Consider the following 288,358-nt stretch of genomic DNA (forward strand, 5'->3'; position numbering starts at 1 on the left):
TTTATGTGCACATTTCTGTAATAATAAAAACAAATTGGACATTTAGTTACTAGATATGCATTTTTGTAGTCTATTCTCTTTTATAATAACAAAAGAAAGAAAAGATTTTGCATGCATAATTTGGCATTCATATATGGTATAAACCCTGTTTTTCTCACTTACTTTGGAAACAGTAAGAAGGGCCACAGCTCATAGAATAAATAATATTTTGCGATTAAGAATGACTATGTTCATGCAATTTGCAGACTAGTTTACATGGTTGTATTCTGATTTTAATTTAACAGAGCCAAATCCAAATGAGTAAAAGTGGTGACTCATGTGGAAACTGGCTTTTGAGACATTTAAAATACAATTTAGAGCTTGAGTTTGATGCTGTAAAGTAAATTCATGCTATCTTGAATAGAACGTTTTGCAGTCAGGCATTGCATAAGGACATTATGGTCAATGATAGACCACATATGGGACAAAGATCCATAAGATTATAGCTCCATGTTCCTTGTCTATATTTAAATATTATTAGATGGAAAAATACTTACCGTGATTTACAATGGCCTACGATATTCAATATAGTAACTTGCTCTACAGGTTTGTAGCCTAGGAGCAATAGGCTATACCTTATAGCCTAGGCATGTAATAGGCTATATTATCTATGTTTGTGTAAGTACACCCTATGGTGTTTGCACAATGACAAAGTCACCTAAGGACACATTTCTCTGAACATGTCCCTTTCACTAATAAATACACAACTATTTTGTTTAGCTTAAGCAAATAGTATGTCAAGTGCTGTTAAATGTAAAACTGAAAAGACAGTAGCATTTGGTTGGCCACTAGATGTTATACACAATGCATTTTGCTAAATAACAACACCACAGTTCCTATATAATAGAGATAATACAATCTTTTGAGCAGATGTTATAGGACAGTTAAGTAAAATAGCCACATCATGCCTGTGGAAAGATTTTGTTTTTACCATCTTACAAATAAGAAAATTGAAGATCAGAGAGGCTAAGGTATTTGCCTAAAGTGACGTAGCTGATAAATTTGGTATTGGGATTCAAGCCTGGGCAGTGGAGGCAATTGCTTTTCCATCCAGCAAAATGTTAAAGGACTTCCAAATATTACAGAAATTATATATTGATTTAGAAGTATTTTTCTAACTCATTTTGTGGACTTTTTAATTCATGAGTAAAATCAGGAAATGAATTAACAAAATAATCTCATGATTTCTAGTTCTTTCTATTCTTAGTAAGTGGAGTGGGTGAGGACTGTAAGATGTGCATCCAGACTTCCTCCAATTGAGTAGCAGGCCCACCTGCTGTTAAAGATGCTAGAGAAATATGTTGTAGAGGAATTAAAATTAATTTTGGAGGTCTGGTAGGTTAATGTCATGACTTACGTATTAACGTGTGTAACCTACCATCAATCTCAAATACATTTGAAGAAGAAATGAATTTGAAGAAATGAAAAAAAAAGCCTTTTAATAGGCATAATACCAGTGTTATAGCAAAAATGTTTCCAATGGTCCAATTTTGAAATTAGTCATGATTTCTGAAGCAATGACTCTAATCACACCCACCTCAATTTTATTTCAAAAGAAAGAAAGAACAATAATATCTTAGTGCTAACATAACATCAATACTGTGCATTTCTTTTTCTCTAGAAATAATCCTAACATTACTTTGATGACATCTAGAACTTTGAAGAAATTCAGAAAATGCCTTTGCTTAGATGTTTGCCAGTACTAATCATAGTTTTTTTTAATGCCCCTAACATGGTCCCATTGCTTTATTCTTGTTTGGCCTTATGTGACAAGCCACAGGCAGATTATGATGTAATACAGTGTAGTAAATGTTATTAAAAGTGGTGAAATAAAATGCTGAGTGTGGGCCGGGCGCGGTGGCTCACGCCTGTAATCCCAGCACTTTGGGAGGCCGAGGCGGGTGGATCATGAGGTCAAGAGATCGAGACCATCCTGGCTAACAAGGTGAAACCCCGTCTCTACTAAAAATACAAAAAATTAGCCGGGCGCGGTGGCAGGCGCCTGTAGTCCCAGCTACTCGGGAGGCTGAGGCAGGAGAATGGCGTGAACCCGGGAAGCGGAGCTTGCAGTGAGCCGAGATTGCGCCACTGCAGTCCGCAGTCCGGCCTGGGCGACAGAGCGAGACTCCATCTCAAAAAAAAAAAAAAAAAAAAAAAAAAAAACTGAGTGTGAATCACAGTCATCGGTGCTTTACGTGTTTTTACAGGTGTAGGTCTTTTTCAGGAATTTCCTTAAGTTTAGTCAATTTTTAAATTAATTCTTAATAATTATTTTAATATTCATTAAAATAGAAATAAGGACTATTTTAAAGGTCAACTTTGTCACTTTCCTCGCAAGGAGAGTAAGCACTGGGAATATCAGGTAACTGGGTCTCATAGCTTAGATAATGGGGTAAACCTTATAAACAGATCTTACAGTAGCAGAATATTTCTTAAAATATCTGGTATTTGTCCATCTTTTCATTTCTAAGTAGCTTATAAACTTTATGGAAGTGACCTCATTAACCAATTTACCATTTCTCAGAAGTAGGTTACAAGGTAAAGTATTTTAACTACTGCTTAAGACCAACTTCTGGGAAGTTTTTCCTTCTGAACTCTGACTCTGGGCCCTGGTTTATTTAAATAGCACAATGGTGAGTTCCAGGTTGTGATGAATAAATGGTAGGCCTTGAATGGGACATGAAACAAATTACTTGACTTTTGAAAGTGGTTCATTAGAACTTGTGCAGACTTGTTAATGGAAGGCCTTGAAGAGACCATTAAGTATATTTCTTTATTACTTTGCAACACAACACCTGAGCTAGCTCAGAAATATAATAACCTGTCTTAAAGAAATCTGTTAAGTTAATGTTTACAATACATTCTAGATTGCAAAATTTATGAGGGAAGATGATGTTGGTCTAACTTGCTTTCAGTAAGCATCCTGTTCATGTTTACTTAATATATGAATTAATAGATAAACAATGATAGTTTAAATGTATTGACAATACACTGTTTCAGGCATTATTCTATGAATATTGTGCATACACGTTCACTTAATTATCAGGAGCTAATAATAATTATTATTAATTAAAAGGAAGAAAACAAATTTTCTTGTGAAATTGATAATTTAAATGGTCAAACTTTTTTCAGAAAAGTTTTCCTTCTGCATGAGCAAAACCCTTTATGTTTTCTGTTTCTTGCTCTTTTAAGAATAAACATATAGAAATACTAAGGTAAATACATTAAATATTTCATGACTATAAGAAAATAAGGAAAAACACTTGGGAATTTAATGTAAACATTTCTACAAAAACACAAATAAACTGTAAAGATAAAAAGCACAAGAATTGTTACTTTTACATAAAAATACCTTGTACATTTTATCATAGGTAATATAAATTTAGATGCATCCCCTTTAAATAATTCCATTTGTAAAAGATTTACAGTTTTAGAGCATGTGGTAGATATTTTAACATTATTGGGAAAATAAGATTTATATGCATAATAAAAGATGCAAATTCTTAATGTTGATCTGAGTTACAAGCAGAGACATACTTTTTACATATTTCTTCTCATTATGGATTTAAAAAAATAATTGTGGCAATTATTCAGAGACTTTCACAGCCTCTTCCATTTTAGTAACTGCATTTACCTTTGAATGTAGAATTCATCCGACCAGGGTCATAGTTTTCTTAAAAGAAGAACAGTCATAGTGCTGGAAAAAACACTAATGATAGTGGTAACACATTTAGGAATCCTAAAACTTACATAGTGTTTACTTACAGAAGATGAAGGCCAGTATTTTTATCAAAAGATACTGTGTACTTGTCCCTGAATTGATTGTCAGTCTAGCAAAATAGAAACTTTGCATGTATTCTTGTCATAATCTTATTTTTTTCAAAGTCCTTCATCATCAGTTGGGTTTTTCTTTTGGCTTCATGCAGCACTGGAACCTCATTCTGTAAACCACTAGCTATGTGATCTTTAAAAAGACATCAGCATCTGACATAAATGGTTCCAAACAATTTGAGCAACAAAGCACATGCCACAAATAACTTATGTGCCTTTCCTTTCTAATAAAACCAAAAGCACTCACACGCCATCTTTGTCCCAAGAATGTCTTATTTGAGAGTAAAAGAATAGAAAGAACAATTGCCTTAACTTTTTTTCTCATTTGTAGTAAGAAGATAAGAAATAATAATAATAATAGGACAGAGGTATTATTACCACCCGGTGCAAAATGGGGGCTATCACTCTAAAGAGTGAAATGGAAATGAAAACACTGTTTTAAAATTAAGTTTTATGTTGATAGCTATATTCTGCCAATCCATTAGTGTTGATAAAATAATTCTTAAATGTTTTTAGAGGCCTTGATAAAAAATTGAAATTTGCCAAAATGTTTCTCTCTTTTTCTCTTTGTTTCTCTCTCTCTCTCTGTCTCTCCGTCTGACCCCTATCCTTTTCTTATGAATCTGAAAATTTGCTGTTACTCTGTTGGAATGGGGGTCCTGCTCCTTTGAAACTATATGGCATCCACTCTGAAAGCCAGTAAGTATTTGCAATAGAGTCCAATTCCATTTGAAGGAGTTGTTTTGTTTAGGCTCAAAGTACTGACGTCATTCTGAGCAATTTACAAAATGTGTACCCTGCTGTAAATGTTCAGTGTCAGTTCAAAAATTACATTTATATGAAATGTTCAAATCAGCGTTGTAGTAGACACATTTTATATGAAGTTTTAAAATAACTTAAAAATATTCTCTTTCTATTACACAAAGAAAAAAATCATCATCTATAATTCAATTTACAAAATAATTATTGAAACATTCATGAATATGCATTTATAGGCTGAATTTCTAACTTAAAGATTAGGTCTTTAACTGAGATCATGTTTTTCACATACAATCTGTGCTACTGGTGTAGTGATTGCTTTCTGGGTGTTATTACTAACTCCTTCCAAGAGAGAGCAGTAGTGAATTGCTTTATTTGTGCTGGCTATGTAGTTTTACTCAAAAGTACTGATTTTCATTTTCAACTTTATAACCTTTCAACCTATTGACCATGAAAAATGCTCTGACACAACATGACACATATAAATGTTTAAAGTCGAAAGGGTAATTATCTATATTCATAGTTAAAACTGTGCCTTCATTTCACAATAGAAACCATATGTTCACTCAAAACACTTTCAATAGGTTAAATAACACCCAGATTAACCCTGAGTTAGTTTACTGGTTAAAATAATAACAGCATCTTCTTCCAATTCAGTAGTTCATTTATCATCTCTGATCAAGGCACTGGACATGAACTTTCAAGATTTAAAAGCTTAAGTTTAAAAAGAAAAAAGAAGCGAGAAAAAAAGCCTACAGATGTTTAAATATCCTCTTTCTTGACCTTATCATGGTCTTATCTGTTCAGGTACTTAATATCAGCTTTGAGAGTTATTATTGAAAACTATATATTCAATTTTGTCTGATATTTAATAAAATAAAACAATTTCTCTCTCAAGTCATGAAGGCAATAACTTGTAAATTTTTCCTTAGCACTGTACCATATGGAGAGCAATTTAGAACAATTATTGAATTTTTTTTAATGCAAATTGCATTAGGCCTTGATCAGACCAGTGAGGTAGACCAGAATGAGGAAGGTGGACCTCTGTCAAGGCCAGGCTAGAACATCTTGCTTCACTGGTCAAGTGAGGGATTTTGTGAGACAAATATGTGAAATGAAACTTAACGTCACTTTCAAATAAACCAGCTTATATTTATATAGTCATCCTTACAATAATTGATTATTCTGAAACTTTTAATCATTGCAGCAGAGAGTTACAAACAGAAAACAAAATTGTGTATTATAATAGTAATGAGAAGCCAAAGGAAAAAGACACTTTAGGGAAAAAAAAAAAAAAAGACCAAGAGGCAAATGACTTTTCAGCATGTGCCAGCTCTGGTCATGTTATGCTGGTTGCAAACCCCTCCGCACCATGCTTTGTAATGTCACAGTTCTTTGTCAAGCTGCAGAGGAGATCACCTCCAATGAACAGATGATCTACTGGGGGCTTCATCAAAAAGGACCTTTCTGCCTCTGTAGAAGTGACATATTTTTCCTTAATATTTTATTCAAGCCCCACTGGAAGCAGAGTAAAAGCAGAGTACGGAATAAACCACGAGACCTGTGGATGCTTGGTTGATATACTTGTTCTGATCACAATATTATTATTTTTTATGATGATACAATTGCTTGGAATTGTCATTCCTCTATATAAAGATAATACAAAGGTATGGGAACTGAGGAGGACAGTATTCCCTTTGGATTTAAATAAGTTTCCATCTTTATAGGTAAGGGCATGAACTCTAGGAGGGAGCTTTGACTGAGTGCTTTTTCCCTTGAAATAAAAAAGAAATACCTTTCTGCATATAAAAACCAGAAGTTCTACTTGTTAAAGAACAGCCTCTTTCTATCAATGGAAAAAAATAGTTTTCTAAAATTTTGCAGTTTTGCATCCATCACTGGCTGATATGCTCTAAACAAGTGAGAAAACCATTCACCCTTAGAAAAGCTGGCTGTCACCTAGTTTACGCTCTATATGTGAGTTTTCATATGTTCTCCTTATAAACCTGTACCATCATTTATGCATCATTTACCATAAAGATAGGACTTACTAATAAATCTCTTCTATAGAATGCTATAAAGTAATTTGAAGGTCTTTCATATTCAGTATCTCAAATGACTCTGCAGCCTTCATTTTGTCATAGTATAGATTATTTTGGATATGGTTTACTTGAGCCTTACTGTTATTTATCAACAAGACTCTGAGTCTATGAATATAAAGAAAAATTCTTAGCATCTGCATGGGAGGAATACGCAAGGCTCTTGCCTCAGTTCCAGTTATTGAAAGTTAACACCAAGGCAGCAAGGCTTTTAAAGCTATCTACACTCACAGTAAGTTCTCAGCAGTGGCTGCTAAAGCCCATGAATCCAGAGGTGGTAAAAAACATTTATGTTGCATTATCAGCTCAAAGTGACAAAAGGCAAGTTGCAGTGCCAGGGCGAGTGTTTCATTAAATTTTCCAGTGAGTTAGCACGTGGAAAAAAGAATTGATACATGGTTAACGCTAGCATGTGAAAGGCTGTGCTCTGCAGATCTAATAGATCCCAAATATAAGTAGTATCTACACTGATAGAAAGAAGGGTTGGAAAGAAGCAGTCAGAGAAGTTGTATCAGAGATGATTTACTCTTTTATTGGGTTTACTGTTATAATTTTGTTTTATGGACTAGAAAGAAATTAAAAGTTTTACAAGGAAAATGAGAGGTTATCACTCAACTTCTTTTGTTTTGTAACAAAACAAAACAAAAATTGGAAAAAGTAAGATAAGTTTAAACATTTATTATCCTTTAGCAAGTTTGGTGTTCATTAAGGACACCTACCATGGTCAAAAAAATCAGCTAAGCAAGGGTAAAGTGTAGCATTTTTAGACCTAATTCAGCAGTCTTCAGACAACATTCTCTAAAGGTGCTGCTCACTTAGTTTTGCTCTTTCTGGACAATCAGAAACTTAACTATGATACTTCCATAATTTCATCTCTTATATCCCTGGGTCCTATAACTCTGAATTTAATACAAACTCTATAGAGGTTTCTAATGAGAATTATGTATTGTAATGCATACCTTATTGAAACATAAATATATTTAATAGCTTAAATATAGCCTGTGAATTTCTGGTGTTGACGTCTATTTTCTTCTCACTGAATATCCAGGGACAAATCCCAATCAATGCAGCAGAAACTGACCTGACTTCTCTTGAATTGTTCTGCTGATTGTTTTGTTTGCTTTTCCTGACCTCATTCCTGTGTGCCATTTGGTTCTGGGTTCTTAGTCTTTGCAATGCAAATGCCCAGTGTTAACTTTAAATGCAGTCAGTAAGGAAGCCTTGTTTCTTTCCAAAATGCTCCGAAAAAAAATGCTGGCTGTCTGCTTGACTTGTTAAATGGGAAACTGGTTTTTGTCTCTAAGTTGGCCCTGAAGCACTCTCTCCAGCCTGCTCTGTGATGTCTGTGTTCTTTTTCCAACTCTGAGGTGAGGAGAAGAAGTGATCTGATCCCCAGGGTGAAAGAAACACTTCCTTGTTGGAGACAAATGAAAACATATCTCCTGCTGAGGGGTGCCTTGTCATTTCTTATGTAACAACATTAAGCATGTTTCCGAGGAAAGGGGCTGGGATGTTAATGCTTAGCTACTTCATAGGCTAAGTCATCTGGGACAGAGTACATGTTTCGGGCACAAAGATGGGGGAAAGGTGTTGAAGTAAAAAGAAGTTGCGCAGGAATGTCAGAAACTACTTGCTTTTTAAATTACTCAGCATTTACTAAGCAACAACTTTCCATATGTAATATGATGAGTATGGCAGAGAATTAAAGATGAATTAGACCTAAAATCTTTATTCAGGGAGCTATGGGAGGAAAAAAAAAACTCAGATACATTAATAACTTTGGTACTAAGTAGAAAGACAGTCAGGGTCATTAGTGAGAAACTGGTTGGTGTCAACCAGGGTGGGGAGTAATAAGCAAAGACTTTCTGGAAGAAATGGCCTTTGATTTGGTCTCTAAAAGGTAAGAACCTGTGTGTGCAGAGGTAGGAGTTTGAGGGTCAAAGTGGTTTAGTGCTAAATGGCCTTGCACATATAATAGTATGTAATTATATTTGTTTAATGTATATTGGATGGAAAGAGGATAGTAGAAAATACGTTTTATAAAGTAAGTTTGAGAGAGATGGCATAAGGCTTTGAATACCTGGGAAAGGAATTTAAATTTTATTTTCTAGAGCAGGCTTTCTTAACTTTTAATCTCTTCCATCAGAATCTCCTGAAATGCTTCTTAAACAATCATTTTCATATTCATAGGCCTTACACTAGCATCTCGATTACTAAACCGGTAACAATGGAGTTGGTATTCTGAATTCTGAATAAGTTTTTAACATATAAAAGTTATTATTATACTCACTAAAGATTAAGAACTACTGATCTAAGGTGCATGGAGTCACTGAAAGTTTTCTTTTATTCAACAGTTAGAATAAAAACCTGAAGAGTGCTACAAATGAGAAAACTATAGAAGTGATCGCTTTTCACTAGAACTAGTTATATGATCAATTAAGCTTTCTGTGCTTAATTTACTGTGCTTACACTAGGGGCTATTGTGGGAAAACTCATAAACTTAGTTAAGCATATTATTACAAGTTGCAGATAATAAATGGTATAAAAATTCAAAGAAGGAAAATATTCGCAAGATAAGAATAAGTTGATGAGGTGTCTGTGCTGTCAGGATTTAAGCTGAGCCTTGAAATATGATAGATTCTAGCAAGAATCATAATATCCCTATATTCTGTCAATGAAAGCACAGATGATCATTTGTTGAGACTTTTTCTTTCTAACATTAAACTCATGGCAGGAATTATCATGTGGACTCTCATAAAAGTGACATTGAGCAATATAGTAAACGACATCCTCAGCAATGGCTTGGCTAAAAGTGAGTAATGGTTGTGTGTGGCTATTCTTTATTTAGACTTTCAATGAAAATCAAGGCAAAACATTAAAACACAACAAAGGCATCATTTGAGGAAGTCAAACTAATAAATCTCAGGGATTTCAACCTCTAGTAACTTTATTTAGAGGATGTGAGACTGAAGTCTGTGTTATATAACCAAATAACAGATATTTTGTGTTACTGTTTACAGAAAGATCCATTCCCCCAAAAATTAAAATATCAGACAGTAACATTGACATTCCCTGTGCACATCAGAAGTTTGTATGTGCACACTTAATGAAAGGAGGGTCCCACTTCAGCATTAGAATCCCAGTGTTTTTCCTTAAAAAAAATTTTAATACATTACCTTGGACAACAATTCATTGAGCACAGGGTTCCATGTATAAGATAATTTATGTGGGCCTAAAATATTTTGGGAGCGTCAGATGTCTTATCCATAAGAGAAACCCAGTGTTAGGTCAGAATTGTTCCTGATTTTGAGCGGTGCTACAAGCTGATTGGCTCACCAGGATGAGTTGGGTATGAAACATACTCCTAAGTAATAGGATGGATTGACTTGCTGGATGGAATTATTTAGTACTGTCCATTTTACTACCTGAGGACTCCTGCCAAAGACTACAATTTTAAATTTAGTGGAATTGATGTTAAGCTGTTCTGTCTGACAGTAATTAGCTAAAAGGTTTTATTGCTTCTTTAGGTTGCTCCTAGCTCATGATATAAAACCACGTATTCACTAGAGGAGAGGCCTTTTTGCTATGGCATACGGGCTGGTATCCAACTCATCTAGAAACAGAATCAAGCTATTTAAATGTAACTTAAAAGAGAAAAGGGGCTGTGCAACATAATCCTTTTAAATAACTGTTTAGAATTAGAATGAGATCAGTCCAGAGACTCTTCTCACTCTGCTGCTAGTGTGGCAATAATACTGTAATACAGGAAAAGAAGAAGCATAAATATTCAAGGGTCTATGCTGAGATCAACATTTTAGCTTAAAAGGCAGTTCCTGCTTTCTCCCTGTCTGTTGCAGAAGAAACTGACACTCAGGAAGATGACAACATTGCAGACACTGATGTTATTATTTCAAGCCCTACAATCATGAGCCAACAATAATTGTCCATGACTTTAACAAGCATGAAGTCAAATGCCGAGAGATCACTGAAGGCTCTGAAGAGTCTTGCATTATTGTTAACTTGGCAAGATATAATAGTATAGAATGATCAGTAGTGTGAAAGTTTTTCTATAATGAACTGGTTCTAAGCTATAAGGCTGAGAAATGGCCCAGTTGAGGTAGCATTTTGAAGAGATAGCTGAAAAACTAGTGATATTTGAAGACAAAGCAAGATTCCAATGTTGAGGGTGGGGTAAGCTACTGCTATGATCTGAACGTTTGTGTGTCTTCAAAATTCATGTCAAAACTTAATCTCCATTGTGTGATTTTAAAAGATGGGGCCCTTAGAAGATTATTAGATCATGGGGGCTTGGCCCTCATGAATAGAATTAGTACCCTTATAAAAAAGGTTTAATGGAGACTTCCACTTCTTCCACCAAGTGAGGACACGGCAGGAAAGCACAATCTCTTTTTTTTTTTTTTTTTTTTTTGAGACGGAGTCTCACTGTCGACCAGGCTGGAGTGCAGTGGCCCGATCTCGGCTCATTGCAAGCTCCGCCTCCCGGGTTCACGCCATTCTCCTGCTTCAGCCTCTCGAGTAGCTGGGATTACAGGTTCCGGCCGCCACGCCCGGCTAATTTTTTGTATTTTTAGTAGAGACGGGGTTTCACCATGTTAGCCAGGATGGTCTCGATCTCCTGACCTCGTGATCCACCCACCTCGGCCTCCCAAAGTGCTGGGATTACAGGCGTGAGCCACCACGCCCGGCCAATCTTTAAAGCAGAGAGCAAGCCCTGATCAGACATTCATTCTGCTGATGCCTTGGGTTCTTAGACTTCCTAGACTTCAGAACTGTGAACAATAAATTTCTGTTTATAAATTACTCAGTCCATACTATTTTGTTATAGCAGCCTGAACATAGGAAATAGACATGAGGACTTAATTACACCAAATAATCTGGAAAAGATTGGAACCTTCTGCTTCAGACAAAGTCTAGAGCACTGGCAGCTAACATTCTTTTCATGATGGTTTTTCAGCCTAAACTGACTAGCCAAATGTTTTCAGAACAGATATAGTTTCTGTATCCAAAAAGAAAATAAATCTGAGTTCTACAAAATAAGAATAAATATTAGACAGAAAAAAGAATGGATTTTCTTAGTGGGTTATTAAAAATAATTATAATTTTCTCATTTTTCCCATAGGATCATGTCATGAATGACATGCCAAAATATATATTGTTTTACTTGATAGTCTTCCTATATATATATTACACATATCATATATTATAAATATAATTATAAAATTTAAATTTATACATATATTTTTATATATTATATAACTTTCCACTAATAATATAAAGTTTCCACTAAAATCTAATAATTTTCAAAAGTGACTTTATTAGGCAATTTGAATTTTTAAAAAAATTTGTGTGATTTCCTCTGAATTGTAATTGAAATTTTATTATGCTCAAAATGTTGTTTAACTTGTGGACAAACTTTTTTGACTCTAAAGATAGATTGGTCAATTCCCTTCCATCAGGTATGAGACTATCGCCTTTGTCTACTTTGGTGCTATGTGGAGAATAAAGAAAAACTTCCTAGACAGAGTGTAGTAATACCTTCTTAATATTATATTTTTGTTTATAGAACCCTGGAGAACCAGCCAAGTGTGGTGGCTCACTCCTGTAATCCCAACACTTTGGGAGGCCGAGGTGGGCGGATCACGAGGTTAGGAGTTTGAGACCAGCTTGGCCAACCCCATCTCTACTAAAAATACAAAAATTAGCCGGTTGTGGTGGCACGTGCCTGTAGTCCCAGCTACTGCGGAGTCTTAGTCGGGAGAATGGCTTGAACCTGGGAGGTGGAGGTTGCAGTCAGCCAAGATCACACCATTGCACTCCAGCCTGGGTGACAGAGTGAGAGTCCGTCTCAAAACAAAACAAAACAAAAACCCTGGAGACCCTTAATTCATTTTTGTGCCCATATGGAGACATCAATATTGAGGAGCTTAAAGGATTTAACATGGAAGTGATCACTTTTTATCCTGCCTAAGATGGAAATAGGAAAACAGGTGGTGATTCCTAGTCATCAAATAAAGCTGCGTCCTTAATAAGAGAACTATGGAAATGCCCACTCTTTATTCCCTAAAGTTCCACTTGGTAATTGACTGCCATTTAATAAAATGAGTTTGTAATTATATATGGATTTGGCTAGTTGTTTTTTTTTCTTTTTCTTTGATGAACCCTCTAGGCCTACAGAATAATCTATTCCGAAGTAATCTTTCAACCGCAAGTTTTCTATCAGTAAGAATTTGGCAGAATTGTTGCAAACTCTAGTATTTAGGTTACACATAATTGTCATTAAAGGGTAATGAAATTTATCATTATAACTATCAAGTTATAACTGAACATTATAGGATTCTAAATGGATATTACCTGGAAGGAAATAAGACATGATCTTGGTCATATCAACAGTTAGATCATCCAAATAACAATGAGTCTAATAGGAGATATTCAACCAGTGCAAATCTCACAAGGTCACCCCACATATATCCAAGAATGAACAATTAAAATATCTGCTAACACTTAATATGCAGGTAGTGGAGAAATGTAAACTTAAGAGAAGTTTATTGAGTCAAGTAATTTGTGTTGATTTACCCACCATTTTTCAGATGTTTGCAGACAATTTAATTCTGGTCTTTGGGAGTTATACCCTCAAATTTCCTAAGGGGTAGGAGTAGGAGTTGGGAATATCTTTCGTTCTTTGGAGCTTGGCATTGCTTATTTCCTTGATGGTTTGTTTGTTGTTCTGACCTAGTGCTCTAATTAGCTGTTGAAGGAAAAGGCTCTTTAGGGAAGTCACTGAGTGAGGTGTAACTAAGCCCTGACAAAAGGGGTTAGCCTGTGGCTGGTCAAAGTGGGATTAAAGTAGTGAGGAATCAACCTGAAAGTTTACAACATCAGTAAAAAGCATGTATGAGGGAATATCAGGGTATGGAAACTTCTCAAAGAAATGTTGATCAAAAGCTATGTAGTCTTTCATATTTCCTGTATCGTGCCAGTTATGAGGCTCTTGTCTCTCAGCTTCAAATGTACCCTTCCATATTCTGCTTTGTGATTTTGAAATTCTGCAAAACATATTTCTGCTTTGCCAGCAGGCTTTCTGTTAGACCCTGTCAATAAGAGGTGCTGGAAAAAGACAGTAAGGCTTGAGGAAGAACACATTCCTTTCTGCTCGTTACCTTAGCCTGTTTGTACTTCCTGTTCTTGTTACCGTTGTGTCAGCCATAATTTTTTTTCACCTCAGTAACAGCAGTTGATTTCAGCTTGCAATTTTTTCCAACACTCAGAGACAGAATCTGTTCTGCCACCCTTCGGAGGCACCAGCAACAGCTGACAGTGTCCATGAGAGGCCTGGATCCTAGTTCCCTGGACCCCCAACTCCAAGCAGAGACATCAGTGGTGGCTGAGCACTGTCCAATTAGAGGTCCATGTTCCAGTACTGTGGGGCCCTTTCTCCTAGATTTTATTCTTTAATTCCAACTCTTTTGTTTGTCTTCCCAGCTCTAGAAATAATACCTACTTCTGGAAATTGCCACTTCGAGGACACATTAGTTTTCCTTTTTGCATTTTTATTTTTCAATACTTAACAATTATTTACACTGAATTATCTTTATTAAAATAAGTGGTGTTTTTAATTCTGTGACTGGATGCTATAACTGATACATTCCTTGTCTATTACTCAAAATGGCTTTTTTTTTAAGAGGCTTTCCTCATTTGGGAGTAAACAATGAAGAAAATTAACAAAATAAAATATAGAATGCAGAAAGAAAAATAAAATTATAAAATCGTTTTGTTTCTTAGAAGATCATATATAGTTCTTGCGGGCGCACGGCACCAGGACTGGCAGGCAGCTCCACCTGCAGCCCCGGTGCAGGATCCACTGGGTGAAGCCAGCTGGGCTCCTGAATCTGGTGGGGATGTGGAGAACCTTTATGCCTAGCTCAGGGATTGTAAATACAGCAGTCGGCACTCTGTATCTAGCTCAAGGTTTGTAAACACACCAATCAGCACCCTGTGTCTAGCTCAGGGTTTGTGAAAGCACCAATCCACACTGTATCTAGCTACTCTGGTGGGGCCTTGGAGTACCTTTGTGTGGGACACTCTGTATCTAGCTAATCTGGTGGGGACTGGAGAACCTTTGTGCCTAGCTCGGGGATTGTAAACACACCAATCAGCGCCCTGTCAAAACAGAACACTCGGCCCTACCAATCAGCAGGATGTGGGTGGGTCCAGAAAAGAGAATAAAAGCAGGCTGCCCCAGCCAGCAGTGGCAACCCGTTTGGATCCCCTTCCGCACTGTGGAAGCTTTGTTCTTTCGCTCTTTGCAATAAATCTTGCTACTGCTCACCCTTTGGGTCCACACTGCCTTTATGAGCTGTAACACTCACTGCGAAGGTCTGCAGCTTCACTCCTGAAGCCAGCCAGACCACGAGCCCACCGGGAGGAACGAACAATTCCAGACTTGCCGCCTTAAGAGCTGTAACGCTCACCGCGAAGGTCTGCAGCTTCACTCCTGAAGCCAGCCAGACCACGAGCCCACCGGGAGGAACGAACAACTCCAGACGCGCCGCCTTAAGAGCTGTAACACTCACCGGGAAGGTCTGCAGCTTCACTCCTGAGCCAGCGAGACCACGAACCCACCAGAAGGAAGAAACTCTGAACACATCTGAACGTCAGAAGGAGCAAACTCCAGACGTGCCACCTTAAGAGCTGTAACACTCACTGCGAGGGTCCGCAGCTTCATTCTTGAAGTCAGTGAGACCAAGTTCCGGACACATTCTCAGGGCCAAAATGGCTGACTAGAAGCAGCTACAGTGTGTAGCTCTCAGGGAGAGGAAGGAAAGGGAAGAGTAAATACAGCACCTTCAACTGAAATATCCAGGTATTCACATTGGGACTGACCAGGGAAACAGCTGGACCCACAGAGAACGAAGAAAAGCAGGGCAGGGTGATGGCCTGCACGAGAGTGACACGGAGCCAAGGGAACCTCCCCCTCCCAGGGAAGTGGTGAGTGAATGTGCCAACCCGGAAAACCGTGCTTCTCTCATAGATCTTTGCAAGCCTCAAGTCAGGAGATACACTCCCAAACCCACTGCACCAGGGCCTTTGGTCTGACAGACAGAGCTATGTGGAGTCTCTGCAGAGCAGCTGCTGAGGCACACACAGAGATGCAGGAGCTTTACATACTCTGACCCTGGGACCCTTGGCAAAGGTGCCTGCCTCTCAGGCAAGGAGGGAAGTTGGATTCAGGAAGGGAACTGAATTCAGGAGGCCAAGCAGTGTAGGTCTGTGGGCTCCATTTCCACAGTGCCTCATAGGATAAGATCCACTGGCTTGGAATTCCAGCCAGGAACCTACCCTCCAAACACCCCCGCCCCACCCACAACAGTTTTGCACCTACCTGGGATGTGACAGAGTTCCCGGGTTGGGAGTGTAGGGGCGGGAGGCCACCATCTTTGCAGTTTGGATAACTCAGCCTTTCCAGCTTGCAGGTTTAGGAAAGTCCAAACCAAACTGACTGAGGATGGAAGGGACCCTCCCCCAGCACAGCAGAGGTGCTCTACCTAAATGTGACCAGACTGCTTCTTTAAGCAGGATCCCCATCCATTCCTCATCTCAGGGCAGAGCCTCCCAACAAGGGCCTCCAGCCAGCCCCACCCATATTCTCCAGCAGACAAAGTTTTTATTTCTCCCTGGGATGGAGTGCCCAAGGGGAGAGGAGGGCCAACTTCTTTGTGTTTGGACAACTCAGCTGTTCCAGCCTGCAGACTTAGGAAAGTTCAAACCATCTGGGGGCAAAAGGGACTCCCCCAACCCCCAGCACAGCACATCTGCTCTACCAAAATGCAGCCAGACTGCTTCTTTAAGCAGGTCCCTGATCCACTGCTTATCTCTGAGTAGGACCTCACAACTGTGGCTTCCAGCCACCCCTGCCCATATTTTCAGGCAGACAGTTTTGATTTATCCGTGGGATGGAGTGCCCAGGGGTAGGGACGGGCCACCATCTTTGCTGTTTGGGCAACTCAGCCATTCCAGCCTTTGGGCTTAGGAGAGTCCAAACTGCCCGCAGGTGGAAGTGGTACCACAGCATGGCACAGCTACTCTATGAAAGTGTGACCAGACTGCTTCCTTAGTGGGTCCCTGATCTGTTCATCCTCACTGAGCAGGACTTCCCAACTGGGCCCTCCAGCCACTCCCACCCACATTCTCTGGCTGACAGAGGTTTCAAAACTTCCTAGTATAGCATTCCTAAAGGGAGGGGTGGGCTACCATCTTTGCTGTGTCAGCAACTTAGCCATTCCAGCCTGTGGGCTTTGGTGAGCCTAACTGAAGGGGGAGAAGGGTATGATGGGAGGGAGGGGCAGAAATGGTGCCCCAGCAAAACATGGCTGCTCTACTAAAGTGGGGCTAGGCTGCTTCTTTAAGCGGTTCCCTGATCCTGTTCCTCCTGGCTGCTGGGTGAGACCTTCCAACCAGGGTCTCCAGCCATCTCCTACAGGTACATCCCTGCTGGCAACAGGTGTGTACACTCCTGGGACAGAGTTCCCAGAGGGAGGGGCTGGCTACCATCTCTGCTGTTTTGCAGCCTTCACTGGTGATACGCCAGGTACTGGAAAATCTGTGGTGACTAGGGACTGGAGCAGACGCCCAGCAAACTTCAGCAACCTTATGGAAAAGTGGCCCAACTGTTAAAGAAAAACCAAAACCACAACAACAAAAAAAACTCATCCAAAGGCCAGCAACCTCAAAATGAAGGTAGATAAGCCCATAAAGATGAGGAAGAATCCATGCAAGAACTCTGACAAGTCAAAAAGCCAGAGTACCCTCTCTCTTCCAAATGACCACATCACCTCTCCTGCAAGGGTTCAGAATGGGGCTGAGGCTGACATGGCTTAAACAACAGAAGTGACTTCAGAATGTGGATGATATGGTTTGTCTGTTTCCCCACTCAAATCTCATCTTGAATTCCCATGTGTTGTGGCAGGGACCTAGTGGGAGGTAATTGAATCATGAGGCCAGGTCTTTCCCACGCTGTTCTCATAAGAATAAATCTCATGAGATCTGATGGTTTTATAAAGGGGAGTTTCCCCTGCACAAGCTCGCTTCCCTTGTCTGCCACCACGTGAGACATGCCTTTCACCTTCCGCCATGATTGTGAGGCCTCCCCAGCCATGTGGAGCTGTAAGTCCAATTGAACCTCTTTCTTTTGTAAATTGCTCAATCTTGAGTATGTCTCTATCAGCAGTGTGAAATGGACTAATACAGTGGATAAAAACAAACTTCACTGAGCTAAAGGAGCACATTCTAACTCAATGCAAGAAAGCTAAAAATCACGATAAAACATTGCAGGTGCTAACAAACAAAATATCCAGGATAGAGCTGAAAAACACAATACAATAATTTCATAATGCAATCAAAAGTATTAATAGCAGAATAGATCAAGCAGGGGAAAGGATCTCAGAGCTTGAAGACTATCTTTCTGAAATAAGACAGGCAGACAAGAATAAAGAAAAAAGAATAAAAAAGAATGAACAAAACCTCCAAGAAATATGGGGTTATGTAAAGAGACCAAATCTATGACTGATTGGTGTACCTGAAAGAGCTGGGGAGAATGGAAACAATTTGGAAAACATTTCAGGGTATTACCCATGAGAACTTCCCCAACCTTGCTAGACAGGCCAACATTCAAATTTGGGAAATGCAGAGAACCCCAGTAATATATCTCATGAGAAGATCATCTCCAAGATGTGTAATCATCAGCTTATCCGAGGTTGAAATGAAAGAAAAAGTGTTAAGGGCAGCCACAGAGAAAGGCCTGGTCACCTACAATGGGAAGCCCATCAGACTAACAGACCTGGCAAACCACTGGTTTAAGTCCAAGGGTCCAAAAGCTGAAGAACTTATAGTCCAATGTTCAAGGGCAGGAAGCATCCAGGAAGGAAGAAAGATGAAGGTTGGAAGACTTAACAGGTCTTCTCTTTTCATCTTCTCCCTGCTTTATTCTAGCTGCACTGGCAGTTGATTAGGTGGTGCCCACACACATTAAGGGTGGGTCTGCTTCTTCCAGTCCACTGACTCAAATGTTAATCTCCTTTGGCAACACCATCACGGACACACCTATGAACAATACTTTGCATCCTTCAATCCAATCAAGTTGACAATATTAACCATCACAGGCAGTAATAAATAGCCTACCAATGAAAAAATGTCCAGGACCAGATGGATTCACAGCTGAATTCTACTAGATGTACAAAGAAGAGCTGGGACCATTCCTACTAGAACTATTTCAAAAAATTGAAAAGGAAAGGCTTCTCCCTAACTCATTCTATGCCAAATGATGCCAAAACCTGGCAAAGACACAATGAAAAAAGAAAACTTTAGGCCAGCATCTTTGATGAGCATCAGTACAAAAATCCTCAATAAAGTACTGGCAAACCGAATCCAGCAGCACATCAAGAAGCTTATCCACCACAATCAAGTAGGCTTCATCCCCAGGGTGAAAGGTTGGTTCAACATACATAAATCAATAAATGTGATTCATCACATAAATAGAGCTAAAGACAAAAATTATATGATAATCTCAATAGATGCAGAAAATGCTTACAATACAATTCAACATCCCTTCATGTTAAAAATTCTCAATAAACTAGGTATTGAAGGAACATAACTCTCAATAATAAGCACCATCTATGACAAACCTACAGACAACATCATACTAAATGTTCAAGAACTGGAAGCATTCCCCTTGAAAACCAGCACAAGACAAGGATGCCCTCTCTCACCACTTTTATTCAATATAGTATTGGAAGTTCTAGCCAGAGTAATCAGGCAAGAGAAAGGAAAAAAGGCATTCAAATAGAAAGAGAGGAAGTCAAACTATCTCTGTTTGCAGATGACATGATTCTGTGTAAAGAAAACTCCAAAGTCTTGGCCCCAAAACTTCTTCAGCTGACAGACTACTTCAACAAACTTTCAGGATACAAAATCAGTGTACAAAAATCACTAGCATACCTATACACCAATAATAACCAAATTGAGAGCCAAATCAGAAAGGTGACCTCATTCAAAATTGTCACAAAAACAAAAAAATATGTAGGAATACAGCTAATCAAGGAGGTGAAACATCTCTACAATGAGAATTACAAAACACTGCTCAAAGAAATCAGAGAAGATACAATTGAATGGAAAAATACCCCATGCTCATTGATAGGAAAAATCAATATCATTATAATGGCTACATTGCTAAAGGCCATTTGTAGATTCAATGTTATTTTTATGAAACTGCCAATGACATGCTTTACAGAACTAGAAAAAATTATTTTAAATTTTATATGGAAACAAAAAAGAGTAGAATAGCCCAGGCAATATTAAGCAAAAGGAACAAAGCTGGAAGAATCACATTACCCAATGTCAAACTATACTACAAAGCTACAGTGACCAAAATGGCATGATACTGGTACAAAAACAGGCACATAGGCCAATGGAACAGAATAGAGAGCTGAGAAATAAGGCCACACACCTACAACTACCAGATCTTTGACATAGCTGACAAAAACAAGCAATGGGGAAAGGACTTCCTATTCAATAAATGGTGCTTGGATAACTAGCTTGCCATATGCAGAAGACTGAAGTTGGACCCTTTCCTTAGACCATATACCAAAATTAACTCAAAATGGATTAAAGACTTTAATGTAAAACTCAAAACTATAAAAACACTGGAAGGCAGCCTAGGCAATACCATCCTGGACATAGGAACAGGCAAAGATTTCATGACAATGACACCAAAAGCAATTGCACCAACAGCAAAATTGACAAATGGGATCTAATTAAACTTAAGAGCTTCTGCACAGTAAAAGAAAATATCAACAGAGTAAACAGACAACCTAAAGAATGGGAGAAAAATTTTGCAAACTACCAAACTATACATCTGACAAAGGTCTAATATCCAGTATCTATAGAGAGTTAAACAAATTTAACAAGAAAAAAGAAATTTAAAAATGGGCAAAGGACATGAACAGACACTTCTCAAAAGGAGACATATATGCAGGCAACAATCATATGAAAAAAAGCTCAATATCACTGATCAAGAAATGCAAATTAAAGCCACAATGAGATAGCATTTCACACTAGTCAGAATGGCTATCATAAAAAATTTTAAAAAAAATTAAAAAAAGGAACCCCGATACACTGTTGATGGGTGTGTAAATTAGTTCAATCATTGTGGAAAGCAGTTTGGCAATTCCTTAAAGACCTAAAAGCAGAACTACCATTCTACATAGCAATCCACTACTGGGTATATACCCAGAGGAATATAAAGCATTCCACGTAAAGCTACTGTTCACAATAGCAAAGACACGAATCAACCTAAGTGGCCATCCATGACAGACTGGATACAGAAAATGTGGTATATATACATCATGGAATATTATGCAGCCATAAGAAAGAATAAGATCATGTCTTTTGTGGGAGCATGAATGGTGTTGGAGGCTATCATCCTTAGCACACTAACACAGGAACAAAAAATCATATACCACATGGTCTCACTTATAAGTGGGAGCGAAATGATGATGGACACAAAGAAGAAAACAACAGACACTAGGTTCTACTTGATGGGGGAGGGTGGAGTAGGGAGAGGAGCAGAAAAGTAACTATCGGGTACTGAGCTTAATGCCTGTGTGATATAATAATATGTACAACAAACGAAGTGTTTATGTAACAAGGCTTCACATGTGCCCCCAAACTTAAACTAAACATTGAAAAAAACAACAATAACACATAAAAAATAGTTCCCTTAAAAAAAGAAAATCATATATACACTTTAGACAGAGAGATGTGAACTAGATAGATACATAGAAAGATATAGATGTAGATGCAAACTTATATAGCGATATGAATATATGGATAGTGTTATGGGTTGAATTGTGTTTTCCAAAAGCGTACATGTTGAAGCCCTAACCTTTAGTGCCTCAAAATGGGACTTTATTGGAAATAAGGACTTGGTAGATATAATTTGTTAAAATGAGGTCATACTGGAGTAGGATAATCCCCTAGTCCAATATGACAGGTGTCCTTATAAAAGGAGAAATTTGGACACAGACATGAATGAGCATTGGGAGAATGTCAGGTGAACACGAAAGCAGAGATTACAGTGATATATCTGGAAGCCAAAGAACACCAAAGACTGCCTGAAAACTACCAGAAAATAGAGGGACATGGGACATATTCTCCCTTACAGTCAATTGAAGGAACCACATTTAGCTACCAGAACTGAGTGTAAACTGAAAATAAAATTCTAAGCCCCCCAACCAATTGAATGGACCCCTCCTCTTGGCCAAGGGCATTCCTAAGATAACACGAAAAACTAGTTCGGGCTAACTAGATGAGGTTAATGAGGGTCAGACATACCACATTATACTCTACTTCTTTTGGATTTCAGGCACAGAAGGCCAGCATTTAACATTAAAACAGACCTTAAGACTGACAAAGCAGACTCTCTGTAGCAATAAGATACCGATATGATAGATAAAAGGCCTTAAAAGAAATCAAAGTATTTTACCCCAAAATATATTTATTTGACATATTTTGAAATGATCCTGCAGAGGTGTCTCTTCCCTTTTCCCTTCCCTTTCCAGGTTTTTTCCCTGATCCAGGAGAGAATTAACTAAGAGTCTGGCACCTTTATAAGTCTGATAAGAAATATTTACAATATATTCTGTCTGAAGCCTGCTACTTGGAGACTTGCTTCATCTGCATAATAAAAATCCTGATCTCCACAATCTTTTGTCTTAACCCAGACACTCCCTTCTATTGATTCCAGATCTGTTTTGTTTTGTTTCTGTTTTTTGAGACAGAGTCTCACTTATCACCCAGGCTGGAGTGCAGTGGCATGATCTCGGCTTACTGCAACCTCTGCCTCCCAGGTTCAATCCGATTCTCCTGCCTCAGCCTCCCAAGTAGTCAGGATTACAGGTGCATGCCACCACACCCAGCTGATTTTTGTATTTTTGGTAGAGACAGGGTTTCACCATGTTGGCCAGGCTGGTCTTGAACTCCTGACCTCAAGTAACCCACCTGCCTCGGCCTCCCAAAGTGTTGGGATTACAAGTGTGAGCCACTGCACCTGGCCAATTCCAGATCTTTAGATAAACTCTTTCAACCAATTGCCAATCAGAAAATCTTTGCAACCACCTATGACCTGGAACTCCCCAGCTTTCCCCTGCCCCTTCAAATTGACCTGTCTTTCCAGACCAAACCAGTGTACATCTGTACATCTTACATGTATTGATTGATGCCTTATGTCTCCCTGAAAACCAAGCTGTGGCATGACCACCTTGGGCATGTGTTCTCAGGACCCTCTGGAGCTGTGTCACAGGCATGTCCTTAACCCTGGCAAAACAAACTTCTAAGCTAATTGAAACCTGTCTCAGATATGTTTTGGTTTACAAGAGAAAATACATTTCTCTTTCTTAAGCTACCCAATTTGTTGTACTTTTTTTAGGGCAGCCTTAGCAAACTAAAGTAGATAGTTATACGAGCACACATATACACTCCAATGTAAAAATAATAGCATACTTCAAAATAGGATGAAAACAGTAAGACAGTACAACTGTAATGATTTGACTTGGGTTTCTTTCAGTGTATATTGATATAACAGAAATGAAAACTGATTCTCATTGAGAGGGTATTCTCCAATTGAGCATCCATGTTGTCATGACATATATGAGGTTGAATCAGCTAAGCTCCAAGCTGAATAAATCCCTGAAACATAAACAATTTCTATTAGGATGTCTGTGTGCCTGAACCCAGATCCTAAGTCTCTTACCACATTTACCCTTTGTTACTCACACCACAGGGATTCTCAACTCTGAAAACTCTAAAAACTTTCCTGTTCCTGTTTAGGTTTCTAAACTTTGTATTCCAAAAGAGCTCTGATGAGGTCCAGCCCAAATTCAGCTTCTCTGACCTTAGTTCCTTCCCACTTTTGCACTATACTTGTCTGTATTGTAGATTATTTTCCACAAAACTCTTTGAGATCTTCTGTAACTTCTCATCCTGTTTTTCAAATTCCATCAAAAACACTTTGCCTCCTATTTTATGAAGAAAACAAAGGCTGAAATCTAAGCTCATTCTACTTCCTCCACTTTGCCTTTCCTGAGGTTGATTGATTGGTTACTTTAATAATCCTAGATTTCCTGCTTAGAAAGACCATTTTCTTTCTGAGTTCTCATCTTGCAATTCTAGGTTCTCTTTAACCGCAGGACGCTAACACATTTATAGCTCTATTTCTCTTATATTCAGTATCTCCATTTCTCCTACCAACAACATGCATTCTGCTTATCCTAGAGTGTCTTTCCTGTACCATCTTATTGGTTAAGACAAAGTAATGAGTCTGGAGCAGGTGAGGAACAAGTCATATAATAATAGAAAAAGATAATTTGACTCCATGAAGCGAATTAAAAATAATTTACCCTCAAGTCTTTATTTCATAAATAAAGAAATCAGGCAGATAAAATATCCAGCCGAAGAAGTTTTGTTTTGTTTTTGTTGTTGTTGTTTTAAAAGTATTCTTTGAAAAATCTCAAAATCATCTCTTAGGCAAACCTGCAAGTTAATCTATCAATTGACGAAATAGGCAAACCTAAAAGTTAATCTATCAATTGACAAAAATAAAAAATAATTCAAGAAAAGCCACTAAGGAAATGGGAGTTTGAATGCTGAACTAGATATTAGTTATTTTTCAAAACATGTTATTAAACAAATATTTATTGGCTAGAATATGTAAGGCATTCTGCTATGTACATTATACGCACTACCTTGTTTGACTCTCACTGCAACTCTGTGAATTAAGTAGTATTATTATTCCCATTCTAAACATAAAGAAACTCATGCTTAATTTAAGTAACTTGCTGTGGTCACAAAGCTTGTAGATTTATGAATAAGGACTTAAATTCCATTCTATCCAGCATCAAAGTTCTTCTCTGACCAACAGTTACAACCAACACTACCTACCTGGCACTAAACTCAATTATTTTTCCCTGACCATGTGGTTAGATAACTAGGGAGTGTGTGTGTCCTGTGAGTCTACTGTGATGGGGTGGAGGAGGAGGGAAGGTAAGAAAGCTGTGGTGAGGCATGAGAAAGAGTGCATATTTGTTTTCAAAGGGGAGAATGAATTTACTCCAAGCCACCATCCTTAAATGTATTTCAGAGATACTTTTCTTTCCTTTCTTTCTTTCTTTCTTTCTTTCTCTTTCTTTTTCTCTTTCTTTCTTTCTTTCTTTCTTTCTTTCTTTCTTTCTTTCTTTCTTTCTTTCTTTCTTTATTTCTTTCCCTCTCTCTCTCTCTCTTTCTTTTTGTTTGATGGAATCTCACTCTGGAGTGCAGTGATGAGATCTTGGCTCACTGCAACCTCCTCCTCCAAGGTTCAAGTGATTCTCCTGCCTCAGCCTCCTGAGTAGCTGGGACTGCAGGTGGGCACCACCACTCCTGGCTAATTTTAGTATTTTTAATAGAGACGGGGTTTCACCATTTTGGCCAAGCTAGTCTTGAACTCCTGACCTCATGATCCGCCCACCTTGGCCTCCCAAAGTGCTGCGGTTACAGGCATGAGCCACCGTGCCCGGCTGAGATACTTATTTTTTATGTGACTTGACGAAGTTTAAAATTCAGTTTTTAGTTGTGAAAGATTGTCCCATCCCAGATGGGAATGATATTTCTAACCACGGCCTCATTAACACCTTCCCAATTAAGTTTAAAATCTAAAAAGAGTGAGAAATATTCCTAAACAGCAAAAATATTTTGATTCATGTCATAAAAAAGGAACATATTCAGAGAGTAAAAAAGCACTTATTGATGCTCTTAAATCTTCAGCCATCAAGGGGGAGAGTCTCTGAAGCATGGGAACCAAACAAGAGGTCACATTGATTTCCTGCCAGCGTTCACAGGTTAACCACCAGAAACATGGCAATGATTATCAATGGGACTGTATGCTCTGTAAAATAAGTAGCATCAAGGTTATTTAAAATTTTCCAGGCTTCTCCTCTCCATCTTGAAAGCTGTTGGTATGCAATACAATTTTCAAGGCCAATGTTACCTACTTCAGGACAGGAAAATAAATGTGAAGCTCTATAGCATTATTTGTCGGTCATATTCTATAAAGAAATTTGAAAAGTTTAGTTCTTCCAGAATTGCTTTAAACCTCTAGGGAAGAAAAAAACCTCATTGGACATCTGTTTGCACAAGAACTTAATTCTCCTTAGAAACTTGCCACTAAATACTTAGGTGGCTTTGGCAAATTTGACAGTAATCTTTTTAAACCATAGTTTCCCCATTTGTAACATGAAGAGTTAAGGGATCAAATTAGTTTTATTACTTTGTCCAGGTCTAAAATGTCATAATAAATACCATGCCATGACAAATAACTGATGATATTTTAACTCATATGATTCATACCATGTCACTAGATTTTTTTCAAATTCCATTTATGCCGAACATAGAAGAAGAAGGCAACTTTGAGACACAGATCACTTGTCTTCAGGATGAAAGACAAATTAGATTTCCAAAAATTTCTGTCTTCCCATTCCTGGTTTTCCAGGGGAAAATGGCTGAGGGTGAGCACAGGGAACATCACTAAGGGAGGCAAATGATGGTGGTAGCTGTAGTGAAATCCCTCTTCTGATCATGATTGTGTCCCAAGTGTTTCCCAGTGTAAGAGGGAGGCTCAAATATGATATTACTGAACACTTCTGGGATGATTAACAATATAAACGCTTGTAGTTTAAATTCTCATCCAAACCTCTATGTGCCCTCTTCGTTACAGAGTTGGTGGAATAGTGCTCATTCTACCCCACCTGAACTACATCTTTACTCAAAATTTTTGTGCGCCTCTTCTGTATAGCTTTTTACCAACACGGACTGAATCTTATTTTTAAAGTCTAAAATAAAGAAGTTATTACTATGTCAGCAAAAACAATTATTCACAGATTGTGAGGCTAACATATAAATCAGTCAGGAGTCAATTGGAGAAGTAAGAGTACTAAGATATATATACACACAAACACGTTATGTATTGTAATTGTCCTACTTATAAGTAAATGTATGCATATGTTACTGTATGTATGTACGTATGCATATGTATACATATGCACATGCATACATACATATATATAAGTATACACACACATGCATACATACACATGCACACATACACACACAGAAAGGATTCTGTTACAAGGATTTTACCTTACACAATTGTAGGAGCTGGCTAAGCAGTTTCTGTAAAGCTGTCATCTGTGCATCTGATGCTGTTGGTACTTGAAGACTACAGGGCAGGCAACAGAAAAGGAAAGATGAATGTAAAACGGAGAAGTGCAAGAGCAAGCTAGAGCCCACAAGCACAAGTTGTCTTGGCATGGATTAAACCTCATATCAGTCTTGTTGCCTCTGATCTTGAGGGTATGGCTGTCCTGCAGATTCTGGGCTCCTTCTTATGAAGCTAAAAATACACCTGGCCCAGAATTGAGAAGAGCTATAGGAAGATCTAGAGGAAGATGAAACAGCTGGAGGTCTGGTCTCTGGCTTACACTATGGTGAGCAGTGTGTGTGTGCTACAAAATGATCGCAACTTCACTTTCACCTTCCCACAAGATCTCCCACAAGAATCTCTCTTGTGACCCATGTTTACCAAAAGCAAACTATGAAAGGGATTTTTAGGAAATGAAATTCAGCCTAGTTAAATTGAAATGTTACAAAGCCACTATTAAGATGCTTTATTGACAACAGCAATATACTGCTAACATAGGAATTATGCCTTGCTGAAAACTGAGCATGTATCAGGCATTCTGCTGGGTAGTTTATATAGATGATTTCAAATAGTCCTCATCTTACCAATTGAGCTAAGTATTCTTATCTCCATTTTAAAGATGAGAAGACTGAGAACCAGAGACAATACAAACTCTCTGAGATAATAGGGGTAGTATGATTTTAGAATCTTTTTCTGTCTCACTCTACCATGAGTTTATATGTTTTAATTATTCCATGTAGGATGGAGATGATGGTAATAACCAGCATCTAATCATGAGTACTATTTTGGCAGGTGCTGTGCTGAGTACTTTACATTCACTACCTTACTTAAACTTTACATATCTATGAAATAGATACTTTTATTCTATTTCACAGATAAAAGAAGAGAGGATTTGATAGGTTAAATAAACTTTCCCCAAATCACAGAAGTGGTAAGTGATTGACCCAGAACTGTGTCCAAATTTGTCTAGCTTCAAAGCCAATGTGCTTAACAGATGTCAGGTTAATGGACTTAAGTCTAATATGTACTTTTGTTTGTTTAAAATGTTCTATACCCAAAAGATATAGGTACAGATTTAAAAAATAGTAGCAGAATGAAATTCTCCAATCTCTTTCTCTCTATCTCTCCATCTAATCATCATCTCTCCCAGTTTAAAAAAGTAGTTTCTCAGCATCTTGGAAGCCCTCTGAGTGCCTCTCCCCAATATTATCATCCACCTTTCTCCCTAGAAGTAACTAAAAACATTCACATTTTATTAATCATCTCCTTTTGTCTAAAGTTTTACATGTCTATTTAGTTTCATTTTATGTATTTTTTTGAAATTTAAATGAAATAAACCATGTCATATGCATTTTTCTGTGACTTCTTTAACTCAGAATTAAGTATGTGAAATTCCTCTAACTTGCTAGTTACTGTAATTGATTCATTTTCCCAGCTGCGTAGTTTCCCAGTATATTAATGTATTACAAATATGTGTCCATTCTGCTGTTGATTGGCATTTGGGTTGGAATATTTACTGTTACAAATAATGATCCTATTCACTTTTTAAAAACCTGTTTATTACTGCATGTACTCAAGTGTTTCTCAATGGTGTTTTTGCAAGAGTGGACTGCTTGAAGTATAAGGCAAGCACATTTTCAAATACTAAGTAGAGGCCGGGCGCGGTGATTCATGCCTGTAATCCCAGCATTGTGGGAGGCCGAGGGGTGTGGATCCCCTGAGGTCAGGAGTTTGAAACCAGCCTGGCCAACGTAGTAAAACCCAGTCCCTACTAAAAAAAAAATACAAAAAAAATCAGCCGGGCGTGGTGGCGCGTGCCTGTAATCCCAGCTACTCCAGAGGCTGAGGCAGGAGAATCGCTTGAACCTGGGAGGCAGAGGTTGCAGTGGTCCAAGATCGTGCCACTGCACTCCAGCCTGGGCAACAGAGCAAGACTCTGTCTCAAAAACTAAACAAAATAAAACAAATTTACTAAGTAGTGTCAAAATCTTTTTGAAAATGATTTAACGCTTTGAAATTTCTACCAACTGTGCTTGAGCATTCCCATGACTCTATGTACTCTCTAACATGATATATTCAACCTTTTAATTGTTGACTGTCATTCAATATATATGATTTAAAATTTTTAATTTGAATTTTTCTGATAATAATATTGAGAGTATTTTCATGTAATATGAGTCATGTGTTTATCTTCTAAGAAAAACTTTTTTGTCTTTTGCTAATTTTTCTAAAGGGCTCTTTATAATTTTCTTATTGATACATAGTTTACTGTTATATGCATGTGTTAGAAATGTCTTCTCCTGGGAAGTGCTTATGCTTTCATGGGAACTTTAGATTATAACAATTCCTTAATTTTATAATATCCTAGTTTTTCAAATTTTCTTCATGATGTGAGTGTTATATCTTCCTAAAAAAATTTGTTTTATTATACATATTAAAATATTCTACTTTATAGAGTTTTAATAAAAGTTTATTGCTTTGCCTTTTACATTTCGTTCTTCAATTCACCTGAAATTATGTATTTTCTGAAGTGGGAATCCAATTTAAAGTTTTTCAGATAAAAAGCTAGCTTTCAGCCGGGCGCGGTGGCTCATGCCTGTAATTCCAGCACTTTGGGAGGCTGAGGCGGGCGGATCACCTGAGGTTGGGAGTTCCAGAGCAGCCTGACCAACATGGAGAAACCCCGTCTCTACTAAAAATACAAAATTAGCTGGGCGTGGTGGCACATGCCTGTAATCCCAGCTACTTGGGAGGCTGAGGCAGGAGAATCACTTGAACCTGGGAGTCAGACGTTGCAGTGAACTGAGATCGTGCCATTGCACTCCAGCCTGGGCAACAAGTGCGAAACTCCATCTCAAATAAAAATAAAAAAATAAAAAAAATTAAAAAGCCAGCTTTCTCAGTGCCAAGTTTTCATAATCTATCCTTTCCCTACTGACCCCTGATGATGGCTTTGACACAAATTATATTTACACCTTTAAGGAAGTATTTTCCTACTGATTTGCTGATAGTTTTCTCAGGAGTGAATGTTAATTTTATTGGACACTATTTCTACAACTATCGAGATGGTTTGCCTATCATAATTTATCAGAATGGTAAATTATATTTATCATTTTAAATGCAAAATTGTCTTTGGTTTTGAAATAAACCCATATTGTTTACAATGTGTGTATATGTGTGCTTGTGTGTGTGTTTTAATACTATGTTAGATTTCATCGGGAACCATTTAGAGGTTTTCCAGATCACAACATTTTCATGAATTTCAAATACAAACCCAGATGCGGTCTGAATTTTGGTTACAAATTTTTAGAGTAGACTATTTTTTCCTACCAGTAAAGACCATTGTTACTGAATTTCCACTCTGAATGGTGTGTCTACTTCTTGTTTATATCGACAAGATATCCCTTTTGGTTCTCAGATTTATGAGGTGGTTTTCTATAGGACTTTTCACCTTCAATGGGCTCAAGGCTTTATCTTCTGTCCCAGTTACCTTAAAGCTGTCAAAGGGGAAACCGAAGTCATCTAGGGTTTATTTGAAGTCCTCTGACTTCCTGTGTTCATATTAATTCTGGATTCTGTGCATTTTTTTTTCATGCTCTTTCCAGTCTCCATGAGGAGAATCATCTAGGACATTTAATCTAGCAGAGGGCTAGCAACAGCATGGTCTATATATTCAATTCAAATTAATATTGATATCTCTCAGTGATTGCAACTCCTAAAGATTCAAGATAATGAAATTCTGAAGAGCTGAATATATATTTCCTATGATTTTAATTAAATTAGTAAAGACACTAAGAGTTTTTTGTTATAATAGCAACTCCCTAATCATATAAAGCTGCATTATTTACAAATGATAGCACAATTTTCACGAGGTCAGCACTAATTAATATAATTCCTAGTGTTAACATTGTTTCTATCATCTGATCTACTTTGTTTGAACCTCATCGTTTCCACATCTTGCCACTGAAGCTATTCTAATTCACTGAATTTAATTGCATCTCTTTTTCTATGTTTGAAATATATTTTTCTGTTGATATCTTAATGGTGACATGGTGGCTTTTAGAAAGAATTCTTAATCAAAATGTAAAAAGGCTGCAGTTTGCTTTTATGTGTTGCATGTGTACAATATGGCAAAAATGACTTCACCACTACATAGGCTTACGTTATCTTTATTATCAAAAAATAGGACTAATTCAACATACTTGTTCCCAAGAACTAGAGCTACGTCTTTGCATAAAAAGCTAGATATTAGTCAAAATTGCTGTATTGCCAACTCTATGGAACAGAATAACTGGCATCAGGTAGTATGAAAAGAAAGACGTAATAGATAAATAGATTGCAAATATTGTTAACTCAGTACCTTTCTGCAGAATGACATCACCTGAGAAATTTTGTTAGCTTAGCATATCAATTGGCCTATAGTCATATTTGTGACTTCTGAAGCTTCTGTATTGTCCTTACCTGCATCCTCTTCCTCCCATCCTAACTTTATTGACTAATTAGTGTTTTCTCTTTCACTGAGTTGGGAGGACAATAGATTCTGCCACTAACAAATATGTTCAGAGTTTATTTTGTACTTACAAATTAAAGATGGAATGGAGAAATCTCCAATTTTAATTAGTTATCTTTCTGGCTGATTTTTTTCATTAAGTTTTCTCTCTTTTCAGAAAGTGCTTTCTGAATATAATTCAGTAGGTGGGCTATTGACTATTATCATGTCTGGCAGTAGAGTATTACATTAATGCCATGCTCAGTTTTCTTGATCCTAGATAAGAAGGGGAAAGAGAGATCACTCATTGGTCTAAGGTTAAGGCAGAAACATCAGGGGCAGGTTGCTGAATTTTATGCTGGGTATTTTTACTTTTGAGAAATCACTTAACCTCTGCTTTGATTTTTCTAGTTGTAAAGTGGGGTGTTGAAGAGGTTATACAATTTATATTCCTAAAGTACTCTTAAAATGGAAAATGCTGTGCAGGGTGTTAATTATCTTGTCGTGTTGTTATTAATAATAATTTAAGTCATACATTTTAGAAAACGACCATCATGCCATTTTTTTGCAACCCAGCTGATTGTTTTCCCCAAAACAGCATGCATGTTAGTATAACATAAATTCAAAGTATATAAAACATCTCTTCTGTAATTGCTAGAGGTGGTAGTATCTAAACAACTTGTAAGCTTACATTATGTTAAGAGAAAAAATAAAGTAAAACAGATAAGAAGACATGCAGACCAGTAATACCATAACACATGTATGGCTGTGTGTGCACGTGCACATATGTTTGCTCTGCCAACTAAGAGAAATGCTGAAGGGATGTTATCTTAATGAAGGAACTAGGTCAGCAATCCTCAGTTTATTTTGACAAACTCTGCTTTCTTCTGTCAATTCTCTTCCTCGTAGGCCAAACAGGAGGAGAATTTCAAGTGACTTTACTGTTTTGTTCAGGCAATAAAGAGAACACATAGGTATGTAATACCTCAGGGTACTGACAGCTCACGGGCCAAGTAATGGAACAGCTCCTATGCGTAACTCCGTTTCGGTTATAAAATGACGTTAAGAGCAGCAGCATTGGCAGGATTCATGTGTTTTCTATGCCATCTGAGAAGAAATGCCCTTTCACGTGAGAAGAAATTACCCTTCTTAGAGTTCTTTAGGACATGTAGCAGGTAGGCTATGTGAGTAATCTTGAAAAGTTTACTGGACATCTGTTATCAGAAGGAGCTTCATTTGTGTAGACTAAGATAGATGTAAAATACTTCTGGAGTATCGCCAGAGTCAGATATAGAGCCTAATCTGCTCATTTCAGCTTGAGCCTATACTAATTTCTGTCCCCTGTCTCCTCAGACAACATTTATCTGAACCACAGATTTTGAATCCTGAAATTCTACTCTCTGTTGCAAATCACTGTGCTTGTTTTAATGGAAAAATTATATGGTAAGATATGAAACTTGCTGAAAGCCCTTAATGTCTGAAAGTGGAGATGAGGTATGTGCATAAATGATTGCATGGGTTGAATGTTTATTTTCAAAAAACTCCATATCAAATGGCTTTTGTTGTGTAATAAGTCACCCCAAAACTTAGTGCTTCACAACAATTGTGTGCTTGGCTCACATTTCCAGGAATTGACAATTTTGCACTAGATTCGGTTGATTTAGATCTGGGATTATTCACATGTCTGCTGTTTGCTTTAGCCTGGGGCCTCAGTTCTTTTCCACATGATGTTGTGTCCTCCAACTGGCTAGCTCAGGCTTTCTCATATTCTGTAGTGTTCCAAGAAAATAAGAGAGAGAACAGAGGAATGCTTAAGCACCTTTCTATCCTCTGTTTGTGTTACATTTGCTAATGTCCGACTGGCTAACACATGTTAAATATCAACCAGATTTGTCTCTTGAAGAAACTGCAATGTAACATTATAAGGTCATAAATGTAATTAGGGAAAGAATTTGGGGCCATTTTTACACTCTACCAACACTGAGGGGCAAAAAATGGAGACTCTTGGGAAAGCCAGATGCCATTTCATGTACTTTGTCAATCAAGCATATATCTGCATATATTAAAAATGTAAAGTCCAATTCCTTTTCTTTGGATCTCTTTCCCTTGAGATTTAAGAAGTTTGCAGGTGTCTTATCATGTCCCAGGGGCCATTTCTTGCTATCTCTAACTCTGCTGAATATAAAACTAGGGTGTACCTTCTTGAGGTTAGAAAGTCTCTACAATCTCTGTTTTTTTTAAAAAAAAAAAAAAGGAAAAAAAAAAGAAAAAAACCTGTCCTTCACCAACACCGAACACTCATAGTTTTAACACAGCTTCCATGCACAAAGAGGGTCTTTGCTTTCCATTGCTTGACTATTGCACGATGCCATTGCAAAGTAGATGGAATTGAGCTATGACAGGTCTCAGGACACCCTATTCCAAAATGCGGCACCTTGGCATACTAAATATTTTAAGCTGAAGGAGTTTGAGAATAGGCAGGGGCAGGAAAGACCCTGACCTTACCCTGAAGCAGGTCATATGTCCCTCATATGAGAGGTGCTCCCCAAATACCTGGCAGAAAGGAAAATTTTTATTCTCAAAGACAGAGGGACACCGACAGGAATCCTAACAAACAAGCCTCGCTAACCGCCCTTTAGTTTAATACACTTAGCTTGTACCCTTTTCTCTTATACTTTTCCATATCTTTCCATTCGCCATCAAATGTAGTATAAAATGCTCAGTTTAACCATTTCTTTGGATCTTCATTTGCTAATGAAGGCATCAAGTCACATAAAACTTATATTAAATGCTTTCCTTTTGTTAATCTGTCTTTTGACAAGGAGACCCAGCCAAGAATCTGGAAGAGTGGAAGGAAAAGGATATGTTTCCTCCTCTCCAGCTATCTGTTCTGATTGCTGCCTCTGTCCTTGCTGCAGAACTTCTTCAAGTTGCAAAGTAAAAAGAAATCAGTGCCTATGCTATCTCAGGGTGTTTAAACCTAAATTTTCAAATTTGTGCCTGTACTTCCAACATTATATCTTTTTATATTCACTTACATATTCACCTTACCAGAAAGTAAGCCTGGCCTCTTACAAATTCAGAACTACCATACATATCTTTTTCACCAGTGTAGCTTCTAGGTAAAGCTCAGGAACTGCATGATGGTTTTATTTTAAGGGCTCTGTTGCTGTTACCTGTGTTCAGGCCTAGTGCAGGGTCATCCTGGGACATCCCAAAGGGTATGGTAACATTAAATTCAAAGATAAATATGTGGTCTTGATCATTTCTTACCAGACTTTCCCTAGAATTCCAATGCCTACTTTCTAGGTGCCCTCTCAGCATCTTTTATTTTTCAATGTCTCTCTCTCCCTATACATCTTACAGCCACAAAACCAATTAATTACTAAATACCTACATTCTTGGCCACACCATACCACAAAAGTAGAATGGTTTAAGTTATAGAAGAGTTCATGGCAGAGATAAGTGTCCATGCTAAAGATAAATTATTTAAAACTAGGGGAATTAAGAGAAAGATTTTATGAAAATTATTATTTCATTTTTTCCTTTACTTGAAAAATGTATAATCTTTGGTTATTAAGAAAAAAATGGGAGAAGCTCTCTGAGTGGATAAAAGTGGAGCAAATGCATAATTACTAGAAGTTCAAGCTGTTTGGGCAGAAGAGAATGCTGGAGTAGATTGAAACTTAGAGTTTTTAAAGGGAAGAAAGAGGTGATAATTATTGATGGTATAAAAAAAGATCTTGTAGTACCTTGAAAGGTAGCCTAAGAGGTTTAAATTTTTCCATAGGGAGTAATAAAAGTGACAAAATCAGAGATATGGTTTAGAAATATGAATTAGAAAATAGCTTGAAGAGTGTACTCGAGAAAGGTATGGTTCATATGGAAATGAGCTTTGGGAAAGCTATCAAGGTAGTCCAGGGTAAAAAAACTTTTCAGTTCACTTATTTGCTTAATGGATGTAATAATATCTTGTTTACTTACCTTGAAGATTAGAAAAGATAATTCACTATAGTATCCAACACAGTACTTGGCACTTAAAAAGAAGGCTGTAATAATGGTAAATTGCTACTGCAAGTTTCAAATATCCCTATCAGAATATATATCTGGTTTCCAATGGAGTGATTCTAAACTTGTTAAGAGGACAAACTTTTTCTATGCCTTTAATGACCCTTTTCCCCCTTTATATTTAACACAATCTAAGTTCTCAGAAAATACTTATTGAATAAAAGGCACACCCACATAGTACACTATTGCTTTTATGTAGAAAAATCTATAATTTGACATAGATTTAGTTATTCAAATTTTAATATTATACACCTTAAACGTTTTAATTTTATTGCCTTTCTATGCTACTATGCAGGGTTTTTTACTTCCCTTTATTGTTGGAATTCTCTCACAAATCCAGAGGTTTTTGCAATCTGGAAAATAAAGTCAGAGGGAGGTTTTTATAACTGTCTCATTTTAGTGCCAAACCACATTTCAGGTTCTAGTTCAATTCATTCTATCGCGGGCCTTCTGCACAGACTCACTTTGCCTCCAGTTACCTGCAGCAGATAAAAATCGAGCCCCTTGTCTTCCAGCACACGTCTAGAACTGGTCTAGCCTGTTGCTTTCTGTTCTCTCTTCTCTCCTGACTTTCAAGGGCTTCTTGGCTTTCCCAGATTTATCTCATTTCTATAATATCCCTGTGTGCACATACTTTTATGACTTTGTCCTTCGTTGTTTTACTTGGATTCCATTTGTTATTTGTTCTCTTTGTCTGTACATCACATCCATTACTCTCTGTTTTATCTAGCGCCCCAGATCCACAGGAGCCTTACTAACTGGAAAGCCCTATTGACCTTCCAGTTGATGTAGGGGGATCAGACACTGTTAAATACTTTGTTCTGTCTTAAGGCAACAAATGTGAGAAGCGCCAGAATTAAGTCAAGGCTATAGGCAAATGTAAATGCCAATGTAACTTCCAGAAGAGTGGGATAAGCATGCCCACAGGTGGCACCCAGTAAAGGATGTCGCTTATTAGTTTGTACGCTCTGGGCTTTGGATTGTTGATGGTGATAGTATTTCAGAGCCTACCAAATCCAAATACGCCTATCTTAGGCTTGTGTATACAATTCAAATATGTTTAGAGACTCACTTGCCTACAGAGGCCATGCAGTTATCCTTAATAAATAAGATCGCTATTGTGTCAGAAAGAAAATAGAAAGTGGAGAAGACAGTAATAAATCAAGAGGATAATTCCGTAGAGAGCTGCCAGCTACTACTCAACTCCAGCTAATTGTTCCATGAGGAAATGCAAGCCTGAATATATGTAATATTCTCAACTTTTTAAAAAGAAGATCAAAATCTGCAGTTTTATATGGCTGAAGTGTACTTAAGACACTGTAGGACCAGTATTTTGTGACTGTAACCTCTCTTTTACAATAATAAGAAAATGGAGTAAAATTTTACAAAGACGTTACTCTATTCAATTAGGGATATTAAAATTAAATTATGATATAGCATTTACTCAGTAGTATAAGCATGCGTTTATTTACAAAAAATAAATATTATTCAGTGGAATTTGTTTTTCATTGTCAATTGATATATCTATTACAGCATATTTGGAAAATATTTACCAGATTTATTTTGTATTTCTCCTGAATAATTTTCCCCTATAGCCTGTTCTTAAGGGCAAGCCAAGAGGCTTACATCTTGGAAAGATGGATATACCAATTAAAGCGATGAAATCATTACTAGATTTTGACTGTCAAATTAGTCATTAAGGCCACTATGAATTTCTGAGTCCTTTGTTAGACAATTATTCTGGAAAGCTATGCATTACTGAGAGAAAAGAGGATTTTCTAAATTCTTTAAGCTCCATTAACATATCAAGAGCCAATTCTGATAGAGTCAAGCTTGAATAGCCAGTTTTATTCTATGCCAGGTAGAGAAACGAGGTTATGATGTACTAGAAATTCCACCTGCCAAAATAGAATGCAGAAACTTGACTGAGTTGGATGCAAGAGAATTTCAAGAGAAAATTTTAATGAAAGAAAACAGGTGCTAATATATAATTTTTCCCTCAAAGAGAATCCTCAAGGTGGTCTGTGAGAGAAATATCTAGATTAAGATGGAGGAACCTGGAAAAAACCAAAACTCTTCTCCAATAACATCACATTGTTTTGGTACCATATCTAGCATGACAAGCATTTGCTAATACATATGTATTTGAAGCAAATGATCAAAGAGTAGTTGTCTTGTTTCTTCATAGCCTGCACACATCGGGTTTCTATGTAGAAGATGTGTAGAATGATCAGAAGATTAACATCTTTTGGTCCAGATGAAGAACTCATGGTATACAAGGCCCATGAACCAAGGCTAATGGTCATGATCTTGAACTTCCACAGCCGATGTCTACAGGATGTCTCTTATGCTGACTGGCACCTTGGATAGGTTAGTGTGGAGTAGGAAAAAACTCTGAAAGACTGAACTTTTACCCATTAGAAAGTGGAATCTACTGGCTTAAACCTGAAAAGTCAAGGCTATCCTCACTTGTCAGTTATAAGTCCTTATTCCTTCCATCACCATTCAACAGGTTAGGAGCTTAAGAGCAAGATTATATCAATCGAAAATAAAATAGCTATTTTCTTGCACGCCTTAAGAATGATTTGTTAGTTATTGACCTTACCACATCTCTAAGTAATTAAAGAGCTTCTTAGATAGGGCTAACTCAATTGTTTCTGCTGGGAAATTGAGTTAATTTCCTTTTTATTTTAATTCTTAATGGTCTTATGCTTTGCTGCTATGTCCAACACTGGTCTTACCTCATGCTTGTTTGCTATAAGATGTTCCTTTCTAAAATTAAGGCATTTACCACTATTTGGGGGAAAAATCAACCTACAACAGTCCATATTTCAGATTTCAATTGTCGAATCCTCATCAACATATTTTATAGTTCCAATTGTTCAGTTCTTTGTCACAATAAACTAAGAATATTTTATTTCTTCATGTAGTTCTTGGCTGATCATTATATAAATCCTCAGTTTTCTGTCCTTTTTTTCTGTAGTTTGCCTGCAAATACCATAAAATGGGAGGATGAGGGGAACATAAACTTTTTATTGGTAGTGTGGAGAATAATTTCACATATCAGACTGATTTACAAGTCCCTGTTTAGCATTTCCCTTCACTGTGAACTCAAACCAAAAAATGTTTGGTCCAGAAATATGGACTTTATGGTACTTGTATAGTGCCAGGATAAAAAGGCTTGTTTAATAGTAATAACAGATTAGGAAGCTCTTATGTTGCCATTTCCTGACAATGTTCTATAGCTATGCCAACATAACATATGACTAAGTTGTGTGTCAGATTGGATGGGAACAGTAAGATATTGAGGATGTTTGGGAAAAGCAGCTCTTCAACACTAGGAAACTGTCATGGTAGAGAAAATCTGAGCGGGCAAAAAAAGCAACAAGCTAATGGGCTAAATTTATGATCAGGCAACTTACAGGAAAGGAAATTGGAATGAACAAAAGCAGATAAAGAAGAGAAACACTGTTGTGACTATATTTGGTACAGCCATTGTGGGGTGATTTTGTGGACAATAATAGTTTGAATGTGTATATACTCTATGACACAAGCTTCCACTACTGAGTATAGTAATACTCTGGAGAAATTCACACACATTGGCAAGGAAACATGTTCAACACTTCCAACTAGTTATTTCTAGTAACAGGGGATTAAATTTAAAAATAGTAAAATTACATAATGGAAAAGTTAAAACTTTAAAGAATTAATTCTCTTTCTTGTTTTTGTTTTTTGGAGATAGTATCTCTCTCTATCACCCAGACCGGAGTGCAGTGGCACGACTGTGGCTCACAGCAGCCTCTACCTCCAGGGATCAAGCAATCCTCCCACCTCAGCCTCCTGAGTAGCTGGGACTACAGCCACACGCCACCACACTCAGCTATTTTTTTTATTTTTTGTAGAGATAAGGTTTCACCATGTTGCCAGGCTGGTCTCAAATTCCTGAGCTCCAGTGATCTACTCACCTCAGCCTCTCAAAGTGCTGGGATTATAGTGCGTGCCACCATGCCTGGCCAGAATAAACTCTCTAGATAGCTAAATAGATGACTCTCTATAAAGGTATGTGTGTATGCATTTGTGTGTATATGTTACATATATACAACATAAATACATGGAAACCAATGTGAATAGCAACTTTTAGAATAATACATAAGGTATATTATGTGATACTATTTGTACAAGTGGTAAGTATAATAGACATTATTCATTCATACATATATAGATATATGGAAATTTGAAATAGAGATAAAAATCATGATAAAGACTGCCTCTGTAAAAACAGACAAGAAGATATGACACAGTGTAAGTCAAATAACACTTCTAATACTTCAAAATTATCTGTATCCTTTTCTTAAAATAATACTTGAAGCAAATTTGGCAAAATGGTTGACAATTTCTAAAAATTATTGGAGCATAAATGTTAGTTACATTATTTTCTTTAACATCTACATTTTAAAAATTTCTAAAAATAATTGATGGAATCAGAAATCCCTCATGATTTTCAGTTTTGAAAAAAATAGATACGGATTATACTATCTTCCAGCTCTTTCTAAGGAAAATGAATCTTAACTTTGTTATAAGATGAGCCATAGTAATAAGAATTCTGCTCCTTTGCTTCATGCCCCAAAGAAACCCGTTCCTAATTCCTTAAAAAGCACAATGAAGGAATTAATGTAGGATTTTTATCTCCATGCCTCTTTGAAAACTTGGGTAGCTGCTGGCATTCTTACTGCTAAGTAATTAGCTAAGGCAGCTCCTGCAAAGACAAGGCAGGTGCATCCATGTGATGGTGGCTCTGAGTTGACTTGTCCAACAAGTTGACACTGAATAGCTTGCATAAAACACTTTGCTCTGATGTTATTGCTTTAGAAAAAAAAATTGCTCCAACTTTCATAATCTCTGAAAACTCATGTAGAATTCAGAACACAAAAAAAGAATATGTGTAAATGGCTTTTAATTAACATAAATTTTGATAATTGTGTTCATGTGGATATGCACTTCACCCATCTCTTTAAAATACTTTAAAATGAATGGAAGCAGTATAACTCACTTTCTGAGACCCAAGGGGTTGAGAACAGTATGTGGCATGTTGCAGCTACTTAGTAAATATTTGTGGAAAGAAAGAGGAACAGAGTAAGAAATTTGTTATGAATAAACATGGAGACCAAAGTTAGATGCAATGCAATCAGCTTCATATTCAGAAAATGACTTGCATTGTAGTCATAAGCAGTAACACCTAGCCCAGAAAAACATCTTGTAAATTTGTGTGAAGTTCCTCCCAAGCTATGGATCTCTGAAATCTTAGGTGAAAGAGTGTTTGAAGGATACGTCGTTGGAAGAGAGGCAGAAGAGGAAGCAAAAGCCCTTATATTTAAGTGACGTTCCCCTATGGGGATTGAGTATTTTTATTCTTATGCTATGATTGATTGTCTTTGGATGAGAACCCGGGAACACCAAATGTGAAGCAGGGCATCTGAGGTCCAGGGAGCGCACTATTTTTATACTTTACAGAATTGTGAAAATCTAAGCAAAATGACTTCTTGTGACTCACATAATACTGGGCCCAGATTACAGGGACCAGCACTTCCACAGAGATATTTGAGGCCAAAAATGTAGATAAACCTCATTTTTTGACCCTCTGTAAATATCCCTGGGATAATACAACTCAAACATGCACTTCTTTAACAGTGGGATTTTGTATTTTCCCATTGCATTGCGACATAACCATGGTATGAGATCAACTGCCTCCAGAGAGCTGAGCATTCACAAAGTCAAATTTCACAGCCCTGTTAATTTCTTCATTTCCACATTTTAATCAACATTACACTTAGGAGGAAAAAATACAGTTACCATTATCATCTGAATATCGCTTTATTTTCTCTTTTAGGGTAATTTCGTGCATAGTCCCTAACCTGTCATTAAAGTGAATTGAAGTAACACACGAATATAAAATACCAGGAAACCTGGGTATGAAATAGTGGCTTTAAACTTTATTTTTGGGAAATAAGAGTATTTTCATATTGATATTTTCTAACTTTTTTTTTCTTTCTGCTTGTCTGTTAAGTTAGTGAGCAGGCTGTTGAACAATGGAAATTTTCCATCTGTAATGCAGAAATACTCTGAGATTTCCAGTCACTGAGTTTTTTCTGCTACACTGTGTGAGTTTTAAAGAGTAACTTACCTTGCCGGTGCCTGTTCCATATTAAATTTTATGTATAACAATTAAATTCCCCTCTGAGCCATCTGGTTTATTGGTTGTTTGAATTTACATTCTTCAAGTTGTCCTCCCAATTTACTCATAGTGGGACCAAATTTTCTCAGCTCGTTTTTCATAAATTCCCTGCATGTAGCCAGTCCAGTAAACTCCCCGCTGAGGTGGCTATAATGTGGCTCATACTTTTAAAGTTATATTTTCATGCATTATACCCCACAAGGAAATGCATGTAGTTCTACTTCTGTGCATGCAAGTAAATTGGGGCACAATCTACTTTCAGAAAAATCACCTTGCTGGAAACTGAGTTTACTCTGAAATTAGTCCCTTTTTCTCTTTTTGTTATAATTGTAATCTGGGAAGAATTCTGTTATATATGTCATAGAGGTCCTTTATTTATACTTTAAATTGGAACCTGTTCTGTATATATTCATCCAAATAATTCATTTTAAGTAAATGAAAAGAAAAAATAATTACTTTTCCTCCAAGCTTTTATTTTAGAAGGTTGGTTAGGTCATCAAATTGAGGGAAAATATCCAAGTTCAAAAATCAAACTTCTTTCTTGTTGAAATGTATATAATTTCTTATTCTTCATACATTTAAGCTGCATAATAGAATATGCAGCCTAAGTAATACATGAATTCAGTAGAAAGGAAAACTAACCAGACTTTCATGTTAGTAAAACCTGGTTGAGAGTTTAATATTTCATTAAATATAATTTCAGGTATTTATTTTTGTAATATGTACTTTAAGTGCCAACAACAGCAAATCAATCTCATCTTACATAATTTATAGTCTTTCCATGTGTTATATTTTCATTGATTGTTTTATCAACTTTTTAAAACATTTTTTAAAAAGAAAAAGAATCTTTCAAATATGCAGACTATACAGAATAATTTTGAATTCTATATATTTTTTTCTAAGCATTTAATAAAGCATATTACGTATATATAGATAATACCTATATTTCATATATGTATATTTCATGCAGATATGAAATATGTATATACTAAAGCCCTTCAAGAAATAATTACTAAACACCACAAATGCTGGGTACTGTGTTAGGTGCTAAGTCTACATTGGTGAATGACAGAAACAAAATTTTTTTCCCTCTTGGAACTTCACGCTAGTGAAGGGAGACAAAAAATAAGCAATAAGTATAATAAAACAATTTATACAGTATTTTAGAAACATATAAATTCTGTTATATAGGTACAGATGAAAGAGATTGAGGGTTCCAGGGTGGGAGTGGGTTTTCTGTTTTAGCTGGGGTTGGGGAGTCATGGTAGACACATGAAGTAGGAGACTGAGTCTTGTAAATAATGGGGGAAGAATGTTCCAGGCAGAGCAAAAAAACAGTAACAGGGTCTTATGGTGGGACTATTTTGAGACCAGGGAGGAGGACAGTGTGTCTAGAGTAGAGGTGGTCCAGCAATGGAGGGAGACATAGTGAATAAGAATAGAGAAATAAAGAAATGATACAAGTCATGAATGACTTTTTAGGCCTTTGTAAAGAGTTTGGGTTTTACTATTAACAAAAATAAGTACAATAATTTTGACTTAGATTTTAATAATATGCCTCATGCTTTTTGTTCTAATCCCTATCTCTTTCCTGAAGCAATCATATCAATAATTCATTGAAGATATTTCTTTTCCTTTTTTATTATTTCACTATTTAAAAAATTTATGACTTTATTGATGTACAATTGACAAACAATAGAACACATGTATTTAAAATGCACAGTTTGTTAACTTTTGACATATGTGTATGCAGTGAGACCATGAATGCAATCAATATAATGACATTTCTACCGCCTCCAAAAGTTTCCGCTTGACTCTTTGTAATCCATTACTCCCTTCACTGTGTCCGCAGGGAAACCCTGAGCTTCTTTTTTATCATTATAGATTATTTTGCATGTTCTAGAGCTTAACATAAATGGAATTATATAGTAGATACTCTATTTTTGGTCTGTCTTCCTTCCTTAAGGAAGGAAGAAATAAATTTTGAGACTTATTCGGGTTGTTGCATGTATCATTAGTTCATTGCTTTTTACTGATGAGTAGTATCCCATTGTATGGGTATAGCATATTTTGGTTATCTATTCAACTGTTGATAGACATTTGGGCTATTTCCACTGTTGGCTATTGTAAATAAAGCTTCTCTAAACATTGGTATATAAGTCTTTACTTATATGTATGAACATATGTTTTCATTTCTCTTTTAGAAATGGAATGGCTGCAGCATATGTTAGTTATATGTTTAGTATTTTAAGACTCTGCTAAACTATTTTCCAAAGTAGAGTGCCATCTATCTTACATTCCCACAGGCAACATGTGAAAGTTCCAGTTGCTCCACATTTTTGCCAACATTTTGTATGTTGATGATTTATTTGTATTATTTTTATTTTTTCCAGCTTTATTGAGATATAGTAGACAAAAATTTTATGTTTAAAGTATACATGTTTTGCTATAAGTGTACATTGTGAAATGATTACCACAATCCAGCCAATGAACATATTCATTACTTCAAATAGTTACCATTTTGTGTGTGTGATGAGAAAATTTGAGATCTACTCTCCTAGCAAATTTCAAGTTCACAAAATAGTATTACTAACTATAGTCAGCATGCTGTATAGATCTCCAAAACTGCATAACAAAACTTTTAACCCTTTGACCAACATCTCTCCATTTCTTCCACTCCACTTCTGCCTGCCCCCTGGCAACCATCATTCTACTCTCTGTTTCTATGAGTCCAGCTTTTTTAGATTCATCATGTAGATGAGATCATGTAGTATCTGTCGTTCTGTACTTGGCCTATTTCGCTTTGCATAATGTCCTCCACATCCATCTGTGTTGTCTCAAATGGCAGAATTTTCTTCTTTTTTAAGGATTAGTAATATTTCATGTTATATAGACACCACATTTTCTTTATCCATTCATCCACTGATGAACACTTAATTTCATATCTTGACAATTATGAATAATACTGTAATGAACATGGGAGTGCAGATATTACTCTGACATACTAATTTTATTTCTTTCTGGCATATACTCAGAAATGAGATTTCTAGATCATGTGGGAGTTCTATTCTTAATATTTTGAGGAACCTCCATACTATTTTTCATAATGACTATACCAATTTACATTCCCATTGACAGTGTACAAGGGTTCCCTTACCTCCGCACCTTTGCCAACACTTGCTATAATGTTTTTTGATGATAACCATTTTAACATACATTAAGTGATATATCTTATTGTGGTTTTGATTTTCATTTTCCTAATAATTAGTGACACTTAGTGTTTTTTCATATACCTGTTGGTAATTTGTATGTCTTCCATTAATAAGTGTCTATTCAGGTCTTTGCTCAGTTTCAATGTGGTTGTTTCCTAGCTATTGAGTTTAGTTCCTTATATACTTTGGATTTTAAACTTTTACTTGATGTATGGTTTATAAATATTTTTTTCCACTCCTAGGTAAGTTGTGTCTTCTCTCTGTTAATTATTTCCTTGGAGCACAGAATAATTTTTAGTTTCATGCAATCCCATTTGGCTATTTTTGCTTTCACTACCCATCCTTTTGGGGTCATATCTAAAAATTCAGTTTACCCAAAGCATTGCCAAGAAGCTGTTCCCCTGTGCTTTATTCTAATAGTTTTACAGCTTCAGGTTGTAAATTTAAGTTTTTAATCCATTTTGAGTAGTTTTTTAAATATGTTATAAGATAGAGTCCAGTATCATTCTTTTGCATGTGGATATTCAGTTTTCTCAACATCATTTATTGAAGAGACTGTCATTTCTCCGATTGTGTGTTAATGACAACCTTGTGGAAAATCAGTTGGCTGGAAATGCATGAATTTATTTCTGTGCTCTCTGTTCCATTCGTCTATATGTCCATTTTTATGCCAGTGCCATACTCTTTTGTTTACTATGGCTTTGTAGCATATTGAAGTCAGGTAGTGCAATACCTTCAGCTTTGTTCTTCTTGCTCAAGATTGCTCTGTCTATTCCAGATATTTTGTGGTTTCATATGAATTTTAGGGTTGTTTTTACTATTTCTGTGCAAAATGCCATTGAGGTTTTAATAGGAATTGCTTTGAATATGTAGATAATTTTAGGTACCAGAAAAATATTAATTTTGTAATTCCTGAACATTTTCCATTTATTTGAGACTTCTTCAATTTCTCTCATCAAGGTTTTATTGTGCTTAGTGTATGGACCTTTCACCTCCTTGGTTAAATTTATTCTTAGTATTGTATTCTCTTTGATGCTAATAAAAATTGATTTGGTTTCTTAATTTGTTTTTTGGATAGCATATTGTTATTATATAGAAACACTTTTTCTTTGTATTTTGGTTTTGTATTTTGCAAATTTACCTAATTCATTTATTAGCTCTAATAGTTTTTATGATTAAGTCTTTACTTTTTTTGTACAGAAACAAATAAACTAGACTCAAAGCACCGATTTTTATCATTCTTCTTCTTATTTTATTGTCATTATTATTATATTAAAGAGTGAGTTTTCTAGTTCTAAGTGTAACATGCAATTATTGACTATACAGTCTTCTTATATCTTTTCCTATTTGAATGTTTGTTTTTTTCTTATTTGTATGACCTCTGCTGCATATCTTCTAAATATGAATCATTTTTAGTCAAAAGTGTGTCATAATCTTCTTCTAGTCTCTTGTATTTTAAATTAGTTTATGGTATTTATTTCTATCTTTTTGTTAGATTGACTTTCATTATCCCCATGTAAAGTTTAACAATTTTTAAAATATATTTCTATATCTTGTTTTAAATATTCTTTCTATTCTGAGGTAAAAAACATAAAACAAACTGTCGATGTGTTCATAAAAGTGTTGAATGTTTTTTCTCCTCTCTCCCAGACACTGAAAGTTTTGAATTTTCTTCCTCATTTAGGCTATTAATATGTAAGGAGTTTATCTAACTTTTTATTTCTTTTCCATGTAAAAAGCTGGTTTTCCTAACCACTTTGAAGGGTCCTTTCCCCAGTGATTTCCAATGTCACCTCTCATTTACCCAGGTAGTTGTTTTGTATATGACTGACCGTTTTGTTTATGAAGTTTCTGTGGGAAGAAAATCTTCTTTATCTTTGTAGCCATACTAATTAGCACGGACCAGTTAACAATAAAATCTTTCAAAATGGAATGTCATTTGAACTGGAGCTTGACAGAAATGGTACAATTCTCCAAAAGCACATGACTGGGTCATGAGTTTTTATCAAACTTGGTTTAGAAATATTTCTTGAAAGCAAATATAAATATAAGAACTATTTTCCTATCTACTATACCACTCTAAATTTCTTAGGGGCTTACATTTTCAATTTATGTTTGAACAACTATTAAACATAAGATCTTCATGTTAAAATTATTTTTGTTTATTCATTTAACAAAAGATATTGATTATTCAATATCTAATCTGTGATGCAGTATAGCTCAAGGCATAGGGTATAAAATCAGCCAGGTCATATTGTCTATCCTCATGAAGCTCATCATCTTTTCAGGGATAGGTGGATGAAGAAGTAACTTTGATATAATAAGTGCTCTAGGAGGGACATGTATAAAGGACAACAGAATATAATGAAGGAAGAGTTAACTTTGCAGTAAAGAGCCAGAGAAGTCTTCACCGAACTGATCATGACTTAGTTAAATCTCTATACGAAAATTTAAAGTTCACCAGGCAGGAAAAAAAAAAAATGTGTTTTCTTACCAGTGGAATTACAAGCACAAAGTCACAGAGGCCTGATGGCATGTGGCATGTTCAGGAAATAGCAAACAACCTTTTATAACTAAAGCAAATACTTCAGGTATGGGGAAGGGCGTTGAAGATTAATCTGAAAAAAATAGATTGGGATTGGATTTTGAAGAGATTTGTATGAAGAAGTAGGTCATAAATCTATGGGCAACAGGCAACCACTGAAATTTTGAAATAAGCACATCACGTGATCCGATTTTTATTTCAGGAATTAACTGATGTCAGGATGATGAATGGACTGAAAGACATAAAAACTAAGACTTAGTAAAGTTTATTTTCGTAGACAGAACAAGAAGCAGATTTCTGGGTTTCTGTAATAAAATCTTCACTTGTTTTCTTGCCTCTATCTTTGCCTCTTATAGAATAATCATGACACAGCAGCCAGAGCTATTCTTTTAAAGACAAAATCAGGAAAGCAAATCAGGTCATGTCACTTCTCTGCTCAACTCTTGCAATGATTCTTCAAATAGCTCAGAGTAAAAGACAAAGTCTTTATAATCAATAACGTACAAGCTCCCATCACCTGTCTGCTTTGGTCTCTTACTACTCTTTCCCTGGTTCCCTCATTCTAGCCTCACTGGCCTCCTTGCTGATTCTCATAAATGCCAGATATGCCCCATCTTAGGATCTTTGTCTCATAAATGCAGAGTTAATTATTGCTTTTAAATCTTAGCTCAAGTGTCACCCTTTCACTGAGGGCTTTCCTGGTTACCCTATTTGAATTGCAAACATCCATTTCTTCCTAGCGCTCACAATCCTCTATGTCCTGCTCTACATTTCCTCCCAAAGCATTTGTTATTCTCTAACATACTATTTAATTTATTCTTTAAATTATCCGATTGTCTTTCTCCCTTGCTAGAGTTTAAGGCATCAATCTTCTCCTTGGTTCAGTAATGTGTCTGAAAGTGCCTAGAACTTTGTCTGGCACATAGCAGGCTCTTAATTAATATTTTCAGTGAAAAAAATAAGGGTCTTAAGAAAGTAAGATAGTGAAAAAGGAACGGTTGGATTGAAGAGTTTTGAAAAGAATTTAGTGTAATTGTGGGTGGGACTTAGTAATTGATTTAATACAATCATTAAGTGAGATGAGAGAATAAAAGCTTTACCAATTTATCTGGCTTTGTTGAATCAGAGGATTATGGTATTAGTAGCCTATATTCTCTTATTTCTAGAAAAGGCAGAAAAGTTAGTTCCTTATAAATTCTAAAACCATGTAAAGACTATATAAAATATATTAAAGATTTTAAAACTCTCTTAAAATCTCCAGCTATACAGATACACATTGTCTTTGCTTTACTGTTTGATAAATATTTTTATTTTTCCTTGGAAAAGACAGAGAGACAGAGAAATAGAGAGAGCGAGATGCAAGAAGATAGGCTCTTAAATTATCATCTACCTTCCTCAAATACACAAATTAAATAAAGAGAAAAACAGATCCAAATTACCCTCTATTGCTCTTGTTTCTCTCTCTCTCTCTCTCTTTTTTTTTTTTTAAACTATGGGACCCTTGTCCTCATGATTCTGGTTATTGTGAACTTTAGCTCTTACATGGATGTAATTACTTGCTCTTGCAATAGTCTGGTGTCCTATAAGAGCATAGGGACAATGACTGCTATACTCTGAACAGTGTGGCCCCGAGGAGAAAAAAAGAGCTTCAATCTAGCTTGGATTCAACAGTTACTTTCAAGTTCCAGCTTTGTTAATTTATTAGCAACAAACCCTAAAGCAAATTATTTAACCTCATAAAGAATCAGTTCCTTTGTTTGTAAAATGATGCTATTGCAAAATATTGTGTGGTGAAGAAATGTAGTTTTTGAAAATCGTGAAATGCAATAAACGTGTAAGATACAGTCATCATTCTAAACAGCAAAGTGTGCTCATAGACAAGGAATCTGGCAGAGAAGTTAATGTTACTTGGTCTTTAGAAAACTATTCTATTTGTTGGGGGAGGGGAAGAAAAAACTAGTTTTACAATTTTTTCAACCAAGTCTGGTACTAGGTTCCAGTGTTATTTTTCTACTAGACAGTCACAGACAGAGTTGTCACATTTATATTTTTGCCCCAAAAGTTGCCTTGGGGTATAGTCACTCAGGGACCCCTCTAAACTTTATATTAGCTCATATCAGGATATTTCCTGACTAGAAACACTACTGAATGGCATCTCTAAGGGAGTTAAGTGTGTTTAAAAATTAATCAGTACTCTAATTTCATCTTCAGAATATTTGCTAAAATCTGCTAATGTGTAGTCATGAATATAGCATCATACTATTTCTTATTAAATCTAAGATTTGAGTTTTCCATCTTGATTATATGCTTGGAAATTTCAATAATCAGTAATCTTTTTTTTCTATAATTTTTCACTGCTAAAGTTTTTCTGATATTACATAAGGCAAAGTCAATAGTAATTTTTTCCTTTGTCTTTGTACTTATAAAAGTCAATAACTGGAGCAATAAGACATCATAGGTAAAACAGGACTACTTTGAACCTCAGGGAACTAAGGCATTTTAATGCAGTAGAAAGTCCACTGAACCAGAATACCAAAGGCTTACATTTAGTTCTAATCTGCCATTAGCTAGATCCCAGGCCAATCATTTTACCTTTCCGTGAATCAACTCTTTACCCAAAAAGTAAGCAAATAGACTACATAATTTGTCAGTATGTTTTACCTACAAAATTTTATGAAAATTATCTCTTCCTGGAAGAGGATGGCAACTAGTGGAAAAGGAATTGTTTTGAAAGCCTGCTAACTGAAAGTTAGCCAAAGATGTTTGAAGCAGATACTGTCCTGATAACTTGTAGCCATTGGAGAAGACACCATTTACTAATTGTATTAAAATTAGAATTAAAAATAGCAGCATAGAGAGGCAATTTTATTATATTTATAAAATTCCCTCTCTAGGTAGTATAAAAGTCAGTAGCCAGTGATATCTAAAAGCATGCACTTGTTTTGGCTTCCCTGTGAAACTATTTTTGATATAAGAGTTTGTCAGAAGAGATTAGTGGTGATTTATATTCTCTATTTCTAATTACTTTGCCCATTTCAGATCTCCTGAACAATTCTTGATAAAACTACAGTGAAAGTTTCACAAAACCTTCAATATCTATTTCTTAAGGATCTTCAGTTAATTCAAAACCAAAGAACAATCTGATATCCTGTTTAAAAATAACAATGCATGTCATACTAATTATTTATCTGAACAACAGAGGGTTTCAAATAAACAAGCAATAAAAGCAACATGTTAGGGGATAATGCGAAGAGTAACAGCAATTTCATTTTTAACCAATTCTGCTGATGCTATAATTATTATTAGTTTTTGGAAATACTCCTTCATCAAAGAACGCCTACTGTGGCATTCTGGCAGAGCCCATGTAGAGTTGACGATAAGCATTGTAAAAAGTCCCTATGCTTGTTTTTCTCTGGGAAATCAAAAACACCAACAGCTACCAATATGGATTATGAATAAAAACAAACAATAGCTCAGAGTAATTGTGTATGACCACTGTATTTTCTTTCATAGGCTCATTAATTCATCAGGAAACATGTATTGACAACTCTTTACATACCAGGTACAGTGCTCTAACTTAAAACTTTTCATGTTAGACCTTGGGTTATGACTTTACAGGCAACTAGGTACTTTTTTCTGAAAAGAATAACTATTTTTCTGGCATCTTCAACATGTGCCATTTATTGCTGTTTTTCCTGATGGTAACTTCACATAATGTTGCCTTATGTTGTACTTATCAATATTCTTAAAACATTTATTGACTCCATCTTGCTTATTACCAACTCATAAGCTTTCTGCATATTTTGCCATCATATTTTATTTCTGTATTGTCCAGAGCTTTACACTTGAGATGCAGTCATCACAGTTTGGAAGCTTGTGAACATGTTGCACTCCACAATTTACAACTTCATGGAGAAACTCATTTTTCCACAGTGTTCTTATTTTGAAAATCTTCAAACCAATTGCAAAGTTGAAAAAATAGTATGATATAAGTACGCAGCTAGTCTCCAGCTAGGCCTACTAATTGTTAACATTGTGCCATTTTAAGTCTATTTATACATAGATACATTTTAGCTAAACCATTTTTTAATAAGTTGCATAAACCATGACTTTACTTTTGCATGAAGCTTTGAAAAATTACAACAAAAAAAGAGTAGGACATTTTCTACATAATCACAATAACTCCATAATTATAAGTCTTGAAAATTAAAAATTGATCAAACAGATTTATCTAATTTACAGTCCATTATAAAATGACCTCAGTTGTCCCGGTAATGTCCTTCACAGCTGTTTCATTGTTTTGGTGTTGAGCCAAAATTCAATTAAGGATCACATGCTATAAGTTAACTGTCATAACTCTTTACTCTCTTTTAATCTAAAATAGTGCCCTGCTTTAAAAAAGATTGTCTTAATGTATTAAAACTTAAAGAATCCAAGGCAGCTGCTTTTGTGATATAATTCATACTTCTCTAATAATGCTACATAGCTGGTGTTGGACCCTGGTCAATGTGTTTCACTAGAAGTCATGTATCATAAGTCTGATCTATGATTGGTAATGTTTGTTTGCTTGTTTTTTTTCTGTTGGAAAGGCATTTTATGCCCTTTGTAATTATTTTTAAACCCTATTTTAAGTAAATTTGATATAAATCTCTTTTTCTTTTTGACAATTTACTAATGGTTTGCAGAAGACATTGATGACTCTTCACTGTCTTGAAAATATAAACATCTTCATACATCTATTACTCTTTTTGCGCTGGGTAGATCAGTTACAATAATCTTCTTATTCCCCCATGATTCTGTGTAGAATAACTTGAATTCTTGGGCATGCAATTGTGAAATCATTTTTAACTTTTGACCAAATGTAATATCTATTAAATTTTCTACAATGATTCCATCAATCTGTTAAAATAAAGCTGGAATTAATTATTGAAAATCAGAAATATTGAACAGAAATGAAGTCTAACTCTACCTGTCGCATGATACAAAATGTTAGCATAGTTTCTAATATATTCTTTCCTGGGAACCAAATCTTAGTAACTAGCAAATCCAGGATGACTGTTTCTCCAATATCTTTAATAGATGTAGTAAAACGGTAACACAATTATATACTGTTTTCCTAAGTAATGCTCTTGAACTATAATGTTGTATTTCCTAAGTTGTTGAACTCAAATATCTTTTCAAGAAGAGGACATAATTATTTAGCAGTTTCTTTCTTTCTTTCTTTCTTTCTTTCTTTCTTTCTTTCTTTCTTTCTTTCTTTCTTTCTTTCTCTCTTTCTTTCTTTCTTTCTTTCTTTCTTTCTTTCCTTCCTTCCTTCCTTCCTTCCTTCTTTTCTTTCTTTCTTCTCTCTCTCTGTCTCTCTCTTTCTCTCTAGAAATACAAGGAACTTCAGCTTTTTTTCCCTAGATTTTTTGTTTGTCTTACTTTTTTTCAAGGCAAGAAACTCATGGAGTGGTTATACACTCTTTTCCTAGGTCTATGCTCAAAACTAGATGAAGGACAGGCACCGTGGCTCACACCTGTAATCTCAGAAGTTTGGGAGGCTGTGGTGGGTGGATCACCTGAGGTCAGGAGTTCTAGACCAGCCTAGCCAACATGGCGAAACCCCATCTCTACTAAAAATACAAAAATTAGCTGCACGTAGTGGTGCACGCCTGTGATCCCAGCTACTCAGGAGGCTGAGGCAGGAGAATCACTTGAACCCAGGAGGCAGAGGTTGCAATGAGCTGAGATCACGCCACTGCACTCCAGCTTGGGCAACAGAGCGAGACTCTGTCTCAAAAACAAAAAAGCTAGATGAGTGTACCAACATGGTCAGAAGCTCTTTCATGGTTTATTACTTTGGCCAAAGCAATTACATTTTAGAAATAAAATACAATATTACAAATAAAATAACACAAATACAATGCAATATTTTTTGTGAGCATTCTGTACTTTGCCTATACCCTCACCAGTACTAGGATAAATGTATTGAGAAGATTGCCAAAAATCCTTGTCCCTGAGGGGAGATTCTCTTTCTGTCAATGAAGATGATGAACTATTTTCATTTTCTAATTTGAGAAGACAGCCAAATGCCCTGCTGGGTTTAATCTTCTCTATTCCAGAGTATTATTTGGATTCTACAGGCTACATCAACAATTTATGTGCCTTCATTTGATTAGCAGATTATGAGGGTGGAATGTATAAATGCACTTCTTCAGCATTAAGATTGGGAGCACATTTTCTTTAAATAAGAATTGTACAAAATGATGACTGTAATAAATAATAATCATTGTATATTTCAAAATTGCCAAAAGAGTAGATTTTAAATGTTTTTATCATTTAAAAATGATAATTATATGAGGTGAATTTGTTAATTAGTTTGATTCAATCATTCCACAATGTAAACATGTATTGAAACATCACATTGTGCCACACAAACCTATGCAATTACTATTTTTATTAAAAATAGTGTGTTTTTCTTTAAAAAAGAAGAGCGACACCACCTAGATTTAACAGTGCTCTACAGTGTAACAATTTTTTAAGAGATAGGGAATATCAATGAGAAATAGCACAATTCATCTAAATCAATGTGAGAGCCATCCTTTAATTTGATACCTCATCATTTTACATTTGTTGTTTTTAAATTAATAATTTCCCAAAGCGTTCATTTTGATCAAGCCTGTCATACTCTTCGAGTAATCAAGGTACAGTTAGCGTTCAATTTCTATGCCAATTCACTATCTTGAAACAGAGTGACGAGTAAGACATAGTTCAAACATACTCGGGTGATATCCAGAGTTGACAGAAGCAGAAACCTTATTTCCATTTTGTGTCTCTTGCATATCAATAATTTATAAATTATTGACCAAATGGCCTGCATGTCTTGGTTAAGACCTTTAATGAATGAAACAAAAAAGGAACTAGGGTTTAATTAAAGAAAGGCAAATTTGCTTGGGATTCATCCTCTATCTCCAATATTAGTGTAAATAACAATAATAATAAAAAAAAAACAGCTTCACGTGCCTTGTCTTGCAGGGCATGAAAGGTTCAAATAGAAAAGCAGCATGGTGATGGGGCTGACTGTTCCAGAATTGATGTGCCCGTGCTCCGTGAGGAACGCAGCTCATCTGTACCAGCAAATGTGTTGGCTCCTGCCTGCAATTGTATCATTCAGGTGTGCATTGTAAAAACAATTCACGGATAAGCACAGGTAAGCGTTATTACTCATGTCCTATCCTGGTAAAACCATGTAGTGTAGACATGCTGTGAAAGTGCTCACTTTTGTCCAAGTGTTTTTCTTTGGAAATTTTTTAACTGGTCCCTGTTCTGTGTTAGATTCTCGACTTCTTTCAGCAGCACTTTGAAATGACATGTAAGAAGGGGTATTATAGTGTTCAGTGTAAATAAGAAATTCCTTTTTAGTTAAAGTTTTAGGATTCTCTATCTTATTACCTCTCTCAACTAAAAAGTAATACCTCGAGTTCCTGATTGTGCTGTTGGTTGACTTTCTAATGTATTCTTTCCTTCTTTTTATATTTTCTTTCTTTCTAAACATAGTACAATGTCTCTAGCTAAAAAAGAAATGGGTAAGTCACAAATCTGAAATATATTCCTCAGTCATGAACTTCACAGGTAACCAGTGTTCATTACAGAGGCTGAAGTTTTTAAATTTTAAGAACACTTTAAATCAATGCTTTTTGAGTAGCACTGAGTAATTTGTGCTAGTTTTCCTCAGTCGTTTAATGACCCGTAAGTGAACTATTGCACAAAATAATGCAGTGTTCACTTATAATTTTCAAATAATTTTTTGCATGAATGTACTTTTAATTTAAACAGTATTATATAAATTAACATTCTGGAGTCTGAAACATTGTTCATTCCCTCTGTAATATCCCGGTTACAGACATTGAAATAATTTCACCTTTCTTAGATCAGCCTACTATAGCAATAACAGTGTCATTTGGTTTCTCTTTAAGGAAGCATACTGATAAATTTACAATATAGTTTGCAACTATGGCCCAACTACTAAGGATATTCTACTCCATGAAGCTTGTTAAGTTATTCAACGTAAGGCCAAGGGCATATTTTTAAAGAAAATAAAATGAATGCTCTTAATTTATCAATTGTTCTGTCATTAGGGGTCTAAACTGTTGTATACTTTTTCTTGGATCATTAGGCAACCTTGTAATAAGGAGAAAAAAATGTAAATGTCTGGAACAATTTGTTCATAGCTATAAGCCTACAACCACGGTGTTAAAAGCTCCCTAGTGGCAACGTAGTTTCAGAATTCCCATGTGATACATAGCATTGCAAACGAGGTACTATGAAAATTTCTACAGATGGCTGCTTAATGTGTAAATTAATCTGACTCAGTAAGGATCTTGCCAGTCACTGGCAGCTATAATTATAGATCAAAATAAGATCTTGCTCTACAAATTTGTTCAACCAGAGAACTGTAGCATATACACAAGTTTATTTAAATACTTTAATTATTTACTGCCAGGATTTGTGACACACGTGTGCTTCAACTTGCAAACACTAATAGGAATGATATAGCACCATGTTAGTAGCATAAAACAAACAAGGTAATTAAAAATATAGAGGAAAAACAACACAAAATAACAAAACCAAATATCCTTCTCTAGGCACAATAGATTTTCAAAGCAAATTGATCAAATAATAGACATCAGTCAGAATGGGCATTTGGAAGGATCCAATTAAGTATGAAGCTGATACCTCTTTACAATCTTATAATCTTAAAATTAAAATTAAAATCTAAATTACCCCAATTAAGCCCTCATTAACTAGCTTAATTCAGAGGTCTACTTAAATTTCAAGGTAACAGCTGAAAGTTTATTTAAGACAAGCGTGTTTACACTTAATGAGATTCCTATGAATTTTTGGCTTTTTTGGAGAGTTTAGGAAAGCGCCAACCTTGAAAGTCACATCTGTTCTGTTCCTAGAACTAGAAAACAATCCCCTTCCTTCTATTAACTATGAGAAACAGAATTCTCTAGGAAAAATACACTGCAATTGACAAAGGATCCCCTTTTTCCCCCAAGGTAATCTTTAATATTGTCCTTACTCAATTGAAGTAAATCCTAATTTAAATAAACTAATCTGAAACTCCATTCAAAGAAAGGAAGAAGTGGTACCATAAGAGGAGATCTGCTATTACAATTTCAAAGCACTCCTTATTTTCTTTGAGGGTAATACTTAAAGATAACATTAACCAAGCTCTCTGCCTAATATTGAGGAATGTGGCCTTCTCCTTTTCCATAGTGCCAGTCTGTCAATGGAGAGATGATTAAACTATATACATCTTTCTTCACCTTCATTAAGAAACTGTGTAGCATAATGTAGGGAACATAAGGCTGGAAGTCAAGACCTTGGTTTCTGCAAGAATAACTGATTGTCAGCAAAGCACTTAACCTCTATGAACCTCAGTTACTTCATCTATAAAATGAGAAGCTTGGGCCAGGAGACATCTAAGGTGTCTCTTTCAGTTCAGTATTTAATCATCCTATAAAACAGTGTGTATAGAAATGAAGAGAACTGACTGGTTCTCTAGCTAATCTTGACTCTTTAAACAAAGCTTCTCAGTGATATGGATGTTTCAAGGAAAAGAAGTTTGCCTTAATTTTTCACTTCACACAAAAAGCCCTACTTCTAGAAAGAAGAGGTATGTACCTCCATGATATATTCTAAGTTACTGGAAAATCCCTGTAACTCACTAAAGGCTCTGAAGTTGTCAGCTTTAGACACTTCTTCATGTTAGATGGCAGCATTTTTCAGTAGGCTTTGAACTTGATTTGCTGTTACTGGGTTTGTCAAACTGGGAGCATGAATGTTAACGATCTGATCAAGTTAAGGTTATTCACACTTAGTGCAAATGTGTTTTTTAAATCGTGTCTCAGGTCCCCATTCTGCAGTCAGTACAGAAGCATTTGGATGGAAAAGGGACTGAGCATTACCATTTTAGAAAAGATTCTTGAAAGACACTGCATTAAGGATAACTAAGTATTAGCAAACACCAGAAAAGCAAGGGCAGGAACTCTGTGTGTCAAGATATTCAGGGTACTCACAAAATATGATATCCCATTGGGAGGAAATGGGATTTCCTCTTTTCACTAAGAGAAAAACTTAATATTTTGCTGCTAATCTTATCATGAGCTCCTAGTAGGGTTTGACTGTTCTACATTCCTTAGTCCTTTAATTAAAGCAAGACTGGAAAAGTGAAGTGCAACAAACATGAATGGTTTAGTAGCCAGAGCTTTTTCTTTTTTCTTTTTTTCTTAGAAAAACAATAAAGCAAAAGAAAAAAAATTATTTGATGATTGCTACCTAACATTTGTGTTTGGTGTTAGGAGGAAAATAGAGATTAGTGGAGAAAATAGCAAATCCCAGGTCTAAAAGGGGGCTGTGCATGTCCTCAGTTTCAACCAATGTTCCCGTATGATGGGGACTCATTATTGCCATTGATTGCCATGTCTTCTGAGTTCTCACAAGAAGTCTTCAATCTAGACTTTCATAAGCCATCCTCCATTTAAAAAAGAAAAATTGACAGCTATTTTTTTAAAAGTTTAAAATATTATGCAGGTTAAACAAAACACATTGGCAGGCTAGATTGACCCAAATCTACCAGTTTTCAACTTTTGAACTAGAGCTCCATTAAACATATATGTAAGTATCAAACCCTAAAAAGCCAACACTCCTAATTGAATAAAAACAGCAATAACAACAACCAAACTCAATGCCCAAGTCAAAAACCTACCTGGGGACATACAGTAGGCTATCATCACCTGATTTCCTTGATGTTAGCCTGGTACTTAATCCACAGTGCCATGCTTTTACTGGTTAAGAATTTTTTTCCAATAATATGGACATGGAAGTATACCACCTACAGAATCAAAGATTACAGTCATTATTGTGACTAAAATAGCAGTCATATTATTAGAGACACTGACATACACTCAAAAAAATTAGATGTGGGTGTTTGAATATTTTGAAAAAGGATTATGCAGTGTATCTTCTCTATACTCTTTGCAGCTGATAAGTTATTAAATATGTTTGGAGGACAATACGTGGTTTCTTTCTAAAACAAGTAACAGTTTTTAATTTTTTCTTATTTTTTTCTTGTCAGCCATTTGCTGGGAAGTATCCAGTGTGTTCTTTCTTTTACAGATTGCCACAAAAGGCACAACATTGAATTTGAATATTTCATTGTTTTTTAGCTGCTCTAAAGGTAAACCAAGAGAGGAAAGAAAATTCAAGTTAATTAAGGCATAATCCATTAATGGCATAAATACTGCCAACAAAAAAATAATACTCAGTACTCTTAAAACACCTCTAGCCCAATTTTGTTGATTAAGTAGGGGATTCTACTCTTAGTTTTCATATTTTTGCATTTGTTTCATAGGATCTAAACTAATACCATAGGGCAGTGGTACCCAAATGTTTTTTGTCTAATTCCCTATTACTTAAAAATAACACATAGTTAAAATTATATATGTAGTCGTATATACTATATAGACCATGTGTGTGTGTATATGTGTGTGTGTATACATATATATTTGTTTATTTATTAAACAATTATTTATATGGCACCTAGCAAATGTCAGAGACCAGAGACCCAGTGGTAAGCAAGACAGCTACTTCCTATTCTATTCTAAATTTTATAACCTGGTGATTGATATAAACATTAAACAAAAAGCATTAAAAGAATTATTAAAAGTTTAATTGTGAAGAATGTTAATTAAAAAAAGAGTCTCTAATGGGGAGATTAACCATGGCCTGGTGTGGGTAGGGACTGAGAGTTTGGGTCTTGGAGGACAACTAAGAAAGTAGCATTTATGTTACACTTGGAAGAAGGCATGAATGCTGGCCAGACCAAGAATTAGTGGAAGAGCATCCCTAGCAGCTAAAAATCAGAGTTGGCTTTTAAATACTTCTTCCCTAATGGGGCCTCATTCAGCTTTCTTTAAGGCCTGTCAACAATTTCACATTTTATTATGACTTTGGTAAATGATAGTACTATTGGCAAAGGCCTTAGGTCACACAGACTGGGTTCAATTTACTCACTGTGGAAACAAGCAGAGTAAATTATTTACTTCTAATTTTCTTATTTGCAAATAGAAGATATAAAACCTTGTTTCTTCTCTAAACTTTTTTGGAAATTAAGTAAAACATATTAAGCAAATGGCTCAAATTTGATATACGGTAGTTGTTAGTGTGTTATATTTTCTTTCCCCTTCATGATGAAAAACCCTGAAAAAAGATACATCTTAAGAATATTGCAGGTGGATGGAATTATGAAGTTGATTGAAGGGGTTTTATCCCCGTATAAAAGTGTTTGCTTGCAACCCTTTTCTTTGCCTTTTACTTACTCTTCAGGAAACAAATAATCCTGCTTCCAAAAAAACAAAAGCTGCCATTTGTTTAATGTAAGACATTGCACTGATAAACTTTAGTAAGATGTTTAGTTTGGTCTTTACAACCTTGGGTATGAGATATTCTCACTTCCGTTTTACAAAAGGAGAAACTGAGGTTACTAATGTTAAGCAATTTGCCCAAGGTCAAATTCTTACCAAGTAGCCACTTGGGATTTAAACTTAGGTTGCATAACTCTAAAGGCCATGTTCTTAAAACTCTGGGGCATATTTTATGGAATAAATATTTTAATTATGTGTGCACATCATTCGAAATAACTTGGAAAAAAAACCTGTTAAGTATTACATTAGAATTTTATATTAGAAATATAAAAACGTTTATTTTTATGATACAAACATCAGAAAGTACAATTCAAAAAATATTTTCTTATCTCAGTATTAGTGTTTCCTCAAGGGAAGGGTGGGGTGAGCTGAGTTTCAACATTTTTGTTTGATTGTTCTTTTGGATTTAAAACAGAAAGATTTGAGAGCCATTGGCATGGAAAGACATAACAAAATTTAAAGTATTTGATTAAAGTATTTTTCTTCTGATTGTCTCTCAATAGGAAATGATAGAAAATGAGAGAAGAGTTATATACATGAGAATGCTTATTTAAAAAGTGAGCAATTAGAATCGACATCTTTATCCAACAATAGAAAAATAATTGATTAGTACAGAATTAATTCATAAAAATGAATATCAATTAGCCATTTAAAATGATAGTCCCAAAGACACTGGCAAAGTAGACAATATTTTGGTATATGAAGACGTTTGGAGGAAAGCAGGATATAAAACTACCTATTAAGATTTTAACTTGGAATTGAGTCTAGACTCTTTTCCAACCTACAATATCCTGTTGCAGTGATCCCTAAACTTATCACCATGGCTCCCCTTAAATAAAGTCTGCCTTATCATATTTAAAAAAAGAAGAGAAATTATAACTACATAAAAATAGAAATATAATAAACAGACAACAAAATGATAACGGTTGTTCTCTTGGACTTATATATGGGCATTAACACTATTTTTTATTTTCTATTCTTTTTAAAGTGGCCAAAGTGCTTTCAATTTTAAAACATTATTTAAATAAACAGCACACACCAAGTCATAGACATACAGAGCAATTATTTCTAAAATTGTTCAACAGTGGATTATTTCTCCATCAGTTCACCCTTTCTCCTTTTACATACAACTAGACAGTGATTATCATATTTTAATATATTTGTTTTTGTGTCTAGTTCATTTGCCAGCCTCCTGACTAATTAAAAACTGGGATTGTGTCTTATCCATCTTTATATGTTCAGCGCTTAGCACAGCGGCCTACATTTACTAAGATTTCAGTGTACTTTGGTTTAATAAATGGATGAATCACTATATCTTAATACCATTTATTTCTCTAGTGTGGATACAAGGGCTTGGCGATAAAAATTAAGTTTTATTTGTAGCGGGGAATTAAGTTTACTGATTATTTGTAGAGGAAAATTAAGTTTACAAAATAACAGGTTTAAGCAATGACCATCAGTAGTGAAAAACACAAGAAAAGGCAAGGAAAGCAGACCTTATTTGCCTCTTGATGGAAATATACAACATCCTTAATGAAGCATTATTGCCTAAAGTTGAACCTGAAATAGAACACATCTCAAGATTCAACTAGTAGAAATATAAAAGATAGAAGAACATTAAACAACATCATAGAGATTCAATCATCAAAGTCCAGAACATGAGAACTCTAGGGGAGAAATGACCCAGTTTTGTCAACAAATAAATTGCAAAATAAAAAAAAAGAGAGAATGGAAACATATAGATTAAAAGAGGCCTACGAGGCAAATCAATCAAATGCAGACTGCAGCTGGTTTGAATCCTTATTCAAACAAACAAACAAACAAACAAACAAACAAACAAACAATATGAAAAAGGGACTTTTGAACTCTGACTGGTGTTTTGATTGTATTATAAAGTTAATGTTAATTTTAACTGTGATAATTATATTATGGTCATTTTATTGGTGTGTTTGTGTCTTTTCGAGATGCATACAGGCATATTTATGGATTATAATGAAATCTGGGTCTGTGAGAGAAGAAGGAGGGGTATAAATGAAAATGAAACCAGATTACTCATAAGTCCATAATTGCTAAACTCAGATGATGGATATGCGGTGATTTATTATACTACACTATACATTTATATATGTTTGAATTTTTTGTAATTCAAAAAATTCCTTAAAAAATAGGTTCAAAATAATTCAAAGCAAAACAAAACAAAGAAACTGGCTTAGCAAGGAGTCCCTGTTTTATTTATTCAATCAATTGCTTTCTAATAACCTGGCCAGTAAAGCACTTCTTTTGTTTTGTCTGTGATAGATCAATACATTTCCATCTTATGACTATAATTTTTTTAATGTTTATTTTCCTTTCAATAGTTTTCGGGGTATAGGTGGTTTTGGTTATACGGATAAGTTCTTTAGGGGTGATTTTTGAGATTTAATGCACCTGTCACTGGAGCAGTAGTGTACACTGTATTCAATTTTTTTATATATATATATATACACGATATATATTAGTATATATACAATATATATTACTATATATACAATATACATATTACTATATATACCATGTATTACTATATATATCTACTATATATATTACTATATATACAAAATATATATTACTATATATACAATATACATATTACTATATATACCATATATTACTATATATATCTACTATATATATTACTATATATACAAAATATATATTACTATATATACTATATATTACTGTATATACAATATATATTACTATATATATACTATATATTACTATATATACACTATATATTACTATATATACACAATATATATATTACTATATATACACAATGTATATAACTATATATACAATATATATTACTATATATACTATATATATTACTATACATACTATATATTACTCTATATATACAATATATATATTACAATATATACTACATATTACTACATATACTTTATATATTACTATATATACTATATATTACTGTATATACAATATATATTACTAAATATACACAATATATATTACTATATATACACAATATATATATTACTATATATACACATTATATATGACTATATATACACACTATATATATTACTATATATACACAATATATAACTATATATACACAGTATACATATTACTATATATACACAATATATATATTACTATATATACACTATATATTACTATATATACACAATATATATTACTCTATGTATACACTATATATATTACTATATATACAGAATATATATAACTATATATACACTATATTACTATATATACTATATATTACTATATGTACTATATATATTACTATATATACTATATATTACTATATATACACAATATATATTACTATATATACTATATATATTATATATATATATACACACACACACATTTTTATCCCACACCTCCCTTCCAACCTTTCCCCCATGTCCACAAAGTCCATTGTATCATTCTTATGACTTTGCATCCTCATAGCTTAGCTCCCACTTATAAGTAAGAACATATGATATTTAGTATTCCATTCCTGAGTTACCTTACTTAGAATTATGGCCTCCAACTCTATCCAAGTTGTTGCAAAAGGCATTACTGTGTTTCTTTTTATGGATGAGTAGTATTCCATGGTGTGTATATGCCACATTTTCTTTATCTACTCGTTGGCTGATGGGCACTTAGATTGGTTCCATATCTTTGCAATTGCAAATTGTGCTGCTGTAAACATGCATATGCATATGCATATGTCTTTTTCATATAATGACTTACTTTCCTTTGGATAGATACCCAGTAGTGGGATTGCTGGATATGATTTTTTTTCAATGATTTAGTACTCCTAGGATGAATACAGCATATAAAGGCAAATGTAGGCAAATGAATGGATAACTGTTAAAGAACCACTAGTCTTAATTTCACAAATCTCTTTTCTTGGGAGAGAACTAACATTTTGATTTCTTTGGTATTCAATTATTTGTTATTCATCTGACTCTCTTAGGAATTCAAAAGACTGCCCAAAGTCTTCCTGCAGCAAAGCTATGTCTGGGGCCCTATGTAGAGTTAATTAGGTAAGCCAAATAGAACACAGAGATTAGCATAAAGTATAGTTAACCATGTCTACCACAGGGTAATTGTGTTTTCTTACCACTTATGAAGAAATGATTATGTAGTAAATTAATGTTCCAATTTTACTATTATTTATAAAGAGCCACTATGTAAAAGACATTAAAAACTTCTGTAATGGTTGATCGTTACATGTCAACTTGGCTCCACCATGGTCCCCAAATACTGCAGTCAAACATTATTCTGGATGTATTTGTAAGGGTGTTTTTTGATGAGATTGACATTGCAATCTGTGAATTTTGAATAAGGCAGATTTTACCTCCATAGTATGAGTGGACCTCATTCAATCAGTTGAAGACCTAAATAGAACAAAAAATTGAGCTCCACCAAGCATGAGTAAATTCTGTTACAGGAAGCCTTTGATCTTGAATGGTAACATGGGCTTTTTTCCTGGAATTTCAGTCTGCCAGCCTACTCTGCAGATTTTTGGACTTGCCAGGCTCCATAGTCTTGTGAGGCAATTCCATAAAATAACTCTTTTCATACACACACACACACACACACACACTCTCTCTCTCTCTCTCTCTCTCTCTCTCTCTCTCTCTCTAAAGGTTAGGTTTCTCTGGAGAACCCTAATACAGCCTCAGACAAAAGTTTAGATATAATAAAAGTTTCAGTTTAGCACTAAACAGAATACCTATTCACAATAGAATTTAGTAAGAATATTAGTGGTAGTCTGTAGCAGCTACATATAACGGAGGTCCTACCTTCCCTTTAAATAGCCTTACTTCTCAAACTCATCTGAAATGTTGTAGTGTCTTTTGGCTATGTAGTGTATAGATTTTCTCGTTCAATTATTTTTCTGAATTATCCTCTTTTAGAAGCAAATACCAACTTTTTCTCATTATAAATTGTTACATATTTAAATTTTTATTTACTCTTAAAATACGCAATATTAAAGATTGCAGCAGGTAAGACACAAAGATAGCTCACAATTGTATACTTTTTAATCGGTTACAGTTTTGGAGTTGTTCTATGCAATTTATTTAGGGAATATAAAGGCTATTTTAGTCAGTTTGGGCTGCTATCACAAAATGCCATTCACTGAGTGTCTTAAATAACTAATATTTATTTCTCACAGTTCTGGAGCTTGGGGATTCCAAGATCAAGGTGCTGACAGATTGGGTGTCAGTGAGGGTTCTCTTTCTGGTTTGTAAATGGCCTTCTTGTTAAGTCCTCACATGGCTCCTTGGTGTTTTAACAGAGGAAAAGAGAGAGAGAGAGGCAGACAGACATACAGAGAGAGGTAACGAGAGGGAGAGAGAAGGAGAGTTCTCCTGTTTCTTCCTCTTTTTATAAGGGCATTGATACTATCACGAGGACTCCACACTCATACCTAATCTAGTTACCTCCCAAAAGCTTATGTGCTCTTGTTGCCGGGGCTGGAGTGCAATGACGCTATGTTGGCTCACCGCGACCTCCGCCTCCCGGGTTCAAGCGATTCTCCTGCCTCACCCTTCCCAGTAGCTGGGATTAAAGGCATACGCCATCACGCTTGGCTAATATTATTATTTTTTTATTTTTTATTTTATTTTATTATTATTATACTTTAAGTTTTAGGGTACATGTGCACAGTGTGCAGGTTAGTTACATATGTATACATGTGCCATGCTGGTGTGCTGCACCCATTAACTAGTCATTTAGCATTAGGTATACTAATATTGTATTTTAATAGAGACGGGGTTCTCCATGTTGGTGAGGCTGGTCTCAAACTCCCGACCTCAGGTGATCCGCCCACCTCGGCCTCCCAAAGTGCTGGGATTACAGGCATGAGCCAGCGCCTGGCAGAATACTTAATTTTTAAACATTTTATGAGTGCTTCAATGTATAAAATTTGGAGAGACAACAAACATCCAGTCCATAGCAAAGGCAAACAAAAATTATAGACAACCAAGATAGATCAATGACTCAACTTCATCTTTTATGTATACATTCATCATCCTAATTCCTTTTCTCATAAAACAAAAGTATTATATCATTTATTTTCTGATGTTCACACTCACTCTGGATTTTTGTTGCTGTTAATGTGGTCTGACTTCACTGGTATATCCCCATATGGAAGACAGTTCCTCCTATTATTTAAACAAAAGAAAAGAAAACAGAACAAAACAAAGTACAAAGAATGTGAAAAAGTTTTCCTGAGTATAATTGTTTATTAAGATTTGACAAACGAGGATGAAGAGGAGAAAAAAAAATGTTTTTCCATAGGCCAGGGCAAAATTCTATTTATATTTCAAGCAGGACATTACCCTACGATGAATCTACTACCCCTTCAATATCTCACCTCTATCTCATTTTGCCAAATCATCTATGTTGTTTTCTGTCCATCTTTTTTATCTCTTCCCTTTTCTTATAAGAAAAGCACTGTCCTCATGTTGTGCTGCCTGGGCTCTTCTCAGCACCCCGATCTTAGGGTCTTTGAGCTTATTCAATTATTTCTCGCTAAAAATGAGTTGCTGTTACAAGCAGAAATGTGGTGCAAACTGTTAAATGTAAAATCAAATAGAATTAACTAAATTAGAAATAATGTAGTCAATTAAAAATAAATAATTATAATTTAATTAATTAGAACTAATTATGTAGAAATAGATATAATATATTAATAATCATAATAAAGTATAGACAACTTATTTTTTAAGTTAATATAAATGAATTTTTAAAATCCTATTATACGCTCTTTATAAGAGATACAAGTAAAGTATAAATACAAAGAAAAATTTTAGAAAGTTGTATAAAAGTTATATCAGTGCAATATTAAACAAAAAAGATGTTGGTTTATCAGTATCAGATATTTAGAATATAAGGCAAAAAAAAATCCTAAGGAAAAGTAAGGTCACTGAACAATGACTTCAAATATATTGTAGAAAAAAAGAAACAGAGAATTTGATGAATATACCATTGAAGTGCACACAATTAAAAGCATTTTTGTAATTAATAGATCAAGTAGTCAAATTTAATAGAGATAAAGATTTAAACAAAGCAACCAATAAACAAAATCTAGCAGATATACATAGAGAACTCTGCACTGAAGATTTTAATAGTATATGTTTTCTCAGATGTACACATAAAACATTGATTAAAATTTACTAAATTCCCAGTCTCAAATTATTGGTATTAGACCATGAGTTATCATGTCCTATGGGTCTGGGAAGACCCTATAGTGTCAGAAATGAGAAAGATGTTTTAAATAATGCACTTGGAAATAGAATAAATGGGTAAATGAAGCTTACTACCTTCAATCAGTATTTTACTTACTGATATATTTTCACTTCATCCCTTTATGCTGCCCTTTGCGCGTGGTGGTATGAATATTCGACTTTAGTCCTCTAAGGTTTAGATCACTATACTAGTATCAGGTAATTATACATAGTTTCATTAGAAAGTACTCAGGGTAAAATGTTTCATTTTGATGCAAAAATTCATTTTGTTTAGTCGCTCCGTTAGTACTTGGGATTGATCAGAAGGAAAACATATAGCATGGGTTGGTTGAGGCTAATAAGTTTACCTCTGTTTTATGTTTCGATCTTTCACTCTACTACAGGTTACTACCTCTATTTCCTAAATTTAAACTGCGCAAAAGATATTTATCTTCCCCCCACAAACTTGTTCATCCTCTTCTTTTTGGTCCCCCTCTGTCAGTGAGTGGAATTGCATATACCCAGAAAAATGCATTCTGAGTCAGAAACTGCAGACAGACTCTATCCTCCCTTTCAATCTTCACCACCAATCTTTACTGTTTGGACTTAATCTCTCATCATTTCTCATCTTGGTTTTGCATCAGCAGGCTAACAATTGTTCTTGCTTCTAGTATTGTTCTCTTCTAATCCTTTATGGTACAACCAAAAGAGTCTTTCAGAAACACAAATCAAATTATAGCACGTTCTTATTTTATTGATTCCCATTGCCTATGAGATATATTCTAAACTTATTTGTGCAGCATATAAGGTCTTTCAAGAGCTTGCCCTTTCTCAGTTTTCTATCCTCAAATCTTCCCTTTTCTCTCATACTCATCAAGTCACCCTATCAAACTATGCCTTTCTTTGTAACTTCCACGATGCAAAATGCCTTCTCTTGACTCCTTCTTGCTCAGAGAGCTCCCTATGCTTAGAAAATTTTTATTCTTTTTTTTTCCCATTCAACTTCACTAATTTCTACATCATGACTCAGCTCAACATCATCTCCATGAAGGAATGTGTTTGCAATTACTACTAGTTCATGTGCTTTGCCATGTGACTATAATTCCATTGTAATTATCATCCCTGCATAGACTATTTTCCCAGGCATATGACAACATTTAGATTGCAAGCTGTTTGAGAATAAAGAAAGAATTAGTCATTTGTGTATCCTTGGTGCCTATTATTGCTCAACATATATGACTCACACGTCTCATAGGAAATGTGTAGCTGAAGTAGAACCAAAAGGCATGAAGGGAGTATGGGAGTATGGGAAGGAATGCAGCAAGGAGGGAGGTAGTCCCTCTTTCTGTATTAGCTAAATGAAGTAATTTGGATATATTATACACCTAATAAAATTAGCCTGTTTATTTCTTTCATCTGAAAGTCTTATCTGTGCACCCCCAAATTTCCCAAAATGCTGCAATAAATGCTTTGGAAATGAACTTACTCCTCCAGTATACACAGCATCCCTCTTTAGTAGTTATACATGCTTAAAATATTTATTTTGGCTGGACACAATGGCTCATTCCTCTAATCCTAACACTTTGGGAGGCCAAGGTGGTGAAAGGATTGCTTGGGTTCAGGAGTTTGAGGTCAGCCAGGGCAACACAGTGAGACCCCATCTTTACAAAAAATAAAAAATTAGCTGGGTGTGGTGGTTCAGGTCTGTAGTTCCAGCTACTTGGTAGACTGAGGTGGCAGGATTGCTTGAGCCCTGGGAGGTGGAGGCTGCACTCAGCTGTGACTGCACTACTGCACTCCAGCCTGGAAAATAGAGCGAGACTCTGTCTCAATGACAGCAACAACAACAACAACAACAACAACAAAAGAAACATTTTTTAAAACTAATCTAAGAATAATAATTAATGGCATTAATGGTATTCCTATTTCAAAGGCAAAGATCTAAGTTACACAGAAACTTTCCTTCGGTAGTAAAAATTAATTATATTTTTCATACATTTTTCTCCTTTCCTACCATTGCTAATTCTGTTTCCTCCTGAAACAGAATTCTGTTTTAGAATTTATGCACTTCATTTTTAAAAACATTTATTTATTGTCTTCTCTTCATATTTTGACAGGTATATTTAACGTCATACATCTAAATTTAAAATATCTCTATTCTAAGTGGTCTTAGGATTCTGACCACCCTCTTTGCCTTAGGTATTATTATTGTCAAGTATTTCAGTTTTAATGTTCTTTTCCTCTTACGTCTCAAACCACGAGTTCTTATTTTTGTACAGAGTAAATTTTATTTTACATTTACCAAACTTCATATCAACTCTTACTGACATTTCTTCTTGCATTTTAAATTTTCCAGCTGGGACCATAGTCTCTCTTCTGAGGTATATTATTTAGATATTTCCTAATTGAGGATCTGTTATGGTAAACATTTAGTTTGTTCAGCTCTGAAAATGATTGATTTTTTTCCTATATTTCAGTATAGTAAAGTAACTGCCTAAGGGGTTCTTCCTGACTTGTAATAAGGAGAGTTTAGTAGATACGAGGCCTGCAACACCACATGGGAGATGGAGTTTACTCAAATCATCTCCTCTGAAGCTCATAGGTTAGGGGTTTTTCAAAGGCAGCTTTGGGGGAAGAGGCGGGGGTGACTAGGTAACAGGCGCTTGCCGCTGATTGGTTGGGGTGGAGATGACATCATAAACAGTCAAAGCTGCCCTTTTGCAGGCTGAATCGCTTCTGGGTGGGGCCACAGGAGCAGGGTTGATGATGCAGGTGAGCCATGGGTGTCAGACATGCAAGAACCCTAGAAAGATATCTCAAAAGGCCAATCTACAATAGTGGTATTTGCAGGATTAATTGGGGACCTTGCCTTAGTAGGACTCAGGCTCTTCTCCTTCTCCTCAGCATGATGGCCTGCCATTAATTTTACAAAAGCAGATGAGTTTTGGGTAGGGCCTATTATCATTTAAATGATAGCCTCCATGTCTTCCAAAATGAGCTTGGAATAATCATTAATTATTAACATAATAATAATTATCAGTACAGAATATATTAATTATATTAACCAATATTACATTTTACTATATTAATATATTATAATAATGTATAACTTTTAGTATAATTATTCCTTTGAATAAGTATTAAGTATTCATATAATTAATTATTAATATAATTAACAATTATAACTATATGGTCTCAATTATTTCTGGCCCCAACGCCCAGAAATAATTAAGGGAAAGGCACGATGGGCTGTAAGTTAGCTTAGCTTACTGTGAGAATTTTTCTTACTGATAATTTTTGCAAAGGTGGTTTCAATTATTTAACTGAATATTAAGTTCTAAGTTAAGTTTTTTTTTTTCTCAGCCTTTACAAAAAAGGTCATTCTGCTACATTCTGGTTTCCATTGTTAGTATTGAGAAATTATTCCTCCATTCTAATTAACTTTTGTTTTTAGATGTCTCATTTTATTTCTTTTTTCTTTAAAGATCATCTCTTTGGTGTTCTTCAGAATCATGAAGAACAATTTCTTTTTTAGCTATCTGGCTTTGAATTTGTCAGGCTTCTTAAATCTGAGGAGTCATGTTTTTTGTCATGTCTGGAATATTCTCATTTTTATTTTGACTGTAGCTTTTCTTCCATTTTTTTCCCCCTTTTATCCTGAAACAGAAGTTAGACTTATGTTGGACCTCCTCAGTCTGTGCTTCATGTACCTTATTTTGTATTTTTTATCTCATTGTTTCTCTGTGTCAGCCTGGGTAGTTTGATTTGTTATTAACCTCACTAGTTCTTTCCCAAGGTATCTGAATTAAACCTGCAATACAATATGTCATGGAGATTTTAATTTCACTGATTATATATGACTATTTTTACAAATTATATCTGATTAACTTATATATATTATTCTTTTTGGTGTTCCTACCTTTTTGGTAAGCAAATAAAGCTTATTGTATATCATTTAACTGTCATTCAATACTGCATTATCTTTGTGGGTATAACTTTACTCTTTTTTTCTGCTTACTCTTTTTTTTTGTACATTGTTTCTGTAATTTTGGATGATGAGCTCTAACTATGGGATTGCCTCATCCAGACAATACTTGCTTTTACTACTATTAAATTCTGGTAATACTTTTGAGTTCATATCTTTTGGCTGAGTGTTTTAGATCTCATAGTTTCAGTCTTTCATTTGGATATGGCTCTTTTTTTCAAACTGTATATGTGTAATCATCTTCCACATCTTCCAAAGTAAGCTTACTACTCCGATTTCAATTTCTTTAATTTGGGTGGAATTTTTCTTAACGTATTACAATTAGTTATATATTTGAAAAGTTATTTTTTTATATTGTATCCAAAATTTAAAAGTGTTTTGTTAAAAATTTGTTTTGTTAATATCTGTTCTGTTGTTTTATTTTTTCATTCTTTCAATGAAACTATATTAAGTACTAACTATGTACCAGGCATTCTGATAGGTATAGGGAGTTGGGATAAATAAAGAAATAAATTATTACTGAATGACATAATATATGCTGTACTGAAATCTGAATAAGAATTTATGGACACACATGAGATGCTGAATCAAAAAACAATTATTGGCTGGGTATGGTGGCTCATGCCTATAATCCCGGCACTTTGGGAGGCTGAGGCAGGCAGATCACTCAAGGTCAGAAGTTTGAGACCAGCCTGGCCAACATGGTGAAACCCTTGTCTCTAATAAAAATTCAAAAATTAGACAGACATGGTGGCGCATGCCTGTAACCCCTGCTACTTGGGAGGCTGAGGCAGCAGAATCATTTGAATCTGGGGAGCAGAGGTGGTTGCAGTGAGCCAAGATGACGTCACTGCAGTCCAGCCTGGGTGACAGAGACTCTATCTCAAAAACAAAAACAAACAAAAACAAACAAACAAAATTATTAGCCACTTCTAGGAAAATAAATTTTTTTTTAAAATGTGTATGTATATATGTGTATACATACATGTGTATGTATATATGTATATGTATATATGTATACATACACTTGTATGTAGATATAGCGAGAGCATATTTACTTTGGAAAATGTACTTTTATCATTTTCCAAATGATAAAATGGATAGAATCATAAGACAGGCATTCTTTCAAATATGTGATCAAGATATCAGGATGAATTTTGTAAGTGAAGATAAAAGGGAGTATATTTCAGCTGAATAAATGGTAGAAACAATGTCACTGAAATTTAAAAATATAAATATTGCCATGAATTACAAATATTTAATTGTTCTAATTGGCTAGTGAATTGGGTATGTAAAAGAGAGAAGTAAAAAAATAATATTGAAAAAGAATCATGAGAAGAAAAGCTAACACTAGAACTAAGAAATTTGAATTTTATTTTATTAGTGAGAGACAGTAAGTGAAGTGAGTGGGTAGTGGTATTTGACATTATTTGAGAAAGAAATTACATGAGGAATGCTCTTCTAAATTTGGAAATAATTTTTACAAAATGAAAGGTGGGTAGAGATATGATGTGGGCAAAATAGTTCCTCAATCGTATCATTCTAAAAGTATCTTATAACTACAGGATTATTACTGTATGAAGATAATTGATTCAGTCAGGATATTTTAGGAAAACAGAAGCCTTTCTAGGTGTTACATGCTGGAAGAATTAAATACAGGGGAATAGATACTAATAAACCTGCTGGAATAGTTGGAAAAGTGAAGACCATGGAAAAACATGATTAAAGTTCTGAAAATCAGATAATACAATAATCACAAAGAGCCTCTACCAATTATTGCAGCAACCTGTAGAATTGAAGGGGATTATTCATGAAAAGAAATCAGAAAATCTCTTGTGAAACTGCAGGAAGTCATCTGCCACAGGCTCTCTGCCTGTGTGTTATTTTCAGGACAAAATGGCTTTTCATTCTGTCTGCCTTCCAAATATCATTCAAGTGCCATTCACTGGTGAATCTCAAATGGAACCCTGATGGCAAGGGAGCCTGAGAAATGTAAACTCTTGGTTTCCTGCCTCTGAGATACATGAGGGACATGGGAAGGAACAAAAAAGATGTTGAGAGGCCAACAGAAAATTCAGCATACACTTACAAATTTACTACATAGCTCTCAATACTTTGCTCAGTACGCAAAGCAGTAAAAATATATACTGGAAAATGCCTGGAGTGTTTACTGACAATTTTACTTTAGTGCAGAAACAACTAATCAAAAGGTTTAGAAAAATCATTCCTATCTGAAAGCACTTGCTTTAAAAAATCTAAAAAGTACCAATGAAGAAGATTAATAATGGGAAACAAGTTTTTTGATTTGTCTGTTTTTTCTTCAATGTGTGAGCGTTTGTCACAGTTTAAACACCATATTACAGGATATGAAAAGAAAGCATTCTGGAAATGAGGTTCTGTTAGATCACTCTAAGTAATAATTCAATTTTATCAAGGTGGGAACTATTCCACCATGTTAAGTAAAATATGTAGGAAATATAGGATTCCACAAATCTACCAGGGAATATATATTCACTAACACACCAAAATACACACAGCTCTCTCCTTAACTGACATTCAAAAAGATAAGGCATCTAGATATCAATCTAAGTACTTTTCAAAAAGCAAAATTGTTACATATTTGCTTTTCATAGCCAAGCTCATACCGGTCTTTTAAATCCACTTTCTATCCATTTTCTTTTAGTTTGACCTGTAATCAGCAGTCTCCTTTAAGGTTAAAAAACCTAAGAATCATAAATACATGAGGCCTTGAGAGAAAATGTAGTTTATCTGGTTAATTCATGATTTTGACTAACCATGCTTTGTAACAGACACTAAAAGAAATATATATTTCAATTATATTTTTTAAATTGTATACACAACTCTATTTTCATGCTAAATAATGTATGACTTTCATTTTATAATATTATATCCAACTTTAACATTGTAAATAAGACTCATTAAGTAATACTTTCAGTTGATTATTAACTGTACATCTGGAAATGTTAAAATCAGAATTTTGTTTCCTTTTTATCATATTTTAAAAATATCTGCTTAACTTTGTTATATGGCTGGATTATAAAAGCAAATTGATATCTCATATCTAAATCATAAACTTTTTGGTTCATCTCTCTATGTTAGTTGATTTTTATGTAGGGAAAATCAGATGCAAAATAGTTGAAAGGAATAAGAAAAATAAATAATAAATCAGTAATAGTAAGCCTGAGTACCTGAGACCATATTTCTATATCATTGCTTGATCTCTCTCTCTCTCATTTCAATAATTTACATAATTTCAAGTAAGTGCAAAATGATAATATTCATTTCATTATTTGTGTGAGTACATGACCCCAATTTATAACAGCATCCAAATTTACAATCCATAGCACTTTTTTTTAAGAGACGCAAAGCAAACATTTCTCTTCATAGGTCAGTGTAAGTAATCCTTTCATGCAAAGGGAGCTTTGCAGGGCCTCAAAGAAACCCCTTAAAGAGGTTCAGGGATATTACAGTGCAGCTTTCTTCAGAAACTAAATTTGCATTGGAACTGTTTACCTGAAAATAGTTTTTAAAATGTCTTATGCAGCCCCAGAGACTTTTGAACATACTTAGTAATGAGGTAAATACTGGTTAGAATGTTTTAACTAAATAAATACCTGAGAGTTACTCTTTACCTGTTGGCAAGATTCCACAACTCCAGTATCTGAGTGAAAAATAAAGCCGAATTTTCCATCAACCCCAACAATACCTTGGTTTTCTCAGAGACTTCATTAAAATGAATGTTCTTAGAATTTAAACATTGCAGCTCTCACCTCTAAGGTTTGCAGAAATGATTCTTTATTTATGAGAGATCAAAAAAGGTTATACAACACCAGTCATTCTGTCACAAGGGCTTTTGAAGTTTAGTTATATTTTTATGCTCCTGTTTCTGTTCTTAAAAATACAAAGTTTCAGCAGCATGTAAAGAATATTGCAACATATATTTCATAGAATTATTTTTCTTCTAAAAAGGATATTGCCCTCATTATATCTGCTTTCTTTCATGAAGAGAAACAAATTACATATTTTAAGAGCACATTTAAATTTGAGAAATGAGAAAAAAATAGATTCACCTAGATATTTAAAAGTTCCAATGTTCCAGTGTTTTACCTTTCACAGGTGGTTTAGTGATAGGAAGAGGCATTCCTTTTATTGACATATGTGTGTGTGTAAAAGAAAAACTAAAAACTATATTAAATATAATTCTCAGAAGGTGTGGATCTCATATTCATCTTTATCAACACAACTTAGGGAGCATAAGGGAAAGAAATAAATAATTTCATTAAATGCAGGCAGAAATTAACCTGCCTGATAACTCTAGCTGGCTAAAACTCTTCTTTAAGCTGTTGAAATTGTCAAAGGCAGGCCACAGTCCATATTGACTGTAACTACAAGTTAGCCATCTTAGCTGAAGTCCTGGGGAATTCTAGTTTACTTTATAGAAGTATGACACTGTGGTATTTTTTTGGACTTGCTCTTACATAAATGACAGATGTCTTGCCAAGTCATTATCAGTACCTGCAAGAACCTCTAGAGGAATAGGCAAAAGTTAATATATATTGAAAATCAATCCCATTCACTCTTCCGAGTGAATAGAAAAAACAGGCTCATTGCTTGCCTAGGTACAAAGCCTACAAACAGCATTTGAAAGCCAGAGGCAAAAGGTCCAAGACTTCTCCTCTGTACTTTTTCAAAAACTTTACATTTCATCTTCTTGAAAGTCGAAAACAACTCCAAAAAATCAGTTTTTTTTAAAAATTACTGACTTTAATTGTCTCCTTTCATCCAATGAGTCCAAGAAAAGAGAAAGCAATATCATAATCACTTACGTCTTACTTTCATTTGAGCCTAGTGCCAGGAAGTGTTTAATAAGATTTTTCAATAGATGATACAGTAGCAAATTGAAATAAAGACAAAACAAAATGAAATAAAGATTAAGGTATCAAAAACCACTTTTAAAACAAACATAAAATACAGGTCTTAAAAATTTTTAGAAAACGATTCAAATGTTACATCAAAAAAGGGTAGTTATGTCCTTGTAGCTGAATAGAACTATGGCCATATCTTAAAGACACATTTCATTTTTGTATAATTTCTTCTCACATTGGGTATATCAACATGCAACTGTAAAGTAATACATTTTAGGTACATGAGGATTCATGTTTTCCATACTATTTTTGTCTTATCTTATTAGATTCACTTCTACATATCAGCAGTATTGGTAATTATATGTGTTGGCGATTGAGTCTCTAAGAATTCCAAATCTCTAAAAATCTTTCTTTCTATCAGGAAGCCATGTGGGTTACTGATGACTTGGGTCATTAGCCATAAACTCAAGAGCCTACAGTAGTCAGTGAGAGAATTATAATTGATTAGAGTGTATTTTCTGTGCCAGTTATCAATCTATTGCCTCTCAGCTTTAAATCCATATGATGCTTTGCCCTGCTTTGGATTCTGAGGCTGGTCCCTCTTAACATTTTTCCTTTGCCAACTGGCACCTGGGTAAACTTTATCATGGGAAGCAATGGTGGGACACTGCAGGAAGAAGAGTCATCTCTTGCAGGTTCCAGTGTCTGTTTCTTTCCTTCTTGCTTCTGCAATGTGTGGCAGCCAGCAGTAGGCAGGACACATGGTGGCACTCATCCTCCACAAAGTTTTTTATGGTATCCCAGTGGGTGACTTCCCAGTGAGTCTTGCTGGCCGTCCAGCAGGCAGTTTTCTGTGTCCAGTCTTGCAGTCTGCCCTTCTTCCCTATCCGGTATGTCATAGCCAGACCCTCTCCACTGAGGAATCTAGCCCTGGGTTTGAGGGTGATTGTGCTCTCTTCCAAATGTGTTTCTTCCCTAGGTACTCTGCCTTAGCCCTTAGCTGCTTCCTATGGATAGGATCTATGAATCCTTCAAGGATCTCTTTACCCTGTGGCAGTTAATCTCTTGTTACTAGCTAATAATTTTTACGTTAAATTTTCCCTGTACAAATTACTGGTGTGGTTTCTCTCTTCTGACTCGACCCTGAATGATTTATTCCTATCAGTTCTGGCTATTATATGGTGGAATACGTGTTTTTAAATCTTCATATTTTTCAAATAATCTGGAGGTTTTTTTTTGGTAAAAACTTTAAATTTCGTATATGCCATTTGACTTAAAATTTAGAAATCATAATGCAAACAAATATTCTATAAATTTTATGGTTTTCTAATCCTGCTACAGATAAATGGGGAGGCAGACAGGTGAATGTAGAGTCACCGAGCAGGCAAGTTTGTAGCAGAAGTGAAATTCGAACACATCAGCGCAATGAGCCATTGAGGCAGAGAGATTGGAAAGGTGAGGCTAGGGTCAGGCTTTTAAAAGATTGTTTTGGGAGAAAGTTAAGAGAGAAAGAAGATATTTCTCAAGCAAACAAAAAAAATTACAGCCACTTCAAATGTGGTCAGGAAGAAGTTCCACATAATGTATGTACACACACACACACACACACACACACTCAATTAAAACATATAGAAAATTAAAGTTAAGCCATTTGAGGCTAGAATCCCTCATGGAAATGGAAATGATTTCCTATTTCCATTTAACATGAAAAGAATCTTGAGCTTGCCTAGTTTTTAAAAGGGTAAATTGGCACTTTTTTTGCAGCTAAGAATTTTAAAAGATTAGAAGGGTCTAGAAGAGAAAAAAAGTTCAAGCAATTTTAAAAATACATATATTATTTTTGAACTATCTCAAATAAATGTGATGTGATTTTGTCACTTTATTGTGATCTAATTGTATATTCAGGAATGCAAGCCAGTTGCAAGGGTTGGTTCTATTTTTAGGACTCTCTTCTTTCACATTAAAAATGGAGAACAAAAGGGACAGTCAGGTGAATAGTGTCTGCTAATGTAGGTACTGTCCACTCAACCTTAGCATAATGGTTAAAGAAGGCTAAATATTTGAACAGTTTAGCATACAGAAGCATAGGGTCAGTACATCTTTATTTTTCATCTAGGCAGCTGGGCAGAAAATTAGTCAATTGAACTCCATCTGTCTCTATCTTTTCTCATTAGTTTTTGGAGGAAACATAATATTTTTCCAATATATATGCCCTTTCTTTTTTTTCAAAGTATATGAATTATCCTAATGCAAAAGTATGATGAAAAATATTGAATGTCATGTCAGGAGGTTGGTGTATTTTCTCCTAATTCTAGCTAGGTATTGACATCTCCCATATATAATATAAGAATGCTGTTAAGAACAATGCTATTTTTCATCATATAATATGAACAGCACCAACAGTAATTTGTAAAACAATTAAAATGTTGAATAATAAACATGTAACTGTGACTTACTAACTTATATGTATGAGGCATATAACCATGAAAAAGACAAAGTTCCTGCATTCAAAGAGCTCTGTTTTTACCAGTGTGGACGAACACATATCTGACCAGTTTTCTTCCTAGATTATGGTAGGTATTATAAGATAGTAATAAGCAAACTGCTAGGCACCTGGGTAGCAAGGTTGATTAATTCTTCCCAATGTTGATTAACAAGAGATTAACTGTGCTATGATAAATGACTAGGTTATCCCAATGCATACAAGGTAGCAATGGTTACCCACTCAAAGAAAATTGCCTGAGAAAAAATGTAGAATGTTTGTAGGTAGCCAATGATGTAGCAGGGCTAGAACATAAGGTACTTGGGGAAAATAACCAATAGGGCAAAAAGTGAAAGGATTGATGCCCTGCTAAGGAGTTTAGATTTCATTGTCTGTGAAATGGTATTGCCAGAAATGTTTTCCAGCTTCAGAGTGGTTATATATTCATGTTTGTGTTTTAAAAGAATAAGCCTAGCAATGTAAAGAGCGTATTTGGAGACAGAATGCATGAGCTCCCGGGAGCTTAGGGAATGGGCTCATGGAATAACTGAGAGCATTTGATGATGAGGACCGGAATCACGGAAGAAGTGTGGAGGATGAAGCATAAGACAAATTCCAAAGACATTTCAAAGATAAACTTGAGAAGACTTGGTTGACTGGATTTAAAGGGTTAGGAGAGGTCGAAGTCAAAGATGATTGAAGTTTTCTAGCCTGTGTGACTGGGAGGAGACTGGCCCCATTACTGGAGCAAGGGAACACAGAGGAGCAGCAACTTTAGGGCGGGGGTGGAAAGATAATGAGTCTAATTTGAAACATCTTAGGTTTTGAGTGTCTGTGGGCCAGGCATGCTTCGTATTTTCTAAAAATAAAAGGGCTTTTGGGGCAATCATCTAAAATAATTGTAATATTAAAATATAATTTATAAATGTCACCCTGATGTAAAAATATTTAGCAATGCACATCATTAGCTCACACCATGCTATTTCGAGAGGCCTATGCATGCACATTAGGTCTAAGGTGTAAAAGTCTTTCCATTAGAGAATGTGGCCCAGACAATTACATTTGATTTGACCTACCTCCTTGTGCATTTTGGAGACATGGATTAAAGAAATAAAATATTTTTTCTCTTATTTTACTAACAAATATTTTGGATAACTCATATATACAGATAATTGGATTCTTTTAAAGTAAAAATTAGACAATAAAGTATTGAGTAGAGAATCGGGTGGCTTTAACTAATGAAAATAGAATGAACTATATGTTCCTTTTTGTAAAGACTACTTACTCTTTTAAAATGTCTAAAATCAAACAAAAGTGCTCGGTAATTTCTTCCATTAAATTACTATATTAAACCTTCTAATTATGACTGCTAAATATTTGAACTGAATTGTAGAACAGAACAAATAATAGGATTAATACTAAATTCTAAATCTATTTTATATAGTACTATTGAATTTGATTAAATCAATGGTAATTTAGCAATTAGTAGAAGGGCATATAAGATGTTACTATGCAAACAGTCTGTAAGGCATACTAGCAAGCTATTGAAACTTTGGGAAACAGCAGATACTGGTTGTTAGTCTCTTAAAGTCTGTTTCCTCACATTTTCTTGCCTCTAGCCAAGCCCAAAACTCTTTAGAATACTCACCCGATTTTATAAAAATATTAACAACTCATCCATCTAATTGATCAGTACTTTCAACTCTATTGGAACTTTTTGATTCAAATAGAATGCTGGAGGAGCAGCATGCACGAGCAATGGAGTTACATGCACTGTGTTTTTAATATTTATAATTTCTCAGTTTTACTTAGTATTAATGCACTTACACTTCTGCTTTTAGAATTGTCTTATCCCAGGTGATTGTTTTGCTCATAGCTCATCTCAGAGTATACAGCTTACTCTATCACAATTTTCACACATATTTTTGATGACAAACATCAATACATATTTCTTGTGTATAATCACAGTTCATGAAGATTTCACTTATTTTTCTCATTTGATACCTTCAATGGCTCCAAAAGATGATCTGAGAAGTATTATTTGAACACATTTACAGGAGAGGAAATAGTATCAATGATTTGCTTAAGTTCACATCACTAACAAACGATGGAAATCACACTAGAATCCTGAATTTCTTTATTCAAAATACATGTCACAGACTTAGAATGGCCAAAATGCCAGTACTAGAAAAAACATTCCCATTGGAGATTTCTTTGTCTTTGATATTGTAATGTTAAAGAACATTCTCTCTCTCTCTCTCTGTCTGTCTCATTAGCCTTAAGATGAGAATGATTCCTAGTGTGATAGTTAAAAGATGCACACTAAAGTAATATATTTATAATATTCTTTTTCTACAAATAAGCACAACTTACTGTTTAGATTGTCTTGTTTACATTCAATCTTTAATCACCAAAGAGTCTTAAAATTTTTAAAAAGCGTTTTCTATCAGTATAGAAAATGTGGCCAGATATCAGCAATCCCACATAGGAGCAGGCGGAAATAACTACTCCAGATCCATGCTCTAGAACGTATACAAAGGTACCACATTACAAGCAGCACGGCCTTGGAAAATGCAAGGAAACAGAGGCTCCTCAGGACAATCCAATCCATCTCCATTTTGAGTGCAATACGGTCCTAGGAATTTAAGTGGGTAGAATTATCTCTTTACTTCTTTCTGTTCTGTTTTCCTATGTGCTCTCACTTTCATTGAGAAATTAATGAGGGGAAAAAATAACCCAGAGGAAACATTCTGCCTTATCAACGGAGTTCAGTGCAAATAGTCAAAGCATACTGGATATAATAATATTGCAGCTTAATTAAAAGGCTTTTAAAGCAAACCTTAAAATTATCCACATCAAGTAGTGACATTGGCTCTGGTCAGAGCCAGTGCTCTTAGAAAGCTTTTATCCAGAAAGAGATTTGTTTCTGTAAAATGAACAGAGTGGTTGTTATTGCTCTTTCTTTGTTGGCAGACTGAGAATCTCCCCTAGGTAAAAATGTGTAAGACCCTTAGTGTACCACCTCTAGGGCAGTTACTATAGAATCTCAGAGGTCTTTCTTTATCTGTCTTTATATTTTTTGTTTGTTAATAGAACAGTGAAAACATACATGAGGCCATATAGCATTTATTTCTAATCTGTACTCAAATCCTAACTTCTCTCCTTTCTAGTTGTAAATTTTGAGCTACTTGTTTAACTTCCCTCAGTTTCAGTTTATTCATCTCTGAAATGGCAAAAGTATATCTAGGTCACAGGCATGTGGTGAGTATTCCATGAGACTATTAATGTAAAGTACTTATCAGTTTAGAGTACTTTAGGTGTTGTTATTATTATCATTTGTCTTACTAATACCAATTTCATTGTTATTCTGTGATCCTGTGACGTTTTGGAGATCCAGCATACAGCCTTAAAGGCGAGTCTTCACTTAGATTGCAGCTAAGGACCATTGCCATTGGCTGGTCACGACTATATGCTGGCACATGTCCCCAGAATTCTACCTCAAGTCCCAGAGGATGCTAACTATGAAACAAATTCCCAACAGATCAACAAAGAGTTCTTTACTTTTTAAATTCACTGGTACAATGGGCTCCATGAAAAGACAGTGACTTGCACTTTGATTCTTTATTTCTTAAGTCAGCTAAAAAATTCTAGGTTGTGCAAAGACTGAAAAGATACCTATTTATATTTATTTCATTATTATCTCCACCACCCCCAAGCCATCAAGTGAAGGCAGAGGGGAAAGTTGTCTGCAAATCAATATGATATATAAAGGAGTGGTCCTTCAGTCCTTACTGTGTCCTGGACAGCACACTTCCTGCTCTTTGAGGCCAGTCCAGCCAAGGGAGAGGTAGAAAAAATGCTGTGATTGACATGAGACTATACAGTGGGCTGTCTCTGAATCCTGACAAGTTGAATCACTGCTGGAAAAAGGGCACTTATTGAATTTACAGAGCTCTGTAATTAGTTGCAAAGCTAAATTTGCAGCACCAGCAAGCATATCTCAATCCTTACCTGATCCTTATATCGCCAGCTGTAGTTAAGGTTGAGTAAGCTGGCCTTCATGTTGGCACATTACAGAAGGGGAAATATTCTAAGAAACAATATTAGCAGGAAAAAAATGTAGATTTTAAAATAATAAGTAGCTCAACATTTTTCTGATCAAATTTATAAAAATAACTATACACATACATATGCCCCCTTTCCCACCTTTTCTTCCTTCATTGGTTCTTCTTTCTTTCATTTAAAGATAGAGAGAAGACAGTAAAAGTCATTCCATTGGATCCAGTGGGATTTGGTGGGGAACTGAATTCCCATTGGGATTCGGTGGGGAACTGAATTCCCATTGGGATTCAGTGGGGAACTGAATTCTCAGTAGGATTTGGTGGGGAACTGAATTCCCATTCCATGGGATTCGGTGAAGAACTGAATTCAGGCTCTGGGTTGAGGATTGGCTGAGCACAGCACAGGCTGCCTTTCAGCCCCACCGCCCTCATTGGCAAGCAATTGCTGATCAAGGCTTAACTTACACAATTGTACATGACAATAGGAAAGAATTATTGGGGATGAGAACTGCAGTTATTAGAGAAGAGCAGAATTAACGTGACTAATACAATTGGGAAATTATTAAAGGCTGACTAGATGCTTCTCCATGTGGTTCTACTGGATAATCTTTCTGTCAGTTTAGCGAAGAACAAGAGCACAATGGGCAATTATCAAGTTTCATAGCAGATCTCAGGTGGGATTGGGTGGGATTAAGTTTAAAAAGATGTTATGCAATATGAGGAAGCTATGCAACAGGGACCAGTAAACAGTGTATGGTTGTCAAGAGCCACCATAGTAATGGGAGTGCAGATCTCCTCCAAATTCTTTATATTATACACATTGGTATAAACATGTCAGTCTTTTCTAAAATGCATGTTGTTGGCAGCTAAGAGAAATGAGAAAACAGGTGATTCATCAAAAGACTTGCCTAACTATAACATAATTCAATTAAAGAAGTAGAGGCTATCATAGTTAAAAAATGTAAATTGTAATTCCTGATCTCCTTGGCAATATACTTTAAATAATCCAGAATATATGTTCCCTTGTGATATTTCAGTTCTGTATACCAGAAGTTTATGATGCAATATAATAGTCTCATAATTAAAAGGCCCATTTTGCTTTTAAAACTTATAAAGCAAATTAGAACTGATCATGTGTTAATAAATGAACTCATTTATGCATATTGTGCTTTGTTCACTGTTGTTTGCCCAGAGCCTGGGACAGTTCCTGACATATATAATGGGCATGTTATAAATATTTTTCAATGAATCAATGAAATTTAATAAATCAATTTTATGTACTTAGCCCATTTGATCCTGCAGAACATGTATTAGAAACCCTGCTTGATATATATGGAAACATAGGCTAGAAAGTTTAGAAAGAAAAGTTCATTTATTGTTGCACAAAATTTCATTGAGTGAAAATTGGATCTCAAACATGAAGACTACTGGATTCCAGTCTATGGCTTTCTAACATATACTTACTCTCTCATTTGTAACAGTAGGCTATTACCTTCTAACTTCCTAATTCTCTCTAACTAAAAGTTGCTTCCTGTGTCATAGATTTTCAGATGTTATTAGTAATGGCCCAAGGTATCTTTATCACAGATTAAATAACAGAAAACAAGTATTTGAGTAGCAGGTTAAACATGAAAATATTTAAGTATAGGTTGTTAGCACCCAGAGTTTGGATCTTTTGGACCATATTATATTACCTTCTGAATAATAGGAGGCCTGTGTTTTGGTGATAATAAGTAAAAAGGAAATTTAGTTTTTTAGAACATATCCAGACATGGCTTTGTTAACTGTGGTGGAATGGGTTGATTATTTCAACGCTTCACATCTTCAAGGACTCACACTGTTTTTATTGCTCTCCACCCTGCCGTCCTAGGAGGACTCTTCTCACCCTGCTACAGGCAGAGCATTGTTGCAGCATAACCGTGTACTACATTAATGTCACAAAAGTGACCACCGATAGACTGTTCTTTACTCTGTGTCTCTTTCCAAGAACAAAGAAACTTTTCCCTAAAGACCCTAAGCAAACTTCTTTTAATAGCTTTTTGCCATAATTATGTCATATAAATCAATCAATGGCAAGGAGAATGGAATTATCATGATTGACCATCATAATCAGTATTTACTCCCAAGGAACACTAAATGAGACAATATAGGCAGCTTCCTTAGCACCGTCCCTTAGCACAAGATGTCGGCATTCAGTAAATGTGAAGGATTTTCTCCATTAGTCAAGAAATAGGCATATTCTGTGGAATTATGAAGGCAACCACCAAAAGAAATAACACTGGGCCAGATAAAATACAGTTTCTCCTGTAAACTGTGTCTGTATTAAAAGAGAAAGGGAAGATCATATTTTCTTTTTAATATGTTTTTAATTATATGGTTGAAATTGCTTTGCTATGTGTACTTATTAATTTTTATCATGCTTACCCCTTTATATTAGTGCATTACAGTATTCAGGTAAATATCAGAACCCATTTATTAAACTTGGATTATTGTATTGCTGAGCCCTCTATGTTTGCCATAGTCAAAGATCCTGCCATCATTTATGTAATCACATTTATCAAGCACCTATGATGGACCAAGCATAAGGAGAGACTCATAACTTCTCAAGGGGCCTCTCATTATACTGTAGTGCCCAGAAAGCGTAGTTCTCTAATAAACATCTACTAATATTAATGGAGAAAAATGGGAATTTTTAGTTTTATTACAGCGTTACAACCCTACTTTTTAAAAGATTGATGTTTATGAAACAATCTGCTAGAATAAATAATACGGAGGACTCAACTTTTCCTATACATTTGTCAGTTTGGTCTTCTTTTTTATGGCAAGATAAATTATGTGATTTGCTAAGACAATGAAAGAATTAATTTCCACAATTATCTTCTCAATAATAGAAATACTCTTAAAAATTTATTAAACATATCTTTTATCTTTATATATGTATAAACGGTCTCAACTTCTTCTATTTTAGCGTAGCACAGTGTTAAACAGCACCAGCTTTGAAATCAGATAGACCTATTTTCACATTCTTATCCTCTTGGTTTTTCCGTTTAGTCTGTGCGTGACTTTGAATATGGGCAAAATTCTCTAAGCCTCACTCTCCTCATCTATAAGAGGATTCTAATAATCCCTTTCTAAATTGGGTTGCTGTAAGGATGAAATGGGATAATGCAGTAAATAATTTAGTACTGAACTTGACCCATAGTGAGCATCCACTAAATATTTAATGTTATTATATTTGTAGTGAGTAAATGATATCTACTCCTAGTGTCCTAGTGAGTAAATGATATCCAAGGCCGGCGTGGTGACTCACGCCTATAATCCTAGCACTTTGGGAGGCTGAGGCAGGTGGACTGCCTTCGCTCAGGAGCTCGAGACCAGCCTGGCCAACATGGTGAAACCCCATCTCTACTAAAATACAAAAAATTAGCAGGGCATGGTGGTGCACACCTGTAGTCCCAGATACTCGAGAAGCTGAGACATGAGAATTGCTTGAACTCGGGAAGTGGAGGTTGCAGTGAGCAGAGATCGCGCCACTGCACTCCAGCCTGGGCAACAGAGAGAGACTCTGTCTCTAAAAAAGAAAACAATAACAGCAACAACAACCCCCCCCCCACCCACACACACACACACACAAACCAAATGATATTTAAATTGGCTGTTTTCAGCTGTGTTTTAGGATGTATACACTCACAGGAACAAAGTTTCAATGGAAGCTAATTTTTTGAGGTAGTCCTTAAACACCAAGTGCATTAAAAATCTACTAAAAGGCCATATTGGTACCATATGCCCTAGTTCTTGATTTGCTGCCTCATTTGGGGGAAAGGCTGCCCCATTTGGGGGAAAGAAGGAGAAAGATGAAGAATAGGAATAGGAGAAATATGGTGAAAGGATAAATGTTTTCTGTTATTAATACTTCCTGGACACGTTGTTAATTTTGGAGACTAGTTTGAAATAGGTGAAACTTTCTTTTTGATTTGATATATTCCCTTTCCATGAAGCCTCACAGGGTAAGTCTTCAGGTTGGCAGCATTGAGATTCTCTAAAAGAATAAAGATTTTCAGAGTGATTCCATAACAATAGTGGAAACATTAGGGAGTAATAAAATAGTGAAACAAAAATAGTGTTTGTTTGTTATTTGCTTGTACTTATTTCTAACTTGAGAATTGCTTTTATTTGGTATATTTTAAAACTGGAGACTAAATTTACAAAGTGTGCATAATGTGTATTTGTATGTGTTCTTTTGAAAGTATGTCAAGGCTCTTGTAAGAATGGAAGACTCAAGTCATTTCTACCAATATAGGTTATAATAAAGCTATTTAGAATTTGCTTAAATGGAGAATGTGTACTCACTCAGTTAGGTATTCCGCTATCCTTATAAAAATTTCATGTAGGAGTTTTTCCTCAATTAATCTGCCAGCACACAAGGCAAAAAAGCATATAACTTACAAATTGAATGAAGAGAAGAATCTCATGCAAAATGAGAATAGAAATAGCAAAGCTGCATCGTACCCTTTACATATGGGCTAAATGCTTTCCTGAAATGTCTGGAAAGCGAATTTCTGCATTATTGAACCTATTACCTCTCATTGTATTTACTGGACTGAATATCCATTTTGCCAGGGGTGGAAAAAGAGCCATAAAGAAAACTAAATTCCTTGGGTCCACCCCGATCTACTTTTGAATTCCCCTTCCTCTTCTTTCCCAAATGGAGACCCTGGGGGTAATGCTCTTCGAGGAGACTGCAGACTGTTCCCAGGAAAACTTCTGTAAATCTCCAGACTAATTAGGATGGAGATTATTTCTTGTCCTGATCCTATCTTTTTCTTCCTCACCCTCAACCAGGTCCCTGTCTGTTGTCTTTCCAGAGATGAAGACAGGGTCCCTAAAGGGTACCCTCCTTTACTTCAAATATTGCCAGTGGTGAGGAGCTAATAATACTCATTTAGCTGGAATTTATCTAGAATTTTCTTATTTAGGGATAAGAATGGGAGCAAGGCATATTCCCCTAGTGGGTATCTAAGCATATTTCCTCTGTTCCCTCTGAAGTCCATTCGTTTGGCCCTAGGAAACATTCCACAAATACAGGGTTGGGAGAATGCATGCTTGAAACCATATTCTTGATTTATAAATCCCATAACACAAAATGCTGCACACAGGTCATGAAGCAAAAATCCTACATGGTCACATAAAATACTCTGGCTTTATTTATTTAAAGAATTAACCTTTCTCTCATAGGCAGCTGGAATTTCTATCAGTTCTCCCTAACTAAGGTATTTTATATGTAATTGCCACATTGCCCCACTCAAATAAGAGACACTATCAATTCACTCTGTTGCCTCCAGTTGTTTCTGTCACAAAAATAGGGCCCTTGGCTGCTTTTGCTTCCTTTTAACAAGTATTTGTTAATTTTGATAATTTGCAGAGTTTAAAGAACAGCAGTTCTGTTTGTGTAAATCACAAGATTTAATTAGAGAAGAGGAATCCAAATGGTGCAAATAAAAGTCTGTGCATAATAAAATATTAATTGCCTTTAAAAATACAATAGTGTTCCAGTATTCTATTACACTCTAGCGGAAAGTGCTGCAAGCAACGGAGTGCAGTACCACAGCTCGGCTGTAATCATGGCAGCCATGGAAAACTGTTTGCAACCCTGTAAGGTTGGAGGAGCAACTGCCTTTGTTGCATCGCTGATTAGGATATCTTAGGTGTTTTTTCCCTTGGGGTGTGGGACATCCATCATATTCTCATCGTACTTCTCATCCTTGCACTCTTCTGTACCTTTTCCTAGAAATTTCTAAAATGTGGAATACTTTAAAGAATTTAAGGTCTTAGGGTTTCTGGTAGAGGGAAAAAGCAAGTTAAAAGAAAGGAATTTGTTTTGGCTCTACCATTGAGATATTGCATCAGTAATAAGTCCTGTGACCTTCGGTCCACAGCTTCACATAATGAGATCTCTGCCTCTTCACCTGTGGAATATATAAGGGCAAAGTGCTCAAATCAAAAGGGGTCCCTTTGATTTCTAATCAGTCTAGTATTCTAGTTAGTATTCATTTTCACATTAATCTTTTTTTAGGAGAAGTTACATCTAGAATAAAAATTGTGATATATTATTAGGTAATACATTGTGCTTTCCAAATATAGAGTTTATGATAAATACATGTAAGATCAGAAGTAATACCTTGTCATTTTGCATTGTGTTCAAAGATATGCTTCACAACTTTGGGAGGTGGGTGGACGCTTGAAGTCAGGAGTTCGAGACAAGACTGGCCAACATGGCGAAAACCATCTCTGCCAAAAATACAAAAATTAGCCAGGTGTGGTGGCAAGTGTCTATAATCCCAGCTACTTGGGAGGCTGAGGCAGGAGAATTGCTTGAATGCAGGAGGCAGAAGTTGCAGTGAGCTGAGATTGCCCCACTATACTCCAGCCTGGGTGACAGAGTGAGAGTCTGTCTCAAAAAACAAAACAAAACAAAAAACCAAAAAGATATGCTTGACGTACATTATGTATTTGATTGTATTCAATAGAAATTATCAAGTAATTCTGTATTAGAGGAATTTATAAAGTTTAATGCCAAACAATTACTGTTACTATTGTTATTAGAATTATTGGATTAAATTTTCATAAAAAATAAGCATAAATAAACTTAAGTTAAAAATTAAAATACATATTAGATCCCTATGTTATAAGTTTATTTTAACTTATAATAATTTAATTTTAGAATAACTCATTCACTCATGTATTCATTCATTTATTCAAAAGACAGATATTAAGTGGCACACTCTTTAAAATTACTATGCTATTAATGAATCCGGGCAAGGAGCAAAAGAGGCGTTGGCACCAAAATCACAGATCTTTCCATCCAGGGCAGACAGGTATTTCAAGATGTAATTTTACTAACATTCAATTAGTATGATAATAAGGAGGCTACAGTGTGCTTTAAGAGTACACATTAAAGGTTTAATATCCTTTAACATCCTAGTTTAAAAATAACTAGTAGCCATTGATTAGTAGCAAACACTAAGTATCCCTTTCTAATAAAAAATTTTAGCTTTTACTACATATTTTCTATATTTTTATTGAAAATATCTAGGAATTTCTACCAAATTTGATTTCTAGAATATACATTGTAGAAATTTTATATAAGTAAGTATCAGTGACAGGATAGTCATTCATGGTGAAGAAAAAATATTTTAACTCTGCTTCCTACTATTGTTAGCAGAAATCCTATGGCAAATATATATTTATACTAACAATTTGTTTTCTCAACTATATTTGTTCTTTTATAGCTGTCAAAGAAAATAATACTTGGTGTGAACTAAGCAAATATATCTACCTCCTGTCTCTCTGGAGAATCACTGGAATTAAAGTCTAGAATTAGAAAACAAAATAGTCAAAACAATAAATAGAATATGAGAGGTGTCACTGTTACAAAAATATTTTAATACATTTCTAGAAGACCATAATTGGATGGGGAAAAGCCTTAGCCTAAAGTACAATATTGATTGCTGTAGGAAAAGTTGGGGTTATTCCATCTGAAAGAGCTCTGGAAAATTCCTGTGACTCAGAGGCAGCAGATATGAAAGAGGACAAACCTGTGCGGTAGAGCTATGGTCCACTGGACTGGTCTCTCACTCCTGCCTACACAGTGAAGATGACATTTACCCAACTAGACCATCTGGGGAAGGGTTATGCTTACAGGCTGACCCATAATGACTAGCAATGAATGTTTTCTCACATTGGCATGGTGGTGAGGTCCAGGTTGACCCTGCTCTACCTGTTCTCCTTAAAATGAAGCCAACTAACACACCCACAGACCCCACCGCACCCTTCCACTCAGAGTGTCCAGGCAGAATTCCACGCTCAGGGAAGAAACCGACCAGAAGTAAAAGCAGAGAAATCATACCAGCTATGTGTCCTGTGGAAACCACAGATTACTAACATACGAGGACAGCAAGCTGTGTGGAAGAGAGACACCATATAAACAAAGAAAAAAAATGCCCCAAAGGAAACGTAATTCACAGCACCAGGCAGCTTTTAGAATTTTTTTTACTTATCTTCTGAGATGTTTAAGAAGTTATCAGGTTCATAAAACATGAAAAGTACACAATCAAAGGATCAATCAAAAAACATGAAAAGCTCTTAAGACATCAAAATATGGAATCTGAAATTAAAATAAACCAACAAAACTAGAAGATAATAATAGCAAAAATTTGTATATACTTACAATATGCCAGATCATGTTTTATGCCCTTTATGTGTGTTATCTTATTTAATTTTCACAACAATGCTGATATAGACACACTATTATCCTTTTTTATAAATAAGCCTAAAGCACACAATTGTTAAATTGTTAAAGGGGCACTTATTACCCAGTAAATAAGTGGCAGTAATGAGATACAAGCCTTAGTATTCTGCCTCCAAAAACCTAGCAGTTAGGAATTAAACTATATTTCCTCCCAAAATACATGAATGATAAAGAAAAAATAAGTTTAATAAGGTTCCAAAGGGAGAAAGACAAAAAATTATCTACAAAGTAATAAAAATCAGAGAGGCATCAGACATTTTGTCAACCATACTTTATGCCAGATAGCAATAAGGCTCTTAAATTCTGACATCAAATGATTTTCAATTCAGATTTAATATCAAACCAAGCAGGCCTTTTATAGGATTCAAGGACTGAAACACTTGACCTCTTTAATATCTCTTAGGAAGTATCTGGAGTATGTGTGCCATCAAAATGAAGAAGTACAACAAAAAAGAAGGATGCACAAGATAAAAAATAAATCTGGCCAACCACAGGAAAAAGAGAAAGACAGAGAAAGAGGAAGAAAGAGAGGAAGGGAGGAAAGAAGGAAAGGTGGACATTACTGTATGCTGTTGTAGACTTTATAAACACTGTACACTTAGGATGTACTAAATTTATATTTTTTCTTTCTTCAGTAATAAATTAAACTTAGCTTACTGTAACATTTTTTACTTTATAAACTTTATTAACTTTTTTGACTCTTTCATAATATCACAGCTTAAAGCACACACATTGTACAGCTATACAAAATATTTTCTTTCTTTATATCCTTATTTTATAAGCTTTTTTTCTGCTTTAAACTTTTTTGTTAAAAACTGAAACACAAACGTAATCATTAGCCTAGGCCTACACAGGGTCAAGATCATTGATATCACTGTCTTCCATCTCCACATCTTGTCCCACTGGATGGTGTTCAGGAGCAATAAAGCACATCGAGCTGTCATTTCCTATGATAAGAAGGCCTTCTTCTGGAATACTTCCTGAAGGACCTGCCTGAGGCTGTTTTACAGTTGTTTTTCTTGTGAAGTAGAAGAAGTACACTCAGATACAATGACAAAAATGTATTGCATAGTAAGTATATAAATCAGTCACATAATAATTTATTATCATTATTAAGTATTACGTACTGTACATAATTGTATATGCTATACCTTTAACAGCTGTCAATGCAATGGGTTTGTTTACACCAGCATCACCACAAATGTGCGTGTAAGGCGTTGCGCTGCAACATTACAGTGACTAGGATGTCACTAGTTAATCGAACTTTTCAGCTCCATCATAATCTATAGGACCACCATTGTGTATGTAGTTTGTCATTGACTCAAATGTTACATGGTGAATGACTGTACCTGCGGTGCAGTTCTGATGGGAGTGGGAAGCACAAGGCTTTGGATAGTGATCTCCAGAAAAAAATGACAAATGGAGACAGCAGAAAGCGGAAGCTGCTCTGGCAAAAGTGAAAACATGCTGAAGGTATAAAAATTACGAAGTAGAGGCCGGGCGCGGTGGCTCATGCCTGTAATCCCGGCACTTTGGGAGGCCGAGGCAGGTGGATCACGAGGTCAGGAGATCGAGACCATGCTGGCTAACACGGTGAAACCCCGTCTCTACTAAAAATACAAAAAATTAGCTGGGCGTGGTGGCGGGCGCCTGTAGTCCCAGCTACTCAGGAGGCTGAGGCAGGAGAATGGCATGAATCCGTGGGACGGAGCTTGCAGTGAGCCGAGATCGCGCCACTGCACTCCAGCCTGGGTGACAGAGCGAGACTCTGTCTCAAAAAAAAAAAAAAAAAAAAAAATTACGAAGTAGAAAACTCTTTAGCAGCTCTCGGAATAACAATGAGTTTGAAATATAAACTAAACTGAATTATGGCATAATTCTGAGTAATTGAATGAGTATAAGAAAAGAGAATCCACCTGACATTGCTGGTAGAAACATTCTCTTTGGAATAGCCCAAAAGTCATTGAATTGGGCCCACTAAACCTAGTGTCACTGCTTGGACCAGCACTGAACAATATATGCATGGTCATAGTCAGGTTAATACTGATTCTCAAATTTTAGAGTCAATCGGTATTCATAGAAGATTTATTTGTGGTTGCAGTTTAGATTGTAAATATGACCTGCATAGATGGCATACCTTTTAGAATGTAGCTGAGAGGTAAAATAAAAAAGAGGATTAGGAAAAGTTGAGGAAAATATAGAAGTTCAATTATATTCATCTGACAAAATGAAGAATCAAGAGATAGTTTTGAATGTTATAAACACTAAAAATTGGGGTTTAAAAGGTAACCAATAGGAGATGAAACTGGAGGTCATTGTGTTAAGTGAAATAAACCAGATACAGAAAGACAAATATATTGCATATTCTCATTCATATATGGGAGCTAAAAAGTAGATCTCATAGAGGTAGAGAATTGCTTGGTAGTTATCCTACAATATGGCTTGTATAGCCATGTCATATTATGGGTCATGACACCATAAATTCGGTCAAATAAGTCATAATTGGGTCAATATGGTAGCTACATACACACAAACACACACACACACACACTCACTCTAAAGGCTAGGTTTCTCTGGAGAACCCTGACTAACATAGCCTCAGACAAAAGTTTTGATATAATAAAAGTTTCAGTTTAGCACTAAACAGAATACCTATTCACAATAGAATTTAGTAAGAATATTAGTGGTAGTCTGTGGCAGCTACATATAAGGGAGATCCTACCTTCCCTTTAAATAGCCTTACTTCTCAAACTCATCTGAAATGTTGTAGTGTCTTTTGGCAATTTAGTGTATAGATTTTCTCGTTCAATTATTTTTCTGAATTATCCTCTTTCAGAAGCAAATCCCAATTTTGTCTCATTATGAATTGTTACATATTTAACTTTTTATTTATTCTTAAAATATGCAATATTAAAGATTGCAGCAGGTAAGACACAAAGATAGCTCACAAATGTATACTTTTTAATCGGTTACAGTTTCGGAGTCATTCTATGCAATTTATTTAGGGAATATAAAGGCTATTTTCGTCAGTTTGGGCTGCTATCACAAAATGCCATTCACTGAGTGTCTTAAATAACTAATATTTATTTCTCACAGTTCTGGAGCTTGGGGATTCCAAGATCAAGGTGCTGACAGATTGGGTGTCAGTGAGGGCTCTCTTTCTGGTTTGTAAATGGCCTTCTTGTTAAGTCCTCACATGGCTCCTTGGTGTTTTAACAGAGGAAAAGAGAGAGAGAGAGGCAGACAGACACACAGAGAGAGGTAAGGAGAGGGAGAGAGAAGGAGAGTTCTCCTGTTTCTTCCTCTTTTTATAAGGGCATTAATACTATCACGAGGACTCCACACTCATACCTAATCTAGTTACTTCCCAAAACCTTATGTGCTCTTGTTGCCGGGGCTGGAGTGCAATGGTGCTATGTTGGCTCACCGCGACCTCCGCCTCCCGGGTTCAAGCGATTCTCCTGCCTCACCCTTCCCAGTAGCTGGGATTACAGGCATACGCCATCACTCCTGGCTAATATTATATTTTAATAGAGACGGGGTTTCTCCATGTTGGTGAGGCTGGTCTCGAACTCCCAACCTCAGGTGATCCGCCCACCTCGGCCTCCCAAAGTGCTGGGATTACAGGCATGAGCCAGCGCCCGGCGGAATACTTAATTTTTAAACATTTTATGAGTGCTTCAGTGTATAAAATTTGGAGAGACAACAAACATCCAGTCCATAGCAAAGGCAAACAAAAATTATAGACAACCAGGATAGATCAATGACTCAGCTTCATCTTTTATGTATACATTCATCATCCTAATTCCTTTTCTCATAAAACAAAAGTATTATATCATTTATTTTCTGATGTTCACACTCACTCTGGATTTTTGTTGCTGTTAATGTGGTCTGACTTCACTGGTATATCCCCATATGGAAGACAGTTCCTCCTATTATTTAAACAAAAGAAAAGAAAACAGAACAAAACAAAGTACAAAGAATGTGAAAAAGTTTTCCTGAGTATAATTGTTTATTAAGATTTGACGAACGAGGATGAAGAGGAGACCAAAAAAAATGTTTTTCCATAGGCCAGGGCAAAATTCTATTTACATTTCAAGCAGGACATTACCCTACGATGAATCTACTACCCCTTCAATATGTCACCTCTATCTCATTTTGCCAAATCATCTATGTTGTTTTCTGTCCATCTTTTTTATCTCTTCCCTTTTCTTATAAGAAAAGCTCTGTCCTCATGTTATGCTGCCTGGGCTCTTCTCAGCACCCCCGACCTTAGGGTCTTTGAGCTTATTCAATTATTTCCCGCTAAAAATGAGTCGCTGTTACAAGCAGAATTGTGGTGCAAACTGTTAAATATAAAATCAAATAGAATTACAAATAATTTAGTTAATTAAAAATAAATAATTATAATTTAATTGGAACTAATTATGTAGAAATAGATACAATAGATTAATAATCATAATATAGTATAGACAACTTATTTTTTAAGTTAATATAAATGAATTTTTAAAATCCTATTGTATGCTCTTTATAAGAGATACATGTAAATTATAAATACAAAGAAAAGTTTTAAAAAGTTGTATAAAAGTTATATCAGTGCAATATTAAACAAAAAATATGTTGGTTTATCAGTATCAAATATTTAGAATATAAAGCAAAAAAAAAATCCTAAGGAAAAGTAAGGTCACTGAACAATGACTTCAAATATATTGTAGAAAAAAAGAAATAGAATTTGATGAATATACCATTGAAGTGCACACAATTAAAAGCATTTTTGTAATTAATAGATCAAGTAGTCAAATTTAATAGAGATAAAGATTTAAACAAAGCAACCAATAAACAAAATCTAGCAGATATACATAGAGAACTCTACTGAAGATTTTAATAGTATATGTTTTCTCGGATGTACACATAAAACATTGATTAAAATTTACTAAATTCCCAGTCTCAAATTATTGGTATTAGACCATGAGTTATCATGTCCTATGGGTCTGAGAAGACCCTATAGTGTCAGAAATGAGAAAGATATTTTAAATAATGCACTTGGAAATAGAATAAATGGGTAAATGAAGCTTACTACCTTCAATCAGTATTTTGCTTACTGATATATTTTCACTTCATCCCTTTATGCTGCCCTTGCGCGTGGTGGTATGAATATGCGACTTTAGTCCTCTAATGTTTAGATCACTATACTGGTATCAGGTAATTATATATAGTTTCATTGGAAAGTACTCAGGGTAAAATGTCTCATTTTGATGCAAAAATTCATTTTGTTTAGTCGCTCCATTAGTAGCTGGGATTGATCAGAAGGAAAACATATAGCATGGGTTGGTTGAGGCTAATAACTTTACCTCTGTTTTATGTTTCGATCTTTCACTCTACTACAGGTTACTACCTTTATTTCTTAAATTTAAACTGCCCAAAAGATATTTATCTTCCCCCCACAAACTTGTTCATCCTCTTCTTTTTGGTCCCCCTCTGTCAGTGAGTGGAATTGCATATACCCAGAAAAATGCAAACATAAAGAAGCAGGGAATAGAATAGTGGTTAGGGGCTGGAGGGAAAATGAGAAGATCTAGATCAAAGGGTACAGCAAACATTCTGTTATAAGATGAATAAGCTCTGGGATCTAATTTATAGCATGGTGACTATAGTTATCAGTACTGTATCATACACTTGAAATTTGCTAAAACAGTAGATCTTAAAAGCTGTTACAATACACATGCACACACACATACACACACAAAACAATGGCAGCTATGTAAGGTGAGAAATGTGTTAACCAACTTGATTGACATAATCATTTTACAATGTATACTTATATCAAATAATCATATTGTAGACCTTGAATACATACAATTTTTATTTATTAATTATTCTGCCACAAAGCTAGAAAAAAAACAGGAAGTATGTTTTCAGCAATATAACCAGAAGGTTCTGTCCTTTGTGGAGTGAGCTCCTGGATTCCACAGATAAATTCCTAAGATTGCAGATGTGTGTGGGACAAATGATTTGGGTCAGTATGTTTTCTATATTCTAATATCTGAGTAATCATGATATATTAGATTCATATGTAGCAGAACAAAAGGCAAGATTTATTTTCCAAAAAATTTCTAGATATAAGGAAAAGACTGAAAGTTTATACTTGAAGGCATTTACCCCTTTGAGTTTTGAGTGTATAATTACATGGGATGAATACAGGGTGTAACAAAAATATATTTAGCAGATAAGTGGAAGATATGAATCTTGACTAATTGCAATGTGACAGTGGCCAAGCACTCTATCATTTTTGTGATTCAATTTTCTCATCCACATGAAAAAGTAAGAGAGGAAGAGAAGAAAGAAGGTTGAAAAAGAAGAGGGAGAGAAACAGGGAAGAAGGAAGGATGAATGGAGAAAATAAAGGAAGAAAGGAAAAAAGGCAGGCAGATAGGCGGTCAGTCAAGAGGGAAGGGGGGATTTGACTTTAGATTGGCTCTAAATTTATATATTACTCTGAGTGAGGAAGATGGTTTACTTGGAACTGAAATGATAGATGTGTAGTTTTGGAGATTGGTAGGGATTTTAGAAAGCTTTGAGGCAGAGGTGTATATTTTAGTTGTGGAGTTTCAGGAAATGGGGTCCCTGAAGTCTCAAGAAGTAGGTGGTGGGGTCAAATCAGTTACTAATTACAGAAAACGAAACAAAGCAGAGGATGCTTGGAGACACTGGCAATTTATTAATGTATCAAAACTACATTACTCTATATTCAAAGTACTTTTTTAGGAGCTTTAGAGGTTCAACAGACACAGGCTCTGATTTAAAGAAGGTTACACCCAGACAGGAAGACAACACACAGTGTCTTCTTAAACTTATAAAAAATCAAATGCAATTGCCAAATATGTTGTAGAAAATAAATGGTCTGGGATTGCAGAAGAAAAACCACTAATGCCTTTGCTAGAATGAGAGAAGACTTTTGAGGGCACAACGGGTTAGAGACTGAGATTTCATAGCAGTTCAGACTGGGCCTCCCTCCCGGCAACTCTCCCTTTCTCTTTCCCTTTCCCTCTCAATTTCTCTAAAAGAGGCTACCTGAAACAATAGACCTGGTAAGGGAATAGCGTTAATGCGATCTTTCAGGGAAGGTGGAGTGACTTTGTTTACCTGAGAAATGAAACTAGAAACTGTTGGTCACTGGAGACTTTTTTCAGTCTTTGTATGGAGCGCAGAAGTAGTTGGATTTCGAAATCTATATGGCCCTTGATCCCTGGAACTTTGTTTCCATTCTTGCCTTATTCTTAAGTAGCTTGCTTAGACTAGTCAATGGTGGACAATACTGTGGCTCTTCCCAGCCACTTCCCCTAGAGCTCTCGCTCAACATGTAAGGCATGCTTCCAAGTTATCTCAGACAGTTTTCCAGATATTTGTACTGCACAAGGATTGTAGTTGTCCAGCCTCAGATACCAGTTTTAGCGCCACCTGCTGCTTAACTGTTTTTTTTGTTATAGCAGTACTGCCTTCAGTGACATTTTCTATAATACATCTGGCCAATTTGTGAATCATCTCCGATCCAACTAGCGGGAAAAATCATATGTAAGCAGTATCTTTGGGGTCATGTCTGAATAAAGTAGACATCCTTTCTGCTACATACTGATGGTTAGGACTGTCACATGGTCATTCATAACTAGAGAGAGGTTGGGAAGTGAAGTCTAGCTGTGTGCCCAGGAAGAAGGGAAAGTTCATTTTAATGATCCAGCTAGCAATATCTGGGAAATGGAAAGAGTGTTGTGATAGATTGACAATGCCTGCCACGGGAAAAGGGTTGGTGTGGAAATATTTGTGTCACGTATTTGCCATCCTGGCCATAAACAATGCAATTAGAAACAATTGTTAGCCAAATCTCTTAAAAGTTTATAAATGATCCGATTTTATTTCAAATACGTTTCCCCAATAATCTCCATCTTTTCTTAACGATCCTCTTCAATAGTGCTTTTAAAACAAATTTTGGCTAAAACTAGAGCTTAAATTTAAAACAGCCACCAGAGTATCTTTTATAAAAAGCCTAGTTTTAGAACATCCTTCGCTTTAAAATTCTACTGTCTGTTCTCTAATTCCACAGGGCCCAAATATTTCAGAAGCAATATAATCTTCAGTTTATTTCAAATTTCTAAGCTTTCCCTAGGGCACTTGTCTCTCTATAGGACATGAGTAACTAGGAACTTTGGTCTGATGCTATCCACTTGGTTAAAGTTCACAAAGGGGAGAAATTGCCCATGTGGAAACTGCAGTTCCAATACTTGTCGCTGAACATAAAATAACTCGGGCCTCCAGGGTTAATGGTAACATTAGAATCACTTGAGGCTCAGGTAAGAAAATTGTAATTAAAAAGGAAATAGAGTTTGAGATATAGCTGAACTTTATTGTATAAAAGTACAGTGTAGCATTTCCTTCTTAACCTTGGAGCCAAGTCTCTGAACGTGCTGAAGTTTTTGATACCTAGAAAATGCCTTGATGAGGGAAGGGGAGAAGGAATCGGGGGGAGTTAAATAGACCACTGTTGGAGTTCTGCCCTGAATTTTTTAGAATAATTAAGCCCTGCTTGCCATCTATTTCAAGTTTCTCTACTTTTGTTTCATCTCAGCTCAATTTTCTTCTCATCAGTTCTTGTGCAAGGTGCCTTTGGCTTTAGTTCCTTCACAACTGATTGGCATCCATCCCCTTCCCTTTATGGAATATCCCCCCAATTTCTCCATTTAGGAATTTAGCCAATTAAGCAGAGTATCTTTTTTTAATTATTATTAACTAAAATTGCATGGCCTAGTAGCAGTGTTTTCTTATTCCTTCTCTGTGACAGGCTGAAATAAACATACCACCATCTGATAAAGGTCAGCTTTGAAACACAGCTGCCTGCTGGGCGTGGAGCGCAGACACAGTGCACCCCAAACCTTTCCTGACTACTAATACAATTCCAAATCCAATTAAAACCCTTAGCCTCCTCATTGAATCCTGAAGTGCTTAGGGATCCAGCCTCTTCAGACATAGCCTAGTGAAGTCTTCTTCCCCTTCCTACTTTCAATCACCACTAACTCTCAGCAGTTGTTTATTTCTAGGACTAAATTGAAAAGACCTCAACAAAGACATTTTGGAAATGGAAACCCAAGAGCACAGACCTCTCACTTTTCACATATCCACCCGAGTCTTGGTATAATAATTCACAACGTGGCACATACAACTTCCTCCCTCAACAGACTCACTAGCTAGGAATCCTAAGTCTGCCAAAGCCTGTTTTGTTTTCCCACTTGCATTCACATTGTTTAAATGGAGTGAAGCCCAGGAGAAATTGATTTCTCTTGGTTGCATTATACTTACATGTTTGTCTGATCTCATAGCTATGCTGAGTGCCTAGCAATATGACAGTTTTAATAAACACCACACAGTTCTGAGTAGGAGGCATGCAATCAGGAAAGGTGGGGACCATTAGCGTACCTGCTTATTAGTCCCTTTGACAAGACGGACTTAGGGCACTTGGTATCTTGCACCTGCTACAGATGCTCTGATCCTCAGTAGTGATGTGCTCTTCACCTGAGGACTCAGTTGCAGCAGTGGTATGCATTTCTCTTTGTTGAGTTTCTATCCCTCCTGATACTTCAGCTCTGCAAAGTACTCAGTGGGCCAGAACCACTCTTTCTTTGTGTTTGTGCACATGGTGTTAAGGGATTAAAAAACGGGGAGGAAGATTTACCCTTTAGGAAGTAAAGTGTTGGAAGCTTACACTGCTGCTGAACAGCTTATGACTGCTAAAGGGGGTTTCCTTTCACTCAGATGGTCTAGGGGCCTGAGAATCACAAATGTGGTTCAAACCCTTGACGCTGTACCTATTCTGGCATCTGTCCTCTCCATGCTATTGTTGGTGGCTAATATACAGAGCAACGTCTTTACAAAACATTTACATGTAGGGAAATTTTGCAAAGCACTGAAAGGAGTTTCAAGTCCTCTCAGAAAGTCCACAGGGTTCAGTGAAAATAGAATCTAATCAACCTGTAAAAATTGAAATCCCACATCTATTGCATGACTTGATTTGATTTGAGGTATCTTCTTTTTGATCCCCAAGCAATAAAATGAGTTGACTATCTCTCCTGGAACATTATCTGCGCCTGTCTTTGCTTTTCTCGGCCTCCTCTTTATTCTTTGTCTTCTTTCAGGCTTCTATTTCTGAAATATTACTAATTACTCCTTGGCCTAGGTATAATCCATCTTTACTGTGGTGAGTGGCTTTGCCACTAACTAGAGAGGAAAGGAAAACAGTCCTTACTGCCTGCCTCCTATTTATGAGGTACTTCTTTGCCCATCCCTTTTTTGTGTCCTTCTTTCCCTAAGTTTCATGATTTCCCCCTTGGCTCCCAGGGTTTTATAAAGATTTTGTGAAGAATCATTGCTTAATCAATTAAATTTGTATCAGAGCAGTTTCAGAATTCTGTGTGGTGTTTAGACAGGCATCTCCTGTGCTCACAACACAACAGTACCATAGGGAAGTTGATGTTTAAGTAAATCTTTCATTAAATGTTTCAAGACTGAGACATCTGTCTCATTCAGCATCTCCAATAATAAAAATATTGTATATTCATGCAATATTTAAAAATTCATATGAAAGTGTAACTATTATTTAATTTTATCTTAAAAGGTAACCATGGAAAGTAGTATAGCACTTTTTCAATTAATTTTTTAACACATGAGAAATTAAAACTTGAAGGATTTTAGTGGCAGAAATGGAATTAGAAGCCAGATCTGATAATATTTGGTCCACCTTTCCATTATAACACAGTTGACATAATATCTAAAAATTACAGAGAATCAACAGTGATTATTAGTTTTGATACTATATATAATACTTGCACACATTACATTAACCTAAATTTGCAATAATTTGTAAAATGTCGATTTTTTCATGTTACATCTGCTTTTGAATTATTAGTTACTTTCTCCATTATACCTTGTCCTATACCACCATCAAAAGCATATGTTTAGTATAATATTTTACAATAGGTTTCTTTATGTATTAATACAAACAGACCTTCATTCTGAGAAACTCTGTGCCTGTGTATAATGCCAAGCTCACTGGAGGGGTAAAAAAAATTTTTTTTCAGTGAAAAATGTGTGAATACAATATAGAACTCAAAGGAATTTTACTATAGGGAGTCCAAACTTTCTTACCTACTCAAAAAAAAAATTTCATGGGGATGCTAGGGAACATTGTTTAATGCCACATTCCAGAGGCAATACCCAAAGCAAGGGTTCCTTCTAGCATCACGTTAGCACACAGGTTCAATTATGAATATGTGGAGAACATCAGTGAACTGCCCCCAGCTTCTCCTTTGCCTCTCTTCTACAGTCATCTCCCATCTGTACATTGTTAATGATCTCTGAGCTCTGTGCTGCTCAACTCTAAGCACGAATGTGATCACAGCCTAAGGAGGGAAAGCCTCATTTGAGTTTGATCTGTTCATTCAGCAATAGTGGAAGGAAAGGTGTGGAGTGATTTGCCCAACTCTGGAAGCATTTCTGGAGAAGCGTGTTGAAGCCAGCAGACTTAATTTGTTTGACCTTCAGATTCCATCTTCCTTGAAATTAACCTTTGTTTTTATTCTTTTTCCTTTTTTGTTGTTGTTTTCATGGCCAGTGGTGGTATCTCTTAGAACAGTCAAAACTGGTATGCGTATACATGTGGCAATTATGTGTATTTGGGTGTTGTGGTGTATGGTCTGGCATTACATTAATAAAGAGATCCCATGTTGCATAATTCTAAGATTTAAGATTACTACTTTGAATGCTTTTAAATTTTTGTCCTGATTTGTGCTCATATATATTCTAGCATACTTCATCTTTCCTATGAGGAGAGATAATGGGAGGCAATTTCTACATTACTTATCTCTGCTTTAATTACAACATATTGCATGGGAGACATTATTTTCAAATGCTTTCCCTTTTTTCTCAGTCCTGATTGTTTCTCATCCTAGAGCAAATATTCGCTTAAATGTTGTAAGCCATCTGTAGTTTATAAAACACCTTTAAGCTATTGTTTTAAAGTTTCATACCTTTTAATGTTTTCCTATTTATTTCCTGCTGATATCAACATATACCCTGCCAAAACCAATCTTTGGTGGATACTAACATATTCCTATTGAACATTTGATCCAGAAAGTTTGCATATAATAAGCAGAATGAACATCTGTGAGGGCTAGATAATTTTTAATATTTATGGAGAGTTCATTTCAGTGTTACAATTCTTATGATGAGTTTGGTATTTCAAGACACAGTGTAGGGTGAGTCCTTGAAGCAGATTGCATCATGGGACAAGTTTGAGAACTGAGTACTAAAATGTTGATTAATTGGGATTTCAACTGTGTAGGAAAATATTACTTGTAAGAATTTGAGCACTGTGAAAAGTACTCATGAATAGGAGTTGATGTCATACATTTTAAAATTGGCATATGCCAAATGCATTACAGAAAAATGTTTCCACCTTAGAGAGAAAAGTCCACAAATGAAACTTAATGTTTTTACTCAACAAGATGTCTAATGCTTTGGCTAACACTTTGGAAAACAGAAAAAGTGATAATTGTGGAATTAGAACAACATCTTATTAGTATATTCTCCTGTTCATAAAGTGTTAGTGCCTGGAAACAAGTCACAGGTTCAAGTATAATATCAATGCATTATACGGCAAGGAAACTTGTCTGAGGTGGTTTTTTTTGGAGTCTCGCTCTGTCACCCAGGCTGGAGTGCAGTGACACAATCTCGGCTCAGTGCAACCTCAGCCTACCGGATTCAAGCGATTCTCCTGCCTCGGCCTCCTGAGTAGCTGGGAATACAGCCGTGTGCCACCACGCCCGGCTAATTTTTGTAATTTTAGTAGAGATGGGTTTTCATCATGTTGTCCAGGCTGGTCTCAAACTACTGACCTCAAGTGATCCACGCACCTCAGCCTCCTAAAGTGCTTGGACTACAGGAGTGAGCCACCATGCCCTGCCCTACTCTGAAGTTTTTGGGTTTTATTGATTTTTTTTTTTCCTGTGGGTATTTTAATGTTTTCTAACTCCTCTCCCAGGTAGTTTCCTCAGGGTCAGATAAAGTGAACTGGTTGGCACAGGAGTTTGCTAAGATAATAAATGTTGTTATCATATACTGATGAATAAATTGCCAATCAGATTTAGATTCAGGGATCAGAACAGTATTTAGAGATCGTGTGCTTTCCACCTTCATTAAATTGCACTCTAAATACATTTTAAAAATTCATCTGATGATGTAATGTAGTTTGAGGCAGATGCAGGACTGAAATGTAACTCTGTCTCTTAAAGTACCTGAAGCATAGTGAATCTGGGAAATAAGCTTGAAAAATGGCCAAGATGGGTACAAGTTAATCTGCAATGACTATCCTTGTTTATGGACTACTATTAAGGAGCCTCCACTTTTCTTCACAATCCTCTTATACACATTATGACTTTAGAGAAAGCCATCCTCCCCGAGTTGTTTACATCGGTAGGCAAAATCCCTTTGTGTCCAAAAACAGTATTCATAGGAAAAAGGGCTTCAGGCTTTTTATTCTGTAATTCTCTTCTACCTATCTTTTTCTGCCTCACAATTTCCATTTAGATCCTGAAATCGATACTGAAGATAATTAACCTTAGATCAGAAAAGGCAGCCTCCTCTTCTCAGCTAGCCGTTGGAAATGGCTTGTTACTTAGCCATTGGAAAATAATGAAAGAAGATATTGGAAGATGGTTGTAGCACCATAATTTTGTGCTGTGTTGTTTTAAGCTTCCTAAATATATAATTTGATTAATTATTTATTGATCAAAATGATGCTATGAATTTCCTGTGCATATTTCACTTTGGGTCATACAGAAAAATATAGTTTATTTCTTATTGGTTTTGGAGGTAATGATCCTGCTGAAGGTATTAATGATACATGGATAGAATTCTTCAGCACAGAAGTGCTGCTGTGTTATCCAGAAAATTCTCTAGAACAATAAATATTATAAGCAAATAAGTATCTCACCTCATGGGACCGTGTGGTTTTCTCAACGCCAAACTGAAAAGAATCACTTAAGAGTTCATCTTTGGCTGGGCACGGTGGCTCACGCATGTAATCCCAGCACTTTGGGAGGCCGAGGCGGGCAGATCACGAAGTCAGGAGATTGAGACCATCCTGGCCAACATAGTGAAACCCCGTCTCTACTAAAATACAAAAAATTAACCGTGCGTGGTGGCAGGAGCTGTAGTCACAGCTACTGGGGAGGCTGAGGCAGGAGAATCGCTTGAACCCGGGAGATGGATGTTGCAGTGAGCCGAGATCGCGCCACCGCACTCCAGCCTGGCAACAGAGCGAGACTCCATCTCAAAAGAAAAAAGAAGGGGGTTCATCTTTGACAGGCATGATATAAACAAGAGGGTGCGAAGAAAATATGTATAGAATAAGTAAATCATCTGGAAGAATTAAAAACCAGCACGCTATAAACAATAAGTTGATCAATGTACCCCAATGCTGTTTGTGGATCTCTAGGAAGCAGAGACCATTGTCTCTGCAGTGTCAACGTGAACACAAAGACTGCCCTATACTTGCTATTTAATAAATTGTTGTTGAATTGATTAATTGATTAGCTAGTTACCCAATAAAAACGAAGCCGTTGGCCGGGCGCGGTGGCTCACACCTGTAATCCCAGCACTTTGGGAGGCCGAGGCGGGTGGATCACGAGGTCAGGATATCGAGACCATCCTGGCTAACACGGTGAAATCCCGTCTCTACTAAAAATACAAAAAAAAATTAGCCGGGCATGGTGGTGGGTGCCTGTAGTCCCAGCTACTTGGGAGGCTGAGGCAGGAGAATGGCGTGAACCCGGGAGGCAGAGCTTGCAGTGAGCCAAGATCGCGCCACTGCACTCCAGCCTGGGCGACAGAGCGAGACTCCGTCTCAAAAAAAAAAAAAGAAAAAAGAAAAGAAAAAAAAAAAAAACGAAGCCGTTATTTTCTTTTCTTAATAATCCATATGTATCAAATAAAATGTTTGCAATATGGGTCGTTAAGCAATTTGGTGTTGATATCCCCGGTAATTCAAATAGATCAACAAATCCAGAGAAGAATTTAAAGGTTGGTTCACCATTAGCTAAGAAAAATTGAATAAGGAAGTCAATCTTTCAAGTAAATAATGCATCCCAAGTCTATGTAACGTAAACAAATAGAAGCCTTTTAAATGACATGTTTGTTTTCCTACTTCACTTGACCCTGTAAAGACGGTTTAATAATTATGTTGTACAATGCTTTCTGTCTTTTCAAGGCAACTTAGGATAAGCTATTAGTTTCACATATAATGGAAATTTTCAAAGGTAAAATGTTACATTTAATTGGGCTAGGGACTTGAGCATAATGTTGCTCTCAAACAAAATGCCAGCGTCCCTCAAGGCATGCTAAGAGATATTATCTATGGGGCACCTTACTGCAAACTTCTGTTAACCTGGGTCATAAAGACATGAATGAGTTTATATAAAATGTGTTAGGAGTAGTGGGATTATTTTCCTTATTCTTTAAACCTTTATTCTAACTCTAGAACTTTGAAAAATGCATCATTTATTCTGCTCATTTAACCTTAATCCAGTGAACATAATTTAGCCTTTCTTGGTGACACATTTGGAAATACATAATGTGTGAAAACACTGATACGGGCATAGAGGCAGATGGCATGAGCATGTTGTCATCCATCATTCAGCCTTCTTTTTAGACCATGCCCCTTACCACTCTGCTGAACTGTTGTTGTGGCCACATGGCCTCTGGGTGTGAGACTTTTTGATGTGTAGATTACCCACATACACAATAAACACGCAAATAACCAAACACATATGCTTGATGGATGGAGATGTTTTTCAAGTGTTACAATATGGAGAGGTACATCACTACATTTTTCTTCCCTACCTCTCTTACTCTTTGTTGAGCTATTCCAGTTTCATTCTGCCACTTGGTCTTCCTTCATATTTATAAAAACTAATTTAATTCAATAAATTTTGATAAACACCTTCCATATGTCAAGTACTAGAGTAAGTGTTGAGTATGGATAATGCCTGTTTCTGCCCTTAATGAATTCACAATCTACCATAGTTTACAAGTACATGGCTGCTAGTTCAGAGAGCTGTGACCTTCACAATTTTAAAGATACTGAATTACCAGGTATGCATTTTTGTTTCCCTAACACTGAAACCTACTGGCAATTGCTATTTATAAGCATACTTGCACCATTATTACACAGCTTTGAAGAAAGTGAAATACTCCTTGTTCCCATATCTCTGTCAAAAATGGAAAAATAAAAGATAGGCCACAAGAAAAATGAGAAAGCATGTTTATTTGTAGGAGAAAATAATATTCTTATGAATTTAAATGACAAACAAGTGTTTCAAGACCATGACTTAAATCATCTCACCTTCCACCCTCACAGGTTATTTATCTGCCCCATAGGCATTTGGGTTTGTGATTATATATCTGCGGCTTACTTGCTACTTCTAACTTCCGCCAACAATTCTGCCACAAATTATTTATAAGCTTGGATATCTGCTTTCTTCACTTTTTAAAACTACTACTCTTTTTTGTATCTTCTTTCTTTTAACTTTCTAGTATTTCCTTTGAAAGAGCTGAATTTTCAAAAATGTCATTAGCCAGTGAGAATACTTCTTTCCCTGGTGGACAAACTAATGATAGCATCTTTGCTGTAACCCCTTTTATTTCCATAATTATCATTTTTACAATGTTTTGCTTAGATCGGTTACCAGGTTACATATAGTGAAAAAAACAAAATTCTTTTTAGTTTTTTTCATTTGTTTGAGTTCTTCAATTCAAAAAAGATCATATCATTAGGTAATGTGGTCACATTTTATGTTCTACCCAATGAAATGGTTATAGGAATAACCATTTTATGTATGAAAATTCATGTTTTAATGAAATAGTTTACATTTTGCCTATAGTTCTTTCTCCCTATATGTTTTTGTCCCAGTGTGTTTCAATGCTTTCACTCCTTAACAGCTCCTTTCTAAATTTCCATATTATAAAGATGTAAAAACAGCTGTTGTATTGAGTCTTCATAAATGCAATCTGACCCTAACGAACAGGAGAAATTAGAAAGGGCTGCTTATAGACACATTCAGAACATCTATTTAATCAGTGACAATGAAACATATAATTAACTTTAAAAGGAAACAGCAACATAACAGTGCACTTTGAAGGACAAAGCCTTCATGACATCTCTCCTCTAGCTGAACACAAAGTTAAACACCCACACGTACACAAAAATAGCTGTCTATAAAGTGCCATCTGTGATGCTTAATATTTTGGAGGTGGGTGCGGGGGCAGTGGGGAAAACTTATGTGAGGTAAACCAACATGTGTTAGACATCAGCAAAAGATGAGGCAGTCAGAAACATAAGCCTTAACCGCAAGTCCTATAGTATAAACAGCAATAACATTAACAGTTACCCAAACAAAGAAAACATAAAGAAATCTTTCCATAAACACAAAACAAAAATGTGTTCAGACAAATGTATTTCTGTAGTGTCTGGAAAGCAAGGTTGTTTAGTATTGCTGTAATTATCACAATTACCATTTTCCTGGGAGTGAGAAGGTTGTTTTTGTTTTCTTAAGTTATTGTAATTGCACATTAGTGAGTAAAGACAGTCCCCTTAGGTAAACACCAATCTCATCTTGTGTGTGTAAACATAGATTAAGGCATTTTAATAAGTTCATTCATTATCCAGTTGAATAGGGAACTTGCTGTACCTGTTTGAACAGAATGAAGAGAATAATGCATTTGATATTGCAAAGGTGCTGGATAACTAGAACGGGCAGTATGGAAATGTTCCATTTGTAGGCTCTATTTAGAATGAGCTTCTGAAAAAGAGCCGTAGTCTGAATCAAACTACAAGTGTCATGGTTCTCTCTAGTCTTATAAACAAACTAAATTTGATCTCTTGCTTCAAGATTTTCATTTCTCATATTTGAAGGAAAGAAAAGCATTGATATGTCATTAAGAGTGGGGGTCACCCTTGATGAAATGTGATGTTTGGGAGCAACTCATCTAACTTATTTATGTTTAAAAATAATGAGCTACAGAAATTCGTTGCAATCATCTTGAACCAAAAGGCTACCATGACCTAGATGATTAGGCATATTTCCTATGGATATAGGATCCGAAGAAGGCATAGACAGGGAAAGGCTGCTTATGCCAAAAAAAATGATACATATGCCTAAAAGCAAAAGTGAAGAAAGAGGGAAAAATTGTGGATGGTTGTTCTTGTTTAAAAACGTTCTAAAAGATTTTAGTAATGAGACTGGGGACATAAAAGAATTGAAGTATAGTGCTAAGTCATGAAAGACAAACTTTGAGATGAAAAGAATCTAGAGTTGAAAATAAAAACAAGATTCTTACTTTTTCTTTCCTTTACATGCCTTTGAAATTCAGAGCAGTGCTCTGGTGGACAGGAATATTAACAATTGGAATGCAAACTGAGTTGGTATAATAAGAAATATCAAAACTTTCATTTTAGTAATCAGACTCGAGTCACAGAGGACAGCCCTGCTTGAAGCCCATTAACACATCATAATAACAACCACCTGATGTAATGAAAACAAATGAATTCCAAAGAAATAGAAAATGTAAGAGTGGGTCATTATTGCACACACTAATGAGGAACAGACTTTACCTGTTGTCTTGGGTTCCAAAGACATTTTTCAGTCCACCGAGGGCATTTACAGCAGGAAAAATTTCATTCTTGTTTGGAAATTCTCTTTGGAACATCTTACGGGACAATTTTCTTGTCTTCAGCCTTTTTGTTTCAATTTTGCTACCTAAAATTTCTCTCTGTTGCTCATTACTTTATTTATAATTTTATAGAAAACAAGGATGTGAGAGATCAGGGAGAGAAAAAGCAAAGAGCTTAAAACATTATTGTTCTAAGTCAAATAGCTCAAATAATCAAGACATAAAATATCAGAAAGGACTTTACTCTTATTTATCACATTCCATTTCCTAGATTTTTTTTTTTGTCATTACTAATGACAACCATTCCTGGCACAGTGTTTCAGAAAGGGATGAGTGCAAACCTTGGAATTTGTGTGGCTTTTGGTAACTTGGGATTCTAATCTGTTATATGGGGTAAATAATGACAGTTCATGCTTTAATTCCATGTTGGTTATGAGGATCAAATTGTATGTCTTCCTACACATCTCTGCCCAGCTCCTGACACCATAGGTAGTTTAAAGCAATTTACACATCAACAGCTTCAAAGTCCCCCTACCGTCTCTCCTTCTTTTCTCAAACCAGCTCCAACACCACCCCTCACCATCCACCCTGGAGACAACTTCATAATATTACAATTTAGAGTTTGTCTTTCTCCCAATCTCTGAGCCATTACCCAGCCACTTCTCAGCTGAGAAAAATTGGCACATATGTGACATATTCCCATTGTATTTTGGGCTAAGATATAGGCAAAGTAGGCTAGAGTAATGCACATTTCTTCTCAACTAGTTGCAATTTGACTCTTTTCTTTTGTAGGAATAATCTTGTTTTAGGATTCTTTGTGCCTAGATCAGTGCCTGGAACCTAGTAGATGCTCAAAAGTTTGTGTAATAAATAAAACTGAATGATTTCACTTAGAAACTCTAAAGTACTGTACAAATGTTAGGTGTCTTATTCAAATATCAGATCCTCTTTTGGTTGATTAGAGTTTCTATCCAATGCTGATACCCTGGAATGTCACAAACAAATTCTTCTAACAAAGACAGACATAGACAGATTCCAATTCTCACCCTCTCACTTATTAACAAATCCCAGCACTTTGGGAGGCCGAGGCGGGTGGATCACTAGGTCAAGAGATTGAGACTATCCTGGCTAACACGGTGAAACCCCGTCTCTACTAAAAATACAAAAAAAAAAAATTAGCTGGGCGTGGTGGTGGGTGCCTGTAGTCCCAGCTACTCGGGAGGCTGAGGCAGGAGAATGGCGTGAACCCAGGAGGCGGAGCTTGCAGAGCCGAGATCATGCCACTGCACTCCAGCCTGGGCGACAGAGCAAGTCTCCGTCTCAAAAAAACAAACAAACAAACAAACAAAAAAACACAAGGACAGACATAGATAGATTCCAATTCTCATTCTCTCACTTATTAACTTTATGTTATCAACTTTATGTTAATAAGTGAGAGAATAAGTTATGAAACCTCTCTCAAACTCAGTGTTTTTGTCTGTAAAAAGGAGAAAGTAATACCTACCTCCCAAAGTGATAATGTCCACCTGACAGGAGTGCTGTGAGAACTGAGTAGTAGATGACAACTGGCACAGCACCTGGCTCTGAGGAGGCACTCAATCTATCTCCCTTGACTGACTAGATTAGCCTTGTTGGACAAATCTGGGAGACCATGAAGTCTTTTTACATGGCTTTTAAATATATGCCATGCATTTTTTATGCCCTGCGTTTTGGTGTATGATTGTATCCTGGACGAATCCTACCTGTAACCAAATCAGTCATGAAGGTAACTGCATTAGATGGAAAGCTACAAAGCAGAAATGCCAACCAGATCAAAACATTCCTCACTGGCTCACCACAATGCCAAACAAAAACAAAAACAAAAAAAAGGCCCACAGTTGACTGTTCAGAAATCCTTTATCTTGCAAATATACCTCATGGATACAAATTATTAAACTGTTACTAATATTTTAATATAAAATTGTAACACAAAATAATCTCAGATTTGAAAGAGTCCCTAAATGCAGCAAGGGCATGCATTTTACTTTTCTTGGGATAGTTCAAATTTACGCCTGTTTTTTGATACAATTGTTATCAGCAGCCCCGGATACTCTTGTCCTGGTTTGGATAATAAATGGCATGGTCATCCTACCTAAAAATATCTGTCTAGTCTTCATCTCATACTTAAATGCTTTCTACAATACCCCTATCACATGGCTAGCATTTGGCTTGAACCGTTTTTCTGACAGAGAACTTACTACCCCCTGAGAAAGTCTAATATATCATGGTTTTGTTTTGTTAGGTCTTTCTTAAAATAAGATAATTGGGTCTGGTTTTTGCTTCTACCCTTTGGTTCTCACCATAACCTATGGTTATACAGAACAAGTCTGCCTCTTTTCCTGCATGACAGACCTTTGAATATTTGAAGAGAGCAGTTATGTCCTGCCTGAGTTTGCTCATTTTCTGACTTTGAATCCCCATCTCTTAGTTCAATTGTTCTTTGTATAACTGGCCATAGAATTTCTTCACCTTTCTGACTGCGCTTTTCTGAATGCATTACAGTTTATCTTTGTCCATGCCTAAGTGAATTGCCCAGAAAACAACAACATAATACAACTATGGTTTGCCTAATATCAAGAAAAGCATGACCAAGAACACTGCCTTGGGGTATTATGTTTCTAATAACTAAACTAAAAATCCAGTAGTTGTTCTGATCATCACATCAAACTATTATATTTTTTAGAAATTATTTTCCAAAAACAAAGCCATGCTTTCTCCATTCCAGTAATTGTGAAAGTGAGATTTTGGTATTCACAGTAGAGAGTGAATTTGCTTTGAGGAATCAAGGCATTGAGAGGACACAGTTGTTAAGAAGGAAAGAACTTGTCCGGGAAGGGAAAGTTTGAATGTTTTCTTCGTGGGTGGGAGTATAGCAGAAGGACCCAAATCAATAAAGAACAGGAAACTTGCTGTGGACAACATTATTAGTGTGAGCCAATGCTTCAGATTTTCATCCCTTTCCTGGACCAAGGGAAGATTAACTTTTGTGCAGGGCCATGTGCCTAGTGATGGCCAGTGGGTTTTGATAAGGGGTGATGAACATTAATTTGAGGTATGCGATTTTTCATGTTTCCTTCCACTACTAAGTAGATTCCTGAAGCATCATGTTGAGGTGGAGTTGTCACTATATTAACACAGTCTGAAACACTAAGCCACCATATGGGAACACCTGTCTTGGACAGTCATCCACTTTTACACTTGTTAAGGCCTACACTGACTGTGTACTTGTTATTAGAGGAGGTCTGAGTCTATATACATTGAGGAGATAGTCAACACATGATTCATGGCTTCCATTTACTAATCACTTACCAAGTGATAAGCGCTGTACTGAGCACTATCCATAGATTTTCTCACTCTGTCTTTCTAATTATCCCCAAGACATGCATTAGTTCTAATATACAAACACCAGAGGTGAGGTTAGTTCTTAAGAGGTTAGCTAGCTAGTTTTTGAATGTGGGTCTGTATGGTGTCAAGCTCTGTTCTCGCTGCTGCATTATGCTGCTCTTACACACTTAGCTATACTATTTTGGTGTCCCTGTTGACAAGATGAAGGCGATTATGTTAAGTGTGAAAAGAGAATACATTAGTGATTCATTCAACAGTTCAATCTGCCTTTCAGTAAGCTTTTATTGAGCAATAATTATAAACTTAGTGCAATCCTAGAGATTAGATATAAAGATAATTAAGCTAAGGCTCCTACCCCTCTCACCTATCTTTTCTTCCTTTCTCTTTCCTTCATTTTATTGGGTCACAATTCTTCCATAGGTTTTTTCCCCCTTTTTTAGAGATGCTCCCTATGTTGCCTGGGCTGGACTCAAACTCTCAGGCTCAAGGATCCTCCCACCTTAGCCTCCTGAGTAACTGGGACAAGAGATGCATGCCACCGTGCCAAACTCCTTCCCATTCTTAATATTCCTTCCAGTGAAATGAGTTCAATTATTGTAACTCTGGATATCTCTATAATTTTACTCACTCTGTCTCTGGGTAAGAAGAATGATGTAACGGATTGGTCGTTTTGGGTAAAATAACTAAATATTCTCAGTCCACCTTCCTTTGTTCTTCTTCTTGGGAGGGGACTTGACTTCTGGAAGCTCAGTTCTCCTCTCTTCTTTACTGTTTGTCTTTTCTGTGCTAATTCCTTCCACCTGGGAAGGCCTGTTCTAACTCCATTTTCCCTATGAGGGAGTGAGCTAATCAGTCTAATTTTGGAAATTAGTGGCCAAGCTCATTTGACTCTGACATTAGTCAACCTTCTCTAACATAACTTCTATTAATAATAAAAAGTGCCATTTTGGCCTCTGTATTAGTTTTCTATGGTTGTACAAGAAATTACCACAAACTGCAAGGTAGAAACCAACACAAATGTATTTTCTCATGGTTTTTGTAGGTGAGCAGTCTCGATATGCTATCTAGCTCATTTCTCTGCTCAGGATCTCACTAGGCTGAAATCCAGAAGTTGACTAACGTTGCAGTTCTCATCTGTGCTTAGAGTTCTTCTCCTTGCCAACTGGCTGTTGGAAGACTTCATTTCCTTGCTGGCTTTCAGTTTGGGGCTCCAGACAGCATCTAAAGGCTGCCCATATTTCTTACCCCACAATCTCCTTCATCTTTATGGCAGCCATAGCAACTCAAATCCTTCTTTTGCTTTGTATGTCTGGCTTTGATGACTGACCAGAGAATACTCTTCGCTTTTAAAGGGCTCATGTGATCGTATCAGCCCACTTGGATAATCTCCCTATCTTAAGGCCAACTATGCCATATAACAAAATCTAAACGCAAGAGTAAAATTCATCATAGTCACAGTCCCAGAGATTATGCAGTACATGTATTCTGGGTGTATGTGTTGCAGTGAGGAGGAACTTGAGGGTCACCTTAGAATTCTGACTATTGCAGCTTCCATCTTTTTTTTATTATATTTCTCAGACTGTCTAGAAGTGATGGAAGAGGAGTAGATTTTGTTTATTGGGATTCCCTTAATGCTTTTGATAATTTCTTTTTTTTTCCTGTCTCTATTGTTTATGTATCTTCCTCTTTTTGATGATAGAAAACAAAAGAAAAATTGACCACACATAAATAACATATTCACACACACACAAACTTATATTTTGCATTCTAATTGGAAGAATGAAAAATTGCAAAGGTTAATGAATATATTGAAGCAGCAATTCCTGGAGCTGGGTAAGAATGGAGAGGAGTTGGAGAGGACTTATGGAGTAACTGTTCTATCCATAGTGTCAGCTTCATTCTTTCTTTCTTCTTGGAATTAGAATCAAATGGTTGTCAAAGGAGCACTAACCCTAACCCTAACCCTAGCCAGAATCCCCTTTAGGTGTGCCTAAATACAGGCATACCTCCTTTTATTGGCTTCTTCCTTAAATCCAAAGCTTCATTTTACAGTTTCTCAATAGGTTTCTTATGACAAAGTTTTACTATGACTCTTTCTTTACATGCAGTCTGCCTACAAGAAATTATTCAAAACTTTCTCAGAATGAAATTCCTGGGATTTAAGGGTCCCTTCATATTATCTCCATATTTGTTATATTGCAAGACCTTAAATTTAAAAATATATATATCTACTAGGCTATGTACAAATTTACAATTTTAGGCCTGGCAGGTTAGTTAAGGAAAGGCCGTGATTTATTACACCGACACCACTGACATAGGTAGCTAGAGCTCCTTATGTACAATACTCTTAAAACCTCTGAGATATTCATAGCACAGTCTCATTTTACATAGAAAAAAAGTTGTCAAGACCTTGTGGCTAGTCAGAAGTGAGAAAAGACAATGACGAATGGAAATACATATTGTTTTATAATAACTTTTCTGTTCACTGGAAGAAAACACCATGTTAATTACTGAATTGAATGTGAACACTAAGTTGTTTTGTAAGACGCTTACTATGAAGAGCTTAAATAAAAGCAGAATCATCTTTGTTTATAAAATGCAAACTATGAATTCACCTAAACTCATACAATCTATGAGAAACTATCTAAAAATATTCACTTCTATAAAAGATGGGTATTGCTGGTGAGAGAGATTTGATAACTAAATTAATTATACTCCATCATTTGAGCCCATGACATAATAGATGACAACATTAAATGATCAAAATGTATGATTTTTCTGTAAAAACACTCAAATAAAAAAATAAAATGATTCTGGCAAATTAACTGGAAATACGACATACCTTCTTTTATTGCCTTTCACTTAGCAGTTACTGCCTTTTTACAAAGGGAAGATTTGTGGCCATCCTGCATCCAGCAAGTCTATCAGTACCATTTTTTCAACAGCACATGCTAACTTCCTGTCTCTTTGTAATATTTTGGTAATACTCATAATATTTCAAACTTTTTCATTATAGTGATCTTTGATGTTACTATTGTAAATTTTTGGAGCACCATGATTTGTGCCTGATAAAATCAGAAAATTTAATAAATGTGTGTGTCTGCCTGCTCCACTGACAAGCCATTCTTTCTTCTTTCTCCCTCTCCTCAGGCCTCCCTATTTCCCAAGACACAACGATATTGTATTATAATTATGCCAGTTAGTAAGTAAATAATGGCCTCTAAGTGTTCAGGTGAAAGGAGAAGCTGTGCGTGTCTCACTTTAAATCAAAAGCTCAAAATGATTAAGCCTAGTGAGGAAGGCATGTAGGAAGACGAGATAGGCTGAAGCTAAGCCTGTTGCCACAGACAGTTAGCTAAATTATCAATACAAGAGCAAAGTTCTTGAAATGAAAAGTGTTACTCAGTTGAACACATGAATGATAAGAAAGTAAAATGCCCTTATTGCTAATATGAAGAAACTTCTAGTGATCTGGATAGAAGGCCAAATCAGCCATAGCATTTCTTTAAGCCAAAGCCTAATCCAGAGCAAGATCATAAATCTCCTTAGTTTTATGAAAGCTGAGAGAGGTTAGGAAACTGCAGAAGGAAAGTTGGAAGCTAGCAGAGGTTGGTTCATGAGGTTTAAGAAAAAAAGCCATCTCTGTATGATGAAAGTACAAGATAAAGCAACAAATGCTGACGTAAAAGCTGCAGCAAGTTATTCAGAAGATCTAAGATTCTTGATGAACATGGCTACACTAAGGGACAGATTTTCAATGTAGACAAAACAGTTTTCTAATGTAAGAAGATGCTTTCTAGGACTTTCATAGCTAGAGAGAAGTTAGTGCTTGGCTCCAAAGCTTCAAACAACTGCCCTTCCCTTCCCTTCCCTTCACTTCCCTTCCCTTCCCTTCCCTTCCCTTCCCTTCCCTTCCCTTCCCTTCCTTTCCCTCCCCTCCCCTCCCCTCTCTTCCCTTCTCTTCCCTTCTCCCTCTTGTCTTTTCTTTCTTTCTCCTTCCTTCCTTCCTTCCCTCCTTCCTTCCTCCCTCCCTCCATCCTTCATTTCCCTTTCCCTTCCCTTCTCTTCCCTTCTCTGCCTCTCTAGTTGTGTGAAGGCTGACTCTGTTGTTAGGGGCTGTTGCATCTGGGGATTTGAAGTTGAAGCCAATTTTCATTTACCATTCTGAAAATCCTAGGGCCCTTAATAATTATGCTAAATCTACTCTGGCTGTCTTCTATAAATGGGACAACAAATCCTGGGTGACAGCACATCTATTTACTGAATATTTTAAGACCATTTTTGAAGCCTACTTCTCAGCAAAAAATATTCCTTTTAAAATATTATTGCCCATTAACAATGCTCCCAGTCACCCAAGAGCTCTGGTAATAATGTACAAGGAGATAAATGTTTTCATGCCTGGTAACACAACATCCATTCTTTGGCCTATTAATCAAGGAGTAATTTTGACTTTCAAGTTTTATTATTTAAGAAATATATTTCATAAGGCTATTGCTGTCATAAATAATGATTCCCCGATGGATCCAGGAAAAGTAAATTGAAAACAGTCTGGAAAATATTTGCCATTCTAGGTGCCATTAAGAACATTCATGATTCATGGGAGGAGGGCAAAATATCAACAGTAACAGGAGTATGGAAGAAGTTGATTCCAACTCTCATAAATGACTGTGAGAGGTTCAAGACTTCAGTGGAGGAAGTAACTGCAGTTGTGGTGGAAATAGCTAGAGAACTACAATTAGAAGTGGAACCTGAAGAAGTGACTGAGTAGCTGCAACCTATGATAAAACTTGAATTGATGAGGAGTTACTTCTTACAGATGAGCAAAGTAAGTGCTTTCTTGAGATAGAATCTCCTCCTGGTAAAGACGCTTTGAACACTGTTAAAATAACAACAAGGAATTTAGAATAGTACATAAACTTAGTTGATAAAGCAGCAGCAGGGGTTGAGAGGATTGACTCCAATTTTGGAGGAAGTTCTTCTACTTGAAGTAAAATACTATCAACCAGTATCACATGCTGCAGAGAAATATTTTATGAAAGGGAGAGTCAATCAATCAGACAAACTTCACTGTCTTATTTTAAGAAATTGCCACAGATACCTCAACCTTCAGCAACCACCACCAAGATCAGTAAGCAGCCATCAAAATCAAGGTGAGACACTCCACCAGCAAAAAGAGCCTGACTTGCTGAAGAATCAAATGATAGCATTTGCGGCAGTAACATATTTTAATTAAGTTATACACATTGTTTTGTTAGGTGTAATCATATTGCACACTTAATAGACTTAAAAATACACAGTATAGTGTACACATGAATCTGATATGTGCTGAGAAACCAAAAAATATGTGTGACTCTTTTTTGCAATATCCACTTTATTGGGGTGGTCTGGAACTGAACTTGCAATATCTCTGTGGTATGCCTGTATACCAAAGAAGTTCATAATAATTTCAGAAACGTCCTGCTTCAGGGCTAGTAAGGCAGATCCCAAGATTACTGAATTCCATACACATGCCCAGTGTTGAGTTGGCAAATCACCTTCTAGGTTGAGTGGCATATTTGACAACTGGAGATTATACAACTATAAAATCAAGGCAAACATTGAAGTCCTTTTCTTCCAGGCTTGTTGAAAAGAAATGAAGACTTGCTCTTTTTTTCGTGTATTCTGGGTAGATGTTTAGGGATTGCAAGGATTTCAGCCAACAGAATCTTGTCAAAATTCCTGAATTGATTCTTCATGGCTGTGAGTCCTCATGCTGTGCAGTGTTGGTCACACTGCAGTGCAGAGCATGGCATGCTTCCCACTGGCAACAGGGTGTTAGACCATTGGCTTCTCTCCAGTACTAACAATCATTGCTACTTCTGGGGAAATTGTGCCACCTTTTTATGCTGCATGAAGTGTCTTAAATAGGCATTTAATTTATTCACTGTAACAGTTGCCTTTGTTGAATAAATATCAACTGCTTATTAGAAACCTATTTATTGAAGATGAGCAGCTATATCATAGACACATATCAAATTTATGGTTACTAAATCTCACTTAACATGCTTTGAATATTCTATTGGTCTTTAACACACTGTACCAAGATGACTGTATTTATTCTAACCTTTCAAACAAAAATAGCTGCTATTGAATACAATGTATAATTTTTATTCTCTCAGGCTTATTTATGCAATGTTAAAAACAATGTGATAGGTACCTACTCTATATTACTTGTAGTGGTTAAGAATTTCAATAAATGTGTTTTTAATATTCATTTGATTTTCAATCAACAGAAATTATCTTATTAAATGTGTGAGATATTTATAATATTTATTGTAATATGTTACCCCAAATTCCTCCTAATCTCCTACTAGCTCTCTTGGGAAGAAGTGGAAACTCTGTTATTAGGAAAAGGATTACTTAATTTGTTCCACAACAAAGCCCTGTAACAGGGCTAATCTGGTTGGAGATTCAATTGACAAATTGGCAGCTAGGATTCTCACCCAAGCAACAATGAACGAGAAAGTTTGCTTTTTTCAAATGTGACATGTTCTCTCATTCAAGAAGCTGTCAGCAGTTGTACATGCTTCTGGTATACTGAATAATTGAATTGGGCCATTTTCAGAATACAACACTAGTGTTTTATTATTATTATTTTGTACTATTGGTTATGAAATGAGTGTAGTCTCTCTTCACTGAGGCTGATGAGGCTTTCAGCTGGCAGCTGACATTTCTAAACCTATCATCATAAGAAAGGGCTACCTAAGATCTGGCATTTCCCATTAAAAAGACTGTGAGTTGAGACATCTGTAATTTGAATTGTTTTCTACTGATTATTTTTTGTTTTCTGATTTTTAAAAATGCTAAAAGATTTTTTTTTCTTCAATCTGTCTTACTGGATTCCTTTTAAACAAATGAGTTGTAAGAACAAGCAGCAAAATTTATAAACGTAGAATATATAGATTCTAGCTGTCAGAAACCATGTTGTCTATTTGGGGAGTGTTTTAATATCTCAAAAAACAAACTTCTATACAAGATTGGTATTTTAAAATGAAAATTGGAATTGAATAACTCACAGGAAACAAGATATTTTAGGTAAGAATAATCAAGTTAATTTAGAGTCCTATCTGACCCCTGTAATAACCCCAGTGAGGGTAACTACTTCCCAAAGGGCATTAGGATATTTTCATGAGGTCATCAACAATAAATAAACTATTATACATGTTGTTTTAAATGCTTCCAATGCAATTTATTTTATTATCAAACGATTTGATGGGAATCATCCTTTATAAACATCATGAAACATTTGTTAAAGTTTTTTTTTTTTTTTAATCCTCTGACTCTGTTGATTATCTTCTTCTCTAGACAAGAGTCAGGCATGTTGTAAGCATTATCTGGGGACTGAGCATTTCCTTGCAAGCCATTCTGCAAAGGTCAACAGAGCAAGAGATTATCCCCTATTGGTTATAGAAGTTAACCCATCCACTTCAAAAGAGCCAACAGTTTCTTGCTCTTTGTGAAATCAGTCATAATCAATGGGATGTAAAGATTACATTTCTGCCTCTAGTCACACACCCTGTTTCTTTTGCATTAGTATTGATTTAGTCATGAGTCTATTTAACCATTAAAGGCATTACTGTATTCCCAAATCCTGCATTTAAAGAAATCCAGAGTGTCTTATTGAGAATTAAGAAAACAGACGGGTCTATCTCCCTTAAGTTACATTGGATTGGATTATGTTGAAAAAAAATCACCATTAGGTAGTTATTTATGCACATGGAGGAATTGCCTATGATTTTTGAATAAGTAGAATAGTTGTTTCAATTTTGAGATAATAATAATGATAAAATAAATAATAATATAGTTATTGATTAAATGAGCCAGGCCTTATAGTGAGCATTTTGTACATTATGCATTTAGTCCTCAGAACAAAGCAGTTTATATACCACTTTGCTGATTAAAAAATGGACACAACTAAGTAATTTATGCAGTCACACCACTATTAAGTGTTGACCCTAATATTAAAACTGGAATCTGTCCGAAGACAAACTCAGTACTTTAACCACTATGCTATACTATTTCCAATACTTTAAAATACATTTGGTGTTTTGAAAATTTAGTTGATTTTACATGACAATAAAAGTTGTTGATAGCCACTTCCTGGTGTGTTACTCAGTGTCTTACAGGAATCTGGCCTTTATCCAGCTTTCTTGAAACATTGAACAGCTAGAATAGACTACTTAATTGTATTTTCCAATGATAATTTCCAGCTCAATAGAAAAATATCCATGTGAAATAGTATTTATCACAATGAGTGAAACCACAGTTACTTGCTTCTCCTGTTACTATTTTTGTTTGTTTCTTCAATAGTTAAACTTGCACTGAAATAATACCAAATGTGTGATGTGTTTACAGAAAAAAGGAAGGAAGGAAGGAAAAGAGGAAGGAAGGAAGGCAGGAAGGAAAAATGGAAGGAAGGAAGGAAGGAAAGAAGGAAGGAGATTGAAAGAGAAAGAGAATGAGGAAAGAAAGTAGATGAATTTTGGAGATATTGCTGCATCCTAGCATATGTTTTAATTCTTGAGGTCTTTCTTTGAATATATGACTTGACTGTTTATGGCTATTTGCCTCTATTATTGCGTGTTTGCAAAATGAGTGAAAACAGATTTTAAAATAAAAATAAATTATTGACTCATGCCAAATATGTATTTGGTATTGACAAAGAAACACATTAAGAGCTAATTTCTTTTAATTGAATGTTTATTCCCTAGTTGGCACGAATCCATCTACTAATAGGTTCAATAATTATGTGAATGCATGTGTTAAATTTACATGAATAGCTCTATTGTTGGGAAAAAAATTAACCAAATGTCCACAACACTGCCTTATCTGATACTTTACAGTAATTCTGAAGGAGAATCAGTAGAGACACTGAAACAATGAAATATCTGAATATTAACAATATGATTTTGGATCAAATGCATTTCAGAATCTGAATGAATGAAGAATATGAACAAGGTAAGAAGTCCTTTTTAGGTTTTGGGCAAAATGGAAGTTCCGAAAAAAGACAAAAATATACAAGAAAATTTATTTGGGAAGTGCATATGTAACTCAAGAGTTGACAAGTCATCTAATAGTTTATCTTTTTTTTTTCTTCTTTTTTTGTTGCCTGAACCAGATGGCCCCTCCTTAATTAAAATGAGTGCATGGTTCCAAAGCGTTCATTGCAGTCTCCCCACGGCCCAGTCGTACCACAAATGATTCTCACTTCTGGGAAAATATATTGTCTTCCTACATAACAAGAACCTTTGAAGCAACCTTCCTTGCAACTCAGTCTCCTTCTTTTTCTTAGTCTAATTATCTTTCAAAAATAATCAGAATTGTAATTTAAATATTACTGTACATAATTAACCACACTGGTTGACAGAGAATGAGAAATTGTGGCTCCAGGCAAGCATCAAAATTAATATATACAACTGGGAATACATCTTGTCATGAAGGAATGTCATCTGTCTAGTATGCAGAGAGAAGCTGAGCTGAGCAGTCCGGGCCCTCCTCTGACCGGACCACTATCTTGGGTAAGGTTCATGAAATCCCATGCACAGTCTGCCCAGTCCTACTCTTTCTGATGCTTTGTTTTCTGTTTTTCTTGGTGAAATTTGTCTGAAACTCCCCAATGACCACCTCTTTCATCTTCTTAGAAGTCTCTGGCTTCTTTTAGATGTCAGCATTTGTAGGTAATTTTTTGCTCTTACTGTTTCTATTTTAGCTTTATGGCCAGTTGTGAAGGGTTCTCAGGTCTGGCTCTTTCCCAGGCATATTGTAGAAAGGTGACTTTGCTGTGAACCCTATATTTTAATGCACTGGGGAGGATGTAAAGGCAAATAAGCTGTAATTAAATCTTTGTGTGCCACAGGGCCAAGTATCATCTGAAGGCTGCTGAGTAGTGAGACTGAGCTAAAACGCTGGTTCTTACAAAAGAAACAGGCACCCCATGCATGGCAAGTAGGTTCTTTCTGGTTTTCACCAAAAATTGGGCTTATCAAGATTTCTGAGATATTGTTGTCTTTCAATACCTTTCAGCTAAAGGACCGTGTTGGGCCGTGTAGAAATGATGGATGTCAAAATGATGCCTCTCAATTAGGAATTACCAGGATTTGCCCTCTGAAATTAATTTTAAAGGAAAATATATCACTTTCTTTATTTTTTAAGAATGCAAAAAGCAACCCTAGGCTGTAGCCCAGATTTCCATAAGAAGCAAAAGGAATCAACCGAAGTATTAGTTGAAGAAAGGAGGATAATAAGACAAGGAAAGAAATGAGAATTAGTGATGATTTCACAATCAAGTAGAGTCTTTTGGTTGCCCTCATTGTTAACTTCGTGAACTTTATAATAACATTTTGCCCATGTTTGCATCTTCCCTGCTGGTACAGCATGCTTACTCTTGTGGTCTCTATTCTTTTTGGTGGTGGTTGTTATTTTGTAATTCCCTTGTGTTGGTTTTTTTCCTTCAGAAGAGGCGTAATGTAATGGATCCATTCACCAAATTTTTTAATTTGGTCCATTGCTTCTACCATGAAGGGAAAGCTGAATGCTGACATTTTTCATCGAAATCCTGTGCACCTTTACTGAAAGCGAAAGGAACATAATGGCTCTGGCAGCTATTTCCTAATAAGGTCTTTCCCTTAATGGCCTTAGAAAGTAAATTAGAAAACATGGCTGCAGATTGTGTTTCTTGATCGGATGCATTTTTCTTGCCCAAAGGATGTAGATGCTAGGCAGCATTGCCTCAGTTAGATGCCATCTTCTTCCTCAGAAATGGAAACTTTTATGTAGCTTTCACTTTAAACTGCACAGGAATGTGGATGACTGCATCTAACTGTAAGCAAGTCTGATAATAAGCTGAGCTGATGATGGAAACAACCATTTGTTACGTTTGCCTTTGATTGTAAATAGCATTAAATGTCTCTTTTCTTCCAATGTTTTCTCAAAATTAAGATGTATTTGTTTAGAACTCAAAAAACATTTATCTTTCTTTTTTTAAAACAGAAGCAGCTATAATAGATGACTGTTTTTCCAGTATTTAGAAACCAATTTTACAGATAATTAAATTACTCTAACAAGATTAATCAACTTTTAATATGAAACTGCAATGTTGATTTCATTGTATATGTATTTTATGCTACTCTCATATATGCCAATTAGAAGTTTATGTATATTAAAATACCTATACCCACTTGCACCCATGGCTATTAAACAATTAACCCACTTTTCATGGGTAATCAACCCACAATAATTTGGTTTGGGTGTTCATTACCCAGATTAATTCAAATAAAAAAGACACAGTGAGGCAGAAATTGGATAAGTGGATACTATCTAATCCCAACTGTCTTAATTTTCCATAGGGAAGTCTGAATTGGATTTTGACAAAATACCTCTCTTCATCACAACTCCTCCAATCAAATACAGTGTGATTTTTTTCTATTTCTTAAATTATTCTTCCATGAGTTGTATGTAGTTAATAGTCTTCAAAATTCTGAAGAACTAAGTTATAAAAATCTCCAACTCCTCCACACCCAAACCCTACTCAATTAAAATTTATTTTATTTACATATATTCATATACATAATATACAAAACAGTAAACACAAGAGAGATAGTGAAGCCTTCTTAAAGGTATAATGAATTGACTTTAAATTTTTAGCAAAAAAAAATTATAAAATCTAGCAATGATGCTCAGTTCTTCTGATTTTTTTTTTTCCTTTTATATCCCCCAGCTGCTGTCAGTTAATCAAGGGCCAAAAAAACTCAAAGAACAATATGTGTCACCTCAGGGTATTTGATTTCTTTCATAATTTAACTCCTGCTTAAAAGGCTAAGACATATGTATCTTTATATGATAATCAGTACCTGGGAAGATTAGGATTTTTTATATAAATGGATCTATTCACATATAAAAATATAATTGAAAATAACGCAAATATTCAAACTAAGGGAATTTAAAATAAATTTTGCTGTGCCCATGCAGTATGCATACTTATTTAAAGTGATGTTTTTGAAAACTGTTTAATGACATGGACAATGCTTATGTGTTCCTTCAGTGATTCTTAACCCTCGCTACACTTTACAGTCAGCTAGGGTGCACATAGAAGAATAAATATGAGTAGCGCCACCTCCAGGCATTCTGATTTAATTGGTCTTGACTGGGATCTGAGGTTAAGTGTATTTTAAAATCACAGAGGATTATTATTTTCCATTAAAATCATGATGCCAACTTGTAAATACAGTATACACTATTTTTAAAATACTACAAATGTTCTTGTAGGCAAGAAGGAGATCTAGAAATAAATGTTTTCAAATAATGTGTTGTTGAACTTAGGTAATGCAATTTTGAATAATAATTATTTTTGATTTGGATATATTTTCACACTGGGTATGTGTTTGTTGAGCTTAAATTTATTTAAAATGAAATTAAAGGCAAATAGTATTCCAATGTATATTTGAAAAAGGAATATCTTAGAGATATATACTTGGACAAATTCATCAGAAATATACTGGCATAAAGATTTATTAGTTGATATAATCTTCTTTCTGCACATCCACATACACAAGCACCCAGTCTCTTGTGTTTAGACCATTCATTCACACATCAAAGTATGATGTTACTCTTTGAAGGACTGAGTCATACCCTTTCACATATATCTTTGTCAGAACATAGGAAGCCACATAAGTGAGCATTATATGTAGAAAAACACTGGTGGTTAAGCACATAGATGGTTTTCAATCCTAGCTGTTCTACCTGGAGTGAGCGTTACATTCTAAGACACAGAAAACAACCCAAGAAGAAAGCTTCAGAGAAATATTAGGAGAGTTTAAGGATAGCACTCAAGTCAAATCTTTTTTCTCCCATTTTAAGTTAAAGACACTTATAAAGAATTTTCTTTAAGAGTAATGTAATGCAGATGCATAAATATTTTGTGCATAGCATGAATATTATGTTCTGTAACCACAATTAAGTCTTCTGGGTTTTATTCAGTAATTTAAAAAATAAAGCCATTTTTGTTGTGGCGGTGATTAGTTTTATGTGTCAACTTGACTGGGCCATGGGGTGCCCAGACATTTGGTCAAACATCATTCTGAATGTATCTGTGAAGGTGCAGATTAAAAGTTGACTCTATGGACTGAGTAATGCAGATTGTCCTCACTGATGTGGATGAGCCCCATTCAATCAAGTGAAAACCTGAATCGAACAAAAAGCCTGAGTAGGAGGGAACTCCTCCTGCCTGATTACTTTGAGTTGGAACATAGGTCTTCTGATTTAAACTGAAACAATTCTTCTTGGGTCTCAAGTCTTTCAGCTTCCAAACCAATTTATACTATCAGCTCTTCTGGTTCTGAAACCTTTGGTCTCAGACTAGAACTACATATTAGCTCTTCCGTGTCTCCAGTTTGCTGAATGAAAATCTTGGGGGTTCTCAGCCTCTGTAATTGTGTGAGCTAATTCCCTATTACACACACACATACACACACACATACCCTATTGCCCTATTGGACTGTTTCTGCAGAGGACTATAAACTAATGTCTAATGATTAATACAATTAGTATAGTCATGAAAAAATATTTACTATGCAAATAAATAGTAAAATAGTGTGACTGGATTTTAGTTAATCTATGAGTTGAATATTACTCATCTTAGGCAACTTGAAAGAGACTGTTTCAAATATTAAAGCCTTACACAATTTTTACTTCTACTGAATTGCTTCATATGATGCAAAATTTTAGTTTCATATGTAGACCATGATTGTTTAGTAAATCCTTTAAAAAAAAAGAACACTGGAATTTCTAATGGCTTTCATTTTTTTTCTGTGTTTATATAAGGACCACAAGTCTTCCCCAAAGCCTCAAGAATATTCACCTCTAATTGAAAATCTACTTATTTCCTGAAGACATTCTTCCCAGAGTCCCTTGGCTGTATGTTTTCTATACAAAAGAATTGATTTCCAGTTTTAGTGCATAGCTACTATTCTCATGCCTCAATTTCATAGCATTCCTGAACTAGATCCACTGATCCTGGACTCAGTATCTCCAGATTTTGGATATTCTTACAATATTGATTCTACATATTCTCCAAGAACTCTTTCCCAAAGTATTTTTAGGGAGATAGTTTGGCAATAACACTCTTAAAAAAACCAGACAGTGTGTTTTCTTTATCTTTTTGGTGAAATATAATGTTTCTGAGTACACAGTGTTAGGATGACTTTTTAATTCTTTCTTGCCACTTTAAAGCCGTTGCTCTGATGCCTATTGGTTACTTACATTATAGCTGTTGAAATTCTATTTTTTATTCATCATTCTCAAAGAGATTTTATTTATTTATTAATCTATTTATTTTTGAGAGATGGTCTTGCTCTGTTGCCCAGGCTGGGGTGCAGTGGCATGAACATGGCTCACTGCAGCCTCAACCTCCTGGGCTCAACCAATCCTCCCAGCTCAGCCTCCCCAGTAGCTGTGATAACAGGTTCATGCCACCATACCTGGCTATTTTTTTTTTTAATTTATTTTTTTAGAAACAGGGTCTCTCCATGTTGCCCAGGCTGGTCCTGAACTCCTGGGCTCAAGTGATTCTCCTGCCTCAGTTTCCCAAAGTTTTGACATGGCAAGTTTGAGCCACCATGCCTCACTCTTGGAAGGATTTTAAATGTTTGAGAATGGGAGCAGGGAGCTATTCTGATGTTTAGTATAAATGAGTATTGATTTGAGTCTGTTTTTACTTATTCCACTTAGAATTCATTGGAATTTTTGAAATTGAAAGTGTATTTCTTAATTGGTTCTGAAAAATTCTCATCTATTAACTTCCTGGACATTGCCTTTTCTCCATTCTCTTTCTCTTTTCTATTCTTCTGTGACTTTGATTACAAATAAATTATGTCTCTGGACTCTCGTCTCTTTGCTTCCTGTTACTTCTGTAATCTCTTTTTTATATTTTTCATCCATTTGATTTCTTCTACTGCATTGTTGGTTTATTCTGCTACATATGATAGTCACAAATTCTCTAGACAGCTGTGTCTACTCTGATTCTTAAATCTTATACAATGTTTCTAACCTCAATGATTGTGTAATTTATTTCCAGTAGTTTTATTTGATCTTTTTTTCAAATCTGCTTAAGCATTTCCGATAGTCTCTGATTCCTTGCTCATGTTTTGGACTCCATCATTTATTTCTTTGAATATTTTTGTAAATACTTTATGTTTTGTGTTTGATGATTCTAATATCTGAAGCCCTTGGGGATCTAAATCTAGTATTTATTGTTTCTGCTTTTAATATTTTTCTCACTCATGGTGATTTATTTCCTTGTGTGCTTGATATTTTTCTTTCTATTGTGAGTTCATACTTACCTGGACTTAATCCATAAAAATCCCATGGAGCCTAAATTGACAGGCTTCCCTCTTGAGTGTAAATGTGTTTGTTTCCATTGAAATAATATGTTTTTAATTCGATCTATTATCTTGGAATTTCTTAGACTATAGTCTTTTCCTGGTCACTATAATAAACAGACTCACATGAGATTAGGCCTATAATCACAATTCTCAGAGCAGGCTCTTACTGCTATTTCTGTGATTAATTTCCCAGCTGTACCTTGGCAACCGACATGCTTTCTCTTTAGTTCTCCTTGCTACAAACGGAATATATATAGCATCATCACCTTCAATGAGAGGGAGACACTATTGAGGTATCTAACTTTGTGTGGTGAAAAGGAATCCTCTCCTTCATCTCCTTCCCCTACCTTTTAGGGATCAGAGTCTCATCTAATTTTTCCCAAGTGTTATACTTAACACACAACTGTAGCTCTTAGTGTCCATTTTCACCCAGGGGTACCACAACTTCCATGTTCATTTAAAACTCTGGCTTCAGAATTCTGCTTTTTTTTTTTAGTCCCCAAGAAATTAATTTTCTTATTTTGACATCAGCACATTTAAAGAAAGCTTGTTATAATTTACTAAGGGTTTTGGAAATGGAAGGTTTTTCAAATGATCTGTCTCCTATAATGGTACCTTATGGAATCATTAATACTCTTTCTACACATGAGTGGCCTTAGAATAACTGTTCATTCTTCTCTAGAAAGCACAGCACTTTATGTACTTGAACGTAGCAACTGAGATTGAACCCTTTATATCTTTGTGTGTGTGTGTTAGGCATCCTCCTGACCTGTTCAAAATTTCCCATTTGACATCATTTCAAGTCCACTTAACATACTGAACTATTACCTCTGAACGCATTTCAGTTGGCTCTGTCTATATTTCAATAACTGAGAAACACACTATAGGTAGGTCCTGACAAGAACAAAGCAGAGTATCATGGTCACCTCCCTCAATCTCTTTCATTAATATAGCTTAGGAGTAAGTTTACTTTTTCATGCGCAGTAACATAACATTTCTCTTGTGTTTGTGGTCTCTTAAACCCTTATGTCTTAGATCGTTGCTAATCCACACTTTCCCTTTTCATACTTGTAGAATTGTTTTTACTAAACAGAATGCCATCACTTGATATTTGTCCTTATTAATCTTCATTTTATTGGTTAAAGTCACTGTATTAGGAGTCTAGTTTGAACTTATTTGTTATCTTTCCTAGCTTTAAAGTATTAGCAGTTATTCGATATTTTATATTCTTCCATGTATTTTCTTCAAATTTCATGAATATATTTCAACATTTAATTTTTTATTCCAAATTTCAATTTCCCACCACCAAAGATGTTTCCTAAACCTGTGAGTATGTGTGTGTGTGTGTGTGTAAGTGCGTGTATGTGTGTATGTGTGAGCTGTCCTAGCAATAGATTATTAAAGATGAAATATTACATCAAGGTGAAGATTACGGACTCAGGATAGAAACGTAAAAGAAATAAGATACACATGTAAATGTAAGAAACACAGGCTGGATTAAAATGTAAATTTGCTTTAAATTGTATGACTCCCTACAAGCATGTGCTGGGTTGTCTGGTTAAAAATTAATTTAATTATTTCTAACATACATTTAAGTGTCTTTTAAAAATATGACACACACTGAGGATAGAAGTTGCAGAAAATTGGCTTCATCTCTACCAATCTTTGTCAAACATTCTTTTCTCTCATTACTGCAATTAATTCGGTCAATAATTTTAACTTATGAATTACAAAAGAAAATTTAAACCAAAACATAATTTTCTTTAACTGAATACATTAAAATAACAAGAAGAAGGAATCTTATTTATTCCCCAATTGCATTGGTATTTACTGAGAACCTTCTCCATTGCTGTTACTATTCTAAGTAGTGGAGATGCAGCATTTAAAATCCGTGTCCTTGTAGAGCTTATGAGAAGCCAGGTAATAAACAGTCACATACTGAATAATTAATGAAAATATATAGTATGTCAGCTTGGAGGAAATACCATGATAAAAGAAGGATGGGATGGTGAAATGGTGATATTTTGGGAATAGAGGGCTTGTAATTTTAAATTGATTGTTTAGGAAAAGCTTCACTGGAAACAAAATGGCATTTGAGCAAAGACAATGTAGCTGAGAGAGTGGGTATGCTTAAATGTGGAGAAACACAAGTTCAAAAGCTTTAAGGCATGAGAATATATGGAGTATTCCAAGGTATCTGGAATGGAGTAGGCAAAGAGGAGATTGTTATAATATTATATGAGGTTGAAATGGCAGGGATGAAATATGGCTAGATTCTCATTGCATTTTGAAGGGAAAACAAACAGGATTTATCATCAGATTGGATTACCCATGTGAATGAAAGAGGAATCAATGATGAAAATGAAATTTTTGACCTAAGTACCTGTAATTATAAAGTGGCCATTCAACTGGATGGGAAAAGTTGTAAGATATTTATGTTTGTTGGTGGAAGATCAGGAGTTTATATTAGAAATGCTGATTTTGGCATGTCTATTAGACATCAAGTAGAGATACTAGATGAATAGTTGGATATCTGAGTGGGGAGTTCAGGTGACCTATGTTGTCTATTGCTGCATAACAAACTACCCCAATTTAGTGGCTTCCAATAATAATTTGTTACTACTTCTCACAATTCTGTACATTGTCTGTGCTCAGCTTAGTGTTTCTTGTTTTGAGTATCTCGTAGCTGCAGTTAAATGAAGACAGAGACTGGAGTCATTTGAAGGCTTGACTAGACAGGTGAAGGACCCATTCACATGGTGTGCAGTCCATGCTAGCTGTAAGCTAGGATTCAGCCAGGGCTATTTATAGAGCATCTACACGTGATCTTTCCTTGTGGCTTTGGCTTGCATGGAGGCTGGGTTCCAAGAAAGAGATCCCAGGAGCAAGGGATTGGTCCAAATGCAAGCTATAAGGCTTCTTATAGCCTAACTTCGGAAGTTACACAGCCTCACATCTGCTGTATTCTACTTGTTGAGAGTAATTTCCAGGGTGGGCCGAGATTCATGGGGAGAGAGTTATGCAAGAATGAGAATATCAGTAGAAGTGGCTCAGGAAAGGCCAGTTTTAAAAGTTAGCTACTACAACATGATATACAGATTGAGTGTCATAAGGCATATGGATGGCATTCATTCATAAGACACGATGAAATCAATAAGGCTGTAATACAGAGAAAAGAATAGGACTCTCAGTGGAGGGAGCCCTGAAACACTTTAAGATTTATGGGTTGAGGAAGAAGAAGAAACAAGTAAAGAAGATGAGAAAGAAAGGCCAAAGAGATAGGAGAGGAAAAAAAAACAAACAAACAGGAGAGTGTAGTGCCTGGATGCCAAAGCCACAAGGAGGATGTTACCAATTATGGCAAATGTTGCTGACAGTGCAAGAAGTTGTCAGATAAGACTTGGCCACCCCAGCATGAAAGCCATCAGTATAGCTTCAGTGGAGTCATGAGGAAGAAAGCTTATTGGGATGTTTTCATGAGCCACTTTGATGAGAAGAGCTAGAGGTAGTCAGTCTAGATCGCTTTTTAAAAAATGTTTATATTACAAGGCAGAAGCAAAGGGAAGTATTTGGTTGAGGGGATCAGGAAGTTGAAAGATGAGTTTTTCCTTATAAGGGTATGTTTATACGCTAACAGAAATTATACAATGCAGAGAGAAAAATTGAGAATCTAAACAGGTTAAGCAGAATTGTTGGTTCTTTGTCCTTAAGTAGATGAGAGGACACTCATGGAAGGATGACCTTAGATTTGCAGTGTGAAAAGTTCACACAAAATAACAGGAAGGAAGACAGGAAATATGGACCTTGATGGAGATTGGAGGATAACTGAAGTGGTAGGAGATTTCGGAATTATCTTCTGTTTGCTGGTGTTTTCTCAGTGAAATTGTAAACCAGATCATCACCAGAGAAACAGAATGTGGAATGAAGTGCAGGAGTTTGAGGGCAAGAAGAAATGTGAAATAGTTATTAGAGAGTGAGGGAGACAGTGTGATGACAGTGGACTTGGGACATGTAAGATTATAAGGCAATAGTAAGAATAGGCCTGTAATATAATTTATAGAGACAGATATTTTATAGTTTTATAGAGCAATAGATAGAGATAGTAATGTTGGTGGGGGAAAGAGAGAAAACCTGTCACCACATTCAGTGGGGGTAACATTTTCTTTTTAAGCCGTAAAAAAATATATACGGGCAAAATTTTAGTCTCATATCAGAGCAGAGAAAATTATGTGCACTACAAGAATTGGTTGGAATATCCTTTCTAAAGAATCAAAAATACAGTTGTAGAGTTTTATTACTTTTACAACCTATATTCTTAAAAGCCCTCAAAAGAGGATTTGGAAAAGGAATAGTTGAAAATATATTGAAAAAAAAGTTATTATGGTTAAAACCTTCAGCTTTTGCTTAAAACTATGAAATCACAGGCCCATGAATGAGTTGCTTTCTCTATATTTAATGACATACATAAGTAAGGACAATTGCTTCAGAAGTACTGTGCTAGGCTATTCTTGCACTGCTATAAATAAATACTTGAGATGGCATAATGTATAAAGAGGGTTAACTGGCTCGTGGTTCTGCAGGCTATATAGGAAGCATAGCAGCTTCTGCTTCTGGGGAGGCCTCAGGAAGCTTTCAACCACGGCAGAAGGCAAAGGGACAGTGAAGCATCTAACATGGTGGGAGCAACAAGGGAGGTGGTGCTACACAGTTTTAACCAAATATCGTGATAACGAACTCACTATCGCAACAACAGTACCAAGGGGGATGGTGCTAAACCATTCTAGAGAAACTGCCCCCGTGATCCAATCATCTCCTACCGGGCCCCACCTCCAACATTAAGAATTACAATTTGACATGAGATTTGTTAGGGACACATATGTATACCATATTAGACACATACTTATATAGAGAGATAAACTAGTTTAAAATTATAGAATAAAATATACTAGGTATCTTACTTCAAACGATGATAAAAAATAGTAAAAGCTTTTCAAAGCATGGAAACATGACAGTATGAGAACATTGAATAAACACCAATAGCCATAGCAATCCCGCAAATGGGTTTAGTTTTTGTAGGTTTTTTTGTCTGAAATTTTAGTGTCTATTTCAATTTTTTGGAAAGAAATGATTTTTACAGGTAGCTTAACCTTTACATTAAATACAATATTTTTTTCGTGTAGAAGATTTAGACAATTTCTGAATATGTTTAATGCATTCATTCAAAAACTTATTACTAAGAGCCTATTTGTTCTAGGCACTGTGCTAGATGCCAGATATTCATGAGAAATAAAAGCAGGCTTGATTTCTCCTCTTATGAAGCTCATAAACAAAAGCACACAAAAGAGCATGAAAAATTATGTTTGCTCGCATTACTCAAGGATTAGTCAAAACAAAGAATTTGGTGTGTTTCAATGGGATAGACCTGCTCACTGGTCTGATAACATGACTCCAGCACCTGTTAATTTCTGATTTTTTTTTTTTAATTATAGCCTTTCTAGTAGATGTGTGATATCTCATTGTGGTTATGACTTGTATTTCCCTAATGACAATCATACTGAGTATTTTTAATATTCTTATTGGCCATTTTTATGCTTCTCTGGAGAAATGTCTATTCAGCGCTTTTGCCCAATTTTAAGTTGAATTGTTTGCCTTTTTGTTGTTGAGTTGTGAGAATTCTTTATATATTCTAAATGTAAACCCTTATCTGATGTACAATTTTAAAATATTTTTTCTATTCTGTGGATTGTTTTCTCACCTTTTTGATAATGTTCTTTCATATGCCAATGTTTTTAATTTTGATGAAGTTCAGTCTATTTTTTCCTTTTGTTGCTCATGTCTTTGTTGTCATATTGAAGAATTCATTGCCAAATTCAAGGTCATGAAGATTACTCCAACGTTTTCTTCTAAGAGTTTTATGGCTTAATTCTTAGGTTTAGGTCACTGACCTATTTGAATTAATGTTTTATAGAGCCCAAGATAAGGTTCCACTTCATTCTTTTGTGTATGGAAATCCAGTCATCTCACACCAGCTGTTGAAGAGATTATTTTTTCCCCATTGAGTGAAAAACAAAATCCATTGTCTATAGATATATAGGTTTATTTTGGACTCTCAATTTTTTTTGGTTCATATGTCTATCATTATAGCAGTACTTCCCTATTTTAATTACCATACCTTTGTAGTAAGGTTTGAAATCAAGAAGCATAGGTCCTCCAATTTAGTTTTTCTTTTTCAAGATTGTTTTAGCTATTTGGAGCCCCTTGCCATTCTCTGTGAATTTGAAGATCAATTTTTCCATTTATGCAGAAAAACCTGCTAGAATTTGGAGGGAGATTGCATTGCCATTGTATATGGCTTTGGGTATTACTGCTATCTTAACAATATTAAGCCTTCTTCTTATCCATAAGCATAAGCTATGTTTCTATTTATTAATATTTAGGTGTCTTTTAATTTATTTCAGCAATATCATGTAGTTTTCAGCACATGAGCTTTTCCCTTTTTTGATAAATTATTTCTAGGTTTTTATTCTTTTAGGTGCTATTGTAAATGAAAGTGCTTTCTTAATTTTCTTTATGAATTAGTCATTGCTGGTGAGGAGAGACTAGTCATTATTGCATGCTGAACTTGTACTCTAAAACTTTGCTCAATTGATTTCATAGTTCTAGCAGCTTACTTGTGAATTATTTATAATTTTCTATATATAAGACATATATAAGGCCATATCACATGTGAATATAAATAGTTTTATTCTAGTTTATTTGCCTTTTATTGCTTTTTCTTATTCAGTTGCTCTGGCAAGAACTTCCAGTACAGCGTTGATGAGCAGTGGTAAAAGTGAGTATCCTTGTCTTGCTAAACTGTGGATTATTAGGACATATTATTAACCTAGGAAAATTTTTAAAGTTTTCGTAAGTAAGGACTGCGAGTATATATATGTGTGTGTGCATGTGTGTGTGTTTGTCTATAGTAAGCTAGCTGTCACAAATGACAATCCTCAAGCACTCTGTGGCTTTCTGTAATAAAATGTGTCTTGTTTTGTTTTATTTCTGTTTTTTTTTTTCCTATAATGTTATAGGATGGAGAGGTTGATTGACCCTCTTTCAGCCTTAATCTCTGCCAACTTCGGCTTCAAAGGCTACAGAGGCAGGGGAAAAGAAAACTAGAAAATTTTGAGAGATGTTTTTACAGGTTATGACTGGATGATGTTGCATCAGTTTCATCCACAGAACTGTCACATAGCCTCAATCCACCTGGAAGAGAGGCTGAAAAATGTAACTGCACTATGGATAATAATCACGGTATTGTAAACATGTAACATTTTTTCCTGCCACAATACATATTAATACTATTCAGGTCCACACAATCACACAGATGTATTTTGCTGGCATACATACTGTTTATACTCTGCATGTTTTTTTTCTGCATTAATCTCTGGAAGGCAGCTTCTTTTCCTGTTAACCCTTCCCCAGTGAATATATTCTCACTCTAACCACAACAGACTACTCATTTTTCTCAACATGAAGTTCTGTCACACATTTTACATAATCGTTTTTGCCATAAAAATTCCCTTTTTAAACTATTAGGTTCAGATGTACATGTGCAGGTTTGTTATAGGGGTAGACTCATGGGGGGTGGTTATATAGGTAAACTCGTGTCATAGGGGTTTGTTGTACAGATTATTTCATCACCCAGGTATTAAGCCTGGTACCCAGTAGTTATTTTCCTGATCTTCTCCCTCTTCCCATCCTCCACCCTCCAGTAGGTCCCAGGGTCTGTTGTTTCTTTGTGCCCATGTGTTCTCATCAAAAATGCCCTTTCTGGCCGGGCGCGGTGGTTCACGCCTGTAATCCCAGCACTTTGGGAGGCCGAGGTGGGCAGATCACGAGGTCAGGAGATGGAGACCATCTTGGCTAACACAGTGAAACCCCATCTCTACTAAAAAAATACAAAAAATTAGCTGGGCGTGGTGGTGGGCGCCTGTAGTCCCAGCTACTTGGGAGGCTGAAGCAGGAGAATGGCGTGAACCCAGGAGGCAGAGCTTGCAGTGAGCCGAGATCACGCCACTGCACTTCAGCCTGGGAGACAGAGCGAGACTCTGTCTCAAAAAAAAAAAAAAAAAAAAAAAAAATGCCCTTTCTTTCATCTTCACTTGCAAATATCCTATTTATCATTCAAAACTTAACTCTCATATCACATTTTCTGTACAATTTGCCTAGACAACATAAATCACTCCCTTACATCTTCAGAGCACTTACACAACCATGAATAATATGTACAACATTTACTGGGCACTTACCATGTGACAGGTACAATGCTGTATGTTTTACAGGCTCATCTGTGTAAATCCTCAAAATAACTACATAGAATAAGTAAAATTATAATTATTTTCTCCAGTGTGGAAACTGAGATTTAGAGAGATAAGGTAATTTATTTAAGGTAAAACCTGTCCAAAGTCCATGACCTTAACAATTATTCAACATGGACTCATATTGTTCTGTCATCGCCTTACACTTTTTTTTTGCTTTGTTTAAACTAGGAGTGTAGTCATGAGTTGCTGGAGGGAATAGCTACGTGATCCATTTTGTGTCCCCAGATCACATTACAGGAATACCACTGCTTTTTCCTCACTACTAGAGATTAATTGCCAGCCTATTATTTCTGTGACATATATTACTAACCTTGATCTCTTTGGAAGAAAGTGTTACAAAATCAGCAACAGCTCACATTTTATGATATCTATAAAAAATTAAGGGCTCTGAAGAAAAATATGGGCAACATGTTCTTGTTCCTACATAGATTATCTTAATGAATTATTCCCCTATTCAGTCAAGCAGAGACTGGTCTAGCAACATATACTCAAATTCCTTGTCAGTGGCTATTTATCTAGGAAATACAAGCTAATTTAGGCATTGCCAAACAAATATAATTAGAAAGAGAACTCTTTCAAAGACAGGGACAAATTATGTTTGAAATTTTAATGTTTTGCATTATCTGCACCACTGCCTTCTCCATTGTAATGACTTATTGAGATCTAGTTTTACAGAGAATAACTAATCCTTATCATCAAAAGTGAACTGTGTCAGAGAAGCAGTGGTCATGTCAACCTGCCACCACCAATTAGAACTTATTTGTTTTAGTGGATTCTTTTTCCAACTATTATTCTACGTAATAGCAAATCATATTTCTCAAACATAAAACTTACATTCAGTGGCCTCATAGGTACATGCAAGTATTAATTAAAAATCTTTGGAATTATGTCTCTCAACTTTGATTTAGCGATTCTGTCCTAAATCAGTTACATCTCATTAAAACAACAGAATAGCAAGTATCCAAGTTTCTCTCATAATTCAGACGTTCTGTTTTATATGTCAGTAGTTCTTAAAGGCCTATTTGAAGATCAGCTGTTACAGAATCCCTAGACAACAGTCATACTCACACATACACCACACATGCACACACACACACATACGAATATATATGTAGTACATGTAATTTGTATAAAACTACATATACACATATATACACAGATATACACATATATACATGTGTATGCATATCAAACATGTATATACTGAATTCTGAGTTTGAGGTGGGCTTTAAGAATTTCTTTAAAAATTATGTGTTGAAATTCATAAACACAACTTAAAAATAATTAGTTCAAAGATTTATAGTAAAAAGCAAATGTTCTCTGATCCATACCTCAGAAGAAAGTATCTAGTTCTCTGTCTTTTTTCTCCTTTTTTTGTTTTTAAGACAGAGTCTTGCTCTGTCACCCAGGCTGGAATGCAGTGGCACAACCTTGGTTCAGCACAATCTCAGCTCACTGCAACCACCTCCCAGGTTTGAGCAATTCTCTTGCCTCAGCCTCCCGTGTAACTAGGATTACAGGCACCTGTCACCACACCCGGCAAATTTTTGTATGTTTAATAGATACAAGGTTTCACTGTGTTGGCCAGGCTGGTCTCGAACTGGAGACCTCAGGTGATCTGCCGGTCCTGGCCTCCCAATGTGCTGGGATTACAGGCGTGAGCCACTGTGCCTGGTCTAGTTCTCTGCCTTCAAGTTTTAATAAGAGAGCATGATTCCTTGGTCATTTTTAGTAATTTGTTTAATTTTGAATGTGACTAAAAATACTAGATCAAATTGATCTCTGGCCAATTGAATTGCAATGAATAAATCCATCTTGAGCCTTTAAAATATATCAATCTCTATATTTTAGAGAAGCAATCAGATTAATTTATACATGAATTCCTTAGCAGTGTATGCACTCTCATTTCTGAGAAACCTACTCTAATTTTATGTCTTCAAATAGTCATTAAAATTGTTTGGGACTGAATTATATGACATGTTCCATTATAGCTTTGATGGACATGTTAAAGCTTAATGATTAATACTATGATTAATGCATGGGTGGTGCTATTTACACTGATGTCATATGTCACCATATACACATTAATTAATAAAGTAATTTTGAGCAAATTTTTAATGAGATGTTGTAGTTTGATATATAGTTATCATTCAAAAAACATAGCCCGATTGAAGATGAAGAACAAAGTTGGATGACTGATATTACCTGACTTTAAGACTGACTGACTATAAAGCTACCATAATCAAGACAGTGTGCTATTGGTGAAAGAATAAACACAGATTAATGTAACAGGACAGAGAGCCCAGAAGTAGAACCACATCAATTTTGTTAACATATTTTTGACAAGAGAGCAAAATGTCCAGTTGATCCAGCACCATTTATTAAAAATATGGGTCTTTTTAATAAATGGTGCTGGAAGAGCTGTACATTCATAAGTAAAAAAAATGAATCCAAACATAGACCTTACACCTTTCACGCAAATTAACTCAAAATGAGTCACAGATCTGAAGGTAAAACACAATACTATATAAAACTTCCAAAAGATAATGTAGAGGAAAATCCTGGGTTTGGCAATGACTTTTCAGATACAACACCAAAGGCACAAACCATGAAAGAAATAATTGATAAACTGGATTTTATTAGAATTAAAATTGTTTGCTCTGTGAAAGACACTGTAAAGAAAGAGAAAAGACTAGGCACGGACTGGTAGGAAATATTTGCAACGGATGTATCTGATAAAGGACTGTTAACCAAAATATAAAAAGAACACTTAAAACTCAACAATACAAATATGAACAATTCAATTGAAAAATGGGCAAAAGATCTGGACATCTTATCACAGAAGATATACAGATGTAAATAAGTATATAAAAAGATGTTACATATCATATGCTTTTCAAGGAAATGTAAAATAAAACAAATTAAATACAAATAAGAAACTTGACTGCATATTACTAAGTGACAGGAGCCAGTCTGAAAAGACTAAATACTTTATCATTCCAACTATTTGACATTATGGAAAAGGCAAAACTATGGAAACAGTAAAAATATCTATGGTTATTAAAGTTTAGCAGGGAGGAATGAATAGGTGGAGCACAGATGATTTTTAGAGCACTGAAACTCTGACAATATAATTGTGACTAAAAGTCATTATACATTTGTTCAAACCCATAGAATGTACAACATCAAGAATAAGCACTAATGTAAACTATAGACTTTGGTGATAATGATGTGTCAATGTAGACTCATCAATTGTAGCAAATGTACTACTTTGGTGGGGGATGTTAAGAATATGGGAGGCTGTGCATGTGCATATGGGAACTCTCTGTACTTTCGTCTTAATTTTGCTATGAACCTAAAACTTCTGTACAAATTTAAGTGCATTAACACAACAACAAAAATCCATAGTCCATTTATCAGTAATTTTTTGTTAATATCACAAATCATGAAGTATTTCAGAATGCTACTAATTTGACCATATGAATTTTATATTAAAATGTTAAGGAAGCATCTAATATGTAGGAGATATATATGTGTGTGTGTGTGTGTGTGTACCTATATACACACATGCAAAAAAATCTTAATATAATAGCTGATTGTATTCAACTGTATTTTCCAATAGGGTGAAATAAATTTTAAAAAAGAAAACCAATTATGAGTGCAAAATATATTTCAGTAACTATTACAAAATATCAAAATGTCATCTGATCCATATAGTCAGCATTTATATAATGGCCAATGGCTGGAGTAGATGAAATGCATAAGTCAGGGAAAAGGGAAACAGATTGATAGACCTTTAAAAATTATATTGTTATCACATATGCTTGCAACAATTATGTAATTCTCTGTGGCTATATTATAGTTTTGTAGTGTTCTTAAAAAATAACCTGAAATATCAGTTTCATTAAAATTACTTTTTTCTTTCTTAATGCATTTATTCATTTCCTTATTTATTTACCAGAACATGTGATACATATATGCACTTAATAAAACTAGTGATTTGCACCTGAACAGATGCAATACGTAGCTCAGAACAGGTAAATAAAATAATTTTAAATAGTGCTTAAAACAGGACAAAACAGATTTGTAGATTTCTTCTGTGCTAGAAAATACGGGTTCCTATATTAACTTTTGTGGGGAAATCATATTAGTCCTTTGAATTTACACTCAAGTTGTTTTTTTCTGCTGGTCAGTAGAGGGAGAAGTCCACCAGAGAACTTTTTTTATTGACAGATAATATGTTTATAAACTAGATGAAGATGAAAAAATGACAAAAAAAATCTAAAAGCAGTGCCTAGACTTGGTTCAATATAAAGTTTAGCAAACTTGTGAAAAGTTGGAATGGAAATTTTAAAAAGCAGATTAAAGAAAGATTTTAGTAAGAAATTGATATAATTTTCTATATGTTTTTTATTACATGCTAGTAACACACTATTTTAGATCACTTTTCAAAATATCTAGATTCAATAGAAAAATCTATTTCTTAAGTTTTGAGAACTGTTAAACTTAATATGCTATTGCTGTTAAAAACTGCTTTTATTTTATCTTCCTTGTCCTCCTTTTTTAGGAAATCCTTTATGGGGAAAGAAGAATCCTTTCCTCATAGATTTGGTTAGAAACAAAATTTTTCCGTATGAATTTTTCCTTTTTTACTTTGTTGTACAGAATGTGAGGAACAATCTTTGTCTACATAACAACTGAATATGGTTTAGAGTTAGACAAACTGAACTATAATGCAATAAATTTACATTGAATACCCATTTACTGAATGTCAATAATTTTCTTCAGTGCCAGAAATAAGAGTAGCACTAAAAGATATAATCAATAAAAGAGACAGCCACTCTTTTCAAGATAGTCATATTGCAACATAAAACAGCAGGTAATTCAGATTACTAAAATGGCCTGTAAAGTCAGTCCATTAAGTAAAGTAATATTATTGAGACAATAAAAACTTATGTTACCATGGTCTTTCTATTCTTTTTTTTCTAGATAAAGTTGTTCTATTACGGCAAATCTCTAGAATGTTGGAGCTTGTATTCATATGTTCTCAAACTGCTACAAAGAAATACCTAAGACTGGGTAATATATAAAGAAAAGAGGTTTAATTGGCTCAAGGTTATACAGGCTGTACAGGAAACATAATTCTGGCATCTGCTGGGCCTCTGGGGAGGCCTCAGGAAACTTAAAATCATGGTGGAAGATGAAGGGGAAGCCAGCATGTCACGTAGCTGGAGCAGCAAGACAGAGGGGGAGGTGCCACACACTTTTAAACAACCAGATCTCATGAGAACTCACTATCAGGAAAACAGCAGCAGTGGAGAAATCCACCCCCCATGATCCAATTGCTTCCCACTAGGCTCCACCTCCAATGTTGGGAATTACAATTTGACTGAGGTTTGAACAGGGACACAGATCCCAACCATATTATAACTTATGTTTAAGTTAATGTGCAATGTTTTCTAGTTGTTACAAAACCATAGATTTTGAAAAGAAGATAAATATATTTCCTGATTTTCTTTTTCAATGTAAAATTAACAAGGTTAAGATTGATATATACTTATTTTCTAAGTGGATGGGGGTATTTATGCTTGTACATGAATATGTACATACACAACTCAACATACTGTTTATCCAGTTCTAAATTATTTTATTCATTTTTAATATAGGAGGGCTATTAGGGGAGGTGGAAATGGCCAAGTAAGAAAACAATGACATATAAAGACATGAGATAAGCGGTAAAAAATAAGCATGCTCATATATATATATATATATATATATTTTTTTTTTTTAGATGTAGTCTCTCTCTGTCACCAGGCTGGAGTGCGGTGGTGTGATTTCGGCTCACTGCAACCCCAGACTCCCTGGTTCAAGCGATTCTCCTTCCTCAGCATCCCGAGTAGCTGAGATTACAGGCACGTGCCACTATGCCCAGCTAATTTTTGTATTTTTAGTAGAGACAGGATTTCACCATGCTGGCCAGGATGGTCTCGATCTTCTCCTCACTTCGTGATCTGCCCGCCTCAGCCTCCCAAAGTGCTGCGATTACAGGTGTGAGCCACCACTCCTGGTCAAGCATGCTCATTTTTAAGTAAACAAAGATGACATAAGTGAATGTTCTTTCTAATCTAGGCCACCTCTGGATTTACAACTAAATAGAAAAGGAAAGACGGGATGATTAGATGGTTGCGAACTAGGTATTGGAAGAACAAATAAGGAGTTTATTTTCATAAGATGGATATGAGGTTTATCCCTTTCTTTCAGAGTTTAAACCCATGGCAAAATAAATATGTATATTAATAGTTTATAAAGAGAAAACATATTGTGTATCTTAGGTTGTATTTTCTAGAAACTGAGACTAAAATAGGAATTTAGATTCCTAAATTTATTGAAATAATGCTCTTTAAGGAAAATCTGGGCATGAATGAGGGGAAAAAAAATGAGGAAGAGGAAAGAGCTGACCAGAATACAATTAGGTAAATTGTGTCCTTAGCCTTATCCTGGGAGTATTATGGGGAGTGAATTGCATTGTATAGGAATTCTGCCTTGGAGCCAGGGGGATGTAGACTTTCAGACCTGTGGAGAGGAGTTGACCCCGTCAGTCCAGGGCAAGGCTTCAGAAAAGGTTGTATGTGCACTCAACAGGGGTTGAGAGTTTCAGCCAGTAAAGGGGATTCAAGTGGGGCATACACCAAGATGGCTCCATTATGTTAAACAAACATACAAAATAATAGGGGTGGAAGAGTCTAATTTCAGCTGGGAGATTTGTCAATGTCTTTATGACATGTGGCTCTGTCACATGTCACATGTCCCTACCTAACTAGAGCTTGCAATGGTGGTTCTCCTATGTCATTATTCTCCAGAATTCCTTGTGGGAAATGTCAGAATTCCTTTAGCAGTGATTTTTAAGCTGTTTCCAGTAAAATAAATTCAAATAACTCACTTTCGGTTTTTACAGGCATATTACCAGTGAAGGTTGCAGGTTATCTCAAAGAAATATGAAACATGAAACCAGGATATTTTATGGTCCAAACCTTTATAGTTTCTGTCATTTTTTACAACTGCACTTTTATGCAGCTTTGAGTTTACGTGTGGTGTGTTTTGAGGGGATGCATTTTTCTATTTTGTATTTCTGAAGCTAGTGTTTGAAAGATCATATTTAGGAGCGTCTGTTTTTTTCTTCTATTTACATTGTGGTTTTGTGATTTAATGACAATAGAAGGAGTTATAGTGTGTTGGGGGTTTATAAAATTCATATGGTTAAGAGCGGTAAGTATGTGTGCATTGGAGAAGTCACAATCCACCTATCAATTACACCCAGGGGCTAAAGTAGATGTGGAAGTTGAATCAACCTGAGTCTGGAATGTGTTCATACTCTGCTCAGTTGCAGAGTATGAATCTTTCAGACCGTAATACAATTTTATTTCCAGTCTTATAATCCTATGCTTGCATTAAACCTAGGCTTCTTAGAGGACGGTTGTGGTGGCTCACATCTGTAATCCCAACACTTTAGGATGGCTGAGGTAGGCAGATCACTCGAGCCCAGGAGTTTGAGACCAGCCTAAGCAACCTGGTGAAACCAAGTATCTACTAAAAATAAAAAATAATAATAATGGTGTGGTGGCGCATGCCTGTAGTCCCAGCTACTCAAGAGGCTCATGTGGGAAGATTGCTTGAGCCTGGGAAGCAGACATTGCGCTGAGATCATGCTACTGCATTCCAGCCTGGGTGACAGAGCAAAATTCCATGTCTGAATAAATAAATAAATAAACAAATAAATAGAGGCTTATTTAATGTCCACACTCATTCTCGTAACATGCATTAAAAATTTAAAAACAATCATAGGCAAAATTCATATTTCTAGTCTACTGAGGAAAAAGTAAGCCATTCAACTATTTGGAAATTTATTAAATTTTAACTGACCAACACTGTCCTCAGAATAGCTTATTTTATTAATGATGTTATCAGTTTTGGGAAGGATTATGTCTTAATTTTTCAAACATATGCTATGGAATGTTGGAAGTGATCTTCGGGGAATTGTGTGAAATATTTTTTGCCTAAAAGAGGGAAATTAATCTCTAGACATAGAAATTATACTTTTTTATTACATAGAAGAATGTTTGCCATGAAGATCATAAATGAGATTTTTAGGGGCAGTGATCTCCCATTATCACACTGAGTCTTGTTACTTCTCACTGTCTTATAGCTTTCCTAGCACTCCTCAGAAGTATGATGAAAGGGAGGTTTCAGATATAAGAGAGGAGACCTAATTGCTTTAGCAAACCAGTCTGAATAGGTGGTCTTTATATAGGGAAAAAGAAAGTGATTGAATGGGTATCATAGAGGTTGATTTGGAAAGAGGTAGACTAGTGTAGAGACAAACATTTCAGTAAGTTTCAGGACTCAGAATGGTCAATTGTGAAAAATTATAGAAATATAAGTGAGATCAAGGGACCTGGGACTCCCACCTTGTCTTCTCTGAACCTCAAATTTAAGCTCTAGCTTGAAGATTCCTTTCTGAAAACTTGGAGCCTCCTGTAGTGGTCTAATACAGATCAAAGAACATCACTGCATCCAATTTTAAAGGCAGCATGGTCTTAATACAAAGACTGGGAGTCAAAAATTAGAGTACAGCCTCATCTTGCATCTTCTGCAAAATCATCAAATGTTATCTTGTATACACGAAAGACCAGACTCATCATTTAGCATGGGGATAAAATGATATGCTTCAGAACATGACCGATTCACATTCTAGTTTACCACTTAATGGTGGTCTAATACAGATCAAATTGCTATGTTAATTTGGCCAAGTTCTTAATTTTTCTAAATTTTAATTTCTAAATAATCAATTTTCCTCAAATTTGGAATGAGAAGCTTTGCTAAACTTGATTAAAACAAATATTTAATGTTTAAATTTCTATGTTGAATATAATAATTATAATATAATCATATTTCTGTATATGGGCATGAAGAGTAGTCTTCTTTGACATGCTACCAATACTTACTAAATAACTCATTTTTTACTGAAAGGCAATGTTATATTTGTATTACATTATATAATTTGTGTAACATTGTTATATTTGTATATTTTCTTATGTACAGAAATTTTTATTTCTGTATGTTCTTTAATACAGATACAACTTTGTTCCTTTGACAATACCATATAATTTTTATTATATTGAGCTTATATTAAGTTTTGCTATCTGGTAAGGCAAATATCTCTGTACAGTCTTTCTTACAATATTCCTATATTTTTTCACAGACATTTTTGTTTCACCTGAAATTTTAAATTAATTAAAATCAATTTTATGGAGGTTCCAAAATATCCCTCATTTGAATGATAATTGGATTATATAGTAACAGCATTGGATCTTTTCCCCTAAGCTCCCGACTCAAGTATAACCGGCTATATTTTCATCTGGATATTTCAAATACACAGCCCACATTTAACATGCCCAACACTGAGTTTTTGCTGCAACCCTTCCTTTCTCAGTTAATGGTAATATCCTATGTGTACACGAGCAAAAAATCTTGATCTCATCCTTAATTTCACTCTTTCCTTCACACCAAACAGCCAGTATCAGGGCTTTAGCTTTCATACATATCCAGGATATGATCACATCTCACAAAATCTGGCTACCACCTGGCCTGTGCCACCTTTATTTCTCACGGGGACCACTGCAGTAGCCTCACAACTGTTCTTCCTGTTCTGCCTTGGCTCTCCTTAGTATGGTGAATTGGGCAACAAGAGTTTTCCTGTCAAAAACTCAGAGCATGTTTCTGTCTGCTTAAGGCCCTCCAGTGACTTTCTATCCTACTCAGAGTGAAAAAAAATACTTACAATGATATGAGCTGGTTTTCCCTCACTACCTTACCCTTTGCTTACTCCACTTCAGCTGTATTAGTGTCTTACATATTCTCAACTCAGAGACATTGTACTTTCTTCCTCTGCCTGGGAGGGTCTTTAATCAGATGCCACATGGCTTGCTGTCCTATCCCCTTTAGGTCTGCATTCAAATGTCATGTTCTCACTGAAGCCTTTTCTGACTACGCTGTGAGAAACTTCTATTTCTACAACAGTTTCAGTTTGCTTTTACTGCTTTATTTTTCTTCATAGCATTTTACTCTGTTTAGCATATAATGTGTTTATTTTCTGCATCCCACTTCTATCATTGCATTCTCAATATACAAAGTAACAAAAATTAATATTCATTGAATTAATGAATGATAACACACACACACATACAAGAAATGACATTTACATGATACTGAGTTTTGCCATGCAGGAATACAACATGTTTTTCCCTTTACTTAGGATCTATTTCATGCCCTTATGCATTTAAAGCTCTCTCTAAAGGGACTCTACCCTTCTACTGTATAGTTCACTCCAATATTTTTTATAGTTTCAATGTAATTTAAATGGACTATTTTCAGTTTTAAGTAGCTATATCTATTCTAGAAAAGCCTATTAATATGTATTATTGATCTTGTATCTAGCCATTATACCAAATTATTTTATTAATTCTATTAGTTTTTTACCTGATCAGATGCAAGATCATGGAATTATAGCATCTCTGCTCAATAGTCTTTAGTTTTTTGTGTTTTATTTTATATATATGTATTTTTATTATACTTTAAGTTCTAGGGTACATGTGCACAACATGCAGTTTTGTTACATATATATACATGTGCCGTGTTGGTGTGCTGTACCCATTAACTCATCATTTACATTAGGTATATCTCCTAATGCTTTCCCTCCCCCCTCCCCCCGCCCCACAACAGGCCCCGGTGTATGATGTTCCCCTTCCTGTGTCCAAGTGTTTTCATTGTTCAATAGTCTTTAGTTTTTATGTCATAGCTTCCTAATGCTTCAGATGAAAATTGTAGCACTAATCTGATTCACGTATTGTAATATGGAACCTCTTTCCCCTCATCTTAGGGGATAAGGTTTTATCTTTTAATGTGGAATTTAGAAATTTGTGTTAATTCTGGCTGAAAGTTTGTGAGTCTTTTCCACATGCAATTTCAAACTTCAGCTCAGAAGGTTTTTTTTTCTTTTATTGTGCAGTTATTAGTTTTCCACTCGTTTCTCTTTTTTCTCCTTTTGGCATTCCTATTGTAAGTCCGTAGATATACCTTTCTTACCTTTTAGCTTTTCCTTCAAGACTTACATTCCTTTTTATTTATTTATTTTTTGAGACAGGGTCTCACTCTGTTGCCCAGGCTGGAGTGCAGAGGTGCAATCATGATCACAGGTCACTCTAAAACCTCATACTCCTGGGCTCAAGTGGCTCTTCAACGTCAGCCTGCTGAGGAATGAGGACTACAGGCAAGTGTCACTATGCCTGGCTAATTAACTTTTTTTTTCTTTTGTAGAGACGAAGGTCTCACTATGTTTCCCAGGCTAGTCTCAAACCCCTGGCCTCAAGTGATCCTCCTACCTGGGCCTCCCAAAGTGCTGGGATTACATGCATGAGTCATTGTGCTCAGCTGCATTCCTTTTTGTCAGTGTTGTAAAATTATTTTTTATTAGTGTTATAAAATTTTATTTTCTACTTGATCTTCAAGATTAAAAGATCTCACCTTGACAGTGATCCTTCTAATTTCCAATTTCTGTCTTGAGTTTTTACACTCAAAAATTATATAATATGTGTTGTTGAATACATTTTGTGCTCTAATTGCTTCTCCATGTGTATTTTCATTTCTACTACTTAAAATTAAACTTGATTTTCCCTCAGTCTTTTAAAATAATATATTATTTTACCTTTTAATGTTTCATCAGCAACCATATAGTTCTATAAAACAGCAGGTAAATTTTGGAATAAAGGCATAGAAATTTCTGTTCTTGCGATTTAGTTGATAACAAACTGGAGAAAATTACCCTTCTGCTGAAGAATGGGAAAGAATCCTGATGTGGCCTGATTTTCTTGTGTGTAAATCAAAGCCCTTTCCCAACCGGGAAACTGAGATGTAGCTTAACCCTGAAGTTATCCTGCAGGTCAGGGGTGGTTCTCCCTTTATCATAAACAGCAAACAGGCTGTTCTTTTTTTTTTCTAGGGATTTCACTGTTTTCTGCTATCTGGATTTTCCCAAAGATCCGCTAAATCCTAAACTTCATCTTGGTCTGAAGAAGGGCAAGTCCTCTCTCCAGCTCTTCATTTGCTGACTCTCACTGATGCAAGAAGAATGAAGTCTCTTACCTGCCTTCTCCTAGGACATCCTGGGAGAAACTGTGACTGCTGGTGTGTTCTCAAAACTCACCAACATGATTCTCCTTGTGGCTATATGACTCTAGAAAGGGAATTTAAATAAAATGATAACAATTAACAGATACTTTTATGTAAACAACCGGTAGTGACCACTATACTAGTTGGTTTGTATTTACCAAATTCCATGTCTGAGGCCAAGAATTTATCTCTAAATCCTCTGGGATAAAAATCCAGCATCTCATCTTTTTTTCTGCCAGCTGTAAAAACATTGCAGGAAGGTACTGAGTACTTTTTGTTGTTGTTTTCTCCTTTCTTTGAATCTTTGGCTTTGACAAGCATGGAATGAAAATCATATAGAGCATGGAGCTTATAGCAAAGGAGAATGTAGAGGCAAAGAGAATAAAAATGCTGGGATAATTTCTTGAAAAATTACTTAGAGGAAGATGTCTTATTTTTGTGTCATATAACCTCTCACATGGTTCTTGAATGTTGCTAACTATGGCTAGCAGTGCGATTTCCAACAAGTAAACTGTAATCTAGCCAATGCTGTGAGAGTTGTACATGTCAACCAAGGGTCAAATATGGCTATACCTGTCAAGAGTTGCAAAGTAAATGTAGAATCTTACTTTCCCGAGGTACATATAATTTAAGTTTCTTGTTCTGTTCTTTACTGTGGCATTATTAAAACTTAAACCCACGCCATTTTCCTACTGAGTCACTTTCAATGCATAAGAATATGCTTTCAAGCTATAACTGCATCAATACCTGTGATTGTACTTTCTATTGAGAATACAAATGCTTTTTCCCCCCTTCAGAGCTGTCAAAGCTTCTGATGCTGAAGAGTTGATCTTGGAAAATGCAGGTTCAGTCCTGCTACCAGCAGAAAGTGAAGAAAGTCCTTAATTTCACAATCGATGTCATCCTAACGATGCCAGTATAATAATGGTGCAGAAAACATACTTCATTGATTTTATCTTTTTCTATTTGGGAAGGCAAAATTAATCATTCATCTGATCTGTGATGTGACAAGTTAGATATCATATTCTGTTAAAATCAGTTAGTTGTCGATCAAAATCAACAGTGCTTTTTCTTCAGATTGATTGGCACTAAATTCTTCATAGCTTAAGAAATTTGACATTTTATATAAGAACTCAAACAGCATGGAGCCACAATTTTATTGTCGATTATAACATGCCTGTAATTGACAAGTAAGTAAGTAAACACCTGTTTGGTGTGATCCATTCATCTTAATTCCATTGTGGTCCCATGCTTTTGCTTTAATTTTATGCTTGCTATATTTGGACCTGAAATAACTCCCCACAAGCCTTTCTGTAAGCAATATTAAAAACAAACTTCTTTGGTTAACTTTCTGTATTTCTCAGTCAGATGCTAGGATCAGATGCACAGCCACAAACTTAGTTTCTCACACTATACATGTAATATATTAATTACATAATTTACCCTATGTATATTTGGTTGCTACCAAATGTTGATGAATCTTTGTTAGTGGATTGTGTGCTTTTTCCATATGTAATGAGAGTTTGCGACACTGCTTCTGCTTGGAAAGTATGCTATAGTTAATGCATTTATTTTATTAAACACCAACAGAACTACATCTAGTTATTTCTAATCACTTGGTAGCTAATAAACATTAGCCTAATTTAATAAACCTAATTTGACATCATGATTTTTTCCCTTTGTATTAAATTTGAGCTCTAGAATTTAGGTGGCCAGACCTTCATTAGGTTGTGCCCCTATTTTCCACAGTACTTCCATAGTATTGATTTGGTCTTGTTCAAAAAAGGCAAGTCAATATACTTAATAAAGAAACAAAAATCCTCACTATTCACAGGTTCTATATTCTGAATTTGTAATTTTGTCTACTCGTTAAAATGTCTTTGCAGCCCCAAAATTAATACTTGTGGGCTTTTGGGTCATTTGCAGACATGTGCAGATTAGCCAAAAATTTGAGTCTCTTGGGCATGTTCCCAGCTGAGGTTGAACAAAGTGAATCTGCCTTCTTGTTTCAGGTCTTGGTCACATGGCAAACAAGTGTTTGTTTTGAGGGCTACTTAATGGCACATTTTTTGTATTTTTGTGATTTTTTTAGGTGATTTTTGCTGTTAAAATAGCCCCCAAGCATAGTGCTGAAGTGCTGTCTGATGATGCTAAATGCAAGAAGGCAGTTCTGTGCCACATGGGGAGAATTTGTTTTAGGTAAGTTTTATTCAGGCATGAGTTATAGTGTGGTTGGCTGTGAGTTCAATGTTAGTTCAATGTGAGTTCAATGAATCGACAATATAGTACATCCATAAAAAGGAAGAAGAAATTTACCAATCTGTACATGAGAATGCTCTGGAAAACGCTAAAGTAACTTCTACAGTATGTGATGAAGCTATGGTAAAGATTTAAAAAGACTTAATTTTTCAATTCAACTGATTAAAAAAAAAACAGTGGGTAGCATTATGACGCTGAAAGCCAAATAAATTTATGATCATGTTATCCAGTATCAGGAAAATATTAAACCTTTCTCTGGTAGTGCCAACTGGCTCTCATGTTTCAAAAGGTGCTAAGGTATGAAAACTGCTAAAATTATGGGTAATGTAGATTCTATGAATCAGGAGGCTGAAAAGGAATTTAGAAAATACTATTATATAGAAAAAGCATTCTGTGGAAGAGCAGGTTTTCAAAGCTGATGAGATTGGCTTGTTTAACATTAGTGAATGACCCATACAACTCAAATGGTGTTTTGGTTGAAGTGTTGTGACCATTGTCTTCCAGGCATCTAATTCTGTAGTGCTCCTTGGAGCAATAGTTCCGTACTCACTAATTCAGTGTTTGTGGTGACTTTATAAAGCATATCTACATTGAATAAAGAGAATTGACTGTAAATGAATAAATATATTCCATTGTATTCAAGTGTTCCGTAGAAATATAGAACACAAATCAATTTCTCATCATCATAAATAACAATGTAACTGATGGCAAAAATCTCATTTGTCTTTAATAGCTACTCTCTATATCATTTAGCTTATTTGAGAGAAGCAACATAACATAGACTATATTGCTATCTGATTAGTGAGATCAAGTAGGCTACTAAAAAATTCCCAACCTGAAAGGAAGCAGCACCACAATGACATAACCTCCTATATCAGTCAGGATTTCCTAGATTGCTGCAGTCTGTAACAAACAATCCAAACACCTCAGCAATTTACCATCACATTGCCATTTATGGTAAAGGAGAATGAGATTAGGTACGTCACATATTAATTCTTAAAATTTATGTTCTGTGTCTGGAAGTTCATTATTTCTTTTCTTTTTTCTTTTTCTTTTTTTTAGCCAAAGAAAGTCACATAATTATTCCCGTGAACCACAGAGTAGGATTTTTGGTGAACAGTAAAATAATGCTTCATATTCCCTTAATAATCATGAATTTAAAAATAACAGGTTGGGCGTAGTGGCTCACACCTATAATCCCAGCACTTTGGGAGGCTGAGGCAGGTGATCACTTGAGGCCAGGAGCTTGACATCAACCTGGCCAAAATGGCAACACCCCGTTTCCACTAAAAATACAAAAATTAGCCGGGCATGGTGGTGCGTGACTGTAATCCCAACTACTTGGGAGGCTGAGGCATGAGAATCGCTTGAGCCCAGGAGGCGGAGGTTGCAGTTTGCCAAGATTGCACCATTGCACACCAGCCTGGCCTACAGAGGGAAACTATGTCTCAAAAAAACAAAACAAGACAAAACAAAACCAAACAAACCCACAAAACTAGCAATGGAAAAGGATTGCAATATGTATACCACATGCGAGCAGTTGTGTTAACTCAGATTCATAAATATCAATATTTTCTACTATGGAAATCTAATTATTATAACTTTTCTACTTAGGCCTATCCTGCAGCTATTTGTTGCCATCAGGGTAATTACCAGTTCCCTAGCCTGCCATTTCATTGACTTCGTAATGTGGACTTTACCATCTATATCTTTCCATTTTTTGCCTTCCTTTTATGCAACTGCAATCTTGATAAGAACCAAAATATGTCATGACTTTGTGTTTTGATAATACTGTCTATTCTTCCCGGAATGCAGTTTCTATCATTCCCCCTTGGTTTGGTTAATATTTTCTAATCCTTTAAAAATTCCCTCACTCTTGGCGCTAACCCATTGCAAGACAGATTATCTCCTCTTCTTTGTTCTGAGAATAAACTATCATTATTGCATATTACAACACATTCCATTAAACATATATATATATATGTCCACCAGACTGCGAGCTTATTAATGGCACAAGAACGGTGTCTTAATTATATTTGCATGCTACTGTCTCATAAGGTACCAGAACATTTTAGATTATAAATACTGTGTTGAATAAATAAGTCAGCATTGAGTTCAGATCAAATAGCAATTATTTGTGTGTAATTTTATGTATCAATTCAAAATCATAAATCCAATAATATTCAAGCCCAATATTATGATAAAATTCAAGATACCTGTGTATTCACAGAACTTGTATATCTGGAGAACTCTATAAACTTTATAAATTAATCTTTTCAGCTACAGGATGAATGCTTTGTGATTTTGTTCCTGAAGCACTTCCATAAGAAACCACAAAAATAACTTTCAAAACATCCTATAAAATTAGCTTAAGGGTGAGTACTTGATAAATTTGGAAAAGCCTCTGACTTGTTCATGCATTATGCTCAGGAAATGCTACGCAAAGATGATTTTTAAGTAAGAAATTAGGACCTGAATGCAGGTACTGTTGTGACACTTACACAACACTTTGTCCTGATTTCTTGATTAATGAAAAAGTAAGAAAATAATGCAAATGACCAATTTTTCCCTTGAAGAATGAAGGAAGAAGAATCAAATCAGAAATTAGATCTTGCCTTGCTCCTATGACACTTTACAAAGACCTTCAAACACATTAGCCCGGTATGTTGTATTAAAATTTAAAACTATAAAACCTTAAGATTTATTTAAAATTTCAATACATTTCTTGTCTTCCATCCTGTCATTTAATGTTGCAGTTTTTCAAGACTTAGTCCTAGCTTCTTTTTCTCTATATTATGTATTTTCATCTATGTTCACTTTTTCAATTACCACTTATAAAAAGATTCTCAAATTTATGTGTAGTCTAAATCTTCATTGTTATCTAGACTTTATATGGAGACACTAACATACCATTTTTGGATCTATCAAAAACATATTACTCGATGTGTTCAAACTTATTCCTACTTTCCAAACTAGTTCTCTTCCAGGGCGATACCAGTCAGTGATCAGCACTATCATGCATCTAGATGGGGAAGTCAGAAATTCAGGAGTCTGTTTTGTCCTTCTCTTATGGCTGTAATATACAGTGCAACACCAAGCCCTGCATATTTTGGTTCTTAATTGGCTCTTCAATCCACTTCCCTCAACCTTCACTGCTATTCCACTAAAGCAAGACATTGTGAACCCACACCTGAAATACTATAATAGCCAACATTCTTCTTGACCCACAAACAAATATTCAAATTTGTATTAGGCTTCCCCAGAAAAACAGAATCAATAAGATAGTTATAGATACGTATATATATATATACACACATATAGAGTTATATATAGATATATGTATGTTTGTTTTAAAATATAATATAAATAGTACATTAATAACTATATTTTAATTATAAACATAAATATATTTATCTTAAGGTGTTGTCTCATGTGATTATGAAGGTAGGCAAGTCCAAAATCTCCATAGTGGGCTGGAGACTCAAAAAAGAGCTGATGTGCAATTCAAGTCAGAAGACTGCCTGTTGGTAGAATTTCTTCTTGCTCAAGGGAGGTCAGGCTTTTTGTTCTATTCAAACCTTCAGTTAAGTAGATGAGGCTCACTTATATTATAGAGGTCAGTCTACTTTACTTGAGGTCCACCACCTTAAATGTTACTTTCACCCAAAGACACCTGCACAGAAACATTCGGAATACTGTCTGGCCAAAATATCTGGGCCTATGGCCCAGCCAAGTTGACACATAAAATAAACTTTCACAATATTGCAGGCAGGTTTACACTTTTTTATTACAACTCCAGTCATGCTACCCTTTTCTCTATGAGGGCAGAAATAATATATAATTTTGTCTATATTTGCATTTTCTTCATCATACTATTTCAAGCACAGAGCACATCAAATGTAATAAATGTTGTTGAACAAATGGTGAGAAGCAAAAGAATGACCAAATACCCGGGTAAATTTCTGTGATTACCTGCCATATTTTAATACCAGCCACAAGAAAGAAGAACATTCACTGAAAAAACTATATAAGGACTACAGAATAATCTCATTAACACTCAGTAGGTATCTCCTTTTATTTATCACCTAAATTCTCTACATTCTCTTTGATACTAGCCTTCAAGATATTGAATATCTTGGTTCCTTTTTCTAAATATTTTTCACTCTTATTCTTTTAATGCATCCTCACATATGACCTCTGTAAGAGGCATTATCATTCATTTTCTAGATAAGCAAAATCAACTCGCATTAGTACACAGGACTTGATCAGAGTCTCATTGCTATTCAAACCTGGGAAACTACTGCCATCCAAGTTTTCCCAACATCTCAGCTCTCTCTTTTTACCTAGAAATTTTCGATAAATGGGTTTTTACAGTTTGTAACTTATTGAGTATGCAGAGAGTACACAGAATCACAGGCAGGAGGACTCTAGTAAGAAACTTGGCTAGTAAATGTCAGAAAGAAAACTCTTCTGTAGATTTTAAAACTAACGCAATCTGAGCAGCAGGAAGCTGTAGCATGAATTCTAGTAAGGGAGAATGGGAGCCAAGGAAACAAGATGAAGAGAAAGTTAAACAGCAGGAGGGTTTAAAAAGAAAACACAACTACAGTAGTCCCCCCTTTATCCCTGATGATAAGTTCCAAGACTCCCAGTGGATGCCTGAAACTGCAGATAGTACTTAACCCTATAATATATACTACATTTTTCCCATATGTACCTATGATAAAGCTTATAAATTAGGCACAGGAAGAGACTAAAAACAATAATTAATAATGAATTAAAACAATTATAACAATACACTTTAATAAAAATTATGTGAGTGTGGTTCTCTCTCTTTCAAAAGATCTTACTATACTGTATTCACATACTTTGGAACTGTGATTGACTGTGGGTAACTGAAACTGCAGAATGCGAAACTGCGGATGAGATGGGACTATTCTACCTTGCTCCAGAAACCAAAATAAGGTAAAAGAACAAAAGATAGAGAAGGGAAGGGTAATCTAAATAGCAGCAATAAAGAAAAGCAATGAATGTTAAGGAGACTATCAAGGTGAAGTTAGGTACATGTTGCCTTACAATAGAAAACACAGGGTCATGAAACAAAATGAGGTGACTCATGAAGCAAAGGCAGAAGAAATTAAGGACAAGTATTGAGACTTTTCAGGAAGGAAAGTGAGATCCCTGTCTCAGATTAGAAGAAAGACAGGAATTACTTTTACAATATAACATTGCAAATGAGAAGGGAAGATGGATGGTAGTCACAAAGCTGTTGATAATGATGCTATTAATAGAAGATTATTTTATATTATTACAAGTTCCCACCACTGTTACTTAGAGATGATAATAAATGGATATATCAAGTCTTGAGGAGAAAAATATATTTTTTCTCAAACCTCATAAATTCTTGGTTGGAATAAACCCCTTTAACAAAACACTTAACAAAATTAAAAACAACAGCTTTTTCATATACACATGGGAAATACCCAGAAAATGAGTACTTGTCAAGGAGGTGGCTTTAAATTCCAGTTAATGTAGCATTTTCAACAAAGAACAGTAAATTTTTAGAGAATTGACAAGACACAGGACAAGGACTTTGAGTCTCTAGGGGTGGCAACTTGTAGGAAGACAAATAACTGGCAGATAAAGGCTAATGCATAAGTCAGTGACTGTCAATTCCTCTGGTGCCATCTCTGGACTGTTCAGGGCTAAAGTCTTCAGTGGTCAGCCTTTGCTGTCCCTGATAGAAAGACGATGAGGGAAGCAGGATACTTCTCCCTTTGTATTAATAAATCTATGTCCTGATTTTTAGGCAAATAGAGGAAGGGCAGAGCACTTCCTTGCACTTGCTTCTTCTTAATTGCCTTCAGCTCAACAATCCTTATGCTGAAGAAGCATATTTTTGGGGGGCATGTTCTGTTCTTCCAAGCATCCCAATCTCACAAACATGCCAATATGGGGTTGGGATTATCAAGAATAGAACAGGACCACTTCTATCTCATAAATATTCTGTAGTTCCAGGAATTACATTTCTTGGGATGAGGAATATATTTTTTAATGTAAACAATATATTAAGTAGTATTTAGGTTCCCTGATAAAATTCTAAAAATATATTTTTCTTAAAATGAAACTAAATATTAGTTTTAGTTTATTAGTTTAGCATGCCCTCATTAGACACTTACACAATTAGATATGGTGTCATGACATGACTTGGACTCTGACACCACTGGACCCTGAGTTACTGTCTATTGTTTATTATTATTATTATTATTATTATTATTATTTACTCATATGGATCACTGGTGTTTGAGGACACACATTGAATTTGAAGAGGATGAGGAGATAGATGAAAATATCTTGGCAAATCTAAGTAGAGTTTAAGTTTGAAGCATTTTCAACTCAAGACTTCAGAGGTTGAAATCATTGATGTTTCATTTTTACCTAACTTGAGAAGTTATTAATTAAAAATATTTATTAAACAATACATGTGTTTGTATTTACGCTAGATGTGAGTGATCTCAGGTTGACAATACAATACTGAGTCCCTGACTTTAAGGAATCTAAATCTAGTTATAACTTCTGTTTTCTCCATAGATATATTATGAATAGTTCTCTTTGGTTCTCCCTGATAGAAACAGGGTGGCAGGAGCAGGATACCTTCTCTCTTTGTAAATCCGTATCTTGATTTTTAGACAAATAGAGGGAAAGCAAAGCACTTTCTTGCACTTGATTCTTCTTAATTGCCTTCAGCTCAATGATACTTATGCTAAAGAAGCATATTTTTGGGGTCATATTCTGTTCATAGTATACAAATATCTGAAGAGAGGACAAAGAAGAAACATAGTGAAAGGCAGAAAAACTTTTTTTAATGTGTGAAATAGGTGAAAATTGGGCTAGATGGGTAAAGAAGAAAGGGCTGATTCTGTTTCCTAGCACTGCCCTAATAAATTACCACAAATATAGCAGCTTAAAACAACAGAAATTAATTATCTCACAGTTCTGGGAATTAGAAGTCTGAAATCAAGGTGTGTGCAGTGCCTTATTCCCTCTAAAAGCTCTAGGAGAGACTCCTTCTTTGCTTTTCCCATGTTCTGAGGGCTCTAGGTATTCCTTGGTTTGCGATTGTATTACTCCACTCTCTGCCTGCATCTTCCCATGGCTTTCTCCTATCTGTCTCTGTGTCTTCTCCTCTTATAAGAACAATTGTCATTAGATTTAGGGCTAGCCTAGATTGCCTAAGATGATCTCCTTTCAAGAGCCTTAACTTAATTGCATCTTCAAAGACTTTTTCCAGTTAAGATGACATTCACAGATTCTAGGGATAGAGGTATGGAAACATCTTTTAGGAGGGCCCCATTCAACCCACTACAGGAATTAAAATAGGAACACTTTGTATTTGAGAGGACAGTTGTCGTGGAGTGATAAGTTTAAGAAAGAAAAACATCAAGAGAAAAAGCAAAACAAGCAGAATAATTCTGGAAAATAAGAGAGCTGTGAGGGAAGGATGAGGCAAATTCTTTTCTGTAGCTTTTACTTAGTATTATAATTGGGCACGGATATTGGTTGACCTTCAGAGGAAATAAGTAGAGGTTTTATGGGACATTAGTGCCATGTAATGACTATAGAAAATGTGAACCTATATCTAATAGGCTCTTCCTTTGTATTGGACTGTATGTTTACAAATCAGAAGTTTACTCTTCATGCCTTGAGGTAAAACAAAGGTTTTCACAATTATCTTATTATCAACCAGAATCATCAATCATCTGCAGAGCTTAAAAATAAAAAGGGGAGGTTCCAAGATGGCCAAATAAGAACAGCTCCAGTATACAGCTCCCAGCGTGAGCGACGCAAAAGAAGGCTGATTTCTGCATTTCCAACTGAGGTACCAGGTTCGTCTCACTGGGGCTTGTCAGACAGTGGGTGCAGCCCACAGAGCAGGGTGGGGCAACGCCTCACCCAGGAAGTGCAAGGGGTCAGGGAATTCCCTCTCCTAGCCAGGGGAAACCGTGACAGACGGTACCTGGAAAATCAGGACACACCCACCCTAATACCGTGCTTTTCCAACGGTCTTAGAAAATAGCACACCAGGAGATTATATCCTGCGCATGGCTCAGAGGGTCCCACACCCACAGAGCCTAGCTCACTGCTAGCACAGCAGTCAGAGAATGAACTACAAGGTGGCAGAGAGGTTGGGGGAGGGGCATCCACCATCGCTGAGGCTTGAGTAGGTAAACAAAGCCACCAGGGGAGTCTAACTGGGTGGAGCCCACCACAGCTCAAGGAGGCCTGTCTGTCTCTGTAGACTCCACCTCTGGGGGCAGGGCATAGCTGAACAAAAGGCAGCAGAAACTTCTGCAGACTTAAACATCCCTGTCTGATAGCTTTGAAGAGAGTAGTGATTCTCCCAGCATGGAGTTTGAGAGCTGAGAATGGACAGACTGCCTCCTCAAGTGGGTCCCTGACCCCCGAGTAGCCTAACTGGTAGACACCTCCCAGTAGGGGCCGACTGACACCTCATACAGCTGGGTGCCCCTCTGAGATGAAGCATTCAGAGGAAGGATCAGGTAGCAACATTTGCCATTCTGCAATATTTGCTGTTCTGTAGCCTCCACTCGTGATACCCAGGAAAGCAGGGTCTGGAGTGGACCTCCAGCAAACTCCAACAGACCTGCAGCTGAGGGTCCTGACTGTTAGAAGGAAAACTAACAAACAGAAAGGACATCCACACCAAAACCCCATCTGTACATCATCAAAGACCAAAGGTAGATAAAACCACAAAGATGGGGAGAAACCAGGGCAGAAAAGCTGAAAATTCTAAGAATTAGAGCACCTTTTCTCCTCCAAAGGAACGCAGCTCCTCACCAGCAGGGGAACAAAGCTGGACTGAGAATAACTTTGACAAGTTGAGAGAAGAAGTCTTCAGACGATCAGTAATAACAAACTTCTCCGAGCTAAAGGAAGATGTTCAAACCCATTGCAAAAAAGCTAAAAAAACTTGAAAAAAGATTAGATGAATGGCTAACTAGAATAAACAGTGTAGAGAAAACCTTAAATGACCTGATGGAGCTGAAAAGCATGGCATGAAAACTACGTGATGCATGCACAAGCTTCAGTAGCCGATTCAATCAAGTGGAAGAAAGGGTATCAGTGATGGAAGATCAAATGAATAAAATGAAGCGAGAAGAGAAGTTTAGAGAAAAAAGAGTAAAAATAAATGAACAAAGCCTCCAAGAAATATGGGACTATGTGAAAAGACCAAATATACATCAGATTGGTGTACCTGAAAGTGACAGGGAGAATGGAACCAAGTTGGAAAACACTCTTCAGGATACTATCCAGGAGAACTTCCCCAATCTAGCAAGGCAGGCCAACATTCAAATTCAGGAAATACAGAGAATGCCACAAAGATACTCCTCGAGAAGAGCAACTCCAAGAAACATAATTGTCAGATTCACCAAAGTTGAAATGAAGGAAAAAATGTCAAGGGCAGCCAGAAAGGTCGGGTTACCAACAAAGGGAAGCCCATCAGACTAACAGCAGATCTCTTGGCAGAAACTTTACAAGCCAGAAGAGAGTGGGGGCCAATATTCAACATTCTTAAAGAAAAGAATTTTCAACCCAGAATTTCATCTCCAGCCAAACTAAGCTTCAAAAGTGAAGGAGAAATAAAATCCTTTACAGACAAGCAAATGCTGAGAGATTTTGTCACCACCAGGCCTGCCTTACAAGAGCTCCTGAAGGGAGCACTAAACATGGAAAGGAACAACCAGTACCAGCCACTGCAAAAACATGCCATATTGTAAACACCATCGATGCTAGGAAGAAACTGCATGAACTAAAGAGCAAAATAACCAGCTAACATCATAATGACAGGATCAAATTCACAAATAACAATATTAACCTTAAACGGAAATGGGCTAAATGCCCCAATTAAAAGATACAGACTGGCAAATTGGATAAAGAGTCAAGACCCATCAGTATGCTGTATTCAGGAGACCCATCTCATGTGCAGAGGCACGCATAGGCTCAAAATAAAGGGATAGAGGAAGATCTACCAAGAAAATGGAAGACAAAAAAAAGCAGGAGTTGCAATCCTAGTCTCTGATAAAACAGACGTTAAACCAACAAAGATCAAAAGAGACAAAGAAGGCCATTACATAATGGTAAAGGGATCAATTCAACAAGAAGAGCTAACTATCCTAAATATATATGCACCCAAAAAGGAGCAACCAGATTCATAAAGCAAGTCCATAGAGACCTACAAAGAGACTTAGACTCCCACACAATAATAATGGGAGACTTTAACACCCCACTGTCAACATTAGACAGATGAACGAGACAGAAAGTTAACAAAGATATCCAGGAATTGAACCTGGCTCTGCACAAAGCAGACCTAATAGACATCTACAGAACTCTCCACCCCAAATTAACAGAATATACATTCTTCTCAGCACCACATTGCACTTATTCCAAAATTGAAATAAATAGTTGAAAGTAAAGCACTCATCAGCAAATGTAAAAGAACAGAAGTTATAGCAAACTGTCTCGCAGACCACAGTGCAATCAAACTAGAACACAGGATTAAGAAACTCACTCAAAACCACTCAACTACATGGAAACTGAACAACCTGCTCCTGAATGACTACTGGGTACATAACAATATGAAGGCAGAAATAAAGATGTTCTTTGTAACCAATGAGAACAAAGACACAACATACCAGAATCTCTGGGACACATTTAAAGAAGTGTGTAGAGGGAAATTTATAGCACTAAATGCCCACAAGGGAAAGGAGGAAAGATCTAAAATTGACACCCTAAAATCACAATTAAAAGAACTAGAGAAGCAAGAGCAAACATTTTCAAAAGCTAGCAGAAGGCAGGAAATAACAAATCAGAGCAGAACTGAAAGAGAGACACAAAAAAACCCTTCAAAAAAATCAATGAATCCAGGAGCTGGTTTTCCAAAAAGATCAACAAAATTGATTGACCACTAGCAAGACTAACAAAGAAGAAAAGAGAGAAGAATCAAATAGATGCAACAAAAAATGATAAAGGGGATATCAGCACCAATACCACAAAAATGCAAACTACCATCAGAGAATATTATAAACACTTCTATGCAAATAAACTAGAAAATCTAGAAGAAATGGATAAATTCCTGGACACACACATTCCCAAGACTAAACCAGGGAGAAGTTGAATCTCTGAATAGACCAATAACAGGCTCTGAAATTGTGGCAATAATTAATAGCCTATGAACCAAAAAAAGTCCAAGACCAGACAGATTCACAGCCGAATTCTACCAGAGGTACAAAGAGGAATGGTATCATTCTTTCTGAAATTATTCCAATCAATAGAAAAAGAGGGAATCCTCCCTAACTCATTTTATGAGGCTAGTATCTTCCTGATACCAAAGCCTGGCAGAGACACAACAAAAAAAAGAGAATTTTACCAATATCCCTGATGAACATCGATGCAAAAATTCTCAATAAAATACTGGCAAACCAAATCCAGCAGCACATCAAAAAGCTTATCCAACATAATCAAGTTGGCTTCATCCCTGGGATGCAAGGCTGGTTCAACATATGCAAATCAATAAACGTAATCCATCATATAAACAGAACCAAAGACAAAAACCACATGATTATCTCAATAGATGCAGAAAAGGCCTTTGACAAAATTCAACAGCACTTCATGCTAAAAACTCTCAATAAACTAGGTATTGATGGGACGTATCTCAAAATAATAAGAGCTATTTATGACAAACCCACAGCCAATATCATACTGAATGGGCAAAAACGGGAAGCACTCCCTATGAAAACTGGCACAAGACAGGGATGCCCTCTCTCACCACTCCTATTCAACATATTGTTGGAAGTTCTGGCCAGGGCAATCAAGCAGGAGAAAGAAATAAAGGGTATTCAATTAGGAAAAGAGGAAGTCAAATTGTCCCTATTTGCAGATGACATGAGTGTATATTTAGAAAACCCCATCATCTCAGCCCAAAATCTCCTTGTTGATAAGCAACTTCAGCAAATTCTCAGGATACAAAATCAATGTGCCAAAATCATAAGCATTCCTATACACCAATAACAGACAAACAGATAGCCAAATTATGAATGAACTCTCATTCACAATTGCTTCAAAGAGAATAAAATACCTAGGAATCCAACTTACAAGGGATGTGAAGGACCTCTTCAAAGAGAACTACAAACCACCACTCAACGAAATAAAAGAGGACACAAACAAATGGAAGAACATTCCATGCTCATGGATAGGAAGAATCAATATTATGAAAATGGCCATACTGTCTGAGGTAATTTATAGATTCAATGCTATCCTCAACAAGCTACCAATGACTTTCTTCACAGAATTGGAGAAAACGACTTTAAAGTTCATATGAAACCAAAAGAGAGCCTGCATTACCAAGACAATCCTAAGCCAAAAGTAGAAAGCTAGAGGCATCACGCTACCTGACTTCAAACTATACTACAAGGCTACAGTAACCAAAACACCATGGTACTGGTACCAAAACAGAGAGATAGGCCAATGGAACAGAACAGAGCCCTCAGAAATAATACCACAAATCTACAACCAGGTGATCTTTGACAAACCTGACAAAAACAAGAAATGGGGAAAGGATTCCCTATTTAATAAATGGTGCTGGGAAAACTGGCTAGCCATATGTAGAAAGCTGAAACTGGATCCCTTCCTTACACCTTATACAAAAATTAATTCAAGATGGATTAAAGACTTCAATGTTAAACCTAAAACCATAAAAACCCTAGAAGAAAACCTAGGCAATACCATTCAGGACATAGGCTTGGGCAAGGACTTCGTGACTAAAACACCAAAAGCAATGACAACAAAAGCCAAAATTGACAAATGGGATCTAATTAAACTAAAGAGCTTCTGCACAGCCAAAGAAACTACCATCAGAGTGAACAGACAACCTACAGAATGGGAGAAAATTTTTACAGTTTACCCATCTGACAAAGGGCCAATATCCAGAATCTACAAAGAACTTAAACAAATTTACAAGAAAAAAATCAAACAACCCCATCAAAAGGTGGGTGAAGGATATGAACAGATACTTCTCAAAAGAAGACATTTATGCAGCCAACAGATAAATGAAAAAATGCTCATCATCACTGGCCATCAGAGAAATGCATATCAAAACCACAATGAGATACTATCTCACACCTGTTAGAATGGCAATCATTAAAAAGTCAGGAAACAACAAATGCTGGAGAGAATGTGGAGAAAAAGGAATAGTTTTAAACTGTTGGTGGGACTGTAAACTAGTTCAACCATTGTAGAAGACAGTGTGGTGATTCTTCAAGGATCTAGAGCTAGAAATACCATTTGACCCAGCCATCCCATTACTGGGTATATACCCAAAGGATTATAAATCATGCTGCTATAAAGACACATGCAGACATATGTTTATTGCGGCACTATTCACAATAACAAAGACTTGGAACCAAGCCAAATGTCCACCAATGATAGACTGGATTAAGAAAATGTGGCACACATATACACCATAGAATACTATGCAGCCATAAAAAAGGATGAGTTCATGTCCTTTGTAGGGACATGGATGAAGCTGGAAACCATCATTCTGAGCAAACTATCACAAGGACAGAAAACCAAACACCACATGTTCTCACTCATAGAGGGGAATTGAACAATGAGAACACTTGGACACAGGGTGAGGAATATCACACACTGAGGCCTGTCGTGGGGTGCCGGAAGGGGGAAGGGATAGTATTAGGAGATATACCTAATGTAAATGACGAGTTAATGGGTGCAGCACACTAACATGGCACATGTATACATATGTAATAAACCTGCACATTGTGCACATGTACCCTAGAACTCTAAGTATAATAAATAAATAAGAATCCTGTGATACTTCCCCAACTCTCTTGGGTCAAGTTAATTTGGAAGCTACCGTCCAACTCTACAGGTAGGAGAATCCAATAAATATTATAAAATGTAGCCAAAATTATCCTTTAGAGGTGTTTAGCCCTGCTTATTGCCTAAGAGTAAATGAAAATTTAGTTACATTGCCACAACGGTATTTGAAGGTTCTGAGCCCCATATTTCATAGAAGTGAAAAATGTAAGTGCCTATAATAGTTATATACAGAGAAGCACTAACCCAACCCAGTCAAGTGTTTTGAACAAAAGGCAGCTGTATGGTAGCTATATGGTATGCCTCAACTAAAACAACTCAGAGATTTTCAGGAAAATAAATATTTTTGTGGGGAGACCTTATATTATAAGGAAACTTGGAGTTTGTATCAGCTTTGAAGACATGCTACACTAAAGTCACAGGGAGAAAGGCATAAGCTAAAGAAACATGTATCCTTGCTGTGACCCTTTCTTTCCTCTAACATTGACATTAGACTCACCCAGAGTCGAAGCATGTGCAACTACCCAGCAGGGACCTGCCTCAGTTTCCACTGCACTTGACTCAGCATTGCACAAAACCTACGTGTTTTTATTTTTTCCCTCATATAGTGGCCATCAGCTTTCAAATATGTACAATCTGTAGGCAAATAATATGTGCTTGATTTTAATTAAAACAAATTAAATATTAGTTTTATAAAAATAAACATGTGTACCTAAGATGATATTAGCATTTGCCTCAATTTGTAATGTGGCATGTGAAGTACTTTCTTCTTTAGAATTTGACAAAGCACTCAGGGCTACATTGTGAAACTTCAAGGTAGTGCTAACCCTCTACAGGTACAGACCTCAGCGCGAGAGCTGTCTTCAAAAGCAAGATTTGGAAGAGGACACAGAATAGGTTGCTGAAAGTAGGTTGGAATGTAATTCTTAATAGTATCCTTCTGTGGCCTCTTTAAAAAGACTAGATCTGTCTCTCTAATTAATAAACATCGGTATATTTGGTTGCATTGGTAATGTGTGCATCCTCCAAAGGCTTCCACTCTGTATTATAAATCTTCTTGCTTCAAGTTATCACGGGAAGACTGAGGTGAACATATCTCTGTAACAACCTTACCACTTGCTTGTCTTATAGAGATTATACATCAATATCAACTGACTCAAAGAAAAAATTTGAAAAAACGTTTGGCAGTCAACTTAACTACGTCTGCAATGAGGAAAACCTGAGGATCAGAGACAGGAAAAAGGATGGAAGTGACACTTATTAGGAGCACTATGTATGGAATGGGATTCCCTCCATTGAAATTCATATGAAAGACACTGAAACTGAACATCTTTGAACTCTAATTCTTCTAGGTTTAGTAGCCATGGAGTATCACATATAAAAGGAGGTAAGATGTTCTGTTGAGTTACTACTGCCTTAGCCAAACATTAAGACACATTGCATGGCATACATAGAGTTGTATGTGTGTATACATGCATGAATGTGGGTAATTATTTTATAAGAAGGTAATGAAAGTTTAAGTGAGAAAACAAACTACATGTAGAAAAGAGATAAAAATATTTTAAAAAAGAAGCATAAGTGAAAAAAAAGAAAACTTGAATATTTGCCTATTTCTCTCTTCTTGCCACAAAAAATCGAACCTAAATTCCAGTGTCCAATGTCCTCCTGACAACTGAATCCTGGAAGAGGTGCTTTGAAAGACTTGGATGTTAATCTGAAACTAATTCAAGCCTTTTGAGTTCAAAAATTGGATTGGAAATCTTTTAAGAGCAGGCTTTCTCATGAGATTTCCATTACTTCTATTCTTACTGATAAGCCACAGGTATCAGAGAAACATCCATTTGTGTGCTATCTTTGGATCCTTCACTACAAGAGAAGAGGTACAGAAAAAAAAGGATGGGGCTTGCTTTGATTCAGGTTTCAGAGGAAAGTTTCAATCAATTCGAATTTTGTCTGAAACCACTCTACTATAATAGCTTAAAGTCTTTATTAGATACTCCTATGATGTTACCTTCAGTGTAATATGCCAGCTTTAAGAGAGGGAGTTGATCTGGTCTCATGGATAAGATCTAGTACTGGCTCTGTTCCTGACCTATGAAATAGACCTTGGATAAGTAATTCATTTACTTTGTTCCTCAGTTTCCTTACCTCCGTAGTGAAGCTAGTTACTTAAAAAAGCATTCTCTGTAACATGATTTGAGTTACTTGGTCAAAGTTGACATTTATATATGTGATGTTGTTATTAATACTTAAAAGCATTTTCGTATACGCTGGCTTTGCACATTTCAAGTGGAGTAGCTTGTGAGGAGAGCTAGCTATATGATAAGGGAATATGCCTGGGCTGTATATGGGTGTTTGGTTCCACATGTCCTCTAGTACATTTGCATAAGCTAATTTTAATGAACACATATGGACTTTTTCCCATGAAAAGTTTAAGAAATGTATATTCTTCTTCTTCTTCTTTCCTCCCTCACCCTGAACATGGCTCTGTCACTGATAAGTAATTTTTTATCAGCAGGAGAGCTTTCTTCTACTGCTGGTGTGATATATAAACCCTTGGGGCCAAATTGTGTCAAGCGTCTACCTTTTTCCCACTCCATGACTCAATGTCACACCTGCTCTGTGAAATTACAATGTCAAGGAAGCAGTGTTTTTCTTTTGTCCACTGACATAAAAACAGTCAGCAATACCGGAAATACTAGAGACTCACAGTAGCTTTTTGTTTTAACCTCATTGAGTCCTCTTAGAGACTTCAATTAATAGGATTATATATACTTTCTGAGAATTATCAATATACTTTAAATATAAATTTATGCTGCCAAGTCAACCCTAGAGGGGAAAATGAAAAACAATTGCAAAAATTTCTATTTCTGTAATAAGATGGAACATTTCCCCCAATCGATTCCTGCATTATAGGTCATAAATAAAAATATCACTAAGGAAATGTCTTTCTCAGAATGATGTACTCCCTGTGGCATGGCATAATGAGCTTGGATATGCTACAGACACTGAATAAGCAACAAGCTAATTGAAGATTCAAGTTTATTAAACTTGAATAGCATGATTTTAAGGACTTCTTTATATGGAAATAATGCACGGTTATAGTTTACTTCATTTATATTTTCTTTGTACAAACTAAAACTTAAAGTGCAGTCAGCTTTTATGTATGGTGTCTGCTTTATTTCAAAGACTGCTTTGCTCCTCTAACCTGATGTTCTGTAGACATAAATGAAAATAGAGTATATGATTTTAAGTTTTACTTAAGGTCAAAATCTAAGGCATTGACATTCTACTATGATGCTTAAGAGGTGATATGTTCTTTTGTAATAGTTATGGTATATTTGAGGCTATGTGCTAGTGGTAAAGTGCTATGGTCATGTGCTAAGAGTAATGAATATATATAGAAAGTGAAAGAGGCATTGGATTTTCTTTACTATATTGTTTACCCTTTCTAAGAAGTAATATATTAAAATAAAAAGCGATGCCATCTATCCCTAATTGTTGTCATTGTTTTACTATTATTTATGTTGTTTTAATTAAAAACATCACAGACAACTTTATTCATTTCCAATGCAGAAATAAGCAGCCATGAGATGGGAAATGCTTGATCTGGTCATGTCAATCCTATTGATTACACATTAAGATCACAATATGATCCCATGCATGTATCATGCCATTTCCAGTTACATATAAAGATGCTACTGTATTGTGCATACACACTCTCACACACACATACACACACTCACATTTGCTTTTAGAGCACATTATACTATGCCAGAAGATTAATGAGCACTATTGTAGAATGAATAAAAATCACTGATTAGAGAGAAACAAAAGTCCAAGCTTATTTATTTATTCATTTTTTTAGCAAATATTTATTGAACACCTAATGTGCCCCTGGCATGTTCTAGGTACTACAAATAGGGCATTGAATAAAAAGCAGGCCCCAAATTCTGTACTTGTGGAACTCATATTTCAGTGGAAGGAATTGACTACATAGTAGTACTTAAATAAAATCAGCTGGATGTTGTACAGTATGAGGCATATAGGATAAGGGTAAGAATAAAGATAAATAGGAGGACTAAAATTTAGACAAGATGGTCAGTGTAGACTTCATTGAGAAGATGTATTGGTTTTCTATTGATTTATAATAAATGAGCACAAACTTAGTGGCTTAAAACAATACAAATGTATGAATATTGTTCTAGAGGGGAAAAGTCTAAAATCAATGTGTTGGCAAGGCTGTGTTCCATCTTAGGACAATTAGTTTGTCGTTTCCAGCTTCTAGAAGCTGCCTGCTTGGCTTATGATTTCTTCCTTAAGTCATTCTACCTTGTTGCTTTCGTTGCCTCATCTTCTACTACTCACTGTGACCCTTCTGGCTCCTTCTTATAAGAATACCTGTGAGTAGATTGGGCCTGCCTGGGTAATCCAGAATAAAATCCCATCTGGATCTTTAACTTAATCACATCCGCAAAAATTCTATTGCCAAATAAGGTAAAATGATCATAGGTTCTAGTGATTAGGATGTTGCCAACATATTTTGGGGGTGGGTGGTACTTATTCAATCTGCCACTGAAGGTAAAATTTGGGTAAAGACCTGAGAGAACAAGGGGCCTAGCTATGCAATATATCCAGGGGAAGACCTTTCTAGGGAAAGGAAAAAATAAACACGAAGTTATTGATTAGGAGTATTCCTAATATGTTTCAGGGACAAGAAGAAAGCTGCAAGAGAGAGTAGTGAGGTCACATGGGTGACAATTTTTGTGGGAGTTACATAGAATATCTAGGATATGACAATAAATCACATAGAAAGAGCTTTGTCTTACATGCTGAATGACATAGGGACTTGTTGGATGGTTTTGAGGAAAAAGTGATGTTATCTGTCTAATGTTTAATGGGGATCACTCTGGATGAAAGGTTGAGAATAGTCTGAAAGAGGTCAGTAGTAGAAGCAGGAGATAAACAAGAAGGGTATTGCCATAATGCACATGAGAAATTATGATAGACTATATTAGATGATGGCAGTGGTTGTTCAGATAAGTTATCATATTCTGGATAGATTTTGAAGGTAGAATTGGCCGAAAATGAGAAGCATCAAGGATGACGCCATGCTTTGAAACTAAGAAATGAAAGGAATAGAGCTTTCATTAACCGAATTGGAGAAGGCTATGAGTACAGCCAGTTTTGAAAGGAAGATCCAGGGCATAGTTTGGGGTGCATTGAGTTTGGAATTCCTATTAGTCATACAAATGGAAATCAGATTAGAGTTACAGTATGAAGACATAAATTCAGAAATCATCAGCATATAATGATTTAAATCCCAGAGATTGGATGAGGTCACCTAGGGATTAGATGTAAAGAGAAAAGAGAACATTGCTAATGTTTCATATTTAGGGCCTTTAGGCACTCTAAATTTAGAGGTTGGGCAAGGCTGGCTTCCTGGACTTAATATCTGTATAGTCGCATTAGGCCTCACACACAGAAGGGCCTCAAGTTTGTTTTAAGTTTCTGTTCTTTGCCTTGAAATTCTTGATTTTTGACGAAGGAGCCCCACATCTTCATTTTGCACTGTGCTCCACAAATCATGTAGCTGATTCTGGTTGAGGAGTAATAAAGGAACCAGGAAAAGAAACTAGGAAGTGGCCAGAGAAGTAAAATAAAAATCAGGGAAAAATGGAATCTTGGAAGCAAGATAAATAAAGAATTGTTGGGAACAGAGAGCGATACATCTTGTCAACAGCTGCTGACAGGTCAAGTAAGGTAAAGACTGAAAAATGACTACTAGAGATAGCAATGGGCAAGTCTTTGATGTTTGAGAGGAACAATTTTATTATAGTGGTAGAAGGAAATTCTGATTGGAGTGAATTTATTTAAAATTTCCAAGAGAAATTGCCAAAGAACTTTGCTCTAGAGCAAATAAAGAATGAACTAGGTGAGAGAAAGAGAGAATAGAGGGGTAACAGCATGACTGTATATTAGTTACACTGATAAGAATAGAGGAGAAAGGCGATGAAGCAGGAGAGGAAGAGGGAATAGTTGCTGGAAGAATGTTTTCCGTAGAAATGGTCTCAGAGCCAGTATACAGTAGAAGCACTGGCCTTAACTAGCAGCACAGAAGGATCAGTCATAGTAACATCCTAAAAGTTGCAGTATGTTGGTCCTGACATTGAAAGTGCCGTAAGACTTCTGACACTATCTGTCTGGATTCACCACAAGAGAAAAAAAATGTACTGTGAGAGTTAACAAACACATCCACATTGTCCCTTTATTTATGAAGTAGGAAGGAAGATAGTCAGCTGAGAGTGAGGATAAAGAAAGACGTTAGAGATCTGAGGGGAGAAAGATAAGCATAAAATAGTTTTTTTAGGACAATAGAAGAGAGGAGCTGCAAGGAAAATATAGTGTGATTCGCAGGTAGTACTAAGGGTCTACATGTGTTAAATGATCATCAATTTAAAGTTTGTCTACTGTGTGTTTTCTTCTTCCAACCTCAGCTGGCTGCATCAGTACAGACATAAAGAAATACAGTCAGATGTAATAAGAGTTGTTTTATCAAGGGAATGTATTAAAACAATAGATAAAGTAAAAAGAGGTGAGGTTAAAAGCAAGGTACAGTAATAATGATGTTTATGAAATGTGAGTTACATAAGAAAAAAAAGAGGACATAAATGGATTGAGAAACAGTGAAAGTATGGTGGAATCAAGGGATTTAAGGTACACATGGGAGTGGAGCATTGTTGGAGTTGAAATAACAGAGGAAATAAACACAGAAGAGACTAGGAGACGGCATAGGGCAGGATGTTTGAAATTGTACTGTGGAAGGGTTGCCACTCTTGATAATAATAAGGTAACAGGATGACTGTGGGACTGAGGGGGCTGAAATTGTGTAGAGAGCAAGTTAATTGAAGGAGACAGGGATCTAAGGGGCTACTGATGAAGAAATAGTCTATGTAAATACTATGATCACCAAAACCAAAGAATAGTGTTGGAGAGAGTTATCAACCAGCCTGGTGTTAAAATATTTGGGAAGTGAGTCTTGTTATTACGTGGGAGATTGACAGATGGCTACAGCATAGAAGACAGTGGGTGATCTGGTCTATAATGAGATTGAAAACAGAGACTTTTCTTTTTTAATACATGAGGAAAATGATCTGGAAGTGGAAACATGGAGTATGAAAGAAATATACCCTATCTCCAGAAAACATGTTCTAAGAGATTTGAACGAGAAAACAGCTACCATTTAAGAGGGATCTACAGACAATTGTATCATTAGAGAAGAACAAAACATCAGTTAGGGAACAAAGGTGAAGAGAATATTCACAGAAAAGTTTGAGATTAATGATGATTTTAGTAATGATGAAGCCACTTAAAATATCTTTTCCTTAAAGTGTAAAAGGCTTTAATGAATTTAAAAAGATAGGAATCATACAGAATATATTCTCCAGGAATTAAATATAAAATCAATTACTTCAAAATATCTAAAAATTTCTAAATAGGTAAAAATACACCAACATATTTATAAATAATTGCAAGAGAAATTAGAAAATATTTCAGCATTGAATAGAAATAAAAGCAAAAAATATCAAAATTTGTGTGATGAAGATAAGCAGAGCTTGGGGGAAGTTTGTGACTTTGAATACTTATATTAAAATAAAGAAAAATTTCACATCAATGATTTTAATTCTCAATATTGGAAGCTAGGAAAAGAAAAATAAATCAAAATAAGTAGAATGAAGGTATTAAAGAAGATCATAAAGCAATGAAATAGAGAATAGATAAGCAGTAGAGAAAAATAACAAAAAGAAATAGATAAATTAAACTTTTTTTTTTTCTCTTCAACAAACGTCACTAAGAAACCGTTGGTAAGTTACTTTCTGGGAGAGAATTTTTTGGTATGTATATCTCAGTACTTTTATATTTAGAATAAACAAAGAAGTACAAAAATTTTTAAATAAGAAGACAAAAAATACAATGAACAATAAGCCAAAGGTTAAGAAAACACTTCACAAAAGAAGATATATGGATGACTGGTAAGCATATGCAATATTTTCAACAAATTTAGTAAATTCAAATCACAGTGAGAGACCACTACATATCCACTGGAATAATCAAAAAGATGAACCGTGTTCAATCAGTATCAAGTGTTGGCAAAAATGAATTATCGGAACTCATTGTTGAAGGCGGTATAAAATTTTACAACTACTCTATAGAGTTGTTTGGCTGTAGTTTATAAAGTTCAACCTATGCATACCATAGGACCAAGAAATTATACAAGTAGTTATTTACCCAAGAGAAAGAAAAACATTTATCCATAAAAAAAAAACCCTTGTATACAAATGTTCATAGAGGTTTGGGGAAAAAGGAACCCACATGTCAACAAGATAAGCTTTAGTATGGATAAACTAGTATGTTCATATGATGGGTCACTATTTATCTATGAAATAATATCAGTTACCAAGATATACAACAACATGGAAGAATCACAAAAACATTCCAAGTGAAAGCAGCCAGATACATAAGATTATCTACTGTAAATTTCATTATATGAATTACTAAACAAGTACAATTAATTTAAAATGATGGAAATCAAATCAATGTTTGCTTGGAGAGAGGAATAGGAGTCATTTGGATTGAGAGGGGGCATGAAGGAACTTTTTGGGATGACAGAAATATTCTGTATATGGATTAGGACAATGTTTACACAGCAGATACATTTGTACAATTTGTCAAACGTTAATGTTAATGTACATAAATGAAGTTAAAAAATGAAAGTTAATGCATATGAAGTTACTGCATATCATGGAAATCAGCAAGAAAAAAATATTGTTTTAAGAAGATAAAAACATTGTTTTTTGTTTAGTACTTTTTGTAATTCTTGGGTTTGGGTAATTTCAGATGATGACCAGCTTTGTTTAATATCTTATGGCATTTTCACAAACAATGCAACATTATTTTTAAAGACATTTCTATTAACTTGATAAAGCAGATTAGTTTTTAATGAAAATATGTCCTTTGGTTCTAAAATATGTCTAAAGAAAATTTTATATTTTGTAAACTTATTTCTTACTCTCTCTTGGTGGCTAATGAGATTTAATTAAGTTTAATTACAAAGTTTATCATAATGACAGAAAAGTATATAATCTTTTTCATCTCTATACCTCATCCTAATTCTCTCAGGAAAAAATAAAATTGGTTTCTGTTCTAAGGAGTAGGGAGTAGAGGTACAGATGATGATTGAATAAAGCAACATCTTCTATATACATTTCTTCGTATATATTTAAATTAAGGGGCTTTCATTATCCTTGGACCAGCAACATAATATAACTACAAATAATTATTTTTTGTTTCCAGAATCATTTCTGCTTTTAAAAAGTTTGTGCTCTCATAGCTTACTTTTTATTTTTATTTTTAAACTTTCTGTTGGTTGCACAAGATTATCTTATTCTGAAAGACTTCCTTTTCTTTCTCACCAACCAATCCCACATGCGTAGTGGGTCTGGTATTGGAAACGAACTTCGTAATTTTTCTGGATATACTCAGTGTATAAGATGTCCTGTTTCCTCTGCTTGTATTCCACAAACTATTTTCCTCATCTTATTTATTGAAGCTAATCTGTCCTTAAGTGGATGAGATCATGTTTATGCTTCAGAAAGCTCTTTCTGCTCTGACTGGATGTTTGCGCTCTCATTTTAATCTTTACCCTTTACTCTCTCAATGTAGCTCACCCTACAAAATATTTCCCTCCTACCTTGGGGGAAAAAAACACCAGATAAGAAAAGATGTTTTTTACTCTGCATATAGCATTTTGTCTAATATAGTATAATTGTGTAATAACTATTCATGGGACTAAAGAAAAATTAATGTTGGAAATTTTCTTCCTAAGAAAACAATTATTATGTTACCTATATTGAAATGAATTTCAATATATGGGAATAGTGAGGTCTGGAAAATTGATACTTTCAAAGAGCATCATGAAAATGACTTTTTGAAACAGGGAACAAATCCATAAAGAAATCTAGCAAGATTTGAGATAGCGATGCAGGATTTTTTGCTCCTTAGTTCAGCTAAAATTCAGGTTCTTTTCACACGACCAGGAAAAATTAGGCAGGCACCCGGAAATATTGAAAGGTAAGAAGAGTGGAATTTATTGTTAAGAAAGCTCTCAGCCAACAGAAAGGGGTCCTACCAACAGGCTCCCACCTCCCAGATTGAATACCAGGCTACCACACACAGCTGAAGAGTCCAGGCTCCTCCCTGCTATACTAGGTGAGAATTCCCCGTGGCTCCACCAACTATCCCAGCGCGCAGGCGGGCCGCCAGTCCTTTGTGGGCGCTCAGAAACAAGGTCCTAGGCAGGTTCCCTTATCCGCACAAAAGCATCTGATGTAAACACTTGGGCGGATCGGAGATTCTCCGGGGACCTTCGCTTATCTGCCTCCTGCATCTATCAATAGGATGACCCTAGGAAAGAGAAATTTGTATTTCCTCCATAAACACAATGAAAAGTTTTGTAAAATGGATGAATGGTATTTTTTGCTTTTGGTTGTGTCATTTACGAGTTTGAAGAACTAACTAAAATATCTGCTTTTTTCTTTAGAGCTCGAGCAAAGAGAGATAGGAACTTCATCCCTCAGTGGACTCAATTTCGGCATGACATCAGAATCAGAGTAACATTTCATTAAAAAGAAGAAAAGAGGTAGGAGACTCTAACAACAAAACAGGTCATAGCGTTCCTTTATATTCGAACAACAAAAAAACGCTTTTGAAATGTTGTTGTTTTCTTCTTTATTTTCATAGGAATATAGAAATCTCCTTTTTGGTTAAAGCTCATTTTGTAGACTTGGTAGAAAATCTGGACCTATTAATTTCAATAGCTCTGGTCATTGGGGTTCTAATTATAACCAGTTAAAAACAAGCATATATCTGTTTTATTTATTTATTTATTTTTTCCTGCTGGATGCTACAGATGGATTGTGCCTCTGGCAGTTTATAACTCTCTTTTAAGAAAATACTTTTCAGTATCATTTATAGCAATCAGAATAGATATTCTTTAGCAGAATGGATAATCTGTATTTATGCTTGAATTAGACAATGATTATGTGTGTTTTCATTATTGCTCTTGCTCCATGTCCTGGTGAGATTACTGAAAGAAGGTTCGTTTCACCAAGTAGGAGAGCATGACATCACTGATCAGTGGAAACATCTGACTTCCGGCTGACTGTCACAACCTCTCTGGGGAATTCTGACATGTTTCCAGGGACATTCAAAGCCCTCCTTTGTGTGCAATCAGCCAACCTGTAAACTTCCATGTGGAGGAACTGCACCATTAAACCATATAATATGAGAAGCAAACATGATTAAACTAGAATAAGGCTAAGATATGTAGTCCACAACCTGCCTCACATCCTGAAGGTGGCACACCAGGTCATGTAAAAATTGGGAAATCTGTGAAAAAATTTTCAGCATAGTGTTCTTTCTCATTATATTTTACAATACTAGTAATACTCATTATCTTCACTATATTAACTAATATCAGTTGAATGTTCACTATGGGCCAAGCACTATACTAAGCACTTTCTACGAATTATCTTAAGTAATACTGGCAAGAATGCTGTGTCAGCTTCCCATAAGGCTTAAAGTTATTATTTCTCTCTCCTAGTCTGCACCTCATTTCATCATCCCTAAGAAAAGCTTCCAGTCAGGGTGAGGTACAAGATGAACACTTGTTCCCTCCTGGATTGCAGTCATAGTGATTATCACCATGGCTGAATTCTCCTGTGGAACAGTGCTCATGCATGCATCTCTTTCACAGAAATGGAAAAGTAAACTCAAGGGAATTGAGTTTACCACCAACTAGTGTATGACCTCTTTCTTAACCTTTTTCACACTCCTACTTCCTTACCTGTAAAGGGAAATACTATTTTTTATCTTATAGGCCTAAACTTTTATATATTAGGAATTGAGGAATGCAAGTTAGTGCCTTCAGCTCAGAACATTTCTTCCATTACCCAAATAAAAACATAATAAAAGAATAATTTTTGTTTAAAAATATTTTCCTTTGCAAAATCTTCTAATAAACACATATTACCATATTTATTTGCCCTCAGATAATTATGAGACTTTAATTTATAACTCTCTGTGAACACAGAGTTTCCTGGGGGTGATAGCATTAGAGAGGCAGATAGAAGAACCAAAAAAGGCTCAAGTAGTACTGAAGAGGGAAAATACACACACACACACACATTTTATCTATGTCAAAAAACATTGGTGCAATGTCTATAGCACAACTTTCTGGGTTATCTGATCCTAATTATATGGTAGCTATTTTATAACTCTGAAAGTTATAGATGGCTGATAGCAATGCAAAATAATGTGTGTATGTATATATGTAAATGAATACTGGCTGGTGGAGAGAAGAAACCCTCACCCCAGGAACTACCATCTTTGTCTCCATTTGTACACTCATTTTAGTACTCCTGTCTATAAGTGTGTCTGTCCTTGGAGTCTCCTTTGAACTGGTTATAACACCTCACCAGTTGCCTCATTAGTGAGTTATTTAAATATCTTTAACATATGATTATTTTTATATCTGTAAGAAAGTCATGACTTTTACCTTGTTTGAAAATTTTCTTTTTAACACTCAAGTCTCAGTTCTGGTTTTATCTATCTTTGGACATGTTCGATGCACACATCTTTAATGAGCTGAGCCTCTACATGAGCTTGCACATGCCAAGCACTGTGGTAGACAATAGAAACAGCAAACACACTATCCTACACAGAGAAAGAAAAATGGCTGACTCAGAAAAATAATTCCTGTTTCCTGTAAGCCTCTCAGCCTCTTTTGTTCTTTCTTCTTTGCTTGCTTTCTTTCTGTCTTATGAAGTAAAACAAATGAGATGATTATTTCATTACGATGAATGATACGAGCATAGGTAAATTGCCTCCATTTATAATAAAATTGATAAAGTATTTAAGCTAAAAAGATTATTTTTCAATGCTACAAAGATTAAATATCAGTCCTTATCAAAAAGGGAGAAAAGTGACACACCACTTTGTTCTGATCGAGATTTTTACTCTAAAAATCTCAAAAAGAATTCCAAGGGGACAGAGTGGAGTGATTTGGTGACTTATTCTATGTAGGCAGGAAGAGAGTAAGAATCTGAAAGTAACTGTGGTACAAGACTGCCAATAATTGGTTCACTCACCATTGCCTGGGCTGACAGGTGAATTAAACTGAAAGATATGCCTGCCAGGTATTTGGAAGACTTTCTTCTTCTCACCCCATTATATGCTTTGAACTTTATGTTGTGTCATTGTGATAAAATAAAGACTCGCAGAGTAAAAAGCTAGCCTTTAGCTCGACAATTTAAACCATTTCTTACTTTACTGTAACACTCTATGTATTTTCTAACTATAAAGAGGGATAAAAACCATCACAGGGTGGACACATTCAATAATTTCTATTAAAAGTGGACATGACCCATTACTTTCACTGTGGCCTTTATTTTTCTGCATCTAGAGATTTAATTTTACGGGAATTGTAGAATAACTATGGTGCCATTATACATATAAAACTCAAGTATGAAAGCTATGGCTACAAAAGCAAAGTGTAAAATTTGATACTATTATCTGAATGTTTTCACTCCATTTATTCACACTTTCTCACTGGTATAATTAATCAAATTCAAAAAATATTTATCAAACATTTGACTCTGAGGGTATGGCAATAAATAAAAGACACATAGTCTTTGCATTCATTATTTTACACTGTAATTGAGGATTTAAGTTTAAATCTAAATATAATAGTTTTTAAGTTAAAAATAAATTTGAAATAGGCAAACAAAATTCATATATATGAATACTTACTTAAACAAAATTCTGACAGTAGGTCAGTGTTCTGCAGATAATTAAGATAAGGTGATGTTTAAAAAGTTATTGTTGTATATTACACCAAGCAGGAAAGGTCTCTTCAGGAGAGTCTTTCATTTAAGCTGTGATGAAAATGACAGAAAAGGACACAGTCCAGCAAACTGAGACGAAAGCTTCCCCCAAGCAAAGAGACAGCTAGGTAAAAGATAATTGAAATATGTTCAATATATTGTTCAAACTAATTATATGTTTAATATATTTTTAGATCTATATATAAAAAATTGAGAACGCTACCTCCTACTCAGAATGACTACTAACAATAAAAAAGAAAATAATGTGTTGAAAAGAATAGAAAGAGGTTTGAACCTTTGTACAGTAAGTCTTCACTTACCATCCTAGATTGTTCTTGGAAACTGCGACTTGACACAAAACGAGATAATGAAACCAATTTTACCATGGGCTAACAGATATAAACAAGGGGTGACTTTCCTACAGCATATTTCTGGTCACAGAAACATCACGAAACTTCTAAATAAAGCCCCCAAACACTTCTCATATTAAACACTGGAATAAATGTGGCCTATACATACATTTAAGACATTAGTACAAACAAGTAAGGTCATTATTTACCCATTTATTTCAGTTCAGTGTCGTGGGTTCAGTTCAGTATCATGAGTCCCCAAGGCTCAGAGACCAAGGCAGGAGCGCGCCCTCGACAGGAGGCCATTGCGTGGTAGGGTGCACTCTCACACACACCCACACTCACTCACACTGGGACGACGTAGACACCCCAGTGAACCTAATGTTCATAGCTTTGGGATGTGAGAGGAACCCAGAGTACGTGGAAAAAACCCATGCAGACATGGAGGGAACGTGCAAACTCCACATGGCCCTGGCAAGGAATAGATTTTTTTATTCTCATCTACATTATAATAAAACGACACTGGACGAAATGCCGAGATTGATCACACTACAAAGGGACTATCTTAGCACTGTGGAACTGTGCATTTAAAAAATAGGTAAGATGGTAAATTTTATGCCATGTATATTTTACTACAATTTAAAATATATGGAAATGTCTAAAAGAGCCGTTTTTTAAGAGAAGAACATGCTATTTAATATGTACCCATTTTTTGTTTTTTCAGCTTTTAATTTAGAGAGAAACAGCTAACACAAGAGTCTTAGGAGACACAGCAATGAAAAGGGAGCCATTCCCGAGAAGCTGCCTTATCACAAGGTGGATAGGGAGAACAATGTTCAGGGTCTATGTATCCGTTCTCCTTCCCAAGAATGTCCACTACCTGAAGGCAAAGCTCTGGTTTGATTTATTCACTGTTGTTTTCCAACACCTAGCACAGAACCTGACAAATCATAGACACTCACGAAATATTTGTTCAGTTAATTAGTTTGTTAATAAAGAGAAGATACTGCCATTGGCTCAAATAGTAATCTGTTCACCTTTTTTACTTTTTCCATTTTGAGGAATATAGCTCAGGGTTATATATATATATAAAATGCACACAAATCAAAGGGACAAGACTTTTTTCTTTGTTTTCTTTATCTTTTTTATCTATGAGGAGGGAGGAAAAGTGATCATAGAGGGCTAGATGATGATAACAAGTTAGATCAAAATGTCAAAGTGTTTTAAAAAGTGGTAAGCAATAGTACTAAGAACTCAAATGAAGATAACGTCTAGAGAAAATAAATAAAGTTTAATGTTGGAACTTTTCAGCTGAGAGTATGCAGAACTTTAAGAGGACTTCTCATTGTCTAAGACTCAGCATTGAGGCCACTCCCTATTTCAGAGCTGACAGTAAGGACTCAGATTTGGAAACCTGGAGCCTCAGCACTGAAGAGAAGAGGGTGTGGGGAAGAAGAATGGTGGATATTAACCCTGAGGATTTTTTGAAAACTGGGATATTTCGATAGTAGCAGATATTTAGTTAGAGATAACTGATACTTCATTGAAGAACAACAAGGAAGGCTCCATTTGGTACAAAAATACAACATTTCCCTAATCTGGATTAAAACTTCCATATTTTTAATAGAATGGTGGTTCTCAAAGTTTACAAAGATAGGTATCTGAGAAACAAACATAAATTGCAGATCCCTGGTCTCTACTCCAGACAGTGTTATCTTGAATCAATTTTTATTTTTTATTTTTTTATTTTTTTAGACGGAGTTTCTCTCTTGTTGCCCAGACTGCAGTGCAATGGTGCAATCTCGGCTCACTGCAACCTCCGCCTCCCGGGTTCAAGTGATTCTCCTGCCTCAGCCTCACGAGTAGCTGGGATTACAGGAGTGTGCCACCACACCCGGCTAATGTGTGAGGTAAAATAGCATGACCACAATGCTTTAATTCCCATTTGTAGACAGGTAGATTATTTCCACATTCATCTGTAGCAAAAATATTAGATTAAAATATTTGTAATAATACTTGCGGCATAAAACTATACTGCATATAGCACAATTTATAATTGATAAGATGCGGAACCAACTAAAGTGCCCATCAACCAACGAGTGACTAAAGAAACTGTGGTATGTATACATCATGGGATACTACTCAGCCATTAAAAAAAACCAAAGTAATGTATTTTGCAGCAACTTGGGTGGAGCTGGAGACCTTAAGTGAAGTAACTCAGGAATGGAAAACCAAATATTTATGTTCTCACTTATAAGTGGGAGCTAAGCTATGAGGATTCAAAGGAATAAGACTAATATAATGGGCTTTGGGGACTCAGAGATAAAGGTTGGCAAGTGTGTGAGGGATAAAGGACAACATACTGGGTATAGGGTATACTGCTTGGGTGATGAGTGCACCAAAATCTCAGAAATCATCACTAAAGGACTTATTCATGTAACCAAACATCATCTGTTCCACAAAAGCTACTGAAATAAAAATAAAAAATAAAAAATATATACTGCATATATTATTAATATTATATATTATATACCTACCAATATATGAAGTATAGTTGTGAATGTATGTTGTATGGCTATATGTTACATATATATTTACAAATGTGCATATATACATATGTACATATATACGCCTATGTATATCTATCATCTACCTATTTCCAACAGTGTTGTACTGTGAAAATATACTAGGTGCCATGTACTATGGAAAGAGGAATGAAATAATAAATAAACAGACATGGAATTGACATTTTAGTGGTTTCAAAAGTCAGTAAACAGGTTTATGCTTAAATAATATGCCTGCATTAAGTGCTATAAAGAAAAAAAAAGTGCAGTAAGAAAAAGAAAATTGAGGATGGTACTATTTTTAGATAAAGACATTTTTAAATAAAATTTATTTAAGATAAATCTTGATAAATTCTGTCAAATTTTTCTTAATAATGCTCTAGTTTAATGTCTTCTCATTGTCACTGAAGTTCTTTAATATTACTATGAGCTGTCCAAATATAAACTCCGGCCGTCTTTCCCTTCCTTTCTTCCTTCCTTCCTTCCTTCCTTCCTTCCTTCCTTCCTTCCTTCCTTCCTTCCTTCCTTCCCTCCTTCCTCCTTCACTCTCTCTCTCCCTTCCTCCCTCCCTTCTTCCTTCCCTTCCTTCCTTCCTTTTTTCTTTCTTACTTTTCTTTTTTTTTGCTTCCCCATTATAGTCTCTCTTTTTTCACCTTAATGATGCATTCCAAAAAATTAGTAGATAAGCTAGATATAAATTTGGATTGTAAACTTGTATTTATTGGGCTTTCTCTGAAGTCATCCAATGAGACCTGAGAAGAGATATGCTTTGCTTTTACTGTATATCCCTGGTTCCTGGGTACTACCTATCAAAGAAGGCTTTATGGTAATTTCCTTAGCATGGACTGTTGTGTATGTCATTGTATGTGTGTATTCTGGAAAACTTAGACTCCGAACTCATATGAAGACAGAGTTGATATTACAGATTTGCAAACAAATCATTTTTTTTTCCTACTCAGAGCAAAGGCTAAAACAGATTAGGTTCCTTGTTATCTCTTTTGCTGGACTGCTTAGTTCTTCTGCACATCTGTCTCTGATGGTGTAGTCATTAGACTATTTGAAATTCATGCTTGAATCTGTTCCATATCTAAACTGCAGGAGCCAAAGCTTACATCCTTTCCTCATGTCTAATTCAATTCTAGCTCTGGATTGGCAGGATTAGTTCAGCCATAGCATCAATGATGGTATTACTTTGTTTTGATCTCCCTTTTTGGTTTCGACCTTTTGTTTTCATATGAGCTCAGCTATACACTTAAGACATATCACCATTATTAGAGATTTTGTATTAGGATGGTTTTCAGGATATCTAGTCTGATAATATTTGTAAGAATTGAAGTGCTAGACACTTTTCAGTATATTATAAATTTTCAAAAATAGAAATAAAGTGTTGTTAGCTATGCCCATTTGTTTTACCTAAAAAATACAGTGCTTTGAAATGAAAGGCTAATTTATACTAACAAGGTATCTAGACTGTCTGTTTTATTGACAGAAAGAAAAGACAAAACTGCTAATACTAAACTGTAAAATCAGCTGAGGAACTGTGGTCCTATTTACTATTCTTATCTATTTCTCCTCGATTTTATGGTACAAAAGTCAACCAGTCTCTCATATTTTTTCAACAAATTCAGGTACATGTAAGAGATTTCAAATATAGCTTAACTAGTGTCTCATCCAGGAAAGTCAACGTTGATATGAAATTCTGATTCTGCAAACAAGGATCTACCTCTGTTGGGAATACAGGAGATTTCTGGATGACACCATCTGCTCAAGTTTTTCAGTGGGGACCAATGTGCCAGGAAAGGACACAGAAATGTAGCTTCTGTGTGTTTGTGTGTGTGTTTGTGTGTGAGATTGCATCTCTGGAAAATCAGAGTCATAACTAAATTAACTCTTTCAAAATGTTCTTATCCTATCAATCACATATTTAAAATCCTCTGATGTCTTTTCACAGAAATTAGAATAAATCCCAAATTTCTCACATGGTCTGGCTCCTGTCTGCCTCATCAAGTTCATTTCTTATCATTGTGTCCCTCATTTACTAGTCTCCAGCCACATTAAAAACACATCAGGGATTTTGCCATTGTAGTTCTGTTTTCCTGGAATGGTCTTTTTTCAGATCTTCACGTGGCTACCCACATCTCAACACCGAGTTTCAGTTCAGTTGTTGCCTCTTCAAAAACTCCCTCCAAGGTTACGCTATCTAAAATACAGACAGAATATTTCCAGCTCCACTCATGGGTTTTGGTGGGGTTTATTATTTATTTATATGCTGGCAAATTTTATATATGACCCTCTTTAGAGGATTTAAGTTCTGTGAAGTCAAGAACTTTGTCTTTCTTTTTTTTTTTCAACTCTGTATTTTCAATTCCTAGAATGTTATCTATCACATAGCAGATGTCCAATAAATATTTGCTGAATAAATAAGTGAGTGGATGTTCCAGAGACATTATCCCAAGTGTTTCTGATACCCTTTTAGTGCAAAGCCTGCTGAGGTCAGGAAGAATTACTAGCTTTTTTTTCTTTCTCTTTTTCTTTTTTTTTGAGACGGAGTCTCGCTCTTTCGCTCAGGCTGGAGTGCAATAGCATGATCTGGGCTCATAGCAACCTCCACCTCCCTGGTTCAAGCAGTTCTCTGCCTCAGCCTCCCGAGTAGCTGGGATTACACGCACCTGCCAGTACGCCCAGCTAATTTTTTGTATTTTTAGTAGAGATCGGGTTTCACTATCTTGGCCAGGCTGGTCTTAAACTCCTGACCTCATGATCCACCTGCCTTGGCCTCCCAAAGTGCTGGGATCACAGGCGTAAGCCACCACACCTGGCCAAGAATTACTATTTATAGATCCCCTGCATGGTTCTACTTTCACATCTTTTATTTACTAGAAAAAAATTATTTTCTCTTATTTTTTATTTCTTTATTATTATTATTAATTTTTTTTTAGAAAGGGTCTTGTTCTTTCACCCAGCCTGGAGTACAGTGGTGCAACTTCTCTGGCTCAGACAATCTTCCCACCTCAGCCTCCGAGCAGTTGGGACTACAAAATATTAAAAAATACATACAAATTAGCTGTGCATGATCTTACTATGTTGCTCAGGCTAGTCTTGAACTCCTGGGCTCAAGGGATTCTCCTGCCTTGGACCCCAAAGTTCTAGGATTACAGGTGTGAATCACTACCTGTGGCACCTTACTTTTTAATGCATATGTTCTATCTTATAAGCTGGAGAATTTTAGAACCTGTTTCATCCAAAGAAGTTAATCTAATTTCTTTGCAGCCATTCAGGCAGAGCCAAAAGGTGAATAAGATAGTCCAGTTGGAGCAATATGCAAATGCCCATTGATTAAGTTGTACAACTATACGTGTAAGAGATCTAGAGCCTTTAGAAATAGCCTTGGAGAGTATGGAATACAGATTTAGTGTTCACTATTACAAGAACTCTCTGTATATGTGCCTGTGGGTCTCCATGGAAGTGATGGTTGAATGAAAGTTTTCCCAGCCTAATTATGAAAAGGTGAAAAATCAAAAGCAGAAGAACATATAGAGCTAAAGCATAAAGCAGGGAATCAAGTATAAGAAGTATCAAGGAAGGGTCTGTGGGCTCATTGTTTTGAGAGGACTGTCGATAGAGAAGGCAACCAGCAAAACTGAATGAATATACGGTTTGCAACTGACAGTGTTTTGAGTTCCATGGCTTTGAATGAGCTCAATAAGGAGCCTTCAACTTTGCAGCATAATGAATTAAAGAAAAAAACACCAGAAGGAGATGTGACTGGAGTCTTCCATGGTCACTGTTAGTTAGCATTAGGCTTATCCTTTAGTCCAGTGATTCTCAACTGGGGTCAATTTTGGCCCCCTGAGGGGTAGAAGGTCTTTCTGGTAATGTCTGGAGGGTTTCTTTGATTGTCACAACTCAGAGGTGCTTCTGGTACTGGGAAGGTGGGGGCCAGAGGTGCTGCTAAAGATCCTACAATGCACAGGTCACAGCCCTTTACAACAAATAATTATGCAGCCCACAGTGTCAATAATATTAGCTGAAGTTGAGAACCCCTACTGTAGGCAGTGATCACTTCTTGAAGGTTTTGAGAATGGAGTGACACATGGAAAGTATTATTTTAGTCAAGGTTCCTTCATTGCCTGTGACAGAAACCATCTTATGCCAAAAGGAGGCTTTATTATTAGAATGGAGGCATGTCTCATGAACCTCCAGAGAAGGAATTCAGACAAGCCTTAAGAAGAAACTGAAACCACAAAAACAGAGAGCTGTCGGAGAAGTTGCCTTCTATTTTTCTCTCTGTCAGGCAGTCTTCATTTTTGTCACTCTCTCGACTGTCTTTACTGAAAGCTGTTTCATAAAGATGTCAGAATCTAACTGCCTCATACCTCCCAGAATTAAATGCTACTTTGTTATCCACATTGATAATTTACCATTATCACTATTCCCTCTCTTGGTATGTTAAGAATAAAGATTTTTGCAGCCTAATCTGGGCTTTGAAAATCCAGCTCTCTACAGGGTCTTTCTCTTATTATGCAGACAGGAGTTGAGAGCTCCTATTTTCTCTTTCTGGCAGGAAACTGGAAATGAATCCTGCAAAACAGCCTCTGTCCGTATGCAAATTTTTCAACTAAAAACTTTTGCATACACACTGTTTAGTCACTTGTGTAAGTTTGTTCAGTATTTTCTGCTGTAAGCTACTTGAGGGCCACTGTATAACCAGGGAACTATCACCTTTGATTAACCTGACATAAGCAGGCTATCTAGGGTAACTATGTACTAATAGAAACAAATTAGAATTGTTGGACACATTTTTTTTTTTTTTTTTTTTTTTTGGAGTCTCGCTCTGTCGCCCAGGCTGGAGTGCAGTGGCGCAATCTTGGCTCACTGTAAGCTCCGCCTGCCAGATTCAGGCCATTCTCCTGCCTCAGCCTCCCGAGTAGCTGGGACTACAGGCAACTGCCATCACGCCCGGCTATTTTTTTGTATTTTTAGTACAGACGTAGTTTCACCGTGTTAGCCAGGATGGTCTCCATCTCCTGACCTCGTGATCCACTCGCCTCGGCCTCCCAAAGTGTTGGGATTACAGGCTTGAGCCACTGCCCCTGGCTGGACACATTTTTATAAAAGTTTATAAAATGCTTAATCTCAATTTCTGAATTTATCTTATTCAGAAAAGATTAAATTGTGGATTGTGGATGAGCGAAATCGTTCAGGAACAGGCACCAGTCTATGAATCAGTTTGAAAGACACTGACCCAGTCTGGCAATTTCAAAGGTATGATCTGTGGAACATAGGGCTCAGTATAGTCTTCGAAAATAAGTATTTTATGGTTGAATAGGTGTTATGGGTTGAACTGTGTTCCCCCAAAAGATATGTTGAAGTTTTAGCTCCAGGTACCTGTGAATGTGACTTTATTTGAAAATAAGATGTTTGGATATATTCACAGGTACCTGTGAATGTGACTTTATTTGAAAATCAAGTTCAAATGATGTCATTAGGGTGAGTCCTAATCCAACATGACTGGTGTTCTCACAAGAGAAGAGAAATTTGGACAAAGACAAATAGAGGAGAATGCCATGACACAGACGCAGAGGGAAGATGGTCATGGAAAGATGGAGACAGAGACTGGAGTTACGCCGCCACAGCTAAGGAATACCTAGTGCTACCAGAAGCCAGAAGAAGCAAAGCCACACCCTCCCCTAGAGGGTATGGAAGGAGAATGGCCCTGCCAATACCTTCATTTTAGACTTCTGGCCTCCTTGACTGTGGGATAAGTTTCTGTTGTTTTAGGCAACCAGTTTGTCGTATTTTGTTACAGCAGCCCTAGGAAACGAATACAATACGTTTAAAAAATTCTGCATGCTATTGCATCCTCATCTCAGAGATTTCTGATTCATATTAGCATAAGGATTCTAAGACTTTCTACTTTATTTTTTTAAAAAATTAACTTTAATTCTAAATCTGAGATTTATTTCACCATGAAACACATTTGTACACAATGTTTATATTCCAAAAAGCAAGAGTTCCTTGGATTACTGTTGGGGATTTTTAATTTTTCTGTTTATTTTATAAATGAACAAAAATTAGGGGCTATAGTGGTGATAACTGTTGGTCCTAACTCTCTTTTACCCGGGTTTTACCCTGGTTTTTTTACCATAACATTTTTACTGTAGTATAGCATAGAGATGTAGAGAACAGACAAACAATAACAAATCCTAATTTTCTTTTGAATGAATTGTTAAAATTGTGCAATTTTCTTCCCAGGACTATATCTCATATATATTTGGGATAAAAAGGTAGATGGGCACTGAGAGATTAAGTCTTTTCATTCTTATTTTCAAACACCCTTAAAATAGCTAAGAAAAACATAATATAAAATAAAATACATATAAGGAATGAATTCCAGGTGTTTTAGTTTATACAATACTATTTGAATAAAATACACAACTATGGAAATACAACAAAGTCATAAAGCAGCTATTTATTCAATACCTCCATATGATACCGAAAATAATTTTACATGTTTGAAAAATCTGGATAAATATTAAATAATTGTTAAAAATCCATAGCAGCATGTATTTTTTAAGAGCTAAAGTAGAATTTAGCACAGCACCAAAGCAATTATTTTATTTCCTTTCTGAATATGGAACCACTCAATATTAATAATAAGAAAATAGTAATCCAGAGCATTAGGCTAGATGATTGTTAATTACTAAGTAAAATTAAAATCTGAAAGCACTATAATATTACTTTACCAAATGACATTATTTAAAACACTATCATTATAGTCAAGGGAAAACAGCACTGAAATGTTAAACTCTGTTAATTTTATTTCAAATGATCAATGTCTTTTATGATCAGAGAGTTTATGTTAATACCGGGCTTCACATTTTCTTTTTCAGTGTATTAGCCAAAAGGCTTCCAACTCCTTTTTAAGCAGTAATGCTTCTTAGGGGAAATTTATACAGCCTGTACTGGCAATCCAACACAGAAAAACTACAAAGGCGATGACACTTATCCTGAGAACCACAAAACTATTTGAATTAAAATAAAAATAAGATGAACCTGGGTCCTTTCTCCAAATAAGCCTAACTCAGGTTTTAAATTGGCAAAACAACTTTGAGCTACATCAAAGTTAATTGGGAGAAATTTTGCCTTTCCAGCACAGTCGTGTATTCTCTTCCATTTAAGAGTTTAAGAGCTCATGCTGAGTTCTAACACCCTTCTGGAGCTACATTAAATTGAATGTTTTTTTCTTAATTTCTGACTAATAAAGAAATGATTATTGACCTACAGATTCTCCCTCTCTACTGCAATATTTAGACTTATGATTTTGCACAAATAGAGATTCTTGCAATATATAGAATTTTTAGGAAGCAGAGACCACATAGTAAACAATATGTATTTGTTTAATGGACAATTTGCTGAGTTCTATATGCTCTTGCATTACAGATAAGAAATCTGAGATCAAGAAAATTTCATGAAATATGTTCAAGGTCTCTTGAGTCCCCATAAGTGTGCTACAACATTCTTTTCAATATGCAATACTGCTTGAGACTAGATTAGACTCATTGGATAGTGTTTTCCAAAACCTCTTGGTCCAGTATTGTTCAACGATAAGTTTGCATCAGTTCCAAAATGGAAAAGAGCAATTTTTAATATAAATCTTTCTTTATTCATTAGTGATGGAATCCCAGTTTTATTTGGGCACTAGTCTATCCATAAAGATTACATTTCTTAATTTTTCATACAGATAGATGTGGTCATGTGACTAAATTCTAGCCAATGATGTGATACTGGAAGTAATATCCTGTTCCTGGGTATACAGCAAGATAGAAGAAAACTGAATAAGTAATGAATATGGTTCTCCATGCCAAATATGGACTGTCTCCAGTCATTTTTTTACATGCAATGAAAGTGCATTTCCACCATGTTAAATCGCTACTCTGTATATGTGTATGGGTTTGAGTTTCAGAGTGGGCAGTGGTTTTTTTTTTCTTTTTTATGCAGAAGGATCTAATATTATCTCATTCAGCAATGTGAGTTTCTCCTAAAACTCTATATATTCAATACAAAAACTCAGTCTTGGTTAGGCAATTATATCTTCTTTATCCTTTTCATATTTTGGAATTTAAAATATCTTTGTTTATCATATGAAAAAAAAGCTCAACATCTCTGATCGTTAGAGAAATGCAAATCAAAACTACAATGAGATACCACCTCACATCAGTCAGAATGGCTATTAGTAAAAAGTCAAAAAATAACAGATGCTAGCAAGGTTGGGGAGAAAAAGGAATGCTTTTACACTGTTGGTAGTGTTAATTAGTTCAACCATGTGGAAGACAGTGTGGCCATTCCTTAAAGACCTAGAGACAGAAATACCATTTGACCCAGCAATCCCATTACTAGGTATATACCCAAAGGAATACAAATCATTCTATTATAAAGATACACGCACATGTATGTTCATTGCAGCACTATTAACAATAGCAAAGACATGGAGTTAACCTAAATGACCAATAATGATAGAATAAAGAAGATGTGGTACATATATACCATGGAATACTATGCAGCCACAAAAAAGAACAAGATCATGTCCTTCACAGGGACATGGATGGAGCTGGAGGCCATTATCCTCAGCAAACTAATGCAGGAATAGAAAACCAAATACTATATGTTCTCATTTATAAGTGGGAACTAAATGATAAGAACACATGGATACATAGGAACAACCCACACTGGGGCCTCTTGGAGGGTGGGAGGAGGGAGAGGATCAGAAAAATAACTAATGGATACTCGGCTTCATACCTAGGTGATGAAATAATCTGTACAACAAACCCCCATGACACACATTTACCTAGGTAGCAAACATACACACCCTGCACAAGTGTCCCTGAACATAAAAGTTAAAAAATAATAAAAATATTTTAAAATCTTTGTTTTATGAAATAATTTTAAATAACTGTTAAGTTTTTGTTTACATAATTTGAAAAATTAAAAGTTGGCAAACCTATGAAATTCCAAAAATTTCCATTTTTATATTTTACTAAATGAAAAAATGTGGAGACAACCAATTTCGGTCATTTTTCATTTGCCAGCTTCACCAGATCAAAGAGAAATTTGAAACCTGCAGTTGAATTCATTAAGATTCTAAATAAAAGTCATTTGAACCAATGTTTATTAATTTTTGCATATATATACTGTTAATATGATTTCCTCAATAATGCAGAATTTTTTAATTTTATTTTACTCAAGATTTAAATGCCTGACCTCTTCTTATTAATGTTGATGATATTAATTGTGCTTAAAAGTCATACCATGAAATATAGGTCAATGGTTTATTAATTAGTGGCAATTTAGAATATAACAGTAAACAAAGCAAATAGAGTGAAAATGGCCTAGATATTTGTAATTAGGCAATATATATCCCTTCAAATGTTATTAGACAAAGCAATTCCATTTGCTTTTGAGGAAAATTAAGTTGCCATTGCAAAAATATAAACTCTATTTGAACCAAATAGTGGTGGTTTTGTTCTCTATTGCTAAGCCTGGCATTCTGGGACATCTGTTTTTTACTCTGACCACTGGTCATTAAGTACCTTTAAATACATTGATTGTATTTGCTGAAGGAACCAAACACATGTTATATAAATGTAATTTTTAAAAACTAATTTCCTTGGTCAAATTGTTTTAGTTTTATTATAGTTTTGGCTTTTAGAGAAACATTCAAAATTGCAGATTTAAAGTAACATGCCATTAAACAGGCCTGTGTATTCATCTACTTAAATAATATATATTTAATAAATTTATAGTTAGATTTCTTCCTGAGAAAAATGAAGAAACTGATGGAAATAAATTCAGAATCTTAATTAAAATTTTATTCTAGACAGTATTTTCTAATGTCATTTCATTTATTTGTTTATGTATTTGTTTATAATTTATGAAAATAATAAAAATGTTCTATCAACATTGATTATGTTAGGATTATGAGTACTTTAATTGACAATACTATTAAATATAACTGATCATACCTTTTAAAAATAAATTTATTATCTATCTATATTTATTATCTGCTTTAAATGTTTACCAAACTTAACTTCCTATTGGACTACTCACATTAAAGAGAATCTTGACTTCATTAATGTGCACACTATCCAATTCATGCTGAATCCAAGAGTTATGATATTGAACAATATGCCTGGGGGTTCTTATAATACAAAATTTAAGTATGTCTATAATTATGACATTTTGTGAACTTTATGCGGTTATGCCACCCCATGATGTTTAATGTTGTTCTTTTTAATCCGGTGCATTTGCTTATTTAGCTACTGGCATTTAATGTAAAGGATATGTCTTCTCATATGGCTATAAATGTCTTTTATGTGTTTAATGCAAAGCTTGCTAAGCTTTAGCAATATATATTTTGGTATCTTTATGTTTACACCTGTAAAATCTTTTCTAATAGCTATAATTATGTAGGTGTCTCTTGTAACTCTTACTTTAGAAAGAATGCCATACTATATTTAGTAGATACCATAAATGACTTCAATATAATTTTTCTATTATTCTTATGATCAGCTCAACTCACTTTTCAGACATATGCCTAGTATTTTTCAATCTTCAAATGACCATTGTACTTTTCTAGGGGCAAAAGAGCAGGCTATTTCTAAACAACTACAGTTCCCATTATACCAAAAGAATATCTTCTTAGGGGATTATAAAAGCTGTAATTTCATCTCAGCGTTCCTGCAACTAAACTGCTTGAGTTTCCTCCTGCAATTTATGGCATTACGTGCATCCTCGAAGGAATTATAGACTTATAATACTCCCTTGAGATATATTCTTTATGTTTTCCATGTTTATGTCTAAAAAGGTTCTGCAACTGGCACTTGATGGAAGAGCAGATTGTGTAGTTACCTCTTCAATTATTTTTAGCAATTTAAAAGACAGCAACTGTAACTTAACACAAATGCCTTTCTACAGTAGTTCACTTGGGCTAAAATCTGCAAAATCTGCAAAGTTCTAACTTCCAATAGACATCTCAGGGTTATTGACTCTGCCCTCCAAACTTATGTCTTAATTGAATGTAATCACTGGCTGTTTTATGTAAAACTATATACTGTAGTTTGTAATGAAATATGTTCCTTTTACCAGTTATGCTAAGTGTATGTATACATATAGATACATAATTATGTTTTAGATTTTTGTCTCTGAATATGTGGCCTCATTTTCTTCCTATTAAATTTTAAATCCATATCAGTAATGTCAGTTACTTTTATTATTATTTTCACAAAAGAGTTAAGTAGTCATTTCAGAGCCTGAAAGCTGAGTAACACAATAAACCAGGGTTTCTTAATTTAAACACTAATGGCATTTTGGACTATATAACTACTTGTTGCAGGAGGATCGTCTTAGACATTATAGAGTGTTTGGCAACATCCTTGGCTACTGCCAATTGGAATTAGTCATACACTCCAATTGTGGCAACCCAATATTTCTCCAGACATTGCCAAATGTCTCCCACGGACATCATAATAATGATGTCCAGTGAGAAACATCAATATAATGCATTGAACTTTATTGAACAGATTGGCATCAATTGCTTATTTCAACCTTGAAAATGAATCTTCTCAGAATTCTACCCTATTGAGTCCATATCAAGTATGGTAGTGATAATAACATAGAGAAATAAGACTCTTGACAGTAATCACAGTAATCACACAATATGTCTCAAATACCAGCTATTGATATATTGGTAAGGGTCATATGAGGCCTTGAGTGTGGAACATATGCTACTCTGAGGGTGAAAAAAAAAGCTCACAGTATTGCAGTCTACTAAAATGGATAGGTCAAATATACAGAAAGATTAAGAGTTAAAAGTACCCATGAAAAAGTAGATAGTTCTAGCTCTATTTGATACAATAAATATTTTAATGTACCTGAACTTTTGCCCTAGTTCAGTCAAAATAATAACCAAATTTTTCATTTTATGTTTCATATAAATATTTAAGAGTGTAAATATACTTGTCTGTACTTTTATAAATCAGAAATTGTATCACTCTAGATGTGTTCATATATGGATCTGTTTTTAGATGAATATCAAGATATTACAGGTGTACTTGCAAGTTCACAAGTAGCTAAAATGAAAAGGATTTTGGACAGTGATTTCCTGTCCTTTGATTACAAGCATCACTTATTACATTGCATTAAAAGAAGTATGAAAATTTCTATTCTGTCCAGTCATTTTTGGCTAATTAATATACCTTTCATACAGACACAGGTTTCAAATTTTGGAAACCAGAAGTTATAAACATGTCTGCAACTAAAGGACATGTTTTTGTATAATGCATATCACTGTTATCTATCTGCATATATAATATATGCCAAAATACATACATACATATGCAGACATTAATGAGCATAACTTTGACATAAGACAAATTAACAACTTGTAAATTCTGCTATGATTATTAAGTGCACACATTATCTTAAAAAGCGTTATTGAAAACATTATTATTTTTTGTCTTGCATATTCTCAAAGATGTTAAAACTACATCTCATTATGTAACTAGACATGATTAATATTTTTTACATTTCAAAATTCTAAAATTGGAACTCACTATCTTTGGATAAGTACACTTAGGTTTAGCCTCAGATTTGCTATTTAAATATGTTATATTGAGAAAATAGCTTAATATTTCTGAAACACAATGTCCTTCTATGTAAATTCAGAAGAAACCATTATTTGTAAATTTTGTGGCTTATATTATAGGTTCTTTATCCATTTAATTCTCATTAAATAACTTTTTCATTTACCAGATTTTTATTGAATGTGTGTTATATACTAGTTTCTATATTAGGTGTTGTAAAATTGAAGAAGACAGACATGATCCTTGGAATGATCTTTTGAATCAGTTAGGTGAAGTAAACATGTATTGATGCCCATATATTCAGCATTTTGTGCTTCTTTTTCATTCCTAAAAACACTTAGATTTTTTATCAGAGAACATTGCCTCCAACTTTGTAATTTGAGATTGACCTTCACACTCCTTAGGCCCCCAAACTTGAGATTTTTGGTCAATGGTTAACAAAAAGATGCGCCCTCTCATTCACTTTCTCTTTCTGAGTCTTAACTAAGAATAATGTGGTTGGTCTAAAAATTGTTGATGACTGACTTTTGATACTAAAAGATACTGAAAGATAAAGCAAGGAAATGTAATAAAACCAGTCCTTGGTGACATTGTTGAACCAGTGAATCAACCAACTCTGAATTTGGCCTTACTTCTGATATTTTCTTTTACATAAACCAATATATTCCCTTATTTTTAATGGCAAGTTATCTTGATTTTCTAATACATGCTATAATAAAAGTCTAAACGTATATACAAAGCTTTATCCAGAATGCATAGGAATAAATAAAGAAAATAAAGCTTATCCGTAGCATATTTAGTAAGTGACTGAGCTGAGATTAACATCCAAGTCTGTTTGACTTTAAAATTTCAGAATTAAAGATATGATTTCTATAAAAGTGCAAAACACTATAAAATTTGAAGTGGTAAGATAATCCCAAACATTTAGTCTCTGAGTCTGAGACATGGCTACAAGATTTATTCACATTGCCTTTTTATTTGGCTGGCAAGTGACTAGTAGGTCCTAAAGTTGTGAGTACTATGGAAATGAGATTCTCTTTGAATTGGAGTTTGGCAAATATATTTTGATAGAAGTGAAGACTTGACCATAATTGATGCTGAATACATTGCTTTATGGGGCATTGAGGATTTTGTTGTTTTAACTTGCCTTCACTATGTTTCATAAATGATGACTGCTAGTGTTAAAAATAAATGTTCTGGCATGGTGGCTCATGCCTGTAATCTCAGCACTTTGAAAGGCTGAGGTGGATGGATCACTTGAGTCCAGGAGTTTGAGACTAGCTTGGGCAACATGGCAAAACCCTGCTCTACTAAAAACACAAAAATTAGCCAGGTATGATGGCGCATGCCTGTAATCCTAGCCACTTGGGAAGCTGAGGCACGGGATTCACTTGAGCCCAGGAGGTTGAGCTTGCAGTGAGCTGAGATCACACCACTGCCGTCCAGCCTGGGTGACAGAGTAAGACTCTGTCTCAAAAAAGAAAAACGTGTTATGACACTGTAACAATGAAATATGATTAAGCAAAAAATGCAAATAAAAACGTACAATGACTTCTGTGACTATTTCCCCTTCTTTTTTACCCTCTTGTCTTCTTCCAGTACTTTCTCTTCTTTCATTTCAGACACATAGGCAATGACATGCAGGCAATGGCATGTGCAAATACCTGGACACCCCAAAAGGATGTGACAAGGTTGGTTGCAAAGGATATTGTGTCATCACCGAGTGATATTGTAAAGGCCTGTAGATATTTTAGATTTCCTGGTTTCTAGAAATTACTTTGAAATTTAACCTTTGGGCTGATGGTTCCACCATACAACAGCTTAATTTAAACTTTTTTGAAGTGTAGAGTTTCACTTTCTTTTGGGAACCCATTTTAGCACCACTTCCAGGCGTGTCATTTTTTTTATCAGAATATTTTGAAATATAAATTTTTCCTCTTCCTAACCCACCTAACTTTGCATTATCCCACACTCTCACAAGGATCATTACACTTCCTCTTCAATTTTATTAAGATCTTCAGGGTTTCACTCCCTTCCTGGAGTATCTTTTTTTCTTAATTCTGTCTATACCAACCACTTAAAATCCAATTTCTCAAGTATTCTGATAATTTGCCATCTTGATATTTCACTTAATTCTTCACTAAGTTACAATTTTGGAAAAGGCTATGCATCCACTATTTCTCTTTTTGCTCCTCTGTTTTAGATGGTTAACTGTTATAGCCTCTGACTTCGGCTTTTCTACTGATTTTTAGGGAGCTTTTAAGATTATGTCTGTTCTTATGTATGACTTATTTTCCCTTTTCAGACTTTTCCACATTCTCTAATAGCTGTTTCTTCATTCAGAGTTTATGAATAGCTGTTTTTTGTGCCTTGAACTGAAAATGTTCATCTATCTGTATATCAAAACAGTAGTATGCGTTGAGATGATGTGAAGTTGCATCCTCAAATGCTGAAGTATTTATTAACTAAACTCATTGTAATAATTACTAATAAATTTTTCTACAAAATTTAATCATTTTGGCACTAATTGTGGACAGGTAGAACATTTATCTGCTGAAGTATCTCATTATAGGATGTTAACAGAAAAATTAATATATCAGAAGGGCACATTGATGTCTCAACTCTTCCGGGCTTTTAAAAAATCTGTAAGTTTTAGTACAGTCAGTGTGATAGGACTAAAAGCATTTTGGACATGAATGTAATGCTGTAAACAGTGATTAAATGGTCACTTGGAGTTTAACATCCTGTTCTACATGGAGACCAAGGTAGGAGTGAAGTGGTCGCTAAAAGTGGGATAGCTTATATTAAAACTGCCCTTGTATTAAAAAATGGTATTCTTGGCCAGACATGGACATCAGCAATTAGCACTGATTTTTCACACAAGGACAGATTCATTTCCACGAATGCTCTAAACCAAGAAAAGCCAAGTCTGGTGGAAAAATGTGGTAGAGGATTTTCTCAGCACAAAACATTGGTAGATCTGGAGTCAAGAGATCTAGATTCAAAATTTGAGCTCCCTTTACATCAACTATATAACTTTGAACAAAGTAATTTCTCTGTGCCTCCCTTTTCTCCTATGATAGATGAAAATTATGGTTCTCTTCCTCCCAGAGTTAGAGGTATTAAAAAATAACATATAGAGGATTCTACTACAATGAACGTCATGAATGGTAGATTCATGATTTTTATTATGTGTTAATTTTATTTCCCACCCACCCTTCCTCCACTACTGATTCAAATCTATAATAATGTGTTTTCTTCACCATTAATGTTTTGTGTGACTTTCATGAACACAACTTACTGGGTATCTCTATAAACATCCATTTACAAACTTTTTGTCTAACACTTGATATGTGTATATACATTGATTGATTGACTTTCACAAATCAAATATACATTGATTGATTGACTTTTTTCATCTCCCTCTTCATAATTTCCCTGAGAAGTTTTACCCAACATTGCTGCTTAGTTCTCATCCAACAGATAGAAAATGGAGACCAGATTCTACGCCTGGATTCCATGACATTAAAGTGGACTGCTGTTCTGATCTATGGAAGCCTGTCTGAGCTACAATCTGGTAGATGTATCATCATTCCCTCCTGGCCATGCTAACATCCTAAAATTGAACTATTTGAATGTTAATAATAGAGTAAATTTTTCTATACCCTATGGAAAGTAGAGATTTGAGCACCTGGCCTACCATCATGCTCTACCTCCCCCACTTCCTTTTCAGAACATTCAGCATGATTTATGTGTGGGGTTATACTGGCAATGTCTGACAAATGTGATTGAATTATTCTTTTCTTCTTTATATTTGTTTCAAACGGAAATGGTTTTGGAACTCCAAGTGACCATTTAATCACTGTTTACAGCATTACATTCATGTCCAAAGTGCTTTTAGTCCTATTACACTGACTGTACTGAAACTTACAGATTTTTTAAAAGCACAGAAGAGTTGAGACATCAATGTGCCCTTCTGATACATTAATTTTTCTGTTAACATCCTATAATGAGATACTTCAACAGATAAATGTTCTACCTGTCCACAAGCAAAATTGCTTCTCAACTATTTACCTCTCTTTAACTCATCTTCAATAAAAGTTTGATATCACAGATTGGTCATATGTCGTCTTCATCCAGTTAACACAAATTGTATATACACTTCAGATAGGAAACATAATGAAAGCTTACACTTTTCCAAAAACATCTCCAGAAATCCTTTGACTCTAGTAATAATGTCTTGATTGTTTCTAAGGCCATTTTCTGGTTCTATAATATATCCCTGCCACTGCTCTGTGGATTTTTGAAAATAGTATACTTGATCTAAACATTTTTAAAACAACCGAACAGTAAGTTTAGATTCAAAGCTGCAGAGTGACTATTTTTGTGTCCATCTGTACTTGTCATTTCACATCAAAGCAGAAATCTGTGAAAATATTCTATTTTGTTTCTATTATTGTCACACATAATGATTGCTCAAAAGTGTTCCTCAAAGCCATTTTATTTTAGACCATCCCTGGTTTCCTCAGTGAAATAGCACAATGGAAATTCTGCTATATTTTAACAACCTTTTTTTTCAAAACCCACACTTAAACATGAAGCCTAAGAATTTAAATTTCTGTTTAAACATTCTCTCTTGAGCCATAAGCTGCTGTGCTGTTTTCCTATTCATTCTCAGTATTTCCTCTCTTTTTGTCCTTCTCTACACATCTAGTACTGCATTTTCTACCTCACCTCCCATGCCTCCTTTCCAAGCCTAGACTCCAGGGCTAGTCATTCCAATCATAATTTTCTTCATAGCAGAGACTCTTTCATGCTAAGAAATTCTTATCAACCTTACTGTGACAGATATTTATGAAATTCTTTAACTACTGTTTCTCCTACTGAGGCTGGGTTTGTGGATGGACATCATGAAACTGGATGAATTTAGGCCAGGAGCTCAAATCTCTATTTTCAATAGATTATAGAAAAAAAATTATCCCAATATTGATACTCAATACATTCAATTTCAGGAGTCTGGCATGGCCAGGAGGGAATGATGATAAATCTGCTAGATTGTCAGCAGACAGGCTTTCATATATGAGAACAGCAGTCCACTTTAATGTCAGGGAATCCAGGTATATGATCTGGTCTTCAGTTCCTATCTGTTCAATAGGAACTAGACAGCAATATAGCGTCGAATTTCTCAGGGAAATTGGGAAGAGGGAACTAGGAAGAAACAACACAGACTGTATTATTCAGCTTTAAATCTTTGGTATCTAAATTAATGTCATGAATTGAATGTGTTCAATAATGTCATGAATTTTATGCGTTCAATAAAGTTAGTGAATAAAATTAGACAAGTTTATTCTATTTAATATCCATGCCATACAACCCAATTTCATCTTCTGCTGCTCATCAATGCTTTTATTAATCTCTAGTTGATTACTGAACATATTCCAAAGAACTGCTACTACAAATGGCTCCTACTCTCTCTAAGTGCTCCTATTCAGCTCGTTTTAAATAGTCTTTCTTTCCATTACTCCAATGAAGCAATTCTGGTCAAGGTCAGTCAATAACTTCTATATTCCCCAATTTAATGGTTTTTCCTCCACAATATTAGCTCTGTTGCAGACTCCACTTCAGACTGTATGCTGCTCCTCTTCAAACAAATCTCCCAATATTTGGTTTTATGCAAAGTTTTGGTCACAAGACACCTTCTCCTCTCTATTTGTATTATTGACTTCGTTAATCTCAGCCAGTGCCCTGGTTAATGCATTTATAAACTAGTATCTATCAAACTTCTCTATCTAGTTCTTATTGTTCCCCTGAGCCCCAACCTTATATACGTAACTAGCAATTTGACATCACCACTCAGATTTTAACAGAAATATCAAAATAATCCAAACCCCAACATGACATTTAAATATCCTTTAAAGCTATCTCATCACCATCTCCTCCTTCCTATAACCGTTATCCACCCAGTTTGTTTAAGCAAAACTCCTTGATTTCTCCCTTTGTATCATTTCTCAAGTTCAACCTCAAATATATTTCTCCAACTTTTCTACTTCTCTGCAATGCCACTGCCTCCAACCAAGTTCAAACCACATTATTATATTTTGTCTGTAATTTCCTTCTAAATAATCTTCTTGTTTTTATTTTTCCCCCTTTAAAGCTGGTCTTCTACACAGCATCCTGATCAACTGTTTAAGGACATGATCATGTTACTTGGCTACTTCAACCTTTGAATGACTTTCGTTTACATTTAGAGGAAAAATCCAAACTCTCTATTCAGACCTCTAAGGTCTTAAATGAGGTGGCCCATCCCTACTTCTCTGATCTCATATCAAAATCTTCTCTGCCTTCTCTCACTATCCTAAACTAGTATCACCCTTTTCCTTTAAACATACTCAACTAGTCCACCTATAAGCCTTTGCACTGGGTATTTTCTCTTCCTGTATATGTTTTTCATTGATTCTTTTTATGCCTTAGTCTCTAAATGTCTTAGCTAATCATCGCCTGTGAACCAGAATACATACTTTACTCAAGGGCTTGAACTTATACTCGAGGGCTTGAACTTGTATTATTAGATGAACATCCATTACCAAATGAAATTATAGTTTTATTTGTTTGACTTTTAAAAAAGCCTCTATGCCAGCCATTATCAGCCTGAAGCTCCAATAGTATGAAAAGCTAATTGAACCAAGAATTTTATCTCTCTCTCTTATTGCTCTAAGTCTAGTATCTAAAAGAATAGTAACTGGCTCACAGTGAGAACTCAATACTGTTTACCTTGTCAATGACTGAAAGAGTCCTTGTAATATTTTTGTACCTACCTATTGATATGGTTTGGCTGTGTCCCCACCCAAATCTTATCCTGAATTGTAGCTCCCATAATCCCCATGTGTCATGGGAGATACCTGGTGGGAGGTTATTGAATCATGGGAGTGGGCTTTCCTGTGCTGTTCTTGTGATAGTGAATAAGTCTCACAAGATCTGATGGTTTCATAAAGGGCAGTTCCCCTACACACTCTCTTGCCTGCCACCACGTAAGACGTGCCTTTGCTCCTCCTTCACCTTCTGCCATGATTGTGAGGTCTTCCCAGCCATGTGGAACTGTGAGTCCATTAAGCCTCTTTTTCTATATAAATTATCCAGTCTCAGGTATTTCTTCACAGCACTATGAAAATGGACTAATATATCTATCTTCTTCAGTAGACAAAAAAACTACTTGTGAATAAGGACTAAGTACTATTTTTACAATGGCACCTGATATATATTAGATATTCAAACAAGTTTCAAAACATCAATGCCCAAGTGCTTGGGAGCCCACCCCTTGCATCAGTGTGCCCTAGATGTGGGACATGGAGTCAAAGGAGATTATTTTGGAGCTTTAAGATTTAATTACTGCCATACTAGGCTTTGAACTTGTATGGGGCTTGTTGCCCCTTTCTTTGGGCTGATTTCTCCCCCTTTGAATGTGGTATTTACTCAATGCCTATACTCCCATTGTGTCTTGGAAGTAACTAACTTGCTTTTAATTTTACAGGCTCATAGGTGGAAGGAACTTGCCTTGTCTCAGATGACACTTTGGACTTTGGACTTCTGAATTAATGCTGGAATGAGTTAAGACTTTGTGGGGGCCTATTGGGAAAGGATGATTGCATTTTGCAATGTGAGAAAAACATGAGATTTGGGGGGCCAGGGGTAGGATGATATGGTTTGGATCTGTCTCCCCACTCAAATCTCATTTTCAATTGTCATCCCCAGTTTTGGAGTGAGGCCTGGTGGAAGGTGATTGCATCATGGGGATGGATCCCTCATGAATGGTTTAGCACCATCCTCTCGGTGCTGTCTCATGATAATGAGTTCTCATGAGATCTGGTTGTTTAAGAGTGTATGGCACCTCCATCCCCCACCCCTCCCATCTTGGTCCTGCTCCTGCCATTTAAGATGCTGGCTCTCGCTTCTCCTTCTGCTATGAGTAAAAGCTCGTGAGGCCTTCCCAGTAGCAGATGCTGTCATGCTTCCTATACAGCCTGCTGAACCGTGAGCCAACTAAACTTATTTTCTTTATAAATTTACCAGTCTCAGGTATTTCTTTATAGCAGCATGAGAATAAACTAATACAATAAATAAATGCAATAATTATATAGTCATGGAAATCTTTGAAAAGGGAGAAATGTTTGGATTGTTTCTCAGAAAATTAGTAGAATTTCACCAAAAGAGGAAGTGGAAAAAGACGTTTCAGGAAGAAGAAATGGCAAATAAAAAAGGCCTGAGGATATGAAAGAACATGGCTTTGTGGGGATAATTAAGGCATTTAGAATGCCTGAGGAATTGCAATAAATACCTCATATTTCTTTTAACCAAGTCCTTATTTGTTATAGACTGTTTCTGTCCCCCCAAAATTTATAGTTTAAATTCTAATCACCATTGTGATGGTATTAGGAGGTGGAACTTTTGGGAAGTAATTAGGTCATGAGCGTTGGAGGCCTCATGAAATGAACTAGTGCCCCTACAAAAAAGACCCCAGAGAGGTGTGTCTGTGTTTCCCCTATGGAAGGATAACTGTTCTTGGAATTCAAACCTTCAGAACCATGACAAATTGTTGTTGCTTATAACCAACCCAGTCTATGATACTTTGTTATAACGACCTGAACTAAGATACATTTTTTTCTCTTAAAATCTCTTTCTTATTTGTTGTTATATTGCCTGTCTTTTTAAAATTATCTTTATTTTAAATTGGCACATAATAGTTGTACACATGTATAGGGTAAAGAGTGATATCTTGATACATATAGATAATGTGTAAGGATCAAATCAGGCTAATTAGCATATTCATCACCTCATTTTTTTTTTTGTATTAGAAACATTTAAAATCCTCTCTTCTAGTGATTTTAAAAATATACAATGAATTAGTGTTAAGTACAGTCACCCTACAGTGCTACAGAACAGGGGTCCCCAACCCTCGGGCTGTGGACCAGTACTGCTTCATGGCTTGTGAGGAATCGGGCCATACAGCAGGTGATGAGTGACAGATGAGCGAGCATTATTGTCTGTGAGATCGGCAGTGACATTAGATTCTCACAGGAGAACAAACCCTATTGTAAACTGCACGTGCAAGGGGATCGAGGTTGTGTGCTCCTTATAAGAATCTAATGCCTAACAGTTTCATCCCAAAACCATCTCCCCAACCCCTACCCACCCTGCCGTAGAAAAATTGTCTTCCACAAAACCAGTCCCTGGTACCAAAAACGTTGGGGATGCTATTATAGAACACTAGAAGCTATTACTCTTATCTAGCTGCAATTTTGTAGCTGTTAACCAACTCTTCCCTATTGTTTCCTGCCCCCTACCCTTCCTACCCTCTAATACCTACAATTCTTCTCTGTTTGGTAAGCAGGAGATCCCCAGCAGTCCTCATTCCCTCCACGGACACCTGCAATTCTACCTAAATGAGATGCCATTGCTAATTTCACTGCTCAAGCGTATGGACTCATTATTGTCTACTCTAACTGACAAATGCACATTTTAAAATGTTTCGCAGCCTCTAGTCTGTTTCTGCTCCAATCTACATAACTTGATGTTGCCAGATAGATAATCTGAACACAAAACTCTGATCAGGCACTTCCCTACCCTCAACTGAAAAATCTTCGATGATTCCCCATTGCTAACTGAAAACATTTCCAACTCCCTTAATTGAATAAAAGCTCTTTAAAAGCTCTCGCCGAGCTGTTTTTCCAGACTTACCTCCCACTCTTCTTTTTCTTGTACTCTATACTATAGCCAGAATGGAGTATTTGCATATCCTTGTGCATTTCTAGCTACATTATTTCCAAACTTGGTGATTCTACTATACTTTTCCCTGTGTACAATGCCCTTTCCACTATCTCCACAATCAACACAACTTCCAAGTTTCATATGCCACATCAAGATGTGCCTGAACTTTCCAGGCAGAAATATCTCGCTTTTCACTTAACTCTCCTAAATGGGCAAGTGGTTATTTCTAACTTACATTGTAATTTCAGAAAACCATTCTTAGGTTTTCTACTTTATGTGAGTCCCCTATCCTATTGCCTGTAACTTCTTATTACTCACAATGCACTTTTTTCTCTTCTCATAATTACTTAATTAATATTTCATAATAAAAAGTAAATTATATAGGGATGTAAATATACGTGAATACCACTATTGCTAAGTCTAAAAAAAAGTAGTAACACCATACATAAATGTAAAAGTAGTAACACCATACATACAGACTTTGGTCAAAGATGCTGTGGGAGAGAAGGAATTAAAAGGAGGAGAAAGAAGAATTGGAACCTTTGTCCTCAAGCTCTTGCTATGTGCTATTACCACAATCACGGCTTTATCTACTGTTTTCAGAAAAACTCAGTCAGGTATGAAAAATAAGACTCCAAGTGGCTACAGAACATAAAACAGGTGACTGCCATAGCCAAGAATTAGACCAATTGCCACTTACCTTCAAAACTAGTTTTCTTGCCCAAAATACTGAAAAACTGACTGAGATTCCCTAGACAGTGGGGATTAACATATCTGAGGACCAGTTATTTCAATATAATATTGTTAATAAAGCACAATCTTGACAAGCTGAGTCTCCAAAATTTCAGTACTCGGTGACTTCCATTTTAGTTAACAGACTTATTTTACATTTAAACTACAATAAAATGAAAGCAGTGTTCAGGATTCAATGCAACATCCATTGACTATTGTACAAAACTTTTTTAACCTAAAAAATACAGTTGTATCTGAAAACAACAGCAATGGTCCAGCAATTATATATTTTTTCAATAATAGATTTTATGTTTAGAGTAGACATTAGGTGTCCTGCACCCATCTAAGAAATACCTGAGTATTATTCAACAAACATCTGTTATGCTTACAGCTTGAGAAATGACAGTTGATATTGAAAATATGTCAACTCTCTTAACATCATCAAGAGCAGAATTCTTAACCAGTGGATGTTATCAATAACATGGAATGCTTCTTCTTTGAGAATGAAAGTTATATGGTCAGCTTTGGCTGTTTCACTGTTGATGAAACTCTGGGCAGCCAATGTGTCACTGAGGGGATGACAGTACTCTTAAGAAGGAAGTTACCAAAAGTGAACTGATTCCCCTTGTGACAAATACAGTGATGGAGCAGATGAGGTAAACTTACAACTTTTATGGTTTCTCTGTTTCTATTTCAGGTGCTTAAGTGTCCGAGAAGCTGAAGCCCATGCTTGCCCTTGAATCTCTTCTGTGTTTTTCTCTGTTCCTCAGTGGTCTCTAAAATAAAACTAATCTCAGTGCTGGTTTTAGAAAACCTGATATTGAGGTTCAGCAGGGACTGCTAGATGGTTTCCTGTTCAACATTTTCAATAAGGAATACATACATAGGGTAAAAGTTAAAAACAAAAATCAAAATTTTTCCAGTACATTAAGCTATGCTATGACAGGTGAAAGTTTCTCTCTACCTCCAAAACCTCAGTCCCTTTTGCCTTAGACTGTTTCTCGTTAACTGTATTGAGGATTTGATGTTTTAGTGTTGTTCTACCTGCAGTTATCAACAATGTGCTTTATTAACATGTTTTAACTGTTAGTCATTCTAAGATGTGCTAAAAATTATAGCCCACGAGCAACAGTATCAAGAGGATTCCTTTTTTTTTTTTTTTTGAGACAGAGTCTCGCTCTGTCACCAGGCTGGATGGCAGTGGCGCCATCTCAGCTTACTGAAACCTCCAACTCTCAAGGGGTTTCTTGTTTATGTTTTACTCAATGGTATTTTAAAATTTAGTTTTGTGAATTATTTCGTTCAATCCTTGTAAAACACCAAGAGATAATTATCTCAATTTTTAACTATGAGGAGGTTGAAATTAAGACACCGAAAATAACTTGCATAGAGTCACACCAGTAAGATATGAGTTAGAGAAGCCAGGACTCAAATCTGTCTGACTCCACTGAATGATGTTCTAAAGCATTGCTCTATATGGTATTGCCTTTATGTAGCCTTGAAAATTTAAATTATAGTGATTCTTGGATTTCCACCAGAAACCCAGCTTCAAATTCATCAACTGAGCTGTTTGCCTACACATGTTCATACAAATGTGCTTTCAGTCCAGCCCCCATTCCTAAGGCTGCCAGATTTAGCAAATAAAAAGTCAGGCCGGGCGCGGTGGCTCACGCCTGTAATCCCAGCACTTTGGAGGCCGAGGTGGGCGGATCACAAGGTCAGAAGTTTGAGACCAGCCTGACCAACATGGTGAAACCCTGTCTCTACTAAAAATACAAAAATTAGCCAGGTGTGGTGGCACGTGCGTGTAATCCCAGCTACTCAGGAAGCTGAGGCAGGAGAATTGCTTGAACCCAGGAGGCAGAGGTTGCAGTGAGCCTAGACTCCAGCCTGGGTGACAGAACGAGACTCCATCTCAAAAAAAAAAAAAAAAAAAAAAGTCAGGATGGTTGGTTAAATTTTAATTGCAAATAGACAACAAAAACTTTTCTAGTCTAAGTGTACCCCAACCAAAATAGCGAGAGTGGACATTCACTGGGCAAGTACCATGCAATCTTTGGTAGATAGCTATACTAAAAAGTATTCATTGTTCATGTGAAATTAGAATATAACTGGATGTCTTATGTTTTGCCTAATAATCCTACCCATTCCACTTCTTTTGGGTTTCAGTGCTTTGATATTTAACATACAATCCAAGAATTGCCATTCCCATGAAAGTAACTGTAACCCTCATACCTTATACTTTCTTCACTTTCTGTTTTCCTCAGTACATTGTTTTCTATTCTGAAAAATACAAAAACAAAAAACTGGCATTGGAAGACTTGTGTTCTGTTACAATTTGAAAAATTGTGCAGGGTCAGAGGGATGCCGTTTAGTAAAGGATGTCTGGCCATAATTGATGTCTTCATAGCAGTTGTGATCTTATGCTCCAATCTGTCTAAGTCCAGCTCTTGACTCCATTTTGGGTTCATACAACTGCTCACAAAACATCTAAAAAATAAAAATATAGAATGTGAATATATTAATTTATGATGAGAACTACCTGACTACTTGCTCTCTCTAGAAGGCCCATTCTCTCTGTGTCTACTCAGTCTCACTAAGAGACACATTTTTTTCTTGGTAAAAACATGTGGAAAATAAAGGATTTTGATGACTTTTTTTAAGTTCTATTTTTAAATCTTCTGTTTCTAATCTGCAAAATGGGTTTAATAAGTACTAACCTGATAGGGTGGATGCAAGGACTAGAGATAATATATAGATGAATATTGAATTTTATTAATTTATGTATTCATATTTGGTAAAGAAAACAAAAACGATAATTCAGAAAATTGATTGTTGAACACAGAATCAGAGTGTCAGGAATTAAATGTCATTTTGCTACAATCAGTAATTATAACTCTCTTAAATAAAGGATTATATTTGTTTGATAAATGTAATATTCTTCTTTCGGAATTAGAGTTTCTTTTTACATATTAAGTACTTGAAAGAGCTTTGCCAATGTTAGTGTGACTTCTCTTACCTACTTCTATTTTCTGTGTTTCTATTGTTTACAAACACCTCTTTGGATTTCAAAAAGTAAACATTTTTAAAAGGCATAATTATATTAAATCACCTTTAGATCTACTGATTATACTAACAAAATGGAAGTAGACTAGAAGTTATTCTTTCTCTTTAAGTTGATTTTTCATATATTTTCATTGATTTATTGACTATTGGTTTCATGACAGTATTAGCCTGTTTTCATACTGCTATAAAGAACTGCCTGAGACTGGGTAATTTATAAAGAAAAGAGCTTTAATTGACTCAGTTCCATATGGCTAGGGAGACCTCAGGAAACTTACAATCATGGCAGAAGGGTAAGTAGGCATGTCTTACATGGTGGCAGGCGAGATCGAGTGTGTGAAGGAGGAACTCAAGCACTTATGAAACCATCAGATCTTGTGAGAACTCACTTACTATTATGAGAAGAGCATGAGGGAAACCACCCCCATGATCCAATCAGCTACCTCCCTCAACATGTGGAGATTAGAGGTCCCTCCCTCCCTCGAAACATGAGGATTACAATTCAAGATGAGATTTGGGTGGGGACACAGAGCCAAAGTGTATCAATCTGCCCCTGACCCCTCCCAAATCACGTCTTTTTCACATTTCAAAGCCAATCATGCCTTCCCAACAGTCCCCCAAAGTCTTAATTCATTCCGGCATTAACCCAAAATTTCAAGTCCAAAGTCACATCTGAGACAAGGCAAGAAGTCACCTTCTGACTATGAGCTGTAAAATCAAAAACAAGTTAGTTACTTCCAAGATACAATAGGGGTACAGGCATTGGGTAAATACACCCATCCAAATGGAAAAAATAGTCAAAACAAAGAGGCTACAGTCCCCTTGTAAGTCCAAAACCCAGTGAGGCAGTCCTTAAAGCTTAAAGCTCCAAAATTATGCCCTTTGACTCCATGTCTCACATACAGGACATGCTGATGCAAAGGGTAGGCTCCCATGGCCTTGGGCACCTCCCCTACTGGCTGGCATTGAGCACCTGTGGCTTTTCCAGGCACATGGTGCAAGCTATTGGTGGATCTACCATTCTGGGATCTGGAGGACAGTGGCCTTCTTCTCTCTGCTCCACTAAACAGTGTCCCAGTAGGGACTCTGTGTGAGGGCTTCAAACTCCACATTTACCTTCTGCACTGCCTTAGCAGAGGGTCTTCATGAGGGATCAACCCCTGCAGCAAACTTCTACCTGGACATCCCAACGTTTCCATACAACCTCTAAAATCTAGGCAGAGATTCCCAAACCTCATTTCTTGACTTCTGTACACCCACAGGCCCATCACCACATGGAAGCTGCCAAGGCTTGGCGCTTGCACCCTCTGAAGTAACATCTGAAGCAACAGCCTGAGCTGTACCTTGGCCCCTTTTAGTCTCAGCTGGAGCTGGAGAGACTGGGATACACACAGAGCACCCAGTCCCGAGGCTTCATGCAACAGTGGGGGCCCTGGGCCAGGCTTAGAAAACATTTTTTTTTTCTCCCAAGGCCTCCAGGCCTGTGATGGAAGGGGCTGCCACCAAAATATCTGACATGCCCTGGAGACATTTTCCCCATTGTCTTGGCTATTAACATTTGGCTCCTTGTTACTCATGCTTGAATTTCCCCCCAGAAAAATTGGTTTTTCTTTCCTATTGCATTATCATGGTGCAAATTTTCCACACTTTTGTGCTCTGCTTCCCTTTTAAACATAAGTTCTAATTTCAGACCATCTCTCTCAAGTTCAAAGTTCCACAGATCTCTAGGGCAGGGGCAAAATGCTGCCAGTCTCTTTGTTAAAGCAAGGAAAAGTCACATTTGCTCCAATTCCAAAGAGGTTCCTCATCTCCATCTGAGACTACTTTAGCCTGGACTTCATTGTCCACACCACTGTTAGCATTTTGGGTTTGGACACAGAGCCAAACCATATCATTGACCATCCTTAGAATTATATATTTCTACAGTCCTCAAGGAAAGATTATTGTCACTCTCATATACTACCTACAGTTTCCTGTCCTGAATCTGCTGCTTATTTTTTGTGCAGCTTTTGACAAAGCACTTAGCCTCTCACTACCTCAGGTCATTCATGTGTAAAATGGGAATAGTAAGAATTCATAGGGCTCTCATGATGATCTATTCACAGGTAAGAATAAATTTAAACATAAAACATTTCCATAAAACTATCCTAGCTTGGAACTACTTAAGGCATGTATTTATATTTGAGATGGAAATAATATTTCTTAGTTCTCTAGGTTATTTTATCATTCTTCATTTTCTCCAGTGTCAGATGTTGTATCAGTGCCCTCATTACCTGTATCAATTTCCTATGGTTGCTTTAACAAACCATCACCAATATAACAGCTTAAACAACACAAACTTATTATTGTACAGTTCTGGAGGTCAGAAGTCCAAAATGGGTCTCATTGGACTAAAATTAAGATCTCAGCAGGGCCTTTTCCAGTGTCTTGACGCCACCTCCATTCCTTGGTTTGCAGTTTCTTTCTATCTTCAAAAGGGAAGATAGAAGTATTGAATATTCTCAGATCATTCTTCTGTAGTCACCACTGTATCTTCCTCTTCTCTTCTGCCTTTCTGTTCCATTTGTAAGAATCCTTGTGATTACATTGAGCCTACCCAGATTATTCACCTCAATCTCTCTAAAGACAGCTAACTAGCAACTTTAAATCCATTTGTAACCTTGATTTTCCTTTGTGATATAATCTAACATATTTAGAGAACTAGAATATGAACATCATTGGGGAGACCTCAAATAATGATTCTGCCTACCAAAACATTCCTTGAAGTTAACTTTGTAGAGTGACACCTCAGTATCTTCTACATAGTGGATTTATATACCAGGTATATTGTATCTCATATCCTTGAAGCCCAAGATATCAATGAATATATCTAAAAATTAGGAGTTCTGTTCAAATCAGCAACAATTTATGAAAGAGCCATAATTCATTAGACAAATATTTATTGAGTATCTATCCATTATCAAGTTTCTTGCATTGAGTATTGAGGGCACAGAAATGAATGAATAAATTTAAAGTTTGGCTTTCATGGAACTTAAATTACGTTGGAAAAAGGTAGAAAACAAAGAGAAAACTAAAATAAATGATACTTTCTGACAACAATAATAATGCTTTCTGATAATGATACTTTCTGATAATAAATAATTCTTTCTGAATAAAATAAAATGTGGACTATATAGTGATCGCTTGGGAGTACAATTTTAGCACTTTCTCTGAAAAAGGAGAATTTAGGGTGAAACCTGAAGAGATATAATCCTGCTGAGATTGAAGAAAAGCATTTTAGGTAAGTTAGACAGTGAGAATAGAGTAAGATTGTTTTGTAATAGAGGCAGAAAGAAGGCTGAAGTATCAGAAGCAGAAAAAAGTAAAGGAAGAGTGATGAGAAATGATATGGGAGAGTTAAACAGAGGAGAAAATAAAGGGTCTGCTTTGTAGGTCATGATAAGTAAGATGAATTTTAATCTCATTATAATATAAATTTTCTGAAGCAGCAAAACAAATTCATGTTGTAAAAGGAATACTGGCTCTTTTGTGAAGAAAAGATTATAGGAAAATAATGGAATGCTCTTTTGCAGGCTAGCTAGGGGTCATAATGGCTTGGGTTAGGGTGACAATGGTCAGATTTGACATGTATCATGGTGGCAGAACCAAGATGACTTTGAAGGAATTGACTGTAGGACAAGAAGAAATCAGAATCTTAAAGAGGTGGGTGGATGTGGGCACCATTTACCCACATGTGGAGGCAGGTGTGAGAAGGGTGTGTGAAGCACAGGGAGGGTTAGGGACAGAGAGGGGTCCTCACCCATTATAGGGTCATGACCAACACTCCTGTAACAAAAGACAGGTTAACAAAGGGAAAACATAAAAAATTTATTTAATTACAGTTTTATGTGACATGGGAATCCTCAGGAATAAAGACCCAAAGATCCAGGTCACATGCAGAATAGACAACTGTGGAAAAATGCAATTGGACAAAAGGGTATAGTCTAGTGGAAATTGACAGGGAAACCTAGCACGGTCTGTCTGTTCAGATTCTTCTTGGCTTTTCTGTGTAGTAGTCCTTCCCCCTGGTATAGGGCAGGACCCTTCTGAAATTAGAGAGTTTGAAAAAGAAGGAAGAAGAAAGAGAGTGGCCTTTTGGGGTTTTATGGCTTGCTTTGGGGGAGAAGAGTTTTAATTTCTATGACCCCTTTGGAGAAGACAAATTCTAGTATCTATGACTTGGTTTGAGGAAGTAAGAGGTGTGGGAGACAGGAGAACAGGGGAAGACTTTGCTTCTGAGACTTTGCTTCTGAGGCCCTTCCAATATCCTTCAGTTCAAAATACTCAGCATGCCAAGGTGCCATCCTTTGGGGTATCGTGTTCTGAGCCCCGACAGTGTCATGTGATAGACACTAAGCCAGGACTTGACTCCTCAAATATATGGGCTCAGCCCTAAGAAATGTAATAATTTGACACCATGGAAAATCCCAAGTCTGTAAAATATCACAAGGGGTGGGCGATTAAAAATTATCTGCCTCAACTATTTCTTTTGCAGAAATGCATGGAGATTGGGGCTTGCTCATAACAGCATTACTTAGGAATGGAAAAGCTGAGACTAGAAATCAAGCCACCCTGGCTCCCAAACTCAGTTTGGCAATGTCCCCAAACATTTTCTCTATAGCTGACACTTAGAAGTGCCCTGTCTATAGCCCTCTGACCTTGACTTCTAATTGCCAGCATCTGTCTTCTAGGCCTGCAGGCTTCCTCTACATTAACACAGTCCACCTTCACCCTAGGCAATATTCAACCAATGATTATACGATATGTACTAACCCAGCTCCTCTGTCCTCCTGTGCAGTAACACTAAGGCACTGCTTTACACTGTTGCCCAGTTTCTCTGTGAGATTAAGCTCCAGTAGCCATGTAGGTTTAATAAACTGCCACTTAGTAGCTACCTTTCTTTTCTGTAACACTTCTTTTCTCCCCACCCATGTTCTCAGTACCTCCCAAGTAAAGTACCCACCTTACAACCCTTACCTCAAGAGTTGCCTCTAGGGAAATCAAATTAGCACACAGCTTGTAGCTTAGTGTCTGCTTCTGCATAACTTTGTAGCTCCATTCACTGTTTTAAACTTGGTGCCTGCACCATTTTGGAAAGTTGAAAGGTAAAGAATGCTCCCAGCACTTTGGGAGGCGGAGACGGGCGGATCACGAGGTCGGGAGATCAAGACCATCCTGGCTAACATGGTGAAACTCTGTCTCTACTAAAAACATACAAAAAATTAGCCGGGCATGGTGGCGAGCGCCTGTAGTCCCAGCTACTCCAGAGGCTGAGGCAGGAGAATGGCGTGAACCTGGGAGGCGGAGCTTGCAGTGAGCCGAGATGGCGCCACTGCACTCCAGCCTGGCAACATGAGCGACACTCCGTCTCAAAAAAAAAAAAAAAAAAAAAAAAGAGTGCTGTAAGAATGTTAAGAATGGACTTTAATGACTACCCTCGTAAAATAGCATATTGTGGCTTTTACTTATTTTGCCTATATTCTCACTTCTTCTTCTCAAAAGACATCAAGAAATAAAAAAGACAAATCTTCTTGCATTATTAGTAAGTGTTTCACTTTCCAAAGCCCGGGCAGTGAGTAAGCTAGTATAAAGCTTTGTAAGGTGCTACTTCCAAAAGGGAGAAATTGTAATTTTTCAGCAAATTCAGAAACATCTCAGTTATGTAAAATGCCAGGTCTGCCTATGGACTTTCTTGCATCATCTCTGTTTTATTTTCTTTTGAGCATAGATTTGATATTTTCTTTTCATTAACTATAAAATTTTTCAGTGATGAACTATTTCTTAAATGTTTAAAAATCTTGGTTTTTTCTATGTCTCAAATTTAATGGAATAAAACTATTATCTTTGGGTTGTGGATGCCAATTCTTTATCTCTCATCACTGACACATGCCATAATTCAGTCTCTGTGTCCTGTTGTTGTTCATAAACCAACAAGCTTTGGTGGTTTATGTCATCAGCAGAAAACCTGAAAGTGAATTATAGCCTTGCATTCAATCTCTATGTTCTGTGCAGAAATAGCCAGTTTTTCAGAATGTGCAATTTAGAGACTTGGGAGCAAGAGACTTATAAAGTGTATTTCTTGTAGCCTGTGCCAAAGTCAAAGCTATGAGCATTCAAAATAAAAGATTGATATAAAATCGGTTCAAAATACACCTACAGTTTTATGGGCAACATAATGTTTTTATTAATATTCTGGAAACTTTAGAGAGGATTACATTCTACTTCCTTTTAAACTAGAGAATTTATAAAAGGAAAAAAAAACAAATTTGGATTTTATCAAAATTGAGTTGGGAGGGTGATAACTAGGACATATTGACTCGTGGGCAGTAGACTTTTCACTGTATGTGCTAGTATTTATCCACGTAAAATAGTTGAATAAACATCTATACAAATGTCTATACAGAGAGCTAACCTGAGACCAGACACACAATGTCCTCCTTTAAAAGGTGCTAAAAACCTATATATTTTAAAGTTGATTTAGATAATTTAAGAAAGTAAACTATTGCTATTTATATTAATCACACCTATAATAACTAATATTTTTCACTGCACAAACAGCATATCCCAACACAAAAAGGATTATCCTCCCAAATAGGTTGAGATACAAAGTGCAATTGTATTGGGAAGTGATCAACAACCTATTGGAAAAAACCTCTTAGCTTGAAGCATGGTTTTTGCACCAGACTTTTAACTTTTACTTGGAAAGAGTACTTTGAGGGAAACGTGTAACACTTTTAAATACATGCCCTTATTGAAACTAAAAATGTGCATGAGAATTCATATTTTGAAAACTACACAATTACCTCTTGACCCTCTTTGAGTGTTAAATATTCCCTTAATATGTGCCATATACCGTTTTAGGTTCTGTAAATGTGGAAATAACAGCAGTAAACAAAACAGACACCTCTGTTCTCAATAATCTAATGGAGCAAAATGGAACAACATCTTATGGAACAGTATGAGAGGAAAAGAGTGATCAAAGATGGGGTCAGAAAAATAGCAGAAAACAGATGTAATACAATTTGTAGGCCTTTTAAAAGAGTTAAGATTTGACGGTAGGTGAAGCAGGAAGTCAATAAAGTTGGATCAGAAGTGATCTGAAGATTGCCTCCTCTTTTGTTAAAAGTAGACTGTTTAAGGGAGATGGAATATAAAAGCCAGGAAGTGGATTGGAAAGTCATTGGAAATTGTTCAGTCAAAATATCATAAGGATTTGTACCATGGTGATATAGGTGAAGTAGTGATTAGTTTCTGTATAGATTTTGGAGTAGCATCAAACAAATGTACTGATCCTTTGAATGTAAGATATGACACAGAGGAGTCAAACATGATTCCATGGTATAGAATTTACTTGTTCAATTCTCATTTGTTGGAATAAATAAGTGAAAGTAGATACTAGTCTGAGTGACAAAGATAATGGCTTTGAGAATATGACACATAAAGTGCCCAAGTTGGGGAGGGTGTCACATTAAACAATTTATATCTTTTGTCAGTAAGAAAGATTTAGAAAAATTATTAGCAATCCCAAACTCGTGATCTCATGAACCTTTCTCCTCAGCCAGTAGCACTAAAGGTTAAGAAGTTCTGGTGACTAAACTCACATTTGGGTAGTCCTTGTTACAGTTGTAAAGATTCAATAATTATGTGTAGGGATGTTTTAAAGGAGAGTCACAGAGAAGTAAGAGTTTTATAGCCTTTATTTATAGAATTCAATGGTGCCTGTGGCTTTATTTTTCAACCTCAAAGACCTGAGAGCTTCAGATACCTATTTCCTTTACCAAGGGCCTTGGGTCTGAAGGGAAAACCTCCATAGCTTAGTGTAGTTCCACTTTGGATTCAGTGGATCTTACCATCTATCACAATGTTGGAGGCACATCAAGGGTGCTCATTAAATTTCGGTTAAATTGAAATAAATGTCTTGCTCTTTTAAGAATTTTGACATCAGAAAAATATATTACATTTTAGTGAAAAATGTCCTTGAACAAGCCGTTTTATTGAAATTTTTCTTCATCTAGTGCCTTTTTTTTTGGTCTGACATTCTTCACCACACACAGTTTCCTCACTGATTTTGAACAAAAGAATCATTTTCTAATCCATTATTATAATAGTCTAGTTATAGTATTTCCAAATTGAGAGGGTGATTTTTTTGGAGAAAGCACAGATTGTTGGAGTCTTGGTTTTACCACAGTGAGAACTTGGGCAAGTAGGTGAACCTGAATTAGCATCTGTTTTTCCACAGATACAAAATAAGTAGGGAGACTGATATTTCTCAGGATTCTGGTACTGCAGCACAATCACAAAAGTACCTAACACATAGGAGGCAAATAATACATGAGAATTGTCTTTTTCAAGTATTACATTTAAATTTTGTAGCTTTATAATAATAATTGAATACTATTAATTTTAGAGGATCCTATAGCAACACATAAAAGGTCAAGATGAAGGGGCAAGGAAGAGATCAGCTCCTTGCTGCCCTCATCATTTTTTGAGTTGTCCCAAGTAGGAGTGTTGCTTCATAAAAGAAGCTCTGATATCAAACTATGGAACATTCCCCTGTATATGGAATACCTAAAAATCATTATTTCTTTTCGGGAGATAAAGGGCTCTAAGTTCAAATGGGCTATTGATTTTGTTTAAAGGAGGGAAAACAATCTGCTCCAGGGAAACCTTACTTGACCAATTCTATATATAAACTACCATTATAAATCTATTTTTAGTTGTATCATTCGAAACTGTACATCAAAAAAATTAGAAAAATTGGAATGAGAGAAAAAAAAGATTTGACAGGATGTACAGATGAGCAGCATATGCCTTTAGCACTAAGGCAAGTGTCCTTGCATATTCCAGCATAGTCTGCTCAGGTTAGTAGTCCAAGCATCATTGAAATACAGCCCTGACAGGTATTGCAAAGTCCTCATCACACTGAGCCAAGCAAGGACAGAGCTCAAAAAAAATTTTTTAGATAACCAATATGCAACTCCATTAAAATTGTATTTTATTTACCTAAACAAGATTTTCTGACACTTCTGAAAAACTAGAAGTGAAGCTCACGTTGACGAAAAGAAGAACTGAGAGTATGTGGCTGTTAGAAAATCTGTAGCAAGGTTATCAAAGTTCAAGGTATGCTCTTAGTACCTTAAATCTTACCAATGTGTCTAAGAGTAAGTTTTGCATGTGCAAAAATGCAAAGCTAAAAGTAGGTAATTACAATACCCCGTAAATATTAGGAAATTATATTTTCTGATATCATCATATGAATGAACACGAGATTGAATTTTGGAATCCCACAAAAGGAAATGCTGTAGCACTGCTCTTTAAAATTCTATAGGGCACACATGCACACAATTAGAAAGCAACTTATTTTTATTGACAACAATACATTATAAAAATTTATATGCACCAACTAGCAAAGCATATAGGGTGAATCTGTAATATAACTCTACAAATAAGAAATACATTTTAAATTATTAAAAACGACTAATAATCACTCTTCTTCTTCTGAGTTTCTCAATTAGCTTAAGCAACTGAAATAATTGTTCAAATTATGCATCCATGAAACTGCAAGAGCCCAAATAAAAAGCCATGGTTTTGCCCTGGGCTCAAGCTCTTTTGGAATGCTCTGCAAATACAATTTCCAGAGACTTACATACAACAAAATGGGAGAAAACTCTAACTCACTTATAATAAGGAAAAGTCAGGGTCAGTAGTATTCAAAAACTAAGAACATATTATTGTCTGGAATTAAGTTTTCACCTTTTATATATTTCCTTTTTAAAATTATTAAAAAAAAATTTTCGGGTGTTTTCTTGCCTTCATAATTCAGCTCAAATATCACTCTATGAAATTTCTCCCTAATCTCTGAGGCAGAAAAAGTCACAGACGTATCAGTTCTTATATGTCAGATTCTTTAACGTACTTACTTTGGTATATTTAACAACGTATCTTACTCACTACACCCTGAGCCCTCCAAAAGCAAGGGATATGCATTCTTCAGCTTTGTCCCTGTGTAGAGTACCCAAAGTAGTTCCTAGTGCAGAACAGATGCCAAAGAAATGATTGTTGAACAATTAGGTGTATAAATAAATGTGTAACCATAAAAGCATTTTAACTCAAAGAACCTTTACTATTTTAGCTACCAATAACTTAACTGTTTAAGTACATTAGATAATAAATCACGGCCAGGTGCGGTGGCTCACGCCTGTAATCCCAGCACTTTGGGAGGCTGAGACGGGAGGATCACGAGGTCAGGAGATGGAGACCATCCTGGCTAACACGGTGAAACCCCGTCTCTAATAAAAATACAAAAAATGAGCCGGGCGTGGTGGCAGGCACCTCCTCGGGAGACTGAGGTGGGAGAATGGCGTGAACCTAGGAGGTGGAGCTTGCAGTGAGCCGAGACCACACCACTGCACTCCAGCCTGGGTGACAGAGCGAGATTCCGTCTCGAAAAAATAAATAAATAAATAGATAGATAGATAGATAGATAGATAGATAGATAGATAGATAGATAATAAATCACAAAGGGGTGACTTTCATTTATATAAACTAGGGCGGAGAGAGATGAAGGTAAATACTTAAAAGTCACCTGGAAAACAAAGTCACTGCTATGTGCTTTTTGAGGTAAATCTAACTATAGGAAAATTATAACCTAACTGGAATATAAACTATCGACTTCATCCTTTGCTAGTTATGTGTGAATATTCTTAAACTGAAAACTTTTATTTATTTTGGACACCAATAAAACTGTATAATAGTAAAAAATAAAAATAACAGTCTCTCCAAAAGTGAAGACACACAGACACACACACACACACACACCGGCGCATGCACACAATGTTTGCCAAAGCAAAACAAAGCAATATAACTTTGTAATGAAGAGTTTAATAGTGAAGTCAGCATGAGCTTAAAGGATAGAATGTAATGAACAGTTGATAAAAGTTTGATAAAGATTCAAAGCTTATGTTGATTATGAGAATGAAGGCTTAGCATTTCCATTATTGAACATTTTTCTGCAGCTTTTTTCAGCAGATATTAAGCTTGTAAAGAGCAAAAGCTTTCAAGAATCAAGTCTTTAAGAGAAGCAATAATAGCATTTGGAAAATTTATTAAAATACAAAAGGATGAAAAGTCTTTAAAGAACTAATCTATGTGGCAATCTTGCATTCCTTTGTACAACTAAATTGAATCCAAAGTATTAAACTGAAACCGTGGAACTGTAATTACACAACTAACTAGCCACCTGCAGTTTAGATAGTGTCAAGTGAATTGGGTCAGGTTGGAATAAAGTCAAATACTTAAATGAGGAATAAAACACTTCCTTAGCCCTGTTATTGGGCTGTTAGTGTGACTATGAACTGACTGACACTTTGAATAGCAAAATCTTCAGGGTTTCACACATTTGCCCTTATGTTATCATTTAAAAGTATGTAAAAACATACAAGATGAAAGTGCTTAATTTGACCAGAAATACTCAGGGTATGAAGGTCAAACGGACAATTCCTTCTGCTTTTTTCTTGTATATGTAAAGTAAGAACTAAAAATCAAACTTTCCAAGTATTTTCCCATAAGATATAATAACAAATACGAACACTTGTATCATAACATAATTTCTAAAAGTCTTTCTCATATACTGTCTTATTTGCTCCACAGCTGCTGAGAAAGCTTAGGCTCTGAGAACCTGACTTTTTCAAGATTCTTTAGCTCACAAATGGTGGAATCAGGACATAAATTCAAATATTCTGATTTCAAATTCCAAAATTCCAAGGCTCTTAAAGAACGTTGCTACTAATTACGAGCCTATTATATTATAAGTATATAAGTTCCACCAAAATTCAGCAATATTTTCTAGAAATTAGAATTATGAACCATTGTATATTGTGTTAGAAGTGAGAAATAAGAAATAGCAAGAAATATGTTTTTATAGCAGGAGCCTAATAAGCATTTCAGGTGTCTCCTCCTTAGTAGATATAACAGAAACTTTATAATAGTAAAAGTATAGGTTGAAATAGTATAGGTTGAAGATAAATAATTGTTTAATATGGGAAACTCAAAGTAAAAAAATAAAGAGGGCATTAATAAATAACAACTTAGCACTCAATACTTCTGGAAATTCAGAAGTCACTGCCTGGAACTACCTATTTTGACCTATTGTCTTGAGTAGACATTACTTCCAGATACACAGACTTACACTGACAGCCATAGTAAAAATGTACAGTTTTGCTCATGCTTCTATATATGTAAATTGTACCTTTTCAATATGTGTCAGTTTCTGGGCAGACAAAATATAGTCCCCCGATCGAATCGAATAATGTAATTCAAATGTAGTTTTTTTTTTCTTTGCTGACAGCATGAGGCCCTGTAGCACAGTGGCTTGCAACAATAGCCGAACACAGAGATTACAAGACATCTCTTGGACTCAGCTGGACTTCCTAGTGTGTAATGCAAAAGACCAAGTAGAAGTTTATTTACAGTTTAACTCTGATATGAAAGAGAAGTTTCATTTGGTGTCAACTAGTGTGTATGATACTAGAAATGAGTTTATCACAAGTGGCTTGAGAAATTTCTGTATTCATGATTTGGGATTGTAGCTTACTACTCCTTGATATGTAAAGGATTTTTTTGGTCAATGAACAGAACTCACCCACACTTACAGAAGCTTTTTTATACTTTGTGGGAGTTCATGTTTTTAGAAAATATTCATCCAATCTTGCTGCTGCAGCTGAATTAGACTCTATCCTGGGAACAACAAACCTTAGTTTTGCTGTTGCTCTAGGTTTTTTTTTTTTTTTTTGACTTAAAAATGTATTTTTAATGTACTGCAACATATTTAAGATCTAGTACAATATGTATTTCAGACATATGAATGAATTTTACACACAATGAGATTAAATAGCTTTGAGATAATCTCAGTTAATGCATCCTAATAGAGGTAGAGCAAAAGGTCATTTGATTTCAATTGTGTAAATAGTTGAACATAAAGGAGAGAAGGATACACCAAGAACACGAGAGCCTACCAGAGACAACAGTTATGTTTCTTGGTTATAAATATTTTTAACTTGTTGAAAAACTAGTTTAACAAATAGGTACAATAGATATTGTCTCAGATTGTCCTAAAATCTGACAATTACTTTGAATAATAAGCAAATGCAAAACACTTTCACAGAAGACAATGCAAATGCATTTATCTGGAAAAGCACTTGATCTTCTCTAGGAGCTACCGGATTTATTACAGAGAATATTATACGATAGAACAAAAAACACTAGTGTGTGCTTTATTGGTGAACGGCTAGAGAGATGAACCTGACAAAGAGATCCACATAATGAAAGAAAGAGTGTAGAGAAAAAGTACAAAGAGGCAGGACCTGTGGGTAGGCAAGCATAAGAGGGAAAATTTGGCAAGGTGTGTAAAGCAGTTTTAGGATGTAAAAATTGATGAGTAAAGAAAGGGACGTCAAAGTTTTAATAGACATGTAATTTAAAATGGAGATAGGTTTGTTTATCTGTATCTATCAATCATCTACCTATATTTTATAGCTATTAGGCTCTTTTTCATTCACATGCCTTTTGGATCTTCCTGATATGTTAAGGTTAAATATATCTATAAAAAATTGGGGGCTTCCATATTTTGATGTCAAAGAGATCCGTAATTAACAAAGATAACGTAATGTATGACTCTCAATTTTCTCGTTTCTAATTTAATAATTATAACATTATCAGTAATGATAGTATCTGTATCTATCAATCTATATATCTATATTATTAAATCTATATCTAAATGTAAATCTAGACATGGGCATAGATATGTCATTTATTAAGAACAGTACTAGACAATTTACATTTTAACTTTGTAATAAAAACCCAACAAGGCAGGAAATACTACTATTTATTATTAAACAGATGAGGAAAAAGATTTCCAGTAGCTATCCCACTTAGTCTACATCGCAGAACAGATTCCCAGATCTTCACCAGTTGATTATGTTTTCTAAGAAAATCTTTTTTAAAAATAAAACTGAGAGGAATATTGTAAAGTTACATGAGGTAATAAATGAAGATTTTGTGAAAGAAGATCATTAAGTAAAATTGAGGGACAAATATATGTTGAGAGCACATATTTTATAGCCTAGGCTGCCTGCATGCTTACTCTACCAACTATATGACATAAGGAAAATCATTTAACCTCCCAATCTCTCAGCTACCTCATCTATAAAATAGCATATTGACAGAAGCTACCTCTTGGGCTTGTTTTGAGAAGTAAGTGAATTTAAAAATAAATTATAAAGCATATGGAATAGTGCCAAGCATAAAGTAAGCCTTATGTAATTATCTACTGTTATTTTAGATAGCCCATTGGTTGTTTTTATTTTTTATTTTACAGTCTGGTGCTAAAAGTTTTTAAAAAAGCAAATAAATGTTTGCTGTTCCTCAGTGAGCATAAATAAAATTTGAATATTGTTTGGGAGTCCGAGGTGGGCAGATCACCTGAGGTCAGGAGTTCGAGATCAACCTGGCCAACATGGTGAAACCCCGTCTCTACTAAAAATACAAAAATCAGCCAGGCATGGTGGCCCATGCCTGTATTCCTAGCTACTAGGGAGGCTGAGGCACAAGAATCGCCTGAACCCAGGAGGTGGAGGTTGCAGTGAGCCGAATCCCGCTACTGCACTCCAACCTGGGTGATAGAGCGAGACTTCATCTCAAATTAAAAAAAAAAAAAAAATTGAATATTGTCCCAGTTCTCTGGTTTCTATCTAATTGACCTTCGCAAGACTCACCAAGCGGGTGCCCCATTTACTGAGCCCGCAGCTCTCAACTCCTCGCAGAAGGGAGTGTGTGAACAAAGCGGAAACTGGAGTACAGGAGCGCTGAAGTCAGCTGGCCGCTCTGGTGCCTGCAGGAATGAACTCCATTCACTTGGACCGCTGTGTTCCACCCCTCACGGGAGGGGTGCACAGGTGAGCAAGTGCAGGAGCTGGGGCAAGCGCCCCGGCAGGAGCCAACTCCGTGCCAGCCCTGCAGCAGCATGTGGCGGAGGTGCCCGCGACCCCTGAAGCCCTAGAGCGAGTGTTCTTTTAGCTCTGCTGTCCGTGGACGGCTTAAGTGTTCAATAGCTCAGTGGACCCTTTGCCTTTTCGCATGAGATGGCTGCCTTCTGCCTGTGAGGGCAAAGAGTCAGTGTGACAGCCTTTTTCATCCGCACTCCTGGTACCTGAGCTCTTGTCCAGCTTTTGGGAGAAATGAAGTCACCCGAACGAATTGAAAGATGGTAAATGTGGTAGATTTTATTGCTGATGGAGGTGGCTCTCAGTGGGAAGGGGAACTGAAGAGGAGACGGGAGGGAAGGTAATTTTCCCTTGAAATCTGAACGTCTCTGGCCAAATTCTTCTCCTAAGTTACACTGTCCAGCTGTCCCTCTGAAGTCAAGCCGCTTCTCTCCAATGTCCAACTGTAGTCGCTGACGTCCAGATGCTTCTCCTCTCTCTGCCAGCTGAGTTTGGGTTTTTTTTAATTGGCACAGGATGGCTCCAGGCAGGGCCACAGGTGGTTTTGGAAAAGGCAACACTTGAGAACACAAAGTGAGTTCTCACTTTGGGCGGTGGTTTCAGGCTTCAGGGTGGAGTTTTGTCAGGAACCCACCCTTTTCTGCCTAGAATTTCTCTGTCTCCTGTCCCTATCAGAAGCAGTTATATCTCCGTGTGGTGAAGTTTATTTTAAAAAGAAAAACAAACTGATATCTTCTGGTTGCTATGTGACTAGTGTCTCCTTTGCTGCCACAGGTCTTGTCAAGGACAGGCCACATGAGGACATGCTCCAGTTCTATCTTAAAACACTTCTGCCTTCCCTGTTTGTGACCACCCTATACGAGATTGCTGTAAAACGGCTCTTGACCAGACTGACATCTTCCTGTATTTCATAAAAATTTCCAATCCTAGTCTTATGTTGTACATTTCATTGCTCTACTAATCTGGCTATGGATTCCTTTGAATACCTGGATGGCACAAGGAATCTGGTAATCTGGTTCTCCAGATGACAATGATGTTAAAATTACATTAAAATCAAATGTTAAGGCTGGTGCCATATTCATAACATCTATATGTTAGGTTTTCTACACGTGTGCTGGCTACATAGTAAAACTCAGTAGTAGTTTTCCCTTCTGTACTTCTGAAAAAGCCTTGGAGTATATTATGGTCTCTCTATTCTGGCCTAAACAGTAAATATTATTTATATTATTTTCAATATCTTTTAGCCACCTTCAATATGTTTTCAAGTTTGTAACTCAGCAAATGTTTTTTATATGCTTCTTGGGCAGGTACTTTCTCAGAACTTGAATGACTTACTCCTTGAAATTTCATTATGCACTTGGCCTGTTGTATTGGAATAGCCTTCCAGCTGGTCAGAAACACATTGGGATACCAATTTTATTTTTTGTTTTCTTCATATTGCTTTATGCTCTACTTCTCTAGCTGTTTCTAGTTCTTTTTGTTAGATCTTCATTGAGTCAGCAAAACTGTTTAGCAGTTACTATATGGTAGATAGTGTGGTAGGTACCAAAACTTAAAGTTAAAAAAATAATTTTTATATCCCTGCCATCAAAAAGTTTACAAGCCAGTGGGATGGGAGAAGGGATGAAATACAAAACAAAAAGCAATTAAAAAAAAATAACGTAATGCGTTTTTTTCAGACAATTTGGTGTTGTACATGTGTCAACATTTTATTACAATCTTGCTGCAGGGAAGAAGACTTGTAGCTAGTCACTCGAAAGATTAGATTTCCTTTTCTTTGAGACATACTATAAGAAAAGTGAATGGTTAGCTAATTATTGTACTTCATAAGAGAAAAAACAGCTAGTTAAGAATTATTAAACAATGCCTTCAAGACTGGTTCAAGATAGTTAGGTTCCTCTCAAGGTTAACAGTCCACTGAATAGGTGAGTAGCTGAGCTCTCAGAAGGGTCTTATTTCCATTAAAGTGTATTTATTGGATAATTTTTTCCCAAAAATATTTGATAAATTATAACATGAACAAAGTATCTGTCTTTGGCCAAGGTTGGGTCAATTTTTCCCGTCTTACGTGAGTTTGTAAAAGTAGAACTGAAGGTCTGAATAAGAGATTACTAATCAACGATGATTGGGGAAGAATGAGGGTTAGAAAATCTCAGACAAACATTATTGCTGAGATAGAGATGACACAAACAAATGGAAAAACATTCCATACTCATGGATGTGAAGAATCAATATTGTTAAAAATGGTCATACTGCCCAAAGCAATTTACAGATTCAGTGCTATTCCTATCAAACTACCAGTGATATTTTTCACAGAACTAGATAAAAACATTCTAAAAATCATTTGGGATCAAAAGAGCCTGAATAGCTAAAGCAATCCCAAGCAAAAAGAGCAAAGCTGGAGGCATCACACTACCCAACTTCAAACTATACTAAAAGACTACAGTAACTAAAACAGCATGGTACTGGTGTGAAAACAGACACATAGATCAATGGAACAGGTTAGGGAACTCAGAAGGAAAGCTGCACACCTACCACCATCAAATCTTCAACAAGGCCAACAATAAAAAGCAATGGGAAAAGGAATCCCTATACATGGTACTGGGATAACTGGCTAGCCATAAGCAGAAGATTGAAACTAGAAACCTACCTTTTACCTTATACAAAAATCAACTCAAAATGGGTTAAAGATTTAAGTGTAAAACTTAAAACTATAAAATCCCTAAAAAAAAAACTAGGAAATACCATTCTGGATATTGGCCATGGCAAAGACTTCATGATGAAGATGCCAAATACAAGTGCAATGAAAACAAAAATTGACAAATGGGACCTAATTAAAGTAAGGAGCTTGTGGACAGCAATAGAAACTATCAATAGAGTAAATGGAAAACCTACAGAATAGAATAAAATACTTGCAAACTCTGTATCCTACAAAGGTCCAATAGCCAGAATCTAGAGGAAACTTAATCAAATTTACAAGGAAAAAAGCAACCCCATTAGTAAGTGAGCAAAGGACATGAACAGATACTTCTTAAAAGAAGACATATGGGTGACCAACAAGGATATGAACAAATGATCAATATCACTAACCATTAGGGAAATGCAAATCAAAACCACAATGAGATACCATCTCACACCAGCTGGAATGGCTACTATTAAAAAGTCAAAAAATAGCAGACACTGGCAAGGTTGTGGAGCAAAGGAAATCCTTATACACTGCTAGTGGGAATGTAAATCAATTTACCCACTGTGGAACTCAGTCTGGATGTTTCTCAAAGAACTTAAAACAGAACTACCATTTGACCCAGCAATCCCATTACTGGGTATATGTCCAAAGGAATATAAATCATTCTACCATGAAGACACATCCATGTGTATGTTCATTACAGCACGAGTCACAATGGCAAAGACATGGAATCCACCTAGATGTTCATAAATGGTGGACTAGATAAAGAAAATATGGGACGAGTATACCATGGAATACTACATAGCCATAAAAAAGAATGGGACCAGGCTGGGTGTGATGGCTCACGCCTGTAATCCCAGCACTTTGGGAGGCTGAGGCAGGTGGATTATGAGGTCAAGAGATTGAGACCATCCTGGCCAACATGGTGAAACCCTGTCTCTACTGAAAGTACAAAATTAGCTGGGCATGGTGGTGCATGCCTGTAGTCCCAGCTACTTGGGAAGCTGAGGCAGGAGAATCGCTTGGAGGTTGCAGTAAGCCAAGAATGCGCCACTGCACTCCAGTCTGATGACAGAGTGAGACTCTGTCTCAAAAAACAAAAACAAACAAAAAAAAAATGAGAACATACCTTTTGCAGTAATGTGGATGGAGCTGTGGGCCATTATCTATTATCCTCAGTGAATTAACACAGGAACAAAAAAACAAATAACACATGTTCTCCCCGGGAGCTATTAAGTACACATACACTCAAAAAATGACCAATAGACACTGGGGCCTACATGAGGGTGAAGGGTGGGAGGAGAGTGAGTATTAAAAAACTATCTATTAGATATTATGCTGATTACCTGGAAGACAAAATATCTCCATACCAAAGCCCACAATGTGCAATTTACCCATGTGACGAATCTGCACATGTGCTCCTTGAACTTAAAATAAAAATTGGAAAGAAAAAAAAAGTATTGCTAAGAAGAAAGGATTTATCCATAGTGGAAAAGGAGTATCTGTCATAATTTGGACCATTGATAAACTGAAATAAATGAATGGGTTCAGTAGTTTACTGTTCAAATCTATCTAAAAGTTCTGGCCTAACTGAGTTCTATGGGAAAAAGATGCTGAGATTTAAAAACTTGTCCTATAGAAATCCACCTTCGATGTGGGGCACCACAAAGATTGAGCCAACTAAGACACAGATGAGCTCTTCCCCACTTTCAGCACAATTAAGCGCATGCACACCTCTGTAAGAGTGTATACAAAGAAGAGGTGTTAAAAAACACACAGTATTTTTTTAACTCTAAAGTGAGTAATGTGTACACAAGATTTTTTGTTTTGTTTTGATTTTAGGGCTGTGACAATTGAGATGGTGGGTCACTTTCTTAAAAATGAAAAGTACATAGTTGAGTCAAGTGATCATATGAATGGTCCAGAGCCAGGAAGGGGCATTTTCCAACATGGAGTTAAGTGTGACTTAAAGGAGGGGTGGAAATCAAGAAAGAATTGGAGAGCTATGATGAAAATGATTGGTGAATTCCACTTTCTGCCTAAAAATATTTTGAAAGCAGAAATCCATATATGTTTTTAGTCACAATCATATAAACTTTAAAAACTGTCTTAACCTGTGTAACTCCTTGATGTGTATTATTTTTATAATTACCTGCTGAGTTCCTTGTATTGATTAGCAGTAAAAGCTTTGACAACCCTGATTAACTAGAGATAATAATATTGAAAGTTAAAGCATTATTGATTACATGACTTTCAGGCAGTATCTAATTTAATTTTGAAAACTACCTTATTAGATACATATTATTACTATTTCTGGAAAAAATTCATGACATTAAGGAAAGCTAGGTAACTAGCTCAAAGTCACAGAGAGTGGTTGGCCTTAATGCAAATAGAAGCCTTTCTTTTTTTAATTCCAAAATCTAAGCTGTCAGTGCTATGCCTTCTGTGCAAACCTTAAGTCTTGAGTTCGAATCCTCCCTCTACCACTCTTGCAAATATGAATAAATTATTTGGCTTCTCTGAGGTACATTTTCTTCCAAGTAATGCACCCAATTTGAGGCCTCATCTATTCAAAACACCCATATCTGTCCTGGACCTCCAGAACTAGTTTCTTTTTTTCCTAAAATGTTCGTCTTTGGAAGAAGAAAGGCAAAGGGGAACACTCTAGAGAAACACCACTTTCTTTACATTGAAGCCAGGTTTAAGGGTGAAACTCTCAAAGGACACAAAGTTTGTTGACTCGTTAGGAAAAGACAAAGTCAGAGGAGGCTAGAAAAGTGGCTCTTAGACTAAACATCAGAATAGCAGTGGGGTCCCTCTAAATGTGTATGACCTCATGATTCTGCCCTCAGTCTTCTTTTGCTTTGAGCTGTTTCTTGGAGCAATCGACAACACCTTGTAAGCCTGTTGAGAGGGCTATTGTGAAGATGGCAGTGCAGACCAGGAGGACGTAAGTATGATTCTAATATTGTCTTTTGGTAATCAGACTAGGAACTCCCTATAAAAAGCAGAATTATAGCCCCAGAAGTGTTTCCATGGTAATGATGTTAAAGGGATGACATAAAAGCAAAGCCCAGCATACCATCAAGAAGAAAAAGTGAAAAGATACAAATCCAGACACTATAGTTAGCTTTCTTTCTTTTTACAGTGAGTATGAATGTGGTAGGTGCTCATTAAATATTTATTAAATTGAATTGAAAATAATATTGTGACTGCCATTGTTTTTTCAGTAATCTGTGTGAGATAATTGAATCAATGACAGAAAGCATAAGGAAGGTATTTTGCATATAGTAAGATCCTGTATAAATGGAAGTGGCTTTAAAAAACGTAATTAAACCAGGCTTTTTCGAGTACTAAGCAAGCATGTACTAAGTACTGAAGATGCAAATACTAATAAATTCTTAGTTCTAGAATAAATAAATATTATGAAAAAGGAAGTGTCAGAAAAAAAGTTGTCTTGGAAATGGGTAAACGATTGCCAAAAAAAAAAATCAACTTGCAAATGGCAAATGAGTTTCCTGTGAGTCCTTTCAGTGGAACACTGAACATTGTCTACCAAACTCTCTGGGGTTATCTGTTACTATAAGCTTGTGCACCTTTGATTGTCTTTATTGACTAGGCTATTTTACAACTCTATAGGGACGGAAGCTGCGTGGTAGCAAACTGATAACAATGAAAATCTTTCTTGTCCATAGAAATGCAAATGAATTTTGTCCAGTAGAGAATTAAAATCTCTGTAAGACATTTTCATTTGAATCAGTTTTAACATTTTTCTTGTTTCCTCACTAATTAATGAGCTAAATAAAATCTCTGATAGATATTCATTTTATATTTGATGAGAGTCATGATTTTACCATCTTGAAAATTATCTTTTCACAGAAGGGAATTACTAAGTGCCTCTTAGGTGCCTGGTATTAAACTTGCCAATGTCTTTTATGCTACCTCATTGAATATTCAAGGCAATTCCACAAGGTGGGAAGACTTTCTTGTAGAGTCCTTGTGTACTGATAAGAGCTCTGAGTTTCAGGAGGAAAAGGTAGGTTAACAAATATTTATGAAACAACATGAGAAGTTCTCTACAAAGATTTAAGGGGGATCCTAAATAGCCATGATTGGTAGAAGTGAACTGAAATTATTGGCTTATTAAACATATGAAATGCTTGAATATATATTTTAATATTAGCATACAGTGTTTTATTATAATCTACATTTAAAACAATTTTATTATGTTATACTTATGTTTGAGAATTAAATTCAGTTTTTTATAAACCGGTAATGTACATTTCAGAAACTTAAAAATGAAATTTGTAACATGCTACTATGCTGATTTTACTCTGAACCTCTTTATTGATATATGAGTTATTTTTTCTTTCTGAGGTAAATAAATTACATTTTATAAAGTATACTGCCTTTTTTTTCACTTAGACGATTAAAAAGCAAAACAAGAAGTAGAAAAACAAGAAGAGAACATTTACCTATTTGTTTGAAAGCCAGAAAATACTAAAAAAAAATAGTGAATTGACTAGGAAATCAAAGTGAAGGAAATACTAGTATTACGTGAAGAATTAAGAAAATGGGATATCTTAGAATTTTGATGCATTTTTTGCAAAAGAATAATGAATCCTATTCTTTCCCTAGAGGAGGTATTCATAAACCATTGCCTTACCTGTTTTTACACATTTTTTTGACTCCCTGACCCCACTCTCAGATTCTTTGCTTATCATGGCCATAACTGTAAGCAAACAACTTTTTCCCCTCCATGATTTAGAAATGGACATTCAGCTACAGCAAGAAGAACAAGCACAATAGGGACAGCAAGCAGTATGAGCTTTATTCACATCTCATTCTGGAGAACTAAGATTAGTGGAAGGTAGGGTCAAAAATGTCCAACCCTGTATAATCCCAGATTTGGTGTTTCTTCATGATGTAGCCAAGATCAAATAAACCTAGTTTCTCCTACAAGTGGCCTTTAGAGTCTCCATTATTATTGAGATGAAATAATGGTGTCCTGTGGGACAACAAATGAGTTCTAGAGTTAGATGGACTTGGGATTGAATTCTGGCTCTGTCTTTTATTAGCTGTCTCAACTTTGCTAAGTTTTCTAACACACCAGAACCTATTTCTTTAGCTGCAATATTAGTATGATAATATGTCCTTCATGGGGATGTTGTGAAGGTAGATTGAACAATGCCATATATTGTAATTAACCTATAATTGATTATTAATATTGGTAACTATTATAAATACAATATAAAAATCAGGTACAATCCTGCTAGAAACAGTTTCATTACATTTCAGTGATCAAATACTTTTGTTTGATGTGGTATTTGGACCTCAGTAATTATAGAACCTATCAAAGCATTCTTAAATAATTCAGAGGTAGTTTATTTTACTTTCTGGCTATGAAAATAAACCTCCACACATGAAAAGCTAAAGTAAGTATGAAATTAAGGTGGCTTATACATGGAACCCCAACATTTCGGGAGGCTGAGGCAGGATGATTACTTGAGGCCAGGAGTTAGATACCATCCTGGGCAGAATAATAAGATCCCATCTTGACAAAAAAATAAAATAAAAAAATTAGCCAGATGTGGTGGCCCTCACTTGCAGTCTCAGCTACTCAAGAGGCTGAGGCAGGAGGATTGCTTGAGTCCAGGAGTGTAAGGCTGTTATGACCTATGATCATACCACTGCACTCCAGCCTGGGCAACAGAGTGAGACCCTATCTGTAAATTTTAAAAAAAGAAAAAGAAATTAAGGAAGTCAGCATGGCCATGTATTGGGCCAGAATTAGTATTATAGGCATTTATTTCATCATCTTAGCCTTTCAACATTTCTGTCTTTTGACAGTACTTCAAGCACAAAGTTTGTGTCCTTAATGTAGCTATGCTTTAGAAATCAGCTCTATGGGGCACAGAATCAAAAAGAAATGTATCTGCAGTACAAATGGAGCAAATTGTTTCATGCAAAATTGAATAATAAAGAATACTACTTATATGAAGTAGTGTGAAGATAGTGGGACATATTCAAATTTTGCACTGATAATTTTCACCAAAATTAATACCTCAACGGATGATGTTTATATAGGTGTATTTCACTGGCCTAAGGTAGAATTTCAGGGTAGGAAGATACATGCCAGAAAGAAATAATTTAGTACTGATTGTTAATTTTTTGTGTGTGTCCCTTTTGCATAGGTAGATGAATATCAGCTCTCGATATTTTCCCCTCCTGATCTTCTAAACAATGACCTCTATAACCTGAAAGAAAATTAGTAGTGTGCAGGAAAAACATTTTTTAATGATCCTGAAAAAAGGTTAATTACCTTCACAACTAGAAACTGTTCATTTCTTCCCCAAACCTCTTCTTAATTCCCTTTGCTGCTCTACCTTATTTGTCAGATATTTATATCTCAAATGATTATTTTATTCCCTAAAAGAATGGGGCCTTTCTTGGTTTAGACTTTGCAGAGCTTTCGTTTATTTTATCGTACAAAATAAAATCCATGACATTTGCAAAGTACATTGATATTCTTTTCATATTTACCTTAAATATGAAGATTCATTTAAAGATATCTGTAAAAAGTGCACCCTGCTATGTTTCACTAAATAAATGTTATTCAATTAATGTAAATAATATCTTATTTTTAAGGATAAAGCTTTTTAAAATTTCATACATCTAATTATTTATCCATTTTTTAAAATTTTTAAATTTATTTATTTATTTTATTTTTTAGAGACAGAGTCTCTTTCTGTTGGTCAGGCTGGGGTGCAGTGGCTTGATCCTAGCTCACTGCAGCCTCAAATTCCTGGGCTCAAGTAATCCTCCCATTTCAGCCTCCCCAAGAGCTGGGATTACAGGAACCTGCTACACCCGGCTTGGTTTTGAAATCCTGGCTTCAAGTGATCCTCCCGTCTTGGCCTCCCAAAGTGCTGTGATGACAGATGTGAGCCACCATGCTTGGCCTGTTTATCCTTAAACTGCTTTTGAAAAATCTTGATTTTAATGGGAATTTTTAACATTATAGGAGCTCCTAGTAGCAGTATTTTAAAGACAATGAAACTTTCAAACTATATATATTTATCAACAAAATGTACTCTAAGCAGTTTTACCAGTAAAGTAATTTGAGCAATAAGTCTCTGACTCCACATGCAAACCACATTTTCTACCTTTTGGCTGCCAAAAAAAATGAATATGGCTTTTGGCTTGGAATTCATTTAAACTTCATTTTCCCCTTTGTTTCAAATTTGTATTTCTTCTCTTCTCAAGAGCATTTTCTATACAAAATTTTTCTATCTAAACTTGCATGTGTTTTACCCAGTTAGCTTCATGAACAATGATTATTTCTTCATCACATTAAAAAAAATGAATTAAAAGGTAAGACTCTATAAATCAATTAGTTCTGGATACTACATAATATCAACCATACAACTTTCTGTGGGTTTGAAAAACCCAGATGTTGACATCATAAGGGCAATACCTGTAGAAAATTGACTGTATCTTTCAGTTTTAGTATTTCACTCTCATCCATGTGAAGAGACCATCAAACAGGCTTTGTGTGAGCAATAAAGCTGTTTATTTCACCTGGGTGCAGGTGGGCTGAGTCCAAAAAGAGAGTCAGCGAAGGGAAATAGGGGTGGGGCCGTTTTATAGGATTTGGGTAGATAAAGGAAAATTACAGTCAAAGGGGGGTGTTCTCTGGCCGGCAGAGTGGGGGTCACAAGGTACTCAGTGGGGGAGCTTTTGAGCCGGGATGAGCCAGGAGAAGGAATTTCACAAGACAATGTCATCAGTTAAGGCAGGAACAGGACATTTTCACTTCTTTTGTGGTGGAATGTCAGCAGTTAAGGCAGGAACCAGCCATCTGGATGTGTACCTGCAGGTCACAGGGTATGTGATGGCTTAGCTTGGGCTCAGAGGCCTGACATTCCTGTCTTCTTATATTAATAAGAACAATAAAATGAAATAGTGGTAAAGTGTTGGGACAGTGAAAATTTTTTGGTGGTATGGAGAGATAATGGGTGATGTTTCTCAGGGCTGCTTCGAGCGGGATTAGGGGCGGCGTGGGAACCTAGAGTGGGAGAGATTAAGCTGAAGGAAAATTTTGTGGCAAGGGGTGATATTGTGGGGCTGTTAGAAGAAACATTTGTTATTTAGAATTATTGGTGTTGGCCTGGATACAGTTTTGTATGAATTGAAAAACTAAACAGAATAAGAGAAGGAGAAAAACAGGTATTAAAGGACTCAGAATTGGGAGGACCTACGACATCTAATTAGAGAGTGCCTAAGGTGGTTCAGCATAGCCTTGCCAGTAAAGATTATTTATTTACTTTAAGAGTTAAGAGTGGCGGTTTGGGGATAGCACCAGGAGATATCAGCTGTGCTGGCTTGGAGAAACAGTGTAAACTGGCAGTGTAAACAAGAGCAGGGCATGTATGAGTAGTTGAGAACGGTGAATAGGAGTATGACTAGACAGAAGATAGTAGGGATGACAAGTTTTTTGGGGCACAGTCCAAGTTGGTCTGGTGTCTGGAATGAGACTGGGGCCTAATAAAAAAAGGAGCTCAAATGGGCTGTACCCTGTAGCATTCCGAGGACAGGCCTGAGTTCTGAGAAGTGAAAGTGGTAAAAGTATTGTCCAGTCCTTTTTAAGTTGGTGACTGAGCTTGGTGAGGTGTGTTTTTAAAAGACCTTTAGTCCATTCTACTTTTCCTGAAGACGGAGGACCATAAGGGATATAAAGGTTTCACTGAATACTAAGAGCCTGAAAAACTGCTTGGCTGATTTGACTAATAAAGGCTCGTCTGTTATCAGACTGTATTGAGGTGGGAAGGCTAAACTGAGGAATTGTGTCTGACAGAAGGGAAGAAATGACTGCGGTGGCCTTCTCAGACCCTGTAGGAAAGGCCTGTACCTATCCAGTGAAAGTGTCTACCTAGACTAAGAGGTATTTTAGTTATCTGACTCGGGGCATGTTGAGTAAAGCTAATTTGCCAGTCCTGGGTAGGGGCAAATCCTCGAGCTTGATGTGTAAGGAAGGGAGGGGGCCTGAATAATCCCTGAGGAGTAGTAGAATAGCAGATGGAACACTGAGAAGTTATTTCCTTGAGGACAGATTTCCACGATGGAAAGAAAATGAGAGGTTCTAAGAGGGGGGCTAGTGGCTTGTACTATAGCATAGCCTGCCTTTGCTGGTGTGTGGCGATTAGGCCTGGTGGAACTGCCATCAATAAATCAAGCGTGATCAGGGTGAGGAACAGGAAAGAAGGAAATATGGGGAAATGTGGTGAATGTCAGGTGGATCAGAGAGATACAGTCATGGAGGTCAGGTGTGGTATCAGGAATAATGTGGGAGGCCAGATTGAAGTCCGGGCCAGGAACAATGGTAATTGTGGGAGTTAACAAAGAGTGAGTATAGCTGAAGGAGCCAGGAAGCCGAAAGTATATGCGTCAGGTATGAGGAAGAAAATAGATTTTGGAAGTTATGAGAAATGTAGAGAGTAAGTTGAGCATAGTTTGTGATTTTTAGGGCCTCTAAAAGTATTAGGGTGGCAGCAGCCACGCACGCAGACATGAGGGCTAGGCTAAAACAGTAAGGTCAAGTTGTTTGGACAGAAAGGCTACAGGGTGCGGTCCTGGCTCTTGTGTAAGAATTCTGACCGCACAAACCATGCCTAGGAAGGAAAGGAGTTGTTGTTTTGTAAGGGATTGAGGTTTGGGAGATTAATTGGACATCAGCAGGGAGAGCACGTGTGTTTTTATGAGAATTATGCTGAGATAGGTAACAGATAAGGAATAAATTTGGGCTTGACTGAAGTAATGGGGGCTGTCTGTGAAACTTTGCGGCAGTACAGCCCAGGTAATTTCCTGAGCCTGATGGGTGTCAGGGTCAGTCCAGGTGAAAGCGAAGAGAGGCTGGGATGATGGGTGCAAAGGAATAGTAAAGAAAGCAGGTTTGAGATCCAGCACAGAATAATGGATTGTGGAGGGAGGTATTGAGGATAGGAGAGTATATGGGTTTGGCACCATGGGGTGGATAGGCAAAACAATTTGGTTGATAAGGCATAGATCCTGAACTAACTTGGAAGGCTTGTCTGGTTTTAGGACAGGTATAATGGGGGAATTGTAAGGAGAGTTTATAGGCTTTAAAAGGCCATGCTGTAGCAGGTGAGTGATAACAGGCTTTAATCCTTTCAAAGCATGGTGTGGGATGGGATATTGGCATTGAGCGGGGTAAGGGTGATTAGGTTTTAATGAGATAGTAAGGGGTGCATGATCGGTCGCCAAGGAGGGAGTAGAGGTATCTTATTCTTGTGGGTTAAGGTGGGAGAATACAAGAGGAGGACGCAAAGGAGGCTTTGGATTGGGAAGAAGGGCAGCAATGAGATGTAGCTGTAATACAGGAATAGTCAGGGAAGCAGATAATTTAGTTAAAGTGTCTCGGCCTAATAAGGGAACTGGGCAGGTGGGGATAACTAAAAGGAGTGCTTAGAAGAGTATTGTCTAAGTTGGAACCAGAGTTGGGGAGTTTTAAGAGGTTTAGAAGCCTGGCCGTCAATACCCACAACAGTTATGGAGGCAAGGGAAACAGGCCCTTGAAAAGAAGGTAATGTGGAGTGGGTAGGCTCCGTATTGATTAAGAAGGGGACGGGCTTAGCTTCCACCGTGAGAGTTACCCGAAGCTCGGCGTCCGTGATGGCCTAGGGGGCTTCCGAGGTGATCGGGCAGAGTCAGTCTTCAGCCGCTAAGCCAAGAAGATCTGGGAAGCCGTCAGAGAGCCTTGGGCCAGAGTTCCAGGGGCTCTGGGAGTGGCTGCCAGGTGAGTTGGACAGTCCGATTTCCAGTGGGGTCCCGCACAGATGGGACGTGGCTTAGGAGGAATCCCGGGCTGCAGGCATTCCTTGGCCTGGTGGCCAGATTTCTGGCACTTGTAGCAAGCTCCTGGGGGAGGATGTTCTGGAGGAAGGCCTGGCCGCTGTGGTTCAGGCGTTTGGAAGTTCTTGTGTGCTGGAGATGTGGCTGGGGTTTGTCTCACAGTGGAGGCAAGGAATTGCAACTTTTTTCTATTATTGTACACCTTGAAGGTGAGGTTAATTAAATCCTGTTGAGGGGTTTAAGGGCCGGAATTTAATTTTTGGAGTTTTATTTAATGTCGGGAGCAGATTGGGTAATAAAATGTATTTTGAGAATAAGACGGCCTTTTGACCTTTTAGGGTCTAGGGCTGTAAAGTGTCTCAGGGTTGCTGCCAAACAAGTCATGAACTGGGCTGGATTTTTATATTTGATGAAAAAGAGCCTAAACGCTATCTGATTTGGGATAAAGAAAAAGGAGCATTAACCTTGACTATGCCTTTAGCTCCAGCCACCTTTTTAAGAGTAAATTGCTGGGCAGGTGGGGGAGGGCTGGTCACGGAACGAAACTGTAAGCCGGACCAGGTGTGAGGAGGGGAGGTGATAAAAGGATTATAGGGTGGAGGAGCAGAGGCTGAGGAAGAATTGGGACGTAGCTCGGCCTGGCGAGGAGCAGCCTGGGGAGGAGGGGAGAGGTCAGATGGGTCTGTAGAAATGGAAGATTAGAAAGACTCAGCGACCCTTGGGGTTGGGACTGAGGGGACGGGTGGGAGGGAAAGAAGGAAGATTTGGGATGAGTTGCATTGGGAACAGAGACTAGAGAGGGACCGACGTGTAAAAGAATGCCTGGACGTCAGGCACCTCAGACCATTTACCCATCTTACAACAAGAATTATTTAGATCTTGCAGGATGGAAAAATTGAAAGTGCCGTTTTCTGGCTATTTGGAACTACTGTCGAGTTTGTATTGCGGTCAGGTGGCATTGCGGAAGAAAATAAGATGCTGAGAGTTTAGGTCAGGTGAGAGCTGAAGAGGTTTTAAGTTCTTAAGAACACAGGCTAAGGGAGAAGGAGCAATGGAGGGTGGAAGGTTGCCCACAGTGAAGGAGGCAAGCCCAGAGAAAAGAGAGAGTAGAGAAACGGAGGGAAGGGGTTTGGGGGTTCTTACCCTCCAGAAAAGCGGGAGAGGTAGGGGCACGGAAATAAGGGATCGGGGCACAGAGATATAAGAGGTTGGGGTGTGGAAATAAGGGATCAGGGCACAGAGATATGAGGTTGGGGTACTTTCCCCTCCCCTAGAAAAGCGGGACTTGCCTCTAAGGGTGAAGGACCAAGACAGGCGTCCCTGCGTGGTCTGACACCTCTGAAACATGGGTGAATAATCAGAGAGGCGTCCCTGAAATGATTAAACACCAAGGGAAGGCTGCCTTCCCAGTCCGTGACCAGCACTGGAGTTTTGGGTCCACGGATAAAACGCGTCTCCTTTGTCTCTACCAGAAAATGAAAGGAATTGAAATTAAAAGAAGGGAGAGATTGAAGTGTGGTGCCAAGATTGAAAGGAGAAAGAGGTTGAGGGATAGTAAGTGAGGTTGGAGGAGAGAGTAAAAAGAGGCCACTTACCATACTTGAAATTGGTGAGACGTTTCTTGGGCTGGTCAGTCTGAGGACCTGAGGTTGTAGGTGGATCTTTCTCACGGAGCAAAGAACAGGAGGACAGGGGATTGATGTCCCAAGGGAGGTCCCCCGATCCAAGTCACAGCACCAAATTTCACTCGTGTCTGTGTGAAGAGACCACCAAACAGGCTTTCTGTGAGCAATAAAGCTGTTTATTTCCCCTGGGTGCAGGTGTGCTGGGTCCAAAAAGAGAGTCAGGGAAGGGAGATAGGGGTGGGGCCGTTTTATAGGATTTGGGTAGGTAAATCCTACCCAATCCAGTCAAAGGGGGGGTTGTTCTCTGGCGGGCAGAGTGGGGGTTACAAGTTACTCAGTGGGGGAGCTTTTGAGCCAGGATGAGCCAGGAGAAGGAATTTCACAAGACAATGTCATCAGTTGAGGCAGGAACAGGACATTTTCACTTCTTTTGTGGTGGAATGTCAGCAGTTAAGGCAGGAACCAGCCGTCTGGATGTGTACATGCAGGTCACAGGGGACATGATGGCTTAGCCTGGGCTCAGAGGCCTGACATAGTATAATTTCCACCATCGATTCATCAATCAATTAGCACCAATCAGTTAATCAATCATCATCATCAGTAATTGTTCTTAAATATGTATTGAGCACAAATCATGTTATGACATTACCTTAGAAATTAAGTAAATCTATTGGTGTAAAAATGAGTTATTTTTAATGGCAGCTTATGGTTGACTTGGGGAGGCTCGATATATTGATAAAAAAATGAATTTAAGATAATGTATGATACAGAACAGAAAATGTGTTCTGTGATAGTTCACAGGCAGGAGCGTTTGAGGAGATAGTTCTCCATGAGTCTATCATATTACTGCACAAGCAGAGGCACTGATTCCTTTTGTTCCAGATTATCTCTTATGGATGTTTGTATAACAAGCAGCTTAGAATGTATGGTGTGTCCCTCAGAGTAAAGGGTAGATTTGTGGGCTGCCTAGTGTGATAAAGATAATGTTTCCCTCTAGGAAAAGATTAGGCAGATTTGCTTCCAGTCCATTACAGAAACTCAAGGTTTTCTAAACTCAGGGTTCCTCAGCTCTGATGCAAACCCTCTGCGTGCAAAGCTTCCACAGGAACCATTTTATGTCATTCTGTAGGATTTGAGTAAGAAGGGAGCTGACACAAACATGAAGCTCATAGTGCTTTCTGTGCCATGAGGAGTAAAATCCTATGTCTCTGACCCAAGAGTGTTTTGTTTTCTGCCAGTACATATGAAATTGTGGCAGACTGACTTACTAGTTTGCAAGTAGGCTAAAATTTCAGCCCTTTCACAATTCCTTACAGAGGTTTGTTTTGGAGGAAAGAATCTCAACGTTTAGATTATATAAGTGTAAATAAATTCTTCCCAGGTTTTGGCACATTCCTAGTCATGGACAACTTTTAATTATCTAGAATTTAGAACTCCATCAAACCCCAAATAAAAATGAAGGAGTGTGGTGTAGGTAAAAGGTGTAATTCACAAATTTGTTTGTTGAGGGTGAATGTAACAGGACACACATATGTGAAAGAAAGAGGGGTTGGAAAAGTTGAGTAATTTCAAAATTATGTTTGATTTGCTATTTGACTTGTGTTACTTGAGTAAAAGCCATGATGATAAACCCCTTAATTTTTGCCCAAAACGTTGTATAGATGGTAATTTTTCAGTTGAAAATCCTTATTGTAAATTATATTATTTCTCCATATGTTTATTCTCTAATTTGATTTTTGGCAAGCAGTGTTAGTTATCCTCATCTTGTTTCTGTACAGAAATGTATATAGCATAGCTTTGAAATTATGGCTACCAAATGGAAGATAGCTTCCTATTAAGAGATTTGATCATGGGCATGCTTATGTTCAATAAAAGTTATCAAAATCATGATCATAATTAGGAAATTTGATTCTCCTCATGTACAGCACGTTATGAATTATGCGGAGTTATTTTTGAACCACAATGCAACACTAAATTAGGTTCCTCTTTCTTTAAAAAAATTAAAGAATAATCAGTTACTATTCTCTCCTCATTTCTAATTTCTACAATGGTGCCTTGATTGTAAACCTACAGAAATCATGTCTTTTTTCTCCCCCTATTTTCTGTTTTAATATCACTTCACATCCGTTTCACTTTTTCTCTGGGGCTCGTTTATGAAGCCCACTGGCACTGGTAATGATTCTTCATGGTGGAACCCAGCAAATGCTGTTGCCATTTCTCTTAAGCCAGACTAGTCTTGCAAACATACTGACTCCATTTAGTGAAAATAAAAGGGGATAGAACAGAAAGAGGAGATCATGCGTATCTTAAAATAACAACAGCCATATGACAGTTTCAGGCCTGTGTTTGGAGAGAATTTGCATATATCCCATTAAGCCTGCCTGAGCTCCACTTTCAAATTTTGATGTTGCCAGTCAATTTGCAGAGGTCAACAATATCTTTTCCTAAATGCAAGTTTTCTTATAATTGCACCTCAATAACTGACAACTGGCCCTGACAAAAAGACAAGAAAGACAAGTGTTTGTTGCAAGAAAACATCAATATACAGCGTTTTGTAGACAGGACTACTCTGGAGAGACTCTGCTATATTTGGACCATTAGCATCAAGTCAAGGTTTCAAATGATAAATTCAATTAGAGTGGAGTTGACTAAGTGATCTAAAATAGTGTGCATTAGGAGCAATGTACAAGCATGGAGTTCATTAAATAGCAGTATCAGTGTGATCACCTTTTAGTAACATAATCAATTTACTGGTCTTTGAATAGTAGCAGTGGTCAGACTAAATTAAATTTAATGTACATTGACCAAGTGATTTACAGTATCTAGATTTACAGTATCTCAGAATAAAGAATGATGACTTTCAAGCATTCCAGGAACGAAGGGAGGAATAAATTATAATATGGGCCAAGTAAGGTGAGAAAACTTATCTTTTGTTTGCTTCCAAGTTTTACAATAGTTCTTTTTCTGAAGTCTGCAAAAAAAATGTCAGACTAATTGGAATCCTGTGAACCCCACAGATACTACAGACTTGAGTGCTGCATTGACAAATCGGTATTCCATTTAAATTCCCATCAAAGCCTTTGAGGTTTATATTCCTGAATTCCTAATGACAGGTGCTATGCAATCAGCACTATTACCATATGCTGGAAATAGGCATTGTAGCTTAATAAGGAAAGCTTGAAGATTCAAAGACGGGACAAGCAAAACAGTCTGAATTTATTACAAGCACATCCAAATCCTTCATCTTTCAACTTTTTTCTTAAAATATGATATATGAATAAAAGAATAGTAACAAAGATCTTATCTGAGTGGTGGCCACATGTGTCATATTCAGATATATTTTTCCACAGCCTACATTTTGTCCCCAGAGAGCTGTTGTCTATTTGTATAAGATTTGCCAATAACCATCACAGCCATGTCCAATATTCTATACTTGTACTCCAAGTGTCTGGCTTGTTGATGATTTGGGGGGAAAAAATTAGAGGACCAGTGGAAATCTGTTTGATGTGTTTATGCTCCACATGCTCTTTAGAATAAATCAGCTTCCTATATTTTAACAGCAATTGGTACTATTCAGGGTTAGAACAGGTTGTATACCAGAAATTCTAAACTATAATAGATACAGCGGTTGCTACCAAATAAAATAAGATACGTCTTCAATGGAGAACACTTTTTTAAAGTACCCAGGTTTTACATATATTCTTTAAAATTCCTTTACTACACTTCAATTCCTGCCAGAATTGACTGCTATTCTGTTAGGCAGGGCTAGGGGGTGCTATAACCTTACAGCTGAATGAAATCTGCACCCCAGTGTTGAAAACAAGATATTTTATCAGCCTCAGATCAGAAAAGGTAGGATGTACATGTGTTTGGACAAGCGTGCACACATAGGTTTCTATCCACTTTGGTAAGGTATGAGAAAGAAGAAATTTGAGTAAGAATATTTGCAACTGTTGATTTTTACATAGAATATGTTGGTGCTTCAAATCATTCTAAGTTTTAAAACGTGAATTTTGCATTTTAGTTAAATTATTGAGATTATTTTTTCTTAAGTAAATATTTTTATCTTTCTCCAAATTTTAAGAAAGAGATTCTAGAGGATAATTGAAATTCTGGATAGGCAATTATGCTAATTAAGAATTTTATTATATAATGTTTTTTATTAAGCCAATTGTGTTTCAGGTCAACCTAAGAATATTGTATTTTAGAAAGTAGCAAAAAAGCCAATTCCATCATTTAATTTACTAATTTTCTCACACTTTAGAAAATTAAATATTTTTGGTAAAGAACAAGATTTTCTTAAGTTAGAAAACAGTGTAAGTAATATTGAGCCACTATCATTATTGCTTTTCCTTCTTTAGAAGTATTGAGGATATTTTGGAATTTTTTATATTTTTATTGCAACTTTCTTTTGAATGAGACTTTCCCTAACTAATTAGTAATTAAGTAAAGAAGAGATTTTCTACTCTCTCTCTCTCTTTTTTTTTTTGAGACAGGGTCTCACTCTGCTGTCCCTGCTGGAGTGCAGTAGTTTGATCTCGGTTCACCACAACCTCCACCTCCCTGGCTCAAGTGATTCTCCTGCCTCAGCCTCCCGAGGAGCTGGGATTACAGGCACCCACCACCACACCTGGCTAATTTTTGTATTTTTAGTAGAGAAGGGTTTCACCATGTTAGCCAGGCTGGTCTTGAACTCCTGACCTCAAGTGATCCACTTGCCTTGGCCTCCCAAAATGCTGGGATTACATGCGTGAGCCACCACACCAGGCAGAAGAGATTTTCAAAAAGAACCTTTATATAAAATGTCTTTATATGTAATGTATTTTGTAAGACTCAGATTTACTGTCTTTAGAAGCTGGAATCATAGTGATTTCTTTTTGGCATATTTGGTTTCTTGATAAGCTATTTTTTAAAGGAAATTTTAAATAATGCAATCATGTCATGTCGTTTGAATCCTCCCTATCTTCTAACTTTTGAAGACAACCTGAAACAGGAGATTGGTGAGGAATAAAGCACTTGTGAATTTGGTTAAATTAATTTCAGAAAAATGTGTTAAATCCTACAATGCCTAGCACTATGATAGACCCTACAAATATGGGATGAATGAAAGTGAGGGCCTGTCAGTGGGAAGCTTGGTCCAATCTTTTCTTCATTATGAAGATGGAATATGGACCCCAGATTGGTTTGATTTCATGAACATAGAGAAAAGCCTCCACCTAGTTACTTTACTTGGCCTTTAAATAAGTTACACAGTTTGAAACACCTTTGCTATGTAGGAAAGATGTGAATTGATCTTTGTCTGAAAAGCATACTTTGTACTTCTGAGAAGAATGCTGTTTTTTACATCATCAATTATTTTCACTTATGGGGAGGCCTTCCTTAGGTCCCGGATTTCAGAGGGCAATTAAATTTAATTAATTTGGCAAATAGTGAATGAGAACTTACAATATACCAGTCCTGGTCATCAACTATGGGGACGGGGTGGTTTCTGTCATATTGGAGCCCACATTGTAGTTGAGGAATGAAAAATTACGGAGAAAATTTACGGTATGTTTTACTCTGTGAAACAGGCTAAGTAGACGATGTGAAAATACTTCAAGGGAAAATTACCTAACCTGTATTCTCTAACATGAAAATCACAGCCAAAGAAAAAGAGACAATAAATGTGTGGGATGCAGCAGTTGGAACCACTTTAAATTAACACTAAATTCCTGATTTTATTAAGAAATACCATTAGATTACAGGTTTCTAAGTGATGAGTAGTTATGTTTTGACTGACTGACTGTAAGTAGGGGTTTTGACTTAAACAGTTTTTTTTTGTGTACCCCTTGTGGCGCTCAAAATCATTGTGTATAAAAGACATCAATGAAGTGTTTTTCTACTGATTATTTGTTACTGAAATAATGATATGAAATGCTGTTTTCCTGTTACATGATTAAAATAAGCATTTAAAAGAAAATCTCAAATATATAAACCCCTTAGGGATCCAAGAATCTTAAAACTTGCTTGTCCTAATAATGAGTTAAAATGCATTGTTATTTGTGCATGGTGTTTGTGAGTGGATGTGTGTATTTATTGAACTGTGTGTGTGAAAGTGATTTAGGAGGTCAGCAAGGGCGCCCTTTCTCCTGTGCAGTCTTTACAGCTATTCAGCCCTTGCCAGTCAGAATGTGATGGATGAGTTCAGGAATTGAACTCTGACCCTCACTGGGAGAACATGGACCTTGTCAGAGGTATCTCAAAGAATTCCCATTATCCTTTCATTTTAAAGATTCTTGAAATTGCTTGTAATTCTTGCCTTAGGTAATGAAAACTTTCTTTTCAGTTTATAATAAGCTAATAGCAAAATGATGTGCATTCCAAATATCCACTCATGGCATAAAATTACTATCTGACTCAGATAATATTAATATTATAGCCAAAAAGTATTAATTGCCACTGCAACTTTTATCAAAATAATTGACCAAATTCACCTAATGGCTGTAATTTATTTGTAGCACTGAACAATTATTGGAGAAGATGAAGCCAATTGCCATAGAATAAAAATTATTCTTGTAATTTGTATACTGCATTGTTCCTGAGCACACATACAAACTCTATGTGTAATGCATAAACTCTTTAAAAAAAATTAAACACATACAAAAACACAAGCTCAGTCAGCATTAGCATTTAATTAACTGATTCCTCAAAAATAACTGGATGTTTGATTATTTGTTTCACGTCAATCCTGCTGTTGGCTGCATTTTATTTTATTATTTTTTAAAAGCCTGAATAATGAAATCCAAAACCCCACATCTAGCTCAGAGCTCCCAAAATGCCTCTAAGATAGTTGTATAGTAAAGCAACTACATCTAATTCAAGTAGGCATATTTAATCAATGGGAAAATTGTTAAGTGTCCCAAAAGAAACTATGTTAAAAAATTATTGTAAAACAACGTATATGCTGAATATACTTCAGTTCAGTTAATTTTTTTCTAAGATGTAACAATCAACTAACACTAAAATTGACAACCTTATATAAGACCATTAGGTGACATTTAAGAGCAGAATCAGCATTGCTTCTTATTTCACAGGATTTCTCAGATATTAGAATGCTTTTAGCACTATGTCTGGGGTGACCTGATTATGACAGATTTATTTTCCTTATAAATTGCTTTTAAAGATAAACAGAAGCCATTTGGGAAGAGATTTATTCTTCTCAAAATCAAAAACTCTAGCTACAAGAAAAAGCTTGCAGTTAAAATAAAAGCTGTATTTAAATATTCAACATTCAACAAAGGACATAACTAAGTTAAGTCTCTATATAATCAGAAAACATGGGATTCTACCAAAAAATTATTCATGAGGAATGGGAAGGTTAAGAGAGGAGAAATGCTTAAGTCTTACAAATTAAGCTTCAGAAACACAATTCAAGAAGGGATTGTAGCAATATGGTACCTGTTTTCACATATATTATGACATATCAAAACTTAAACATGCTTTCAGTGGTTTATTCAATATTTCATCTCCAAATAATAGTCAAAATGAAAGAATCTATTTTATGGTATTTGTTAGTTCTTCATTAATTTATCAGTTTAGTCATCCCTTTATCCACCACTCCCTTTTTCACTGCTTCCTCCTAGCACGTAGTTATAACATCTAATAGCTTTGTTTTAAATGCTAATAAAGTGTTTATTGTCATTCAGTGGTATTGCATCAGTAATATTTTCTTCAGGAATTCCAAAAAGCACAACTCTAGGTGGAGCCAAGTACGTTACGCAATCTGAGAATGGTGTTCCTCAGTGGTATTCAAGCAGAGTCACATGATAAAGCTCTGATGGATGTAATAGATGATAAGGCATAGCTCCTAGCAATTGCTAGATAAAGGCTAATTTATGATTGTGTCTCTCAACAATCCAGTTTTCCCTACCCTGACCCCTCCTCTATGTTATAACTTACAATAATGTAAGTTTATATTTGGTAAATTTCATAGTAGTAATAAAATTATTACCTCTGTACATATTTATTGGTTATCTTCTATTTGCACCTTGTTCTATATAGGTGCTAATGTGTTTGGTGGGTCGCCCTTTCATTCTCACATGGCCAATATTTTCCCCATCAAAATTACCTAGTTTCAATCCTGCCAATTCTACTTGAAAATGGTGAGATGATAAAATTGGAGGCAGGGGAAACTTTGAGTGAGGTATAGAAGGAAAAGTTTGCTGTCATTACTCTTCATGTTTGCTCTTCCAACTCTCTCCCCCAACCCCATATAGGATGGATGCCTTCTGAAACCAACATGTAATGATGTTTTCTCTTCATGTTTAAAAGATAGGATAAACTCTAATTATTTTTATTGCTCTTGGGTGGTTACACAAAGATCTATGTACCCCTTTTCCAGAACTAGACTACATTAAAAAGGAAGAAAATAATAACATCAACATGTGCTCTGTTCAAAGTCTCTCTTTAAAGATTATCCAGAAATCACAGGAATCCTTATTTCCTCTCAGAAAATATAAAGTCTTTTTCTTGTAGTGTCCTGAATAAAGTAAGAACGTTATAATTGAATGCCACAAATAAATCTGCCTCAAATGAGGGAAGAAAACTAAAATATTATATGTTACAAATATTCAAAATTTCTGGCCAAAGGCACATACTATAAATGGTCACAAGCCTTCTCCCTTTGAAGAATTCACAGAATAGCACTCAGAATTTGGCTGTGAGTAGTCAAGCTTCATGGCTATACAAACAATGCAGACACAGGGGTCTGAGTTTGGTTTAATGTTCTCCTGTAAACATTTTGAAATTCTTAATAGTTCATGAATACTGAGCCTCACATTTTTGTTTTTTACTGGGCTCTGCAAATTATGTGGCCATGGATTCTGGTGGAAGCACATTTGCATCAGTTTGGGTTCTTGAATGCTTGGAAGTCAAGAAAATTCCATCATCAGCAAAGGACTAGACTTGAAACAATTCCTTAGCAACTGAGAATTACTGCCATTGCTTTAGCTAGAGAATTAAGAGGCAAGAAATACTTCTGTTCATTCTCTGTCTCCTGGTTTTCTGAACATTCATGTTCAGGTTGAAATAACCAAAAGGAGCTCTGGTAAGAAGAAATATTTTTCATTTTGACAGATTCTGAAACAACCTTTCTCTTGGCTGTTTAGCTTTTCTGTTTGTATTCTCTCTTCTGCTTTCTCTGGAAATAGGTGAGTTTACAAAAGTGGAAAATTCACCTGATTCCTTTTTGGCCTTGCCTCTATGACTGCATCTGTGAATGCATCTATGAATTCCTTAGAAGCTTGGACTCTGGAAGCCAAATGCTTTGGTCTGGCTCCCCTTTGGGGTACTTAAAAATTTTTCTATAGAGTGTAAACTTGAAAAACTTTTTAATAATCTCTTCCTGAGATTTCTCATTGGTAAAATAGGAATAACAATAGTATATAGTATATATCTCGTTTCTTTTTATTAGACTTAAATGAGATAATGTATATTAAATATTTAACAAGTTCCTGGCACATACTAAATTATCAGTATATTTAACCATTTCTTTCTACTGTTAAGTTCAGCTTTAATGTCAGTCCTTTATGCATATATCATATTATCTAAAATTATATGCCAAAATATCTTGAAGTATTACGTTGGTAATTATTTTATCAATAAGAATTATTTCTGTTTTGCTACCAGCACTATGTAAATGTTGTTTCTCTGTTGCCTCTTCCTCCTTTATTTGAAGTCTTTTAAATAAATGAAATTTTATAGTAACTATTTTACATAAACGTTTTCTAGTAGTTTCTCTTTTTTCAGAGCTCCACATTTTTTCTTTTGCTTTTTCAAATAAAACATGTAAGAGGAAGCTAAAATATGAAAAAGTGCTTAATATTTTTTATATTCATAGCTTAAAACTAAATATAATACTAGCTTCCATATATTAAATCAATCTACTGGTTATTTCTATGAATCATAAAAATACCATTTCACAAATTTTACTTTCAATCACAAAGAACTGATAATGTTTTCCTTGCAAAATGAGATTTACATCCTCTTTTCTCAGCAAATGAATATAGAAAATAGTGCAAGAGATTATCGTTGGCAGAGATTCATGAATAGAAGCTGGGCGTTTTTTCTCAGGGACCCCAAAGGGGAAATGTTAACAAGGAGCTATAAGGTGGCAGAGAAAGCCTAATGAAGTTCATTTCCCACCAGTCAAAGAGATGAACATTTTAGGAGGCACAGCAATCGATCAATAGGCTTATTAAATATTAACACATCTTTCTCACTTTCTTCATTAGAGTTTTTGCAGAGTAACTAAGAATGTGACTGTGCCAAAGACTTGAACTCTTTCAAGAACCAAGGTAGACATCAGCAATCAGTGTTGATATTTAATTATAATACATGATGCTTCATCTCAGAAATACCAGTAATGTCACTGGCATGGAACTCTAAAGAATAACCATGTATAATCATCCTGTCTCTTTATCCTCCACGTGCACACACACACACACACACACACACACACACACACACACATACACTTCTTGATTAAAGTCATAAAGCCATAGTCAATTGTTAAGAATAAGCACTTGGCGTATCAGAGAGCTACTAAATAAAATCCCTAGACAGTCTTTGTGATAGTTGTTTTCAAGATCTTAGATGTCTTGACAACATTACCCTTCTAAGTGCAGGTTACAAAGTTTACTCAGACTTACCTCCTGGATATTTTAGGTGAGTGTAGTGCTCAGTCTGGACATCTGCTTTTGAAAACAGTATCCTGTTTGATTTTCAAATGTATTTTGGGGGGCCTCTCCTATTGTGATTATTGTATTGTCAGAGTGTACATTTTAACCACATAGATCTCTTAAAAAACAGCAACTGATTTCTACAGGATGCTGAAATGCCTCCTTAAATACTCAGAAAAAAATGTTTCTCCCTAATGTACTTAATTTTCTTAGTTGAATGATAAATTTGTACTACCTTAAGCAATTCTTCATCACTGTATCCTTAGACCACTGTGAGGGGTATATTTGAAGACTGAGGTTAAATTATTATAGTCATAAAAATATTTCAGGCTACAAATATGCAATTCTTAGGGAAAAATAAAACTGTTTGCTGCTTCTGAATTGAACTTTCAAAATGCTGCTTTGAGAGTATATGTTCACGCTGAAATACTTTTTTTACTCTCCATTGCCCAAAGGTCAAGTCTAGGCTTCCTCTGCAGAGGGTTTCACAATCTGGACCCTTACTTTTCATTTATATCTGTTCCCCATGTCAATCAAACTGGCACACTTAATAGACTGAATTTATTTTGTTTTCTTTCACCTTTATTATTTTGCTCACTTTCCTTGATTGGAATTCCTTTCTCTTTTATGCAGATTCCAACTATCTTCATGTAACATTATTGGGAGCCTACTATCTGCAAGGCCCTATGCTTGTGATTTTATGTGGAATCTCCAAATAAATCTCTGAAACAGTGGTTTATTTTAAAGATTAAGAAACTATGGCTTGCACATACTAAATTCCTTTCCTGAGGCACAGAGCTACAAAATGACAGAGACTAGATTTAAAATACAAGTTCAGTTTTTTTTTCTTTTTTATTTCACAGTTGCCTTCAAGCCAGATAAAATTCTATCTCCTTTATAAGCCTTCTCTACTAAATCTCAAGTAATTTCCAAACTCCTAAACAAAATTGCCTGTATAATTAACTGGCAACTGTAGTCATGTAACATTTCCTTATTCTGTGACTGCCTCCTCCTCTAAATCGTATGCTTCTTAAAATGAAGAGTTCTGACTTTTTCTAACCCCCATAATATTTTGCAAAGCCTAAATTTCTTAATCTATGTATTGATAAAACAGTAAATGGCATTGTTTCAAGTTATAAAAATTTTTTCACTTCCCTAGACCTTATCCTGTTAAAATGTACAATGTCAGAGAAATGTTTCTTTTATGTGAGGATATATGTATACTCATAAATATATGCCTCTATCTAAGAGAGGGGCAAAAAAAGAGTCCTGTTTGATATTGAACATCTAGATGGTACTTGGGAGGATGATAGTGGATCCTCAAGATCCCCTTGGTCTAAGCAGTAGTACATACATCAAGCAGATTACTAGTGTAGTAGGCATAAAGAATCATTACTCATCTGCTGTAATTGTTTATTGTCAGTGGAAACAATGCCTAAGCTCAGTATTCAAGGCAATAGTTAAAGTTAGAGATTTCATGATAGTGAATCTGTCTGAGCAAGGAGTACATTCAAACTTCAGCACTGGATTTACCTCGGCATCTTTTAACCTGCCCATGTTGTATTCAGACAAAAGAGAAATGTAAAAAATAGATTAGTGGTGTACAACATTAAGCCAATGTCAGAAATATGATTTCACCAGGGAATTATACATTCATAATATCTCCTCTTTATCTCTCTAAAAGCAAGCATACTTAAAATTTCACATAGCAATATTTCATGTTTATTTTTGTAATAGAGCCTTGATAGAAACAAATGAGATATACAAGCATACATTTCTAGGAGGTAATTTTGGAAACTGGAATAGCTTAGTACAATAAATGTTTTTAGAATAAATGAATAATTGAATATAACTAGGTTAGACTTTAGTAATAGAAATTCTATACTTAATACCTTAGAGGCCATGACAACTTTTAAAGATCTGTTAAATTTAATTTAATTCAATCCAGAAATCGGTACCTTCCTGTTTGGAGCCGTAGTAATGAGTGTTCTGTAAAAGAGCCCTTGTTGCCAGAGGAACTCCTATCAACTATAGGAATATTCAGATGATATAAGTGAGAATTTTGCCGCTAATGAAAGAAATGGGTTCAAAAAGAACTGCAGAAGGCAGGCAAATGTTGCAAGAAAGGCAGTATTAATAGTGTATTAATAGTCAAATGGCAGTGCTAGAATAATAATAATTTAAGGATATTAACAATGACATTTGTATAATTGTGGTCTGGCACTACCCCTCGAATTCAGAATGATCTTGGTTAGGATAAATGCCAAGTAAACTATTTCAACTTATTTGTAAGTTGCATTTATAACATTGATCTGAAATCCATCTGCAACTGGTATTAAACTCATTTAATGCTGTGTTAGATTCATATTCTGGAAGCTAAGCACTGGTTGAAAAGAAGTGACTGGGAAAATGGTAGGTTTGGAGAAGCACTGGAATCATAACTATAGTAGCTGTGATATTGGGAAAAGTAAGCAAGATGTGCAACAGAAGACCTGGAATGGAGTTCCAAATCCAATCACTACTAATTGAGGTCCTTTAAAAGTCTTGATCCTTTATAAATTTGACTTTATTAAATTGGGATGAAAATGTTAACACCTAACTCAGGCTGTGAAACTATTTGTCAGAAAATATCTGTGAAAGTTCTATGTAGTGGTTAAAGTACACAGAATTATTAGTATACTTCGTCAATTTATGTGAAAGACTGACACAGATGCAGATTAATAGATATCTTCTTCCCTTGTACATGATCTGTTTGTTTTTTTTTTCCTTTGGACGGAGTCTCACTCTGTTGCCCAGACTGCAGTGCAGTGGTGCGATCCTGGCTTACTGCAACCTCTGCCTCCCGGGTTCAAGCGATTCTCATTCCTCAACCTCCCGAGCAGCTGGGATTACAGGCATGCGCCACCATGCCAGGCTAATTTTGTATTTTTAGTAGAAATGGGGTTTCTCCATGTTGGTTAGGCTGGTCTCAAACTTCCAACCTCAGGTGATCCGCCCTTCTCGGCTTCGCAAAGTACTGGGATTACAGGCATGAGCCACCGCGCCCGGACAATCTGTTTCTTCTTAATGAATGGCAAAAGGAAAAGTATTCTATAGGCTGATAGGCTTTGGAAAGGCCTTCTTTGCAAAAGTGCCAGTAGTTTGTTAACTTGTTATGTTTTATGTCAAACAAACTCCTACTTTTCTTCCCACCTTTGAAAGACAGAGTTCATTTGCAAATATCCCCAATTGAAGTAACGTACTAATGGCACATGAAGGTAAAAGTGACTGATGACAGATTAATCTCTGAGATAAGATTTGATAGCAATGGGTTAACTAGTCAAAAAAGCCCTACAACTTTGATATCCAAGGTGCGGAGTACCTTGACAGAGATGCAGCATTTAAAAAGGGATGAATGAGAGTGCCACAAAAATATGGAGTCACTTTAAGTAGAATTCACCCTGTGGTCAAACGATGTAGCAGATTCTTTGGCAGATCAAAGAGAAAATCTAGTTTCCTCAGATAAAGGAGCTTAAACAGTTGAGGAAACAAAAATGGGACCTCAAAATACTTTAGTCAAAGCAGAAAACATGTGAACTAAATGACTGAAAAACTATTCCTGGGGGTGGAAAGTTTAAAAAAGTCACTTTTGAGTCTAGGGAGCAAAGGCCAACAGAGAAACTGAAGAGTAAACACACCATGGTTAAGAGGGAAACTTTTGCCACTGAGTGATGCTGGTGTCAAGAGTATATTTGAAATTACCTTAGAGATCAAGGGTAGAAATTCTGTCTTGGCTAGTGGAGTCGGGAGAAAATCTCCGTGTGTAAGAGGAGAGATCAAAGTTAAAACCTCAAAGCTTCCCAGAAAACCACAGACAAAGTAGCATGTTTCTAATGCACCCTGAATGTGCATTTCCAGAGGCAACACAGAAGTTGAGGGTATTTTGTGAATATGCATTAGAAAATAACAATTATTTTAAATTATGATATTACTTGTAATATAATATTTATATATTTATATAATATAATAAGGGGGAAACAAAGCCATGAGATAAAAAGGCATTATATATTTAGGTAGGTTCAATAGATACTATACATAGTTGTATTTTTGTACTTTGATCCAATTCATACATAAAATTTAATATCTTTAAAGTGAGATAAAATTTAAGCAACTTAAATTTTAGATAATGCCAAAATTAGATTTAGATGCAAGGAATTATTTTCAATATGTTTTCACTAAATATGTAGCAGTGAATATGCATGTGAAGAGATATGTTCCACCATTTAACAGTAAATTAGGAGAAATGTGAACTTTTTCTTCAGTTGTGAAGTTCAGATCTTCCTTTTCTCATGCATGAGCACATCTCTAAGTTCTTTCATGGCAAAAATATTTGGAATATTTATTTTTTTACTATTGATTTTTAAATCTCAACTCTGCCGCAATAGCAAATGTACTTGCACAGAAAAACCAAGTGCTAATATTTGAGACCTTCAAAGAAGGATCACTTCAAATGGAAGTGATTAACATTATGGCTAACACTTTATCACTGTTTTGTGATACCAGTGTTTTGTGCCGACTATCCCAATAATAATGCTAAAAATCGCATTAATATATTGATACAGTAATAATTTATTTCAAATAAACAGAAAAAATGGTGCATAAAACTGAGAAAGATCATATTAATTTATTGTCAATATGATAACTCTGCCACATATAAAGACACCACAGATGTTTCTAGAAAATTGACACAGTGTTTAGTATTGCAGGCTTAACACTGCGATCATTACTGAGCTCACATTCAATGACTTGTTGTAACATGTATAGAACCATTAAGCTGACTTCAAATAAAAGGATGCATTTCGAGTATAATGAATATTCTGCCTTGCCCCAGTATTATTGTTCTGGATGTTTTTCTCACACAAGATCTTTATAGAGTCTTCAGCTCACATGATCTCTGTGACACTTGTTTCTTTGATTACTTTCTATTACTAAAATCCTCCCTTCAGTTTAGCCTGTCATCTACAACTAGCTCCTGAAATCTTTCTACCTCTCTGATTATCTTACTATTTAACCCTACTTGGCTTTCCTCTACCTCTGCCTATCCTTTCAATGTTGGTATTCCCCTGAAGGCACCCTTCCAACTTTTGTGTTCTATACATTCTTCTTGGTAGATCTTAGCCTCTGTCATAGCTGCAGCTACCATTTATAAACTGATGGCTTCTAAAACTTTAAACCAAACCCTATTCTTTTAAATTCAAAAATTATACTTCCAACATTTCTCACAAACCATTACCATTCAGTTTGTATCCCAAGTAATGATTCCAGCTGACACGTTTCTGGAATTTGGCTTTTACTATCTAATTACATAATTCCTGTCCTAGGCAAGTCTCTCATATGCCCCCATATGTCTTGCCTAGCCTTTTAAAAATGGCCTCCCACATACTTTTACAGTGACAACTGTTTCTCCAGACTTTAGCAAAGGTTACTTTAGGTAGAGCACACATTGAACCCTGTGATTTCTCTACTAAAAGACCTTTCATATGACTTGGTGTGTCCATGAGATAGAGTTCAAAGCCTCTGATGCGTATCAGGCAAAATCCTCTAAAATCCAGGCTTTCCAAGCTCACTGAGCCCAAATTCTCCATTACCCTATAACCAGTGGCCTCCAGATCCACTGACCTTCTTAAACTCCTTTTCTTATCATGCTCATTCACTGTTACATGCTTTTTACCTGTAGCTCTATTGGCCTTGAATGTTCTTTCTGTTTCCCATCTGGCAAATGCCTACTTACTCTTTAACTTGTCCACTTTGTGAAAACGTATTAAACTCAAGAGAATGTGTTGTTTCCTTCTCCTTTTTTTCTATGCTATTATTTTCTCTTTTGAAGCATTTTCATCATAGTATTATAATGATCTATTCACAAGCATCTTATCCATTAGAAAGTGTTGTAGTCGTGTTTACATCTTCCATTGCCTAGCACTTAATGGTTCTCTGGAGTTTCACTGTTCATAAGTAACTAAGCTGAGATTTGACTCCCAGTCTTCTAAGTCAATATCCAGACCCATTCCCATTAAAATGGATTGCCACCCTGTCTCGGGGTTCTTTTTTCCTTTTGGGCCTGTATTCTTAGTTACCCGGTATTTTTCACTCTGGCTGTGCTTGCTACTTTATCAAAACAAACTTGGATTCTAATTAATCAGGATTATACTCAGTGGTTTCATTGCCATTGTGATATTTTGGAAAAGGAAAGATGTCACAATAATTTAAATCATTCATATGTAAGCATCCAGATATAATTCACACCGTTTATTTGTGGTTACAATGCATGTGAATAGATATTTTATGCACTTTCTTTATCTGTATAATGGGTCATTTTGACAAGTCTGCAAGATGCAGACAAATTTCTTCTCCTGTGTATGTATTTTCATCCATGATATGTGACTGAATGCTTTCATTTAGGAACTGGGAAATGTTGGGATTGCTAGCAGCTGAAGAAGAAACACTTAGGGATGAGTGAAAGGGATAAAAATGAAGGGAGAGTAGCCTGATGCCTATACTTTATCTGGCCTCTTTAATTGAGTTTGAGTAATATTGGATAAAGATTAGAATATGGTGAAAATTTTGGTTTGGTTTTTAAATGTAGACTTACTAATACCTATAGAATATGTTATAACTATCACAGGTTAGGAAATATTTGAGTGAAATTTACCTATATTATATCCTATCATTACCAAGCAGTTTTGAGGAAGAGTAGGTTTTAGCCATATATGCCTTTATACACAGAGAGAAATATTGTCTGGGCCCACAGAAGAAATCTGTAGCAAATGGGGAGCTACACAGTACCTGAGACATACTGACCCCTCCCAGGCTTAAAAGTGTGTGACAGCAGTACAGAATACAAACACCTTACAAAGACATACAACATATACAGATAGGTATATGAAGATATATTGAATGAATTTTCTTTATTATTATTATTATTATTATACTTTAAGTTTTAGGGTACATGTGCACAATGTGCAGGTTAGTTACATATGTATACATGTGCCATGCTTGTGCGCTGTACCCACTAACTCGTCATCTAGCATTAGGTATACCTCCCAATGCTATCCCTCCCTCCTCCCCCCCACCCCACAACAGTCCCCAGAGTGTGATGTTCCCCTTCCTGTGTCCATGTGTTCTCACTGTTCAATTCCCACCTATGAGTGAGAATATGCGGTGTTTGGTTTTTTGTTCTTGCAATAGTTTACTGAGAATGATGATTTCCAATTTCATCCATGTCCCTACAAAGGACATGAACTCATCCTTTTTTATGGCTGCATAGTATTCCATGGTGTATATGTGCCACATTTTCTTAATCCAGTCTATCATTGTTGGACATTTGGCTTGGTTGCAGGTCTTTGCTATTGTGAATAGTGCCACAATAAACATACGTGTGCATGTGTCTTTATAGCAGCATGATTTATAGTCCTTTGGGTATATACCCAGTAATGGGATGGCTGGGTCAAATGGTATTTCCAGTTCTAGATCCCTGAGGAATTGCCACACTGACTTCCACAATGGTTGAACCAGTTTACAGTCCCACCAACAGTGTAAAAGTGTTCCTATTTCTCCACATCCTCTCCAGCACCTGTTGTTTCCTGACTTTTTAATGATTGCCATTCTAACTGGTGTGAGATGGTATCTCATGGTGGTTTTAATTTGCATTTCTCTGATGGCCAGTGATGGTGAGCATTTTTTCATGTGTTTTTTGGCTGCATAAATGTCTTCTTTTGAGAAGTGTCTGTTCATGTCCTTCACCCACTTTTTGATGGGGTTGTTTGTTTTTTTCTTGTAAATTTGTTTGAGTTCATTGTAGATTCTGGATATTAGCCCTTTGTCAGATGAGTAGGTTGCAAAAATTTTCTCCCATTTTGTGGGTTGCCTGTTCACTCTGATGGTAGTTTCTTTTGCTGTGCAGAAGCTCTTTAGTTTAATTAGATCCCATTTGTCAATTTTGGCTTTTGTTGCCATTGCTTTTGGTGTTTTAGACATGAAGTCCTTGCCCAAGTCTATGTCCTGAATGGTAATGCCTAGGTTTTCTTCTAGGGTTTTTATGGTTTTAGGTCTAACGTTTAAGTCTTTAATCCATCTTGAATTGATTTTTGTATAAGGTGTAAGGAAGGGATCCAGTTTCTGCTTTCTACATATGGCTAGCCTGTTTTCCCAGAACCATTTATTAAATAGGGAATCCTTTCCCCATTGCTTGTTTTTCTCAGGTTTGTCAAAGATCAGATAGTCGTAGATATGTGGCGTTATTTCTGAGGGCTCTGTTCTGTTCCATTGATCTATATCTCTGTTTTGGTACAAGTACCATGCTGTTTTGGTTACTGTAGCCTTGTATAGTTTGAAGTCAGGTAGTGTGATGCCTCCATCTTTGTTCTTTTGGCTTAGGATTGACTTGGCGATGCGGGCTCTTTTTTGGTTCCATATGAACTTTAAAGTAGTTTTTTCCAATTCTGTGAAGAAAGTCATTGGTAGCTTGATGGGGATGGCATTGAATCTGTAAATTACCTTGGGCAGTATGGCCATTTTCACGATATTGATTCTTCCTACCCATGAGCATGGAATGCTCTTCCATTTGTTTGTATCCTCTTTTATTTCCTTGAGCAGTGGTTTGTAGTTCTCCTTGAAGAGGTCCTTCACATCCCTTGTAAGTTGGATTCCTAGGTATTTTATTCTCTTTGAAGCAATTGTGAATGGGAGTTTACTCATGATTTGACTCTCTGTTTGTCTGTTGTTGGTGTATAAGAATGCTTGTGATTTTTGTACATTGATTTTTTATCCTGAGACTTTGCTGAAGTTGCTTATCAGCTTAAGGAGATTTTGGGCTGAGACAATGGGGTTTTCTAGATATACAATCATGTCATCTGCAAACAGGGACAATTTGACTTCCTCTTTTCCTAATTGAATATCCTTTCTTTCCTTCTCCTGCCTAATTGCCCTGGCCAGAACTTCCAACACTATATTGAATATGGGTGGTGAGAGAGGGCATCCCTGTGTTGTGCCAGTTTTCAAAGGGAATGCTTCCAGTTGTTGCCCATTCAGTATGATATTGGCTGTGGGTTTGTCATAGATAGCTCTTATTATTTTGAGATACGTCCCATCAATACCTAATTTATTGAGAGTTTTTAGCATGAAGGGTTGTTGAATTTTGTCAAAGGCCTTTTCTGCATGTATTGAGATAATCATGTGGTTTTTGTCTTTGGTTCTGTTTATATGCTGGATTACATGTATTGATTTGCGTATATTGAACCAGCCTTGCATCCCAGGGATGAAGCCCACTTGATCATGGTGGATAAGCTTTTGGATGTGCTGCTGGATTCGGTTTGCCAGTATTTTATTGAGGATTTTTGCATCAATGTTCATCAAGGATATTGGTTTAAAATTCTCTTTTTTGGTTGTGTCTCTGTCTGGCTTTGGTATCAGGATGATGCTGGCCTCATAAAATGAGTTAGGGAGGATTCCCTCTTTTTCTATTGATTGGAATAGTTTCAGAAGGAATGGTACCAGTTCCTCCTTGTACCTCTGGTAGAATTTGGCTGTGAATCCATCTGGTCCTGGACTCTTTTGGTTGGTAAGCTATTGATTATTGCCACAATTTCAGCTCCTCTTATTGGTCTATTCAGAGATTCAAATTCTTCCTTGTTTAGTCTTGGGAGAGTGTATGTGTCGAGGAATTTATCCATTTCTTCTAGATTTTCTAGTTTATTTGTGTAGAGGTGTTTGTAGTATTCTCTGATGGTAGTTTGTATTTCTGTGGGATCGGTGGTGATATCCCCTTTATCATTTTTTATTGCATCTATTTGATTCTTCTCTCTTTTTTTCTTTATTAGTCTTGCTAGTGGTCTATCAATTTTGTTGATCCTTTCAAAAAACCAGCTCCTGGATTCATTAATTTTTTGAAGGGTTTTTTGTGTCTCTGTTTCCTTCAGTTCTGCTCTGATCTTAGTTATTTCTTGCCTTCTGCTAGCTTTTGAATGTGTTTGCTCTTGCTTTTCTAGTTCTTTTAATTGTGATGTTAGGGTGTCAATTTTGGATCTTTCCTGCTTTCTTTTGTGGGCATTTAGTGCTATAAATTTCCCTCTACACACTGCTTTGAATGCATCCCAGAGATTCTGGTATGTTGTGTCTTTGTTCTCGTTGGTTTCAAAGAACATCTTTATTTCTGCCTTCATTTCGTTATGTACCCAGTAGTCATTCAGGAGCAGGTTGTTCAGTTTCCATGTAGTTGAGCGGTTTTGAGTGAGATTCTTAATCCTGAGTTCTAGTTTGATTGCACTGTGGTCTGAAAGATAGTTTGTTATAATTTCTGTTCTTTTACATTTGCTGAGGAGAGCTTTACTTCCAAGTATGTGGTCAATTTTGGAATAGGTATGGTGTGGTGCTGAAAAAAATGTATATTCTGTTGATTTGGGGTGGAGAGTTCTATAGATGTCTATTAGGTCTGCTTGGTGCAGAGCTGAGTTCAATTCCTGGGTATCCTTGTTGACTTTCTGTCTCGTTGATCTGTCTAATGTTGACAGTGGGTTGTTAAAGTCTCCCATTATTAATGTGTGAGAGTCTAAGTCTCTTTGTAGGTCACTCAGGACTTGCTTTATGAATCTGGGTGCTCCTGTATTGGGTGCATATATATTTAGGATAGTTAGCTCTTCTTGTTGAATTGATCCCTTTACCATTATGTAATGGCCTTCTTTGTCTCTTGGTCTTTGTTGGTTTAAAGTCTGTTTTATCAGAGACTAGGATTGCAACCCCTGCCTTTTTTTGTTTTCCATTTGCTTGGTAGATCTTCCTCCATCCTTTTATTTTGAGCGTATGTGTGTCTCTGCACGTGAGATGGGTTTCCTGAATACAGCACACTGATGGCTCTTGACCCTTTATCCAATTTGCCAGTCCGTGTCTTTTAATTGGAGCATTTAGTCCATTTACATTTAAAGTTAATATTGTTATGTGTGAATTTGATCCTGTCATGATGATGTTAGCTGGTGATTTTGCTCGTTAGTTGATGCAGTTTCTTCCTAGTCTCGATGGTCTTTACATTTTGGCATGATTTTGCAGCGGCTGGTACCAGTTGTTCCTTTCCATGTTTAGCGCTTCCTTCAGGAGCTCTTTTAGGGCAGGCCTGGTGGTGACTAAATCTCTCAGCATTTGCTTGTCTGTAAGTATTTTATTTCTCCTTCATTTATGAAACTTAGTTTGGCTGGATATGAAATTCTGGGTTGAAAATTCTTTTCTTTAAGAATGTTGAATATTGGCCCCCACTCTCTTCTGGCTTGTAGAGTTTCTGCCGAGAGATCCACTGTTAGTCTGATGGGCTTCCCTTTGTGGGTAACCCAACCTTTCTCTCTGGCTGCCCTTAACATTTTTTCCTTCATTTCAACTTTGGTGAATCTGACAATTATGTGTCTTGGAGTTGCTCTTCTCAAGGAGTATCTTTGTGGCGTTCTCTGTATTTCCTGAATCTGAATGTTGGCAAGCCTTGCCAGATTGGGGAAGTTCTCCTGGATAATGTCCTGCAGAGTGTTTTCCAACTTGGTTCCATTCTCCCCATCACTTTCAGGTACACCAATCAGACGTAGATTTGGTCTTTTCACATAGTCCCATATTTCTTGAAGGGTTTGCTCGTTTCTTTTTATTCTTTTTTCTCTAAACTTCCCTTCTCGCTTCATTTCATTCACTTCATCTTCCATCACTGATACCCTTTCTTCCAGTTGATCGCATGGGCTCCTGGGGCTTCTGCATTCTTCACGTAGTTCTCAAGCCTTGGTTTTCAGCTCCATCAGCTCCTTTAACCACTTCTCTGTATTGGTTATTCTAGTTATACATTATTCTAAACTTTTTTCAAAGTTTTCAACTTCTTTGCCTTTGGTTTGAGTTTCCTCCCTTAGCTTGGGGTAATTTGATCGTCTGAAGCCTTTTTCTCTCAGCTCGTCAAAGTCATTCTCTGTTCAGCTTTGTTCCGTTGCTGGTGAGGAACTGTGTTCCTTTGGAGGAGGAGAGGGGCTCTGCTTTTTAGAGTTTCCAGTTTTTCTGCTCTGTTTTTTCCCCATCTTTGTGGTTTTATCTACTTTTGGTCTTTGATGATGGTGATGTACAGATGGGTTTTTGGTGTGGATGTCCTTTCTGTTTGTTAGTTTTCCTTCTAACAGACAGGACCCTCAGCTGCAGGTCTGTTGGAATACCCGGCCGTGTGAGGTGTCAGTCTGCCCCTGCTGGGGGGTGCCTCCCAGTTAGGCTGCTCGGGGGTCAGGGGTCAGGGACCCACTTGAGGAGGCAGTCTGCCCGTTCTCAGATCTCCAGCTGCGTACTGGGAGAACCACTGCTCTCTTCAAAGCTGTCAGACAGGGACATTTAAGTCTGCAGAGGTTACTGCTGTCTTTTGGTTTGTCTGTGTCCTGCCCCCAGAGGTGGAGCCTACAGAGGCAGGCAGGCCTCCTTGAGCTGTGGTGGGCTCCACCCAGTTGAAGCTTCCCGGCTGCTTTGTTTACCTAAGCAAGCCTGGGCAATGGCAGGCGCCCCTCCCCCAGCCTCGCTGCCGCCTTGCAGTTTGATCTCAGACTGCTGTGCTAGCAATCAGCGAGACTCCATGGGCGTAGGACCCTCCAAGCCAGGTGTGGGATATAGTCTCGTGGTGCGCCATTTTTTAAGCCCGTCGGAAAAGTGCAGTATTTGGGTGGGAGTGACCCGATTTTCCAGGTGCCGTCTGTCACCCCTTTCTTTGACTAGGAAAGGGAACTCCCTGACCCTTTGCGCTTCCCGAGTGAGGCAATGCCTCGCCCTGCTTCAGCTTGTGCACGCTGCGTGCACCCACTGACCTGCGCCCACTGTCTGGCACTCCCTAGTGAGATGAACCCGGTACCTCGATGGAAATGCAGAAATCACCCCTCTTCTGCGTCGCTCACGCTGGGAGCTGTAGACCGGAGCTGTTCCTATTCGGCCATCTTGGCTCCTCCCACTCTTGAATGAATTTTCATATTTTAATAATACTGGGCATTTTTTTCACCTAAAAGATGGTATTTGGATCAAATGAATATGTAACAAAAGTGACTTATTTAGTTTCTCAGAGTTTCAATGTTCTTATATTTAAAATGAGAGATTAGGGCTATAAGATCTAAGTATCCTTGTTTGAAATTCTATTACTTTATGAGAAAATCTCGACAATTACTAATACAATAGAGCAAACATAAACATATATTTGTCCTTTGGAAACCTTTATGACATTTGAGAAGTCCAGTAAGGATTGTGTGTCTTGTTAAGCTTGCAATTACAAGAAGTGCAAATACTTTCAGATTTGTTTTGGCGTGATGTACCGTAGATTTCTTTTACCAATGTTGACTATCCACTGAAGTCTGGACTCTAAAATTCTTCAACATTCAAATTCACTGCCTGAGGAAAAACACATGGGTAGAACAGAGAATGAGACTATGGCATTTAATTATTAAATCAATGCATGTGCCTGACTTGCAGAAGCTAGGTACAGTTAAAATCTGGTTACAAGAAGTCAATCATCCATTCTGCAAAATTCTGAAAGCATGCAATCATACATTTTGCATTTGAAAGCACTTGAAAGATACAACAGTCTAGTGTATAACTAATTAACTAACTAGAAAGGAAAACATTACATTTGCATTGGGCACATTATATGACCTTTTTCTTTTGAACTTTTCAAACAGTATTGTAGTATGACAGGCATTTTCCTTTTACATAGTCACAGAGAGTTCTTACAGATCCTACATGAACTCACAGAGGACGTGAGAAGGAAATTTGTGGTTTTTCTTGCTCTTCTGTCTGTAAAACAGCTGAATTTGATTCTTCTTTGTTTTGCCCTAAGACTGTGATGATTTTGCTGTGAGATTTTTTAGACACCAACAACAGTTATAAATAAATATATTGTTTTAATGTGAGCTTAAAATTATGCAAGGCATGATTCTGTGTACTGTACATGCATCATCTTATTTAATATTCACAGAAATCCTAAGAAGTATGTATTCTTATGATACTTATTTTACAGCTATGGAGAAACTGTCAATATAATTTTCTAATGCCTCCTATCTTATAAGTATTGTTAGACATCAAATCCAAAACTTTTACAGATCTCAAAGCTCCTTCTCATAATCATCCATCATGGGGTCTCAGTACTCTTTCCTGTGCATCCATCCACACATATCTTGGTCTCTTCTAGTGCATGGATAAATGGGAGGAGAGCTTAATTTTCAACTGTAGCTATAGAAGAAGAAAGAAGTGTTTCTCATACCACATTAAAGTCAGTTCAATAAAACTAGTATTGGTTAATTTGCTAAGATATTTTACTTCCCTTAAGCATCAAAATGACCTTTTACATGTATCCAGCAGAATGTCCTTACTATATTTTCTTCCATTTTCATGGGTTCAAGTGTGAAAAGTATGCAGGAAAGCTGCAGCTGTGCTTAAAACTCTCATTTTCTATGTGTGGTTCTTTTGATCCTCCAATGAAAGGCCACAGAAGGAAAAAGCATGAATTTCTTTGTTTTGAGAAAAATTCATTACCCACTTGCTCAATAGATTTGAAAAATCCAGTCAAATTCCCAGGTAGGGTAGTAATATTTTCAGTAATGTTCATGTAGATTATCTCTTTCTTTGAGTTGAGTAGAAACTGCTCTGTGATATGGGCAAAATATGTTTCAAACCACATAATTGGTCAGAAATGAAGAAAAAATATGTCATTATAAGGGTATCGTTCTCTTTATGGCAAATAAAAGTAGAGAGGTTGACGATACAAAGCAGACAAGAAATTGCACTTCTATTCTGAGTGGCTTTCTCAGATAATCTCTAGAGGCTTTACAAGAATTAAAAATTCTTAATAGCAACATCAAACTTCAGTTACTTTGGTTTAGGTTTTAAAACAAATTGATTTAGCATTTTAGATCTCTAGTGGGGATTACTTCTGCATTCATGAAAGGTGTTGTTAGAGGCAGGCATACCATATGACCAATATGTGCTGATACAGGCAAAGATTTTTATAGTTTCCAGGAAGTCACAAAGATGCTTCCGTAACAACTGCAGGAATTGACCACCCCAATCTGTGAGAGTTGAGGATGGGAATTTAAATACATGGTTATTAGTGTAGAGAGCAGTTTGCACAAGTATCTTGGAACTGTCCTTATCTATTCTTTTCGTTGTTATTGCTACTATTTTTATAGAGCCCCAGGTGTCCAGAGGACCTCAAAGGTGATGTGAAACACAATGAAACAAAACACCTCTTGCAAATTCAACCTTGTGGTTATGATTTCAAGTATCACATCTGTTCTAATTAGCTCATAAGCAGATATGGAGCCTTATGTAATAAAATATCGTAGGAGTTAGTTACATTATTCTCAGTCTCACTAAAAATAACTGTACTTGACAGTTTGAGTAGCTTTTGTGAACATTGAATATTTTTAGGAGAACGTGAAAATTAGAAGAGGCTTTCTAAATATTTCTTAGTAAAACTTACTTAACAAACAATAAGGAAAAAAGACACTTAGATAAAGATAGAATAAATAAATAAATAAATAGCTTGATATTCACATTTGGATGAAGCAATTCTCTCACATTGATAGAAAAAAAGCATAAATGTGGAGGATCTTAGGTGTTGGAATATTCAATTCTAATACATAGAGTGCTCTATACTTATGAGAGAGAGGGGGAGGGGGGGAAGAGAAGAAGGGGAAAAAGAAGAAGAAGAGGTAAAAGAAGAAAAAGAAGAAGGAAGGAAGAGGAGGAGGAGGAGAAAGAGGAGGAAGGGGAGGAGGAGGGGAAGAAGAAGAGGAAGAGAAGGAAGGAGGAAGAGCGCAGAAGAAGAGGAAGAAGAGGTAGAAGAAAAAAAGAAGAAGGAAGGAAGAGGAGGAGGAGGAGAAAGAGGAGGAAGGGGAGGAGGAGGGGAAGAAGAAGAGGAAGAGGAGGAAGGAGGAAGAGCGCAGAAAATTATGGAAATAAAGAATTGATATCAGTAAGAATTAGAAAGAGAAATTTTACATTAACTTACCTTATAGGAGATGGAAACAGGACAATAATATTTAGTATATAAAATGTTATTTAAGCCTGATAATTTATAAAATAACTAATTAGACTATAATCACACTGAGGAGAGGGGCCCTAGTGATCTGCCAGCATAAAGTCCATCACAAAATAGGTAAAATTAGTGATTACCTAATGCTTGTCAAATAACATGGGGATAATAATTTGCTGCTTAAATCCCTGCAAATCTAGTTATCTTTAGATTAAGGTTAAAGTTTCATGGTAAAGAATATTTTCAACAAATGGTGCTTGCACAACTGGACATCTGCATTCAAGAGAATGAAGTTATACACTTACCTCACACTATATACAAAAATTAACTCAAAAATCAATCAAAGACCTAACTGTAAGAGTGAAAACTATAAAACTCTTAGAAGGAAACAGGTGTTCTTCATCACCTTGGATTAGGCAATGGTTTCTTAAATGTGACACCAAGAGCAGAAGTAATATAGTAAATAAAATAGATAAATTAGACTTCATCAAAATTCAAATCTTTTGTGTTTATAAGATATCATAAAGGAGGTGAAAAGGCAACCTACAGAATGGGAGAAAAATTTTGCTAGTAAAATATTTGATAAGGTGCTTTTACCTAGAATATATGAAGAATATTTATAACTCAATTATTTTAGAAAGACAGATAATATAATTTTTAAATGTAGAAAGCATCTGAATAGACATTTCTCCAAAAAAGATAAACAAATGGATAGAACCCGTGGACATGGCAAACCAGGTTATCAAGTACAAGGCTGCAGTTGCCTGGGAGGCTGGAAAGCCTCTCTCCATAGAGTAGATAGAGGTGGCACCCCCAAAGGCTCATGAAGTTCAAATTGAGATTGTTGCCACTGTGGTTTGCCACACTGACACCTATACCCTGAGCAGAGCTGGTCCTGAGGGTTGTTTTCCGGTGATCTTGGGACATGAAGGTGCTGGAATTGTGAAAAGTGTTGGTGAGGGAGTTACTAAGCTGAAGGCGGGTAACACTGTCATCTCACTTTACATCCCACAGTGTGGAGAATGCAAATTTTGTCTAAATCCTAAAACTAACCTTTGCCAGAAGATAAAGTCACACAAGGGAAAGGATTAATGCCAGATGGTACCAGCAGATTTACTTGCAAAGGAAAGATAATTTTACATTACATGGGAATCAGCACATTTTCTGAATACACAGTTGTGGCTGATATCTCTGTTTCCAAAATAGATCCTTTAGCACGTTTGGATAAAGTTGGCCTTCTAGGTTGTGGCATTTCAACTGGTTATGGTCCTGCTGTGAACACTGCCAAGCTGGAGCCTGGCTCTGTTTGTGCCATCTTTGGCCTGGGAGGATTTGGATCGGGGGTTACCATGGGCTGTAAAGTGACTGGTGCATCCCAGATCATTGGTGTGGACATCAATAAAGATAAATTTTCAAGGGCCAAAGAACTTGGAGCCGCTGAATGCATTAGTCCTCAGGATTTTAGTAAACCCACCCAGGAAGTGCTCATTGAGATAATGAGCACTGATGGAGGAGTGGACTATTCCTTTGAATGTACTGGTAATGTGAAGGTCATGAGAGCAGCACTTGAGGCATGTCACCAGGGCTAGGGCACCAATGTGGTGGTTGGAGTAGCTGCTTCAGGTGGAGAAATTGCCACTCATTCATTCCAGCTGGCAACAGGTCGCACATGGAAAGGCATTGCCATTGGAGGATGGAAGAGTATAGAAAGTGTCCCAAAGTTGGTGTCTGAATATATGTCCAAAAAGATAAAAGCTGATGAGTTTATGACTCACAATCTGTCTTTTGATGAAATTAACAAAGCCTTTGAACTCATGCATTCTGGAAAGAGCATTCGAACTGTTGTCAAGATTTAATTCCAAAGAGAAAAATAACATCCATCTTGTCGTGATCTGATGGGAGCAGCCTAACAGGCAGGGAGAAGCTCCTCCAAGCTCACAGCCTCGCAGACCTTCAGCAGCTACTCCAGAGAATAGTGTGATGTGTGTAATTCATGAATTTCTGTAATCAAGGACAAGGATAATTTAGTCATGAACCTGTTTTCTGGACCATCCTCCACATAAATAATTGCTAGCTCATTAAGGAATATTTTAACATAATAAAAGTAATTTCTACCAAAAAAAAAGACATACAAATGGCCAATAAGCACAAAAAATGTGTCCAGGCTGGGTGCAGTGGCTTATGCCTGTGCTCCCAGCACTTTGGGAGGCCTAGGTGGGTGGATCACCTGAGTTCAGGAATTTGAGACCAGCCTGACCAACATGGAATAACACTGTCTCTACTGAAAATACAAAATTAGCCAGGCGTGGTGGCGCATGCCTGTAATCCCAGATACTTGGGAGGCTGAGGCAGGAGAATTGCTTGAACTTGGGAGACAGAGATTGTGGTGAGCTGAGATTGTGCCATTGCACTCCAGCCTGGGCAACAAGAGCGAAATCCTGTCTCAAATAAATAAATAAATAAATAAATACAATTTAAAAAATGTGTCCAATGTTATTAGCCATTAGGGAAATGCAAATCAAAACCACAATGAGATACTATCTCACATTCATTAGATTGACTAAAATTAAAAAGACAGATAATAACAAGTGTTGGTTAAGATGGGGAGAAAGTCTATTCCTCATATTGCTGGTGGGAATGTAAAATGGTGCAGCCACTTTGCAAAACTATCCAGAAATTCTTCCTAAGGTTAACATTTGAGTTAAAATAGATTTAACATTTGACTCAGCAATTGTACCCCTAGGTATATACCTAAAAGGAATGAAAATATATGTCCACATGAAAACTTGGACATAAATGCGTATGGTGCCATTATTCATAATAGCAATATAGAGATAAATTCTCAGATATCCATCAATTTATGAATGAATAAATACAATGACACATATCCACACAATGGGATAGTATCTGGCAATAAAAAGGAAGTATTGATACTTGCTACAACATGGATGAATCTCAAAACTTTGTACTAAGTGAAAGAGGCTATCACAAAAGACCATATATTATTGCATTTATAAGAAATGTCCAGAAGATCCAAATCTATAGAAACAGAAAGTAGATTAGTGTTTGCCTGATACTGGGGCGAAACAGAGAGTAACTGTTAAAGGATATGAAGTTTCTTTTTGGGGTCATGACAATCACCCCAAATATTCTAAATTGACTATGGTGATGTTGATACAACTCTGTAAATATACTAAAAACCATTGAATTGAATACTTTAAATGTGTGAACTGTAAGGTATATGAATTATGTCTCAACTGTGCTGTTCCAAAATAAAACAATGTAAATGTGTTTCAGACATTTCAATGACAGTCTGAATAGTCTTTTCCATGATGAAAGAAAAACTAGATGCAAAGTATGAAGAGATTATCAAAAGATACCAACCTAAAAATAGAAATGTCATGACAACTGAATTGCTCTAGGGAAAGTTTGCAATTTTTTCAAAAAGTAACATCATCTAACATGTTAATTTATTCTCCTTATCAAATAGGTTTATAATATAAACAAAGGCAAAAAAAATGTTTCATGACATTAATCTGTCTTAGCTAGGGTTTCATAAATTTTTCATTAACTATAAATAGGGCCGGCCAAATTGTTCAGAAGATGCAAAAAAGCATCTATCACCACTTGTAGAAAAAGTTCAAATGTAATGGTCTTCTGACTGGATCATAGAAATCATTTTAACATGCAATATGCATCATATTGGGAAACTTGGTGGAACTTAGGTGTCAAAACAAAAAAAAAACAAGTTAGAAGAGCATAACAATAAGAACAGAAAAAATTATATAAATTGGATAAGGCCATAAGAAACACAGAGGGGATAATTATAAAAGTTGTATAGCACCACCCACTAGACCAAAAAAAAAAAAAAGTCTAGCTGCTACTGGCAAGCTATGAAACACAATGAAGAAACATATTTTCCAACATACTCATATGCATGAAAGACAATAACACTATCCCATCTGTGGTCTGTTATGTCATATTGCAATGTCGTAGTTATTCTGGGTTTGGAGAGGGCTCCCTCAACAGATGTACCTACAACCTGTCCCACAACACATTCTCCTGAGGTAGAAGAAGTACATTAGAGCTCAAATGACATTATTTTTCATATACAGCCATACACTGGAAAAGAAACAACAGATTGAAGTGAGTGGAAATGGAGATGTTAGTAGGTGATGAGGACCCCAAGAATCACAAATTAACATTTATGTAATCATAAAGCATAATATAATGTAATCGGTTATAATATATTGATTGTACCTGACAACTGTGGACATTTTTATAGTTTTCAAAGCGTTTCCAACTCCTTCATTAGATTCACTCTCACCTAAAAAGCAAAGCTGAGCATTTTACAAATAACGCAAAGAAGGCTTAGAGAGTTCAATTATGCTTCTGATACTCGAGTAGGAGTACCCATGTATGAGGAATGATGCCAGTGGGAAATGCAATGCCATATGAGGAAAACGGAAAGATGAAGGATTTTCTTGGAGCTTTAATTCTGCATCAATACAGATAGAATCTTGTCTGGTTCAAGGGGTGTGTGTGTGTGTGTGTGTTTATTATATCATGAAATATAATTTATTGTTTAATAATAAATACATATGTATCACAATTCCAACTATTATATATATATATATTCCAACATATACATATATATTTCTCCAATTCCATCACGAGCTCCCAAGTCGAAGCAGCATCGTCTCCTAAAGCAGAGCCTTGTTAATCTCTTTCCTTCATTCTTGCTGCCTCCCATTTCAGTCTCTCTCCCATGTAGCAGGCAGAGTGATGTTCAACTTGTAAGTTAAATGAATGCACATCTCTGTTCGATATCATCCAATATCTTTCTATCTAACTCAGAGTCAAATCCAAAGTTCTTAAGATGACCTAAAGTTTTATACCGTATGGATCTCTAATAATGTTGTGACCTCCGCTCCTATCCCTCAGTCCTCTCCAACCTCCAATTATGATCCTCCAATATATCCTGAATGTTCCCACCTCGGTACCTTGTCACCGTTCCCTCTACCAAGGATACCCTTCCCCTCATATCCACGTGGTTCTCTACCTCACTTTATCTGAAATGCTTTCCCTGAGCCCCCTATCTAAATACTAGAAAGACAAACACAATTCTTTAGTTTGTTTTATTTATATGACTTAGAACTATGTGAAACTATCATTTATCTGTATCTTATCCGTGTCAGTCTCCACTGCTAGAAATAAGCTCCATGTGGGCAGGCCTTTGGTCTCTTTTGTTCACTGCTTTATCCTCAAAGCTTAAAATTATTCTTGAAACAAAATGGCGTTAAATAAATTTTTATTAAATGAATGAGTGACAAACAATAATAAAAATACAAAATAATAGTAATTATATCTCTTATTCTGCTTCTCACAACAACACTCATCAGTAGAAATATTTAATCTCATTTTTACAGCCAAACAAATTCAGGCTCAGAAAAGTTAGGTTGTACACCCAACAGCTCAGAGCTCTATAGCTCAATTTTTACTCAGATTTGAATCTGATAGCACTGCCCCCTGTTTTCAAGTCATTTCTTTAAGCCCTGAGGTTCCTTGGAGGTTCCCTATGGGCTGCTGTCATCCTTAAGGGAAGGGCTAGCTGTGGGGTTTCAGGTTCCATTGCCGCCATTTCAATCAAGTGTCTGATTCTTCTTTAAGATATGAAGGCTTCATGTAAGATTTCATTTAAAGTACTTTTTTAAAGTATTGTTTCCAAGACCTATAGAAAGAGGTCATGTAGTATATGGCATTATATAGTGTGTGGTATAAAAATACATATAAATGAGTGATTTACTAGGTAATTGGCATGTTTATTTTGCACCCCCAATGAGGAAAAGAGTAAACTTTTTCTTCTTTGTTTTTCTTCCCCTCTAGTGAATGTTAATTGTGTAAAACACTGCACTTGGTGCTATGGAATATGCAGAGTTGAATAAAACGTGCTCTCTTGAGTACTTATATACAAACTAGAAATGTAAAATAAATTGTTAGATATATCATTTACATTTTGTGATATATCTCAGAAGAATTTAACTTGAAATCAGGATATGGAAATCTTAACTTCCTAGAGCACAATCTGAAAGTCAAGGAAATTTAAGATTTTCAGAACTAAAATATCTGATATATAATCAGTGCATGAGAGATCATATTTATACCTGGAAGAGGCCCTCATTGTGTCTGTTAGGGGCTGCTGATTCACACCTCACACACACTTGAAACATGTTTCTATCTTTTCTTCCTCCATTCTTTCCTTTCTTCCTTTTCCTTTTTCTAAGATTTCAGCATAATGGAAGAATACAATTAAAAGTGGGGAGAAGACAGCTAAATTAAGTTCCTACACAAGAGTGGAATATAAGAGCTGATAACCTGGTAATGAGAGAGCTGGAAAAAAAAAAACCTTGACCAATGAGCATCCATACCATCACAATACACAGAAAAATGTGTTCACATCTCTCTTTGCAGATAGGGAGTTAATAGTTAAAATAACATGTTTTACTAAGTGTTAGAATTTAAATGGGAAATCTCAATATTTGACAATATCTTCACAAGACAACTTTTCTTGACCAATATAGATAAGTGAGATGTCATAGTTTTGTGGGCATGTAGGAGTGTGTATATTCCACTAATAAATTCAGTCCTTCGATGAGCTATTTCAAATGAATAAAACAGTTTATTATACATAGATATAACATATAGCACTACATTATAAATCTTTCATGCATGATTTTATTACTTTTATTTTCATGTTTACTGGGTAACGTCGTAAAATAACGGCCCTGTTAAGGTAATTAATGTTGAATTACAGTGGAAATCCAATTGAATTACTTGTGACATTCACATTAATACTAAATGGGTTCACTGTGATTAATGCTGTTAAATAGATACTAGAGGAATTAATATTGATTAGACAATTATTTTAAAGTGTTGCTGTTTATTGCAATTTATACCAACTTCTTTTTTGAGTAAACCTTCCTTTAGTGATGGCATTCAGTGCAAACTGTATTATCATCCAGGGAGCCTGAATGATGGGCATACAGTTTTGTGTTGTGTTGTGTGTTGTTTGTTGCATTTAAAATGGCAAAATATGAAACTTTCTTTTGCTCTGACCTCCTTAGTGATGGCCTACTTATGCTCCCTAAACATCCCAATGTTTTTTTAACAAGTTCTGAATCATTGCCTGTAACTTTTCCCAGATTCAGTGTGCCCCTGAATCCTATGTGTGGTTGCCTAAGATCTACCTGTTCCTTAAGGTCTGTCACGTTCAGTCACCCATTTGGCACCTTTTTAAACCACCCAGTTAAACTTAGTTACTGTATAGTACTTTATAAGTGCTAGAACACTAGCACATCATTTGAGGTTTAGGATATGATACCCTAATATGATGTCCACATTTTAATATATACTTATATAAATATATCACACATAAATATTTTCAACAATAGGTGTTTTTACATAACATGGTTTACTTTTATGGCAATTGTTAAACAATTTGTACTTATATTATATAGGCACATTCAGATGAGTTCCCAAAAATGGTAGAAAATATTGATAGTTATTTCTGTTCTTGTCATTTATCTGTGAGACTGTCTTGTGGGAATGGGGAGAATGAGAATCAATTTAAGCTCCACCCTTCTGATCTTCAGAAAGAAAACTGTGAGGATCAAAAGTATATCTGAACCTCAGTATCTTTTGTGAAAATACGTAATAAGTCATGTTGTCAGGTAGTTACACAAGAATTGTACAGATCTTTTGAAAAATGAATTAAATAAAATAATTTGAAACTATTAATTAAACAACTATGGAAGCTAAAACTTTTTTTTTTTTTTGAGACAGAGTCTCGCTCTGTTACCCAGCCTGGAGTGCAATGGCACGACCTCGGCTCACTGCAACCTCCACTTCCGAAGTTCAAGAGATTCATCTGCCTCAGCTTCCTGAGTAGCTGAGATTACAGGCATGTGCCACCATGCCCGGCTAATTTTTTTTCTTTTTTTTTGGTATTAGTAGAGACGGGGTTTCTCCATGTTGTCCAGGCTGGTCTCGAACACTTGACCTGGTGATCCACCTGCCTCGGCTTCCCAAAGTGCTGGGATTACAGGTGTGAGCCACCACATCCAGCCACTAAAACATTTTTATGTAGAAACAGCTGGTTATATATGTCAGATGAAATTTCTCTTCTCAATAAAACTTGTGAGCAAATTTTCTCCATCAGATCCTGATACCAGGGAAGGGTTTCCTGAATAGCATAAGGAGAGCATTGAGAGAGGCTTACCTTCTGTAGTCTATCAGTCAGAGTTCAAAAACAATTTTATGTATACACATACATACACACACACATATATACACACATACAAATAACATAACACAAAAACACAACATATATACATGAACACATATATAAACATGTAGGCATATTTACAGATACTATTTTTTTTAGGAATTATCTCATGTGGTTGTGAAATTTGTATGGTAGGCTAGCAGGCAGAAGTTGACACTTCAGGGTTGAAGCAGAATTTCTTCTCAGGAAAATCTCAGGGTTTTTTTCTTGAGGCCTTCAATTGATTGGATAAGGCCCACACATACCATTGAAGGGTAATCTTTACTGAAAGTGAACTGGATTGTAGATTTTTGCCATATCTATAACATATCTAAACAGCAACATCTAAGTTACTGTGTAATGAATAACTGGGCACTGTAGCGTAGGTAAGTAGACAGATAAAACTAAGCATCACACCTGAAATGGCAGTATATCTGGTTGGAATAGAAGTCTCTTCTTTTCTTTTCTTTTCTTTTCTTTTCTTTTCTTTTCTTTTCTTTTCTTTTCTTTTCTTTTCTTTCTTTTCTTTTGTTTTTTCTTTTCTTTCCTTTCCTTTTCTTTCCTTTTCTTTCTTCTTTCTCTCTTTCTCTCTTCTCTCTCTCTCCTGTCTCTCTCTTTTCCTTTCTTTCTTCTTTCTTCCTTCCTTCCTTTCTTCTTTCTCTCTCTCCTTCCTTCCTTCCTCCCTTCCTTTTCTTTATTTTTATTTTGTTTTTCTTAATATTATGATTATCAGGGTTTTTTTCTGTTTTAACATGTTTTAATTTCTCATTTTTTAACATCCTTTTACAGAAGTTAAGATATTGATTTTGGTAACTTGGCTTTTGCCAATCGGGATACTTTTTCTTAGCAACAGATATGTATATTTTTCAAAATAATTAGTTGTCTGTCTTAGCAACTATTTTTTTCACTATGGTCAATGATGCCTTGCTTTTTCTGCCATAAATAGTATATCATTCATTTCAAATATTGTAAAGAAAAGACAAGTTACTGTTTAACTTCCTTATCTCATTAACATCACAGCAAGTGCTGGTAATAATGGTAGATATGTATAATGATCAAATGATGAATAATCTGTATAAGAAACAGATAAGAGGTACTCTGATATTATGAACGTGAGAATAATTTTGGGTACATAAGATAATTAAAACCAACAACTAATTGGCATTCTTTATAGTCATATTTGGGGCTTTAGATACTTTCTTATAAATATTTGAAAGCCAGAGAACTTTGCTTACCAAAATATATTCTCAGGGAAAGCTTCATATGTAGACTGATTTGCATTTTTTATTGATTCTCTTTTTCTCCAGGCTTTAATAGATTTACTGAAATTAACTATGTTTCCCAACATCACAGAGTTGGTCTAGAAAATTTTGAAGTATTCTTATTGTTCTCAAAGGAAAAAATGCAATCACTCACTCAAACGCTCTCTGCTTGTGTCCATGTATAATTCCTCAATTTAACTTCAAGAACTGTTTAGTGAATTTCCATAGATACCATGGTTTATTGCATTTTTCTAGCCAGGAGTATATTTAAACTGAAAGTAGTTTGTCTTGGTGTCACAACAGAAAACTGTTATTTCCCTTGTCTTTGCATGATCATGATGCAGTGAATAAAAAGATTTTTAAAAAAGAGAGAACTATAAATGGCAAAACCCAGAAGGGAATGTCTTCAGGCCTTACACCATAATAGGAACATCTATATAAAGAAGCCATTCAAAGATTATGCTCAATTTCGATAAAAATAACTAGCATTGCAAAGTGGAGAAAATTTGTAATACATCTCTAAAATTTGGATTATGTCATAAGTAATGGTTATAAAATATATAAAATCAGTATCAGTCTAGTCCACAAGAGAATAATATTTACAGCTTTTTTTAAAAAAGAATAAACTGAAGAACATTGAAGCGAGCCTGCTTCCTTTGAAAGCAGGATTCTTATCTCCAAAGCATAACTGCTTTTTCTGCAAATCTTATAATATCTTCTTCGGCACATGTGCAATAGCTGATCTTAAAAGATACATAGCATTATGTGGCTGAGTATCTTTGGGAAAAATCCAGCTCTTAAAGTTAAAATATAGTTTGAGGCTTATCAGGTGATATTTATGGCATATCTTGTTGGAGGGGGAAATTATCATTGCTTCCATTAGTGATTAGTGTACCAAAAGTTAAACCTTTTATGCCTTAAAGAATTCATTCTGTTATCATTAGCTTATTATTATTTCATCCTCTTCCTTTAGTATTACCAGTACACTGACTGCTTTCATTTCATCAAGTTAATGCACTAGATGCTAGTGCGATATTTTCCCCCATTATTGTGTAAACTAGAATTTTTCCTTAAACATCTTGGCAAGTGAGTGAAAATGAAAGTTTCTCTCATTTTCTGACTATTTCTTTCTTCAAGAATAGGTGAATGAAGATTTGCACCATTTGTTTATTATTATTATTATTATTATTATTATTATTATTTTGCTAAGTAGGCAAAGTTATGCTTTGCCAATAATGCATATAATATCACTATTACAAAAACTTTTTTTTTGGAAGGGGCATGGTACAGACTATTCTGCTCCCTTTCCTATAAAAAAGTTGTCTCTGCCATGATGTGCCTCAAGACTTCTCACACATCTACAGTGAGACTGTATTCTTTATACAAAATTGGCTTTCCATCTTCCTTGAAAATTCTTATTCTGGAGTATTTGACTTCATTATTAATCATGTTTAGCCTTTTATAATTTTATTATTGGCAATAAATAACAGGACTGTGTTCAGGATAACAGGTAATATCACCCTCAAAATGACCATTGCATGAAATGGTTGTTTTGTTACCTGGTATGTTGTTAAGTCACCTCGTATGAGGATATCCTTGCTAATTTTTCCAGTCCATTTCTTCTTTGGATAGATGTAAAAGTGGATTTTGTACATTTAGTTGTGTTTCTCATATAGTTTATAAACACGTGTAGCAATATTTAAAAAATAGAACCCACTGTCTAAAAACCTACGGTTGTTGACTTGGATTACATACATTTCTATTTTTCAAGTAAAATAACTCTCATTAACATAGCTTATGAGGCCTATCATTAACTGACTCCTGCCTCTGCCTTCAGTCTCTGCTCCCACCTTCACTCCCCACCCCCTATTCTGTGTTTTCCAGTCACATGGACTCACTTGCACTTCCCCAAGTCTCCAGGCTCTCCCTGCATTCTGGCCTGTGTATACACCATTCTTTCTGAGTGTAACATGCCTTTCCCTCCTTCTTTGGCAGTTTAATTCCTCTTCATTCTTAGCTGTAAGCATGGAAGTAGCTTCCTTAGAAGAGTGTTCTTTGTCCTCTCAAGTCCGGGTTAATTGAGTCACCTTGGTCTTTCAGGCCCCTTTTGTACCCACTTGGGTTATGGTACTAATCTCATTAAACTGGAACTGCCCATGTGTCTTTATAGTTGGCCCCTCTATACTTAGCACCTAGCACAGGGCCACAGACATTATAGATAAGATGGGAAAGAATCGTTGATTGAATGAATGAATAGTCTTTGTTTTGTAGTGTACTATAGTGCTACACACGTGAGCAGATAATGTCCTTTCGCTCTATCATTATAACAAAATACATTCTCATTTCCATCCACTTCTTAATTTGATGCGTTATCTAAAAGTATTTTGAAGCCATGGTTATGGGAGGTCACACCCTAGTCTATGCTGAGCGTTGATTTAAAAATACACTTAATAAAATGTGTTCAGAAACACATAGTAATATTTTTGGAAAGGTTTTTCTTCTCCTCTTTTATCCAATTAATGAAGCATTTGTATCCATGGTACCCCTGCTGTTAAGTGGTTAGCTTTCTTCTTTAGCTTTAATTAAGTGTCTTCAGTTAAAGAAGTCTTTTAAAATTTGTTTTTAATCACAAACAAGTGAAAAACGTCTAAATTCCTTTGAGGTATTTTTCTAAGTTTTCCGATTATATTTAAACAAAACAGGTAGTCGAAGCCTTGGCCCACTCTTTCTTGGACTTGGCCTCTTGAAATACTTCCTGAAATTTCTAGTCACCGTTTACCAGGAAGTACCTGACTGTAAAAACAGAGGGTTTCACATCTAAACATTTATTACGTGAAAGGAAACTGCTACTCACATTGAACTTAGCTATAATACTGTTAGCAGAAGTTAATCTGCAGAAGAAGCACTTCTAATTGGAGACTGAAAGCAATCTACAAAGATGTTCACAAACTATTTCTGAGGGTAAATTGCTTTGTATTGCTCAATTTTGTATGTTTTCCCAACTTCATAAACATGGGGATTCTATAGTTCTTTCTTCCAAGAAAAAAAATCTAAATGAATACTATGGCATTGCTCTATTGCTTGCAAACTCTGAACTTCATGATCCTTCAGTGGATGCAAAGCAATTCTTGATCAATGAGTAATACCAAGTATTGAGATAAACAAAATATTCTGTGTGTTCTGCATTCTAACACTACTCAGGTAGAATGAGAAGCTTGAACATTACATTTTAAGATCACTGACAATTGTGTATGATATTGACATGATAAATTAGTTTGTTTTTTTTTTTTTAAGAAATACACGGTTTCAAGTGAGACCATAACCAAGTTTTAATTATATATTTCCCTTGACTGTACCCAATACATACTCAAATCATATAAAATTATACAACAAAATGCTTAAGATGAATTTGGCTGTACCTTCAGATGAAAATAAATGAAAACTACCCAGATGTGGCTTCTAAATAGTCCATGTGTTCTCTGTTCTGGCAATGCCAATATCTTTTAGGAATTTATAATAGCATATTCCTTAAGTTAAATACTTCATGTTGTAAATTGTGCATCTAAAATTCATTATTCCACACTCAGATATATTTTTGCATCATTTATAACTGATCTCTTCTGAGAAGCTCTTATGTATTTGATAAACCATGCACTTCGGTGGTTTATTTTATTTTCTATTTTTATAACTTTTTTTTCTCTGCTAATTGTCTTGAAATATTGGTTTATTCTTGCTTTCTTGACTTTCTTACTACTCTCTTCTCATTAATTGCTCCAATTTTTGGTTTTTGTTGTTTATCATCTTTAACCTTTCTAAAAATTTGGCCCTGTGGATCGTCCCTTGACCTCAATAACACTACTTTCTCTCGATTTTCTTATTTTACCTTACTGGCATTTCTTTGTTCATATTCTTCTGAATCGCAGAGATTCTCAGAGGTTTTATTCCACTTTCTTTTTTTGTCATGCTCTGATTCCATTTAGACTAGACCATCATTTAATCAAAAGAAATGTAGGAAATAATGTACGTTCACAGGGACAAGCCTGAAAAGTGTTAGGCAGGTTCCAGGCCCCAGCCATATTTCTGGACTCAGAATAGAACTGAGAAGTTCTATTTGGACTCAGAAGTCTCAATAGAGCATTATAGTGCTCATCAGAAGCTAATCCAGAGACTCTGCTACAAAGACCTGACTAAAGCAATGTGGCATAGAGGAGAGTTAAGGACACATGCCATATTTGACACCAAGCTGACAGCATTAACACTAATCTCAGATCCCATGCTAATACATATGAGATTATTACAGGCTGCCAACCATACTCAAGACTAATGCAAAATTTAAGCAGGGTTGAGTTTTCTGGCTGAAAATATAATAACATAGGGTCAGGATGATATAAAAGCTTAGACTTCTGCAAACGCACTCCATTTTGTCTATAACCTTTCAAGATTGCTTTAGTTATCTATTACCATGTAACAAACCACTAACTCTTAGTGATAAAACAAAATAACTATTTTTAATCTCTCATTTTCCTGTGGTTTGACTTGAATCAGCTGGGTGGTTATTCTGCTCTATGTGATTTCAGCTGGCACTAAAATCATTGGGAGGCCCGACTGGACTGGAATATCAAAGACTCACTCTTGTGACTAGTAGCTGGTGCTGGCACTCTGTGAGTAGCTCAGCTGGGTCTAACAATAAGAGTGTGACAGTTCCCTTCCACATGTTCTTTGATGGAGTGAGGCCTTCTCATTTGACTTCATTATTAATCATGTTTAGCCTTTTATAATTTTATCATTGGTAATAAATAACAGGACTGTGTTCAGGATAACAGGTAATATCACCCTCAAAACAACCATTGCATGAAACAGTTCTTTTGTCACCTGGTATGTTGTTAAGTCACCTTGTGACTTAACATATTGTTAAGTCATATTGTTCATATTGTGACTTAATGAAGTCAAATCAGCATGGCAGCTGGTTTTCAAGAGAAAGTGTTTTAAGAGTGCCAATGCAGAATCTGTAGATCTCTTCAGACGCAAGCTCAAAGTTACAAAATGTAATTTTTTTGCTTCATTCTCAGACTTCATTTCTCAATGGAAGAAGTGATAAGAAATTTATAATCACCTTTAATCCACTATATATACATAGCAGAGAATTCAATATTCTGGGACTATCATCTAAACATTTTATTTTCATATTTTCAGATTGGACTAAATTATATAATAAAAACATTTTAGGGGGAGCCACATGACACTGCTGAATTATTGTAATTTAAAATCATGTTGCTCTAATATATATGTGTGTGTATGTGTGTGTGTGTGTGTGTGTGTACATCTGCTACTTGTTATAAGTATGCTACACTTTCTTCTTTATTTTTGAATGTATGTTGGATCAATAGGTTGTGCTTCTTTCCAAAAATCATTTGTGCTGAATTTTTGGCAAAGCTAATTATCACTGAGCTGACATTATCAAGTAAATGTTATGAATAATGTAAATTCACAGGGACAACCCTGAATATATATGCATTAACTATAATATATAATATAAATCAAATTTATTAGCTATCTTGTAAAATGCATTTTCTATCCTAATAGCTATAATTCTCAGAACACTGAAATATGAATAAGTTTTTCAAAGATGTCTAAAAAGATAATGCAAAACAAAAATGAAGTTTATGTTTTTTAATTTTCAAGACTATGACATCTTTTGTTATCATTATTATATTACTATCATTTCTTCCTGCTTCATGCCTAATGTAATTATTTAATTAGTCATTTTAGACATTAAAGGGTATATAAATTTTAAATAACATGTAAAATACATTTCTATGGAAAGTACACAAATTCTTAAAAGATAAGGAAGAACTTTACATTTCCACAGATCATTTTCTTGTTTTTAAAAGCTCTTTTTAAATATTTGTATACATTTAGGGAGTACAAGGGCAGTTTTGTTACATGGATATATTGCTTAGTGGTGAAGTCTGGGCTTTTAGTGGCACCATCAGCCAAATAGTGTAAATTGTATCCATTAGGTAGTTTCTCATTCCTCAGCCCCCTCCCACCCTTGCACCCTTATGAGTCTCCAATGCCTATTATTCTGCACTCTATGTCCAAGCTTACACATTATTTAACTCCCACCTATAAATGAGAACATGCAGTATTTGACTTCCTGTTTCTGAGTTATTTCACTTAAGATAATGCCTTGCAGTTCCATCTATGTTGCTGCAAAACACATAATTTTTTATGGCTGAATACTATTCCATTGTATGTGATGTGTACATATATCACATACAATGGAGTAATAGATAGATATAGATATAGATATAGATATAGACATTTTCTTTATCCAGTCATCTGTTGTTGGACACTTAGGTTGATTTCATATCTTTGCTACTGTGAATAGTGCTGCTATTAAAGATACCATTGCAGATTTCTTTTTAATATGATTTATTTTCTTTAGGTTAGATATACAGTAGCAGGGTTGCTGGATCAAATGGTAGGTCTATTTTTAGAGCTAGCTTTGAGAACTAGCTTTCCTGTTTCCCATAGAGTATTACTAATTTACATCCCCACCAACAGTGTATAAGCATTACCTTTTCTCTACATCCTCACCACCATCTGTTAGCTTTTGACTTTTTAGCAATAGCCATTCTGACAGTGTAAGATGGTATTGTATTGTAGTTTTAATTATCATTTCTCTGATGAAAATTAATGTTGAGCATTTTTTATTATGCCTGTTAGCCATTTGTATGTCTTCTTTTGAAAAACGTCTGTTCATGTCCTTTTTTACTTTTTAGAGGGATTATTTTGATTTGTTTATTGTTAAGTTCTTTGAGTTCTTTGTAGATTCTGTATATTAATCTTTTGTCAGATGCATAGTTAGCGCTACTTTCTCTCATTCTGCAGGTTGTCTGTTCACTTGATGTATTGTTTATTTTGCTGTGCGGAGGCTTTTTAGTTTAATTATTTGCCATTTGCCTCTTTTTGTTTTTGTTGCATTTGCTTTGGAGCTCTTAGTTGTGAATTATTTGCCTAGAAAAATGTCCAGAAGAGTTTTTACTAGGTTTTCTGCCATTGTTTTTATAGTTTCAGGTCTTATATTTAAATCTGTAATCCATTGTGAGTTAATTTTTTCCCCAACATTTTCAACCTCTTCATTGAGAGCACCTTGAGTTAATTCTGCATATGGTGAGATGTAGGGGTTCAGTTTCATTCTTCTGCACATGGCAATCCAATTGTGTCAGCACCATTTATTGAATAGGATGTCCTTTCCCCAGTGCATGTTTTTGCCAACTTTGTTAAAGATCAAGTGGCTGTAGGTGTGTGGCTTTATTTCTTGGTTCTCTATTCTGTTTCATTGATCTGTGTGTATATTTTTATACCAGTGGCATGCTTTTTTGATTACACAAGCCTTTTAGTATAATTTAAAGTCAGGTAATGTAATGTCTCCAAGTCAGGTAATGTAATGTCTCCAGCTTTGTTCTTTTTATTTAGGATTTCTTTTGGTTACTTAGGCTCTTTTTTCCTTCCATTTGAAGTTTAGCATTATTTTTACTAATTTTGTGAAAAATGTAGTTGGTATTTTGATAGGAACCGAATTGAATCTGTAGATTGTTTTGGGTAGTATGGTAATTTTAGCAATATTGTTTGTCTGGATCAATAAGCGTGGGATTTTTTTCATTTGTTTGTGGCATCTGTAATTTTTTTCATCACTGTTTTCTGGTTTTCCTTGTAGAGATCTTTCACCTCTTTAGTTAAATACATTCCTGGGATTTTTTTTTGTTTTGGTAACTATGTAAATGGGATTGACATCTTGATTTGGTTCTCAACTGGATTGTTATTGGTATTTAGAAATGTTACTGATCAACAAACTAGGCATAGAATGATGTACCTTAAAATAATAAAAGCCATATATGATGAACCCATAGCCAACATGACACTGAATGGGGAAAATTGAAAACATTTCCCTAAGAACTGGAACAAGACAAGAATGCCCAGTGTTATCACTTCTATTCAACTGAATACTAGAAATCCTAGCCAGGGAAATCAGGCAAGGGGAAGAAATGAAAGGCATTCAAATAGGAAAAGATGAAATCAATCTCTGTTTGCTGATGGCATAATCTTATACCTAGAAAACCTTAGAGACTTCTCCGAAATACTCCTAGATTTGATAAATGAATTCAGTAAAGTTTTAGGATGCCAAATAAATGTACAAAAATCAATTCTACAGATCATTTTTACCATTTGAAATTCCTTTAAAGCATAAATTTTGATTTAGATTTAAATTCTGTTTCTCATTTATGAATCTTCGAATTAATGAGGAAATTGAAATCAAGAGGACAGTCTTCAAGCTATGAGAAGACTGCTTTAATTGACTATTTCCTTATATAATGGATTGAGGAGAATTATTCTTTCCATGAAGTTGTCTGAGAAGGAAAAGCAGCTTCTGCCTCCTTTTTTTTGTGTGTGTTCTCATCATAGCCATACCTAAATGTTTCTTGTATGTCTAGACTTAAATGAGTATTAGAGCTGAGTTAATTTTTGTAACACCATTGATTATTCAATTGGGAGGGATGTCAATTTCTAAGTGACTCAAATTTTCATTGTTATTTTTAGATTTCCATAGTATTATTAATATAATAGCAGCATATGAACTTGTAATAAAGATCTATTTTCTGACATAAATTAAAATGAAACTAAAGTTTTCAAAGACATTTTCTTGAATACTTTTAGTCCTAAGACATTAGTCTTTTAGTTAAAGAACAACCTTAGTAAACTCAAATGAATAAAGGAATCTTTATAAATTAATGTTAGATTGATTGTAGTTTTGAATATTTTTCTTATTTAAAGCCAACCAATTGACCAGAACTAATGACAGTCCCAAAATATACCTGCTCTTACATGCCTTTGTGATTTAAGACAATTACTTTTCCTTTGTGTGTGCGCGCGTGTGTGTGTGTAGCTCTATGGATTGCTATGTAGACAGACAGATACTTTATCCCTTAAATTGTGTTGTCCTTTTGTATCCTCCACTGTCTGGTAAGCTAGTTTAGTGCTTAATAGCAGTATGGTCTCTATGTGTTGTTATAAATCATTCACTGGAATCTCTAATGTTAAAATATCAGGGCCATTTGGCATAAGACACTGGTATAATCCAAAATAGGGAAAGCTTATATTTTATGACTATTATGACTGGCTTTGAGCAGTGAAAAAATAAATTTAATTAGTATTACAAAAATGCAACCCCTGTGGTTTACCCTGAATTGTACATATGACAAAACATCTCAGGCAATTAACCTGGATGTGGCAGATACAGGGCATGCCATATGACAATGTATGAAAGAATGCTATTGCCCTATTTATAATTGTCTAGTAAATGATGTCTAGAATTCTAAGCATAACAATAGTTATTAAATACACTTGAATGAAACCAAAATACTTTGTAGCCAGTATATATCACCATTCTTTTCTTTCACAAATAAGATTCTTCCTGCCATATAGTCTGTTTTTCCAAAATCAACAGCATTCTTGTAACAACTCCCTCCCCATCTTCTGCTTTTGTGGGAAGATTCTGTACCTAGATTGTATTCTGTTCATAGAAACTTTCAATTTTCAACCTGTGTTGTTTTAGAATCCAGATGCTTCATTTGTCAATTTTAAACTCTCATTTTTATCCAACTCCTATTACTTTAAAAAATGGAGTTGCCAAAAAGTTAGTTTAGTAAGTGGTAGTATTTGTTAGAGTGCTAGATGAACAACCAGTTGACTGTGACCTAATATATAGTTAAATGTGTGAAAAGAAAATATTAAAATCAGTAATTTTAGTAAAAAGATTTTTTAAATTACTTGTAAAGAACCTTGTTATGTATAACTGCAATAATTAGCCAAGTCACTTTATGTCTAGAGAAGCTGGAACTAATTGCCTGGTTCCATGTATTCTCAAATATTGAGGAATTTTTCAGCTACCTACAAACACACACACACATACTCACACAAATCACAGCTTTCAAGGATTTGTCTTTTGTCTGTCAGACTGATAAGTATCTCATACAAAAGGGTAAACATCATATAAATACACAACTATATAAATTTATCAACATGTAGGAAAAAACAATAATACTTTAATTCTAATATTCCTTTAGATATATATTTTAGGTCAATATATCCAGAGACAGCACTATTCATTTTTAATGACTAGAAGTGCAGTACAACTGTGAGAAGTATGTTTCTAGCACTTAGACTTAGCAACATCTTCACCAGCTCACATGGCAGACAAAACTGACATAAAAAAAAATAGTAAATTGTCTGTCCACACATTTCTACTGAAAAACCGGTTATACAGCTACATCTAGATGCATGTACAATTCAACAGCCCTGATATAAGACATTAAAAGCATATGAGATAATTTCTAACTTGAATTTTTGTTTGTTTGTTTGTTTGTTTTGAGACGGAGTCTCGCTCTGTCACCCAGGCTGGAGTGCAGTGGTGCGATCTCGGCTCACTGCAACCTCCACCTCCCAGGTTCAAGCAATTCTTCTGCCTCAGCCTCCCAAGTAGCTGGGACTACAGGCGCACACTGCCACGCCCGGCTAATGTTTTGTATTTTAGTAGAGACAGGGTTTCACCGTGTTGCCCAGGCTGATCGCAAACTCCTGAGCTGAGGCAATCTGCCTGCCTTGGCCTCCCAAAGTGCTGGGATTACAGGCGTGAGCCAGAATTTTTTAGATATACGATCATTTTTCACTATCTTTATTATATCACTCTAACTAGCATTTTATATTTGTATAGGACTTAAAGAATAGACTATCACATGCATTGGATTAAATTATTGTAATTAAATAAGACATTTTATATTATTCTAACTTCATTGTTGTTGAAATGTTACTTACTTTTTTTTTATTATACTTTAAGTTTTAGGGTACATGTGCACAATGTGCAGGTTAGTTACATATGTACACATGTGCCATGTTGGTGTGCTGCACCCAGTAACTCGTCATTTAACATTAGGTATATCTCCTAATGCTATCCCTCCCCCCTCCCCCCACCCCCAACAGGCCCCGGTATGTGATGTTCCCCTTCCTGTGTCCATGTGTTCTCATTGTTCAATTCCCACCTATGAGTGAGAACATGCAGTGTTTGGTTTTTTGTCCTTGCGATAGTTTGCTGAGAATGATGGTTTCCAGCTTCATCCATGTCCCTACAAAGAACATGAACTCATCTTTTTTTATGGCTGCATAGTATTCCATGGTGTATATGTGCCACATTTTCTTAATCCAGTCTATCATTGTTGGACATTTGGGTTGGTTCCAAGTCTTTGCTATTGTGAATAGTGCCGCAATAAACATACGTGTGCATGTGTCTTTATAGCAGCATGATTTATAATCCTTTGGGTATATACCCAGTAGTGGGATGGCTGGGTCAAATGGTATTTCTAGTTCTAGATCCCTGAGGAATCGCCACGCTGACTTCCACAATGGTTGAACTAGTTTACAGTCCCACCAACAGTGTAAAAGTGTTCCTATTTCTCCACATCCTCTCCAGCACCTGTTATTTCCTGACTTTGTAATGATCGTCATTCTAACAGGTGTGAGATGGTATCTCATGGTGGTTTTGATTTGCATTTCTCTGATGGCCAGTGATGGTGAGCATTTTTTCATGTGTCTTTTGGCTGCATAAATGTCTTCTTTTGAGAAGTGTCTGTTCATATCCTTCACCCACTTTTTGATGGGGTTGTTTTTTTCTTGTAAATTTGTTGGAGTTCATTGTAGATTATGGATATTAGCCCTTTGTCAGATGAGTAGTTTGCGAAAATTTTCTCCCATTTTGTAGGTTGCCTGTTCACTCTGATGGTAGTTTCTTTTGCTGTGCAGAAGCTCTTTAGTTTAATTAGATCCCATTTGTCAATTTTGGCTTTTGTTGCCATTGCTTTTGGTGTTTTAGACATGAAGTCCTTGCCCATGCCTATGTCCTGAATGGTATTGCCTAGGTTTTCTTCTAGGGTTTTTATGGTTTTAGGTCTAACATTTAAGTCTTTAATCCATCTTGAATTAATTTTTGTATAAGGTGTAAGGAAGGGATCCAGTTTCAGCTTTCTCCATATGGCTAGCCAGTTTTCCCAGCACCATTTATGAAATAGGGAATCATTTCCCCATTTCTTGTTTTTGTCAGCTTTGTCAAAGATCAGATGTTTGTAGATATGTGGCATTATTTCTGAGGGCTCTGTTCTGTTCCACTGCTCTATATCTCTGTTTTGGTACCAGTACCATGGTGTTTTGGTTACTGTAGCCTTGTAGTATTGTTTGAAGTCAGGTAGCGTGATACCTCCAGCTTTGTTCTTTTGGCTTAGGATTGACTTGGCAATGCGGGCTTACATTTTTTAAATCATTTTGTAGTTACAAAAATTCTTTCTCTTAAACTTAATGTTTAGCTAGTCCAGTGACTTCAGTCAGTTTTCACTAATTTGAATTGAATCGACTGGATTTATTTGAACAGGCGGTTGTCCTAGGGCAGTCTAAGAATGATTGAGACAAAAATGTCAAATGGAATGTTCAGCAAGATAGAGTGTGCTCAACAGTCAGTGGCCAGAGGACTGGAGTTCAGTATCCATGAAGATTCACTAAAGACAGGAAGCAACGTTAGATTCTGAGCTTTGAATATTTTGTGGCAGCAAGTAGATGATCCACTGTGATGCAGTTCGGAGATAGCACATGCAGGTCAGAAGTAGGAAAGACAAAGCAGAACAATAAACAGAAAAACATCCAAGTGAATTGACTGTTCAATTTCTATTTTCAAGGTTCTCAGACCAATTGGGAAGCAGCTTGCAAATCTTTAGTATTTAAGCAAAGTTAACAAGGACATAAATGAATATTAAGTATTCAGCTGAAGTGGAAACTGTTGGATTCCTACCTGATTAGACACTCCTGGAAATTTCACTCCCAGCTCTGCATGCTTCTCTTCTAGGGGCTGGAATCTATAGTCATCTTCAGCATCCTTGTGGTGCTGGAGTCACTTGTCCCAGAGAGGAAAGTGCCTGGGGGTTTAGGTTTTCACAGGACATGCAATAGCTAGTGATGGACTAATGCCATGTTTTAAAGGTTCAACTGCCTTTACCTTGACACGGGACAAACTACAATGTAATTTACACCCGAGAGCTCTCTGCACCTGCAATTGTACCTTCCTTGGTTTTTTGGCCTTTCCCCCTCCCATACTGGTTTATCATCAGAGCCCTTGTACACGAATTCTACTTTTAATATTCCCTTCTAGGGAAACAAGACTGAACCACCTGCTAAACAATTAGGACTACATGAGTAACTCAATTAGAATTACAGCCTTAATCCAAGGAAAAAGTTTAATGACTCACTATGCAAACCATGCTCACTATGC

General features: G+C 35.9%; 4 long non-coding RNA genes and 1 pseudogene across 6 annotated transcripts, besides 4 other annotated features; 3 read left to right on the forward strand and 2 right to left on the reverse strand.

Moving 5' to 3' along the window:
- Window positions 11,076–11,310: a silencer, noted in NCBI's record as "fragment chr1:79731713-79731947 (GRCh37/hg19 assembly coordinates)". NCBI's record gives its function as "represses an EF-1alpha promoter that drives an FKBP-Casp9 reporter gene in an ReSE screen in K562 erythroleukemia cells {active_cell/tissue: K562}" and the evidence as "EXISTENCE:reporter gene assay evidence [ECO:0000049][PMID:32094911]".
- On the forward strand, window positions 12,876–149,295 carry LOC105378810 (uncharacterized). 2 transcript variants are annotated; one of them, XR_001738113.2, is made up of 4 exons: window positions 12,876–15,734; window positions 54,594–54,768; window positions 135,383–135,430; window positions 149,020–149,295. It is a non-coding gene; the product is annotated as an uncharacterized LOC105378810 (long non-coding RNA). The 2 variants fall into 2 exon arrangements; XR_001738112.2 differs by lacking the exons at window positions 12,876–15,734; window positions 54,594–54,768 and adding exons at window positions 117,762–118,007; window positions 122,065–122,179.
- Window positions 14,705–15,211: an enhancer, noted in NCBI's record as "H3K27ac-H3K4me1 hESC enhancer chr1:79735342-79735848 (GRCh37/hg19 assembly coordinates)". NCBI's record gives its function as "activates a minimal SCP1, AML or CMV promoter by ChIP-STARR-seq in naive H9 embryonic stem cells {active_cell/tissue: H9 hESC(naive)}" and the evidence as "EXISTENCE:reporter gene assay evidence [ECO:0000049][PMID:30033119]".
- Window positions 23,410–31,776, reverse strand: LOC105378812 (uncharacterized). The gene is made up of 3 exons (XR_947530.1): window positions 31,612–31,776; window positions 26,970–27,048; window positions 23,410–23,486 (listed from the first exon to the last, which is right to left on the reverse strand). It is a non-coding gene; the product is annotated as an uncharacterized LOC105378812 (long non-coding RNA).
- Window positions 54,632–69,949, reverse strand: LOC105378811 (uncharacterized). Of its 2 annotated transcripts, XR_947529.3 has the most exons (6): window positions 69,634–69,949; window positions 68,792–69,108; window positions 66,453–66,651; window positions 66,172–66,240; window positions 58,333–58,458; window positions 54,632–54,713 (listed from the first exon to the last, which is right to left on the reverse strand). It is a non-coding gene; the product is annotated as an uncharacterized LOC105378811 (long non-coding RNA). The 2 variants fall into 2 exon arrangements; XR_947528.2 differs by lacking the exons at window positions 68,792–69,108; window positions 69,634–69,949 and adding an exon at window positions 67,424–67,617.
- On the forward strand, window positions 70,058–91,662 carry LINC02792 (long intergenic non-protein coding RNA 2792). Its single transcript, XR_947527.2, has 3 exons — window positions 70,058–70,077; window positions 89,482–89,594; window positions 90,009–91,662. It is a non-coding gene; the product is annotated as a long intergenic non-protein coding RNA 2792 (long non-coding RNA).
- Window positions 206,547–206,596: an enhancer, noted in NCBI's record as "active region_1239". NCBI's record gives its function as "activates an Ori minimal core promoter by ATAC-STARR-seq in GM12878 lymphoblastoid cells {active_cell/tissue: GM12878}" and the evidence as "EXISTENCE:reporter gene assay evidence [ECO:0000049][PMID:35858748]".
- Window positions 233,614–234,198: an enhancer, noted in NCBI's record as "OCT4-NANOG hESC enhancer chr1:79954251-79954835 (GRCh37/hg19 assembly coordinates)". NCBI's record gives its function as "activates a minimal SCP1, AML or CMV promoter by ChIP-STARR-seq in naive and primed H9 embryonic stem cells {active_cell/tissue: H9 hESC(naive and primed)}" and the evidence as "EXISTENCE:reporter gene assay evidence [ECO:0000049][PMID:30033119]".
- ADH5P2 (ADH5 pseudogene 2) lies at window positions 266,115–267,516 on the forward strand (annotated as a pseudogene).

This window comes from Homo sapiens, chromosome 1, assembly GCF_000001405.40.
Source record: "Homo sapiens chromosome 1, GRCh38.p14 Primary Assembly".
NCBI classification, from domain to species: Eukaryota; Metazoa; Chordata; class Mammalia; order Primates; family Hominidae; genus Homo; species Homo sapiens.